Source organism: Phasianus colchicus, chromosome 4, assembly GCF_987193195.1.
Source record: "Phasianus colchicus chromosome 4, bPhaCol1.hap1.1, whole genome shotgun sequence".
Lineage (NCBI taxonomy): Eukaryota > Metazoa > Chordata > Aves > Galliformes > Phasianidae > Phasianus > Phasianus colchicus.
Window position 1 is genome coordinate 43,074,851 of NC_143439.1, and position 288,358 is coordinate 43,363,208.

Below are 288,358 nucleotides of genomic sequence, written 5' to 3' on the forward strand. Positions count from 1 at the left end.
ATATTTATTCTGTAAAACTGCAGTTCTTTAAATTTCATGTTACATAAGTCACCACGGGTGCTTCTGCAATGCAAAAAATACCGTATGCCACTAATCTGTCTCCAAAAAAAAAAATTGAAGCACATTTAGATTACAATGTAGAATTAAATTACCTTGGATACAGCATTGAGCTGGAAGATGAATCTGAAATGGAACTTTCAGAAAATGACATCCCACCTATGGACTATGACAAGAGCCACACATGTTCAGCATCTAGAATCCAGTAAGAGTCACATCAAACATTTCTTGGTACTGTAAGTTCCTGACTGACCCGAATGTGCACTCTGATGGCCAGAGAATGGAATACGGTAGTGTTGAAAAGAGAAATAACTGTTAAAATACAGCTATTCTATGACAATACTGAGATGACAGCTGCAGTTACAATTGCTGCCAGGACAGTTCTCCTGAGGTTCAGTAATTTGCTAGAACCATTGCAACTCTGCTAGCATCATCAGTTCAATCATCTTTTACAATCCCAAAACAAAAGCACATCAACATATGTTGTAGATTTGTATTGTGTGCAGTTCTCAGCTTTAAAAAAAAAATTAAGTGGACTGGCTTCAGGCATGACTGAGAAATAACAACCTTTACGGATGGGCTGGTTTACCTAATTTAGGTCTGAAACACTCTTCAGAATTACAATGATTAAAAGACATTTAAAATATCACTTTCTCCTCTCTGGAAGAGAACATTATCATTCTCATTTGCTAGTACAGACAGCTGAGCAGACTAAAATATAAAGCAATAGAAAATGAAATAGAAATATTTCAGGATATATTATATTACATGTTATTTGCAACAATAATATATAATGTATGAATATAATAATTGATATAATAATAAATATGATAATTAAGATTATATAATATTTGTAGAAATGAGTAGAAAATGAAATAGAGCAACAAGTTCAGATCAAAGAGATGAGGTAGCAATGTTCTATACACAGGAAACAAACCAGCCTCATCTGAATGTAGGCTATATATACTCCAAATTGTTTGACAATTTCCTATCTACAAATACAGAAATCCCACTGCTCTCACAAATCCCATCTCTTTGACTCATATGCAGAACAGATTTAGCAAGGGAAACAATCTGGGGTCATAGTAAAGATGTTGCAACCTCCATGTCCTTACTGTGTAAATAACTCAGAGTGAAAGAGCAAGTTACATTATTTATATGAGATTTCTTTCCACTATATGTACTTTAATCAGCATTATTGCCTCCTCCATTATGTTTCTGTATGTTCTCCTTTCCAAAATGTACTGTATGCTCCCACCTGACACAATGTGATTTGGGGTGAGAATGGATATATCAGATGGGTGACAACTGAAAGTATCAAGACCTATGGAATTCACAGATACAGCAATGAAAAAATAAGTGCCATCCAGATCCCTGACAAGAAAGACCTCAACCTATTTCTTTCAACTAATTATACAAGTGCATATAAACGCAGGAGAGAGACTTGAGTAAAAAGAAAATGTTATTTCCACTTTTTTACTTGCAGATGAAAAATAAAAATAAATTTTAGTAATTTTCTCCATGACAATCAATACATCCCACTCCCAATGGGCATTTTAACTTGCATCTCATATATCCTTGCTCAGATATTTTTCTGTTACAGCTGCAGAAGCCCAAGAGGACAATGTACATCACAGCTATTCTAAAGCTCAAGACAGCTATTCTAAGCATTTCTAAAATTATTCAGAAAGTTCAATGTACTCTTCTTTGCAAAGGTGCTTCGTTGATTTGCTAGAGAAGTGCACACTTGGGCATCTGCCAATCAGTGCCACGTCTGTGGCTGATTACCAGAGTAGCAAATGGGTTGTGCTTCACAGCCAGACTTGAGAAACAAAGACAAACACTAGCCATAGGTCTTCACTATATCCTTAGTAACATCACCCTGACTCCAAGATGCAGCAGCACATTCAGCTTTTGTTTTGCCTGTTCTTCAAAGCTGTGTTATGCTGGGGATGGCAGAGCAAATCCTGACTGTTTTACATTGACATAAAGTGGATGATCTGCTCAGCCTGGTGGCAAGACCACATTATGAAATACATAGGTATTGGGTCCAGAAAAGAGAAGGAGCAGAGGAACCATGCTGAGATGGGATCAACTGTAGAGGAAATCAAAAGATCCAAAGCATCCTGTATCTTCTCACTACAAGGCTGAAGGCAACAACTCAGCAGAAAAGAGTTGATGGTGCTAAGTCCATACTCAAGGTTTCAAGCAAAATCCCTTCTTGCCTACTCCACACATTAGGTGCCCCTGTAAAATAAGTACAAGGCTGTGGATATGGAACACCCATCTGAGGATAATAGCAGCAAACTTACAACAGAGTGAAGCAGAGCTAACAGATCTTTAAGGAAGCTTTCCTAAGAACACAAGAGTACACCTGAGGATGGAGAGCTAAGTCAGGAAATGAAGAGTTATGGCTGAACTGGGACATTTTGGTTAAATTGGAGAAGAAAATGCACAGGTAATGGAAGCAGAGAGAGGTATCCTGGGAGGAGTATAGGGACTGCAGAACTGTGTTGGGCTGGGGTCAGGAAGGCCAAGGCTCAACTGGAATTGGACTTAGCAATGGGTACAAAGAAGAACAAGAATAGCTTCTATGGGTACTTGAGCCAGAAAAAGAAGTTCCAAGAAAATGTACTCCCTGAAGTGAGCAATACATGCAGGCTGATAACAGTGGACAAGATGGCTGAGGTACACAACAACTTTTTGCCTGTCTTCACTGACAAAAATTCTTTGCACAGTCCTCAAACAGGTGGGTCAGAAGGTGGGGACTAGGAGAGCAGTGTCTCTCCTACTGTAAGTGAAGATCAGGTTCACAACCACCTGAGGAACCTGAGCATCCATAAACCTATGGGTCCTGATGAGATGCATTCCCTGAGAGAATTAGCTGATGTAGTCACCAAGTCACTTTCAATGACATTTGAGAAGTCATGGCTGTCAGGTAAAGTTCCAGGAAACTGGAAAAAAGGCAGTGTTGAACTCATTTTTGAGAAGGGTAGAAAGGATGACCCAGGGAACTACTCACCCATCAGTCTCTGTGCTGGGAATGATAGAGAAGATTCTCCTGGAAGCTATGCTCAGGCACACAGAAGACAGAGAAGTGATGTGATACAACCAGCATGGCTTCACCAAGGGCAAGTCCTGCCTGACCAGCCTAGTGGCTCTGTATGGTGGCCTGTCTCTGTCCAAGATCCTCTGAGATCCTAAAGCACAAAAAGAATCTTTTAACTATTCGTGACAGATAGATTATCTGAGTTATGACTCAAATCCTTCATCTGCCCCTCTGTATGGTTAAATGCTTCATCCCTAGGCCGTAGAATACTGACTGTAAGGTATCCTTTTGTTTCCTCACAATAGCCAACAATACTAGGAATCTTAAATGTAAACTTAAATATCTCAGAAGTTAGTAAATGCTTATTTAAAAACATCATGGTTTGATATGCATTGATATGCATGAGCTGTACACTATTCACTACTTTTTAAACTTTTTACTACTTTTTACTCTGAACATCCAATCTAGAAAACAAGTTTTAAGGGGAAGCATTAGTTACAGTATTAGTATCTGGAAACTGCTAGATATTTCAAGCAAATACAAGCATGCAAACTCTAAATACTATTCACATAATACAACTATAATTCTTGTTTTATGCAATTTTAGTCTAAATACATGTGCACATTTTTCAAGTGTTTTCTGCTTAGAAATACATAAAAGTTAATAAATTGATATGAAGGAATATGCAGAAAGGCTCATCAGGATGCCGTCTCCATGCATAACAAGTCAAATATCTATAACAAATATACATAACCTTTAATTTCTACTAGTCCTTAAAAATCCAGTCATTGAGTTGGGATTTTTGACATTTGGGATGCACATTTTTTTTTTGTATTAAAACAAGCAGTATGAAGGAAATCTTCCCAAACCGCCCTCAGTCTGGGCAGCATGGGCTGGTAACCTGGTACTCCTAGTGCTGCTCCCTTCCTTAGGCTTTTAAAATTAGATGCTAAAAGCAAGTGGAACAGCATATGGGGTGCTGCCAAAGTTCTGTTATTCTTATAGCGCATTATCTACCACAGAACATCATTTGGGAATCACTAGAAGATAAGCTACATTAATCTGTTAAGATTTAATACTTGCTCCGGCAAAGCCACAGATTTGAGTAGGGGGAATGGAAGCTTCAAATTTTGAATATAAAACAACATACAGCATAATAAATCTGGTATATACATTTGCCATCTTCTCACAAAGAGAAAGGACACAATTTACTGTTTGAAGATCTATGAAAAAAAGAGAAGCAAAGGCATATCTAAATCGCATTGCAATATTTATTTTTCTGAACATAATCAGACATCAATTTTCTAAGTGTGACATCAGATAAAGACATGACACTTGCATTTAAAGTTAATATTTTATACTATCCATAATGAAAACATCCTGCAGAAAACATTTTTGGAAAATTACTGTGTAGCCTTCAAGAAGTCAATGATTTTTACAGTTATCAATTTTTTTTTTCCACTAAATAGAAAGTATTTTGTTTAAAAAGACTTGACAGTCCCTTCTTGAAGGGATTGACAGTTATATGCTATTTACTATTTTTTGATAGCAGTTCCAAAAGAACATATGTTTATAAGGTGATTAATAAGAAAACTTATTCTCTTCATACTCTGAAAAGCACAGACTAAGTGATCTCTGATGAATGACTAGACAAAAGCAAAACTAAGAGAGCTTACTCTTTTCAAGACTGGGAAGAAAAGTGGCATATCTATTGGCACAAACTTTGAACTAGGCCAACCTGGCCTAGCATAATAGCATTAGTAGGAATCAGATTTGAAAGTGCTCTCCTAGAACTAAAAGTTGTTTAAATATCTGTGTGTGAAAGCTGCTTGAAACTACTGTGAAATAACTAGGTCAACAAAGCTAGTCAAGCTGTCATTTATTTCTTTGTTAGCCTTCTGATTTTTTTGCGAGTACTGTAATTTATCTCCCAGTCTTGAATGAAACCTTAATTTTCCCAGGTACTACTAAGACAACTGAAAGTGACATGAAGAGTCATTAGAGTTGAAGTTCCTACCTGAAAGCTTCTGGGCCAGAATTAAAAAACAAGCATTTTGTTTTAGCTGAAAAAAAAATGTTATAGATCATACCTGAACTGATTCAAGGGTACACATCAAGGTTTGTCTGATTTCTTTTACAGAAGTCTGCCAGACTCACTAGCCTTGTTTACAGAAGATAGATTCACTGGCATGATTCCATGATTCAGTGTACTCTGTTAATTAAAATTATAAGTCCAGTTAGCTTGACTGAAACTGACAGTCAAATATTGTCTAGATAGTGTTTCAGAAACACTTCTCCAGTGTGGGAAACTGATATTTTACAAATCACTTGTGCCCATAGCTGTTAATTCAGTTGCGTAGGCTCGTATGAAAAATGTCACAGCTATATATTTTTACAAAATGAACATGTACTGAGTACTTAAGAGACTGACTGAATATAGGTTTGAAACACTTATTCTGTCAGAAAAGACCAAAGATAGTGCTAAAGGGGCAAAAAATTCTGGAGACACAGTGTCAAAAAGGAGGGTATGCCATTCCATGACTTTTTGTAGTGCAACAGAGATGGTGCTTTTCCCCTGTCACAATTTTCTCCATCTGTTATGCTCCAAATCGTTGGTAACTATCATACTGGTAAGCGGACATAAATAATTCTAGACTTTGATGACCCTAATTAAACAAAGACTTTGAATTTCAGTGAAGACTTATTTCTAGGCATCACTGGTAACAATCATAATGACTCAGCAAACAACATTTTCTCATAACATAAATAACAAGATTATCTCCAGATCTACCTAAAGAAGCAATAGTTTGTCTTTCTCCTAGTGCAACAGACATTTGACTTCCAGAAACTGAACCCCACCGTGAAGTAATTGGGCCAACAAAGCTAGTCAAGCTATCATTTGTTTATTAGTCTTGCTGATTTCTTTTGCAGAGGCAAAATGCAGAATCTGCAAAAGCACAGGTGGCCATCATTTTTGTAATATTTAGGAAAGGTCAGTCTGTGTTTTGAGAAGTGGATCAGTAAGTCAGAGGCTAAATGACTTAATTCATATTACAGGATAGGCTTGGAGAAGGTTAGAGTACAATGGTAGTGATGAGGAAAGGAGCAGCAAGATGAAAATGACTCTTTAGAGTCTGAGAGAGAAGCTGGACTTGTAACTCTTTTAAGATGAGGAGAACGCATAAATAAGTTCTGCTATAGGGGCATTACAGAAAGTTTACGAACATTTAACACTGTATAACTTCTATGTATTTTGTTCCTGCTTTCTGATTTGTAAGACACTTGTATTATGATTGCTCTCTGATTTGTGGAGAATACAAAGCACTTTTCAGAACTCTGGAAAGTATACCACATGTAAGTAATACTCCCTGCTGGAAGCTGTCCGAAGAACCTATGACAGTGCTCTGTAACAAAGACAAGACTGAATCACTAAACACAAGAAAGAGCAGGAGAAAAAAGAACAAGAGGAAGCAGCATTCCTGTAAACAAGTGTTTTTTTTTTTCCCCCCAGTAATTCTGCTTTCCATTCACTTTCAGTATATTGACAGGCAATTACTGTTCCTTTAAGACAAGAAGGTACACTAAGTAGCTTTATATTTCTCAACTACAGCAAGCAACCAACTGAATATTGATGTTATTGGAAGGCAGAACTAAAACCTACTTTCAGATGGAGGTAAGGAATGTGAGCTTGGAGTCACATGCACAGCTGTTTGACAGAATGACGCAATGGATACGTCCTTCAGTTGCTATGGTGATGGCTCATCTGCTTATATGTCCAAGAAATAGAGCTTTTCATTATATTCTCTAAGAAGAGGAACTGCTAGCTCATAACAACAAAGTGATTTGTTTTTGCACAACATAGCTAATGCAAATAGCATTGCTTGGCTTTAATTTGGGCATGAAATTAATATCCTAAAGCAAATACATGAACAAATCACTTCTCTATCCTTTATCTAGCTACTCATGCAGCATTTTTCACAAAAGAAACTGTTTACCTCTTCAATGAATCACTAATACATCTGCAATAAATTGGATTTCTGGAATGATTGATTTAAAATTCCAGTGTACTGTAGTAACATTAATAAAAATTCATTTCAGGGTAGGATCTAATTTTATTCTAACTTAAATGATCCAGATATTAGAATGATCCAGACTTTAGAAAGACTTTCTATTAATAGTTTCCTGAACACTTAAGCAAATTCTGATCAGTTGTTGCCATAGCCTATATTTATTTATTTTCTTCAAGCGCTCTCTGACAGTGATCTGTTAGTAGGAGTTTTTAGAAGAAGCTCATAGGAAAAATGCACACCTAAACTTCCTGAAAATATACATATACATTCTTTATATGTACACAAGGAGCATTTTCATTAGAAATGCCTGTTCCCACAATCCAGGATCAGCATCACCAATTATATGATTAATCAGATTATAAAATCAACAGATACACAGATGTATAATTGACAACTATACAGAGAAGTTATGCTGGTCTTTAGAGAGCATATAGCTGGAAAGATTATCACATTGGAGAGGGATAATCATAAACAAATAGAAAAGCTTACCACATCCCAAACTTGAAAAAAGACTCCAAGAAGAGCAACCACCAAATAGAGTGCCTCCCTCAGTGCCAGTCAGCCCTTAAATGGGGTCTAGAAGAGGTGGAGCCAGGCTCCACTCCTTCCGGTCACATAGGTGAAATGCCTTCACCTGTGCTCCTACAGCTGAGTCATTGCTTGCCTCAGGTGATCAATCAGAAGATCAGGCCATGATTCAACAGTTCCCATACACAGATCAATTTAAATTGTCAATATAAAAAAAAATATTGGGTACCACTTGGTATTTTAAATATTTTATTTGAAATGGGAAACTTCCTTAAGCAGTAGAAAAAAAAAAACAGTGGAAAATTTGAACAATAAAGCCAGAGGAAATTGTATACAATCATACAATCATAGAATCACCAAGTTTGAAAAAGACCTCCAAGATCATCCAGTCCAACCATCCACTTATCACCAGTATTTCCCACTAAACTGTGTATTCTCTCTGCGACTGTCCAGAAAGTTTAGGAAACATTAAAAAAATCCCCAGTTAAAATTCTTTGCAGATACGTAATGAATACTGTAATTAAATTTAGTTCACTTTAATACTTCTCTTACTTTTTGAGAAATCATAGTAAAATAAGTATAATGAACAGCACGATATGAAAAGAAATTACAGACATATCTTTAGGGCATTGTAGCCATCCTTGCATTCAACTCACTCAAAATCAGAATGCATGACTATGTAATTAAATAAAATGACGTAAGGGACTCTATGGTCTCAAAAAGGTAATTCTGTAGATTAGAAAATGAATACTTCGTGACACTTATTTCGCAGAATCACAGAATGACCCAGGTTGGAAGGGATCTCGATGATCATGAATCTCCAACTCTCCTGCCACAGGCAGGGCCACCAACCTCCTAGGTGTACCTTTGATAGGTGTATCAGATAGAAAAACTAAGAAACTTAAAAATACATGTAAGTTGGCAAGCAACTCCATACCTATTCTACCTGTTGTAGGATAAGCTTGTTTGCTTTGTATGAATTTTGGTATTTGTTTTGAATGATTTGTTCTGCAGCTATATTGAATTACACAGCATGCCATAAATAACCTTTGTTACAGTAATGCATAGCTTATACTTAAATATCATAGGAATTATTTATTTTTATAATGAAAAAGGAATGCATTAATTCTTGCAAATTCCTGTGAACATGGAACTCCTTGTCATCATCTTAAATATTGAGACACTCCCTCATGTGATTACTACAGATGGTCCATTTTATTATAATTATGGTTCTGAGGTAGTAGAAAATTCAATGACAGTAATGGTGATGACACACACAATAAAGCAAGGACTAGGATTAGAAGAAGGAACTAGGGATACATTCCTCGAGCCTTTCCCACAGTAAGGCATCTGTGCAAGTTCTGTGATGTGTTATAATCTCCTAGGTGCTCAATAGCATCTCAGTCTTACTACCTGATTTGTCAATTATGTTCAAGATGAGTTAGTATGTTTATAAATTTGGGGTTTGCATTCATTTTCATGTAAGATTTCTAAGTGCTGGCATAAGGCTAATGATATAGAACTGCTGAGGGCACTTTTTTCCCAGCAGAAATAATCCAAATTACCCACAGGTAAATTGGCCATCTACTTTATACTCGAGCAACCATAACCCATGCTGCAGTTCATCTGAACAGCTTGCCCAACTTCCCCTCACACACACTAACTTATCATCTAAATTTAGGTGAGCAAATTTAGCTACTTAAAGGTCCCTTGTCATTCAAATTCTCTCACACAGACTGATGACTGTCAGTATAACTGTCTTGCCCATGTCCAGCTACCTTTTGTGTGTCATCTCTGGCTAAATTTCACCTGCTAGTCTGGAAGCAAGGCTTCCAATCTGATAGGGAGGCTCTCTCCTAAATGCACAAGATATCAACACCGTCACCTTGTTGCTGACGTTAGCAAATGTACACTGGAGGCCTGAGGGCCATCTTCGCTTTGCTTGCCAGTGCTCAGAGGCTCCATGGCCAATTCCTGGTGATGATGTTTGGTTTTTAATTTCACCTCAATTCCTGCTGTAGCTGAGGTGATATCAGTCACAGCTGGCTCACTGCACTGCCTCCAGGCTGCAGCAGAAGCCAGTATGCTACTTGGCCTGTTGTGTTTTGCCTGAAAGAAAATGTTTGACTTTAATTGAAAATTGTCTTCCTGTTTGTCTTCTTGTAACAGACCGATCTTTGATCTTATCCAATTTTCAGTGATCCACATGTTTCTCAGGCAGCAGCCTTACCACCAGGTCCCACAGAAAATTGCTGTAGATATCTCACTGCCAGGCCTCTGGCTTGATCAGGCTTAGATCACTTCTCTTCAGCAAATGCTTGTGAATGTACACCACACTTCTGCTCCTGGGTTGTATGGCTAGCTCCAGTACTCTGATAAAAAACCTCAGCCTTCATTTTAACATATTCTGATATTCTGTTTTGTGTAAACAGTGGCTGTACTGGGCACTGCCTGGAAATATTTTGTAGCCATCTTGGCAAAGATTCTGAAAAATGAGAGAGCAGTCTGACATGCAGATGTACGGGTTGTCCGCATCTGGACAGAGGACACTGAATTCCTATTAAAGGGCAGGAAGCATTAAATAACAGCTCTCTGGAAGCTGGTTGACAAGGTAGGCCTGTACCCAAAGCCCTAATGGCAGCTATTTTGTCTGCTTCTGGCTGCCATAGCGATGGACACTCCTGGCAGCAGACTTCCATCATGGCAGCAGCAGTTGGCTATGGAGCCTAGAAATTCCATTTCAGGTAAAGCTGGCCCTCATGAAGACCCTCTAACTTTCAGAGACTCCTCAACTAATACTCAAGAGTATAAGCAGAGCTGAGTGCAGGAACGCAATTATTTGTTAGCAGTTTGAGACTCTCATGTTCAACATGGCTCCAAGGAGACCTGATAGCAACCTTTCAGTGTTTAAAGGAGAGCTATAAGATAGAAGAGAGTAGACTATTTATCAGGATCGATTGTGATAGGACAAGAAGAAATGATTTCAAAGTAAAAGACAAAAGATTTAGACTGGATATAAGAAAAAAATTTTTTTATGATAAGTGTAGTAAGGCATTGTAATATATTGCCCAGAGACTGGTGGATGCCCCATCCTTGGAGATATTCAAAGTCAGACTTTCCCCATTAGTCTTTTCTTGAAGCACCCTTGCCACCTCTCACAAGCAGCTGCACTTTGTTTTGTGCAAAAGGCTGTACAAAGGGAAAGCATCATCAGTGCTTTGCCCATGTCTGCACATGCCTACTCATGTGTGCCTGTGTGCTGGAACTCATACAGAGTTAGCTGAACAAGTCTTTCCTCCAGGTCTTCCCATTAGCACATGCTCATGATGCCCTTATGTCTTATAGGATCCATAGGATCCATGGTCAAGCCAGTAAATTCTGTTATACAGTCCTCTGTATTTTAATATTACAGATATCCCAGGTGGAAAAAACAAAAAACAAAAACAAAAAAATCAGGACTTAAAATAATTGAAGGGAAAAGATCCCAGCTAAATAGTTGGAGGAATAACATCCTAGGTTTTTTGTTTGTTTTTGAGAAAATAAATGTATTTATATATCTAATAAAACTACTTCTAGGTGAAAATTTAAGTAATAATGATTTTGTTTTGTTGCTTTTCTTATGATATTTTATTATTCAAATTGCACTTAGTATTGGATAGCAATAAAATTCTCAGTAGATCTGATGGGCACAGATTGCAGTTCTTTGTGATTCGGTTATCATGGCTTCCTCATACTTCTTCATTCTTCTTAGGATTATTTTCAAATGCTAGGTGTAAGGAATGACAGAGTCGATATGTTAAAAGATGGAGAGGATTCATCCACCTGACTGCTCACAAGCTATTTTGCATTTGAGTAATAAAACAACAATGAAGTTTAGGAGAGCTTGTCATTGTGCTGTTTAACATGGGATAAATCCATGGAGACTGCTTCGTCCTAGTTTTCAAATCTTGCTATCATAGAACTACAGAATTTTTTGAGTTGGAAAGGCCCTTTAAAAGCAATCTAGCACAACTCCCCTGCAATGAACAGGAATATCTACAGCTAGATCAGTTATTCATATTTTCTTTAAAGCTTCAATGTAATTGTCACTCAGTTGTTTCTCTGACAACTAGTTGGATTTTTTCTTTATTTTGAACTCTGCTTGTTGATGATAAATAATTTATTTGGTAGTATTAGCTGTATTATGAAAACACTTTTTAGACATCAATGAAATATTCTGAGAAGATAAATTAACTGAGAAAAATACTTGCTACTTTTCTGTATTACTAAGGAAATTTCCTAATTAGCTAATTCCTCCAGCATGCTGCACTAATTACTCTGAAAACACCTCATTTTTAACAGCAGTGAAATAATTGCGTAAGATAGATTGTCTTTTGATTACTGTTTTCCCAGACAATAGTTTTCTAACAATATGTGAATCAAATGCAAGATCTGTTCTGAAGATGAAGAACAGAAAAAAAGAAAAGAAAAAATATATGAGAGTACCAGACTGATTGCCTGACTCTTAGATTTCCTGCTGAGAGTAGGTCTCTGTGTAGTAGATCTCTAAGTCCACTCAGGTCTTCAAAAGGCCTGTCATGTATCTTTGTTGTTCCTCGGGCCTCTCACGACAAAAGAAGTCTCAATAAACATAGAACATTTCATTACTGGCTATAATTCTTTTTTTCAGATGCTATCTCCTGTAGGATGAGGGAGAAACTGTTCCACTAATCGCATCAGACATGTCAAGTATCTAAACAAAAGTGTGTTAAAAATGAATTTACAAAACAAGAAACAGCACCCATGCTAGTCTTTTCCTTTCCAAATTGGGAGGTTTTGGTGGCTATAATCATTGCAAAAAAAAATTATAGTCTCTTCTTCATACCAACAGATAAGAGCATAAAAGTAATGCAGAGGTACTTATGAAGGATGGACACAATAACAGGGATAGATACTGGGAAGTTTTATGTATAAGTATTTGAATTATATCATTAGTAGGGCTTTTGTACAATAACTAGTTAACTAGTTGATTTGAACTTGGACAGTTAGTGTGATTGTAATTGGACTAAAAATAGCTCTGGCTTTTTTTTTTTTTTTTTTTTTTTTTTAATTACAGCATGAAAACATTAATTATGTTAGCAATAAAATCTTGGTTTCCTTCAGAAAATTAATTCCCCTTTTCCCATAAGAAGCTCTTGATGGTAAGAGACAATTCTTTACTATTATTTATTTCTGAGTTTTTCCTGAAACAAGATCTTCCCATAAAAAAATTAGATAACATTTTTTGACAAATGATTTGATATTTAGTTGTACTTACCCTACATTTGATTTCTCTTCCTGTCGCAGCTTACAAGAGACTGTGAGTGCAACCCTTCTTCTAGTGACAATTTATTTAGTACAGAAGCAAGCTTCCTGATGAGGAGGAAACAGTGAGGACAATAATAGGATCCATGAGCATTTCAAAGAAATAAAATATATTTTGAAGATTTTAAGTTTTATTTAATTTATAAATCAATATGCTTGTATTGAATTATAGATTCCTGAGGGTGATTATTACTGAAGCTATTGTATTTACTTTATCAAACTCCTCATAAAAACTCAAGTGGACAAAATGAATTCTAATAAAACAAGGACATTTAAGGACATTCTGGAGTCAAGAATTATGGTATACATGTAGATGGTAAAGGGACAGCTATAGGGACAGTTAAGCTGTTAGTACATTCAGAACTGAGAAGTGAATGCCTGTGATCTGAGATAGAAAAGGAGAACAGATTAATTTTTATGGCAGGTAAATTTCCAGGAGCTGTCCTGGAATATTGCGTTAACACTGAAATTGAGAACTGTGATCTGTGTGAACATCAGTATTATGAAACAGTTCATATCTCTTAATAATTAGTTGCTATATTTCCTTATGTTGGATGTAAACATCTACTTCAATACACTATTTGTGGGATGTGTCTTTTTGCTTGAATTGAAGGTTGTAAGGTATGCATGTATTATCCATAGATCCAAATGATATTTTTATTTCACTTTTTAAAAATAATAACAAAGGTTTAATAGAGTTTTTTTCTGCTGTGAATTTTTACACCTCTGGTACTGACTCATTAAAATGTGAACAAAAGTACCCTTAATACAAGCTAATTATGATATTTTGATTTCATCGAGGCCCACATTTTTCTATTGTTATTAAGCCTACCCAGGCTTAGTAATTGGCACTTTGAGTAGCTGTCCTGTCCTTCTCCACCCTATCATACATTCCTAGGATCTGTCTGTACCATAATTTTAAACCATAATTTTTATTTTATTAGCAGTTGTTTGTTAGTAGCAAACAAATTATGATCAGGCCTTTTATCTTTCAAAGTAGTCTATATTGGATTAGTTCTATTTATTTCTAAATATCCTAACTATTGTATCAGAAAAAAGGTCCATCTACCTCAGTGTTTTTTGGCCAGTATCTATACTGAGGAAAGTATCTACACTAAGTTCCTTAGAAATGAAACAAATATTTCTCATGTAATAATGTAAAATAGTTAATTCTACATTAATGAAATCCAATGTGCCAAAATACTCAGCTGACATAAATCAGTGAAGCTGTGCTGGTTTATGTGAGCTGTAAACAAGACCCGGTCATTGGCCCATGCTACTGTTGGTTATCAGAAGTCAAAATAAGTTGTTAATGACGTGTACTTCAGTCAGCGTTTGGTAATAGGGATGGTTTGGGTTATTAGTATTTTACTGAATTCAGAAAATATAGTTGGTGACCGCCATTAATATAAGGGCTGCTCAGAAGGTAATGCCTCTTATTTTATTACGTTGGCCCACAACATCAGAGATAGATGTTGGCAGTATGGCAGTAGAAGTTGAATACTGGTTATTCTGTTACATTTTGTTGTCATGGGACAGATGGAAGCAGAGGAACAGCCTGACACTGAAGTGCACATGAAGCAATGGTGGGGAATTCAGTTCTACCATGTGGAAAAAATGGCACCCATTGACATTCATCAATGATTGCTGGATGTTTATGGAGGCTGAACAGTGGATGTCTAAAGACTAATGTCAACACAATGACATGTTCTGAGTCTTTTTCTACTTTATTCTTCAAAATATGTCAGACAAATATTTGAGGCAAGAATAATATCTTCAATTAGTAAATTCATAAAAGTACATCATGGCATTCTTAGTTAATGGGAAAAAAAAAAAGAAAAAAGAGATACAGTACATGGGTCTAAGCTAGTCCACTCTTTGCATTTCTTCTTTTTTTCCAAGAAATTTGTCTTTAGCATGTATGATTTCCCAAGCTTCAGTGACAAGATGACAGACATATGTATTTCTTAATTATTTGTAAACTGTAGTAATGATACGTAGAAAGTATTTAATAGAAAATAATTAAAGAATAACACTCCATCTGTATTACTACAGTTTATGAACAAAATGTTCATCTGAGTTTCTATTTTAAATTTAGCAAACACATGTACTTATGTGCTTTTTTATTATATTTTAAGTATGTTTTTATTATTGCTTTTTTTCAAGTGCAATGTAAGGGAAGTAACAGTTCCCTTCAATCTGTAAGCAATAATCAGATTTAATATTGTATTATTTCTCAAATGATCCAAAAGAAGAAAAGGGTCAATATGAACTGATTATGGAATGATGTGTTATACAGTGCAATAAGGTTTCATCACAAAAGTATTGCTATATATTATTCCTATTAAAATAACATGCTTGCTTCATATCTATGTGCTTCCACTAACCTTGTGGAAGAACAGGACACTCTTACATGACCTATTCCAAATAAAATTACTTTGTTGCATGTAGTTACAGTTTAACTACAATAAATGCTCTGTTAAATAATATTCATGTATTCATTAATAATTCTTTCTGCTGCTAAAATTAAAATAATGCCAGATATCCTTGTTAACAGGAAGTTTGCAATTATGTTGACAACAGTTAAAAAAAAAGTCTGTAAGGATTCAAGATGTGATAATATCACATTCAAAATGTCAATATATTCAAGACTGTGATATAAGAAAAAATATTTTTAGGATAAGTCCAGGGTCAATTAGGATGTGAATTTTCAGTGTCATGCATACAGGCAATTCATTGCTTCTTCCCAGAGGTCACTTGGCTTCATTAGAGCTCAAAACAGAAGTGGATAGGAGGTACTGAAAGGAAGTCTTTGCATGCATGGCAGACTGCTAAGCCTTGAGTTTTAGATTTAAATCCATCCAAGCCTTATGGCTGGTAAGAAAATGCTATCCACCAGACAGAGATCTAAATAATGCAAACTTAAAATATGCCTTTCATAGGAAAGGAAAAACGTCATGACTTGGAACTGCAAAAACACATCATGTCTCATTCACTTTCATAGAAGCAGTGAAATCTGGATATATTTCTAGCTCCATCTCATTATAATGAAAGGAAATTACAATTATTTTTGTTGAACATTTTTATATTGACCATAAATATTTTGAGATGCTGACTTACATTGCCATGTAAGACAATGGTCTGCTCACTGTCTTACATGCATCACTTTAACCTCTTCCTAGAGAGAACAAAGTCTGAATAGAAAAAAAATCACCACTACAGAGTTAAATCACAGTATTCTTTCATTTTTGCACTGAGTTTTTGGCACACCCTAACGTATCTCAGAATGGCAGTAAGAGTAGAAGCAATCTGAAGAGGGCAGCAGATGTTTTTCATCCATATTAAGTTAAACTACATTGTAAAGTCTAATACAATTCCCTTCCCCAAAGAAGAACAAGAGATTAGTTTCTTAAAGTTATTGCTATATTTATCAGCTCATAACAACACCACCATGCACAATTCTGTGATTTAGATATCATACAAATATTTCAAAATATCAGATCTGAAAAAAAATGCTCTCCATTTTAATTACAGGCCTATTCAATAAAATATATACCTTTGGTACAATATGTTTTATTGCATATAGCAAGCCATTTTCATTATCATCAAAAATATACTTTAGCACTTGTGAATTACAGGGGACTAATTCCTCAGAAAACCCACAATTTTGAATAATCTCATAAATACGTAGACATGATAGGCATATACATTATCTGTTGTCAATGGCAAGTGAAAAATATTTGAGAATTCTAAATTTACTGATGATTAAGCTAACTGTCTTTATGCTAATTTATTAGAAGCATTGTAAGACATCATTTTCATTGAAAATACACTTTAAATAAGGCAAGTTTGTAAGAGTTTGAATAGTGTTTTTTCTTACATGAAGAATTTATTTTCTTATACGCTGGTCATGCCTCCCTCCTTATTCTGAAATCAATACACACAAAGCAACAAAACAGAGCAAAGCATCCTCTGAGGATGAAATCACAGTGAAAAAACTGTGATATAATTTATGCTGTTAATCATGTTGTATCATACTGCATCATATGATGATACCACAATAGAAGAGAGCTGGTTATTTACACAGTGGTTCTGACTGGCAAATGTAAACAAAGATGAGTCAAGCACCTCAACAGTGCTTTGACTGGCTAGTTAATCTGCAGGATTTTAAGATGTTCATTAGTTCCAGCTTGACATAAACAAGTGAGAACATGAGGCACCTATGTTTAAGGTAAGAAGCTGGTCATTGACGAAATGTCAGTGGGGTTTTCAAGTAAATATGAATGTGTTCTCTTTAGTTCATTGCTAATATTAAGTCAAATGTACACTAATCTATGATCCATGAAAAGGAGATGCTGTTAGATTTCTAGACAGCTTAAGGAATTATATTGAGTGGCTGTTAGTTTCTAAGACATATATACATTGAAGAAAATCTCCAGTACAGCAAGTAATTATCCAAATGAATTGCTTAGATAAGTCTACTTTTCAGTACAGGAAACTTTTACAGGCTATTCAGAAAATCTTAGTACAGTTGAAGTGACTGGAATTGGCTTGAAAAAGCTCAAGTTTAATTGAACACTGGTACAGGTATGAACACTTGAGTACTAAAAGGTCTGACAGTTGCAGTATCTTTCCAGAGTTAAATATTCCTTCTCTGTAAGGTCAGCTTGAAGGTGAATCCTATTGTCTTCTTCCATCAGAGGACTATTTTTTATTAACAGAGATGCATTGTTGCAGTAGACATGCTGTCTAGGTATACTTTCTCATTTCATAGTGTGCTTCCTCTCAATGAAAAGGCACCTGCTGTCTGTGGAAAGTCCACATAACAGGCCTGAGAGTCATGTATTTCTCCTTCTAGCAGCATCATTAGTAGCATCTTCTCTTTATTATTTAGATATGTTTAATTGTTCTATGTGAATATTATTTTTACAACCATGTTAAACAATGATTATTTTGAAAAGCTTATCTATGAGAGATTACAAAATAACCTATAAATCTTATACTATGCCCAGGAGATTAAGTTGAGAAAGATGTCACATGCTCATTCTGTAAATATTTGTAATTTCCCAGGGTGTAATGAGATTATGACTCAACTAACCAGACAAAATGCCATCCTTACCCACTGTCACTTTTAATAGCATAAGTCTTGCAAAGGCTCAGAAATTCCATACCGCACGAAAGTGAGAAATACTGGTTCTTCCTTGCTAATGTTTCTAGGAGGTGTCTCTCCAGAACATGTTTTGGGAAACTTTCCAATTTTGTGAATTACTATGTCTTCAGAAAAAAAAAGTGGCGTTTTGTATTTTCCTTCACCTGTCCCAAATGGCTTGAGAAGAAGAATCACTTTTCTTTCTGTCCAGTTTATCCTTTCCCCTTTGTAGTTTTGATAATAATATTTCAGTTACATTTCTTCCCCTAAAAACTATTTTGAATTTAAGAAGTCACTTGGGAATGCCATTATTAGGAAGTCTGGTAAGGTTTAATGTAAATAATTCTCAGAGCTTATTTCCTAAAATACAATCAGATTTCATTTTTTAAAATAAGTTGTCAGAGATTTTTGAATTGGGATCATAACTTGGCCAAAAGATGGAGGTAGAGAGCAGTGGGAATAGTTTTGTGTCTTCTTTCATTAAGCCAGGTAATATGGATATTTCTGTTTCATTCTATCTCTAATTCGTTAGCTCCATTTGAGAGGAGGAAAAAAAAAAAAAAGTATCCATGCATAATTTGTATTGTAATTCCCTCAAGAATATCACTGTGTTGTTATATGAAAGATATACCACTGTATAGCAATATCTGTATGTAAAGGCTCTGTAACTTGGATTCCCAAACATCATGCAAAGATTTTGATCGAAGTGCCTTCAACGTAGAATAGAGAATTCAGTATAATATTCAACAGTAGGTCTAATGAAACAGATTCTTTATTTGGATGCTGTGGAGTGAAAGTAATAAGGTTTTCATACAGAGTCCACCTTCACTTGATTGTTGTTTGTAATCAGAGGAGAAGGTTTACTTCTTATCCTGTCTGCTGCATCATTAGAACTGTCCTGGAAAAAAGCTTTTGCTGTACAAAAACTGATAACAATTTTCTTGTATTCTCTTCTGAAGTTCTGATTCAGGAGTCCATATATGATGGCATTAAGGCAGCTATTGAAATATGCCATGTAATAGCTAGACACAAACAGCCACTCTGGAATCCTAGGGATTATAGTTTCTGGGTCAACAGCCACAGCAAGACCAATGAAGTTCAAAGGAGCCCAGCATACTGCAAACAGCACAAATACCACAAACATGGTTACAAAGTTTCTGAAGTCATGTGGTTTCAGTCTGGGGTTGTTGTCTGGTTTAACCCTTCGTCTTACCTGAATAACAAGGATCCATATTCTCAAGTAACAATAAGTAACTATGGCTATGGGAAGCATGAAGTGGAAAAACACCACTGCTATTGTATATGCTGAACTCACAGACTGTGCAAATGTGCACGAGTAAATCCTGGGGTCATACTGTAGAGATCCCACAAACAGGTTGGGCACAATAGCAACAACTGTTAGGACCCAGATAAGAACAACATAGCACAAAGAATTCTTGTCACTGTACAGCTTGTCATATTTGAGACTGTGGCAGATATAGCAGTATCGATTGATAGCAATGCCTGTAATATTGAAAATTGATCCAATGACACTTAGGCCCATCAAGAAGCCACTAATCTGGCAGTGAAGGTATCCCAGATTCCATCCATTGTGAAATACAGATGTGAGGACCAGTGGATATGGATAGATCGCTACGACCAAGTCTGCAACTGCCAGGCTTACCACAAATATATTTCCTGTAAAATAAATATAAAAATACAAGTATTAGTTTCTCATTCTCTCTTCCATTACTTCTGCTCTTAATATATTATTGATCACCCTTAGTGGAACACTTTATATTTAATTAAGTTGTTTCTAGGTTGAAATTAATTTCACATGTAAGAAATGACACTCATTTTAAATCTAAGGATGCTTAGTTTAAGCCTGCACCATCTAAAAGAAAACTGTCTATTAATTACAATGACCTACTATTTTGATCATTTAATTTATTTGGATTGGATTCTCCTAATCACAGAGACCCAGTATTCATATCATATTAAAATATTCATTATTTTAAGCCTTGTTTTGGCTTTAAATAAATAGTCTTTTCTGAAAAATCACTATAAAAAGTATGATCACTAATATATTTCAAAACTTACAATCACCTTCTGTATTTAATTTAATTCCCTTTCCTTACATTACCCCCATGGTTTTTTTGTTTGTTTGTTTTCTGTTCTGAAATGAATGTTTGTTTTTCCATTTGTATTTCAGGCTTCCATTAAAGTGACATCTCTTTTTCAAATATTTTGGATAGCACTTAACTGTATCACTGAATTCATACTTTGGGAAGTAGTATCTCTGGAAATTAAAATAAGAATTTCTAAGAGTCCAGCTGATCACAAAGTAAGTTGTCTTTCCTAAATTGTGACATGTAGTCTTCAGTAAAACAAGTTATCCCAGGTGATGACCATGACTGCTCCCACAGACCACTAATACCACTTTCTTATCTGGCTCCAAACTGAAGAACTAAGCATTCTCTCAGGTCAGTTTTTTTATTAAAACAAAGAGACATTATTTTAGGGTGTGTTAGCTCTTGGTAGAACTCTCAAAGACAAAGGAATCTGTCATAATTACATTAATTTTGAATTAATCCTTTTAGTGCAGATGATATATTCTCTCTCTCTCTTTTTTTTTTTTTAAGAGATGATTACTTTAGTAATAACTCATCTGAATGCCTCCTAGCAATTCTAGGTTCTAAGGAGAACAGAAGATACAGCTTCTCTTCTTTTTTAAAAAATAACTACTACATATCACATATATGTGTCATGTTATTCCCATCCATATCAACAGAAATGTATAAATGTATACATGTTCATGCATATGTATAGGTATACAAATGCGTTTGTGCATAAGTGCGTGTTAAGATTGTTCACAGAAGATTAAATATAAGCTAATGTAACCTCTAAGAAAATATATTGCTAGCTCATTAATAATCAAAATCAGCTTTGGTAAATTGTTTTATGCATTTACCTTGAGCAGAAAAAATACAAATAAATAAAAATATTTTAAGAAAAAAGGTAAAAGTACTTATGGACTAATAGGACATTTAATTCTCAAAAAGTATTTTACTTGAAAAAAATTTAAATACATATTCTCTCAATATTCTTATGCTTTACAAGGTTGTGTAGAAATATTAACTGTGCAAACAAATATAGAAAAAAAATACAGCAATTATTTAGCTCAGGATTCTACTTATTCCCCTTTTTTCAAACTTTTGATTCTAACATGAAATACTACATTTGGCATTTATACTCAATGGGATAAATGGCCTCAGAAGTTTGCTACAATACTTTTTATAGATTTTGTATCTGGAGTTAGAGATGTCTCTCTTTCTATGGTCTCTGTAGTTTCTTATTTCTGCCTCTGAATTCATTGCCAGGCTGAAATATGCTTATCCCATAGGCTTTTGCACAATTCCAGACCATTTCAGAAGAAACATCAGAGCTCCTTGAAGCAGAAGCTCTGTATTTAACTTAGGGATTGAGAAATTGAAATGGGATTAAAAATTGGTAGTAGTGGGTTACCAAACATCCTCCCCTGCCTCAAATGCTGTATATTTGATGAAATGGCTACAGATAAATTCTAGATGGGAAAAAGAGCTGGGACCTTGTTTAAAGCATACTTGAAGAATCCTGTTTTCATTTGCTTATAGATTTTTTTCACAGTTTCAAGACTGCTCATATCAGACCTTTCTCTATGCTATCCACTACAACGTCTGCTGGTGATCTACATGAATACTGTCATTATTACCAGTATTGACACGCTTGATATAAAAGGTTCAGGTATTAATAAGAGAAATTTGAAAGAAGCGTGGATTTTCTTTTTGCCCTTTGTTGAATAAAAGAAAGGTGTAATGCTTCTTTCTTTCTTTCTTTCTTTCTTTCTTTCTTTCTTTCTTTCTTTCTTTCTTTCTTTCTTTCTTTCTTTCTTCCTTTCTTCCTTTCTTCCTTTCTTCCTTTCTTCCTTTCTTCCTTTCTTCCTTTCTTCCTTTCTTCCTTTCTTCCTTTCTTCCTTTCTTTCCTTCCTTCTTTCTTTTTCCTGATTTGTTTTAGAAATGCTTTGGAAAAAGACAGTCTAGGAAGAGTAGGCACTCTGTCTAAATTTCAGGACAGCCACAACATCAAAATCTTCAGTAGTTCTTCACTGAATAAAAACTAGTCTTCCTCCTAAGAGATTAAGATTAGACTGTTGTGGAAAAATGTGATTTATGTAAGTGAAGAACTCATTACAGAGCATTAACATAAGTTGGCTGAACAAAGAACGTAGAGTTTAATTTCTTGTCTTTGCAGTTAAATGAGTTTAAGCAGCTGTTGTGGTATCGATGCATGTGAGAAGACAATCCAATGGTCACTGACTTTATCAGCCTGTTCTTTTAGATGCAATCTAAAGCAATGTTCTGTTAAATACTTTCACCATTGCTACTAGAAAAAGGAAACTATTCTGCTCAGCAAACACTTAGCAACATCAGACCTACCTGCTAAATAAAAAAAAACCCTGCAGTAAAGCAATCGAAAACAAACAAGTACTTTTCCAGGCAACTCAACTTTTCCAAGAGCACAACAGAAGCTGAATATAAAAACTGTGACCTTGCAAATTATAAAAATATATGGGATATTAATTGTCCTAATGTCAAAATGAATAACTTGGTATCAAATAAGAACTATCTGATGTTATACAATGGTAAGTAGCATCTGCATAACATAGAAATTGCTGTGTGGGTTGATATTCCTTAATTATATTATTATATTAATTAGGTATTAAATGAATCCAGAAATTAACGGGAATTAGTATGTCTGCAGAAATTTCCAGAAACTTAAGTGCAGGATATTCATGGAAAAATATTACAATTGCTTAATCTAAATGGTATTCTGTGTCTCTTGTAGACTTAAACTGAAGGAGGTGGGGGGTCCACAGATCCCGTTCCTCAAGTGTTGTGAAATATTTTGATGATTTCAAAACTTCTAGCTTGGACCAGGAAAAAAAAAAAAAAAAAGTGAAAAAAGGAAACAACTTACCTACCTGAAGAATGAATAGCAGAGTGCTAAAGCCATTAGAAATTCCAACCAGAACTTTTTTGGAACCAAGTCAGTCTGAATGAATTTTATTGAAGATGTCCTTTTGCTGGCAACAATGGCTAAGCTACTGTTTCTCCTTTTTTGTAAAGATATTTCTGTACTTTTTAATATTGGATGCTAAGTCACTATTTCTGCTTATTTATTTCAAATTCTTTATCATATAAATAATGTATTGGCTTCTTATTACAAATCCTTTCCAGACATCATGTTTTAATCATGGTTCTACATTTTGCAGTATAAGTGTTACATTTCCCATTTTTAATTAATTTTAATTAATGCTTCAGGTTGTACCAAATTTAGCTAAGAGGAACATAAAGTCATTATGCTAACTAGAGATGCTTTTGCTTTTAGGCAAAACTAAACAGTCTATGCAGCTTTATTCAAGTCAAGTACAATGCTCTTGTTTCAGTGGCCACTGGCTCAGCTCTCTCTTTAATGTTTACTTGTTAAGTGTGTCTCTATGGAAAGAGGTTAGTAAAAACATTTGCAATGTTGAAACAGTTATGAGACCAAACCTACTTTCTAACTACAAGTTCCATGCCATTCCTATTGATTGTCTATTTTTATTAGCTCTCAGGTTCTGCCAGATGTGCTGTCATTTCTGATTGTTTCATAACCATGCTTAATTAACAGAATGCTTTGCTTTCTAGAAGTTGTGCTTTATCCAAATATTGTGTTGCAAGAATTCCATTTTCATCATTTTTATATATTTAGTGTTCCCTAAGTTTTAATTTATATTTTAAAGAACCTAGTTCTGATCACTCTAATACTTTTACTGATTTTCTTCAAGGATAGCTACAGATTTCACTGCATTTTGAAATGTTTCTCACTAATTCAATGCTGGCTCAGAATATGAAGCTGACTTTATGTGCTGAACTTAAAACAGAACTAATATTAGGTGCATGCTGGTATTAAACATACAGTGAGAAGTAGGAAAATCAAAAGCGATACCTCGCAGTCATAACTGAACAGTGCACCATAGTGACATGATTATATCGAGCAGAAGTGATGGCAGTGATTGAGAGCTAGCAAAACATGCAGTTCAGAAAACTTGTAACTCCACAACAGGATGGTAGGAGTGAGTAAGCCTCTGATTCAAGTATATAAAACATCGCAGGAAATGAGACAACAGGCTAGTTTGTGAAGAAAACAAAATTAGAAGTCTAAGAATAATATTTAGTTTGCCATATTTTGTTCCTATGAGCTGGACTTCCTTCCCTGGAAATACATTTTGGTAAAAATACTTTCTGGTCTTTCCTCTGTTTCTCTTCCACAGATAGCCATTGAATGAACAAAATGGTGTCTCAACAACGGATGACAGATCTAGTATTTGTTTCATATATTGTATACAGTTTTGCCCTAAATGTTGTTACATTAGTGCCAGTGTTTCACTTTTTAAAACATCACAACCAATTACAAAATTAAGAAGTGAAAGCTGTTTTTGTGATTATCAAATGCAAATTTAATAAAATACTCTTTTTCTTGTATCTGGAGATGGAGCTGGACTATACATCCTCAGCAATCCTTCTCTCTGGGATCTTAACCAGTCATGACTTTAAACAGTCATATGGGTTCAAGAAAAGACATATCTGTCCAGAATCTTTCTAGAATCACTTTACTATCAGAAATTTACTGTACCTGGCAGCACAGTTTGGGATTTCACAAAGGTAATGAGTAATAAAAATTATTAAACAAAAATTTCTTTAATAGGGGGCAAGTGGTCAGTGTCTCTTAAGCAAAATTCCAAAGCCAAATGAGGTTATCTAGACAAGAAATTGCAGATAGTTCTACCTTCACTGAAGCAAGTTTTTAAATGTTTAAGAAACTAACAATCCTTGCAGTTCAGCATCAAACTGGCACAAAACAGCTGAGCAGAAATGTAGGAATAAATATTACATAAGCTCCAGTTACTCCTGGGAGCTTCATTCACTTTACAGATCATAATATCAACTCCCTTAGATCTGAAAAGCCTATTTTTAAACTGAAGATACTATTTATAAACTTGGCCTGAATCAAGAAGTCCACATGCACATTAAATTTAAATAGCGTGATGGGCCTGTGGGTTTTTGCTTCTGATTAGCAAATTAACCCTCATCTTGCAGGTGGTAATGCAAACAAATATAAATAGCTTAGAGGCCACAATGTATATTATGGCTTTTAATGCTTGTGAGAAAACCTCTTTCTCCTTCCTTTTAAACTAAAAAAAAACTTTATATGATTTAGAAATTTTCTTAGAGCCTCATTTGAAAGTGCACCTCTCATAATACTCTCATAATAGAAGGGATTTTCAGGTCCACTTTCATCTAGTAGGGATACTAATGAAGCCAGCTATGTAATTACAGACATGGCAATTGCCTACAGATCTTAATGATGCTGAGCAGCGAACATGTGAGCACTGAGGAGAAACTATTAAATATTAACAGTTCAGAATCATTTATATTCTTGCTAAAATAGAAATTCTGAGCATCACAGAGAAATTGGGATACTGCAAGGATCTAAGTAGCCTGAACTTTTAACTTTATTTGATGGAAATTCAGGATGCTGAATGTTACAGATCTGAAAAGCTGGAGAACTGCATAACAGTGTATTTGAAAGATAAGGAAAAACAGATTATTATTATTTTTTTAATTTATGTCATCAGAGTAACCTGTACTGTAATACTTCATTCCACTGTGCTGCAAACTGAAGAAAATTTGACATAATCAGCACAGCATGAATGAAAGATCTGAAAAGAAAATGTTATACTGTATTTAGATTATACTAATTATAATACAGAGACTTCCACAGAAGCTACAGCAGCAATTTAATTTGAAATGCTTATGCCATCTTCTGGTCAAGAAAATTAGATACACGAAGTAATTGGCAGAAAATGGCAGTGAGAGATTATATAATAATCAGCGCAAAGAAATTAGGATTTTGGTGTCAGATCCAAGCTGACTGTAGCCAAAATATGTACATATGATTTTAGTAGTTTGGCAGGTATTCAGAGTACATAAAGTCTTCCGTTGTCCAGTGGCACACAGATGAATGAGACTGCTACTGCTTTCCTTCTTCCAGTCTAGAAGTATTTGTCAGTGCTATTCTTGGTTCTTTACTCATGATAGGAATGTTTGACTGTCAGGCAGAGAAAAGTATTGAGCCCATATGATGGATGAGTGCTACAGACTTGGGGATGTAAATTGCCTCTGGCAGTTCTGTGTAACATGTCAGGGCTGCTTTGAAAATGTCTCTTGTATTAGACCTCTCACATGGCAGAAGTACTTAATTTGTACTAAGGAGCAGATATAGTAAGTGCATGGAACACCGAACAACTCAGCACTGGCAAGACAGGTATTTCTGGATGTGCTGATAAGGGTTGTGTTAGCCAGTGGCCAAATTTATGTGCCATGAAATATAAAGCAGCTGGGAAAAGCAGCAATAAATAAAGGCCTGGACTGCCAGTGCGCATCTAGGCACCTAATGCAGGAATAGACAGGATTTGACTGTAGTCCTTTTGGGGGTCTGAGTTTAAAGATCTCGAGGTGGTCAGGGTCTGGGTCTTTTTAAGGGTTTATAAGAAACGAAGGTTGAAAAAGGATTTTAAATACTAGCAGTCTGAGCCAATACTGAATCTAAAGATACACTTATCGTTCTGTTAAATTATACAGTGTCATGAAATATTTTGCCTCAAGGATCTACACAGTACATTCATTTCCAAGATACTTTGCTTTAGAAGCAGCATCAAATTATTTGTGATTCTCTATTCTTATACTGAAACCTCTACAGTTTCATTAGAATAACATCTAGCTAATTTATGTTTACTTTAGTATGAAGATTTAATTACATTGGAATTATCATACTTCTTTTTAGGTTTCTAATTTAGAAATAACAGATGAAAGTTACTTGCTAAATTGAAGTGAACAACTCAGTTTTTTTTTAAAAATTCACTGACAAATCGCCAGTATATGATAATAATAGAAACAATTTAATTACTGTTTGATGTAAGTTTGAAGCGCTGTACGGATATTTCCTGATACTCAAAATAAGTATCGCTATAGTTATACACCACTCAGTGAATAAATGTATAGTTTGTCAATTCTGTGGATGTGCTTCACCAAAATACAGAAGTCATGGCAAGTAATCCAATTGAATCTAATTCTCTATAAATAATTCTTAACTTTGATTTTGTTCTGTCTACACAACCTAAGGAAGAGGATTAACATAGCATAAAATATCAAGAAGGCTTGTATGGACACTGAAGAGAATCAAGAAACACTGCTGTCTTGCAGGTGGAAATTAGAAGCCAGCGCAGGCAAACATGGTCTGCAACCCTGGTTTTTGGTGTGAATATCTGGCCTGGCTTCCTGCAGATCATTGAGGTTGTGTTGATTTCAAGGTCATGGCATCTATTCCCATGGACATCAACTTCTTCTCCCATGTATTTCAGAAACCAACTAGATTTTCCTGAGTAACTTATCCACTTTTGCAGATGGGAATTATATTACTGCTGTCAATTTGATCTTTTCTCTCTCTCATTTTTACCATTCATTTAGGAGGAAAAGAATCCTACAGAACTGCCTGTTTTTCAACAGTGTATTGCCCAGATCGTACAGAACACTAAGATTGTCATCTCAGTTCAGCAGGCTATTAGAATAACAATGCTGCTGATGTAAAAGGATCACGCAGCTGAACAGTATCGTAGTACCATAAAGATAAGGTCACATCTTCCCCTTTCAGTTGCATTTGCTCTGGAGACTGAAAATAAAGGACAGAAAATGGTGCTATCGCAGTGTAGATAAATAAAACTCATAATGCATTTCAGAGACTTACATAAAGGACAGGGAAAAAGCTGGAAATGCAGAGATGGATATACGTGAAATATAATGAAGTTTTGTATTTGTACAGAATCTCATAGATCAGTCAGGATTGGTGCTGGAAAATGGAAAGAGACAACCTCTTTCCCTCCAAGGTGTAGTATGTATTATGAGAAAGTAAATAGGAAAAACCACGAAGGTAAAGATATAATGGACTTCCACATGAAGTCTTTCTTAAATCTCTTTTGAAAGTCAAATTTTTATGCAACAGGGTTTAATGGTTGATTTTGTCCATAATATTATTCATGGGAAGAAAAAGAAGTTAAAAAACCCCACAAAACTATCAAGAAAACAAAATAATGGATTTTCTTTCTGTTATGACTAATAACAATATAGGTGGTCATTCAACCAATCCCAGATTTAACTGAGAGCCCACAGTAGACAGCAATTCTAATCAAATGAGTTCTTAAAACAGTCCTGCCACTTCTTTCCCAAATATCAGTAACAGTGAGACCTTTGTCAGGAAACTGGAAAATACAAGTATAGAAAATGTGACTTAGACTTAGATATATGTGTATTTGCTCTCACTTCCTTTATTATTTCCCTTTCTTTCCATTCTTTTTTTTCTTCTTTGATTTATTCCAATTATATGTCTTTTATCCTTCAAGTTGGAAATGTAGGTTTCCAAGAAATCTTTTGACTCTCTTCTTTCTCCTTCTTTCCTTTTCTCTCTCTTTTTTTTTTTTCCTCGGGTTCTTAAAAAGGTGAAAAGACACAGAAATATTCTGTATTACTTCCTCACTTCATCAGTGGGATAGTTTCTAGGGGATATTATTTCCATTGTGTCACTACAAAGACACAGCTGCCTCCAACTCCTCTTGCCTCCCTGTCATATTTCCATTGTCTACTGTGTCACAGTAAAAAACAGAAGTGGAAAGATCCCAGGCCACACAGAGCAAGGGAAATGGTATCAAGTATCAGGGGAAATTCACTAGAATAAACACTATTTTAGTTGCAGCATTAGTTGGTTTTGTTCGTTTAAGTAACTCATGGTAGCAAGAAGGTAACGCTTGTAAAGCATGGGAAATACATTCACCATCTGAAACTAAAAGAAGACAAAGAATTGGAATCTGTATATGCATGGTGGCAGGCCAAGGATGTTAATAACTGTATTCTCTTATGCTTAAAATGAAAAATTTGCAACTATGGACTAAGAAAGAGTGAAGATCCCATGATGAGATGTTCCCTTCCTCTGTAAAGAGTTTCATAAACTCTGAGAAATGTACTGTAGTTAACAGACCAGAATTGACTTTTCTAATCCAACACTGACATACCTACACTGTCCTCCTCTTTGTGTGTTTGTAGCCTGCCAAAAGAATCCCTTTCTTATAGCAAGTGCCTTTGTAATTTGTTTGCCATATACACCAGCTACAGGACTCTGTACCTGACACACTGAAGTGAAAATATGCTGATAAATACAAATTCAAGCTAAACTATTTACACTGAGTGTCAATCAAATTCAAAATATGACAAGGCAACAACTGAGGTTTCAGATAGCTTTCTTAGAAAGAACACATTGGTGGGAGAAATCTGTGCGGAATTGCTGCAGCAAGCCATAAAATTTATAGTCTTGACAGTTTACGTTTGTAAAAAGCTTAGAAGTAACAGCATAGGTAGCCCTTTGTATAATTTAAAACATGGCTTTAAGTATATGATACAGGATAGATTTATGAGAAATTGAAGGCAGCAAGTAGTTCATTAACTACTGTTGCCCTGATTCATACAAATAATTTATCAGATTTTAGCATCTGTTTAGTATAATTGAGTCTTTTGGTTTTTTGTAATTGTTTTATTATATTATATACATATTATATATATATATATATATATATATGCACTTTGTTGATACAACCTCAAGTTACAGCTGATATTTTACATTAGAGGAAATGAAGGCATTGCACTATCTGAGGTAAAATCTGTGTTTTTGTATTTATAAAAAAATTAGAGGAAATAGACAATTTCACAGTACTTTTTTTTTTTTTTTCTTTTTTTTTCTAAAGATCTGAACCTTTTCTTTAATGCATTTTAGGAATGAAAAAGAGTTACAATTTATGCCATTTATCCTAAGAACATCAAATTAAGTTCTTTAATAAGTGTCACTTAAATGGACACAAGTAGTTCAGTATGATGATGAACTTGCCAAACATTGTGTATTTAGGAAAACACTTGTGACTAGGTGCTATTGGCTAAAATAGGTACCCTTACTGAACTGCATACAAGTCAAATGAGTAAATGGGTCATAGAGTCATAGAATGGCCTGGGTTGAAAAGGACCATAATGATCATCTAGTTTCAATCCACCTGCTTTGTGCAGGGTTGCCAACAGCTAGACCAGACTGCCCAGGTCATTTAATTAGTTTTATCCTGTCTGAGTGGTGGTGGCTTTTTTTCTCATGCATAGTAATGTGGATTTTTTCAGAAAGCATTTTATTTTTCTGTTGTTTATCAATGATTGTAGTCATAAGACAGCTGTGAAACTAGCTAATAGGAGAGAAATACTTATATATGGTTGGGTGTCCAGACCTATGTATATCTTTCAAACTTATCACTCAGGATTCTGTTTAACCTGCAGCACCTGTCAAGAGGAATGAAATAAATAGCTGACACCAATACTTGATTAAAAGTATTGGATTTTTTATAATGGTAATTTCAGTGCAGTAGCATATAAAACCTGTGCTATGATACATCTGAAATAGCGGTACCCAGTAATTTTTATTATGACTCAGACATATCTTCATTGCTTACCTTGAGAGTCCAAACACAGTTTGTAAAATCAAGTTCAATATCTGCACAGTAAAAAATGTGTGAAATTTCACTTTGTAAAAACTAAGTAGATTTGGAAAAGCAAACCACCAATATAATCTCAGTCTTCTAATAGTATGCATGTAAAACCTTGGCTGTTGGAGCTCCTTTCCTTTATAAATGCCTGTTTGTTTTCTTCTGAACCTTTCTATCTTTGACTATGTTAGAGAGAATCTTACAAAAAATCTTTTAAGCAAGATGAATAGCTAAATATAGACAGCTAAAGATAGTATCCTTTTAAATATTCAGTAAAAACTTAGCTTGTTCTATCTCTGAACCTTACTCCTGAGTTCTCCATCTTTTTTTGCTATAGGGTTTTAGTGTGTCAACATACTTCATTATTTATCAACATTTAACAAAGCAGAGAACAGCATTTCTAGTTTCAAAGCTAAAAAAAAAAATGCACAGAACAAGAAAGGTAGGATAATTATCTGAATCTATAGTGCTGAAAGGATGCCAAAAGGAAGAGGGTCTGTACAATCTGTATCTCAAAGATAGAATGTATTTCTATCATGTCACAAAACTTGACATGAAGGTTGTGAGAAGAATAATAAGAATAGTGATCAAGTGGTAAGGCAACACTAAATATCCCTTTCCCTTTCCTTCTTTTCTTTCCTAGTAAGGAATAAATACTCCATCTTTCAAGCATTATCCCTGTAAAATATTCTGCAAGCGACTGTTAATACATCAGCAGTTACTTAACAAATAAGAGACTGAGCATTAAAAAGAAACAAAAAGTGTTTATCTTCCACATCTCATTTAAAGCCTCCTAGATTTTCTTCCTTTAATTTCAGAAACATTTGCATTTAGCTTTGTAGGTGAAAAGATTAAGGATTCCTCCAGCAGTTTTGGAAGTGAAAGTCAGCTTGAACTCCTCAGTGAGTTGCTTTAGTCGTTTCCATCTATGAGCACAAAAATGTATGCATTAGCAGATTAATTTATTTATAAATATAACAGCAGAATGGCTTCTCCAAAAGATTCTTCACTTTTTCAAAACATATATACACCCAGATTAACAGCCTTCAGTTGTGTGAAGTAAAACTGGTCAGTTCACAATGCAGAAGGAACTATTTTGGTAACGTAAAAAAAAATCTCCTACAAACCCTTTTACTGAACTTGTGCGTCTCAACTTCAACCACTGATGTAGAAGCATTTGCTGTCATTATATTCATTTCATAATAGACTTGAATTCATATTTTAGAAAAGTCCATGGGGATTTTTAATAGAATTTCCAATATCTGAAATACAACATGAGCTCTTCAAGATATTTTTAATCATATTTTAGTAATTAGATCAATCTTTCTGTAAACCTGGTGTGGGAGCATGTTGAGCTGGTCAGAGATTAAAAATGTATTTATTTTCTCCTTACAATAAACTCAATAAAGAAAACCACCTAAGAGAGGGAAGAAGAAAAAAGAAGCCAGCTCCTCTCTGCTTTTTTTTTTCACTTTCAAGGTGGATCTCTTCTTCCAGGATTAATTTACTTCAGCTCAAGCACTCTTATGGTTTCTTGTGGACCTTTTTTCCCCATTTCTTAGGCCTGATATGCTTTCAGTTCTTCTTAGCAGTGTCCTGTGCCTGGTGCTTCTTGGATGGTGCTTGCTCTTCTTGACCCTGCTTAGCTGTTTCTGAGAGATAAAGTGATCTTTCCTTCCTTCTAGGTTTTTAATCTCACCCAGATATGCCCTTATTCTGTGTTTTAACCCAGCAGACAAGTCACCACACAGTCATTCTCAATCCCTTCTCCCATTGTGATGAGGAGAGAATCCAGAAAAAAAAAACAGCAACAAAGCAGAACTAGTAAGTTGAGATAAAAACTATTTAATAATATAGAAAATGAAAATGAAAAAATAATAATGATAATATTATAATATAAATTACAATGAGCTACACTATTATATGACATATATTTATGATATATATATTATCACATGATACATATGATATATTGATATATTAATTATGATAGGTATGATGTGAAAAATATGTATTTACAAAAAAAACCCATAATTGTTCATCACCCTCCCACTGATTCCCAGCCAGTCTGTGTGTGTGTGTGTGTGTGTGTGAGAGAGAGAGAGAGGGAGAGAGAGAGAGAGATGTCATATAGTATGTAACATCCCTTTGACCAATTTAGGTCAGCTGTTCTACCTTTGTCCCATTCCAAATCCTTATAATCCCACATCTCCCTGCACTAGCAGGAGAGTACAAGTTTAAAGATACTTGACTCTGTACAACACTGATCAGCAGTAACCAAATCATTGATGTGTTATCAACACTGTTTTTCTACAAAAGCCAAAATATGGCAACATACCAGACACTATGAAGCAAAAAAGAAAAAAACATCAGTCCCAGCTGAAACTGAAACACCTTATTAACAAAATATAGCATGCAAAAAAGAGAAAAAGAAAAGAGAAAGTACCTTTAGTCAGAGAAGAAAAGACAATTAGCTAAGCTTTTCATCTTCAAGACAGTCCCTAAAAACTATATGGTATTGTTTCTCAGTTACTATTCACTTATTGTAAATACTATTCCATGAGACATGATACGCTTTTGCTCCAAAATCCATTTGGAAAAGAAATAAGAAAGCTTTTGGGAGGACACAAGTTGTTCAGTGGCATAAGACAGTTATTACCAAGTTCAATTCTTGTTAAACAAGCAGCTATTGTGAGGAGAGGAACTGGATGTTAGCTTGTACATTAAAAAGATGTACCCTGTACATTAAAGAGAATTTGAATGTGTTCCACAGGATACATCAGAGTCCATTTCTTTGTGCCAATTTGCACAAAGTGGTTTGCTTGCTTTCTTCAATCTGTTCTAGGGCTGACGGTATGTAAGAGCCATAAATTGTCATGCAGTTGACATCATAGCTCTGTGTTCCATACCTACCTCTTTGATTTTCTCTGAATTAGACAAAAAGGAGAACAAAAAGATGGAAAAAATGCAAGCAACTTCACATAAATATAACAGTTATCTTTGTGTATTTTTTCCAAATCCAAATCAGAGAACCTGCCATCTCCCACAGCTGCCCCCTACCACTTCTCTGGAAGGTAAAGTAGCTAACTGTTACAAACTCAAGTAGGTTGAGCACTAAAGGACAAACACAGGATTGGATTTTGCCTTTGCCTAACTGTGCAACTTCATAATATCTTTTTGTACTATGAAACTTCCTTCCTAGCATTTCTATTTCCCCTTTTCTCATCTTTTTTTTTTTTCCATATTAATCTTTTCCATTATCTATTTATTATGTATCACTCCATGGACAAAATTTGTATTATCAGTCTTACACATGCTACTGTAATCAATTACTGTTAGGTATATAGTCAAATAAAAAAAATGAAAAACACTTTTTAAAAAATTTATTACTGTATTTCCTTTGCTGTCTTCACATAACATTTAAAAGAACTAACATTCCTCCTGACAGTCAAGCTCTCTTCTCCATTCTACCCATATCTGTGTGAACAAAAATAGGCTAAAATGCACAGGATATTAATAACATAAGAATGAAAAAATTCTATTATCCTTAAAGGATGTAGAAATAACAGTTCTGCCACTTACGATAATAGTCAAGAGTGTAATACTAATTTAATTGCTTGAACATCTCTTCAATATCCAGTTCACTGTCAAGAAATGCTAGAAATTAGAATATGTCTTTTCACAATGGAACTGATTACTTTTGCTCTGCTTTTGTGGAGAGTCTTTCTAAAACACTGGTGCAGGAAGGAAGTGGAACAGGTTTTTCTCCATCTTAGCAAAAGTTCAGCCTGGAGCTGGAATTCAGCATGGTAGTTTGATGTGTTAAACATGCCTTCAGTAAGGTGCCGGCTTTCTCCATTCCTCTTTCTGGTTCTTTAATTTCTGCTCATTCCCTCAGTTTAAGGGACAAGAAGAAGAGAACACATTAGCTCTAGAAGGCGAGGTCTGCTCCAAAAACAGAAAGATGAGGCATTTTTATGGTGAATTTTGTTGCTTCCTTTCTTTCTCTTAGTGATGAACTGTTGGTACGGGGTATATGAAGAAAGGCAGTCTCTGAAGGAAAATGTTTCTTATTTGCAAGTCTAGTAGAGATGTGAAAGAATATCACTTAGTCATGGGCAGTTTCTTGTGCTTATATTTTTATGTTTAGGTGCATCTGTTAATGACTTGTGCAAAGCTAAAATGAATTTGGTTGTATTTGTTATATAGTTGCTACTAGTGTTTGAAATCTGTAATATAAATACAGCAAATTGATAATCTTGGAATTGTGAACACATTTAAATATTTCATTGAGGTTGTTCTAGAATTACTGTAAAAGATATTATATGTTGCATATTTGAAATCCTTAAGTACTGTAGCAGAAATTTATTGCTAAACCTACTTACAATCATTCGAATTCAAGTAATTTCTTGTTCTAAATGCCAAATGCTTTGTTCATCATTTAATACTAGTGCAGCCGTTGAAGTTAACCAGTTTTCCAAGCCTGACATCTTTTGTGAAATTAACTAATGTGTAAACAGTATGACTTATTTGCTCTCAGTTGTGTTTGAGAATGAATACAATTAATACAGTAGATTTAATAGCCAGAGTGAATCTTCCATAGTTATAGCCCTGTATTCATATGGCATGGGCCAACCATGAAGAGGCGAGGAAAAAGCCAATATTTGTGCTAATATGCAGTGATGTTACAATCTCCAAAAAGAGCTTCACACTAGACAAGTATCCTAACTGTGATGACCATTGCAGAAATACTGCTGATGGATGTATTGTTCAACTTCTGGTACAGTCAAGCCAAACAGAAGCAATTCTGCTACATGATATTTCTGTATCTTTTCTTACAACTGTATTGAAGAAAAACTTCCAGGATACTGGAAGTTTTTAACTTGCTTGAATTAACATAATCACAGTAACTATGAGGAAACCATAGAGTTTTACAGGTCCGAAGAATAAAGCTATTATGCAATTTCTCAAATCTTAAGTCATGTATTTTTGAAAATGTCTCCTTAACCAGATATAAAATAAATAACTACTGATCCCAGATAGTACTTCCAAAACCCAGATACATGTACTATAATCTTGTTTATTCAAATCTATCTTATTAGTTCAGTATTATGCCTGGGTGCGAACAGAAACCCTTAATAAAAATGATGTTCACATCTTTGATAAGTTTATTTTTTAACTTTTATTTAACAGCAACAGCAGCAAATATCAAACAGTTGGTAGGAACATTCTTAGATCTGTATATGTCGCATTTTCAGAAAGACTAGAGAATATCCACTTTTCCAGAGAAATCAGGTTGTACTATGGAGTATTTTTCAGTAGTATCATTCTTTGTATGTGCTCACACTGAATGAGAATGTTCTTTAAATCATCTCATTCATAACTATATGAGATACTCATATTTCTTGGTTCTTGGCTATTTATTAACAATAAGCACAAACAAAAAAGAACTCAAAAACAAAGCAAGTAGAATTCTCACATACTTCACAGGACAAATGAGTCCTCAATGACAGATGCTACCTATCACAACCAGTATAACCTCAGAGGTTACAGTGTTTCACCATAGGAACATCCTTCTATTCTCTAACCTGAACAGATGTTCCTTTTATGAAACAGTGAACTTTCAGGGGTCTATTTACTTTACATACTCACAAATCCCATACTATTGGGAGCTGCAGCAGTTCAATATCCACGAGATTTCTGGCCAATTTTCTTGCAAGTCCATGACATATTACTTTTTATGTATTTCATATGCACATGCAAACAGCATAGCATTAGGGAGATTATTTTAATCATGCCAAGAGTTGGAATCCTGTTTGTTAGCAGCAATGTATGTTGATCTACTTCTTATTCTGTATACTTTATATATGTATATATACATTTATATATATATATATATTTAAAGAAAGACCCCCTATAATAAATTAGGAAAAAGTCTATTTTCTTAGCTATGAGTTATGCACTAAATTAACAGCTTGTAATCAGCTAAATCAGAATGACTCAGTTTAAAAAGTTCTACAGGAAAGAAGGGATGTACAGTAGAGGTAATTTGTTTGGAGTCCTCAAACATTTCCATTAGACACAATATGCGTAAATATTTTATATAAGAATTGAAGTTGGGGGAATTAGGCTTCTAAACACTTTCTTCTTCATTAAGTTACAAAGTATATAGATAAAAACTTTGCAAAACGTGTCTCTAGAATTAACCACATCCAAGGAAGTCTGACAGAATCTTCAAAATTCACAGTTGGTTTTAAGTTTTTCTGAGACAAGATGTTTTAAGTTTTTCTGAGACAATCAGACTGAATTTGCATATTTGACAGCAGAATTATGCCCACTTGTTGTGGGCTACTTTTTCACAACTAGTGAAAATTCTGCAAAGAGCCAGTCAGAACCATCATTAAAAACATTTAATTTAAAGATACCATTAACTATTTAAATAATCTTGCCATAAGGAAGATTTCTGTTGCTTCATAAAGTTGAGCATTAGAAAATATTTTATTACTGTAAAGATGATCAATCACTAGCACAGGTTGCCCATAAAGGATGTGGAGTATCCATGCTTGGAGATAGATATCCAAAATTCAACTATGCGTGGTCCTGGTCAACCTAGTCTTGCTGACCTTGCTCAAGTAGAGGGAGCAGACTAGAGGATACCAAGATGTTCCTTCAACCTTACGTGATCCTGCAATTCTTTGAAATTTCTTGTACTTAAAAATCCTTGATAATGAACTCAGGCAGCAAGTGGACTTAGTTACTTAAACACAAGCATCTAGTGTCATTTGTGAGACTGTAGGGTACTGTACCTTGCCTCTGGCTGCAGCTTCAGGAGATACCATGCATGTGCTGTTTATGTTTCCCAGCTCCATACAGACATCTGTCTCAAATACCTCATAGCACTTCAGATGGCATTAGACACCTGTGTTTAAGTACCACATTTGTATCTTAATAATGTAAGATGAATGTACAAAGAAAAGCTGTGAAACACATGGGGAAAAGGATCACAGAAAGATTCAGTCCCTTTCTACAAATTATTCTGTTCTTAATTGTTAGAAAATTAATTTCATACGTTGTCTCAGATGACTTAAACAGTTATGGCCCAAAAATAAGGAAAAAGATAAGCATAAACTTCTAGGATCTTGGAATCCATATCTATTCATTCTTGCAAAATGAGATTGACAAGACCAAAAATAAACTTTCTAAAAATACCAAAAAATGGTCTTCTGTGTAGAAATATTTCTTTGTTGAAGGCATTTAAAATAGACAAAGATAAATAAATTATTTCAATATAAATAGAAAGCAGATGTGCCACTTTTCTGCATCAGAAGAGAAATACAGTAGTAGCAGTATGAAGAAGCAGTGTGCCAAATCTTTCATTTTTCCTTCTGTACTGATCTTCAGCTACAGCAGTACTAATTCTCTCAGCAGTGTTTTGTGCCACTAAGGATTATCAGCAGTACTATGAAAGAGAAAGCCTAACTCTGAATACAGCAGAAATCAGTTTTGTAGAATGCAGGTTAATCCAGCTTGAATTGCACTTAATCTTTGTTAGTAGATTAATAAAATGTATTTTTATGTTTCTTCTAGATTACATAGAAATGTTTGTAGAGATTAAGAATTGGCATAGCTTTGAGCTCAATAACAAAAGCTTTATTGGTTTTGATTTCAGCACAGGAAAAACACTTTTATTGCAATTGACAAACTAATCACAGAATCATAGAATGGCCAGGGCTGGAAGGGACCTCAAGGATCTCCAACCTCCCTGCCACAGGCAGGGCCACCAACCTCCTCATTTTATGCTAGACCAGGTTGCCCAGGGCCCCATCCAATCTGGCCTTGAACACTTCCAGGGACGGGGCATCCACAACCTCTCTGGGAAGCCTGTTCCAGTACCTCACCACACTCTCTGTAAAGAATTTCCCCCTGACGTCCAACCTAAATCTCCCTTCCCTCAGCTTAAAACCATTTCCCCTTGTCCTGCAGTTATCTACCCTTTCAAGAAGTTGACTCCCCTCCTGTTTGTAGGCTCCCTTTAGGTATTGAAATGCTGCAATGAGGTCACCCCGCAGCCTTCTTTTCTCCAGGCTGAACAATCCCAGAATTGCAAAACATTTGCAAAACTTAACTAAAACTAATTGCAAAACTTAAAATTGTCTGGGGAATAGGAGGACACTGAAAACCAGAAGCAAGAGGAAAAAAAAAAAAGGTTTTCCTGGATATGTGCAGCTTTTTCCACAGGATCGTCCCTTTATTCCCTTCTAGGTTAATGATCTTACAACTTATATTTGCAATTATGCAGCTGCTAGAGGAAAATCAAAGTTTTTACACATATATGTAGTCATGCTTACATACAAATATAAATTAATATATACAGGTGCATAATACATAATGACAAGTTGTCCCTGTTACAAATACACCAGCAATAAATAAACATAGATAACTGTGATAAAGATATGTGTGAATATCAGAATAGAGAGTAGAGAGAGTAGATAATATGCTACTGTTGTTACTACTATCCTATAATACTATATGTCTTTTAGTATTGCAAACATTCCAATGTCTAGGTTAGTGTGTTTTTTGTTATAGTTTGAGGAGTCACTTTCATATATTTGTTGCATCCCCTGTAGTCTGTGACTACAGGCATTTGGATTAGCTAGCTGTTTGTGAGAAACCACCACTGAACTTGGTTTGTTTACCAATCCTTCATTTTGGATTCTTCAAGGGTCTAATTATGCCTTTTTTAAAAACTCTTTACATTTTGTTGTTGAAAAGCAGAACACAGAAAGAGTGGAGTTCAAGAAAAAACTAGGAAACTAGTTGGAAACAGGATGATCACACACTTAAAATAGTACTCATGAAAATTAAAATGTTTCCTAGCAATGATGAACTGCAGTTTCTGTGAATAAATATGTACTTATAGCAAGGTTCATAAGAATTCCATGCATAGAAGGGAATGAAAAGGACCCACTGTTATAACCTGGACAAAATATTACTATATTTTAATAGATTGTCAGCTTCTGTAAGAATTACCAAATAATGCTTTGTAATACCTTAATACCAGCCAACTACTCATTATATAGTGCTAGGAATCCCATTTTCTTGAGTTTTAATTCAATGACTCAGTAACCGTACAATTAATCACTTTGAACTAGAACTATAAAATCTCTAACAAATATTATTACAAGCAATTGCATTCTGGTTCTGAGAAGTCATGTATAAAATGGAACAAATTAGAGTTTGGTTGGCATCTTAATTGTCTAAAGATGTGGGACATTTTTTCCCTCTAGTGGTGATAGTAGAAATTGCAAGTGTGTGTGAATGGAGTTTTGAACAACTATAATAATCAATTTATAGAGGCTTTTTTTAAATGCACATTGAAGCCTCAGTTATACGTAAAGAGCTATTTTGAAATTATTTCCTAATGAAGAATTAATATCAGACCCAATTCTTATACTAAAATTAAGATAGTTTTCTTCTCGAGGCCAATTTATTGAAATAAGAATTAAAATTTATTAAAATAAATATTGGAAAAGACATTTTCAAAAATTTCAGATGAGCTAAAGTAACATCACAATACCGAGTTAGACTGATTACAACAAATATAGATCGGAACTCACTGAAAATGTGAATATTTAGTAAGAGAAATTCTATCAATTTAGATGGATCAATAACATCACTATAAAAAAATGGTTTCGGGGGATGGCCAACATCTGTTAACTTGAACTCAGTGCTTGAATTACTCCATCTAAGCTTGTCTCTGTGGGCTCTATAAATTTAATACAGTGGAGCAGTAGGTTGGCATTTATTCCACAGCTAAATTCAAGGGACTGAAGAAAAATTGGGAGCACCTCCTGTATGTATCTCTTATGTTTGAGTCCTGTATAGTGAGCAGAGAAAAACAGGCACGTAAGCTACGAGCTTACATGGTTTGCATATGGTGTTTTCCCATCTCTGTGGGGCGGTTTGCCAAATAGATTACCAGAATCATGAATTGCTGCTTCAAATGTTACTACTGTGACCTGTTTTTAGCATTCAGAGAATACTTTCTGGATAGTCAGTAAGTAGTGCATACTATTAAAAAGAAATCAGATTAAACAATATGTTTCTAGTCTTCTACATGAAGCATACATTCTCACAGAATTTACAGTCTACTATGTAATTATATTAAACTAAAACCTAGTGTGTGTAATGAGAACTGTACTTCGATTTTGCTGCTTGAGATTTGGTGAGAGGAGTCTAGGTTTGAAAGTCTTTTCCAAGAACTACTATTAACTCTTTCTACAAATCTTAGCTTAGAATACTCAATTTCTGTGAATTTTTCAACCTTGCATTAATGGTGACATTCATCATTCTTCCTATTCCTAATTACTGCTTGTCTATTTGTTCACAGAACTGGAGTATACATACTTGCCTCTTTCCTTTCTCAGAGTGATAAAGTCAATCTTTTCTGGCTATGCAGTACTGAGAAAATCCAAATTCCAGGATTTCGCAATTCCTCATGGTAGCACCTCTCAGATTATAGTGCAAAGTTCATGATGTTTGATGTTTTACTTAAACCCTTCATAAAATCTGTCTAAAATTTACATCTTTCACTTTTAAAATGACATGGAATAGTAGCAGAAAGAGAAGTTTTATCTTTTTAAGTTTTAGAGCATCTTCCCATTTCATATACAGTCTGTATACAAGTTACATAGATGTTCTTTATAATAAAAAGGTATGCTTTTTAAAGATATGCACAGGAGCTCAGAATTCTCAAATAACTAAACAAGAAGATATTTCATAGTCCTAATCATACCTACTACTTGTTTCAATTGCAATTCTGAATTTTTCCCAATGTAAATCAAATATTAATTATGGATGTTTTTCTTTAAGCCATCAATATTTATTGTAATTAGTTGTTCTTATCTTCTTAAAAGAATTGAATGTTTCTACTTGGATTATCATTTCAAGAAGTATAGATAATATATCCTAAACTAAAAATAAGATTTCTACATTAAGCAAAAATCACATTTCACTTGCTTTTTTATTTTAATAACAACATAATACATGAAGTTAGTAATAATGAATGATCAAAGTGATGTCTTTCATTTCATTGAATCAAAGTAGGCTTTAATAAACCTTTGTTCTTTGGAACACAATTGATAACAAAATAAACTTTTAAATGCAAGTAAACGTGTGCACACAAATACACTCACATTTACATAGGTCTGTATTCATCAAAGAAAAATAAAATCTGAAAGAAAAAGCAAGCAAAGCTCATCACTTTTTTAGGTGGGTTTTTTAAATTTTGTTTTTTGCTTTTTTGTTTTCCTTTTCAGAAAATAAGGAAAAAAAAACCTGCATAAAGCTACGTCTGTTTTCTGTTAAATAACAATAGAACAGGTTCATATTTGGAGAAGAGATCTCTCTGAGGAGGCCTTCCAGGAATTAAAAGGAGCTTATAATCAGTAGGGAGACTAACTTTTTACATGGTCTGAGAGTGATTAGGGGATATGAACTTACTCAGAAGGCGGGGAAGTACTGAACAGGTTACCCAAAGAAGTTGTCGATACTCCACGCCTGGAGGTATTGAAGGGCAGGTTGGATGGGGCTCTGGGCAGCCTGATGTAGTGGCTCACAACCCTGTCCATGGCAAGGGGATTGAAACTAGATGGTTTCTAAGGTTCCTTCCAATCCAAGCCATTCTACAATTCTATGATAGAAAGTAACAGTGATTAAATTCTACTATATTCTCAGTTGGTGTCAAATCAGAAGAGTGTTGAAAGAGAAACACGCTATAAAATAAATAGAAGTCTTGGGAAAGAATGCTTAAATTTATAGAGAACTGATATGTGGTAAATTTTCTATTCCTAGTTAAAAAATGGCTTCATGCTCTTGAAACAGTGTTCAAAGGTTGTGTGAGTAATTTAAAATAAAGTGATCAGCCATTTAAAATTCTTGTCTGCACTACAGAATAAGATTTTGCATAGTTATGAGGTTGCTTTATGAAAATGAATTGCTTAAAGTTTTTTGAAGTAATGGAAAATAGAACTAATAAAAGACTGACATTCCAGGATCTTCTGTCTGTTTGGAGATGCCACAAACAGAGTAAGAGTAAGAATGGAAGGAACTTGCTCCAGTTACCTAAGAGCTGGGGTATCTGGATGGAGATCCCAAAATAATTCTAATGAAATTAAGACAAAAATTAAAAAAAAACACAGGTGGAGAAAGTGAAAGCAAATTACAGATTCTATTCAGCTGCTACCAGAAATGCTCTCTCTGTTCACAAATTAATGGAAAACAATAGGACCTCAACACTGAGGGAATTCTGGCATCTGTGTAACCCCTTGCGCTTTCATCTTTGAGGAGTTCATTTGGAAGTATACCTTTGTAGTAGAATTTGAAGGTCACAGCCTGAATCAATGGGTGATCTATGTGAGTACATGAGTGCCTGGAGAGGGCGGGGGGGGGGGGGGTTCTAGAGCCACCCCTTCTGTCTCTGCGATACTTCCCATGCCATCTGAGTCTGCACAGGTCCCCCTTTTTCCCCTGCCCTTCTCTGCTGCGGCATGACTGTATGAACAGGGGAGGGTCACATTCCTCAACTTATCCCTTTCTCCAAACTGTTACTGGGAGGGGTGAGTTAATTCCTCTTTGATATCTTTTCCTATAGCGTTTATTTCTCAAATAAAGGCTCTGTCATTGCCTTTCTTTGCTCTACAACCTTCTTTTACAAGTAGACTGCAGTTTTGTCACAACATAAACACTTCTAAATATTTTACAATCTACTCTTGTTTTGGGTCTTCAAAAGCTCTGCTGAACTAATACTGGGTCACAATAATTCAGTAAATTTAGCACTTAGTACCTGATGAGAAGAGCAGGTGCATAATACTAATGTAATACCTTCCTATGGAAGTTAAAAAGGCTTTCCACATATACTTCTGTAAGCTAAATTCACTTTAAACTAAATGTTTGCTGAAAATATGAATTTATACAGAACACAAATCAGAGGAGGATGATTTACTACACTTGTAAAACTCTTGGATACATTTTAGGAGAAAATATGGTTAATTTAACTTAAGCTAGTGTTTCAAACATCATCTACTCACAATACTGTATAATAAGATGAATAAAGAACTTTGTTACAGCTGTTAAATATTTGGCCACAGAACACTCAAACTTAATGGTGTGTATATACCTCTAAAATAATCTATATTCCCCTTCCCATTCAAAATATTATGTGCTTTAGATTGTGAAAGGGATGTCTGTGAAACTCAGGCATATCAGTAGTAAACTGGGGACCGTCTATGGCTAAAACATTGGTTGTTTGAAGCCCTTTTATATCTATCTATCTATCTAAACAAACCCAAAGCAAACGTAATAGATATCTTTAGAAGACTGTTTGTAATTGGGAATAATGACACCTTTATCATACATCTGCTAAGTATATTCAAAACATTGTTAAAACTAGTTCAAAATTGCAAGATTATTTCAGACATCCTACAATCTCAGATTAAATGTATCATATAGTGAAAATGCAACAGAAAAAAAAAATATCAAGGAAAAGATTCCTGAAATAAATAAACCTATTTGTTCCTTAATGGTTTGCATTAGCTCTATGGAGTTTAAAGAAACAGTGTGAGATACAACTTTCCTCATGAATAAACAAAGCAGTATTAAAAAACAGCTAGATTACCAAGAAACACATGTTCTTCTCTTGTTTCTCATTTCCTTTTACTTTTCTGCTTTTAAACAGAGAGAAAAAAATGAATATAAAATATGATCAATATCAGTAATGAGCAAACAAATATCCTAATACTATTTATGAAGTAGTAATCTTTTATTTCATAATATTTGAAAGGAACGAGTCAAAAACAATTATGTATTTAAAATACAAGAGATTTGTTCTAAAAGTACGCCTATGCTCACGTTCTCCACCAAAAACGTCATTGGTTCATTGGCCAATTCTGCCTGGTTCCATGACTAATGGGGCAGGGGGAGCCACAGACTCATGCCCCGGGAAAGGGGAAAGGGAAAAGGTTAGAGAGATGGGCCTAAAAACAGAACAGTGGCAACAATCTGAGGAGGAAAGATAATTTACTTAAAAAAAAAAAAATAAAAAAAAATCAGAATGAAAGATAACACAATATAATACCATATAATTGGAATTGAATCAACTAAATAAAAACAACAAACAAATAAACAAAAACCAAAGGCCTTAGTCTAATGCTGAAGTGAGCACACATGCTGCTGCTGGGATGAGCAGAAAGGGTAGAAGAGAGGGGGATGTCTTGTGATCTGCAAATAGTTTTATCTTTCCCTCCGAACGGAAAACGGAAACAGAACAACGTAAAGTCCTCTGGGGTATGTAGAATGTAAGTCTTCTCTTCTGGGAACCAGGTATCCAGAACTATCCACGATCCATGGAACTGGAGCGTTTACTCTTAACTCCCAGTGCATACATGATGTTATGATGTGGAATATCAATAATCAAAAATCATAAAACCATGACATTATTCTACAGTTAGAAACACTTGAAGCTCTGACAAGTCTTTACCTTGATCTATAAAGTTTGCACATAGAATTCTAGAGGTGAAAAATAAATGAATGCTAGCTTCAGGTTGTTTGTTGGTAGGGTTTTTTTTGGCAGTGGTGGATCGTTTTCTGTTTGTTTGTTCAATTAATCATTAAAAAAACACAGTAATTAGAGTAAAAAGAAGCAAATTTTATGGCTTTCCAAAGTTTCTGACACATCTTCATTCTACTTTCTGAAGCAAGTAATTACTCTTCTGCATTTTTTTGTTCTTAATAATTTGTTTTTCTCGAAGATTGTCTTTCATTTTGCACTTTCTCCTCCTAGTAACTTTTTTTACAGGTCTTATTATTTCTTGGAGAAAAAATCACAGGACATCCCAGAAGTTCCTTATTTTCTTTTTCCAAATCTAGCTTTGCTCTTCTAAACTTAATATTCATCATTGAGGTTTACTTTCCAGCTTCCTAATCTTTCCACTGTTTCCCAACCACTGAAAACAAAGCACCAATAATATCTTCTTTCAAAAAAACAAAGTAATCTCTACACTTAAGCATTTATCTGATCATTCTGGCATATTTTAATTCTAGACACGTTTTTAGTTGAGAACTTGATTTATTTAGATATACGTGACAGTTTTATTCTTCTCCTGTTTCAGAGATGTTCCCTTAGTAGGGCACCCTCTTCATATCATTCTACTGTTTGGGAATTTTCCAGTTGCTTATCTTTCTTGCCTTCACTAGAAGAGCTCACAGATGCTTCAATCCTTTACCATATATCATCAGTAGTTCTACAGTGAAGACCATTTTGTCTTTCTCTCCTTTGTCCCTCTGTACCTCTGTTCCAACTCACATCTCTAACATTCATTACTCTGCCTTCTGGTATCTTTGTAAGGAAGTCTCATTCAGTAGTAAGAAAATCAAGACTTCCTACCTTTTTAATGAAACCTCCTTCTCTATTATAATAGGCCTTCATTTTTCTTTCAGCGATACAGACATGCCCTGTTCTTTAAAAGCATGATTATTTAAGTAATAAAATGAAAAATCAAAGTAGCTTCTAGTAGAATGGTGCCACTTTCAGCCAGCTTAATGAAAAATGATGACTCTAAGAAAAGTCATAACAGTACCCATTATTGTTAACCATTTTTTTGAACCTCTTGTGACCCTCTGAGACACTGTAAAAATAACAGAATTCAGTCTCAGCTGACAAGCTTTCTTGAAGTGCATCCATTGATATTACAGAGGTCTCTGATAGTGTACTCCTAACTGAAGTAGTTTAGCTGATATCCTACAGCAGAAGAAATGAATGACATTCCAAAAAAGAGAGCAACTATGATATAAATCATAGATAAAAGAAAATTAGTGCCAAATATCCATTCTTAGTTAAAAAAGCAGAGATAGATTGGAGAGTTTGAAATTAAAAATAAACAGAGCAAGCCAGTAAACAGAGTGCAAGATAAGATTTCTTCAGTTCTTCAATCTCCAAAACATACTACTTACATTTAAAATATCTGTAGCTGCCATAGTTTTTGTGCCTATTCCTTTGACAAAACTCCCTATTCAAGCAACTGTATCTTCTAGCCTGAAAATGTTTGTGGAGGAGGATATATTCAGGAGAAGGAATTCCCACATATGACATATTATTTTATTGTGACTCTCCTATTAAGGCCACAAGAAAAGATTCACAATTTTTAGAGCTGATTTGGAGCTTAAAAACAATTTTGAAAATTTTTATTGTTAAAAATGCATAGCATTGCAGTACAAAAATAAAATTGAATAGCAGATTTTCAGTTAAGGAGGATATTGCTAATCCCATTGGAGACATCTAGCAAAAGTATCTCAGGCTTAAAAAACATAGAAATTATATTCCAATAGAAGAAGGTTTAAATGCCCATAGCAATCTCAGAAAAATATGTTCTGTGTACATCAAGCAATAGCTGTTACAGAATTTGTAAACTGAAAGATGCTGCAGCATTTTATTTTTAGTATATTTTAATGAAGATAATCACCCTGAGGGGAAAAAGGTTCTAAACAACGTTCAATGCAATAATCACAAAGTATTATTTTTATCGTGGTATTTACCCACTGCCAAAATCACTGCTAATGGATTACTTTCAAAATCTTGAGAAGCATAAAATTTGACCAAGCTTGGGTAATCTGTAAAAATCTGATGTTTGTTGAGCCTTTGCCTAAATGCTGCCAAAGGAAATATAAATCACATACTTTGCTTAAAATGGCTCTTTAACAAAATTCCTCAGAGTTTGCTGAAGAAGAATTAACAAGCAATTGGTTGTACAGGGAGTTCTCTGTCAATGGCAAGCTAATAAATTCTGACAGGTTGAATGGTGCAAAGATAATGGGCTGAGCTGTCCACTGACTGTAAAGCAGAAGTTGATTAAGGTTAAGAGTTTAGGAAAACACCCCAACAAAACTGGATCAAAATGAAGAATTTATTTGATTTAGGGGTTGAATTGCAGAAGTTCAGTTTCTTTAGTGAACATTGATGTGTTAACCCAGTTCAAACATCTGAACTTTAACACTGATAACATTATCTGCTACATAATCAACTGATATATTACTATTCATTCCTTTCAATATATAAAATAACTTTGGATTCACTTAGATATTAAGCATTATTATTGTTTAATTTGATGGAAAACTTTCAAAACAGAGTGCTTGTAATCAGACTTCAGTATTAAGGAAGACTAACAGAAAGAGTTATCTACCAAAGAACAATTTTTCTTGCAGAGGTATCATCTTGTGTCTTTAAAATAATAACTGATAAGACTTTTTGTAAGAAAAATGATCAGACATATGTGAAAAAGCTGGATGACTTTTGTCAGTTCTAGAATCATTAAAAAATTATGTAGGGCTTTTTAGGTAGAAGAGAACGCTTTCCTTCTAGGATTATTCACGTTTAGCTCATGCTTGGAATTTATTAATTAAATGTCTGAGAAATCAGCAATGGAAGAAACAAAATGTACCCTACCGATCATTAGCAGAATAAAAAGCAACTAAAAACATGCTTACTGCCTTTTTCATTTTTTGGTTATCTTTTAGATGTCAACTGCATAAGCAAACTGAACTGTTCTAGGCAACAATTTGTCTAATCAGACAAGGCTAAATCCTGTTAATGCTATTCAAGTATCAACAGACCAAGGAGCATTTCTTAGTGATCATTACAAACACTATTAAAGTTCATGCACATAAACCAAAAAAGAAAGGAAGAAAGATTCTGAACCCAAAGGTGAATAAATCTTACTGACACTTCATAATGAAGTTCTGAATATTCTGGTATACTTATGGATCACTCACACCAGTACAGTACTGACAACTTCGAGGAAGAAAAAAAACTAAAAAACCTACAAGAAACTTCAAAAAGAAGATGAAGACTGTTTTCAAGGCACAGCTAGAAGGTATGGAACCTTCAGTTTTAACACTGAAGATTAAGCCACATTTTACTGTATTCAAACTATATATTCAGAAAATGTATTCATCTTAAAATAGATGCAACATCATTAAATGTTTGGTTTTTTTTTTTTTTTTTTTTTTTTAAGAAATGCTATCAATCAGGAAGCACAAAAATATAACATAGCTCTAAGTTACAGATTTTGCCTCCCAAAACTTTAAACATTCCAACACATGCCAATATTTTTGTCATAAATCTCAGTAATATGGTTCATAAGATCCAAGCTAAATTTCAATTTCAAATTGGCAAGTCTTTTGAGAGTTCTCTTCATAAAGTCTTAGGTGAAGAATAGAGGGGAAGTGAATATTTCTCAAATTACTGTATTCTTTTTATTAGAAAATGAATATGTTTTTAATCTTTGTATGTGACACAGATATAGAAAAAGAAGCTTGTCAGAGATTGATGATATTTTGAAAGGTTGGAAAGAGCCTTCCAGCCTTAAAGACCACCTAGTTCTAACCCCATTGCTATGGGGAAAGTTACACCCCATAGATCAGGCTGCCCAGGGCCCCATCCAACCTGGCCTGGAACACCTCGAGGAATGGTAGGAATGGGACCTCCATAACTTCTCTGGGCAATCTGTTCCAGTGCCTCACCACCTTCTGAGTAAAAAATTTCCACCTACTAAATTTCCCCTCTTTTATTTTAAAATCATTCAACCTTGTTCTGTCACTATCAGACCATGTAAGAAGTTGGTCTCCATCTTGTTTATAAACTACCTTTAAATACTGAAATGCCATGATGAGGTCTCCTTTTCTTCTCCAGGCTGAACAAGCCTAGCTCCCCTCAGCCTGTCTTCACAAGAGAGGTTCTCCAGTTCTCTAACCTCTTCCAGACCTATGTCTGCTGTGCCGAGGGCCCCATGACTGGATGGAGTATTTCAGGTGGGGCCAAATGAGGTCAGAGCACCTCCCTCAGCTAAAAAAGCACTCTTGAGTTGTCAGTGATCAAACCCAGGTCCTTCTGCCTTCAAAGCTAGCTTTCTTTCACAGAGCTACATGCCTTAACATTAGAAGAGAAACAATGCTTCCTGTAGAGAACAAGAAAGTAGTTAATGCATGTATAGACACAGTCAGTCTGTACTCCATGACTTCTATGCACAGAAGTAAACAAGAAGATTCTGAAATACAGTAATTAATTGACTGAGGGGCTAACTTTCAGGCTCACTTTGATGGAGCCAATTCTGTTACATAGGATAGGAGGCAGAATAGATATCTTCTTGAAATTCCTAGTATAGGTATTTGCTCTTACTCCAGTAGAATCTGACACATCTAGTATGATGAGAGCTATTAATATTTTATTCTGAGGGGCATAAAAGCCTAAGAAGTTGAAGGAGAAGGGTGGAACAGATCAAAATTTCTAACTAGAAGCAAAGTCTATATAAAGTTTCTAATCACCTTAAATTATTTGTTTTAAGGTCATGCCCATGTGTTTCATTCAGAATTCAAGTGCCATCATAACCCAGGAGATAATTTTCAAGCTACTGCAATCTGCCAGGTAAAAATCACTGCAGTTACGTAATTTCCAAACTGCTGAAGAAAAATAAAACAACCGATGTGAAATGTTTTTGCATTCTGTCTAACAGCAGTGTAGCTGGAGTGTGAAAAGGCTTTCTGCTTCATGCAAGTATTAATGATAATCACTGGTAAAGCATACATGTCAGGTAGATTTGACATGACCATCCAACAGGTAGCATTCCCATCTCTTTTCACAAGAGACAATCTTCTCTTCTGAAAGTCAAACTCCTGGAAATTATAGGAGGAAAATGCCATTTAGCTTAAATAACACGATAAGGGAAAGGAATCAGTGGAACAAAAGAGCGAAGTCATTTGTTTGCTGGAAATAGTCGAATTTATCTTCTGCCAACCTTTCATTTGCCTTTGGAAAACCCATTTAATAACATCAGTAAGAACTCTCATATAAAAATTATTCAAAAAATAGGGCAAAAGAAGAACTAAAATTGTGTAGATGATCACCTGGAAATTAATACAACAAAATACATCCCAGAAAATATAACAATTAAGGGTCTGTCTGAACTTTGCATTGCAGTTGATGTGCACAGCCTGTCAGTACTCAGAGAACATCACCACAAACTTTATTTTGAGGCAGCTGCCTCTATTAATTTGACTTTTGTGACAACTCAAGCAGCTAAGGATAAGCCAAAGGGGAATGCAGTGTGTTGGAACTGATTTTTATTTTAGATAAATCTATGTATTTGAGTGACTGGCACACAGGCATGCTAGGCACGAAGATACAGCAACATGAAAAGTCTTCCAGTTACCACTGTTAAAAACATGTGTCTTAGGAACTTCATTTTGAATACTTTGCTTATCAGAAGAGTCAAGTCACTTGAGCAAAAAGTGCCTTGAGCATTTGGATAGAAAATATATTTGTCTCTTCTTCTCAAGTGTAACTGGCATTGAAGCTAATTATTTTCCTCCATCAATCATGCTCTGCTTTTTTGGAGGTGCAGCAATAAGATGAAGAACTGAAGTATTCTTGAGACTTATAAACTCGTGACAGCATTTTGAATTTTCTGGATATATTCCACTTTCTAAAAACATTTGACTTCTAAGTTCAGTTGAAACACAGAAAAACAAGGGAGACAAAAAAAATTCAATAAAATGGATTTTAGTTACAAGCACAATGGTGATGTACACAGCTGAGCACCAGACCTGCAAAGCATTTGAACATATGCCAGCATTGTCTGACTGGCACATTCCCATTCTTAAAATGTTCATGTTGAAATGGAACAGCATAACAAGAAACATTAAAAAAATTAAAAGCACTACTTGAAAAACAAACAAGCAAAAAAAAGAAAAAAAAGAACATCTGGGGAAATGTCATTCATATCCCCAGCAAGGTGACTATATCTGAAAGACAGCAAGAACCATGCTTCAAGAAAGTTTTCAGTAAAATGTAAAGTCTTACTAACCTATCCAGGATTTCCTGGACCAGGCAGAATGAGCTGTTCCCCAATCAGGAGTGCCCAGAACACACAAAAATCCCTCCATATCAGGGAGAGAAAAAGAAAACAATCATCAATTCTCTAATTGATCTTCAGAACCCTATATACACACATAACAGTGCAAGAAGTACATGCTCTTCACACCCTTCAGCTGGAAAGTTTAATACAAAAATATTCCCGTAGAGCTCAAGTGTCTTGCTGTTCTCTCTACTCTGCAGTTAGGGTAGAGAGGCTGGTACTTGCTTTCCATCTCAGTTTTTCTGAACTGCAGTATTCTAACTTGTCAAGGACTTGGACATCAGGGTGAGGAAAGTAAAAGGAGATGCAGAGTGTGCGTGTGGATAACACACTGCAAATCTCCAGCTCCTGGTACATAAATATCTTTTTTTTTAAGAGCTTGCAGCTCTAAACAAAGATGTCTAGAGAGCTTCTAGCCAAATCCACTGTTTTCTCTGAAGCTTCTGCAATGATGCAAAGCATACTGAGAGCATGTGAAGAGATTTAAATGACATTATATACAAATGCTTGCAATAAAGATTTTTAAAGGGAGGCAACTTCATCTATCTGATAGTATCAAATCAATTTCATTTTGGCTTAAGTAGGCAGATATCTTGACTGTTTAAGAAAATACCATACCTTCTTTTGCCTTGACTTTAAAACAGGCAAAGATTACATGGAAGGATGTAACATCAGCTTCAGCTGACTGTCATGCTGTAGAAACTGAGAACATTTACATTAGCTAAAGGTCTGTTTATTTAATTTAAAACAAATTAAAGAGGAAACTACCAAATTCTGCAGTAGCCTAGACACGCCACTCTCAACAACAGAAGCAGACAATGCCACTATTACTAAAAAAATCAATTCAGTGTAAAAGTTCAGCATAGCTGAATTCAGTGGGGCAGATAGTTCTGGATTTTCATCCAATAAATAAACTGACACTGAAATGGAAAAACAGACTGAGAAACTTAGTCTACTAGAGATATTTGTCTTCAAATCTGTTATCTAGAGATGTATCTCACATACTGAGATGCAAGAAAATCTAAACATCTGCAGCTAAAGGTTTGCAGGCATTAATAAAAAATGAAATTATTACTCTAAGGAGTGCTGCTCTGGGTAACATAGGAGCTGTTACATAAACAGGGATATATACTTTCTATAATACATGATACACATTTATACACACACATATACACAGAATATTGACAGAAAACCTGCCAGTCTTCTGAACATGGTCATCAGACATGCTGGTCACACAACAAAACAGACAAAGCAGTCTATAAATAAGAGGCACTATAGCTGTACCTGATGGTGGGAAAGCCTATGTGTTCATTCACCAAGCTGAGGGGCTTAATCATTGATTTTTAAATACTTCAAAATAATGTTAAGTTCCTTAATGTCTTGTAGCATGGAGAAAAATGCAACTCAAGCCCAACTTCTGCTTTCATCAGAATCCAGCATCTTCAGAGAAGTTTTTTCTTTCAGCAGTATAGAAAGCAATTGAAACATTGTGGAAGAGATGACAACGTTTGTTTCACTAGTAAAATGGAGAATTTAGGGCTAATTCTGTAAATAACCTCATCAACTTCAGACACTGGAGCAAGAAATGAGAGAAGATGTGTGATGGAGCTTATCAGACATTATTTCAACTAACATTTGACATAAATAGCGGAAATATGCAATAAGTCTATTTTCAGTGATGCTAGGAAATAACAGGCAAAAAAGTCAAGTAAATGGCTTGTTTAAAAGGACTGATAGAGCTAAAAGAATTCACATGAGATTTTGAATTTTACTTCTTTAGTGATAATTTGTTCTGTTTAATTTGATGATCTCCATGGTGTACCTAGATTAAAAGATTAGCAAGTGGAGATAAGACTTATAAAGAACTGGAAGGTCCCCAGAGTTATTTTGCCATTACTTTTCTCAGATTTTGTCAGTAACTTTCTGCAAAATGTGAAAATTAGAAATGACAGTATTTTTCAAGGCAGATGACATAAGTAAATTTAAGTAAGCTCAGAGACTTGTAATCCAGTAACAAATTGTTAGTTACATTTTCACTACTCTGTGGAAGCCAGCAAATAAGGTAAGTCACAGTCTTACGAACTCTACTGGCTTTGCCATCTAGTTGATTCTTCTCAAATCCATGTTTTGGAACAATTCCAACCCAACATTTTCTAATGTTTATCTTCAATATATCTCCTCATTCAAAAACAGCTGTGCAAACTTAAGTAGGAAATTACCTCTGTACATGATCATGAGACAGCATCTAATTACACAGTTCATTTTATTTCAAGCTCTTCCAAGGAATATTGGACATATGTTATCTGAATAACTTTTCTGAAAAAAAATGTCACTCTATAAGAAAAGCTACTTGGAGAAAACTCAGGTGTTTTAATTATTATTCTTGCAACATGTAAGGTCTTAAGACTTTTCCTTGCCCAGTTCTATGAAGTCAGTGAAGCCGAAAAGTTTCCTTTATACTATGCCCAAATATACTGAACTAAGCATGCTCTACACAAATTCATTTATCACTGAAAAAAACTAACTGTGCAGTGTCTGAAATTCTTTAAAGGGCTAGGGGCATTCCAAAGCATAATTTTGGAATCATACTAATGAATGACTTTTGTAATTACTTTTGTCATGATTCATATCCTCCTTTAAAATATACAAATTTCAGAACTATTATTACTCAAAAGAATTTATAGTGTATCAGGCAAGAAGACAGTTTAGATCCAGATGGTAGGTGGTTATATAAGTCACTGGTGTCAGAGGAATTAATCTAATTTTTCTAGTCATACTGTCTACCTTACTTGGTGCATCATCTGGATTTTCCTACCTTGGTAGCACCTCAGAGTTTCTGATTACAGGAAGTATAATATTCTCTTAATTTACAGGTAATTATTAGAAAGTTATCATTAGATAGTTCTTTACTTCCAGCAACATTCCAGCATGTTGTTAATTTTTTAGTGTTTCCACAATAGTTGGTCACATACAATATTTGTACTTGTTATATGAATATGCAGAACTGCTACCACAAAATAAATGCTTAATGTAACTTCAATAAATACATCTTCAGAGTGGGCTTAAGCTTAAATTAAACATATGGTGGAGCTGCCACTCAGTGTTACTATTGAAAATTCCATTTATTTCATTAGAAAACCTGTTTAAGAAAATAGACAAAAAAAAAATGACATGAGAAAATTCATTATTTGGAGATCTGTTTGCAAGGCAAGCAAGTTTAATGTTTTTGAGTAAAGCAAACATTCTGTCCAGTTGTCACAAGGATTGGTCACAAGCAATACAAAATACAGAAATAGGCAAGAACAATCTCTGTGAAATCTGAATCTGGTTAAGAAAGCTTTCCAAATAAACACGAGATTGAGAAAGGTAAAGGGAAAACCAACTAGAAAAGCTTTTTTTTTAAAAAAAAAAAAAACAGAGCACTCCTGTACAAAACAATAGATTTCTAATTCTGTCTCTACTGAGATAATTAGACTTGTTTATTTGCTTTTTTTTTTTTTTTCCACTCACATCCCTGCACTTATGCATGTCAGATTTAGCCATATCTTCAGGGCATAGGGTAGATATTGATCATTGCAAACAGTATTAATAGGATGAAAATGCAACTCAACTGTATAATCTTTTCTAAATTACAAGGAGTAATTTCAAAAGCAGCACTTACTTTTGAAATGCCAGTATTCTTAAGTGTAAATATAGGATGATCAGAAAGAGCACAAATTCCTTGGAGCATCCAAAATAGTTGGACAAAAGTGCATATGCTAGGAAGACACAAAATGTTGCTGGAAGAGAGTACTGATGTACAAGACAAGTACTATGCCATAAAAACTATGAGAATTCACGCAAGTTTCCAGCAATCAACAAAATGTTTATAAGTGACAAACTTATCAGGCACCACAGAAATTTCAAGTAGTGGGGTATGCTGAATGGGAAAGAGAAAAAAGAATCAGGAAAAGATCTGAAAAAAACAGGGATAGGATAATGACAGATTTCTAAGAGAAACTACAAAATAAATGCCCAATTATTTGCTAAAAACAATGTTTGAAAACCATTCCTGAAAGAAAGAGGAAGAAATCTACTTATTTAACAAAATTGAATCTACTTGTTTAACAAAAATTAAGACAAATTTGTATATAAGAAAGTTGATTCTGCTGTCTTCTCAGTACTTACCTATATACAGAGGAGATGAAAAGCTAGTGTACTCAGCCAGACTGAAACCACTACCAGATAGTCTTTAATGCCTTAATGAAGAATAGAGAGAATGAGCTTGTCAGTGAAAGCTGTGTTCAGATGACACTCACCAATACAAAAATGCTGCGGGAGTCATTTCAGTGAGCATCAATTACAAAAACATTGAAGCTGTTCGACTTTATACCTCTATCTAGGTGAAAGACAGACATGAAAACACTGTTGTTCAGGCACTTACGATACAATGACCCTGATCAGTAATAAACGTTATTTCAAGGAATTTGGTGATCCAGCAGTCCTGTTCTGACTCCATAGTTTTTGAAACATTTAATGAATTTCTCTATATAAAGGACTTTACTAGAGACCTTGGCTAAAGGCAACATCCAGAGTCACAGCAGAATTTTAAAACGTATTCAGCTTCAGAAAAGACAGAAGTAAACACAGTCTACATCTTTGGATTTTGGTCTGAAGTTAGCTAAAGAAAGGAAAGCTAATGATCTCTCTTATGTTAAAGTGCTTACAGCTCTTCAGGTTTAAGAATGTTAACAGTATAGCAGCCTAATTACCCTTGGGCAAATGTTGCAGTTAAACAAGTGAAAGGAGACTAGCACTGACCTTGGTAAGAGGTTTGCTAATTGATAACAGTACAACCAGGATTTCACTCTTAGGGAAGGTATATTCTAGAGATGAGGCACACTCCTCAGGCAGTGCAGTCACAGAAGAGAGAAGGTTATTTTGCCAAAGGACTAAGAATCTGATATTTGACTTGGATTAGAAAGGCCAAACAAGAGCCAAGATAGGACATTTTTAATTCTCCCTCTTTGTTACAAGAATAGAGAGATGCTAAGCAATGTTATGTATAATACATTTAGTAAGTGTAAGACAGTTATACAAAACACACACACAAAAATACATTTAGGTATTCAGAATGCCATACAATGTAATAAAGAAATAGCTGTAAGTTAAGGTGAAGACAGATTCTGAAAGGATTTGTGTGAATGTTTAGTACCCCTGGAAATTGGACTCCCTCCAGAAGGTCCCTTTCAATCCTTTACTGCAAGTGGGAACTGAATCAGTTCCCCATACTCAGGAAAGATTGGAAGATTTAATATGCCATAATGGAAATTTAAGAACCCCAGCTTTGTAAAGTAAATTAAAATGATGTGAACCTGAAAGTTAAATAAGTTCTCTATAGAAGGCAAACACTAGAATTACATAGCCAGAGATGATCTGGAGAAATACTTACTAGTCATTATTTACATTAAAATTAAGATAGCACATATGAATGCAAAATACACATAAGCTGTTAATAAAAACAGGATTTTTTTTTTATTTATAGGTAATTAGTTCTTCATTCAAAATGAAAGAAAAATACAAGTTACCAGTTCATTCACATTTATGCAGACATCAATATTTCATAATACATACATAGCTCCCAAATTTTCAGTAAAATCCAGTCTTTGGAAATAAGTATGTGGATTTGTTATTCAAGAAAAAAATATTGTAAGAGTGCTTGAAGGAGGACAAAATGGCGTTGCAATTCTTCATTTCACAAATGGCTTTCTCATACTTGACAGAAGTGGCAAACAGAGAGGGAAACTCACACCAAATGTTACCTTTCCTTCAGTATTTCTAAAATGAAGCTGTCCATACTATACCTGTATTAGGCTACGAATACTCTCTCACACCTGAGAATGAAATCCCTTCTTTGCTTCCCAACACAGACAAGGAGAGGAACATGTCCTTAAGCATCAGGTAAGACTAAGGAGTTAAAAAATTTTTCATCACTTAAGCTAAAGAAGAGGTATACATCAAATGAAATCCATAGCTACTACCATCAGAGGGCAGGGGGAGACGCTGCTGGAAGAACATCCATGACTTCTCCCTCCCAAAAGCGTACAAGACACAGCTAATGGAACTTCATCATGTAACTGGCTACCAGTTTTCAAAACTGGTTCTTGTATTCATACTCATTCATTACTTTGGCCAATGGCTACAGAATCTGCTGTCTCATCTAGATTGTATGATAGTACTTACTGCTGCACTGTAACATGAAACTGATACTCAAATTCAGCAGGAGCAGGCTACTAGCAAAAGCAATGTTACTGATATCACACATTACCAAGCAACAAGAGAGGAAATAACCTTTGCCAGCACGGGGCTAACTGAGAAGCAGTTGGTTTTGTTAACTTTGCATCTGCACCTCAGAAAACAAAGTCATTGTGATAACTCGAGCTTATATTTTGCTCCTACGTTTTTGCTGAAATGTAAGTAGGCTCATGTAGAATGGTATTTCCATTAAACTAAATGGAACAGTTACATATCCTGCCCAACTAGAACAAAGTCAATAACATAATAACTATTCTTTTATAATTAGAATACTGCATGACATTGTGCCTTGTTAGGTCATTTAATAAAAAAAAGAGAATGAGTTTGGAATATTTTACTTCTGGTGCAAGGTGTTTCTTCAAGGAAAGTCTGCCTCCCCTTTAAGGGTAATGAATGTTTAGAAAAATCTATAGGTAATTGAAGCTTTGTACATTTATTGGTCATTTATTATTAGAAACAACAGAAGTCACTATTTAACAAAGCTATAAACAGACTTGCTGTTTACATCTCAGTTTCGAATCTACTTGTAGAATAGGTAGGTTAAAGTGTGCAGCTCGTTTATTGTATGAATTCAAGGCTTTAAGGCACATGTTGGTTTGGTATGTCATATCCATCCTTAAAACTAATGGAGGAAAGAGGATAATAAGAACCTACAGTAAGGGAAGAACCTTCTTATCCTGTTCAGCTGTAATGCTGCCTCTGTGACTTCAGAAGATTTTGAAAGAGAACTTCAAGTAGCAGTATTGTATTATTATGTCAAGCATTTTTAGCTATACGTTAAATACACGTTTTTTTAATTAAGTAAGCAAACATTAAAGTTGTGTTCTGTTATCCTGAAGAATTCTTAGTAACACTCATCTTCCTGAAACAGAAATTGGGAATCACTACTCAGGAGTGCAAAGTTAATGTGGAATTTGAGGCAGCTCACTGTTATGAGAAGAAAAACTATCAACAGCAAGGGTGACAACATTTTTACTCAGGTTGCAGAATTAGACTGTAATGCATAACACTACTGCAGCAATTGTTAACATTCTACCAACCTTATTATACAAACAGGCTGGATACTGTCCTGTTAGCATTGGAAGCCTATCATCAGTAGCACTACTGTCAACAAACTAGACTTGCTGCTCATGGCTTTGGCTAGAAACACTTGAAATATCAGTAACAGGATAGAAAAGCAACAAATAAAAAAAACAAAAAAAAGGAATAAGAGTAGAAGCAAATACAAAATGGATAATGAAGAGATTAAAGATGTAAAACCATCTTAATTAAGAGGAAGGAGAACCCCTTCAAAAACAACTAAAAATGGCCAGAAAACAGTACAGTATGTAAGTAAACACTGGCAGCAGCAAACCAGAAGTAGTATTACCATGAAAAACTTACAAATGCAGGAACTTACAGAAGGCACACATGGCTGACTTTGACAGATATATCAGTAAGAATGGAATATTAATTATTTGAAATATTCATCTCTATCTTTGGTCACTGACAGGATGGTGCCATTTAAGCAGTTTTCTGGAAAACCCTTGATTCAGTAAATTATTCATCAAAACCACTCTTGGAAACAGCTTTATTTAAACTGCACTTTTATACTTCATTCTGTTCAACAGTTGTCAGGATTTGGTGTCTCCTCTAGACATTTTCTCCCCTCCCAGTCGGCTTACCATTTTTAATACCTGAAGTTATTCATGTCTGAAATAATGCCATCAGCATCTCAGTTTTCATCAGAACCCTGAATTTGTGCTACAACTTGATCTTCTGTAAGTTATCTCTTGAGTCAAATACTTGTCAGGCTACCCATTTTCTCTCAGGACACAAAAACAAGTCCAAGGATCACCTGTAACAAAACCAATAATTCCATTAGTTTGAATTTGCAACAGGAGTTTCATTTATTAGATTAAATGATATAATTAGATATGCTATTATAAATTGTCTTAAAGACTAAGAAAACATCATCAAGAACAATCATATTCTGATAAGGCTGGTGAGATCTCCAATCTGATTATCAAGAGCTGGTTCCCAGCTTAAATAGAAAATTCATACTCTGGAAAACACACTGAGAGGAACATTCTTCAAGCGTGTTCTTACACTGCTCAGACTATATAATTTTATAAAAAAAAAAAAAAACAAGGACAATTTGGAAAACTTCCAAGTTTCTTTCTAATAGTTTATACCCCTAATTTTGCAGTGGTCATGCTATTTAACAAATACCAGATTTAAGATAGTATAGTATTAAGTAGCTATGTTCCTTAGTTCTTGCATCAAAGACTTCACTGATCTTAACAGATTTTGATTGGGGATTACTCTCCAACTCGCTCTTTTGTGCACTTTCTTTACAGAACTGTTTGGACATAATGCAGATGTGGCAGACTTCGCATCCAAGTTTCTCCCTTTTCATTTCCATCTCATTTGGAAAAGTAGTTAACATACACTTAACTTTAAGCATGAGCAGAATTAACTATATCTTGCTTCTCTAGGACTGTGTGGCCTGAGGAATTTCAGGCTTCCTCTCCACCTTCTTCAGTAGCACTGAAAGCTACAGATCTATTATTAAAACATTTGGGCCAAGGACATGGGAAACCAGGAGAAGGTAGATACATCTAGTACAGAACAGAGATGGGAGAGAAGGGTGTGAATGCATCTTTCTGCCCTGATGCAGTAAGAGTTGTTTACAAGCTTGGCACTAGTCCCCTATTGCTACCGAGACAAGATACAAAAGAGCCAGAATGAGGCTAGTGTAGCTATTATCTTGCCAGCTGGAGGCTCCCTTCTGTAACAGAAGTTTTCTGGAGGGATAGTAAGGGCACATTTGGACATCAGTACAAAAAATATCCAGGAGAGACAACACACTGGACCAATAAAACAGCGTCAAAAGGAAAAGAACAAGAGGGACAATAGCTCTTAAGAGAGCTTTATTCATTGGCCTTAATGGTCCAATCCTACAATCATTGAATATCCAGCCCCTCCATGACCAAAATGGTAGGTGTGCATTAACTGACATCTTAATGTACTGAGCTTTAAACTAAACTTCATAATTAAAGACCTACAGCTGCTCCCTCACTTTGTTCTTGATGCATTGTTTTTCTTGATGCGGGTAACAGCAAAGGCATAAGGATACTAGCAGTCACTGATAGGAAAAACTACTAGTATTTCTCTGATCTACCTTCCCCTAAAGCCACTTATTTCATATTTCAGGGTAGAACTTCTGCTGAATGACCCTATTTTAGATTTATGAATGTTAGCAATGGGAAATGAAACATATTAAGATAATTTACAGCAAACTTCCTTTTAAGATGAGCTATTCTCATTCTTCTTGAAATGAATTTTAAAAAGCACATCAATTTGAAGTTTAAGCTGCATGGACATACTGTCAAAACATGGGTATTAGAATCCTTATGCCTTGAATGTTCCCCTTGAAATTTCTTTCAAAGCTGAAAGATCAGACATCATAAACCAAATTCAGTCTTTGTAGACCAGCATTAAATTGCAGCTGTTCTCTTAAGGACTGAATTGGTGTCAGGTGCCTGTTAAGATTAGAAAGCCACCATTAAAAAAACAGACCAGAACTATGAAACTTATTACAAGTCAAATACATTAAATAAAAGAGAATCCTACCAGTTGCATCATCAGCTTCTTTGTCTAGAAGAGCATCTACTGAAGCCATGCTTGTGACTATGAAGGAGTTTGTCGTATCAGAAACTCCTCGCTTGCTGAGACAAACTTCTTTGAGATACTGACTCCTCTGCTTTGATCAATGTCTTTTACTAACCTTCTGACTGACAAGAAGGTTATACCACTTGTTGAGAAGGTTTTTTCTAGTCTACTACTTCCCAGTGCATTTTTTTTAAACATACATCCACAGGTTCAATATGCAGAAATCTTCCAAATATATTTTTATAATAGAGATGCAAAGATGAATCCCCCACCAAATCCATCTTTTTGACAAAGTATTAAATAATCCTCATTTCTGTTAGTCCTTTCTTGCAAAAAAAAAGAAGAGTGTCTTCAATAAGATATTTTCTTCAGGAGGCATCTTCTGTTCCTCCCTGACCTTTCTCCAGTGGAATTTTCATCCTGAGTCCTTTATCCTCAATAAATGTGCCAGCAAGACTTATTAACACAGGATGTTGTAAAGTTTGTAAAGTCAAAAGTTTTTTTTATTGGTATCTTTATTGGCTCTGTAAAAAGTTGTATCTGTCTTTATAATTTGCAAGTTAAAAATTAATTGTATATGTAAATTAGATTATATTTTTTTCAATGTAATCTCTTCTTGAATAACCTGAGTTAGTGTTATTAAAATTAGAATACTCCTTCCTACTCACAGGGTTCAGGGTTTTCTAAAGTGTTGTGCTTAGTCATAGATTTACTCACCTGAGTAAACACTTATGAATTCAATGCCACAATTAACAGCAGCATTCACATAAATGAAGTTACAGATAACAGGTTTTTGCCACATTAGACAAAAATAGATTGCACATATTATTGAGGCTTATGATCATCTTTGCAAAGTGTCATTTAATCCATGTATTAAGAATCTTTCCCTCGAGGAAAAGGACTTGTAACCTACTTGGTCAAGTACTTCAAAGTTACTTTTACTGTTTTTTTCACCCTAAAACAGACGAATTTCCCATCATATACTAAGCATTTACTTGTTTTCAATAATTGTTTATTTCAGAGCATAGAAAAGTATCTAGTTCATATTCCAGTCTAAAATAATTTGTATTCAGAAGAATGCTCTTCTCCTAGCTGTAGGAGAAAACTGTTTCCAGTTTGCTGCAGTTCATGACAGCCACTGTGACAGAAAAGGCAAGAATGAGAGATGCGGTAAGAATGAGCAAGTGAGCATGTGTCAAGATTCAAGAGGGATTACACAAAAACTACAGTAGTGAATATGCACACACAGAAAACCCCATGATTCAGTTATGTTTCCAGAGAACAAGCACCACATTTATTTCAGACTTGTTACCAGAAATGTCTGTTATAAACTCCCCACAGAAGTGGAGAAGTTCAGACTTATTAAGGGGGAGAAGAATAACACCCTTTTTTCCCAAGGAATAATCCCAGTGATGTGGATAACTCTACCCTCTCTCCCTTCATCAGAAAATCTCAAGAAACAAAGGTTGTCAAATGCTGACTTGACCTGCTTGAGTCTGATTCTCATCTCATGATGAGTATCACAGTGTAGCCCTATCAGCTCTAGTGAAAGCAGTTTCTGTCAATGAAAGCAAGATACAGCTTTTGGAATATAGATCAATGGCAACCACGGGGGGGGAGGGGAAATCAGTTTGCCTTCATTCTGATCTTGTGTTTTGTTGCTCCTGTATTTCAGCTGAATGAAAGAGAAGTGTACAGTCTACTTGAATTACCTGGCTTAGCCTTAGAAAGTTATGTGCCAGCTTATTGTGATAGCTTGTAGCAAAGCCAGCTATCAAGTTCCCCCTCAGATGAATTTTAAACCATCAGCTACCAAATAACCTGGCAGCCAGTCATGACCAGAAAAAAAGTAAAACCAGTATCTCAGTTGTCATGGAGTGAAATCCTGCTTTCATTAACAGCACAGCTCCCTTCACGCACCCCCATATTCTTCCAGTGAAAAATATGTGGGGTTTTGAGTGCACAGATCTGGTACACGTGCACAGCAGCTGGCCTGACGTGATAAAGCAGAATGAATCTGAGGAAGTTCCTGCCTGTCAGACCAATAATCCACAAACTAAGAGGGATTTACTCAGTACACCACCACAGAATATATCCTGTCAAAACTACAGTTTTTTTTCAGAACATGCCTAAATCTGTTTTCTGTCAGACGTCTCCGATTCCATAAAGACGTGATAGCAAGTAGGAGGTGACCAAAGAACCTGAAACACGTGTCTGTTTTTCTTCTGAATCCTGCAGCGTCTGTAATTCAACATTCGGCTTGCTTTGAAGCAACAACCTTACTACTGCAAGCGGACACTTTCTCTAACTCGAAGCAACCCGATCAGAACAGCATGAAGAGTAACACCGTGTGTCAGAGCAGCACCCCCAGCATCGCGCTCAATTTCGTTCTTAGAGGCTTCCATGCCTTCCCTTCTGCTTGCTAGGTGGGAGCCGCCGACAGCCAAAAATAGCACCGCGATTCGGTGGCTGGCGCTAAAAATAACTGCAGCCGCCAGGGAGCGAGGCGCGCCGTCCCGGCACCCGGCACCGCTGGGGCTCGGGAGGAGCCCGAGGAACGCCAGGCTCAGTCCTGCGAGTCGGGGCAAAGTTCTCCGCACAGAACAAAGCGGCCCCAGCTCCCCCCGCCCCTAACCCCCGGCGACCCTTACCCGCGTTCCGCAGTTTCTTGTTGCGGTACACCGAGAGGATGACCAGGAAGTTGCCCAGCAGGTCCACCACGATGGTGAAGATGAGGATGGTGGCTAGAGTGGAGGTGACCCAAGGCGGACGGCGCGGGGAGCCCTCGGCCGGCGGGTCCCGCGGAAGAACGGTGCCGTTCAACTCGCTGTCGTTCGCTCGCATCCCGCCGGCGCTTGCCCGAGCGGGAGAGCCGGCCGGGCTCCCTCCCGTCTGTCGGTGCCGGGACGGCTGCCGCCACCCTCCGCCGCGGGGCTGCCCGCCCTAGAACAGCACGGAGCCAACCATTCCGCTCCGCTTAAGAAGTTTCCCCGAAGCGTACACGCAGAGCGGCGGGACACTCTTATAGTCTCCCCCGCCCCGCCCGCCGCCACCGCTGCCGCCAGGTGACACCGAGCCGCCCCCGCGCCGACACGTGCGCGGCCGGGGGATTCCAGCTGCCGGGCGGCGGCGGCGGCGCCACAGCGACCTCCCGCGGTCCCGTCCGTCCCCGCCGCTCCCCGTTCATTCATCCCGCCGGGCTCCCCCATTCATGCGCACCCCGCTCCCCATTCATTCATCCGGCCCCGCCGCCCATTCAGCGCCGGTGTTTCATTCAGCGGCAGGGAGAGGGATCGATGAGTTCGCTATTCGTGCTGTGTAGCGCTTGGGCTTTTTTTAGTTCTCGTGGTTAACGCATCTCCTAATTAGGTGCGGGCTGAATTCTCCTCCCCTTCTCCCCCATATGCAGCTAAGGCTGCACTAGCAGAGTAGCGCGAGTGAGGCGAGGTCTCGGAGCTGCTCCCGTTGCTATAAAAAGCTCCTCGCTGCGGGCGGGCTGGGGACAGCACGTGTTCCGCTGCACGGGGACGACGACGCTGCCCGCAGCCCCCGCGTTCCCCCCTCCCTCTTCACCCCCCCCCCAACCCGCAGCGCAGGGAGAGCTCGCGTGGGCTGTGACTGCCACTCCCTAAAAGCAACGCAGAGGAAATGGGGAGCCACTTTGTGCTCCTCGTTGAGTGCGCGTTGCAGAAGAAAACGGGCAGACTGTAAACGAGGATTCTGAGGCTTACAGTATTCTGAACACACCAGGCGGAGGAACTCTCCCACTGAAGGCAGCAGGGGCTGCGGAAGGAATTGGCTCCGCGCCGCTCTCCACAAAGCACAGGTGTGCGGGAGGGCACCGGGCACCCCTCCCTTCCCCCGCGCTTTATTCGGGAGGGACACCCGAAACCTCGGGGCTCCGTACAGAAATGGGCTCTGCCTTCGCCGCTAGATCGGACCTGCCCTAAACCGTTCGGTGGTGGAAATGGTATAGCTACAATGGCAGTCCGTGATGATGAATATTTGAAGCCATCGTCGGGAGCATTTAAAAACATTTATTGCGGGTTTTTCACTTATCGGCCCTGCCCAGGAGACCTCGGTAAAAATAGCACTGTCGGCAGCTCGTACCTCCGGGGCTGCAGCGGCAGTGCTTCCCCAAGGGCTGCCCCCTTCCTGCAGAGCCCAGAGCTCTGTAGCTTCTGCAGAAGGCAGTTCTGTTCCCGCGGGGAGCGCTGGTTTGCTCGACTTCGGCATCCCTCACCCTTCGTGAACAAAAGACGCAGAGAGATGCACGGGCACCATAAAGTAGTTCCTCCGGTTGCTCTCTGCAGAGCAAAGCTCGAAGTAGAAGGGAGGGAGATTGTCGTAAGTGCCGCGGCACTGCAGCCTCTGGGCTGGGGGTTGAGCATACACCGTGCCCCTGCCCCCTTACAGATGTTGGTACATTGAAAGAAAACAAGTCTATGTCCTTGTAGGTGCATGAAAATAGGTTATCAAGCTGTGGGAGAAGATTAAAATTAGGGAGAGCTGGCAGCAGGGGGCCACCAGATCCAGGTCGGACACGTGGAAACAGACAGAGCTGCCTGGTCTTCAGCAGACCTCCACGGGTGTTTCACTGGACAGGAAGGGGCAGCCCAGAAAGAGATGAGAAGTTTTACAAGGTCAGATATTTTTAATCAGAAGGCAGAGTAGAGATGATGATCAGCTCAGAGTTTAGCTGCAGAGAAAGGGCATCTGCACCATGAGGGGGCTGCTGACATTTTTCTCACTGCTGGGATGTTCAGTCACGTTTGCAATTTAGACCCACAGGGGTTCTGAGCCATACCTCACCTCCTCTTTGGCTTGTGACAAGAGTACACACCGGCCACAAAGTCCACTTTTGCTGGTGAAAGTAGTGCTTAGGGAAGGCTGCATGAAAGGCAATTGTAGTGAGGTGGGAATCAGCCTCTTCTCTCAGGTAAAAATAGAATGAGAGGCAATATCCTCAAGTTGTGCTAGGGGAGTTTCAGGTTGGATGTTAGGAAGAATTTCTTCTCAGGAAAAGTGGTGAGGTATTGGAACAGGCTGCCCAGAGAGGTGGTGCTGTCACCATCCCTAGAGGTTTTCCAGAAACATGTAAATGTGGCAATGAGGATATGGTTTGGTGGGGATGGACTGATAATTGAATTAGATGATCTTCCTGGTCTTTTCCAACCTTAATGATTTTCTGAAAAGGAAACTAAGGAGATCCCACGAGAAAATCCTGCGGAAGCTAGGGATGACACAAGCACCAACAGGGGAAAATACATATTTGGAAACTTTGTGTTTCTTTCATGGAAAGAGGTTCCATGACAATTTCTGGCATAACTAGAAATATTATTCTGGGAATATATTCATAATCCTGGGAAATAAGAAATTTCCTCCCAATATGTTGCATCAGACTACATCCTTGTCAGTATTAGCAACCCCTTAGCTAGTTAGGAGAAAAGTGTCAGTATAAAACCTAGCCACAGAGCAAACCACAAGATCAGCAAAAGTGACACAGTCTTCTAGGTGATATCAAAGTCAACAAATGTGATGGTTTCATGAGATAATTAAACAGATTAATCAGAGGTTCTTGAGGAAAGATTCAACACCTTTAGTATTGCTCAGTAGTCAACCACTTTTTCAAGCAAGCACAGTGCTCTTCAAAGAGACAAATAATTGTTCTGAGAAATTTTTCTTGTATTTGGGAAAAATGCAATACATGCAGGGAAGAGAAATACCACTCTGCCTCTATATACCTGAGTGTGTACTTCAGGGAGAAAAATGTGTGAGAGAGCAATTCTGCCTTCACAAATGGAGCCTGACATCTTTTCTGAAACTACCAATGAGGATATCCAGTGTGATGACATCTATATTGTAGTTAATATTATTCTAGACAGGTAAAAAGGGACTTGTTTCATTTACTTTGTGTGTTGAGAAAAGTGCTGGAGAAGTGATGGAAGATCATGAGACATTACTGAAGTCAGTGGTCAGTAGTACTGCTATGCTTGGTCTCACCTGTTCCAAAAATTCAGCTAACATTATCTGCATCTGGTGCCTGCTCATACATTCTATTCAGGGTTGATTGTGTTCATTTGATCTGCCAGTTTATGCATCCTCATGGCAAGATGTATGCACGGGTGACTGCTTATCTAACAGGTAACATCTTGCGGCTTTATTTAGGAATGATGTTTTCTTTCTCCATACATCCCTCTCTTCCTGCAGAGAAATCCAGTTTGTTTGTCCAGCTTTGTTTCGTTCTTCATGCTTACCCACAGAAATCCTCTCCACTTTTGAATCAGTCTCATCGTAATTTCTGCATTCCCAGTAGTTCATTTCACTTCCATTCCTGAAGCCTCAGCCTGGGATGATAAGACAGAGGTATTTATTGACATGTGATCTCTGCTTCTTGAGAGGATGCTGATTCATGGTAGTTACTCCTATCTTCTGTAAAAAAAGAAACCTCTAACATCTGTACAGAAAAGATGAAGATAAATGGTAAAACAAATAAATGGAAAACAAAACAAAAAGTCCTGGTGATTAATCCAACACTAAACATCACTCAATACACACAGTTGCTAAGGGGATACCATTTTAATGTATTGGCTTAGAAGTATATCAGTAATTCACGTTTTAAAAATATTTCTGGTTCCTTTGAAACCTTTTTGCATTCTAAAACAAACAAATGATAATTTGCAAAGCAAAAGTGCCCTACAAAGACAGCGTGTATGGTAATGAAAGACAGTAATCTGAAAATCTGGAAGGTATGCATTAAGTCTCTACTCAGAAAAATGTTAAAGATAGTTCACACGAGTGTAATTATTTATAAGCACAATGTTTCCAGGCTAAGTTCCTGTAAAAGGTTCTATTTAAAATAAGAGTTTGTAGTATTTATAGCTCAAACTGTGATACAAAACTTAATTATCTGATGAAATAGCATAATTTGTTTTACAGCTATGGAATTACCTCAGAGCTACTGAAACTAAGTTATACAGAAACTTAAGGAATTACTTGTTTAGGGGATAAGTGTTACCAAGTTGTTAATTGATATTTAATTAGTTATCTTTAGCCTTCACAGAACATACTGAACCTTTTGAACCTCAAAACAAGATGTGAAATTTTCTCAAATTTAGGAGGTTCACTCTGCTCATGTTGTTACTTTGCTGCATGCTATTATGATAGAAAATCATAAGCTCACAAAATCTTTGGGAAGTTTACAGCACACTTTTTTTTTTTTTTTTTAAATCCCTCTTGGGTGTTCAGGGTATGTAAATAATAAGTATGGTGTCAGAAACTGGGATTCTGATGTTTACACTACAGTAATTGTTACCAGACTGATTACACTTTTCTTTCTATAACTGTTATTGCCATAACTTTCTTGCCATTACTTCTAACTGTAGGGGAAAAAAAAAAAATTGCTTAACTTCATTTTCTTTGTAACATCACCATTTTTCAAAGCTTTTCACTTTATATTTTCTTGCATTTGTAAAAATACCTTTTCCAGCTTTTCCACTTTTGTTCCATTCTTCACGCTTACCCACAGAAATCCACTCCACTTTTGAATCAGTCTCAATGTAATTTCTGCGTTCCCAGTAGTTCATTTCACTTCCATTCCTGAAGCCTCAGCCTGGGATGATAAGACATTTTTTTCTTTCTAGAAAGAGATATATGCTTATTTTTTGAGGTTATTATAATCATAAAGAAAAGATGACACACCCAGAAAGCCACTCTCACTGAAACACTCCAATAAACAGCTGGAAGCATCCCCAAGACAACTTACTGAAGTGAGTGAAGCAGAAATCATCCTGTTTTCTCAAGGTTTTTAGTGCCCAAAGGATCAAGTTTTGCACTGATTTGCATTCAGCATCCTACTGGATTTTTTTAGATTTTGTTGGAGTGAATAATGAACAAAGCAGCAAGCTTCTTAACTCTGAAGTTCCAGTTCCAGGCTGATTGTGTTCCTTCTGAAGTCATCGAGGGAAGTTCAGAGGGACAATGGGCACATTGTGCCACAAATAGTAGATAGAAAACAAGAGCTTATCTGCACTTTGTAATGTGAAAATTCCAGGTCTTTGTCACTTTCGCAAACCGAGGAGGTGGAAACAGTGCCAGTGGGAAGTTAACATCATTAAGAATGGCAATGTGGGAATTCTAGAAATAATTAAACCCAAACCCAAATCTGACAATTAATGCCTGCATTTTGTTTAATGCTTGGCATTTTTCTTCAAATCTAGTATTCTTCCAGGATTGAGCATTTGATTAATTAATTGTGGCTTGACTGATTTAGCTAAGTAGTACTAAGCCCATTTTCTGTGGCAGCACTTTTTAAAATTAATCTTTGCTAATTTTTGCTTATTTGGCATTTTATTATATGTAGTTATCAGTTTTTACCAATAACAGTTACTACAAATGAATAGTAATTAGCTTTCAGTTATTGTTTTTAATTACAGATATTTTCAAATACTTTAAGTTTCTTGAAGAAGAGGGGAATCTTGGTTTGATGCCATTTTAAGAAAGAATGACAGCAGATCAAATGAAGTGTGAATAATACACAACCAGCACGTAAATTATGCAGGATTACAGTGGATTCTGGCTACTCATTATGTCACTGAGGAGAATAAGCAGGCTTATGGGAAGGACTGAGAGAAAATTAGTTCAAGGAAAACACAAACTTAGAGGTATCTAAATATAAAAAGAAAAACAATGCTACAATTAGATTTTTTTTTTTTTTTTTTTTTTTTGTAATATCTTAAGAAAGAGAACAGGATAAAAGGAGAACATTTTGCCCTGTTGCAAGAGATGTATTGAATGGAAATTTTTTAGAAGTCCTCTTGACAAGTAGTCCCTTGTCATTGATTGTGGAGTCACAGAAGTAATCTTGAATAAAAACAACTCAGTGAAAACAATTCCATCAAAGCTGTGATTGTTTTCATGGAACTAATTGTGCATAAAGCTCATAATTTTATAATGGAAAGTTCTTTTTTTCATTGAAGAGAACTGACTTAGAAGAATCACTATGAAATTATTTAATATATTTCATTATTCTGTGATAGAACCAACCTAACTGATTTCTGACTTACTCTTCCATTTATTTGTCCACCTATGGATGGATGCCTTATATATAGTATCCAGAGGGCACTGATTACAATACTCAGCTATCCCTATAGCTGTGAAGATTATTGGAAACAAAATCTTTGCTTTTGTTTGAATTTAAATGCAGATGCTATTCAGAAATAATATTGAATGAAATTCAAGCTGTTGCATGAGCAGCAAAACTGATGAAGCTTGGTTTTGCCCAGATTTCTGAGATTTTCTAGTAAGCCATTCTCATCTTCTGTACTCCATGACGTTTCAGATGGATTGCTGTGGCTAACTGAAAGTTACATATAAAACCAGATCTGTTACAGTCAAGTTGTTTACTTTTACTTCCGTTGTCTTGCTGGTTTTGTCACTTGATCTCTGTATTGATTAGTTCTCTTTCTGTAAAATAGAAATAATTATACTCTCATTTATAAAACTTCATATTTGATACAAAGAAGACCAAACCAGAAAACGCTTGGGTTTTCAGTTATTCCATCATTATACTGAAGAAATGCAACCTACCTTCAATCAAATGAAATTTTAGCTTCAGTTACGACTAATAAAAGTTTCAATTTTGCCTATACTTAGTGAAAAGTAATATATAATCATAACTTCACTATTGCATCTTGAACGGAACTGTTGGGGCACAGCTTGAACTGGTGATTGAACACCTGGTTGAAGGGGTGTGGCTGACCCAGGGAGCACAGCCAAATTGTTTGCACCTGTGTTCCTCATGCCACCAGAATAGGTGGACCCAGTGTGGACCCACCCTGGCTTAATATAAGGGCCAGCCACAGAAGGCAAAATGTCTCTTGAACCTAGGTTGTTTTCTGGGGAGGAGTGTTGTACAGCTTGAAAGCCCTTCAAATGTTGGGTGGTTTCAGCTTTTCTTTTTGTATGTGACTGTTGGTATACCTGCAAATACTGAGCCTGGTATTGCTAGCTGGAAGCAGTTTTGTTTCTTTGTGATTGAGCAGAACACATCTATGCTCTGTGAAGCATAGTTTCTTTGACTAATTTCTCATTTGATCTTACTCCTTGTGGAGCAAGACTGTACTTTCTCTGCAATCATGAAGTAAGAATGAAAAGAATAATAATCAGGTTGAAAGTATAACAACCCAATCTAAAGATATACTACTTATTTTGATCAGAGAATTGGTTTTAGCTTGCAGTGAGAGCAATCATACGTGATCACAGTTGGCATTACTGGAATCTCAACTATTTGGTGTATTTTACTCTCACATTTCTAAGGGGAGTCTGTTTCATCTCAAGAGTACCTGTATAGTTTCTTAACAATTTTTTAATATTATACTTAGATGCTGTGCACCTGCCTAGCAGTAAAAATTTAAGAAGTATTTTAATTTTAGATTACTGATGTATTCTAAGTAAGGCAAAAAAAGAGAAGAGAGGCATCTGGAAAATAGAACAGTGTGCTGAGAATAGCTAATCAACAAATGAAGGTTTAGTATTAACAAGTGCAGGCACAGCTCAATTAGCATTATTTACAGCAGCGTAAAGATGTACTAAAAGAGGCTAAAGTGTGTACTGGCTGCCAAAACACCAGCTCTTCAAGGGCCTAGATTGTGCAGGTTAGCAGGTGCTGTAAACCCTGTTGAGTGCAAGTTCATGGTATGAGCAATAGCTGGCCACATTCGTGGTTTCATTTTAGTCTCCAAAAATCAATCCTACATATCCCATTAAGTTCATGTTATTGCTCTAGAGCGCTGCTTTTCAAATGTGCTGAGTGACTTCTAACATCTTTTTCTCACAAACTACTGAACTGAGCATATCCCAGACTGGAGCTTGCTATAGGCTTGAATATGCACCTTGCACATGCATCTGGGGTGAAATAATGAAGTCACATTGTGCATGCTTAGCTGATATGGATCACAAACTGTGAAAAGCTGTTTTTTTTTTCTTCTGCTTGTAATCTCATAACGGACAGAAGGTGCAGACTACTTCATATGTCAACATTGAAAAAATACAGCTCTTAGAACATTCTGGGTGTGTTTGTTCTATTGAGTGCTGATCTGGTTAGTAAGAAGCTTGAAAAAATGACATCTGTTGCAAGCTAATTTGAATCTAGAATTTTTTGGCTGTTTGAAGCTAACAATAGATGAACTTTTTACATGTTTGAACTTCTTTTTCATGGGAATGAGTGATTTTTAAGATGACAGAGCTGGACACAATAATTCTTGTAAATAATTAACTTGCATGTTCATTATGTAATTAGAATGCCAAGTACCTTTGAAAGTTACAGTCCTTAAGGAGAATATAATCAGTCTGTGGATATCAATTCATACTAGAATCAGATTTTAGCTCTTGTTCCTGATGTACGAAATGAGTTTGTTTGTTTGTTTGTTTTTGAATATTATCAAAATAGCAGCATTGGGACAGGCTGCTAAGCTATGCAGTCAGAGAAGATTATCATGATTTCTGAGTTGTTTTATTTGTAAAAAGAATTTGTATTGCTGCCATTTTATCTTTTATTAGAATTTAACCTGATGCAGAAGGATTAATCCTGTTCATTGTTCTTAAGAGGGGAAAGCAAAACTAATACATTCAAATTATTTAAGAAGATAATGGCAAGAATGAAACCCGTAGTACAATTATATGACCTCTAAAGGAAAAGGCCTGCACTTTAATCTTGTACAAGGAGACATTTGTCAGCAAATTCATCTGGATTTCTTATACCCAGAAAATGAGTCAGTCCCATAGAAGCTAAATTTTTAGGGCAAGCTTCTTGGCAAGCCTGTTTTGGCAGATGAATCCGTAACTGCCTTAGCAGGATTTGTTACAGATGCAGATTCTCAGTTAACCCTTTGCAACTCCAATGGAAGTAGCAGTAAGGATCTGCCAATAAAGCTCTCTTGCTAACTCTCACCCTATTGATTTCTTTTCCTTTTCAGTAATTCCCCTTTTGCAACAGTTGACTTATTTAGCATATGTACTTCAGCATACATGGACAAGATGGAGCTACTGAATTCAGCTTCTATGACATTTCAAAGGGCAGAAATTAACATATACTGGTGGCAAATCCCCTTGTTCACTGTGTGGCAATTCCTACTTAAACTGACAGTATTTTCTAGTCTTTTTTCTGCTTCTATTATCACATGTTGAGAGTGAGTTAATCAGACATTTTCCATACTAGCATAATTACCAACACTATCTTCTCATTTACATGGAAAGCCGTTTGAAGTGATTACTGACAGGTCATTTAAGTTTTCCATCTTCAAAAACCTGTCGTTCTTTCAGTACCAAAAGGGAGCCTACAAAGAGGAGGGGAATCAATGCTTTGAAAGGGTGAGTGACAGCAGGACAAGGGGAAATGGTTTTAAGTTGAAGGAAGGGAGATTTAGGTTGGATGTCAGGGGGAAGTTCTTTACGGAGAGAGTGGTGAGGTACTGGAACAGGCTGCCCAGAGAGGTTGTGGATGCCCCATCCTTGGAGGTGTTCAAGGCCAGATTGGATGGGGCCCTTGGCAGCCTGGTCTAGCATTAGGTGGGATGATTGGTGGCCCTGCCTGTGGCAGGGGGGTTGGAGATTCATGATCCTTGAGGTCCCTTCCAACCCTGGCAATTCTGTGATTCTGTGATTCTAGCACATTTTGTTAAGACTTAGAACCAGTTGGTTAGCTGACGTTAAGAATATATGCCTGCTTTGTTCATCAGGCTAAATTATTCAAAGCTGAGCTCTGCCTTGGTAGGCAGGTTCCCCAAGTCTATAAAACCACCAAAAAAAGATAGCTAATATGTCCCACTTCCTCTCTCAGCAATCATGGTGTGCATTAAAAACTTCATTAAAGTAATCTAATTGTAATATCTATCTTTTTATATGACCAGCCTAATAAAGACTTATTTATAAGACTAACTTATTGTTAGTAATCATCATCTATTTCAGGGAAGCTGCTACAGCTTAAAAACTTAAGACTACTGTAAGAGTTTTTATTAGCAGTATTTGAATTAAGTATTTCGCCAGCATTGTAATATCCGTTTCATCATAACTAAGTTTTGATTTTCTGATTTTCAGTTATGACAAAATATGCAGCAATAACCTAAATGTGAAAATTAAGGGCTTTTATTCATAAGACATCTGTGCTGGGTCATAATAGGTAGCAATTTTTATCACTATCAATTTCAATTATGTTGATTATATCTATAGCTGACGTGATTGATTAATTTTAGTGGTGATTTGCTACAAGGTCCACTGAAGATACACTGTTCTCTGAAGTTGAAATTCTACCCATGGATATGATTTGTGCAATTTCCCATATAACCTTGGCTGTATTTATGAACAGATGTATTGCTTTTAGTTTTATTTGCATACATAAGGACAATAAACCATCATATAAAATTCTTATACTTTTCGTGTAGTCTAAGACATTGACTAAATGTTGTGGATAGCTCACATGACATACGCTGAATTTATGGAACTTACCTGAATGAGTACTGATGACACTGTTGTGTTCAATTTCATAGCAGCATTTAGCAATATTTATATCACTGTTATTTCTTAGCTGCACAGGTTTTTTGCATTTATTTTTTGAACAAACTTGCAATTTTATTAGTGCAAGTGGAGAACCAACATCTGATTCTGATTCCTATGGCATCCTCCTATTTATACCTGAGCAGCTGAACTATAGTATAACATTGTAAGAAGTCAATACTAATCATTTGAAGTTGTATTTATTATTTCTGCAAGAGATGAGGAAACTATATAGAGCCATTAGCAAGGAATGGCATTTCCAAAGTTACATTATGTATATTTGAATAATGCAACATCAAAGAAGAGGGGAAAATACATAATGACACCTCAGTGGTATTAAATGCAGGAGCTTATTATAAACTGCAGTAGCTATGGCACTGTATCCACATATCATCCCTTAAAAAGTCTTACTTTGCTTATATTTATTCAATCTGAGCCATTGATAACTATTCAATGTTCAGCATTTCATATTAAATAAATTAGTGCTTTTCATCTAGTTAATAGAACAAAGCAGTGTTTGAAGAAAAAAAAGCCCTTTTTATTAGGATTTTGTAACAAATTCAGCTGACATGATAAGAAAGTAATGGTGGCATAAAGTAGCTTGTCCTTTCATCTTTAAGGGTGTAATTCGGGGTTACAGCTAGCATATTTGAATGGTAGAGTTATTACTACTTCTTAATTCTTCTATAGAGAGATTTTGTTCTATATCTCCACTGACCAAGAATTTATTTGTGGACTGAATCCACCTTAGATAGTCTCTGGTGAACAGCTATCTGTCTAATAAAGAAAATAGGCATAATATCACTTGAAAGGACCATAAACTTAACTGTCTCACTTCATTATTACTAAAGATTGTGATTTTATGGGAAAATAAATAATCTGAAAGCAATCCTGTTGTTTTTCACTCTTCAAGTGATGTAGAATAAATTGAGCGTATAATTTTTTTTACAAGTTTTGCTTTCTGCTTTTTGTCAAAAATATTACATTTTTATGATTTATCTTGAGAATGTCAGTACAGAGAAAAGTGATAGGAAGATCGATAGCTTTTTTTTTCTCCTTTTACTGATTGATTTTTTCTTTGAAATAAATTAGTACCCATCTTTTCCATGTCTGTTTTTGTTAACAAAAATGTTCACTGAATCAGGAGCTAAGGTTTTGCTATTGTTTACTAATATCTTAATCCTTAATTTGATATATCTCTGCAGCATAGTCCACACAAAACAAGTGTCAGGCTTAGTTCATTCCACGTTTGTCTTCTGTACTGTTAGTAATCTGTCAACACTGCTTCTGTGTCACGAATTACTAAGAAAGCTCACTATGTAGCACTGAATTCCTTTTTCTAGGACATGACAGTTAGCAATATTTAGGAACTTTAAAGGGGGGAAACACGGAAACAACCTAAGTGGAGCAGTATTTTGAATAACTGATTCATAAGATACTTTATCACCACTACAGACACTCATATTTGGTTGATGCATATACTTTCAATGGTTGCAAGTATATTGAGAGTTGCAGAAAATTAAGTACAGTCAATGTCATAGTATTTATTACAGTTTTATTGGCTTTTTAAATCTGTAATGTGATTTGCTAATATGAAAATTCCTTTCCAAATTTCATTGCTACCCTTATATACCCTGATATATGTTTACTCATTTATTCTGGAATTTAGAAGCCCTCATTAAGTTTAATTCTTGCTTCCAGTCTAGTTAATTCTGTACACAATGCCAATGTTTGGTGGAACCGGGACTGAAACGAGCGGCACTTACTGAAGCTAGTTTAAACCTTTTCTTCCATCACCTTCTTCCTCATATGGTTTTTGCTGATGTGGCAATTGCTGTACATAAGGAGCACTCTTGCCATGCAGCACAGAAAGACAGGATGAAAAAAGCCTGGAGAATAGTCAGGGCAAAACTGGTACATCTTCCTTGTACACTGACCCATCAGGGATAAGCCCAGAGATTAACTGTGCCTTATTTTTCAGTCTGTGCAGGAGACAACCTAGGTTAAGATGACTGCTTTGGGATGCTGACATATTTTTTCAGCAGTGTTGGGCAAGTTCTCATGCTTCTTGGTGAAACTATGCACTTGAAAAAAAGTCAGTTTTACTCACTGAGTCACTACCTATTTAATACCTCTGTGCTCTATAACTTAGTTCAGATTAACCTGCATTTGCATGACCATGTTGAGTGTATGTGTGCTACTGCCTTTAATGAGCATGCAGTGTGTGCTTTACTTGCACAATTGATTTATTTCAGAGACAAGTTGGAGGAAGCAGCCCAGAAAATATGTTGTCATTGAAGCACAAGGTGAGCTTCAGTGTAGCGGAAGCAAAACTTATAATGAAGAGGATAATATGTATTTCCAGTCTGATGGAGAGAAAAAAAAAGAATATGTAACATACTGTCTGCAATAGGTAATAGAACAGATGGGGAAAGGAAGGGACTTCAATATTTTTGTGTGTGTTAGTTCCCCTCAAATTCCACTCAAAAATGAAAGAATTTACGCCAAAAAACAAACAAACAAAAAACCCACCAAGACCAACACAAATCCACAGTGCAACTGAGTTTTGGATGTATACTTAGACTAGTAAACAGAGGAGAGCCACAGGGTTTTGCAGAGCAGGGGGTATTTGTTGAAGACTTTGGTGGAATAAGAGTTGTGGTAAAGAAGGTGAGAAGAGAACTGAGCTCCCTGCTTCATACACTGGAAATTGATTGACTAAACAGTGTGGGGGGCAAGTTTGATAAAGCAAATGGGGCCATCTATTTCTTCTGTGCCTTCTTTTCACCATAACATGCTTCTGTTATCTTTTGTTATTGAACACTGACCTCTGAACCTGTCATGCTCTTCTTCTTGTTGTTCTGGTTTCAGTTGTTTTGCTTACATTTTTTAATTCCTGTCCCCCTCTGCCTCTTGTTCTTGATGTTCTCTTGGTCATCTAATTTGGTTAGAAACTGATATTTCCTTTTTTTTCTTCCACTTATTTAATAATTTGTCAATTTCTCCTCTATAATAGGTGAATTTTAGAAATTTTATTAACTATTCTACTGATCTTTATTTCCAAAATGGGAAATTGCTCACCTTTGTTTTCCTTCCCTTGCTGGCTTCTTGAAAATATGTTTCTGGAGACATATTTCAGGGGTGGCTTGTATTTTTTTTCCTGTGTAATCCTTAAAGGGCAACCATAGCTTCTGAATGGTCATTTTGGAGATGCAGCAACAAAAATACACAAGATCTCTGACGGTGGCATGACTACAATATGCTGATTATAGCGTATAGAGAATAGTAAATGATATTTGAAAACACATTCTGGATGTTAGACAGCCTAAACATTAACAAGAGCTACTTATACCAGATAGCTATTGTATTTAGACATTTCTGAGATCCTAAAAAGAAGAGACAATGGGTGGATGAATTGAGGAAAAAGACTTAGCTGTCTCAAGTGACATGAACAGCAAAATCAGGGAGATGAATCTGGAATAAATATATATTTAACCAATATGTTTGGTTTTTTTTTCATTTCTTATTACCCTATATGTTAATAGACTTGTATTTCCCACCAGGCCTCTGGGGAAAATTTTAAAGTAAATAGGATAAACCTAAAATTTAGCTTAGATCAATATGTCCTACAGTGCTTAAGAAGAATCTCTAAGCCTTAATTTTAGTGTAAATTATATTACAAGAAGCACTGTTTTCACTGGTAGGAGTGTTAGTATATTTCTCTTAAATTGCTTTTTGTGTAATAAAGCGTATGTTGCTATAAGTACCTCCTAACATTAATACTTTGAGATCATAGGTATATTATTAAATGGACCGCACTAGTGCACTTTTATTTTCAGTCTACTTGCAGAACAGATGCAGTCTTGAATGACAGCTTTTAGTTATAAGTCCACAAAGACAAATAACTTGTATTGCCTTTTTATTTTTTCAATCCTGTTATCAAGGGAATAAAGTTTTGTTCTCTGGTGAGTACAGTTGTCACATAATAATTAGCTGTTAGGAAAAAATCATTATATTTATTAAACATGGTACTATTTCATCCATCTTGTGAAATGCTGAGTTCCTTCTGATGCCTTCCAGAATTTGTAACTGTCTGCAAAGCAGACATAAGCCAATGCATTTCAATATTGTCCGGGTAGCAGAGACTTTGAGAGAAGGGTATCCAGGTCAAGTGCTAGTCTGTGAGAAGGGTCAGCAAATACTCCAGTCTTCTCAGGTCAGTGCTGTTATTCAAACTGTTGCCCAGCTGGGGTATTTATATGTATAAAAAGATGGGGTAAGCAGGCAGAGGTAGTAGTGGAAGGAGACTGGGAGGTAAGAAAAGTGATACGGATGGATATGTATGTGTGCTTGAAATATGAAAGGTGGGAAATTTTTTCCAAAATCTTTGCAGGTTGGTTGCAAGATAGGATAGCAATGCTTTCCTGTTTTAGAGAGTGCCATAATGTATGCCTCATAAGGGAAGATGGGAATTTGCCAACAGAAACTGAATACTTTCTGTTGGTAAGTTCAACTACTGTCTCACATGAGCTCCTTGGTCTTGTGAAGGTCTTGTGTGCGAGGTTCTAAGAACACAAGGCAGCGTAGAGGTCAGAAGGTGAAATTAACAGCAGTAGGAAAGGGGAAAGACAGCAAAGCCTGTTTATACAGTCTGAGGCTGACTCTGGTGCTCGAGCATGGTGCACTGAGTACATTTGGTGGCAGGAGGTCTCACGTGTTTTTGACAGCACATTTGAGCTATGTTCAGAGCTGTACTTGTGCTTTGTAGGGCTTTTTGTCACTTACCTGGCAGGGGTTTGGAACTAGGTGATCTTAAGCTTATTTTCTTCCTCTGCATATGTATTTTCTGTGCAACCTTAAGAATGCTAGTACAGTACAGAAAATGGATGTACTTCATGATGATACAACACATTAACAACTAAAGCAAAGGAGCCAGTGACATCCTGAGATGTCTCTCAATGGGCAGCAGAGAATGTTTTAAAAATGAAATGAACAATGAAGCTAGAAATAAATATTTTTGAGAGGTAAAAAACAACAGAAATATTTTATGTAATATTTTATATTTTATAAACGAAGCAATAACTCCAGAGAACCTAATACAAACTGCCTTGTTTACAACTACAAGATTGCTATTTCAGGAAGACTGCTCTGCACTTGGTGTCATGTGTAACGGTGCAATGTGTTTGGTGTGAGAGAAAAAATGCATTGTTAAAACCAATGAACTGTGTGTTTTAAAAGTTGACTCAGTCATGGGAGAGTTGATGTTAGGATTTCTGAGATTTGTTAGCTGACAGAGAACTGGAAAATATTGAACTTTCAGCCTGATGCTAAAAGTCAGTATATATGGTGGTGGTGAGTCAACAAAGAGAAAGGCGTGTTTCATTTAGGAAATGAAATTCTAAACAAGCAAAAAATGTGTAGACTGGAAAACATTGTTATTGTTAACCTAAATTTTTATGACGTAAATATAGGAAGATAATTTCTTTAACAAGCTAGATGTGCTTAACAAGAAGATTTGCTGGGGGAAAAATAGTAACTCTTCAAGGATAATGTAATATTGCTTATAATTCTGTGAAGACTATGAATGCACAAGGGCAAGAGGAATGTGTAGGATACAGAGATTAGCCAGGATGGGAATTCAAACTGCGATCATGTTTAAAGGAAACATAGAGGTCTTTAGGCAGACTGCAGCATATATGTTTGGAAGAAACAGAGTAATCTGTTCCATTCTGATTAAACTTTTATTTGGTCAGATGACTAGTAAAACAGAGGACTGTTCTCCTGGCTTACAGTTGTTTCTGAGCTGTTTCAGCATGCTCTTAATGGTAATTTCCTTTAAAAACTTTTTTTAACTGAACACACAAATCTCTTAAGTCTAGGGTAGGGGAGGGGTTTGGTGTTTTTTTTCTTCCACTTTTCCACGTTGTCATATGTACTTCCTTCAGATCCCTGGTGGAGATTTACTTCTCCCAGAAATCTGTGCAGAATGCTGCCATTTGGTATTGTAGGAGTTAATTAGAGTTAGTGTCCTCAGTGCTCTGGGCTGTACCTGAAGCATAGCATTACTGCTATAGGACACAGGTGTGGAGAGGGGGTGACTTTTCACTTGTGAGCAGGCAGAGCAAAGGAAAAGGTCTTCTGGATAAGTCCTGCTACAGAGGTGGGCTACTAAAAGGGTTTCTCATCTTGCTGGGGTTGTGTGTGAGGTGAGAATCCTCTGAAGAGCCATGCTGTGCTGGCATTTGATGAAGTGAGCCAGCAGCTATTTGGTGGGACGTGAGGATGGACTCATCAAAAGGTAAATCTACTTTCTAATTTTGCTTGCTGTTGAGGAGGTGGAAAAGCTGGTATGTCCAAGCATGGTTAAGGACTGGATATCAGTACTGGTCTTGTTGCGGCTTGTTTCTGTTGGTCTTATTGCAAAGATGAGCCATAACATATTTTGATACCGTTTAATGAAGCAGAATCTGGACTGCGTGTTGTTCCTTCTAACATCTAACTTCAGTTGGTTTGCACTGCAGTCAAGGAATGCCTGTGGCAATTTTACAATAAGCCTTTAATAATTTGCTTTCTTGTTTAAGCTTTTGTTGCCATAGAGAAGCAAGGTGGCTGCTCTTCTGTATGTACTGTGGTATCTGATTCTCTTGGCTCTCTAAAATGGGTGTATGGCCTCCTCTCTGCAGCTGGGCAAGTGTTTTGTTGGTATATGAGCAACAGCTTGCACTGGAGTCCAAACTGAGTAGTATTCTGGAATTCTAGATCTTACAAGTGGTATGTTTTTTACATGATACCTATTTCTCCTACCCAAACAACAATGAGCGCAGTTAGACATCAGATGAAAAGGCCAGGTGCAGTTTCTTTGGTTTCTTCCTGAGAAGCTGAGAGCTCAGCTGGGCCAGCTCCTAAATCAATAAAAAAAAAACAAATAATGAAAACATCTTTGAACTGATGCCTTAAGTGCAAGGAACCAGTCTGCTGTTGATGATTGCAAATTGAAGGAGAAATTCCAGTCTGTTTAAAATGTGTTTACATCTTAATTATGCCTAGGAATAAATGTTCTTCAGATACTTCAGGGAATATTTAAGTATGAGCTTTACAGTGTGATTCCTTTAGTGTCATGCTGCTTTGGTTGTATAAATAATCTTAAAAGCAGTATTGCTCTCGCTGTGTCACACCAGATATATGCAGGGCTGGGTGATGAGCTCAGCCCCAGAGACTGAGGTCATCCTGGGAGCTGGAGCACAGCGGTCCCTTGGGTGTCTTTCATCTGTCCAGTTCTGTTCAATGTCAGAGCCAGTGTTTTGGCTGTGGCTGCAGTTCTCACGCACATTACTTTTGTTCTGAGTCTTCACGTGTTTGTTTTCCTCAGGGAAGAGTTTCCCTTGCTAATTTACATGCCGAGCAACCATGACAGTATTGCTGTGTAACATCCAGTTTCACTAATTCAGGCTGGCATGCCATCTGTAGTATCTAAAGGTCAGTTCAAGTGCTGCTTGTAATTCTATGGTTTCTTAATAAGCAGTGTATTACTGCTATGCTGATTCTTGTTCCCTGATAGCTGTAGCAGCAAGCCAGGTCCTGCAAATAAAACCACATAAATATATCTTTTACATGAAATAAATCCTTATGTGCTTCAGCTCAGGAGCTGTTTCTGCACTTCTTGTCACTCCATTTTATTGCTCTGATTTGATTAATTTTGCTTGATAATGTATGCAGTGCTTTGCAGATCCTCTTGTCTCACCATAGCAGTTAACAGCGGCCCCTTGTGATATGAGGAAAGGCTTCTGACATTCAGAATTTCTGTGTATGCAGCGCTGATTAAATTCAGCTACTGCTGAATGGAAGTATGAATGCTGAAAGGTAGCTCTGCTTGCTACGTGTGAGGTTGCCAGCAGTGTTAAGATAACAGCATTAGTCAGAGTGAACAGCAGAAGGAAAGAAAAAAGGGAAAATCTGAGAAATCTGTTTTGCTGTGGTGCCTGGTGCCTGGCAGCTCCCCTGCTGGGCTGTGCTCTACAGAACAACCTAGAAGTAAAGCAAAATGCTTTAATAGAGGACAGAACTTTTAGAACTTTAGGCTTTTAGAGGGAAGGAATGTGAGTAGAGATGTTACCTAGTCCCCAAAACAACTTCGTTAACCCATTATTGTTCTGAAGTGGTTGGGAAGGCAGCAACTGGCCAGCAGTGGGTGCTTCTGTAAGTTGGTGGCTAACCAAGAACATGCATAGCAGGCATCATGTCTAGAACTGAGCACCAGACAATGTTGGAAAGGTTCTGCTCCTCTTGTTTTACTGATCCAGTAGTGTACTTTGAAGGTGGTACGCTTAGTGGTGGTGAGGCCTAACTAAAGCAAAGGTAGTTTGTTGCAGAAGTTGCAGAAGTGTTTGATCTATCAAGAGTAACAGATATTTGTCCACATGCTATGAGTGTATCTGTGTCTTGGGCTGATTGAAAGGCTTGTGAAATGCTCTGGAGGAAGTCCAGCTACAGACTATTAGAATAGGACTATTGGTATTACGGTTGCCAGTGTTTCCCAAAGCTGTGGTGTTAACACTTGCGTTGCCCTGTGTTGCTCTTGGATACTTATCTGGATATGTCAGCCCTTTCCTTTTCACAAATGTAGAGCTGAAATAGAAAAGCATTGATGGGTAAAATCTTGTTGAGTCCCATATGTATCTACTGTAATAGGCAGTTGTTATTAGTTGAATTGAAAAAATGTCTAGCTTTGTAAATTCTAATGAAAAGATAGTCCACTGTTTCTTGTCTCATTTTTACTGTATAGTAATCCAAGTGAATAGAAAATTATATTAGAAGGCTACAGCATTAACTTTTAACATTCCCTGAAAGTGAATAGAATGTAATTCAGCTGCATTTTATGCATACTTGTAGTCTATATGCACTAAGAATTCTGTGCTACTAACTTCAGGCTGTAGATCTTGGTATTATCTTTACTTGTTTTTTACTCTTTGCGATGAAGCATATTTTATCTGAATGAGAGGCAGGACAAGTAAGATAATGGTTAATACCTGAAGTAGTAATGGATTTTAAATTACAACTAATATTTTGCTGCCCTTTTAGGATTTGAAACAGCAAATTAAAACCATTCAAGGGTTCTCTTGCGGTACTTCTGTTCCTAGCACAGAAAACAGTTTCTTCAATATTGTGTTACCTTAGAAGAATGTAGAAGGATTGTCACTGTAAGACACAGTTAACAGTATCACCATATAGTAATGAAGTGGAAAAGCAATTTCAGGAACAGGACAGCGAAGCTAAGTTCTCCTTGGTCAAAATACTAAACAGAAAATTCCATTTGATACAGCTGTAGAGAAGTGATTTTATCTTGCAAAAAAGATGTTCAGAGGAGAGGAGGAAAAAAACAGCTTTGGTCAAGTAAATCTTTAGTTCATCTTAAGAGAAAAGCAACTGTTTATTTTATTTAACAAAACAGAGGAAACAGAATTGATATAATTCAAAGAAGTGGGGAAAAGGCACTAGCACAGCTCTCTTGCAACTTTAATCAGTATTCCAAGCTGTTTAAACTATTGTCCTTCACATGGGAAACATTGAAAACACTGCTTTACACAAAGGACTCTTATTTCCATTTTTCTCTTTCAAAGTCTTGTAGCATAAATCTTTTTTTTTTCTTTTTTTTTTTTTCCCCAGAATCAACTCATCTGAATCATCATTCCAGAATCAAATCTGGTTATCTTTGAGTACTAATACTAGCAGCATTTTTTTTTACTGATCATGAATTGCTGTTGCTGTTCTACAGCTATCTGAATAAAAGCAGAAACGTGCAGCTTTTGTCTCCTGATGCTGACTAAGTTTTTCCATTGCAGTGTCTGTGTGAGATTTGCTTTCATAATAGGTTAAACTGAACAGTTTGAATGAGCATTTTGATAATGGCCATGTTGGCAAGTGTTCCTTTGTCCCTTACCTGTAGGAGCAAGAGAAGCATGAAAGGGTTGTGCAGAGAATCTCTGAATGCCCAGACTGGCACTGCTTGATTCAATTCAGCTGTTCCTGTTACAAGCAGAATACCAGACTATGTGGTTTGACCAGCTCAATATTCTTGTTTCCTAGTGCTTCTGATATTAGTATTTGCTTTATTTTCCCCTTAAGTCTACATTCATGTGAACCTGGTGTTTGGTACATCTGGCCTGGTCTTTTGTCTTTAACTGTAAATGTTTTTTCTCATTTTTGTGGTACTGTGGCAGTTTTAGTTGGCTGTGTGCAGGATAACATGGGCTTAAGTGTTTCAGAAGTTCTGGTTCAGTGCCATGTTATCTTTGATGCTGTTTATTCTCATTCATTAATTTCCTAAGATTGTGTGATACTTCAGGTTGAGGTGTTAGAAAGCAGAGAAAATATTCAACCTCTTCCATACTGGACACAGATGTAATGCTGAAAACATCTGCTAGTCTTGATTTCACTGAGACTTGTTGTACCTTAATTATCCACTAGTTTTATGTTTATAGTGTCTCTGGTAGAATTTCTTGCATTTAATGCAATTGAAAGCAAACTTTAATTTTTGACATCTGCAAACTTCTCCTCAAACCTTCCAGACTCATCTTAGTCTGCACTGTACTTCCCAGGATTTGTTCCTTCTTATTTTCCTCAATTTTTACAGCTTCAACCTCCTGTACAGACTCCTTCTAGATATTCATAGCGTTTCTTACTCTTCTCTTTTGTAATGCCAGTCTACTTTTTGTCTTTCAAATCTGGTTGGAACGAATGAGACAAGCTTGATAATACAACATCTCTGTAAAATGCGTGTTGCATTTTAGCTCCTGGTTCTAGCTCGGTTTAAAAAGAGTCTTCTCTTTTGTGACCATGGTGATAGGCAGTTTTAGCTTGTAATCCAACAGATTTATAAATTAAGCTTTGTTTCTTGCTATATTTTCAACAGTATTATTGCGTGCTCTGTACTACAACTACTTATATACTTAGGGGCTCATACAGTATTTTATGCAGTGAAGGAGTCACTGGCAAGGCCAACTTTGAAAACTGCATATTGTGAGAGTGTGTGTGAGATACCAACACAAATGGGAATCAGAGAAATGATATGTATATTTACAGAGCTGATGAACTATAGAATCAATCCTGTGATAAAGAATGATATATTGAAAGGATGAAACAATGAATAAACTAATTGTGAAGTACTCTGAAATGCTTAGTTCACCACCTCTTCTTCAAATAATTAGGATCAGATTTTATCTAGAAGGTCTGTTTTTCTTCATGGTTTCTCAGTACCAGAAATCTCTTCATTAACATAAATCTCATTTTTGCCTTTATAAACAAATGGTCTTGATTTGGTTCAGTAAAGCAGAAGGATTTACTGCTCCTAAAACAGTGGAGCAGGTTCATCTTTGTGATCCAGGCTGACAGAAGCAAAAATCATACTATAGAATCATTTGAGTTGGAAAGGAACATTAAAGGTCATCTAGTCAAACTCCCTTGCAATGAACAGGGACATCCACAGCTAGATCAGTTTGCTCAGAGCCTGGCCTCGAATGTCTTCAGGGCAGGGCATCTACCATATCTCTGGGAAACCTGTTCCAGTGCTTCACTACCCTATTGTGTATTTAACAACAACAAAAAAACCACATCTTTTTTTTTCTCACATCCAGTCTAAATCTCCCCTCTTTCAATTTGAAACCATTTTCCCTTGTCTTGTCACAACAGATACTGCTCAAGAGTCTTTCCTCTTCTATCTTATAGACTCTCTTTATTTAAAGATCAGATTGCTATCAGATCTCCCTAGAGCCTTCTCTTCTCGAGGCTGAACAGCCCCAGCTCTCTCAGCCTGTCCATGTAGGGGAGATGTTCCATCCTTTGGATCATTTTTGTGGCCCTCCTCTGAATGTCCTCCAGCAGATCCGTGTCTCACCAGTTCTAAGGACTAAATATCTGGACATAGTTTCCAGGTGAGGACTCACAAGTACAGAGAAGAGGAACAGAATCACCTTGTTTGACCTGCTGGTCACTCTTCTTTTGATGCAGCACAGGATCAATTGGTTTTCTGTTAGGGCTGTGAGAGCACATTGCTGTTTCATGTCCAGCTTGCAATCCACCGGTACCCCCAAGTCCTTTTTAGCAGGTCTATGCTCAATCCTCAACTCCCAGTTTATAATAATTAGTGGGGGCTGCTGCAACCCAGTTGTAAGACCTTGTACTTGGCTTTGTTGAAACTAATGTGGTTCTCCTGAGCCCACTGTCCAAGACTAGATCTCTCTGTGTGGCATCCCACCCCTCAGGTGTGTTGACCATACAGCTTGGTGTCATCTGCAAACTTGCTGAGGATACACTAGATTCCATGTCATTGATGAAGATATTGAAGAACATTGTCCCTAAGGGATGCCACTCATCACTAATCTCCATCCAAATACTGGGCCATTGACTGCTTCTCTCTAGGTACCATCTTGCAACCAGCTCCTTGTCCACTGGATGGTATGCCCATCAAATCCATGTCTTTCCATTTTAGAGAAAAGGATGTTGTGAAGGTCTGTGTTAAAGGCCTTCCTAAAGTCCAGATAGATGACATCAGTGTCTCTTCGTTTGTCCACTGACACAGGCCACCAAAAAAGGCACTAGGTTGGTCAGGCAAGATTTTCCCTTGGTGAAGCCATGCTGGTTGTCTCACATCACTTCCCTGTCTGTATGCTTTAGCATAGCTTTCAGGAGGATCTTCTCCATCATCTTTCATGGCAAGGTGAAGCTGACATGTCAGCAGTTCCCTGGGTCATCCTTTCTATCTTTCCCAAAAATGGGTGAGGCGCTGCCTTTCTTCCAGTCACCTGGAACTTCTGACTGCTGTGACTTTTCAAATTATGACAAGAGTGATCTGATGACTACATCAACCAATTCTATCAGGAATCTGGGACGCATCTCATTGGGACCCATAAATTTGAGAATGTTTAGTTCCTCAGGTGGTCATGAACCTGATTTTTTGCTTACAGAGGTAGGAAAGTTTTTCACCCTACCTCCACCTTTCCAGAGTTCTCTCTTTTTTAATGACAAGGGATTCAATTTGCTTAATCTCTGAGACAATTAGGTGTTTGCCTGTTAATGGTTGTTGATGTGCCTAGCTATTCTACATGGCAAAGCCTAATTAAGGTTGTTATAGGAGTTATGTGACTTCATTCTTGTACAGTTGTTTCCAGACATGAGCAAAACTGTTCAAAATAGACTCTTTATATTGCGTCATTTTTCTTTTTTCTCCAACTTACATGTTGCATGCTTTCCTTAAAACTCTCTGTAAGGTAGTTGTGAGAGATTATCCAAGTTGGATAGTTGTGTTTTTTGGTGTGTGGGTGTTTTTTTTTTTTTTTAATTTTATATTAAACTGATGACTCTTTTCTGTATAGGGTCTTTAAATAGGCTTATTTTTATTAAAGAAGTTTCTGGTACAGCAATTAAAAATGAATACAAGGGAAGATATTTCTGCATTTTTCGCCAAGAAAGCTGACTAGTTTTAGCCAAAGGAAGATAAACCCTTAAAGCTGCTTAAGATAATGTGCTTTACTACAGAAATAGGGAAATACTCCCTGGCATCCAAGGTATAGCATAGCTAGTATTTTTTCCCTGCTGGAGGAGTGCGTTGGTAGTCTCTGAACTGAATGGCAGCCTCTTATGCAAGATCTTTTCTGCTCTTGATTAACAGTATGTGTGAACACTATTGTTTTCTGAGAACAGAAATTCAGTCCTTCCTACTGTGTGCCTGTGCTATGTGACTCAGGAGGGAGGAACTGGGACTTTTCCTAATCTGCAAATTGGCTGTGGGCAGTTCAGCAGAGTTATGGGAGCAGGATTTACAAACCTTGGCTAGAACAGAGGTAGTGGAGAGGAAGGAATTGCAGTCCTCATGAGACTGAGGAGACTTAAATTTGAGTCTGTTTGCCTCTTCATAATATTAAATCCTGGTAGTGGGATTTTTGGGGTGGCCAATAGGAAAATTGTAGCAGTAGTATAGTGATAGGTATTTATCCTAATAGCTCTGTTAAAAGGAAGTTATTTTCCTTACAGGGAAGGATGTAATGGGCAGCCCAGAAAGATTAACTACTGCTCAAGTTGGGACTTCAATTTGAGGAGTGCTGCTCCACAATGTAGCTGTCAGAAAAACTTGCTTGCTGAGCAAGAATTACCCAACTGATTCAAAAGAAACCTCAGGGATACAAATTTAAATGTAAACATAAAAGCTGAAGGTGAGGCCTACTAAGAGATTTTGAAATTACTGTTAAAATATACTTCCTTGAACTTAAGTGGAAACTCAGCTGTTCTTTTCTTTCTGTAACTGTCTTCCTCTGACTTTCAAAATTTCTCACATTTTCCTTTTGTGCATGACTGACTCTGATTTTTTTTTATTTTTAATTTGTTTGTTTGTTTGTTTTGAGTTTTTCTCCTGCTATTATTTTCTTGCTTCTGCTGTTATCTTGGGATATAAAATGCATCTTTCAACTTTCACTTTCCTTGTTGCTCCAGGCTTTCTGCCTTCTTCTGCATGATCTCCCAGGGTGGGTGACCAGTGAAAGATGCGACTTAAACGCTTGAAGACTCAGGCAAAATAAACATTCCTCCCACCTTTGTGTTTCTGAACAGTTACACTGAGTTTTTGCAGGCGAGACCTATGAAATTTCAAATGGATAGAGTAGGGTTGGTTTTAAAACAAAGAAATCTTAATACATAAAGCCAAGCTGCAGTCATATCACTAATTATGATTTTAGCCATTTTCTTAGAGATCTGACGCCTTTTTCCCCTAGTGAAACTCAAAGGAGAAGATCCTGTTATCTTTATGGCCGTCAGATAATCATGGTTTGAATTAGGCAAATTTGAAGTCTTATGTTGGAAGTGACTCTGTGCTTAAAGTTATCCAGAAAAATATGAAATTAGAAAGCCAAAACTTTCTGATGCAATGTGGTCTTTCCTTCTATGTTCCTTTCAAGTTAAATGCAAACTCTGAGAGGGATTTCAGATTGATACTCTGGGGATTATGTGAATGAATCATACCATCATTAATTGGGCCTGTCACTGCTCTTTCTTACTGTGAAAGCTTTTTCTCCAAACATACAAGAAAATATGAAGAAACTGAGAAGTGATTTGCAGAAAAAAGCTTATAAAGGCCTTTCATGAAATATGGTTCAGCTTTGGTGGTAACTCATTAAGCAAAGCCTCTTGCTATAATGTTTGTAATCCCATGTTCTTACTGACAGTCTTAACGTCTATATGATTGCTACTAAGGCCAAATTGTTTTTTTCTGTGCAGAGGTTTATTAAATTTGTGATGATTATAATACTTTCAGATCAGACTGGATCAGATATAACAAACAGGCATTGGTAACCACTAAGTTTCCAGTTATCAGTAAGATCAGACACTTATTTATATTGTGTGAGAGATGAGAACAGTCTAATAAGCCTTCTTGTAGACTTTTGTCTCTAAGATCCAGGTGAAGAGCTTGCTTTCCTGCTTTGCTGTGTAATCCTACATACTATATATTTATGTGTGTGTATATATATATTACATATTACATATATTACATATATACATATACATTTTATATATATATATATATATATATTTTTTTTTTTTTTTTGGTCGCATCCAAACCCTGGTTAGGGGTTGGACTCAAAGATCTCTAGAATGCCCTTCCAACTGCTACAATTCTGTGAATCTGTGATCCTGGCTATGAAAGGACCAATGCTGCCAAAAATGATGGCTATTTCAGCGTATTTGGATTAATGGATCTTCATGGTTTTTTATGAGGACTTGTAGTAGCTAGAAATCCTAAAAGTTGGCAACAGATGGAAAGTAACACCTAATTCTCGACTGCCCCTGTGTGGAGTGCAGAGCTTTGCTGTGAAGCACAAAGACTCTGTGGAGACCTAGACTATTTCGGCTAGGTAATGATTTAGTATTGTTTTTGGCTTAAGTTGATTAGATTTGTATCTCTTCTTACAGTGCAGGAATTTTCCTTGGGGCAACGTGGGACAGCACTTGCTGCATGGAGGCAATGGGCAGAGCAGAGGCTGGAAGACAATCTGAGTTTATTTTCTCAATTCCATTTTAGTATGAAATATCCTTGGAGGAGGGATTTGAATCCCATCCTCCCTGATAGAAGTCTTACAGGATTGTCTGTTTCGTTTGTTTCTGGTTTTGTTTTTTATCTCATACTGTTAATCAGGTAGAATTTATGTTCGTTCTCTGCTCCAAGGCAAAATTATAATGCTTCCTACAGTCCAAATAAAATACAAATTGGGCAGAACAGTACTAACTTTTACCCAAATCTTATCAATGAAACCTTAAATTCTACAAGCTCATATTTGTTTTTAATAAAACAAGTAGGAGAATGTGGTAGTGGTGTTTTATTCCCCTGTATAAGAAAGACTTAACAGGAGAGTCCAGCATAGAGTCAGTAAGATCATCAAGGGTCTGGAAACTTTTGTGTGAGGAGAGGCTGAGCGAGCTGGTTTTTTTCAGCATGGAAGAGAATGCAGGATATTCTTCTAAGACTTTTTACTACGGACATGCCAACTCCTTAAAAGTTGTAAGATGATTTTATTTTACCTGAAAAAAAAAAAAAAAATCTGCAGTGAGCTTGTCTTACGCTGTTACAAGTTAGAAGTCTTGACTTGCCGCAGAATCACAAAACATTTGGGGTTGGAAACAACCTGTAGAGATCATCTAGTCCAACCTTTGCATTTATCTAGTCTGTATTTCATTGGTTTGTCTGTGAACTTGTAAACTAACAGAAACTTTGTCTAATAGTTTCTCAAGGGAAAGTGTGAACTTTGTATGGCGTAATGGTGAACAGTCTGGAAGAGGCAATTTCTGTTTCTAGAGAATAGATTTCCTTTCGTGAGTACTCAAATACTGCAAGTATGTTCAAGACTATGCTTTTATATCCTGGACTCATCTTTTATGAGTATTACAGATGTTCCTTTGTACCATTTGACATATAGGGAATACAAGGATTCTGTAGTAAAAATCATTCTGGAATTCTAATCTACTAAATGACAGCTGATCTGTATTTGGCACTTGCCCAACTATTAATATATTGTGGATGAGTTTATTTTGCAGCCATGTAGATTTCCCACACACAATCATAAACCTTTGAAGTTGCATCTTACTCCATTGTTTCAAATGTGTGCTATGTCACTTTTTTTTTTTTTTTTTTTTTTTCCCTGTAATCACCTCATGGCAAGAAAACAGTCTGCATCTGGCAACAGATTCCCTTCTTGTGAGAACAGAGGTAGAGTGAACTTAAAGCATTAAATAGCAGCTATTTAAAGAAACAGACCAGTGGCAGTAAACGCACACTGGGGACAGGGAAGAAGAGGAACTGATGAATCCATGATACACACAGCTGTATTCTGTCATCCCATGGATGCTAACTGGTGGAAATTGTTTTATTGTAGCTTGGACTCCTAGGACTTAAAAATTTTTTGTGTGGTGGTGTAGTATTATTTGGGAAATCAGGTTTAGTTGCACTTACTGGACTTGAGTTGGCTGATAATAGCTCCTGGCACTTCTATAAAAGGAACATTTGTTTAAGGTGGTCTCACTTTAAACACCAGCTGCTAAGCTGTTATGGAGTTGGAACTACCTGTTGCTTCTGTGACTGCTATGATGCTATCTTTTTTATTTTCTGTGAAGTACAAAATTATGTGCTACTTAACAGCACTGGCCTTGCAGAGAGAAAGAAGAGTATTATGACTTTTCTATGTAAGGTTTTTTTGTTTTGGTTTATTTTTGGCATGAAAATTTGGAGCTGTTTGCAGTGTAATAAGACAGTTCCCTCAATGCTGATAAACTATGGTTAAGAAAGTGTTGATTCCTGTCCTTTCTCTCTCTTGATTTCAAAAATCTCTCTTCCAATATTTCTGCTCTAAACCACTACCTTAAGAAAAGTTATGTAAGGTTTTCATCTTTATTAGAGTCATAGTAAGAAAGAATGCTAGTCTGTGTACTGTTTTCATCCTACTGACTCCAGAGGTTCCATTTCAACCAAGAGCCAGATAATAAGAAATCTTGAACAGAACTGCCACATCCATTTCTTCTTGAGCTACCAAGTTTAAGCAGTGATCAAAATTAATATGGAGAGTGTTATGCCCTTTACTCAGTTCTGTAAGATTCTTTTAAGGCAGTTGAGATATAAAAGCAGATTTACCAATGAGTCTGATGTACAGAAAACTCTGCCGTTGGGGATGAATGCTGCAGCGTAAAGCCAGAACATAGTTTTAAGCCCACTCATTTTAGCATTTTTGCATATGTCAAGAGATTCTTACCTGCATATTAGCAAATTAACACTGAGGATGTGGTGCATCGTGCTGAGCTCTTGACTGTCATGAAATCCCTATTTTCCATGATACAGTCTGCCAGGGTGCAACCTGTTCTGTTTTGTGCACAAATAATCAAACATCTAAAGACAAATCCTATATTCTGGTCTCCCAAGTGGTAAAAGGCCTAGGCTTAGCTGCTGTGTATCTGACAGGATCTGCAGTTGTACCTTTCCAAGCTGAAGAATTTTCTGAGACAGCAGGAAAAAATGGACGTGAAAAGATTTCTAGCTGTGATAAAGAACACACTGATGCGCTAGGGTATCTTGCTATGAGTTCTAGTGTTCCTCGTGCAGGAAGTAAAAGAAAGTTATCTTACTCTTTTCACTCATGGTCAGAGCAAATTTAAGCTGGAGAATGGCGTTAGGGGCTTTGTTCTTTTCTGGTCAGAAAAATAGCTGGGCAATCTACAGATAAACGGTATGCTGTCTTCACTTGCATCCAATGTAAATTTAATACAAGAGACTGCAATTAAAATACTGCTTAAAAACTCAGAAATTAGCACAGAAATTTCAGCATGGAAATGCATAGTCAAGGAATAAATAGAAATGAAAATTCCTACCTAAGTACCTAATCCCTACCTAAGTAAATTCAGAGAGGAATTATATATATTATACATATATTTAAGAGAGAAAAACCCTAAGGTCTTTAAAGTAGTATATATATATACATATATGTGTGTGTGTGTATATGTATGTGTGTGTGTGTATATATATATATACACATATATATGGAACTTCAGAAAAACTACTCAGTAAGCTACATAATGGCTGATGATATATGTTTAAAGAAAAATGCAAACTGTGAGAAGGCTACTGAAGTTTGATACCCATTAATCTTTATTCATACTGGCCCGATTACTTTTTAAAACACCATTAAGTGGACACATACTGCCATCTAGTGAGCATCTCTAACAACTGCATTTTGATTTCTGAGGAGAGTAAAACGTGTTGCTTGGCGCAAGTAACTTAATACAGTACAAAACATAGACTTAAAAATGCTGCACTGAATGCTTTGTCAATTGTATGTTATATAACAGAGATACACAGAGCAAGGCTAAAGTATTTTATTAATAATTTATTGTCAGTAAGAAAGACTGGCTAATGGTAATTTTCAGTAAAAACCTTTACAAGACCATTGGATCACAAATATACAGACACTATAAAAACTGTGTCATGGTGGTTTTGGTTTTAAACTGGTATGTAGAGGGTCTTCAACACACTTTCCAAGAAGGGAAAAAATGTTTACAGTTCTAAAATACAGCAACCCATTTAAGACATTTCCATGTAGCTGACCCAGAAAAATATCAGACCTAACCTATGTACAATTGGAATTGTGTGAATATGTTGAAATTCTCATAATGAAATGTCAAACCTTGGTTTTGGGGGGAATACATACAGTGATGCCCTGATTATAATAACTCAGGGTGCTAGTTTTAATGGCACACAAATACCACTATTTTCAGTGGAAAACAAATTCACAAAATATCTACAAAATCTAATTAAAACTATTAAAATCAAAACTGTACATAAAATTTACAAAAAGTAGAAGGAAATTAATTTTTCATTAGAACTATATAAATATATGCATCATGCTAATATGGAGAAGTGGTATGTGATTTTTTTAACATAGACAATGCAAATACAAAAAACATGTTCAAAAATGGCACAGTCAGTGGAATTCTTGGAACTGTCCAATTATAGTAGGTCAGGAAATGGAAATAAGCTGGTTTAGTGAAATGAACTGCATGATCCAATGCCACCATGCCAGTTTAGCTCACTGAAACAGAAGCATTCACTGAGGCTGGGGAGAGAGGGGGAGGGGAAAGAAAAAGCTCTTGAAAATTGTTCTAGAATTGATTAAGTCTGTTAAGAGTCCAGGCACTTTGTTGAGTGTGAGTGTCAGACTTCTGTATGTTGCTGGGAATCAAGTGGAGGAATTTTCACATTTTCAAAATGACTGTCATCTCCACTCTCATAGTCACTCATCATGACTTCAGACTCCATTTCACAGCATGCTGACACATCAGAGCACGAAGCCGTGGAAGCATACACAGACATGGACATGTTGTCTACAGTGGGAGCTTCAAAGTCTCTATTGTACCCTAATGTGTAAGGAGCATAAGGTTCTCTGTAATTGCCATTGGCACCACTGGTTGTGGTCTGAGGTTCAGACATGTCTGCAGGATAGTGATGGGGAAGATACTGATTAAGGTTAAACCTCTGCCTGCTTCTTGTAGAAGAACCCAAGCTACCTACGGCTGGCATGTCTCTGGGAGGCTGTATCGACTCAAACTGGTCACTGTATTCTGGTGGTAATGGTGGAAGCTCATCAGGTGCAGGGAAGTCATCAGGTGGAGGTGGAAAATCACTTTCTATGTCATAACCACCGGGGTAATAGTCTGTATCGATGGCATTTGGATCTGTATAGAGGGGAGCTGACTCCTCAACCACTTCATAATTTGGATACTCCTGGATACCTGGCAGCTGAACACTTGGCATCCAGTCTGATGTATCCCAGTGATAACCTAAAAAGTGAACATTAAAAAGAAGTGTTAGCATCTCATCTTCAAGTCAGTCTGAACTGATAATTCAACGCATGTATTAAGACAATGCAGTCACTGTGATTAGGACGTTACTTGTTAATTGGAGAACAGTGTGCTTGGTTCCACAGAAGACATTCAACAAAACTTAACATTATGCCATGCATTAGATATTGCATCATTCACATTTAAACTTTTAAACTTTCTCAGACATCTCACCTAAAATGGGAAGAGGTGTACGTCACCTATGGAATGTGCTGTTACAATACATAATGGTATAGAATTGTTCACTGGATAGCAAATAATCAACGGTTTCCCTGGTGCAGCTAAATTCTTAATCAGTTGTTTGAGTAATTAGAATTGACTTGCTAACCAATGCCCAGTTTTTTTTATGAATATGTTTAGCATAAATAAACCTTGCTTTTCCTATGTAAAAGAAGTAATTGGTAAAGTATCCAGGCTACTTAAAGTGACTTTACCACTTGGTTGAATTTTAGTGTTAGGCTTTATAGTAACTCGAACAATAGCACCTCTCCATGCTTCCACACCTCTTTTTCCTTTCTCTTTCTCTACATGTAAAGATGTTCCACACTTGAATAGAAGAACAAAATCAGGCTTGATCATGCATGGCAGCCTTCTCTTGAATAAGGTTTTATTGCTCTGCTGAAAACCAGGTGTAAGCCTACCTACATCATTTAAAAAATGCCTGTGTGTGTATATATTTTTAACCTGAATACCAAAAAGGAAAATTAATACAGAACTGGAATAAGGCAAAAATCTAGCAAAAAGAGTAATCACTGCAGACAAATGCACAGCAAGCAATTGATAGTAAGTCTGTGTTAAAGCCAAGTGTTAACAAAAATATTTTGGTGCATATCAATGAACTGCATGCAGAAGTCACCTCTTGAATTGCTGAGGTCAGGAACAGCAAAAGATTCTTTAGTTGGCAGAATGAGAAGAAAAAGGAGAAAATACCTGTTGTTAGGAATCAAACACTAGAACCAATATGAAGACAAATATAATGACTGTTGCTAAGATGCTACCTTTATCTGTTTTTAGTGTACTCTAGGTAAATATGGCTATCTATTGAGCAGTACTAAAGTTCACTTTTTTTTTCCTCAGATCCTCCTTTATTAGAATTGAGCTGTAGAATTGCTGCTGAGTGCTGAGTGCCCACCTGGGACACTGTCTTGTTATGGCATAATCTGGAGCCCACAGTCTGTTGAAATCTCATTTCATCATATTTAGAACTTTCCTTAAGGGGTAACAAGACTGATTCTTTTCTTGCTCCGCACTCTCTTGGCTTTTGATACAGGGATACATCTAACAGGACTTGTACTTTCTAGTGTCTCACATGAAGATGGAACTTTCACTTTAGAATCTAGCTTCCGCTGGCTGTGTGCGGGAGACCTACCTGTTGCTATACAGCAATCCCAAAAAATTCTGCTTAGCACAGAACTGCACCTGTGCTGACAAACTTTAAACCTTTCTTTCTCAGGAATTCCTTATACAGGTCTGAAAGGAGGGATGCCTGCCTATTCTGATCCCAGAATCATCTCCTAAGAATTGAAATTTATATCTCAGAAAGGTCTAAGGTCTAAGACCCTTTAAATACCTCTGGTCTCCTCACCGGGAGAATGTTCTGACTACCAGACTACGACTTGAAAAACAGCTTCTTTGGTTTTGTAGGGAAACTTGGTGCAAAACTGAATTCATTAGGCAGACGACTGGCTATTCTGAGTTGAAGACCACTTAACACAAAATACAACAGCAAACTAGAACTTGATGTACCTGCCTTCCTCGGTGACACTTTGCTACACTGGAGCTCTATTTCCTTTTGCACTCAACACTGTTGTTTGCAGTGCTACAGCCTTCTCTGAGGAGCAGTGCAAGGAGTACAGGCCTATAACTATCCTAGCAGAAGATTGTGCAGTTGATGCTTCTAGGATACTTTTCGAGAACTGAGGAAAAGACCATCTGTCCCCTTTGCTGAAGGTTGGAGCAAGGATCTCTGCTGCTCAAACTGGCACCATTCTGAGATACTCCAAAGCAGAACTCTTCACCCACTGTGCTTTCAAAGAATGAATGCTTATTTAGATTAGAAACTTCCAAGTATTAAGAAGCAGGTGAGCAGGACACCTTTATACTTTGTCCTTTCTGGATGGTTTGCAATGCATAAAATAACTGTTTTTCTCACAGTGATACTAAAACAATGAATATTTCCAACTGTCTTGAGAACTTGCTTTTGCTTCCTCCAGTCTTGGAATCTTAGTCTTAGTCTTCCTAAGTTAGCCTCTTAGTTTTTCCTAAGTTACTGTGCATTATAATTTTTTAGCACTGGGGACTATGATCTATTTGTAAACATTAATGATAATATTCTTCTGTGATTGGAAGTCTTTGCATTTGCCTACTTTTTCGTGTCTCTGCATACACTAGAGAACATGTACTTCAAATAAGAAGCCAAACAGAATCTTTAGGTACTGTAAATATTTTTATGATCTTAAAATGGCTTTGTTTTCAGTAGGACTTCTATGGTTTCCTAGTCTATTTTGTTTTTATTAAGAAATAAGAAACACATGCTGTGGGTATCACTTCAGAAGTAGCCTGCACAGACTTGCAGTGGAGATCTAAACTGGAATAAAAATTCCAGTTCTATTGAAGTCTATTGAGAGGTTAGTGTTTGTATAGGCTCAGCAGCACTTCTATTACTACTACTATTTTGTACAGAGTTTGTTTCTTAAATGTTAGAAAAAAAATACATTAAAGAGCTACTGTGCTTCCTTCTAAGATACAAATGGATATGTGCAAACAAGTGTGTGTACATACATATACACACACAAACATGCCTTTCAGATACTCAGTAAGAACAGGAAGTAAGCAACTACTTAAGCTGTTACGGATGTGCATGCCTGTACACTTCAATTGCATACTATAAGTCAGCATTTTCTGCTACAGACAAACTCATCTAAGACAACCAGGACGGAGTGTATTGGGCTACTCATGTTCTGCTCTGCCAGTGCCAATAGGGGTAGATGGGGAAAGAAATGGAACTATGGGCTGCTGATTTTTCATCTATTTTGGTGTACATAATTATCTCTAATGCTGTCTCTGCCTGCCAGAAGCTTTATTGTGAATGTTGTCAGACAACAGTAAGCACCAATATCTTTTTTATGCCAGTAGTTTTTTTTTTTCTCCCCAAGAAACCACACTGAAACATGCCTGCTGGGTAGATACAGCATTCACATGAAAATACAAATACACATACCATATAAATATACTCTTTACTAATGCTTATGAGAAACTATAAGTAAATAATAGTTTATAACTCTCATCTGCTACATTACTAGAAGAAAAACGTGCATTATTCTGCCAAAGCAGTAAATAAATATGAAAACATGTATATACCTTCTTTTTCCACCGAGTCAACAACAGCATTGACAAGGTGTATTACAGTCACTACGGAAGCTTGTAAAAGGTATAAAAGGAGCAAATTAAAACAAACCTATAGTTAGTATCATTTTAAACAGCATACAGATATACAAAAATACTGTAAAATTGTAGTCCATTACTATTTTAAAAATGAAGATTATTGTGTAATATATATATATACACTAACTAGAAAGCAATTGCATGTAACACACAAAACACATCTCTGAACCTGACTTTTGTTCTTTATGAACATAACAAGGTACTTGTTATAACTATTCTTGAAATTCTGCACAAGCACAGAATTTTTTTTTTAATTGCTTTAATATTTAATCAATATAGTGTTTGTACCATATTTCACTTGGATTGCAATAAGCCCAGGTACCCCACAAATGCTGATGTGGGGTGAATTAAGGAGTAATTAAGGAATAGGCTTCCTACTGCTGTTTTCTTCCCCCTCAACAGAGAGGTAGAATCTTTCACTGCAATGAAAGGATAGTAGGAATGGCAAAATCAGGTTGATGTTGCTGATGTGATTTTTTTAAGTAACAATCAGAATTGATTAATTAATCTGCTATAGCTTCCTCTCCATACTTTTGGAAGGGAGAAAGATTTATAGAGTCGGATGAGGTAAGCACATGCAATTTGTTTGCAAGGCTCAGGGATAAGATTTCAAACTAATAAATTCAAAATCTACCAAAAAAGGAGGAAGGAACAATCTCTGTGATGCTACAGTTATTTCTCTTAGAATGATGTATTACTGAGTAATAAATACATGACAAGAAATACCTGTAGGCATGTATGAAATATATGGGATGAAGGGGAGGGGAGAACATGTACTGCACAACACTTAATACCACAGGAAAAAGTTGAAAGTTGATATAAAGTCTACTGATAAGTGATGAGTACTATAAGCATACCATTTTACTTTCACCAATCATTAACAGATTTCTATTAAAGAACAAACCATTCTAACTTGTTAAGAAGTGGAGTGTTCTTTACTCCTAAGCTAAAGAAATTTTAAATTCTTGTTACCATACAGAGACAAAAGCAGGAATTGGAATAGTCAGAACACCTGAACTTAGCAAATTATTAGACAACCATGTCTTTGTCCAATCAAGTCTAATATATTTCTGAATATATAGATGCATTCCGATCAAACAGTAAAAGCATCTGTTGTAACAGAAAAATAAGACTTCCAATCAATAAATAGTAATAAAATGCTCAAATAAGTACACTGATTATGCTTTGTGGGACTAGGATTGTGATTAAAAGATTTATATTTTCATTTTCATATTGGCTTTTTTCAGAGCATTAATTTTTTAATTAATTCCTTATAATCATGGTGAAAGCCAAGTATACTGCTCTACTGTAATAAAATTCCTTTTTTGTAGCTTCCTTCATTACTAAAGTAATCAAACTTACAAGCAATCCCTTAAACTCTGCTCTCACTCAGAACTGATCTGATCCATATGGGAGCTGAGGTCGCAGCAAGAAAAAGAGAAGGAAACACATGAAACTGTAACACCAGAAAGCTTTACTAAAAGCTGAACGTCAAAACTGAAGTTGTAGTTGCACAGGCAAAGGCTGTTTTTAAAATTCACTATACATAAGATAACTAATCATTAAATTTGAATGTGCTTTTTTAACACACAGTGCTAAATACCTTGTGCTGCATTTACACTGTTAATATTCTAACACTGGCATGAATATATAGGTAATTTTAAGGTAAAGTAATAAACATAGGCAAAAAGCACTAACAGATTTGAGTATTAAAATAAATACTAATATATATTAAATTGTGTACTTAATATATATTAGATGTATGTAACTCCTATTAATACTGAGAGAGAGATTTAGATGCAGAGACATTATGAATGAACGTAAGCAGCAATACAGAATGATTAGAGTTTACATACCATTGTCATCACATGATTCAGACTGGAAGGAGCTAAGAGACTGGACTTCAGACATGCTTTCTCTAGCACTATAAGGATGGGAGCTCTTTTCATCCAGAGGCTTTTTTGAAAGGCAGGGGTCAAGATCTACTACTTTAGCTGGAAGATAAAGTTTCAAGTGAGGCAATTAATAGACTTGATTAAAAGAGTCAGTAGAAATTAAAGCTTTCTAAGATCTACACTTCTAAGAAAACTTAGTAGTGTATGAAGCTGGATCAGACTTGAGAACTAGTAAAATCTTCTACCACAGCAGGCACAGACAGGCTTTGAGCTCATAGTAAAACTGTGCCACAAACACACCTTTAACTAAAAGATAACAAAACTAAGAATGTTTCTTACTGTCATAGTCAAAATCCCAGCTGGGCTTCTGTATTGAATCGCTGTCTGAAGGAGAGTTGGAGGGAGGTGGAGGTGGCAGGTTTGGTGCTACACTGCAAACAGCTACAGCTTTCCGGTGGCCATGTACAGAATCTGGGTTAAAAGTACTAAATTCTGGGTGCTCAGGGATTGCAGACCCCTCAAAAGAATTCCTGTCAAGATTGTTTCTGGAGTCACTTGGAATGCTTGGAGTGTACGAAATGGGACGAACAGGAACCTGTGGTGGGATGTCAGAATAGATGTTCTTATTTAATTTTGCATCAAAATAAGGCCGCTGCAAGAAAGCTGTTGTAGCTCCCATCTGCTTGTCTTCAGGTTCTGGTTGGTGTTTCTTCTTTCTATTCATCACTTTGCGGCAAATAACAAAAATCCCAACTAACAAGAATATTCCAGCGATGAAAACAATAATTCCAATTACTTCAGCTAAACTAATGTTCCAAGAAGTTGAAACATATTTGTTAAGAACAATGTCTGTGCAGTGCTTTCCTCCAAATCCATGGCTGCAATTGCAGTGATATGAACCATAAGTATTCTCACAAAGGGCACCATTAAGACATGGGTTGTCTGTGCATTCATCAATATCGGTCAGACACCTACCAGAATAAGAGAAGAGAAACGAGGGTTAGCTAACATCAGTAATCACTGCTGTAGTCTCATCGTTCAACAACTCTAAATACGTTTAATATGTAATACTATACACTACCAGGCAACTTGCTATTCTATCACCATTCCAGATTTCTATCAACTTGAACTGTTAAACATTGATAAAATTTCCATTTCTGTGGAATGATCTACTCACCTTTCTCCCCGAAAGCCTGCTTCACACTCACAAACAGGTCCATCCAAACTGTCAATGCACTTGCCACTGTTTTTACAAGGATTGTCTTTGCAATATGGACCCAGCTGGCACCTTCAAAAGAGGAAAAAAACCAATAACAACAAAAGAGCCACTGTCTTACTGTAAGTTGCGTAAATAGTATCAGATATAGTGGGATTCAAGGCTGCAATATAGGGGCTGACATTAACCAACTCCAGCGGGTTTCAAAGTGTAAACTTGAAGTAGGAAAGACATTAAAAAAAAACAGAGAAGGTGTTACATTTATATTCTGTGTTGTAAAGGGTTCATTTGCACAAAAAAACATGCAAACATACCTTTGGCCTGTGTACTGTCCTCGGCACTGGCAGATGAAATCATCGCTGACTGGGATGCAAGTACCACCATAAAGGCAGGGATTGGAAGCACATGGGTTGACGCTTACATCACAGTGAGTTCCCATGAATAAAGGAGCGCACTTGCAGTAGTAACCTGAAATCAAATACACTGTTTTTGAAAGGTGCACACAGCTTTACTGGATTCAAGATAAAATCTGCCCTGCCCACCTACCTGTTCAAAGAGAGAGAAGGGACAGAAATAGAAATATTCTACTGAAAAATGAAGGAAAGTCTAATGGAAATGTTCTCTGGCATGTGACTGAAACTTAACTGTCACTTGTATCTCAGAAATCATGCTTGTCATAATGTTTTCAGAAATGTTAAAGTTCTAAAGTAGGCATTCAGAGAACGGACCTCCATGTTGACTGACACTGACGATTAAATCCTTGCATTGTTTGATGGGTTTTGCCTACTTCTTATTCCAAGGAACTCAGTGTCTAGAACACAGGTAGACACAGCCTTACTCCCTGTGTAAGGGACAACCAGCCTTCTACAACTCTCTGGGAAAGCAAAAAATATTTGCAAAATTGTTTTGACCTTCCAAGGCAAGTAAGTGGAAAAGCAGTTTTGAAAACTAGCAGAACAGCTTACCTCCATTTGACAGGGCATTGCAGATGCCTCCATTCTGACATGGGTTACTTGAACAACCTTCTGTGGTACTAAGCAAGCACCCAGGAGTCACATCGACAGATTCTTCCATGTGTGCATAATTTCGTGGCTTGCTATTTAAGGGGAGCTCTTGTCCATTAAGAACAATAGAATCCATGCAGCCTCTGAAACCACTGCTAACCTGAGGACTCCTGCCATGTCTTGCACCTTGCTGCCGAATATGACCACCAAAAAACACATGATTATCTAGGTTTAGTGTCCTAAGTGTACCAGGAGCAGTACCAGATGCAGTATGCACCCTGTCTAGAACAAGTCGTGCATAATTTCCATCTACTTCAAGAGATACTGAATGCCACTGGCCATCATTAATCTGAATGCTCTGAACAGAGACAATGCCAGGTCCACTGCCACAGTCAAATTTATATTGCAGCCTTCCATGATGAATCTATAGAAGAAAGACACATCATCAACAAATGGAGCACAGACAGAAAATCCCTGCAAAAAGTAAAGTCAAACATATTGGTGCCTCTTAAAATTTACGTTTATTATAGAGACAAGATGATGGTGGTGTCCATAAAGACACCAGTTTACTAGCAATGTATTCTAAACATTCACAGTGATTGTGATTCACTTTATACGATCCTTTTAATTAAAATGCATATAGTACTTTTTTCTTTTTCTTCCTACAGTAAAGAACTCACAGATTGTCATCAAAAGATTGCAGATTCTTGTGTTTTAAGTGATTAATATCTCATGTTTTAAAATCTTTTTTCTATCTGGACTTGAAGAGTATCAGAAACAAATAAATTTAAAACTAGTATTTAAAGTAGATCCTTTTCTTTTTTCTCATTTTTTTTAACATTGAAGAAAATAAATTCTTTTTACGTATTAAAAGATTTTATAAATGTTGGCCACCAGGATGTATAAAAAAACTATCCTGAATGCAACTCTCAGTTATAACTACTCTGCAGAAATGTTGGTATGAATTAAAGAGGAGATATATACCTCTAAGATACTGTAGTCTGTTCCTCGAGCATACATTACAACTGCATGAGCAGAATAAGTTCTAAGTCTCATTGTCAACTTCATTTCTTCTTTGTTCTCATTTTCCATGAGACGATATTTCACATAACTGTTCCCACTGAATGTCACGGCAGAGCCCACTGATGATGAAGGATACAGAAAAATATGACACGTTAACACAGGACTGGAAAATAGTATGGTTTTATGAAGAAATTTTTTAAAGCAAAGTTCTTACCAGGACACTGTTCAGTTTTGCTGTCATGGCAAACACAGGTGTATTTTCCATCCTTTGGATCTCCTAAACATTCAGTACCTTCAGGGCATGGGTTTCCTTCACACACACTACTCACCACAGGGCATTTCCCTTCTGTAAAATGAAATATATTATTTTTCTTCTGTTGGCAGTAATAGTATTTTGTGAAAAAAGGACATTTATGAACAGGTGCTGATAGCAACCCAAATTATACTCCTCAGTATCAGGCAACAAGGAAGTGAATAATAGTTATGAGATGTGATTGACAAATACAGACTAGGCAAATAGTGTGTACAATGGATGATGTTCACAGTTACCTCAATTCAACTGATACAATTTGGAAAATCATGCTGTGGTTTAAGGTTTACTCCTACTGTCATACATCATAAAAAAACCCACAAATACATAGACATAAAACATAAGCAGAGGAGAAGAGTGTGTATTTGAGACAGAAAAGGAATGGGCTTGAAGTATTTACTTCAGACGTAAGTTCAGCCAGCAGTACTAATCAATGATTTTAAAAAGCCATCTCATTTTCCTAAGAGCCAAACACAAATTCATCATTTGTTATAAATCTGTATGCTTTTATCTATTTTAATGGATATTAATTTCCTGATTCAAGCTGTCATTCAAAGCTAAGTTTTGAAGCTGTATGAGATCTTTCTCTTAGCAGAAACCCAGACATACTCAAGTACTTTGCAATAACTTATTTCTGTGCATACAAGACTGAATAGTCATTATTTATGCAATCTAGAAGAAACAACAAAGGAAAAAGTACTCTATAAAATGGATAATGAAGATATAAGTATAAAAAAAATGACCTCCCATAAGCATATATTGTATAAAGTCTTGTTATCTCATTTTAAGAGAAAAATTACTCCTTATTTTAAATAAAATTCAGTGAATATTGCGGGTTACAGGACGGTTTTCCTTTCTGCTTTCCTTACCTTTACAAAGACAAACTGCTGCTCTGTGATGACGGGGAGTGACAAAACTCAGCCTGGCTGTGCTGTGAGTTGACATGATATTCTCATCCAGTGTTACTTTTTCTTCACAAAATTTCAAAGGACAGTCTAGGCCTGCACAAAGCTTATGGAAAACATCAATTATTCGGACGCCTAGAATCTCCTCTAGGTCAGGCACAGAAGAATTTATCTTGTGGAGCAAAATTCTCATTGGATGCTGAAAGCTTCCAGATTTTTCAATATTCAAGAGGACATCAAGGTTTGAAGGAGGATCAGAAGGCTGCAAACTAACAATCTGGATGTCGTTTCTCCTCACACCTAAGATGTTTCTCAAAGCTCTCTGGAAATTGCGCCAGTAATCGCCAATGAATTCTTCAGGAGCAAGGTTTGCAAAGCGTATTGTAATGCTGTGGTTTAGTAAATCTTGTGTGATTTGTTTGATGTGCACAGTAATATCAGCTGCAGTTGTAAATTTTCCATCTGTAACAGTGACATTTAGGAGGTATTGTCCCACATCTAACCTTTTATGTGCTATTAGTTTGCCTCCAGTACTGGAAACAGAGAACATGGATTCCATTTTGGGGTCCAGGCTATAAGTCAAAGTATCATAAACATCTTGGTCAGTTGCATGAATTTTTCCAATGACACCACCTGAATATTCTTCGCCAAAGGCTGTAATAAAGATTTCTAGAGGCAGAATTGCTGGAGGATAAATGCTTTCCTCAATAACTCTAATATCAACGTATGTCAGAGATGACAACGGTGGCTTTCCATTATCTGTGACCTAGTGGAAGACAAGGGTATAATTAGATTTTTTGCTTTATCTCACCAAATTCTGTTGTAGGGATGTGTACATTATGCAGTAGTGTGGTATTTTTCTACAAACACACACACAAACATACAGAAGTTTTTATGGGTAAATGATTTTTAAAAATTGCAAATTCAGGTTTATGACAAGTTAATTTTGAAAATTTAGAAACCTTATTTCAAATGCACACACACAGACATGTTTCACTTCTTCCAAGATTAAAAGCATACAGTGTTCTTAATACCTCTACGTGCAAGAAAGCCTATTAGCACTTATAGCAAATGCAGAGGAAATGCACAGTAGCTGATTTCAGACAGCAGATGGTGCTTGAAGCTTTTTTAGTGCAAGCATGGAAAGAAATTACAAACTCAAAATGACTCATGGACTCTAAATTTCTAACAAGTTTCACCACTTATTAGGAGATGGGTCTTGAAGACAATCTACATGCAGTATGCCAAATAGTACTGCAAAAGAAAAACAATGAATGTAGAAAGTCACAGTTAATTATGCTGTCTTTCATGATTGGTAATCATGAAGAGGAAAAAAAAACAATCTGTGACGGTATTTGTTTCAGACAACTATAGTAATTAACAGAATCAGCCTAACTCAATTTTAAAGTCTTTAAAACATCATGTCCCCTATCTTTCATCCTTTTTTGACAACAGCATACACGGGTATTAGATGATAAGAGAACAGAAAAAAATGATAATAAGAATAATAAAGAGTATTCCTTTAGGTTTACTTCTTTCACCTTACATTTCTCAGTTCTTGTTTCCCTTCTAGCTTTTTCCCAGTTTTCTTTCACAGTTACTGAAAACGAGACTAAAGAAACAGGCAAAGATGACGTAGATATGATGTGAAGGAACAGAGAGGATATGCAGGGCTCAGAGAATATAAGATATCCTCCACTGTTCAAAAGATGTTGAAATAATTTTTCCATGACTACAGGTTGATGGTACACTCTGCAGAATCTATGCAGAGGAATCGCTTTTGATTTTTCAGGCAAATTTAAGCAAAAGAAAATAACTCCAGAAAACAATATGTGTACAAAATTTTTAGAAGGCTAGGTATGTCTCATAGAACTACATACTTCTATCAGTAATTCCAAAAGGCAAAGCTAGAAGCTTGACCTCTGGTTACCCAAGCACAAATAAGGAGAGAGACAGAGAGACGGAGCAAGCTTATGTTGGCAAAGTTTTGTTTTGCCTAGATTTCTGCCTGGAAACAAGACAAGGCAGGCAGTCTATCTGCAGCACAAAAGCCCAAGGGAAAACACAAAAGTACTTAAAACTAACAAGTGAGCAAAATTATAACAAATGGACAGCAAGTAGGAAAGAAGACCCCCAGAAGAAACTATCTTTCAATAGTGTAGATACTTAAAAATCTGCTGTAGTTTTAGACTAAAGACTTCAGAAGTGCAGTACAAAAGAGACCGTATGACTCATAGCTGAACATTTCACACACTAATGCTATGAGACATTTGTTAATGGATAGTCTATTTCCTTTGGAAAAAAGGAAAGCAAATCTGAGTGGCATGTACATGTTGGGAAAAAAAAAGCACATGTGAAAGTTTATTACTAGTGCTTTCTGTGTGTGTATGGCAGGGGGAGGGTTTCCTGAGTTCAACTAAACCCGTAACATAAGAAGAGCCCTGCCTCAGCAATCCATTCAGAAAGAAATAAAAGCTGTGAGTACAGTAAAGGGGCGGCAGTGAAGATCAGTTAAAAAGCAAAACCAAGCAACAATGGATCATGCACAGCCATTAACCTAGGAGCCGCAAGAAAAAAGTACAGAAATTAGAGACTTGAGAAGATACTTTTTTTTTTTTCCCAATTCTTTTAAGTGAAAAGGAAAATAATATTTTCCCCAGAAAGTCATGTATCTATTTTTATGTGTGTCACTGAAACTGAAGGCTTGTGATATGGAAATGGTAGTTTTAGTCTTAGATTCCTTCATGCTTGAGTGTGGTGACTCACTAAAGAAAAGATAATTGCAAATTATATAGCACTATGTCAATTTAAAAAAAATGGTCATAATAAGTGATGATAAATGGCAACTGAAAGGCAGCAATATATTTCCAGATTCCATGCAAAGAACTTCTAAATCAAAGTATGAGACAGTTACAAAATATTGATTGGGCAATACAGAACAACAACAACAACAAAAATGTATGATGTTAGTTTAATCTAACACTGATGTACAAACTCTGAAAAGTGTTTGTTCTAAATGAGTACTTTAAGATGCTTGTTTAGCTATTGAGTGTGATTAAAATTCTCCCTTTATTCATTCTCTAGAAAGAATGACACTGATCATTTTGCACTGATGCTGTGCTAAAGATAAGACAGCTGAAGTACTGAGAGACTGCTTACAAGCATTCTACAGTCTAGGTGGCTTGCAAATGAAAAGAATTGCATGAATCCATCATGAGAAAAGTGTTAGATTGATCTCCTGTACTTAACAATAGGCAGACACATTAGGAAGGGCCAAACGTGCAGCTAAATCATGAAGTGGGATTAAGACAGTCTAACAATCCACAATCCACACAGCAGTCAAAATTGCAGCCATGTACGTTAACAGGAATATGCTTTAGCAACAAATTACATATAAATCATAGAATCACCAAAGTTGGAAATGACCTCCAAGATCATCCAGTCCAATTGGCCACCTATCGTCAATATTTCCCACTAAACCATGTCCCTCAGTACAACACCTAAATGTTTCTTGAACACCTCCAGGGACTCCAATGTCTCCCTGGGCAGCCCGTTCCAGCACCTGACCACTATTGTTTTTGAAGAAGTTTTTCTTCATCTCCTAAATCAGTTACTGTTTATAGAAAAATATAAAATACAAATCTTGTATTATACGAATAGCACACACAGGAAAAATACTGCTTGATATTCTCCTCCCTAAGCAAAAACACGACTTTGGGAAAACAGTACAGAATTTGGAAAGCATATTATGTAAGTGTGACAAAGCCCACCTTTGAATCCTGCTTTGGACCCATGCAACCCAGGAAGGCCAATAGACCCTTCATTTGAAGGCTAATCTGTCTCACCAGATCATTAGTAGATCATTACTAAAAAGCAAATAACTGACAGTGGGATGATTTATGTCCCTGACCCCTTTTTAATCTATATTCTTAAATCCTAAACTAAACTTAAAACGAGCCTTTACCTATGCTGCTTCTTATACTCATGTCTCCTGATACATGTTTCTCCTGATCCTGAATGTTTCAGTGACTCAAGAAAGAAATCACAGTACCTGTGGGAATTTTTTTTTCATTCCCCAAAGAGAAGAGGTCAACTTTGTATAAATACACTACCATTATTACCCCATTGCAGACAAAATTCACTACACTATTGAGCAAACAGTACTGCTGTAAAATTCTACACATTTATTCAGAAATTATGTACAATATTACGTATAAGAATAACAGAGATTTAAAGGCCATATAAAATCATATAAAAATAAAGTTGAGAACTTTTCTTAAAATGTACCTTTGGAAATGAGGTATTTAGAAATTAAGGCCAACTATATTAGCCTATCAATTTTAAATCCCCTGGTCACAGTTTCTTAATTTATTACCGAATAAAAAGGGACTAGATAAGATTAAATAAAATGTTTTTTTTTTTTTTTTTTTTCTAATGTTAAGGTGCAAAAACTATTTTAGAGAACTAATTTAATTTATCTATCCTTTACTGTAATTCTGATTTTCGGACATAGCCTTCTGCACAACTGTTGCAAGTGTACGCAGACATTCATTTTTGAATTCTTTGCCACAGCAAAATTCTGAGACCTGCAAGTACAGTGCTACTGCTTATGGGAATCAGACAGAGAGGTTGAATGCTATGTGAAAGGTCCACTGACTTGGTCTTCCAAACTTAAAAAAAAAAATTACATGTTTTCAATTGCTTTCAAAAAAAGAATGTAGTGCTATAGAAGAATGTCAGTACTGCCACGCCATGAAAATTTTAAAATCCCTTGCCATTGTATCAGTGTATTCTAGCTCACAGCTTCAAGCATCAAAGCAATAGCGGGGGCAGGAGTTTGCAGTGAATAGGAGGTGGTTCAAGAGACCTCTCTCCTGCCGGCTTTTCCAGACAGATGCCAGAGTGCAGCAAAATGTGTAAGTTAAAATATGTACCTCATGTGAAAGGCCTTATCAAAAGCACTCACCCTGTCAACATTTCACTGGCACCAAACACTAACAGTTAGTTCACTTCACTATTACATTTGCAGTACAATTCCACTTAAATTAACAAACTGTCTCTGAAGATGCTACTGCAAAGGACATGCCTCAAATAACTACTTAGCATGTCAAAATCTTGTAACAGAAAGGCAAATTATCTTCCAAGTAACAGGAAAAGGTGGTGGTTTGTGTACAAGTGGAGAAAGTTTAATTCTTAAACTACAAAGCAGCTAGATGTAGTGTATCCTACCTTAACATGTAGTAAATAGTGATCCCTCACTTTGCGATTCAGAGCAGCAGTTGTTGTCAGTACTCCTTGATGGTTAACCTGGAAAGCGTTCTCTTCATTTCCACTCAGGATGGTGAAAAGAAAAGGAGGACCATTGTGAGAAGAATCCTTGTCTGTCACCACCAGCTGAAGCACACTAAACCCAACAGGCTTATTTTCCTAAAAATGCATTACACAATCACATTAGTTTTGTTGCACTTGGACATATATACTGACATTCATTTTTCACAAAAAGAAAGAAAACCAATTTACTGTCAAATCAGTTAATAACTATCAGTAAAATCAGAATGACAAAACTGTTTAAGAACAAATACTACCCTCTGTGAAGAATGATAAAACCAGTAAAAAAATTCTTAGGTTTTGATTCTTTTCTAAAGCTTTGTCTGAGAATGTTGTAGGTAGCTTACCCTTGAAACTTCACTTTTTCCACTTTCAGTCAGAATTAAAATTACAGGAGATTAACTACCTAGTCATCAAAGATTTCAAATGTAGCTAAAATACTCACTAAATGTAATTCAGTGCCTTTGTGGGAGGATTACAAAAACATATTACTCCATCTCACCCCTTGTGTCTCAAATTATTGTCACATGAATAAAGCCACAGTCTGCTTAAAATACGAAATCCAAGTTGGCATAATATGGATGTCTGATGTTTCAGACTCTTTACACACTTAGGCTTATTGCGCCTCTGATGTTCACAACCTTACCTCAAGCTGAGAACAACTCTCCCATAACGTGTTATACTGTATCTACCAGATTTTATACATATGCAAATTTTAAATGCCAAAAAAGTAGAAGTGTCACTGCAAAGTACAGTAATAAAAAATGCTATTCTTATAGTTGCAAAACTCTCAGTAACAAGAATACTCTCTTCTTGAGAGAGTAAGCAGATGAAATTCTGTCAAGTTAATTTTATCAGATATGGCAGCCTACTTTTCTTAAGAAAACCAGACAAGGACCACAATTTTAAGCAATATTTACAATTCAACATCTAAATTTATTTGGTTTTAATACTAGCTAAGAACATTGCCAGTTGCCTCCTGTCCATTTTTGTCCATTCCCAGTGTATCAGGAAATGCAGACCAACATTCTTGGGCAACTCCTCTGCGTCCCTCAGACTGGGATGGATTAATATGAATGAACAATAAGACAAAGACTGAGTGAGAGAAACATTACCAACATTAATTACATTGACTTCAAAAAAGATTGTAACTGGAGAAAGCAAAATACTTTTGATAGCACACTAATTCAAGATATCTTACTTGTATACTTTAAACGTTGGGTAGAAATAAATTACCTTACCCTCTTTTGGAAAGGTACCTTTACAAATCATGTAACAGTCCTGAACAGAAGTGGTATGTTAGGTAGGCTCAAATTACCAGATATTATTGTCCGATCTTCACTTACCTACTGCACAAGGCCAGGGCCAGCAACAGTGAAAGAACCCAAGGGACTGAGCTGATTTATGTTACCAGTACAAAGATCTTAATAATTATTGCTTCCTTCCCTTCCATTCATTCTCGACTGAATTTGGGAAGGCAAGAAGTAAGAAAGCTATCTCTGCTATCCTTTGCTTTAGTGGAGAGTTCTCTGAATCAGGCAAATATTTGATAGCCATTGAGAATCTGCTCCACTACTACTATACTAAGGTGCAAAATCAGTCAAAGAATTGGTATGTAGCACTGTGAAATACTACTCCTGTTTTAATTGTCTCTGATCCCAGAGGAGGCCAATAGGAATGAACTCAAACTCTGTCACAGTGCAAAACTCCTGCTTCACAGTAACAGGTACCTAAAGTGACTCAAAGATCAATACGAAATAGCACAATTATTATGTATTCTAACCTACTTGTATGATATTAAGAGCACTGTAAATACGAATTCAAATTCAATGTATTATATATACACATACACAGGGTAAAAACACAGTCTACATGCAAAGTGAGTTTCTAAGTAGACTGCACAATATGGACTTCGTAACTCTTAACACTCTTGGGCAACTCCTCTGCGTCCCTCAGACTCGGATGGACCAACTTAACACTCTTAACACACTTATTCAAGTACGCAGTCTCATTAACAACCTTAATTACAAAATGACAATATAGAAAATAAAATTGAAACATTAGGTTTATCATCCTGCAAAATTTTTTCAAGTCACAAATTAACATTCAAATACTATTATTGATTTGATTACAAGAGCATTACTGTATGCATCTAGTATACCTGGATGATAATGCTATAGTTTCCTTTTGAGAATACTGGAGGATTGTCATTTACATCAGAAACATCAATGTTAACTGTAGTAGTGTTACGTCTAGGTGGGCTTCCATTATCCGAAGCTTGAACTGTCAAGGTATATCCTGAAATCTATTTAAAAATTAAAACAAACAAACAAAACAAAAACATACATTTACTAAAGAACAAAGAAAGAATAATAAACTCATATTTTCTTTTAAGAAATCTTCTAGCGCAAACCTCCATTAAACTTGCCATTTTATCTTTAATCATTTTTCTCTCCCCACAGATGCCCCCCCACCCTGTCCCCAAAAGGTACTGACACAAATGGATATGATCACATTGTCACAGCTGTACAAGGGCTGCTCCAAAAGTAATAACTCCTATTTTATTACCTTGTCCCACGACTTCAGAGGTGGATGCTAGTGGTATGGCAGTAGATGTTGAACCTTCCCAACAATATTCCCTTACATTTTGTTGCCATGCAACAGAAATCAAAATGCGTATGAAGCAAAGGTGTGTAACTGAGTTCCTCCTACCCACTGACATTCATTAGTGTTTGCTGAACATTGATGGAGATCAAATGGTGGATGTGAGCACAGTGAGTTAGTGGGTTTCATCAGTGGTAACAGGGACAGTGGGTCACCTCTGCTGGTGCAAATTTTTATGAGCACAGAACAGAGGCTTTTGTTCACCACTGGCTAACATATGTAGCTAGTGGTGATCATGTTGAAAAATATTGTTTTGTTACTGAGACTTTACCAAATAGTGTTATTGTGCTCTTTGTATCTGCTATAGTTTGCATGAAAGTAAATAGGAGGCATTACTTTTGGAGTGACACACATATTAATTTTAGAACATTTAAAATGGTAGTTTAGAAATATACTCTCAAAACTTTAGGCATAAAAAATAAATTTCTATAATAAACTCAACTGCTGCAAAAAGTATAGAAAAACTTACCTTTTCTCGGTCCAGAAGTTTAGTCACTTTTATTTCACCCCTCGAAGGGTCAATTGTAAAAGGATTTCCCTGATTGCCATCTGTAATTGTGTAGTGAATGTGGTTGTTTGAAGGTCCATCGGCATCATCTGCCATAACCTAAGGGAAATTACAGTCTCATTTAAAACAGGTCTATACAGACTCTACCATCATTCACACAAACTCATTCTGTAAATAAATATGGCTGTTTTCATCTAGTATATTACAATATTACACAGTTCTTAGGAGAAACATCCTAACATTAAGAACATATCAACATCATTTAATTTTTGGAAAAAATTCAGAAAATTAGTCCTGTTTTCACGAGGAGAACAAAATATATCATAAAACATGATCTACCTTCCCATAGCATTTCAAGTGTCTGGCTCCAAACTGTTTAAAAATTAATTTCATTTCACTCAGTGGCAAACATCTTTATTAATTTATGCCCATCTTCCAATCATTAATTATTTCTTTTAGACTGAAAGCATGATTGTTATAACAGAGTATTTCAAGGGAAAAAAGTGAAAATACATACTGTAATGACTGGTTGTTCAAGCACAGCATCCTCACTGATTACTGCAGTGTATGTATCTTGGCTAAACACTGGAGTGTTGTCATTGATATCTGTTACATTAATATTCACTGTTACAACATCACTTAATGAAGGTGTGCCTCCATCTGTGGCTTCTACCGTCAAGTAATACTCATGAGAACTTTCATAGTCCAAGCTGTCAATGATAAAAATGGCTCCTATCGGAGGAAATAAATACACAGAAACTCACTGTTACTGTAGTACTATATGTTGCAACTTCTAATTTTCTTCTGATAAATACTCAACTTCTTCAGCGTTCAATTTGTCACTGTAAAGCTGGAGCTACACAGTGAAATGATCAGACTATGCACAGAAGGTTGGTTCCTGTCACTACTATTAAAGATTTCTACTTTAAAATCACCTGGCTGGGATTTTATAATTATAAAAAGTAGCATAATGGAAAAATCTAGAAAAATTATTTTTTAACTTTTTAAATTAAGATTAACTGAAAATACAAAAATACTTTAGCCTGACTTTCCTTGCAGTAACATTTATTTCACACATGGAGAGGACAACATAGAGAAAGTAGGAGTAGTGTCTAGCCATGACTTATTATCAGCAGAAATATCTCGAAGTGCAAATTCTTAACCGTATAGTTAAAATAGTTCAGTCACTAATATACACATTAATTTGCTGCTGTAAGAGTGTTTCTCTGGAATTTTCTTACTCATTTCAATCTGTGAAGAAGTTAAACTGGCAAATTACTTCTACAGTATAGTACCGTGCAGGTGCTGGAAAAAGTAGTAGGAAGAACTGTAATTTCAGTTACACTGATATATTAACTATTATTGACTTTCAGGTAGGGATCTTACTTAAAAACAAAACAAACAAACAAAAAAAAACTCAGCAGAAATGAATTCTAGAAAAATAGCTATATAAGAAAACAAAGCTATAATTGAGGTTTACGAGAATTTTTAACAAATTATTGCCATTAATAGGGTAAATTTTTTCAAATAAGCTAAGTGCTTCCACTTTGAGAGACTAAATCTGATTAACAAGCGAGCCTGAAATCTCCACTGTCATGCTAGATATACACTTGAATAGAATACTCCAATCTTTCTTTAATGACACATCAAGCTTCTCTGGAATGATTGTCTTCATGGGGGAGAAACATTCCAGCTAGGAAACCTTACCTTTTGCCAGCTATATGAATATAACTGAAATAAATAATAAATAGGAGTGATAAATAAATTCAATTCTCATTTAGTAAGCACTTTGTCAAAATGGGTGAGCAAGCACTGCCTTTACAGCAAGGATGATGCACATAGATTATGCAAGGTATTTGGTTGCATTACTGCAGAACATAGTATGGCATTATTCTTGTTTAGATTAACATATCATTTCAAGATAAGATAAGACCAAATAAGCACTAATGCAAGATCAGTTACATTCTTACCTGTTGTTGAATCAATACTGAATTTTCCATGTTCATTCCCACTGACTATTGAGTACGTGATTTCAGCATTGGCTTCAATGTCCCTGCTTGCAGCATGGATCTGGAGAACTTCAGTCCCAACCACTGTGTCTTCTGATACACTTGCACTATACTCCCTATACTCAAATACAGGTGGATTATCATTTATATCCAAAACAGAAACTATAAGACTACTTGTGGAAGACAGCCTTCGAGGTAAACCTTCATCCGTAGCCTTCAAAGTCAGTGTGTACACAGCTTGCAACTCCCGATCCAAAGGCTTCTCCAACCGGATGATTCCAGAGAATTCATCAATAGAGAACTGGCCCTCTGCAGAGTTCACTAGTGAATAATGGATTTTACGGTTCATCCCTGTATTTTGAAAACAGTTGCAGAGCACAAAGCAGCAGTCAAAATACACCAGCAAAATAACAGATCTGACAGCCATAAGAATAAAATGTGCATGTTAAATACTATCATTCATGCTACAGTAAATTTCAGCAAAAGTTAATGGCTCCTGTCAAGGGCAGAATGATTTCCAAAAACAAGTAATTAATTAAAAAAGTTAAGCTAGCCCTTCATTGCACCAATTTTCTGCCAGATAAGAAAACATGAAGCATGGTTCTGCTTCAGTCACAGTACTAGCTAACATGAAACGATTTGTAATACAAATCTAATTATAACCTTAGAACAACAACATCTGCTTAGCAGGCTTAAAAAATAACAAGGGAGAACATGGAAGAGTTTGGCTGTATCAAATAAGTAGATGCAGTTCCAGTGAGTTCATTTAAGAACCATAACCCAAAATTGACAGGAATATAACTTCTGGCAACGTTTTTGTAAAGGAGAGCAATCAAAAAACTTGGCTTCTGAGCCAGGTATTTTGCTCACGTGTCTCAAAGATGAGGGAAATGTGAAAACACCTGTCTACTACCTTCCAGTTGAGCAACCTAACTTTATCATAGCATAAAGAAAGTTTGTTGTTTCAAAAGAGTACGGCATCTATTATTTGATTAATAATATTGTGATATATGAAAATCATAAAGACATTATGCCATTTTATTCTTCCTTACAATAGCAAAGCCTAAGAATGTACTCTTTCTAATGTCATTTTCAGTTTGTGTTCACTTAAATACTTCTAACTAAATAGTAACTGCAGAGACAGCAAAATCTTAATAGGGTAACATATGCTTTGGAATCAAATTGAATAGTTCATTTGGAACGGGCCTTCTAAGTTCATCTAGTCCGTACATAAATCTATAATTGACCAGTGTTCTCTTTACAGTATGATCGTTTATGCCTGAGGAATGTGCATTCAAAATCTTTTGAATACATATTTACACAAACATACAGGGCTTACACACTTAGACCAGGAGTAAAAGAGTATAACCAATCGTAACAACTTATCACACTAAAAATATCCTATGTTTTGTCTCTCTTCCTTCTTTTTTTTGCGGGGAGAGACAAAAGAGATTTTTTCCAAGCTACTCAACACAAAAAAGTCAGGAGATACATAATTTAGCAAACCTAAATATATTTTTCAGGAGTCCATTCCTGACACGTGTCAGTTCCCCTGAAAGACTTAACACCTTTATTAAATAAGCATTAAATAAGCTTATTATAAATAAGCTTATATTAAATAAGATTAAATAAGCATTACTGTAACTTAGAGACCAAAAAGGCAAAAGTTTTGGTCAAAGAATGCATACCTGCATCTGCATCTGTTGCTTGCACTCTTGTCAAAAGTGTTTTAGGCTCTGTGTTTTCAAATACCGTAATGGAGTAAGGATCAACTGTGAACTCTGGGGCATTATCATTCACGTCTTCCAGAGTCAGAATAATATTAGCCTGGCAGAATCTTCCTCCTCCATCTGTGGCTTTCACTAGAAGGTAATAAACTGCTTGCTGCTCACGGTCCAATGGCATTAATGTTTTCAGTTCACCTATAAACAGAATAACAAATATAAGTTCATGCAAGTTGCAAAAATTACATATCCCTAACACGTTCTTTTCTAATATCTCTGTACTCAGCAAAACAAAACAATTTTCTTTTTGAGAATAGCTTAAACAGTGATTAGGCCAAGTCAGTGATCTGCCTTTTCAGGTCAGATTAAATACACATCTCTTTTTTCCATTGCTTTTGAAGGAGAAATCAGCTAAAGTAAGAGTATTCAACAGTGTAGAGAGAATGTGCATGCATTCACATATCAATGTGTTATCATGTAGAGAAAATTAAAATATGGTAAAGTCCGCATACTGTTTTCCTGGCTATGTTCCATCCACAGGAAAGGACTTGACTCTCATCTTCCAACATTCAGTAAATAAACAGAGATATTTACACCATCAAATATAACCAAATTAGCTATTACAGACAAATCTCCAGAAGTCTAACACATACTTTCTTTCCAAAGTGACAGTAACCATACCTGGAGAAATGTGTAGCCACTGTCTTCTTTTGGCTGATTCAAAAAACATTCTGAAATATTGTTTGCAAGTATGCTAGCCCCAACATTCTGAATTTATGTAACAACTTGTTAACACAGCACACGGGTGACATTCAAAGTCAATCTTCTTGAAGTAAGATCCTTTCCATTTATTTTGCCACTAAAATGTTCTTATTTCCTTCTCTGTATTTCTGCTATAACTTTGTATCTATCTTGTTTTTTTTTTTTTAATATTGTTAACTACTCCCTTACTACTTATCTACTACAGCTTGCAGTGCACTGAGTTTTTGCACTGGCCTATATAATAATTCAAAGTAGTGAATACCATGAAAAGCAAACAATGTCAGGAAAGTTAAAAGCTTATCTTTATTATACACAATGATTCAAAAAAAATTGGAGCCAATTTTGGCATTTACTATGGAAAGGAAACATGTTACTTATTCTAGCCTCTGCCCATTTAACATGCCAAACCAAATGATGGCAGGGAGAATCTGAATGAAGATTATCTTATCTTTAGTTTATCAACTGTGATTCTACAAATACAATATAAATAGTACAAAAATTCACAGCATATTCTTACTCCAATCACTTCTGCATGAAGTCTCTGGCTTCAGGGCAGTTGCCCTATTTACTTTAGTTTCTCATGTATTAAATACTTGCCTTTTCCCCAGCTTCTAATCAGTATATTATATATGTACTACAAACTCATATAACACATTAACTCTTAATGAAAAGCTTCAAATACTGACATTTATGTGTATTGTAATGTAGTCATAAAACATTTTATAAAATGAAGTCATGATTCCTTTTGTTTATAAAGCTTTGTTACCTGTATCTGGTATGAGTCTGAACTTCTCTGCTCCAGGGCCATGTAATGTATATGTAATTTCTGCATTGGAACGAATATCTGCATCTGTAGCAGATACCTGCATTATCAGTTTGCCAGGAAGGGCATCCTCAGGAACAGTATCAGTATATAAAGCCTGAAAAAGTTATAAATTTCATTCAAAAGACTTAACACATGGAGTAAATAGACTTGGAAAGTGGATGCAAAGAGAGAATGGCAGTTGAGGAAATATTGCTTTTATATTTGGGAACATGTGAAGTGAATCAGAGGATGAAATACTGAAAATGACAAGGACTTATAATTTTCCAATTAATTACTTCACATTTATTACATTATTCAAAGGTAATTATTACTAAAACTATAGGGACTCCTTGAGTGTTAATACAGCTGAGGACTCTGAACACATGTAACAGATTAACTGATAATTAGGTGCATTCCCAAGCTAGGAGGTCTGAATTTTTAGCATCTTCCTTTTTTTCTCTTCTGTTAAATCATCTTGAGGCTCAATCCAGAAGACACCAATACCCATCTCTTATGTTGCAGTTCATGAAATACAAGCTTCCAGTTTAAAAGGCACTAAGCACTCATATAGTTCATTTATAGCTCTATATAGCTAATATACAAGACTGAGCCTTATAGATAACATCAATATTATCAAAGGAGTAAAGTTAAAAACACTGACTTACTACTTTGCAGTTAACTACAATCTTTTGTACACATGTACATGTTGATCAACATAAATACAGACTAATAAAAAGAATCAGTCACTACATATTTGATCCTTCCCAAAACAAGAAAACATTTTGCCCTTCTGCCCATTACTAAAATAAAAAGAAGCTGGCTATGAAAATCCAGTTTGCTTATAATACACTTCTGCTTCTCCCACCTTTTTTTTCTTTTTCTTTTTTTTTTTTTCCTTTTTCCCATTTGTTATATTTCACATCTGTTTTAGCAAACTATCACGTGATACAGTAGATGACTTAGTAAAAAAAGAAAAAAATCACGGATCACAGATCTTTGATTTTTGGACAACATTCCAGACTTTTCAACTCTCCTCCCCTCCCCCAAGTACAACTAAGCAATGCCATTCAGCATTTTTTGAGAATTTGCATAATACAGCATACAAACTGTAATAAAAGCAGCATAAAACAGTTCCTCAGGGGAAAGTATGAATTAAAACAAGAGAAGTGACCTAAAATTATTTTAGTACTACTCTTAAAACACCCAGCTAGTGTTAAAAGTACATCAATGAATTGTCTTTGATTATTTATTTAAATAAACTTGTCCAATTGCTTTGACAGAATTCTTAGTAGTCCAAAGCTCTGTTACCAGCATTAAAGGAACACCCATTTGTCTGTCTCCTAAGAAGCAATTTCAGTGCAATTTTGCCTATGGAAGCAGCTGGACACTGAAGACTATGCCTACCTTTTCACATACAGGGCTGTTGTCATTAGCATCAAGGACTTTAACCTCCACCATAGCTCTAGTAGCAAACGTTCCATCAGTAGCTGTAATATTTAGAAGGTAATGGTCCTTTTCTTCCCTGTCCAAGGGCTTTTTGACATAAACTTTCCACTCATTCTGTATATTTTCAACAGCAAACTGTCCCAAGAGATCACCTCCTATAATATAAAAGTAAACTTCTAATTAAAAACAAGAGGGAGAATATTACTATTATTCTATCAATGCTAAATTACATCTAAAAATAAAATAAAAATCTAAATGCAAATTTAGAGCAGCCACTTTCTGTGGCTGTATTCGAAAAAGTTTCAATTTTCACATAGAAATAGTAGTTTCTGATACAATATTTAACTGCTGCCAATAGAATCTATAAAAAGCAATGTAGGAATTCATGCAGCAGCATTATAGATAACATTGTAAGACACTGAGAGAAGAAAGAAAAACATTAGAATACTCTACTGGAAGGCAATGCTATTATTTTGTGTTTCTTTGGTTCCGTTTTTAACTGTAACGGTGATTTCAGTGCAAATACATATTTCTTTATAAAATTGATATATGTGAACTAAACAGAATACTTAGGGAAGCATGTTAAGCAGAACATGTGTCAAACAGGAAGCCAAAGACCTGTTTTCCAAAACTCTTTTTCCCTTTAATCATCCCCATTGATATTTAATTTTAAAACATATACTTTCTTTCCTTCTTTCTTTGCAGCTAAATGATTTCAAGTATGTTTCAAAAATTTGAAGGATTAAGTTATAGTGCATATAATTCCTGGACATCTCTAATGATTTTTTCTGACATTACTCAGAAAGAGTTACCTGTAATGTAGTAAGAAACTTGTCTATTGACTTCTTTTGTATCAGCATCAGTTGTACTTAAGATGGCAATTATTCCACCAGGAGGGTCATCCTCACTAACTGTTCCTTTATATATCTCTGCAGTAAAGCGTGGAGGATTGTCATTCACATCTGTAACAGTAACTTCAACCACAGCCAGAGAAGACAGCTGAATTTTTTCACCTCGATCAGATGCAATCACTGTAATTTTGTATTTGTCTCGCTTCTCATGGTCAAGTTCTTTGAGAGTGGTAATCCAACCAGTTTCCATGTTTATGGCAAAAGACTCTATAACATCTAGTTCTTGAGAAGGATCTAAGCTGTAAGTGACCTGCCCGTTAAGTCCTGAATCTAAGTCAGTTCCTTTTACTTGGATCACTCTTGTTCCAGCTGGCATGTTTTCAACGATGAATGCTTCATATGGATTGGATTCCAAAACTGGTTTGTTATCATTTGCATCTCTTACTTGAATGCTTACTTCTACTGAGGAAATAACATTATAATCTTCATTTGTATACTGTGCTAGCACTGAGAACTGATACCATTTAGTTGTTTCATGATCAAGATTCTTCTCAAGTTTCAACTTTCCAGTCTGTCGATCAATCACAAAAATATTATCTCTATTGCTTTCAGGAGTGTTCCCTTTAATCAGACTATACACCAAAGTCTGATTATGCTCTGCTTTGATAACATCTATCTCAGTTCCAACTGGAATGTCCTCTGAAACCATGTAAGAATAAAATGGTTCTGAAAATTTTGGAAGAGACACTTCTGGTGGGAGTATTCTAGCATAAACGGGAACAACTGACTCTTTCTGGGGGGATCCGCCATCAACGGCTCTAACAAAAAAGGTTAGAAACTCATTTTCTAAACCAATTAAACTTTCTTTTGTTGTAATTACACCAGACAAAGAATCAATTTCTAAATTCTCTTTCACATTTTCAGACTCTGCTTCAATAGTATATGTGATGTCTGCATTTGTACCCTCATCAGCATCAGATGCCCAGACTTTAATGACAGAAGTTCCGCGTGGAACATCAGATCCAATATTTACTTCATACTCCATTGCTCGAAATTGTGGAGCATTATCATTGTCATCTGTAAGTATTACATTAACTGTACAGAAAGCAACTTTTCCTCCCGAATCTTTGGCCATTAAACTAATGGCAATTACTTTTTCTGCTTGTGTTTCACGGTCAAGCTTCTCGGAGGTAAAAATCTGCCCTCTCTCACTTATATAAAATCTATCTTTGGCAAAGTCATTTATAATGTGGTAAGTGATATGGCCATAAGTACCAGAATCTTCATCTCTTGCTCTAACTACGGTCACTAAAGTATGCAATGGAGCATTTTCAGCTAGTTCAACCTCGTATTCATTCTGACTAAAAACAGGGCTGTGCATATTGGCACCGGTTACAGTTACACGAACTTGGGCCGAGCTCCTGAAAACTCCATCAGAAACAGACACATTAAGAATATAATGTGACTTCAGCGCCTGCCTGCGTAAGTTTGAGATGGTGATAATGCCAGTTTTACTATTAATTACAAAATTCTTCTGGTCATTGCCTGTCATAATGGAGTACTCCAGTTTGTCAGCATCTGACCTATCTGCATCCGAAGCTTGCACACACGTCACAAAATGTCCTCGAGGAGCCAGTTCACTAATTTTAGCTTCATAAACCAATTGGTTAAAAAGAGGAGGGTTGTCATTTAGATCAGTCACATCAACAGTTATAACAGTGTCACTGCTCAGGGGCAGCATGCCACCATCTATGGCCCTTATTAGTAACTTGTGTTGCTGAATTTTTTCATAGTCCAAAGTTCTTGTTGTGACAATGAGTCCAGTGCTGCTGTCTATGTGGAAGTACTCATGACTTCCAGCGTCATCCTCAATCAAATGATAGGAAATTCCCCTGTTTGTTCCAGAATCAGCATCTGTAGCACTCACTTGTACAACAGATGTTCCAATGACTGATGCCTCAGAAAGAGTTACAGTGTAAGACTGCTCTGTGAACATGGGAGGATTATCATTGATGTCTTCCACTATTATGTCTACAAACACATCAGCATGCGCTCCAGTTAGGGAGTCTGTTGCTCGGATATTCAGCTTGTAGGCTGGATGAGACTCAAAGTCAAGAGGGGCAACAACATTTATCACTCCAGTGTTGAAGTTGATCATGAACTGATTGAAAGGATCTCCATCTGTGATGCTGTAAAACACTTTAAGTCCTTCTGGGCTGTTTGCTTGTACATGTACTACAGGACTATGGAGCTGAATATTTTCTGGTATCTCTGCACTATAGAAAGGCTTTTCAAAAACTGGCATAGCTTTATTCATAACTGTAATTGGGACCATAACTTCAGCAGAAAAAGCAGGTTCTCCTCCATCTTTTGCCACTACTGTGACCAGGTACTCCTTATTTACTGTGTCTAGTTCAAACTTCTTCTTCAGAGAGATTTCACCAGAGGGATCAATTTGGAAATGTTCATGATGCTCTTTAAGATAGTAATGCACTTCTCCATTTCTGCCTGCATCTTTATCTACGGCGGTGACACGTCGAATAACACAGCCTACTTCAGAGTCTACTTTAACTGCTGCATAATATGGAAGATTGACAAAAAATGGAGCATTATCATTTACATCTTCCACTGTGACTTTAACTACAATATGTGCAACAACTGATGGTTTATGTTCCTCTGTCACTTCTATGACCACATCAAAAGATTCTTGCTGTTCACGATCAAATGGTATTCCTGTTGTAGAAAGGACTCCTGAAGTTGGGCTTACTTTAAATCTGCTATCTGGGTTTAGAATATGATAAAACAAAGGCTCATTTATTTGATTCCCTATGGCAGTAATCACAGCTATTGTTTTTGCTTCAGTGGAATTCTCCTGCACTACTGCAGAGTAAGAACTCTGTGTAAATTTCAGTTGGCTTACTTTGCTTTCTTTCACATTAATTTTTACAGATGCAGTGCTTGCAAATCTGCCATCAGATGCTCTCACTGTTAATTCATATCTACTTCGTAACTGAGTTGTATTTTGTACTGTTATATCTCCAGTCTTGGGATTTATTGAAAATTTTTCTCCAATGTTGCCTTCGATAATGGAATAAATTAGTTGTGAAAAAATGCCTGAATCAGCATCAGTGGCATTTACGCTGATGACTTTCACGCCTTTATAGGTTGGAACCAAAATGGATGTGTCATACAGCTCTCTTGAAAACACAGGAGGACAATCATTGATGTCAACTACATAGATAGTAACATTAGCTGCATATTCTGCATATAGACGTGGAATGCCCATATCGTGTACTTGTACAGAAAAGTGGAAAATATTTGTCTCCTCGTAATCCAGACTCATTAATGTCCGAATGGCACCAGTGCTAGAATCAATGGCAAAATACTTGCGGACAGATGGTTCAACAATTTGATAAACAAGCAAAGCATTTGATTCTTTATCAGCATCCATAGCTCGAATTACTAATGGGACATTCTTGTCAGTCAGAACCACACTGTTAACTGAAGCTGATTCACTGATGAGTCCTGTATATTCCGACTGCATAAAAATTGGTATGTTGTCATTCTCATCCCGAAGATGTACCAAAACTGTCGCATTAGTGGTCAAGCCAGCCATGTTTGTTGCCTGCACAGTTAGTGTGTAAACAGGCAAAGTTTCAAAGTCAAGTGCCTTCTGTGAAACAATGACACCCGAGTTTGGGTTGATAGCAAAGACATCTCCTATATTACCATCTTTTATTTCATAAACTACAGAAGACAGACTGTATGCTGTAACCATTCCAACAAAACTGCCAATGCTAGCACTTTCACTGATTTCTGTAGAATATTCTTTGGCTGTAAATTTTGGCGAGGCATTATCAGAAACTGTAACAAATATATGCACAGAAGTCACTTCATTCATTGGAGGATCTCCTTTGTCTGTAGCTTTTACCATCAAGTTGTACTCTTCCTGGTTACTATGATCTAATTCCTTTGCAATTTTAATCATACCCAAGATAGGATCTATCACGAAGGAATTTCCAATATTCCCTGTAAAGAAAAATAAAGTACTTAAGAAAATTAAAGAATGATTGTTTATTGTACAAAAAAGGCAAAGAGAAAATAAAGAATGTTAAAGTTTCTTAGTTTTGTTTAACAAACATCTGTAGCCTCTCTGGAAAGTTTTCTGTAACAAAGAGTTTGCGGAAATTCTAAATTTAATTGTAGAAATACTGCATAAACACTAAACTATTCAAGACATAAAAATAAATGCAAAATATTCTATTTCTTCAAAAAAAAATGGCAAGTATCCTGCGATTTTCAACATTATAAACTATATGTTTTCTTCAAATTATTTTTGTTATTGAATTTGTGCTTAAGCCTACATAAGTACCTACTGAAGCTGAAAAGAAATTATATTCAGAAATTAACATTAGTGGAACTCAGGTCACATTTAAGGATCTAGAATAACTAGATAGTTCTGAAAAAAACGAGTGTTTTAATGACACTTCTGAATCTCAGTTGTTTATGCAAGTATTGTTTAAATGTCTGCTTCAGAATGAACCTTTCTGAACTGGGCCAAAAAACGCATTTTCTCTAACTTCATATTAATACAAGTAATTTATAGGTAAGTTATTCCCTGTGATCAAGTGTTAGCAGAAAAATACTATCTTCTGACTATTATAAGCTGACACCTGATAATCATTTGTCTTCATGTTTTCAAATATATAGCTGAATTGCACTGCACAAAGTATTCAGCTCATGTACTAAATAGAGTACGATTAATACTGTAGTTCCTTAAAATTTGTATTACTAGAGCCATGATCTCAGCATGGAAAAAAATCTTAAGAACTTCTGAGTTATGCATACAAGTAGGCAAGCGATTTTTTTTTTTTTTTTTTTTTAAAGTGGAGGCTCTAAACACAGTGGCATTCTTAGAATATCCCATTACAAATCGAGGCAGCCATTACAAACATTTAAGGAATGTTCTATCCATATGCTTAGAACATCAGTTACAATGCTTTAGCCTCCCAGTTGGTCACTCTCCTATAAAACAAACCTAATGAAGTTTTACATTTACTCCTACAAAAAGCTAGAAGAAAGGAAGAGAGAACAGCATGTAACTCCATTTTAGACAGCATGCATACAGAATCTTTTTCTTGCAGCATTTTGTTGTTCATAAAACATGCACTGCTGAACTAGGAAAGGCAAGAGAAAAGTTTCATGTCTTGCCTAGAAAAATCATATATCCTCAAATTACAGAAAAAATACACATATATTAAGGAATTTATCAAATATATTCCTTCTCTTTGAGCAACCATAATCATAGCTTCATTTCCACAGTGCTTCAGAGTGTTTTCATGTCAACACTTTGATAGAAGAAAAGGAAAATATTTATAATAAGCAATTCCTACACCTTTGCAAAGTAACTGATGTCAAACAAAAATAAAACATTTGTGCACATTACCTTGGGTAGAACCATAACTAAACAAATTTTAGCAACTGTTCTCTTTAATATACAATTGCTTATGCTTGCAGCTGAGATTTTTATTTTAAATTACTTTCTAAATTGAAAGTAGGACGGCATCTAGTCAATGAAGTTTAAATGACATTTTTATTTTTCATTAAGCCTAAATAGCTCAGGACCTGAGCAACTATAGACCTGTGTCTAGATTTCACAAACTGAACCAGAACTCACTTCCAAATGGTAAGTGAACTCAGTCAGTGCCATCCCATAATCACACTACTGAAAACCACCATCATTTAAATTTTGTTGTTAAAGGCAAGTTCAGAAAGATACAATGAAGCATAAAATAAGCAGTGGCATCCAATGTTCTTCTCTGGCCTGCAATTTCAGGTCTCTCATTGACAAACTGACTGGCTATTAAAGGAATTCATATATGTTTTATTGAACCAGAATAGCAATCCCAGTTTAAAATCACCCAGAGGGAACCAGGCAAAGCAAGACCTTCCATGCTACTTGTATCAGAAATTTTAACTTAAACTGTGCCAATTTTGTAGTTATTTCTTCAGAAGTATATGAATACTACTTTTGAGCTTCCTTCTTTCACAATGTACTAAACACCAAAGTTCTTGTCTCATTATTTTACTCTTTTCATCGCATCTTTGCTTCACTTATACCATAAATTCTCAAAAAGAATGCTCTTTCAGATCTGAACTTTAGATATGAAATTCTGTATTTTCTGAAGACCACATCCTCTTTCAGAGTTTAAAGGTATCTTTCCCTTCACGAGGGCAATACAAATAATTAAGGGAAGATGCCAGATGTTTACCATTGTAGTTTTCGTTTCAACACTCTCAGGCTGTACCTTTAAATACATGACACAAAATACAATGTATACTCTCAAAGCTATTTTTTTAAATGTCTACAGTTGAAACAAAGCACGACCAAGTATCATTTTAAAAACAAACTGAAGATATAAGAACATCAACATACCTGATTCAATAGAATATACAATTTCTGCATTTTTTCCTTTGTCCTTATCTAATGCTGTAACCTGGAGGACCACTGATCCAACAGCTGCTGACTCATACACACGGCCTTCATAGGAAGAGCTGGTGAACCATGGTGCATGGTCATTTGTGTCGCTGACGTTAATGATGATCCTAGCGTAGTTGCGCTTTACAGGAACATCTTGATCTCGAACCTAAAACAATTAGCATAATACTAGTAATTATTACTGATAATTCAGAGGTTCACCAAATGTTACTAATTATTTAAGGTTCGGTCTTTACCAGTCAGAGACAAAGACTGAATACAAATTAAATGTACAAATAAATGTTTGCATTAGGGGGGAAAGTAAAAGATTTTTTAAGAAGTACTTGTTAAAAGAATACAGAACAAATATTGTGCTTAATTACCATTACTGTGAGAATATGCTGGTTCATTGTCTCATGATCTAGTTTTTCCGTGGTATAAAGAGATCCAGTTCCAGGGTCCAGACGAAATCTTTTAAGGCTGATGGGATCAGTGCTGCCTTGGATCGTATATATCAGTTTATTCTTCTCATCTCTGTCTGTGGCACTAACTTGCAAAATTTCTGTCTCTGGTGCGGTGTCTTCAGGTATAACAACTTCATATTTTGAAGCAGAAAATTGAGGCCTGTGATTATTTGTGTCTATAACTTTGATATACACCTGAAATTATATATTGGGAGGGGAAAGCTTTAATAATTTCTAGTAAACAGGAATGAAAAAGAATATCATTAAAAATCAAACCATAAATGTACATAATTCCAATGTAAGAATTTTTTTTTTCCTCCAAGGAAGAGGAGAGAGGTATAGGTAAGAGTTACAGAAAAGATACAACTCACTAAATCTGAATCTGCTTCATCTTCCTCAAAGTCAAAAATAACTTCCAAGAACATAAGAAGTATTTTATTCTAAGTAACAGCAGAAAGACTGCTTCATAGAAGTAACGAAGTGCTGCACCAAACCCTGGAGGTACCATAGTGTAGCCCGACAAACTGAAGTGAGAGTGTGGGAACACACAGAATTGGGGTGCAGAACTTGTGGGTAAATCACTATTGTAAGATAAAAGTATATTCCCCCAAACTGGGACATTACCGACTCTGCTAGCTGAAATAACTGTCATGAGAAAGTATTTTCATGGGCAACTTCACTCAGAGAAAAGAGAAAACAGACTGGCATATAAAATGTAATATAGGAACACAGGTGAAGAGGGCAAGTGTGGAACGTTAAGAATTAGAAGCCAGATATGGAATGAAATTCTACACAAGGAATAAAAAGTTTTAAGTTTATTTGAAACCACAAAACCATCTGCGGGTAAACAAGATCATCAGGAATTATAAGCAGCAACTAAGAACCTTGTGTTAAAGTACAATTTTGCCTCAGTTTCATTCACAGAAGAAAATAGGAAGAGTGACCCGGCACAAAACAAAATTAAAATGAGATACTGGAAAAAATGGACTGAGCTGCTAAATGAAAACTATTCAGCAGGACAAGATGGAGCCACTCATGCTGGATTACAGGAAAAATAATAATAAAAAGATGGCAATACTCCTGTTTAACATGCACTATTAATAACATTGAACTCCACTGTCAGATAGTAGAGATAGATAGAGATGTAGCATCTGCAGATGTAAGCACAGCCCCGTGACTTTTTTAGTACACGTATTCTTTGGTATTTCAGATAAACGAGTCATAATTCATTATACAATTTGGGAAATATTCATATGCATAGTTTTTGGAACCAGTCCAATATGACAAATACAAACTATCACTGCTATTAATAAGGAAAATCTACCAGAATTCTCAGGAAACAGAATAAATAGAAAAGAAATGTAATTCTTTGGTAGACTGATAAAATCCCTTGCAAGAGGTTGCTATGGAAACTAAGGACTTTGTTGTGTTTTTTTCTTTTCATTGATTAGAAATAGCTTAGAGATGAAAAATAAAAAGTTAGAATAAATACCGATTTTCAGTAGTGAGAAAATTAATAGTAGGTGACCCAAGAGTGTTTTAGGTCAGGGCTTTAAATATATTCAGTAATAAATTCAATTGGAAAATGAACAGCAAGAATGAAAAGCATATGATCTTAAATATGCCTTTTTTTGATTTTCTGACTAGAGATGAATAAATACAATATATTTTAATGTATCCTGGCAGAAAAGTTCATATAAAATATGGAATGGTCCAATACAGTCACTTACACAGCAGTTTATGAACAGTTAATGAGCATTTACACGCTCAGGAAAATTAAAAATGAAACAAAATAAGGATAGCTAAGAAATTAAAAAGCAGAAAACCCAACTATTAATATAAATTAAACTACACTGATATATATTATATAAAGGAAAATTTACAAGACTGTATTCAACGCAATTCATCCACGGATGATATGCTCTCAATATGAATATACCTCAGTTTTTTTTACACGCTACCTACTTCATAAAAGATTATTAAGTTAAGACTTGGAAAAACATAAGCAAAAAAAAGTGTAAAATTTGATTAATTTGATTATTGAAAATCATTATTGAAGTTCGTGTGCATTTCCCCTCAAATGAGAAAATACAGAAACGTAGACTGAACTTGGAGGTGAGAGGTAATGCAACTCTAGAGCAACTGTTAGGTGAATCTTCCATGTGGAAGACACGGCCATCCGTGCTTCTGAAATATACAAAATGAATACAGAAAAGCAGCAATATGAGAATGCAGCACCACAAAAAAAACCTGTGTGAAGGTACTAAGTTAAAAATCAGGAATGTTGTGACTGTGAAGCCAACTATATTATTAACAAATGTATCGCTAAGGAATTAACAGAGTGACTCAATCATAAGTCACTCACTCAGGTATTACATTACTTGCTCATTACTCAAATCACTTGCTCAGGCATGCAATTTTTCTACATAGTGGTTAACACAATAATGCAATTGTTTTAAATTTACCTATAGTCAAAAGTTTCCATCTGCCTCAGCTGAAAAAGCCTTTTATCTATCCATTTCTCAGTCAGTGATGTTGTTACTTTATGCCCATCCCTGAATTTCAATAGACAAGCATAACATGAATCAAAGCATACCCTCATAGTAATGAAGGCTAACTGCACACTGGGCTGCTTTACTAAGGTGATCACTCTCCTTCAATTTGCCTGGATTTTATAGATCCGTTACAGTCTGGAGCTCAGCAGAGAAGAGAGATCTTGACAGACTAAAATGGAACCAGTGGAAGGCCACTAAAATCCAAAGGTGTGCAGTGAAAGAACAAGATGAAATACTCACAAGCTCCAACAAGGGAAACTACGATTAGACTTAAGAACCCTTCTTTTCAAGGAAGGTTTCCAAATACTGCCATAAAAGCACATCCAAAGAAGAGATGGAAGCCCTGTCATCTCAGGTGCACAGAACTGGACGCATTCCCTGAAGAACTTGAAGCAGTTTTGCAGTTTGCTCTGCTCTGAGCTACTGGAGTCTGAACTAGATGAGCTTCAGGATATCTTCTAACCTAAACTATTATACAAACAGACGAGGAAACCTTGCTTTCAAGTCAGAGAATTTTTGCTGATGCTAAGTGACAGGTGCTACATGTGCATTTTCTTTTAAATGTAACAGGGCCAAATAGTCACCTAAACTGTTAAGGTGGCAACAGAAGACAGAAGTAAAATTGTACACACAGTTAAAGGCTCAGAGAGCAAGAGATGGGTTTGTGTGAAGAGCTTGTGCTACTCTAAAGTAAAATGTATAATAAAAGAGAGCAATGTAAAATTTCAATGAAATTATATGATTAAATTAAAAAAAATATATGAATATTATCTCTTAAGAAAGAAGTTTAATATCAAGAGGCATGCAATAAAAGTTTGACATTAATAGACCATAATGCTATCACTGAAATGAAACTGTGGAACTGAAGAAGCTTGACTGAACGTGCAAGATTATGAGCAGATCTCATGGAGACTAATACAGACTGGTCATACAGAAACAGAACAAAGTAGACCAGGATTACCTTGGGGCAGAACATGAAGAATATTAATCATATGATTCATAAAACTTGCATTGCAATGCATTGATTATTAGTGTTACAGAGAAGAGATGTGCCACTGATTAAACACACTCAGTGTGTAATATTTAATAGTGATGTTCCTTCGTTCTAATATAATTTCGCATTTTTTGACTCCTTGTTGAGTTTTAAATATTTTCCTCTCTTCATTCATAATAACATTTTAGTTATTTTGGCATGTTTATATTCAAGTTCAGAAGCAAAAAGTTACATTATTCAGAGACAATATAAATGCTGTATATACGCTATATAAATAATATAAATTCTGTTTCCAAAATGTCTCTGGAAGCAGTATGGGGATCACATGCCAAAAAGCATGTTTAGTCAATGAAGACTTATCAACCCCAGAGCATAATAACCACATAAGTTTTGGATAAGGCAAGATTAAATATTCTACAATCGCATAGCAATAAGCAAAATGCTGCAATTAGCTTTACACCACTTTAAATGTTATTTCTAATGAAAAGAACTGATAGACATAGAAAAGTCTGGAAGCAGCATAGCTCTAAACAAGATTTGTTATTTACTTTCAAAAAAGCAACTCAATAGTTCATATATTGCTTCTCATATCCTGTGAATAGTCTTTTCTACTTAAGACCAAAACATTATAATTTGAAAACATAAGTACATTGATTTGTTTTTCAAATGCTATTCCTTCCTAATCATCCCTAACATCATTTGTCAAACAAATACCACTACTGTAGGCATGGAATTTGCTTGTCCTTGTTTTGCATCATGCATTTGGCATTTAGATGCATACAAAATTCTAATAGCCTCCACGCCTACTGCTGCTGTATTTTTCAAAAAACCTATTTAACTGCAGCCTTGAAAGAGTCAAATACTCTCCAGATGTTAAGAGCCTAAGGCCAGCAAAAACCTTCTAGTTTGAAGTCCGTTCAGTACACAACTTACAATGAGACTGATGTTTTTTTTGTTTCTTGTCCCCCTCCTCAATGTTTTGAAAATGTCATCAGTGTTTTCAAGCGAAAACACAAAATTACTTAATCTGCTGTTAATCAAGGCCTCTTAAATTGTGTACTGTATTTCAAATGTTTACAACCACTTCGCAAGCTAAAAACTGCATATAGCGTATTGTAGATCCAAAAATGTGTGCTCAGTATTCGGAGTTTTTGTACCCGTCATTGCTTACTGTTTATTAGCTCATTAAAGTATTCTACAGAATGTCAACATAACAACTTTAATCACAGTTATTTCAGCAGCAAGTACAGTGAGTAATGGAACATACACGCTGGTAGCCATAAACAACATCTTCAACTTTGATTTCACATCAACATTTTTAATTCCCCTGAAGGTAAGCTTCATTCCTGAAATTTATCTTCTTAACTCTAGTTCTGAGGGCTATCTTAGCAGATCAATCAATTTGGGTGGGCAAAGAGTTACAAGGGAGATCAGAGAAACAGTTAAAATCAGGAGCTGTACATGCACCAACAGTTTCAGAGTTTGAACTAATCCACACTTCCCAGTCTGCATACCACAGTAACATGAGACTCAAACAGTAATAGCTAACTTGAGCTTATCCCACAGGCAGGGGAAAAACGAGGATAATGAGAAAGAAGTCTCTGTGTTCTTGTAACAGAAACCACAAGCTTTATTCTTGCCAACTCTAACTGAGAGCGGAAAAGTAAAGACATGAAAGAAAATCATACAAAAAGCAATCACAGAAATAAAAGACTATAAATTTAAGACTGCCATTCCAATTCTTCTGCAGATGACTGTCGTGGTAAATGTTCATAATATTCACTCAGTTTACAAAATGCTAAAACAACAAATTCATTTAAAGAATTTGGACAAAAGCTACATTGTGCACTTCTGAGAAAAACTAAATGAATCACATGACCCAGGGGAAGAGAAGGGGCTGAGGGTTAAAGTATTTTCATGACCTTCCAATTCCAAGTTCTTTCAGCATACGAAACAGATCATGGCTCAAACGTGACAGCTCGGGATGCAAATGTCAATTCAACTATATATAAGCAGCAGCACTAGGTAAAATGTCTGCAATCACTTGAGACCACAAGTTCATCAGTTACTAAGTCCCAAGTTACCCTAACACACTTTGCATGGTGGCATGTTGATTGAATTCTTGAAAAAACAAACTAACAAACCCAACAAAACCCTCTGGTTGTCTTCTGACTTGCCTGGCAAATCAAGTTCGCTGAATTTAGAATTCTTCTAATTTTTTTCACACAAAGTCATGTGTGACCTTGATTTTATCATGCATATCTTTCCAGCATTTGGAAACTGGATTTGGTAAAAACGAATCCAGTCAATATTTTTACTACAACTAGGCAATAAATTTACAGCAGGATTCTCTAAAACTTTTATGATGGCTATCAGCATCAGCAGCAATGACACCATGGTTAAGATAGCAGTGAGTTCTAGCTCACATTCTGCTGGGGGAGGACTTACTGTAGCATCTAGAGATATGTGGTCTGGAATATCACTGACAATCTTCACCACTAAAGGAAAATTAAGTTCTCAAAGGAAACTGCTATTCTTGCAAATTTTGATTACAGCATTTAGTGTTTTTGACCTATCAAACAAGGTGATCTCAATAAAAGACTGTTTTAAATCCTAAACGTTCTTGAATATTTTAGCTCTAGCTGAAAGGAGGAAGATGACATACAACAACATAGGGTGAAACAACAGAAGAACATACACTGCAGAAAAGTTGAACAAAAAAAAATTACATACATTACAAAGATATCTGTGAACATAAAAGCAGCAATGCATAGATTGCTCTTAGGTCCATAACAGAGAGGCAAATTAATTACAGGTAACATGGATACATCATCATCAAAATCCAACAGTCTTAATTCAGTAAATAAATCCTTTCCTTTTCCTTTGGAATAAAAGGGAGAGCTCCTCTATGCTCACAGCTCCATTCACTCCTATCTCTAAAAAACAAACAGGCTTTATATTCAGGTTCCGGGCTGGGGGAAGAAACTAGATGGAGAAAATGGAATATTCATCACAGTTCACTTTACTATGAGTTATTTCCATTAGGTTACAAGAAGCTTCTGCTTTACAGAATTTCCTATCAGCCCAACTGCAAATACTTGCCACTACCATGGGATCTTAGTAGGGAACTGATTTAAAGCCATTTGTCTTGTCAGAGATTGCCAAACACTCTCCAGAAAGCAGCAACCTCTGCCTCCACTGAAAGCGTTATTCTGGACGATACACACAGATGCCGTCTTCTAAACATCGTTCTTATGAGCACATATGCAGAAGGAGCAGCTCTGTTTCCTAATACAGGAGTTGGATATTGTACAATTTGTCACCCACAGATCTTAGACAAAAAAATCAGCAAACCTTACAATGATCTTTCAAAATCAAAGCTAAGTAATCATCTAATATATCGATTAGGAAGGAGTAGGATAAAGAGGGGTAGTTCAGATTAGAAATATTAATCCTTTTCTTTTGAGTAAATCATTCATGAAAGGGCATTGTTTCTATTTTCATTTATTTAGCTAATGTAGGAAAACGACACAAATTAAAAGCTGCTGACTCAGATTACAGCAAACTAACAGATCTTCCACCTAGACTGTCAAATACCACGACTCTATGAATATCAGAATCCAGCTCTGTTTTACAAAAACTCCCCAAGTTACATATACCATATTCACTGTGCAGGAATATGGTATGTGCAGGTAAAACATAAACATAAAGATTAAAGGTAACTCCTCCCCCCCATGCAGCTACAGATTCGTCCTTCTACTAACGCTTCTTTAGAAAGTCCATTACCTGAGTGCTGATAGATCTGGTTCCATCTGTTGCCTCCACGGTCAAGTTGTAATTTGATTTCTGTTCTGCATCAAGAGGTCTAGCAACAATGATAGTTCCAGTACCCTTGTCCACGTCAAATCGACTGTCATAGTTGCCACCTTGTTCAGGAAATTAGGAGAGGGAGAGGTTCATAAAACATAGTATCATTCTACTGTTTCATATATGGTCATGTTGTCTTCAGATGTTTAATGAAGGTGGAATTGTATACACACATACTTATATACACACTTATTTTAAACCCATTTTTTTTTTCTGGTTATACAATATGCTGCTACTTACAGATATTTAAAACTGATTAGTTTCGGATGAAGCTGATTTGTCTGGCTTGTGGACAGTTAATAAATAGATGCTAACACAAGATTCTCTGTTTTTTTAAAACAGAATTTTAAGATAACAAATTGTGGGAAACTGACAATTAGTAGGTGAAATGTGATTTATTTTATGAGCAGACATTCAGGATAGATAGTGAAAAACATGCTCTGTATCAAAATAAACAAAAGATCCAAATAAGAAATGCTGTCAAATTTATGTCTCTTGAATCAGAGTATAAATTTCTATATTTGTATATGAATATAGTCAAAGTAAAAAAAAATCTCCAATATCTCCAAAGGATACTCATCTCAAAGCAGAGTATCTGAAGAATTCATTATCCAGCCTCTACTGGAATAAGATCTCAGACAAGTACTAAGTGTTCAACTCATCAATGATTAAATTTGCCTACCTCCTTCTGAAGCAAACTATCTTTATCTGCAAAACTTTCAAATTACCCTTTGAAATATAGTTAAATAACTGTGTAGATCAATAGCTACATTTAAACATCTAATTGATTATCAAGCCACTCTGAACATACTCTTGTGAGAATACAATGTCCATTAAGTCCAAATATTGTTAATAATGATAAATACTGCCATTTAACTGGAATTGCTTTAGACCTCTCAATAAATTGTCTAAATTGGAGGATTCAATTTTTATTTTGGTCAAACCAATGCTAGATATGGCAAACCAACTCCTCCTGATTGTGTACGTGTCTTTTTCTAGTTAAACTGCATAAGGATAGCATTCAGATACAACCTGCATCCTCTTTTTGTTTATTATTTTACGAGTTTTTACATGCCGTGTTTTGTAAATCACTGAATGCCTTTTAGGAAAAGCCAAGGCTAGAAGTGAGAGAGTAAAATTCCAAAGTTGCAAATTTGTCTGAGAAAGAACAGTAAATACTGAAATGGGCCCCCATTCACTTTCAGAAAGTTCAACTTCATGACAGACATATCAGTTTAGTAAAGGTGGGCTGAATTCTGCTTCACTGAATTTAAGATAGTTGGTAACAAGTAAGGACAAAAATACTGACATTCTTCTAGTTTCATCAAATGCCATTTCCTCTTCCTTGTCTAGCAGCAGTTTCCAAATCATGTGAATGGATATGAACTGAACAGCATGAAAGACAGCAGCTTTGTTTGGAGCAGATTTATGTGAAATTTTTTATTTGGCTTTGTGTGAGATGTCAGCTTCAGAAAGCGAGTCTTTAACTTTCATAGCTGGCATGCAATACCATTTTCTAAGGCAGTGAGGAGAATTTAATGTCTCAGTGGAGTCATTGCCATTTTAAGGGAAGAGCAAGGTGAATGAATCTTTTCATCTAATTTTCTTGATGCAATGACAAGCTCTATAATCATCTACATCTCCTTTCAAGGAAATCATAAAGACCTTTTCTAATATTTTTATAGCAGTGATGGTATCTGTTCATCCAGTGAAGCAGAACTCAACCCGAACTTCTGTGTCTGGTACACTGAAAGTGTAACAGCAACAGTTTTGGACAAAGCCAAAACTTGAAGTTCTGAATTGATGCCATATAAATGTAATGATGACAAAACAAAACAAAAACGAACCTGTCACAAATGCAACTGTGAGCACTTTGATTTCCGAAGGGTTAATAAAATAAATAGTTTATAAATGTACGCTTTCATTTCAGATCTCATAATCTGGTAATAAATTATGTGATCTCAGCAGATACCTTCTGCTGTACAGTTCAGGTCACAAGCCATCTGAAAGATGTAAAATACTTCACTAGCAAGCTTGTCTCCTGGCTCAGCCAAAAAGAAAGAAAGCATGGAAAGCAAGCACAGAACACAAAGGAAAGCTGTCAATCAAATTAATTCATGCTATTAGAAACATTAAAAGAGGGCAGTAAAGTGTCTACCTATAAAATTAGCTGATAGGCTGGCAACATGATCACATATCAAACTTTTCAAAACACTTTCATCAAGAAAGCAGTCAAAATAAAATGGTTTCTTTTACAGTCTGTGGACAAGTCCTGTTTTTTCCCCTTGGAGTTTTCTGTAGTTGTCTTTTTAAAAATAGCATCTGTTTTCTGCATTAAGCATAAAATAAAAATACTTTCAATGTCCCAACTGTGCTGCATGCTTTACAGCAGCAAATCAAAATGAAACTATCATCAGAACTCTTTTCAGATGTATACAACACTCAGAATGCACAGCAGTTAAAATGAACTAAAAAGAACTATAGAAAAATACATCCCCAATCGAGTTAACAAGTTCTACTACCAAGACACCAAACTCTGGACTGAGACCACAAAGAAAAGACCTCTTCTATGAGTAAACATCCTTGTTCATATTGGTCAACCTTTTTCTGACACTCACCTTTTTCTGACAACTTCCCTTCCTTTACCTTTCCTTTAATGGTCTCATTCTGGTCTACAGATATTTTTGTTTGCTCACTGGATGACCATATTTGAAATGAAGAACCTCCTCATACTTAATCTTTACTCACTTAAGCTATTTTTGTATTTTCTCCTTTTCTGCTGTCATGTCTAAGTGCATGTATATTTGGGAGAACAGTAAAAGAGTAGTCTCAGTCCCAAAATATCTCTAATAAAAATAGCTTTGCCCCTATGAGAACGCAAGGAGGTATCTTTAACCCTTTGCACTCTCTATAAAATTTTACTGATCTCTGTCCACACATTTAGTCTAAATGGAAACTCTTTCTATTGGGCCATGATCAATTTGGACAGAAACTATTTTTTTTTCTCATGAATATATTAAAAAGAACCATATGAAAACTCTATGCAAGTATTTATACATTGGCAGTGATATCAATCATGCCACATGCTGTTCATTCATGAAGCATGCATTCAGGGAAGAGTTGTGTCTGTTCTCAGAAGAGCTTGAAAGTTTTCTGAGAACATCCTCAAGCAGTTAGTATTTGCATATTCCTGTTTCATGTATCAGTGTTACAAACTTTGTTTTTAACTGTTGCTGTTCTCAGCAACCCTTAGAATATATGTACCAATAAAGCAGACATAAAAATTATTAGATTTGTAAGAAATTGTTTTTAAAAGAAGTTCTCCTCAATATCTCACAACTTCACAACTTAATCATGGATAAAATTTTCAGCAGTAACTAACATGAAAAGATCCCTTAAGCCTTTTGTGAATGTGCTAGAAAATCTGTTTGATATGTCTATCTTAACACCAGAAACAGTTTACCACAGGTCTCACTCTTGATACTAAGCACTGCTGTTTGACTTCATTTTGAAATGTAACATAGATCAGAACTTGTTTATGGTATCAGCTATACAGTGGATTCCTGAAGCCAGCAGTCTAGTGAAAAGTCTAAATTTAAAAAATTACTATTCATTTTGTAATCACAGCACCTATGTATGGTCATGTTACTGATAAGACTGCCACTTCCAGTGGTAGAGGTTAAGGGGTATTACAACTGCAAAAATATGTACAGGATGAAGTTTGTTGGGATTAGGAACAGAAAAGCTTTCCTTTTAGTATTGAATCAATGCAAGCAGTCTGAGGAGCAGACTAAAAGAAAAGAAATCAGTATGAACAGTATAGCATGTCTCAGGTTGCAGAAAACTGGCATTTTCTTTCTTTCCCTGTCCCATAACTTATGAAATTCATTTGATCTGTTTTAATTTCACTGACACAATATTTATAAATCATTTCCAAAACTGCAACAAATATTCTGAAGTGCAAAAAAAGATATCTACAGCTGAAGAATGCCCAAATTCTGGTTAGAATAGTTAAGAAACCAAGCCACAATGAGCCCTCCAGTATCTCAGAATACATGCATTCATTACTAATAATAAAAGCCCTTAAGCATCCTTACCCGTTATGTCAAACCAAAGTGGTATTCCAAGAGGTTCAACAGCTATTACACCAATCATGTGAGCAACTGGGTCACTTTCCATCACCGTAAAAGAAAAAAATTCTTCCTCAAAATAAATGGGCTCTGTGGGTGGGATGGGCTTTGGAATCCATTCTATGTGAAGCCGTGTAGTTGATGATTTTTGTGGTCGACCATTATCTACAGCTTTAATCTGAGAAACAAAAACACCTTTTAGTCTACAGGATCACATAAATCATTATGACACAAACGGAAAAGTAATAGTAAGCTCTGGACATGTTTGTTTTTGTGAGATATATCCCAAAAGGCTGTGTCTCTCAAGGTGGTACTTGTCCCTCATTATCTGGGGAGCAAAAAGACAAAAAGCATGTAGCACCCGATAGTAGCATAAAACACTACCATAGATTCACTTTTACTTTGCTTTCTTCCTGAAAGAGAGTCAATATAATTGTTTACGCTCCCTCAGTATATTCATTATCTGTCAAGTTCTGGAAAACAGCAGCAGCTTCTTGATTCTCTTTCTTGATACAAACATCTGAAATCATCCTTTAAAAAAAGAAAACAACCCATACAAAACAATACTCCTGGATCTGTTGATTTTTTCTCCCTTCAGATACTGCCGTCTTTCCAGTCTCTCATCTGCCAGCTATTGAACAAAAAGAGATGGGAGTACAGATAAAAAGAACACTTCACATATTCATGATATACAAGATTTTGACTCACTGAAAGAATATCATATTCCCTTGCTGCAGAGAATTTCTTTGATGAAACCACTCCAGTTTTTGGTTCAATAAAGAATTTGCCATGTTCATCGCCATCTTCAATGCTATAAGAGATCTCTGCATTGGGGCCTTCATCCTTATCTGCAGCAATAACTCGGTAGATGGGCTCTCTCCTAGCAGTCCTCTCACGTTCTGGCTTTCCGCGCTCTGGAAGTCTGATTTTGTAGAACTTTTGCAAGAACTGAGGTTTATTGTCATTCTCATCTAAAACCTTCACAATCACCCGTGCAACTGTTGATTTGGCAGGAATACCATTGTCTGTAACTGTTACCTAGTTTTATTAAAAAAAAATAAAAATGCAGGGTTAGTGCTCAATTCAACTGCAGTCTTTATCAATGCTCTTTCTAAAGTAAAGTAAGACTAACCAGTTACTTAAAGACTGTTGAATAAAGTTATTTGATAAACAGTTAGGAAAGAATTACAAAGGTTTATTCAGCTATTACGTTAATGTTATGATGCTTGATGCATGGCATGTAAGAGTTGATTCTATTATTTTGTAGCATAGGTATACATTAAATCTATTCTACTGTTTTGTAGCACTGTAACAGAAATATTGATTTTTGAATACAGGAAAATCATACAGTTATAGTATTTCTGATAACAGTTTCATTGTAATATCTTAACATACTTTCAGCTTAAGTGTTTCCTTGCAACTTTTGAATTTTATCATTTGATTTCACACCTCAAAAAGTGCAATTTATAAGGCTGTAATTTCCAAAATCTAACAGGCCTACACATTAAAACTACATTTTAAAGACATAATCACTAACTTGTTTGAAATAAGCATAAATAATAGCCTTTTCAAGGAATACAGATAATTTATTTCCACAGCTTAAATGAAATGGGAAATTAAATCAAGTCTGCTCTTCCAGCAGTAGTCTAAGTTTCTACTACAAAGCCACAAAATGAGTGAGAAATCTGCAATGTTAACGCTAGCACCAATACAACAATAGTTATACGGATAGTGAAGAAAAATTCAAAAAAATTATTTCTTGATTTGAAGCTAAAAAACATAGAAAAGACATTACGTACTAGAAATAGACCAAACTGATGCAGAAACTTACTTCATATGTAGCAATCTTACCTTTTTACTTTACTTCTTACTAATTCCTCATTAATATATATTTATTTTATATTTATTTTTATTTTTAATTATTATTATTCAATAATATTATAATTGCCAATAATTTATCAATAATTATAAGCTAATAAGGCATCTATCTGATATGCTAAGTTAATTTAGAACCTATTTCAAAGAAGGAAAAAGATACGGAGGTGGTGTTCCTGCTTCCTGACCCTACAAGTATGTGGTTAATAGGGAGTTACAGAAGCAGGCATCATTTTCTGACTTCACTCTGTCTTCAACATAAAAACACAACATGGACACAAAGTAGGTCTACTGATTGAAGAGTAGAATTGAATCCCTGATGAAATCCCTGACTAGAAAAGGAATTTACTATTGATAATGATTGACAATAGTTTTACTTTTGCACATAATCTGATATGCTCTTTTTTGATCCTTTTCCATCTTTTTTTAGGAAAAAATATAGAAATAGAAATGAAGTGAAGGTATCATTCCTAAGCACGTAAGAAATGAAAAAGTGTAAATGATACCAGTGATTAATCATGACAAAACACATTAAGCGACATGAAATGGAAATATTCGCGCTCAACTCTAATAGATGGTAGGATTTCAAAATATGATTATCTGTTCTCTTTAGTACATAGAATTGAACATCACTTATCTTCAGTTCACAAAACCCACACACATCAGAAAAGGAATTTGCACAGGGTACAGAATAACTTGTTAACAAAATACTGCCCTGAGCCAAGAAAAAAAAAGGCAAATTGTTGTTTGATTTGATGTAACAGCAGATATTACTGAAATGACAAATTGAACACTATGATATGAGGGAATAACGTGAAGTTAATTCTGAAATAATTGCATTAGAAGTAAGTTATCCAACTGGCACTCACAAAATAGTTACAAGCTGGGACTAAAAGGAATGGGACATACTAATTACTACCACATAAGCAGGAGTGCAATCAAATATCACTTTTAATAGCAAACAAAGAATAAACCCGTCAACCCATCTGGTCAACATTTCAATACTCAATTAATTAGCCAGATGCATAGCACTTGGCTCAAGTGGCTTATAATATTGTCCATCATTCTGTGCATTTCTGGTTTTCTTTCAACCCATTTTCAAAGATGTCAACATGAAACAAACAAATGGGAAAACTGCTACTTTGGGTCACACTGTCACTATCATGCTGCAGTTAAGGATTCTGGCATTGAATGCTAAGCAAACTTTTATTTAAAACTTTAAAAACTAGCTGGAATTCAAAATGAAGAAAGAATGATGAGTTATAAAGAATACCACTCAGAAGTAATCAATGTTCCAAACTAAGTGCAATCAGCTTATCTCTTTATGGAGAACACTGACAGTAGATTATGTACCATTGTGTGACACTGTGTGATACTGCAACCTTAAAAAAGCCTGAGTTCTGTACATATTATGATATCTTGTAATAATATATGATAAATTTGCTCAGTTTTTATTTATTTTATTGTAATATCAAAAGGCAAGGCTTTATTCTTACAGATTATGTTGGTAGGATGACACCAAACAGGATCTGGAACACAGGCATGTGCATTACTATACAGCTTTACACCACTAGTATGAAGTCTGAGAAGTTATGACCAAAACAATCAGCACTCTCTCAGATCTGAGAATTCACATAATTCAGGCACCACTCTCAAGAGGCAACTTGGACATGGCCAGTCTGTTCTGGGGATCTGTTATACGCTTTCAAAGCCATACTATGCCTGGTGGTTTCAGAGCCAGAGAATGATCCACAGCTCAATTTATTTAACGGTATAAATCCAACACAAAAGTCAGTACAATATGCTATGCATAGAAGCAAAAGTCATTTGATACCAATTTTACAACCTATCCACATAGAAGAGGGTCACAGAAATGAGATACAACTGACATTAAGTGCTTTAGGACAACGACACAAGCAGATTTCAAGAGGCAATTTAGAAGTGAATAATATGGTGACTTTATAATTTACAGGAATAATATTGCTGGTACTAAACCAGATTTGCCAGTTAATTCACTTTGTTTCTACTAGAAACACACTGCAGAAGAAATTCTACCCTACTGCTACTTACATGCAAAGAGTTCTTTCCAAAGCTGCTACCAAAATGAAATCTACAATTAAAATTCACTCTGATAGCTCCTTAAATTTAGTTTTCAGTACATCAAAGTGATAGAAAAGAGCCAGAACACTGTATCTACAATGGAGTTCTGCAAAATACTATTTCATGCTGTCAAGGCTTTCATTCCCCAAGTCTATGCAGTCTTTTGCTTGCATTTCTATCAGAAAACATTTCCACAGATTTCACAAACGCTGAGGAAGTCCAGACTTGCTTAGATAAGTTAGAAAAAGAACTAGAGAAGCTTTAAAGTTAGCTTTGATTACTCAACCTAGCAGTTCCCTAACTATCATCCTCAAGAAAAAGCACAAGAGAGGGTCCAAATCTTAACTGTAACCATCACCATAAATATTATATCTTGAAGTCCTCACTGCAGGTGAAGGATAATGCCTTCACACTGCATGTCAGAGAAGAATATCTATTACATAAATTCCAGATATCAATTAAATGAGCTAAATAAAACGATTTGGGTGCAAATTTCATGTTCCTAGACTCTATCATGCACATTTTGACAACTGACCTACCTAGAATCATAGAATCACTCAAGTTGGAAAAGATCTTAAAAATCATCAAGTCCAACCTCAACCTAACTATGCTAACCTAAGTAACAATCCTCTGCTAAATCATGTCCCTGAGCACCACATCCAAATGGTTTTTAAACACATCCAGGGATGGTGACTCAACCACCTCCCTGGGGAGCCTATTCCAGTGCTTAACAACCCTTTATGTAAAGAAGTGTTTCCTAATATCCAACCTAAACTTACCCTCGCACAACTTGAGGCCATTTCCCCTTGTCCTGTCACCAGTGAGAAGAGACTAACCCTGCTCTTGCTGTAAGCACTTACATGATTGATAAACATGTTATGCAGAAATAAATGTCTACTCAATCTGTTTGCATTCTCAGTGTTTCTGTACTGCTTGTTAACTGGTCTACATTCAAAAGGGTGATACTGACTATTCCAATAATTAAAGAAGAGAAAAAAGAATCATCATTGTAACAATCATATCTTTGTACTGTTTGAAAGAAAATCTTGGTTTGCAGAAATAGAAACAAAAAAAATTGCCTTCATCTGTATCTTAATTCTTAATAAAAAGTCCCAACACATTGTTTTAACAGATAGTATTGTGCACTGCAATATATTTTATGAACACAAAAGCAAATTACTTCCAAATCCAGTTCTCTAAACTCTTCAAGTATGGGAAAACTTTCTTAAAAAGAACAATGAACTTACAGTCACTGTTAATCAGAGAAGCAAATAAATTGTTTACCTCCAATATGTGTTCCGCCTGCTGTTCCCGATCTAGTTTCCTAGAAGTGGTTGTAATTAGACCTGTAACATGAAAGAATAATTATTTAGATCCTTCAAGAAAATAATCTGGATGGGGGTTAGGTAATGCTCGTAATCACTGGTATATGCAATCTTAATTTCTTCTTAGGTGGTCTCCTCCATTTTTGTAGCACATGAACTTTCATTAAAGGAATGGCTGAGGGGCTTCCAATCCTTAAGAGCCATGAAAATGTTCTTTGTTACCTGAAAGCTGAACTGTAGTAGCCCTTAGACAACAGACACAGTTCTGTTTTTCAACACATCTTGGCACATCATGTTTCTGATAGCAGAAATGGATGTTTCTTTCACTACGTCTAACTTTCAAAGAGATGCACCTTATTAGAAGAGTGATTCTATACACTATGCAAATAATTCGAATAATCACTTCAAGAGAAACATCCACTTGCTTTTTTTAGCAATATGGATGACCTGAAGAGATGCACTTATGCTGGGGAACAGTAGTCTGTGCGTGCATGCACATGTGCAGCCTTGATTTGGCAAAATTGAGGACTCAAACAGTATTGCTCATAGAAATGACAGAGAAAGAGAAGGACTTTTTGGTGCAAGATTTTATATTTGCTGCATGAATATGATACAAGTTTGACAAAATATTAGGGAGATATTACAAGTTTTTCTTCAAAATTAAGAAAATGAAACAGAAAAGTTGGAAAAAAATACAGTAAAAATCTAAATACAAAAATATCCTAGCAAAATTAATTCTCCCTAACAGCAATTTTAAAATTTCAGCTACTGAGTTTCATAAGAAGTTAACTTAGTCAACTTTCAATTTCAACTGAATGGCTTGCCCATGATGGGGGTTAATTGCACCAGGCATGCAATGATACAAGAGAGAGAACTCTGAAAAGCCAGGTTGGGTCTAACAAGATTTCCTAGTTTAGGCTCAGTGCCAAGTGAACACATTGACGGCATTTGTAGGGCCAACTTGTACCTGCAAACAGTTTAATGGCTTTTGTGTGGCAAAGAAACCAAACTAACAGCGCCATTTGTATTCAGTTTCCAAAAACAAATAATCATTAGCTCAGATACAGCACTAGTTCTGCCTTTCTCAAGCCACTACTGTCCAAACCATCCAATTTTCACTCCACTAGAAATCCAGCACATGCTATTACAACACAGTTATTAGTCTGCTATAACAAAAAACGTTTCATTTTTGTCTCTCAATTGATAAAAAGAGTATCTAAGTAAGAAAAACATCAAGAAAAACATATTACAATTTTGCTTAATAGAAAAAGGCCAACAGAAACCATCTGTGCATAGCTACACAAAGCTCCTGTCAAAAGAGAATTGTAGTCTACATATTCCAACAAAATAGACAGCATGTACTAAATAACATGAACAAAACATGTATAAGGCAATTCTATGGCTGTCAAATAGTCAAACTATTATTATTAATAAAAAAAAGTACAAACAACAATCATTTCCATTATGACCAAATCGGCCCTTGCTTATCAAGAAATTTGGTTTTTCATTTTATCAAATCCATCATACATTTAAATATTCCAAACAAAATTCTATTAACTTTTTCTACTTCATGTTTTTATATTTTTATAACATGTAGAAGACTTGTATGTTATCGTTAGGATATCTATTTGTAGTATTATATAGTAATTGTCCTTAATTCCAAAGGAAGTGGGAATGAAAAAAAGGAAAACAAACTAAAGAAACAAAAAAGGAAAAACTATTGTGGTGGTACTGTGAATTTAGGAGAGGGAGGAAAGTACATGAAGTTTTAACTTTTACGGCATAACATTTTCCCTCAGAGATCACAGAGCTGTGAACAGTGACAACTGGAAATATTTGCTGTCACATTCTAAATAAAGTTTTCTCCTTACTTCCTGACTGAGGTGGGCCAAGCCTCCTTGTTTCTTTTTTACAGGCTCTATGGGGAACTGCACAGGACTGTTAATTGGAAACTAACAAATGGCAGAGCAGATGCCTCAACTGATTTCACAGAGCAAAGGGACTTGTAGGTGACTTCAAGAACCACAAGCAATTTCAACCACTCCTTTTGAGTGAGTACCTCCAGAGAGATTCAGCCTGAGCCACCCCATGAAGCATGAATCCCCTAAAGCTCACCAAAGTTGCAAGGTAAATTTCAGCACAGCCACTCAGGGAGTTAGCTGCTGAACATCTGGGTTGAGGATGGAGAGGATCTAAAAAAGCAGAAGAATAAAGTAATTCTAGCAGAGATATCTCAATATGTGCATTTTTATGAATGTACTTCCAGTATTCAGTGCGCATCCACTGCACAATATTAGATTCCATCTCTCATGGCAGTAACAAGTAGGAAACTGCTGAAAGTGTTGTCTTTCTGCTTGCTTGTATTAGCAGTTTCCTATCTCCTTGTTCCCCAGGAGAGTCATAAAGACTGGATCCACTGTTTATATAAGTGCCAGTTTTGGGGAAAAAAAAAAAGATATCTTTCATTGCATGTGCTCCAAACAGAATCACATCCATGTGCCACTACTCTAAGTACTGTACTCTGTTAATGAAAATCTAATTCTATATATAATTTCTGTTAATGAGGATGATCAAGACAACTCAAAAAACTAAGCAGACAAATATCCAGTATGACTAAAACATACAATGCTTTCATTGGTTAAATCTTCCAACCTTTTCAACCAAGCATGCCAAACTGTTGTTAAAACACTTCAGACCATAAACAGAAGGGCTTAGTCTTCACCATATATATCCTGAAAATTCAGCAGAAACTAGTGCCAACAAAGGAAATGTAACACTTCTGGATTTAGAATCACATACACATGCATGACATTCTTTTTATTTAACCCTTTAGTGCTAGCCACTTTCCTAAGTGAAACTTCAGCTTGAGTGAAATATGACTACCTACAGCTTAACATTGTATAAGGCTTGATTAGAGCAATCACTAGGATTTTCATTTTTTTTTCCAAATGTCTGCATGTTCTAAATGCTCAGTGTAGCACTGAGAGGTTTAATTAGCTGTTAGAGCTTTTCAGAATTATAGTTATGACAGTGAAGTCCAGCATTCCTATGGACTCCAGCACTGTGGCTTCTGTGACTGCCCATTAAGGCAGCTGGGGAAAATTCTTGGACTTCATGTAAGTCAGCTCTCTGTTACGGAAGCCAATGTTCTGCTCTTTCAACTGCAAATTAAAGCTCTCAAACTTTTAGGTGGAGATGCCTCTCACTCTCATCTAACAGTTATCTTTTTGTCCTGCCCCCTTATACAAACAAATGAAAATCCACACCTCTGCAAACACCAAATTCTCATCTGATCAATAAATGCCCCCCATCCCCAAGCTACCTGTTCCTATTCTGTCCAAGAAACAACCAGCAAAGCCATCCATACTAGTACTATGAAATGCCCACCGCAACTGCAGTAAAGATTTCCTGTATTCTTCACTGTCTGATGTGCTACCCGCACCACCCAAACTACCATGAACCTCCTGCTAACTCAACTCCTACATCTTTTATCTACAGTGAAGTTTCTCAATTCTAATCAAATATTCTAAAATACACGTCTTAAATACACGAAAAAGGCAACATAACAGGAAAGCCAAATTTCTGTTCTTAAATGCACAGTAATATACTGTGTTACAGCTTCTGACACACTCTGCTGCTGCTTGTCTGGAATTGTGATGAACCCTGGCTACCTAGATACCAGTGCTGCCAAGCACAGAAGTGACAAAGAAAGATGATTTTTAATTAATCTCTGAAGAAGTGTGTAACAGAATCAGTTTTGAAATCCTTATTACATGGTGTAGAGAATCTCTGCACTGTTGAATGAGAGAAATGAAAGATCACTGTGACAAAGCATTCATTTATAAGCAGAACTGACTCACAGAGCCTTGTTTTGCAGTCATACTTTCTCATTTTCTTTCTGCCTCCCCTTATCACACAACACTGCTTCTCCGCTCCCAAAACACAACAGGAACATTGAGCTCCAGTAATTTACATCTCTATTATTCCACCTGGGAATCAGTCCACACTATGTCAAGATGGGCCAGGCAGCCTGGGGAAAACACAAGTTTACAACAAACATTTCTAAGCTAATGATAAGTAAATGGTATCTCTAGTAAATTGGTGCAATCTTTTCATTCAGTAATACTTCAAAACTCACCTCAACAGTAAATTTTTATAGCAGCAGCTGAATAATTTAGTCTCTAAATAAAACCACAGCTGTTCTGCCTCACTAGCTGGAGGGGTGCTGTTATGAACTGGAACTAACTGTAAACATCCATTAAAAAAATGCAAAAAACAACACCAACATGCCAGGTAACACAACTGCACTGTTCTCCCTCCTTACTCTTTAGTGATTACATTCTGAGGATATCTACAGTGTTTCAGGTTTACTGCGAAATCAAAATAGCTAGAACTGTATCCAAATACAATTTATTTCAGATTTCCATTTTTAATGGTATTAAAATAGACAAAGTGCAATTAAATTATATAAATATAAATAAAACTCCTACATTTGGAACAACAACAAAAATAGCACAAGGGAGCTGATATTAGCAGAGATTTATTCTGTCCCACATAAGCTTTCATCTCAGTGCCTAGTTATATCCCATTACCTCTGCATCTCACTCCCATATCTGAAAAATAACACCTCCACAACAACCTCCAATCAATACTGAAATGGCAAACTCTTTTAAAAAATTGTAAAACAGTAGATAGGCACCAGACTAAGAATATTAACACCATGCAATTACACACCTTCATAGAAAGGATTGTCGCAGCAGTAACAGAAATAATGATCTTTGCAGGAAGAGGTGGAAGTCTCAAAATTTAGCCCCACTTAATGCCTATCAAATATTCTCTGCTACATGCATGCATTTATAGGTATGAAAATACATATAGATTTTCCAACTGCACATTTATCTTGGGACAGTGAGGGCTCTGGATATCTTCTAACAACAACAAAGCCTCCCTTCAATTGGTAACGATGCACATATTGGGTGGTTTTGCCTGTAGGGGAGCTACAAAAGGAACAGAAAGTGAGCCCTGGGAAGGAAGGGCGCTGTTTTAATATTTATGTTTCTAACTCCTCAAATCTTTTTTAATTGAGAAAGAATGAAGTTAATTTCTCTCAAGTTGAAATTACTGCTTGACAATGATGGTAGTTGGTCAGCAATCCCCCTGCCTCTATTATGATCAGCGAGCTTTCCCTTCTGGTTTTCCCAGTTTCTCCCCCTTCCTACTGGAGTGAGTAGCTGAGAGGCTAACCTTCCACAACCCAGAGACTGAAGCAAGTGACAGGTCAGTAGACTTGGCAACTGCTTCCAGTGAGTTTGAACTGATAGGCTTAATTTCAATGCAGTATAACAGTATTTGAATTGTACTGCTTGAAAGTAAATACAGCTTCTCTGGTGTCAGAATGCATTGGCACTGAAGACTTAAGGAAATAGAAAGCAGATATAACATTTTTATCAACAATTTCAACAGATACACTAGAATTAGATCTGATAAGGAAGGTCACAGTTCTACAGTCCCATTTTCTTGATGAGTTTTTTGTCTTCCCTACTGAAAGCAAATCATAACCAGTTAGCAGAAATGATTTTCCTAGACTGCATTAGTGTAACTCAATTTAAAGCTTTCCATCAATTTACTTTAATTATTTACACTTTCATCCTCCAGTTTGAGCTTCAAATGGCAAATAACCTATGAATGTTAAAGCAATTATCTTGGGATTTTCTTCATAGCATCTTAATATGTACATCAGTGTGAGAGTTTAAGTATGGATTTTAAATTCACATGTGGCTATACTGATAATCTAGTTTTGAATATTGCATAACAGAATCCTAACATACTGGGTAAACGACAGCAAACATTCTGTATGTTGATGGTCAATTATGTTTCAATGGAGATAGACGCTGTTATGCCCCTACGTAGGATTTCCTACTGATCATTTAAAAAATAGTGTATTTTACACAATTCAAGCTTGCAATGTATCCTTCTTTTGTCTGATAGACTAAGTCCACTAGAATCAGCAGTTTCCTTCTCAGGGAAGCATTAATCTGATCATGTCTTCTGTGTTAATTAAATACAGTGAACTTCTCAGGAAGATCTCTTATGACATTGTTCGGAACTCCTTTCAGTATCCGAATACTTTCTGAAAGGATGGACACAATGATTGATGAACACAAGATTGATGAACACAATGATTGTTTTATCATTGCCATTGAAAGACAAGTACTTTTTTTCCCCATCTTCTTTCTTTCAATTGATTTCAAGTTTACAGTCAACTTCACAGTAACCACCAGAAAAGGTTTGTTTCATTTCTAACAGAATTCTTAATTGTTACTGTGCTCAAATACATGCACTTTTGGCAAGACTACACTCAAACCTTGTCTCTGTGTAAGCCAAGACATGGCTTCACAACCAAAGTAAACAAACAAGTTAATAACAATAAGTCAATGGAAAGTATTAGCAGAGGGATTTTAGTTTTGCTTGAAAACTAGATTTCAGCATTACAGCTAATAAAATATAAATTCTATGTCCTACGTATAGACGATTTCAAGCTTGACAGTAAAATGTTGTAATTTAATCACCACTATGAATGCAGGCTGATGAATTCAAAAAAAACAAAAATCCTAACCATCATACTAGAGAGTATACCATAAAGAAATGCCTACATGGTCCTAAAGATTGCTTTTTAGCAACTTGACTTCTTTTTCAAACTCTTCCTTGCTCTAGTATCTTACTAGCTCTCAGTAAAACCCGCAACAGAATTGTCACCATGATTTTCAGTCAAGATCACCAAAATGAACAAGCCATATCATTTAAATGCAATTCTAAGTGTCTCTTCTGCTCTTCCTCTTCTAACAAAAGACTGACAAGTGTACAAATAATGAAGTCACTATGAGGCCTTCTCTTTCCAGTCCCTGGTGTTCATCAGGTTTTCGGAGGTAGCTGAAATCCACTCTTGGGGCATAAGGAATGCAGCTTTATGCATGACCAGGTTATTTTACAAAAACAAGTTAAACCACCTTATAAACAGCTAGCTTTAGAAAAATTTAAACAGAGACCCACTCTCGTATGTTCTGCTGAAATCAGTTTTCCCTTCCTGTTAAATACAGGATGATAGCATTCAGCCAGCACCATCATTCAGAGCTTTCCCCCTTCACTTCCCACCTGCAGCTGTTGAGGCAGAAGCCAGTAAGACATTTCTACAGTGTCCATGCTGCTAGTAAACTTGAGTCGGAAAGGTCTAAAACGCTTCATAGAATTCCAGTCTCCACTGATTTTTCAGACCGTCTTCTTTTATTTAGGCACATGCATATTCCTGTTTCAGATGCTGATAAATACGCTCTGGATTTCATCCACAAAAAATCATTTTTGGCACACCCGATGAATAAATGGCCTGCTTATTACTGCATAGTACTCCATGAAAAGAAACAAATGAATGATTGCGATCTTGATCCAAGCCATGTCAGGATAACGAGCGTAGTCCATAGGGGTTTGTCTGTGTCAGAACATTAGGCATTTACTGAAGTACAGTAATATCAGTGCTTATGAATTTGTTACAAGTTACTAGGACAGACTGCAATCTTTGTATATAGGGGCAAGAAGTAAATTACTTCATCTTATGGCTGACATTTCGTACTAACAGTCACAAAGTTCATCAGTAGCTGGGCAATTTAATTACTCAATCCAACGACTACAAAATGTAACTTCCTGCAAGAACTGTGTGCACACTGCACTTACTAAGAATCACTTCCCTGAACTATTTTAACAGCAGCTAGATGCAAAGATCTGGAATTTGCTGATCAGAGGGCTCGTTAATCATTCTGGTAAATACAAGCAGAGAGCAAAGGCAAGCAAGGCACCGAAGGTTATTAACTTATGGTATAAGGAAAAAACAATTTCCATAAATGAATCAATAAACATTGTGGAACTTCAACTAGACTGTGGATGAAGTATAAAATCTGTGTTCAGTGATAATTATAGAAAAATAGGAAATAGCTCAAATGTACAAAATTAACTAGATAGCATTGTGTATCTAATTTGTCATGGAGTATTTCATGTTCAGTCTATCTTTATTAAGACAATGGTATAATTACTTCTGCAGTAATTCTTTTACTATCAAAACTGCTTGAGAAATTATGAAAATAACTGAACAAATAATTACTTCACAGCCCATAAAAACACCAGCAAAACAAACCTAAGCCTAAGATCTGGCATTCTGAGTAATTGAGAGCTCTTAGTAAATAGCCAGTTTCACTGTCAATCACATTCTTTTGGTAGTTTGTTTTTCTTGCACTTTGGAAAAAAAAAAAAAAAAGTAGAACTGGGAGTCACGAGCAGTATAAGGTGAAATCATAGAAAGAAACAGTACCTAAAAATGTTTAAAATAGTTCTGAGTGAAAAGAAACAAAAACCCCAAAATCTTAATACAATTATTCAAAGGATGCTAGTAGCAATGATAATAAACTTGATGTTGAATCAACTTTGCTGTTATTATCAATAGAAAACTATAAATTTTTGTTATGTCTTCGTTGGCCTTGCAAAAAATGCCCTTGCTTTCAGCACTATTTGGCATACTAAACCCAAATTCTACCAGGAATTGATTCTCTAAGTAACTTATCTTCATTGCTCTTCTTTATTCTCTCATTTTGAGACCTGTATCTTCAATGTGTAAGTATGTGTAGAATTATTTCCATAAAATCACCCAACAATGTCTTCAGTAATCTTTGCAAACACCATTTTTAGCTGACTGTGGCTAGCACTGACTTGAAAAAAAAAAACACCCCACAGTTAATTGAGAGAAATATTTAAAATCAATTGTTAGAGGATTTGGTTAGTCCTGAGGCCACTTCCTCTGTCACAGTTTACAATTCCATTATTAATCTCTCATAAAATTGTTGAAACACATATGTGGATTAATGAAGACAGGCAAATTCTCAAAGGAAAGAAAAAGAACTCTTTGGATTTTACTCTTCTGGTAAAGCTGTTAATAGTTGGTTGATATATAAATATATATCGATATAAAAATATATATATATATATACATAAATGTCTGAAATGCAAGATATCTGAACAAAGTCTAATTTTGATCTTTCTGCATTGAGTTAACTGAAAGCATTCATCAAGACTTGTAGTTAGCAGGTGCAAACATAAAAATCCAAATTTTCATACACAGCAATGATCCTTGCTACATAAACATCCTAAAATTCAATGGAAGATTTTAAAAGTTATTAGAGATAATTAAGAATATATGATTTCAAAGAAAATATCAGAGCAGGCTTCCATGTTGCCTACTGTTTTGATGTCAAAACTGCTTTCATGCAATTCAACTGTTTTTATTAAGTTAGGTAAAATGCCCACTAAACAGCCTCTGTTTTGGTGCTGTCACAGTAAATAATAAACCATGATAGCATTAGTTGAGAACAACTTAGTAATAACACCAACTGTTGAACTCTTTTTGGCGCTTAATAAAATTCTACACAAACAACGAAACATATTGGAGGGAAGAGTAGAAAATACATAGTAGTATGAGATTTTATTTTTTTTCAAATCATGAAAACTGTTTGACATTTCCTGAATAATTCTATTAGTGTGTTCAAAATTAAGTAGGAAATAAGAATGTTTAATGAAAAGTTTTAGCATTTATCATTCCATAATCAGGAAGTGCCTCTTGGTAAAAAGTTCTGAAATAACCCTACAGGATGCAAGAAAACTGAGAAAAGTACTAGTTTTATATGTGGTCTCGCTTACTACAGCAACTAAGGACTCAACACATTAAAGGCTGGGTGTTGATCTCAGTTATCCTGCCACATCGACTATATTTATACAAATGAGACCACCCACTGAACCAGAACATGTAGAGACCATAAAATATCACCAGCATAAAACAGAACATCTCAATACTTAGATGTAGCTCATACTACTTTGCTATTGATCTTCATCACTCAAAAATCAAATCAATCTAGCTGTTGATATGGGCACTACTTCTGACTGAATAAACATTTCTTAATAGGAAATCAGTCAATACTAATGTCATAGTGTTATTACATATACAAACTTCATTACAGTCATGCTACTCATAGAACTTATCATGGAAAGATGGATACCTCCACAAACCATTAGACTGTGTAAAGGTGGTACTTGGCAAGTGGCTCATAACAATCCCTCATCAACATATAAACTGTAATTTCACACATTATATATTCCAGTTCAAAAGGCATACGTGATAGATAGGAATATGCCGCCAATATCTTATCTGCATCAGCACATGAGGAAGTTAAATAATTATTCTGTAGAGAAAGTTCCAATTTCTTTTAAATTTCCACTTCATTACACACTATGTATAATGAAGAATATGACCTGAAGACTGTGATGATCCAAGACCGAAAGAGCAGAGGGAAAGGATTACTGCATTGGTACTTTGTTTCCCTTTTGTTTTTCCCAGCTCCTCCTTCTAAAGAGATATAACTGATTTTTTTTTTTTTTTTTTTTTTTAAAGCAATACAGAAGCATCTACAAATTAAAAGAAATAATCCCTACATAAGTACTTGCAAATTTTTTTTTCTTTCTTTTCTTTTTCTTTTCTTTTTCTTTTCTTTCTTTCTTTCTTTTTTTTTTTTTTTAAGAAAGCTACCTATAACAGCAAATTTTCTATCTTTTCCAGTATCAAATCCCAGGATATTGCAGAAAGAACATAAAGATGTTATGAAAAATTTCACACATATAAGCTTGTCCACCGGTCTCAAAATAAGACAACTAGTTCAACCACAGATCTTCAAATGCTTTAAACAATACTCTAAAACCATGCTAAAATTAGATTTTCGCAGAATGAACTCTTTCAAAATGTGTGTCTATACAGTATTTTGTCTACTCCTGTAACCCCGTCTGGTTGCAGAATTTTAAAAAGTATCCAGGTTATTTCCATTCACATTTCCAATAAAGGTAAAGAAAAAAAATCTCTTCTAGAGATAGTGTACTAAAGTAATTTATTTTCTCCACACATGACAAGCAAGGAGTTGGGCGCATATGAGCTGCTACACTCCCTGAGTTCTGGGACTCACATGAACAATAACTGAGGATGGCACGGTTTGTGAGCTAGAGGAGTAAGAAAAACAATTACAATGTTTGGGGTTTTTATTTAACTTTGAATCACATTTGTGTGCAATGAAGTAGTCCTTGTTTTATTCAAGTTCTAAAATATTAGCTCAATTGGGGTTAAAAACTGCACGTAGTTAAACAACAAAGATTTCCTTTGTTAAAAGTAAACCCATGCTATTGTACACTCACTGCCCCTTCACTTCCTCACTGAGTCATTCTCCAGTGCTATCGGAAACCCATGGAAGTTGTATGCAGCTGTATTCATTTCCTATTTCACTTGTCTCCAAATCAGCCACACACACACAAGAAAGATACTGCTCTGAAGGCTACAAACAGTGTAAAATGGGTATAATTGAGTGAAGCAGATGATTTCTCCAAGAGCTACTAACATTTTATAAACTCACAAAGCTCTAATGACTGCAAGATGCTGAGAAACAGAGAACAAGATCAATAGACTCAATGTTACACAATTTTTAATTGTTGTTGTTTTAATGTTGACAGAACAAAGCTTTTATATTAAAATAGCATTATATGGTAGGATAGTGCCTAAAAAAGGGTTTTTAATTCAGTACAGCTTGAAGGTTGATATTAACTCTGTAATCCATGTTTTGAGGTGTGGTATAATTTCAGGAAGCAAACTGCCACAATTCTAAGTTGCCACAGGATCACTTTTAAGTATTTTCAGAAACACCAGATGTTAAAAGAGAACACAGAAAAAAATTAAGAGCAAAAGTTGAATCAAATAATATTAAATCCTATACAAAATACATTAATATGACCAAGTCATTAATTTCACTTTCTTGTGCATATACATTAAGGGACAGAGCACAGGATACAGTAGATTCCAGAATGGGTAATCACTCAGCGTTTGTGTAGGAATCCCCCATGTACGAAGGCCTTATCTAACTGGCCTAACTCCTGTACCATCGGATTACTAATTTTGTTAGAGGAATGACTGTGGGAATTCTCGAGATAATACAAAGCAAGTTCTTCATAAATATGAATTGGGATATATCACAATGCTCCCGTACAACTGGGGAGTGCAATTATTCCTGTTTTATACCTGCAAAATTGAAGTACTGTGGAATGAGCACTCAAAATTGATTTGGTTAATTTCCTGTCCAGGTTATGAATTCAAGTCTAATTTTTGAAGCTGTGTATCAATTCTTATGTCAAGGCATAGGAAGTTATGCTTTTATTCTCAGCATTTCTGCAAATCTGATCCCAAATTCTTACATGACACAACATTCAATAGCTTCCTGCCTCATTTGCCATTATTGTTTTCGATTTCTGAAGCAAGGGATGGTTACTAGAGAAAATGTTATTTACTGTTCTTTCCCCAAGTCAAATCTATTCAGTACAATAAATGTAGCATACGTCCTAGGGGAGTGTAAGGAAGCATATCAATTTGGCAAAAGAAAATTTATTCCACAAGACCAGAAGGTAATAAAAGAAATGGCCACGGGACAAGGTAATAAAAAAAATATGCAAGGGTCTTCCATCCTATCTCTATATCTATAATTCTCTATCTCCTGATTAGCTCTTGCTCAGTGATACTGAGGAGAATTTGGAACTCCTTTTGCTTTGCCATTCCATTGCAGATATTACCACCTACAAGAAAGCAATACAGGCTTCTTTCATACTCCTTATCTCAGCAATGCTTGATGCATTAATATGACAAAGCCTGTATCACTGAGAAGTAGCCATCTTTTAAATAACGACATGGCAAAACAATAAAATCCAAATGAAAACAGATGCAGTGTTAGGCCAGAGGAATTCCACTGACTCAAGTACTTGTGACCTTGCCAGAAGGCAATTACAGAATATAAAAGTGAAAAACAAAAAAAAACAAAAGAGCCACATATGCAATCAACAGTAAAAAATTACTGAACTACTTTCTTATATTATACATACCATAAAAAAAAAGCATATACTGAGCGTTGAAGAATAACAGAAAATATTTACTGTCACATAATCTTTTGCTTTAGATAACTAAATGAGGATTCTAAAGAGCAAATCTTTCCAGAGACTCCCTGCTCTTTTAAACTCCAGTTTAAAAAGGTAACACTAAGCATTTTAGTCCCAGCATGTGAGTTCTGAATAGATTTCAGTTTCTGTCAATTCTAACTATTTATATCCAAACACATTAAAATGACTCGGATCTCTATAATTTTTGTCAATTCCTTCCATGTTTAATTATAAGCTATTCCACAAGAAGTTAAATAAAGTTCTACTACAACTTACATATACAAACTGAATAGTTTGGGTTGGAATCAACTTTAAGGTCTCACCCAATCCTGCTACTATGGGCAGGGACAAGTTGCTCAAAACCCCCATTCAACCCAACTTTGAACACTTCCAATGATGGGGAATCCACAGACTCAACCGCAGTTGCGTTCAAGTTGATAATGAGAGTCATGAAATTCATTTATGCTCTAGTTCTTTCCTAGAAACAATATTATGGTGACTATTTTTATTACACTTGGGCAGCTTACATGGTACAGCATCTTTTTTTTTTTTCCTCTCCAATATATAGCAACTCCCAAATTAAAGAAAATATTTTATTTGCTTTAATTGAAGGCTAAGAATATCTGAAAAGATTACAAAATGCTATACAATGTCTTGTTATATATTCTGTTTCAAAAAGTGAAATATCACTTCTGCATGCAAAGAAAAATGTAGCAATGCTTATTTTCAATGAAGTTATTTATAAATACTTAAAATAATAAAGATATTTTCAAGTGCCAATGAAGTCTTACTGAAGACTTTGAAACAGACCACTCTAAGAAGAATGCAGATAGATGATAACACTTAGGCAAGCAGCATTTTTTTTTTTTTTGTAACAGATCAGTTAATCAACAGTTCTTTTCATGAAAACTTCCTGTGAAAGATGAACTATTCTCTACACAAATCCATGTCAATTTTTCCATCTAAAATTTAGGCATGTTGTACAAAGGCAGTCACATACATCTTAGTTTAGATGCTATAAGTGGTAGAAATGAACTAGCTACATATTTTACTTGACATAAATTACATGTAGGTTATTACTATTTATAATCTCTATTACTCTAGTGGGTGAGAGCTCTAGCCATGCACCATAGTGTTAAATTCTATAAAAGACAGAAGAAGGTGGATCCTTGACACAGAGAAGAGACAACAACGTAGTATCAGCTGAAGTGTATTTTTAGTCACTGACTGTGTATTTTAAGAATCCAAACACTCATCTTTCCTTTACTTGGACCGAATGCCATTGCAGTCCTTAAATTTTCCTCTAGGGCCGCACAGGCAACCAAAGCAATAAACATAACACACATTTTTACTCTGCTGCTTTCAATGTTATAATGGCACACAGTTAACGAGTTGATCCATATTCCAGCTTTACCTCCTGTTTGACTGGAAGGGAAACCTGGGACCCTGTGAAGGTTTCTCATCTTCTGACAAACACCTTAGAGCATGACAGCTTCCAAGGTCCAAAAGGGTGACATATTTGCAAAAGCAAATGAGACAGGATTTGTTCTCACTAATTCTAGTCAAACATATTCTATTCTAGTTAATTGAAGGAGATAAAATACATTGTGTTATAACTACAACAGTAACACATGTCTTTTAAAGTCATTTTTAAGCTCCTTAAGAGTCCTAGTGAAAGAGCTTTTACCACTAATAAGATCCATTTGGGTGAAACACATCTGATTTCCAGTAGACAAATGAGAGACTTGGGAAGTAACAAACCTGATAACCCTAGTGATCAAAAAGAGCTTTGACTACCTCAGTATCTACGACAGATTCATAGCTTCAAACCAAACACATGCAAGGAAAAAGAATACTGACAATTAGATGACATGAAATGCAATGTCCTATATAGTATGAAGACAATATACTTGAGCTAGCTACTTAGTTTTCATTGAACTTACTTCAGCATACTCTGGAACACAACAGAAAACAGCAAGAGGATTCTCCTCCGTCCATCCACCTGTTCTCTTTCCCCCCTCTCTATGTTTATTATCTTTGTCTGTCTAGCATTATAATTTTAACAATAGCAGATAACAGGGAATTTACCCACCAGTGTGATTTTAATTGTCTTTAAAGACAACATTTTCCCCTCTGCTGAATATAAACTAGAGAAAATTATTTTTCAGTACTTGTACCCTGGCTTAATTAATTAATGGCTTATTTGTTTTCATTTGTTTTTTTCCCTTTAACACGGACCTGAGAGAAGTCCTCTGGAACACTTAGCTTAATTCTACAGTACAGTGCCATAATAAAGGCAGGTGAGAAACTCACTTGACAGAAAATCTTTATTAGCACTCTATTAAGTATTCCTCATCACTTCAACATCTAGTGTGCAAGGTCCCTTAAGCTTGCTTTTTAACATAAGTGGGATCAGCAGTACTATACTGATGTGAAAAACTACGAACACAATCTGAAGATAAGTCAATCTTCTCCTGAAAAGATTTTTTTTCCTACACAAAAATAAAGATGCTTTTTCACCTCAAAACTACAGTGAGGCAGACATGCAAGTGTCCATACAAAAAGCACGGGAAACATTATGCAATTATATGGAAAGCAGGAGATGAGATAGAAAGGATCAGAGCAAAGAGTAAAAAAAAAACAAAAAACATGGTATAGAAAAAATAAGTACATGACACCCCACAGTAGTTGGCCAATTATATACTAAAATGTAAATGTACACAGAGCTTATGTTCACTTGCAGTTTGAGCACCAAAGCCAGTTTTTTCCAGGTAACTCTCAGGCTATTTCTGCTATTTTAAAATCAATATTTTGAGACCAGAATTATCAAAGGAGTAGGCAATAATACTTTGCAGAAACAGAAAGAAAGGAATGCTAGTATAGAATGACCAGAAAAAATTTCATTTCAGATCATGTGTGAATACAGAAGGAAAGAGAAATAAAAATAGTTACTGCACTCACTGGTTTTGAATTTTTCTTGTTTTACATTGAAGGTTGCCTTTGTAGTAAAACAAACATTTCTATAAATACAGTAGCTATAGGCCTTAACTATGCTAAAGACCTTTTTTTCCTTATGTTATTTCTTGCATGCCCGTTGGCAATGTCTCACGAGCAGATGCAGAACACATTGACAAAGAAATTATTGTTAAAAAAAATTCCTAATAATATATCTGTGTTTGTGCTCAAGAGCTTTGCTGATGCAGCAACTGCAGCTTATATACCATGCAATTCTTTTACACTCTGAGCTAAAACCATGAAACATAATGAAGTCTAGTGTAAGCTCAATCTTCAAAACATGCCTCTCACTCATAGGATTTTGTTGCTCATTTAAATCTCCTGAAATTCTAACCATGAATGAGCAACAGCTAAATGAATGTGGCTTTTTTCTGCCTTTCCACCTATAGCCTTTAGTCTAAAAATCTCTGGATTCTGAGAAATTTCTGACAGAAAATCAGAAGTCTCCTGTAATTTGTACTCAGCATAGAGAGTAAGCGCAACATATAAAAACATAAGCTGTGCCCTACCTACCCAGGTACCTCTTTTTTAATATTAGGGAAGATGTGTGTAAATAACACCCAGTTAATAAATGGCTTGCACTGTCTTGTCCAACATTAACTGGAAGGGACAGAGGCAGGAACCGGCTTAAAAACTGTGCATGCAAACTGGAAGACAGAGATTGCTAAAAACAATTTGGATAAACCTAAGCTAAAAAACACTAAGAGCATATTTACTGCACTACAAATCCAAATGGACATTGACCAGTCTAAACCTGAGCTACTCTGACGTAAACCACCTCAAAAAGGGGCAGGGTGCAGAAGTCAAATTCTCTGAACAAACTGTTTCACTCTCAGATACACTTACTGATTTGTATCATTTCCTGATACAAAGTTAGCAGGTTATCTCTGCAACTACCTGAGGCCTGCTAACAATGTTAAACCAGAGACATAATCTTGCCCATTTCATGAATTTATGCAAAAACATTGATTCACTCATATTTAAAATACTGCACTGTACTTACCAGTTTTGGGGTTTATTGAAAAGAATCCCTGAGGATTTCCACTTGTAATCTTGTATGTTAACTTTTCATTTGAGCTAGAATCTGGATCAAATGCATCAATTTGAACGACGGATACATCCTTAGGTGAGTTTTCCATGACTTCTGGGTAATAAACTGGTTCTGTTGTCTGAGGAGCATTATCGTTAACATCCCCAACTTCTATGTAGATTTCAATGAAAGATGATAAAGGCACAACACCTTGGTCTGTTGCATAAACAGTCAACCAGTAATGTGAAGTAGTCTCACGATCCAGGTGATCAGCAGTCTCAATAATGCCTGTTTAACCAGAGGAGAAAGAATGATAAAATGATCAATACACAGAAGTGTGTAGAAACAGAGAAAACAACAAGCTTAAAAAAAAAAAAAAAAAAAAGACAAACCAGAAAGTTCAAAAGAATTGACATTGATCCTACAAACTCAGTTAATATACAGACACAAATATGAAAACTATCCTGAAATCACAAAAATAAAATCACTATAGCAGTTTTCAGGAATTATGTATTACAGAAATTTAAATAGAACACTATACTACCATTCTTTGAGATTTATCAGATCAATTAACACTATTCAAAAAAGCTATTCTGCCTAAAAGATAAAATATAATGAATAATTTGCAGTCCTTTTGGATTGAATGCCCCTCTTTATTTGTCATTGATTATAATGAATTTTATACCATATTAAACTATCTGATTTGGATGCCAAACTCTTGAACTGTTTACTATTATGCATATTAAAGAACAGCTACTTAAATGTAAAATATTCTTATCTACACACCTAAATGAATTACTTAACTGAATTTTCATAATACATGTAACTATTCATGTTCACACTGAAATCTCACAGAAAAGTTAGATCTGAAATTAACCTTCATATCATTAAGACCAACCACTGTCTGCCATTACTTTGCCAATAAAAAGAAATACTTAGCTCAATTTTACACCCATAAAATGAACTTTAAGGAACAGCTAGAGAATTCACAAACCTCACACTGGAATTAGTCTGAACCAAAACTAAATAAATCATGAGGGACTTAAGTTTTTATCCACTGTTAAGGAAACTCAGATCTACTTTTAAAAACATGTTTCTCTATAAAGTATGTTCATAACATGTGTTATATATAAAAAAAATAATGACGTGAAATGAATTTGACAGGAGGTTAATATGTATTCACAGAGCCATGACACCATAGAAGCTTGCATTTTCCTTTTCTCGATCGAGTTGTTCTTACATGTTGTCCTGTCTTAGATGTTTTCTAAATGGAAGCTACTGAACCTGATACATAACAGGATATGGGCAGAGTAATACCTTGCAGCCATTTGCTGTGCTCATCTTGAAAGGCTCTGTCATGGCTCTTGTTAATTTATTTATCATACTCACACATAGCAGGTCTAATTAGTATAGGAGCCCAGATGAGTCAAAATATCATGGCTCTAGGACTCTAGATATATTCATACAATGTGACTATGTGTGATGTGGCCCCTGTCCTGAGCTAATCTACCCTCCCCAATGTACATACAGTCAGTAGAACAGGACCTCAATAAACTATGCCACTACACTTTTACAACAATTCCTCTATAATTACTATAATTAGTTAGTTTCATGCACCGCAGACTCTTTTTTATTATGCAATATTTAAGCTCAGCAAAATGAGATAAATATTGAGGAATCACTCCTTTGCTCATTACTTTCCTTGCTCTGTGGAAAGCAGCATAAAGGTTTGATGGCAATCATCCTCCATTTTAAGCTGTCAATAAGACATCAGAAGGGCTGTAGGGCACAGCACCTAATACCTAAACCTGCAGTACAGCCGTGTATAGCATTTGCAGCAACACAGCATTACAGAACTACCACCAGGTGTCAGTGTGGAAATTGCTTTTGTATAGTCTCAAACCAGAACTGGGATAAAAAGGAGGGGCAGGTAATACTGCAATTTGAAAATATGCAGGCATTACACAGTCTATAACAGCTTTCTTGAAAGCAAACTGATGACTATGTAATTTCCTTCTTGGCAGATGAACACCAGAAAACAGATCTAGTCGTTCATTTTAAGGACGCTTACATCTTACAGTTCTAATCTCTCCCCCTCAGAATTTGTAATTTTTGATGGCAGTCTTGTTATAAAAAAATAAATCCACTAAAGCCACTAGGTTTGTGCTGTGGCTACTTGCACAGTTTCTTGTGCTAATGTAAAGAATAAATTTAAATAGGATACCATAAATCTGTTCTTTCAAGAAAGGAGATGCAGTCTTGAGCACCCTGTTATATGGATTCTGTTTTTGTAACTCTTTTGTAACACTGCACCTTTTTCATGTCTCTGCTTCAGCCAGAAGACTTGCCTGGTACTAAAAGCACATGTGAATTATTCTGGCCTCACCTGTAAACCTAATGCTGGATATGGCACAAAAGCATTTCAGCTTCAAATATGGGTAGATTCCCTGCATGCCCCAAAACATTTTGTAAAACCTTGATGTCCTAACAAACATCAGACTGGCTCTTGTAATTCCCTCTTAGCAGGGCTTCCATTAATGCTGCTCTGTTGCTTGTGATCTGTGCAGAACACAGTGGGCATGATTATGTGCTGCACTGAGCAACCATTATCATTTTACACCTGTACTGCATTCCTAACACTATCTACATCAGAAGTGGCAGATTCATTTTAAGATAGCTCTGTCTGATTTTAAAGAAACAGAAAGGGAGACTCTCGTGGTAATGGAGCACTCCTACAATCTTCCCAACTGGCATCTGCAGTTTCTACTACCTTAGTTATCTAAGCCTACCTCCAGTCAAATAAATATATAAATAAATAAACCCAACCAATTTTGCCTTTGCATATTGTCACATCTCAAGTGTCCATACCCAAAAAGGGCAAAGGGGAAGAAAAATAAAGAGTACAACACCAAAACAAGTATTTCAAGAAGAAATATGTAAAAACATTATGGGGATGAAAAAGGCAGTGCTGTACAACAGAGCAAACATGGCCAGCTTTATTTATCACTTCACTTCTCATTTCAAATTAGACTTGCATGTCTGGTGTTATTGCTGTATATTTTATACTGACTTTTGCAGAAATGTTCAATGAAAGACCTTTTATCTGTCTGATCACCAGACCACTGAATAAATCATATTACACAGATAATCACCCAATACCCAATCACCCAATAGGGGAGCTCTAATTCTCAAACATTTCCCATTTTCTACAGGGCCACCCATACTCCCTGCATGAATAGAAACAACATGAAATGTTTTTCTACTGAAATTACTCTCCCATTTTTATCATGTTTCTCACTCAACAAATACACCTATTAGATGAACATTTTTTTCTGAATGCTCTGCTTATTATCTCAAAGTATAAGAAAAAAACTAGACAAAACATTTTATGAACATTCATACATGCAAAAGATGTCTATGTAACTGTTTACATTTAATGCTTATTAACAGATTAATTCCTGAACAAACTTTTCCTAGAGATGAAGCCTACTTTAAAAAAAAAAAAAGTAATAATAATCACCATTCATCCCACTTAAACTTTAAAACAGATGTACTGGACAGCTGCGTATGCAAGCTGGAAAATTTATTTGACATTACACATAGTAAGGGGATTATTATGGCAATATTATGAAGACTCAAGATAACATTCCTCCAGTACAAAAGCCATGTCAAAGAGTTTCCCCTCTGTGCTCACCTGCTGAGGAGTGGTGGAGTTCCCCACATATATTTCTCCCACATTACTCACAGCTCACAGAGCAGACAGGGATGGGATGAGTGCACTATCAGTGACTCAGCTCTCTTCATTTTGCTGCTGCCCAGCAACAAAATGGAGCAGGGTACTGAGCCAGCGCACAAACCCAGGCAGAGGTTGTACAGGGTGGGGGCAGTCACTGAGTACCAAAACCTGAATTTCTTCAGGTCTTGCATCAGCACTTTTGCCAGAAAGCATGAATGTGGATTTTTTCCCCCCCTCTAACTAACATACAAGCTGACCTTACATCAGCCATTACAAAACACCATCCTTTTCTCATTACTTCAATTGAAGTTATTCCTGCTTCAGCAAGTTTAACACTAAATCGTTCCTGATTTTGCCTATGGGAACACTTGCAGCTTCATCTTCGACTTCTACACAACAACAATGAATACAAATGTATGTAAACTTCAGTAATGTACCTTTTAAAAAATATAAGAACAAAGAAAACTATTTTTTTTCTTTTCACTAGGATGATGATGATACTTGTGCCCACTCACAGGTCGAGAACTAGTTCTTAAAGCATTACTGGTCTACCAACTTAGTCCTTTTGCAAGCTTTGACTCACAGCAGCCTATTTTTATATTTTTTCATGCTTTTACAGCATGTACCTATGAAAGCCAACACTCATGGAATTCACAAAGTCACTGGCTTCTAGCTCTAGCGGTTCTCAAGACAAAGAACAGGAAACCAATAGGAACTCAGACACCAAAAAACTAATAAATCAATCCAAGAAAGAGTTCATTTGTTTTAATCTTGCACTCAGCCAGAGCCTTTAGGTATCAGCAAGATGCTAATCAGCATCATCAATTTCAGCAGCACGATTTGGTTTCTAAGAAGTATTTTCACTTTTTTCTTCCAATGGCGCAAAGCACATTTAGGGAATACAGCTTAAGTATTTCTATTATGTATTCACCAGCATGTTGGAGGCTCTAACTCTTCTCCCATTCAAAGAAAAATCTTTAGTCAGCGAATTTCTCATTCTCTATGCTGAGGCAAATTGGTAATTTTAACTTTTACAAACCATTTGCTTTTTATGTAGCAAGACAAGTAGATAAATCTCCCACAGAGCACCACTAGAGAACCTTCAACATACATGGCAATCCCAAAGATCTGTAAATATTATTGGTCATAAAATATGGTGAAATGAGTATTCCAAAAATGTTTTCACTTGGCTAGATATGCAATCTTTAAGCTTTTCAGGTGCTTAAATAAAAATATTTTTATTCATCAGTCATTAACCACCAGAGGGGAGAACAAAAGAGCTCTGACGAAATGTTGCTCAGTCATCTACAAGAGAGCAGAGCTGACTTTACAATCTCCATATGTCTAAAATTTTAGACTAGCTATTGTTACCATTTGATGCAATAGGTTTTTTTCTATTGATTTCATTAAAAGAAGGTGAAAGTCCTGAACAAATACAACAGAATACAAGCAAGACAGAAGTCAGTAAGGAGCAAGAGGCTGATTTAAGAACATGACAACTGGGCTAAGACTGGAACATTAAACCCAACTTAGCCAGAAACCAACACTAGTTCCAATTTTAATCCCATAGCCCAAATCACTATAACCAAAGTCACTCTTAAAACAAAAATAAACATATAAATCCATCTCAAATCTGATAGTCTTGCATAAGCCAATTCTATCTAATTAACAAATGCTCAAACTGTAATACCCTCAATTCCAAGGGATGATCCTCCTTAAGTGTGCTTATCCATGAGAACTCTCATTAATAATATTAATGATTCTGTAATGGAAATCAAAACCTGCAATCATTTCTCAGCAAAGCATGAAAATGCAGTTTAGTCAAATTTGCCCTGGCAATGACAGCTAAAACAAACTAAGAGAAATCCCTGGCCTGGAACACGGTTCTTGAAATCTGATTACAAATTTAACTAATCTGAATTCTAATAAGCTGGGCAAATCAAAAAGCTTCTTCAGCTGCTTTAAAAGACATCTCCAGGGTAAAAAGGAAAATATTTTAACAACAGGTTAAAACACAGGTTTTGATCAAATATGACCATCAATGAACGACCAATACAGGCTAAAGACTCACAAGTAAGCAGATGCATATTGTTGCAACCAGAGGCATACTGTCCCTCAGTGGCAGCAGCCAGTATACACATCAACACAGTTTGTAACTTTGTCTTGAGGTCTGACCAAACTATAAATCACTGGAATAGAAGTTAGCACTAAGGTCTATACGATCTTTCCAATTAAAAACAGAATGAGGGGTGATAAACAGCTTAGCACATATTGCTGCTTACCACTTGAATCTCTCCTGCATCTGTATAGGCTGCATATATTTTCCAGAAAGTTACTGGTATTTATGAAATCAATTTTTATGCAGACAAGGGCCCAAAGAATCCCATCTTCCAGAAGTCCACAGGTTTTTTAGTCAAATTTCTGCTTTAACTTCTGCAAAACTTCGCAGAGTTGCTTTAAAACAATGAAATACATCACATCAGACTGTATAAATTCAGAGGTTGTAGCAGATCTGATAGAAATAATAATAATAAGAAGAACAGCATCTGGTATAGATGACAGTGCTTACTGGCTTCCCAGCAGTCCCTAGAGGATTCAAAGAGAAATATCCATACTCTTTTGTCCTCCATTTCCCCTTGTGTAACTTCTAGAGGCATAGTCAAAGCAGGACAACTGGCAAGTGCAATACTGTATAATACATACGTTCCCTGCCCCTTCACGCAGTTACTTGGGGGGGGTACAAAAAAAACAAACTCCACAAACATTAACAGCTACAGCACACACTCACAGAAGACTGGAACATACTAATTATACCAGTCTGTAGTACCTGGTATATATTGTGATTCTAGTACTAGTTATGACCAGTGACATACCTCAGATTCTTTCCACTTTTAAAGCAATTTTTAAGAAGTCCTCCAGTCAGTTTATCTATATTTCTGATGGACCAGATAACCTCTGGCCATTTCTATAGTCAGACACTGGGAAACAGCATGAAGAAGTAGCCAAGTACAGCCATACACAGTGCGAAGCAGTGTCATGCACCACAGGGCATTCTGCCACTCTGCAAAGAAAAAAGTTTTGAAATAGGGAACACACTGAATTCCCAAGTAAAAAACCCTGTACTTTCTCTGTAGCTGCTGTAACTCAGGCCTCTACCAAGCCCCAGTTTGTGAGGAACAACTGAGCCCTAAGACTACAGTTCTTCTGAAGCAGCATCCAATGCCAATCAAATTTAATATTATTTGATCAGACAAATTATAATGATTTAACAAAGCCAAAACAAACAAAGACATCACAGTAAAACATCGGTGTTTATACTAAATAAATCAACTGCCCTGAAGCACTGAAGATTTCACATATGCCCTGTCAGAGAGACAAGGAACTAGTCAGCACTTAAAATGTCAGTTGAAAAGACCAAAATCTCCATCCTGTGAACTTGAAACAATCTCCTTCATTAGAAGGAATGGAATGAGATTCCTTTTGCAGAAGTGAAATGTCAGCTCATCCACTGTATAAACACGGCAGCATGCCAGGAGAGGCTCTGCACTCTGAGTCGTGAAATACTAAAGACCTGCGGCTGGCAGAGTGAACTTTTAAAAATGATACACAATCTCTGTCTTTTAGGAGAACCATTTTGATAAATAAACAGAGCTGGAAAAGTGCTAGCCCTTCTTACCTGCTTCACACACGCACTTAGAACAGGAAGCATTACTTGTTTATGCTTCTACAGAAGTGCAACAGCCACTGAGAGAAAAATGATTTACTCTTGAACTTCAGAGCAATTTAAAACTTATCACTGACAATGCAAACGCTTCACATATCAGACTTCTTGCATCTGAATCACACTACAGGCTACACTGTATTGTTTCAGAATACAAATAATCCTTGGTTGCAGCTCTAAGGAAAAGGAGAAAGGGTAAGCAGCTACTGCTTGGCTTTGACTCATACATGAACGAGAGAGAAGTGTTCGCTGCTCTTCTCTCTTCTCCAAGAGCATCTAATTAAGCACACAGCAAGACTGTAACCTAGCAACAAGCCTTCAATATTGCATTTTGCATAACTCACGAAGAATTCAAATTACTTGTTTGCAAATATACCTGAGGAATATGAATATACATTGTTAAGAACTCTATTTAGTTTGAAATAGCTTCATTATTTCTTTTCAACAACTCAGAGATTCTTCTATTTTACCTGAGTAAAGCTGAACCTCAAGTTACATTCTGATTTCTCTTTTAAGTAACATTATGATGTTACCTTTCATAAGTACCTCGGTTAGCCCTACTTCAATGTTCTCTGAATGGCAATAACAACAGTAATTTTAAAAAACAAACAAACAAAACAACAACAAAAAAGCCAATGTTCCCAACCAACAAACCTTGAAAAATTTAGCAAAAAATTATGTTTGCAGGCTTTAAGGAGTTAAGGTTTTCATGTGCACCCTGAATCTCCTTAAGTAATATCTGCTAGCAACTATCACCACTATTATTACTTTTTTTTAGTATTTACAGCTTGTTACATCTCCATATTTTACATGTTTATTTCTAGTAGGTTTCCATGCAGTGGTCTTACTCCATTTTTTAAAACCATGCTTTTTCTTTTTTATAACTACTAGCTCTTCATAGTTACTGAAGACAAATAATGACAAAATAAGGCTTACAATTTTTGCTTCAGAGAACTGTCTGAAAAAAATCTCCCCCAGGAATTACTAGGGAATAAAACCACTGAAAATAAGCTAAAATTAATATACTGGAATCACAAGTCTTTTGTCACTTTTTATAAAGGCAGACCCAGAAAACTGAATGGAATGTCCGTATTTATAGTTCTTTGAAATAGAAAGCTCTTTTCATTTCATGTTGTGTCTTGTATACTAGAAGCTGAAAAAATCATGCTTAGACAGCAGTGTTAAATGGAAAGCAACTCTGTTACTGTTCCAAGGACAAATGGCTCATTTTCTATCATAAATCACTGCTTAGGAAGTTTCAAGTAAGTTCTCACTAGCAGTATTAGCAAGCTGATGTAACTGCAATGAATTTGCACAAGTTCTTTAACTAGTAGATGACATTTCCCTATGGAGCTGCAAGAATGTCAAGCAAGTCATGTCCACCAATGCTTGCTCTCTTTCCAGGGACTGGTTACTGCAAGTTCAGGGAGGTTAAAGGGAAAGAATATCTCAGTAAATCTTACAGGTCTCCAAAGTACACAGAACTTATGATACAGAAAGCATTATAAACAGCGCTAGAACAGATCTGAGATTTTATCAGAACAAAGCCAAATTGAACATAAGCCTGAATCATAGTAAATATTATGATTTTTTATCACAAAATCATGAAAGTTATGATTTCAGAATTCTGAACTGGTTTGCATCTCAAATTTAAGTCCACTGAACTTAATGTAACAAAAGGTATAACCGAATCCAATTAACTTAAGGAATTCCGATATGAGTACAAGTTTCCAGAACTCCCAAATTCCATGATGTAACCTATTGTATTAAAAATAAAATCATTTCTGCATATGACACTAGTGCAACAACAGAGACTACCTGTTGGGATAGTCAAACATTATTAGTGTCATGTCAAAGTTGGCAGACTCACCTTCATAAATGCATAGAAATTACCAGTGCATTCATAGTAAAAAAATATTCTGGGACAAAAACTTGGCATCCAGACAAGTCCAGCATATGGTCAAACCCAGGCCTTGACATAAAACTTAAAGGACAGAACAGTTTATGCATCACTTCTGCACTCTGAACAGATGGCAGTAATTTGAATTGTGTTAAGGGGAGAAAAAGGGTCACAACTGATTTTCACCACATGCAGCTTACAAACAAGATAGATACAGATATTTGAAAATAGAAATACAGAATGACCAATAGCTAAGAGCAGCTATCAGTTAACCAAGCACCTAAAGATAGTACAAAGAGCTAGGAGAAAAGATATGCACAGTTAAAGCTCCGCAGCAAACACAGAATGTATTTTACACCATTAAGAAAACAGGTTTTGCACATCCCAGTGAAGCTGGCAAACTAGAACAAATTAGGGTCCAAAAGAAAGAGTTATAAATAATTAGACCTTGCAACATTTTGGCTTGCAATTCCTGCCACATAGCTCTCAGTACATTTGTGCAAAAACAAGTCAAATGAACTGAAAAGAGTACTTAGTTTGGTTATAAAGGAGAGAAAAAGTTCTAAAAATATGTTCTTAAAATTACCTATTTAAAAGATTATGAAGAAATTATGACTTGGTACTATGTACTCTGGGCTAGGAGTAATAATACACTAAGGTCCACAAAGATTGAACTTTCAGGAAGTCATGGGGTGGTGAGGGGGTATTTCTGCAATTAGAAGATCCCTGATGGGGTTGCCTTAGAACTCAACTGATTACTTCCAGTTCAGAAACTCTTTTGGGACAATGGCAGACAGCGCCTATTGTCAGCCTCATTTACGGTTATTTTAATAGCTCCAGCTTATTTCTTTCAGCTAGACCATTTGTACGTTTCGGACAGGCACTGTAATCATTATAAGAGGAAAGTTCCATGTTGCTGAGACTCAGCATAGAGGTACATACTACCCTCTGCCCCAGCATTAGGGGATTAAATGTTAACTTCTCTGACAACTGGAAAAATTACTGTAATACAAGCACATAAAAACTATAGTTCTTTGAAGAGGAAGAAAGCTTGAAAGCAAGCTTTCTTATTAATATTTGAAAGAAAACGTTGAAAAACATGACTCCATTATGGAAGCTACATCAGAGTTACAACAGGTTTATGGAGTATAAGTGAAAACAGAATCTGCTGGCAATTTGTGCCAAACACTGCTTTCAGTACCCACAAAACATCATCTCACTCTGTTGGATGAACAAAGTTTGCAGAAATCTGATGTAAAACAGGTCCAGTTATCTCTTACTCAGGATTCTCGCCTCCAGCTAGACAATTGGCTTCTGTGTCCCCAAAAATACAATTACTTCCATTTTATGATGACTGCGTAACTATGTTTAAGCAAAAAAATTTTAGAATAATAGTAGCTACACTATTCACCTTAAATCCTACTCTTTTAATTCTTGGTCATGCAATTGTAGAACTATGGTAGCAGCTGTCTGAAATTAAAAAATAACAGAAGGGTTGTACAACAGGCCTGGTATTTGTTTAGTCAGTGCAGTAAAGAAGTTAGACAAAATTTTTTGAGTGTGTGTGTACTTGCAAGCGTAGAAGAAATGCAAAAGATATTTAAGCTGTTTATAAGAATTTGTACACATACTCACACATAAATGACGAAGCAGGTACTTAAGAACTGCAGCTTCACTCAGTAAATCTTAACCGTCAGCTTTCCTAGTTCTAAGGAATTGTTGACAATGTGAGTAGTTATATTACCACTCCAATAAATTTAACCGGAAAGTGGGGAGCCTCCGAAGGGGAAATTCCTCTGCAAATGGCCTCGGGAATTTCAAGACTAACTGGAGTTGACAGATTAACCTGGGTCCCCCTTAGGCAGAAGAAGAGGCTACAAAAAAAAATAATGAGACGCACAGGGAAGGCAATTACTCACCAGAGCAACGTGTTTAATTGTACAGAAACTAATTTGTAGATCCAGAAGGATGGAGTTGTTTAGACCTCTGCAAACTATTAAAATACCTGGACAGTTCTGAAGTAAGTATATTTACCTTTTTGTCTGTAAATCTCAAAGTTTAATGACTGCCCTAAATAAAAAAGACTGTACCAGGTATCCCAAGAATCTCTTTCCTACATACTGAGCATTTTTCTCAGCTTCCTTTCTTGGTTGCAGCTTGAACAATTACAGCCTACCTCATATTACTTCCATAAAAGTCATTTTGAAAGCCCAACAAGGCTTGACAGAGCAGTCCCATTGTGTAGCAAGAAGCAATTACAGCTGTGCTTCATGGCAACACCGGTCATTTTGCTTCACAGCAAAACTGGTAGTTTAGCACATGCACGTTAGCTATATTAATTTATGCTGGACTACTGCAATTTTGCTTCAAGCTTTCAGTCTCCAGTCTATTTTCAGGTGTGGAAACTGCTGGTGAACACTGACAGTTCCCCAAGCAGGTCTGAGCAAGAAAGGACACTGATACATAGGAAAAGGCAAGCAACATGCTGTGAAAAACTGCAAGCCAGGTTGCTACTGCTGTTCACGTTATTGCACCAGGTAGCTACATACACAACAGCACTTAATAACTGCCAACAGAAACACTGTTCCCAAGCAGATTTGTCTGTACAACGAGGAGCTGGTGTACCTGTGGGTATGGGAGTGAAGAGAACAAAGGAAATCAATGAAGTCATGAGATCAAAGTATCCAGGATTCAGTGACATCAAAAGACATCTGTCCTTGTACTGAGACATACCATTTTGTTAATCTTCAAATTGTCCATTTATTTATTCACTTTATTTCTACTCACATATCCAGAGGAGAGTCCACACCAATAAGTACTTGTACGAATTTTACATTATTTGCCTTTGCACACGAATCAAAATAAATAAGAAGCCATTGTTTGTTTATGCACAAATACAAACTTCAGGATAAGCAAGTCAGGAAGATGAAGAAATTAGAAGAGATTTAAAAGAAAAATTCATTTTCTTTGGTGATGAGTATCATAACAAGTAGATTAGAAATCTTCCACATTTAAGTAAATCATCACAAGTATACTGAAGAATCAATATTTAACATCTAAAAAGGAAAAATGCACCTAAAAAATTAGAAATGACTCCTCAGATGTCAATCTTACTTATTTGCAAGTTCCCTGGTGGTTGTTTTTTGTTGTTTTTTTCCACTTCACATAAATAATGGATAACTACCTGCACAGTTGTATTTGAAATTATCTGGAAGGAAAGAAAAATTGCAGAAGATACCAGAAGCTAAGGCATGTTAACTACTAGAAAAATAATAATTGGTAGGTTTCATTTGCTCCATATTTATTGCTTACTAATAGAACCTACAAGGATTTAGATGAACAGACCAGAAAGCAACTCTGTTAGAATTTCTGCTGGAAACCTCCATTAGTTACTCCCCACAAAAACATTTTTCACTGAAGATAACTCTGGACCTTTAGTAAAAACATCAAGTGATGTGAATGCGAATGTGTAATTCTTGGTCAAACAACAAGATTAACTGCCACAAAGTAACAGTAAAAACTAGATCAACTTTTTCAACGCTAACATACAGTGTAAAGGAAAGAACATCAATATTGTATGTATCTGATATACCATGTAGACACAGAATACGTTATGTTCCTGCTTAAAGAAATTCACAGAATTTGCGGAAACTAGAAGTAGAGTTGTATCATGTGACCTTCCTAAATTTCATTTTTGCACAAGACAGTTCGCAAAAACGCTAGCAATTCTTGTGCTTAATTAGACCGAGCAAAAAAATTTCAAAGGTATTATCATCATCCTTGGAATTACAGACACACGTTTCTAACTCCATTTGCTTTTATCATCACATACTAGGTCAATATTTAGTGCAGATTATATGGATTAAATTTGGAGTGATCTTGTTCTCAATCCATCATCATTCCCTTATTATTAAACTGAGCACATCAAAATTGACTTGTCACTTGAGTCAATGACAACCTCATCTTTCATTAACACAGTAGCACCTGTATTTTTCTTTGTTTTCACATTATTTTACAGAAAACATTCTTCCATGCCAACTCACTAGATCTTTTTTCTGTTACCATCTTCGGGACAGATAAAGGTAAGTCCAAAATGTCAGAATTCATTGTAAGTATTTTTTACGCAAGCAAGAAGGGTAACTGAGAAATGCTCATTCTATGATATTTTTTAATATTTGCAAGCACAGTTCTTAACCTCCAGGCTTCTGTTCTCAACATAAGCTTCCCTTTGGAAAGCTAACTGAAAGTGTTATGACCTAGGGAGAACTATGGACTGATTAGATTCATGTTTTTTTTTCCCCTCAGAGTCATGTTTTCCCCATATGTAAAAGCAATGCCTTTTTTTACGCTTTTTCCTTTAAGGTGTTCTCCACAAACCCAAGCAACATAAAACATTACCTGTACTAGCTAGTGGCATAGGTGTGGAAGTACACATTGAAGAGAGATATATTGAAGAGAGAGACATTTCCGACTAATCTGCTGAAATTGGTACTATAATACTCCCTTAAACTATCTTTAAAGTGAACTCTGGTATCAGACTTCCTTATGCAAAGGCAGTCACCTCTTCTCCCCACCCAAAGTAATTAACATTCCTTGCACAGGCAGCTGGACATTTGTTAATCATTAACTGTTTGAGTAGAAAGGTTTAGGGGAGAAACTGTTAGCTGTTCTTCACAATGCTACACACACACACACACACACACAAAAAAACCATCTTGAAGACAGAGGATTTAGTGAACAGGGTGACATTATTTACAGTAACAATGAACCTGCTGTATTATCAGAGGATGTTCAATATTTTGTTAATAGTATCTGTCTCTGTGACACTTCCCAGGTTCAAAGCTGAGTAATTTGCTCAGGAATTGTATCAATTAAGAAACAGTTCTTTAATAAAACAGAACAAAAAAGGTATATTTAAAAGTAAGAACTACGCTGTTAATCTCTGAAGCAGTAAAATACATACAGCCAGAATTCTAACACCAAATATAATAGATGCATAACCAATGAACACATTCCAATCTTATCTAGAATCACTTTGATTCACTCTACCTTGCTTTCATTACAGGAAGGGCACAGCAAGGGCATTCCTCTCAGATCAAACAGAAAATTCCACAGACAGAAGTTTCCACATGTCTGATTCGTTGCAGATTAAGCTCTTATCATTAGACAGCAATCTCTAATTTTCATAGAGACAGGATATACCCTGTCATGGCAAATCTACACGCAAAAGATCGGGGGAAAAGTGAAATCTGTAGAATGGAGGTGTATTCCCACTGAGAAAGCTACTCACATCACCTCTGTAGCTTTGGAGAAATCGAGGAGATTATTATTAACATAAAAGAATTAGTGTAAAAATTCACATACGTAACTCCATTCATACATTCCATAATAAGCTTCTTAATACTGCAAGTCTTTCAAGTTGAGCTACCAAGAACCCCCTCTGTGCATAAATACCACTAGGACTACAGGCAACACGTGAAGCCTGTATTCATTTTTAGCACTTATGTCACAAATTCTTCATTTCTTCATCATAAAATTGCAGCAATTCTGTAATATTCAGGCACATCTACCATTACACTAAAATCAGAAGGTTTTGTTACCTATACTTCATTATATAAAAATTCTCAAAATGTAAAATCCTTTAATCCTTAAATTCTGTAAGAATTTGTGCACAAATATGGACAAATAAATAATCCCAGGACTTCTTTATTTGCTTTGTGTATAGAGGTGGTCTCAGGCTTTTAACATTAGCAAAATAAAAATAGCCTATTGTGTAAGTACCCAAAAGCTTGGTTTACTGTTCATGCAGGTTTTTGAACCAATCCTTGTCAGTGAAGATTATTCTAAAAAGTATATGCATTTCTGCTATCAGTGATACCCCAATGACAACTCTGCACAAATATACAACTCTAAGCAGAAAGAGCTCAAACAGTGTTACTACTGGTAGGTAGGTCAAGACCACTTTTATCCACAGTCAGCTCTTTACAAGGAATGTGAATGTATCAATTTATCCTGGTTCACAAATAAATTGCAGTTAAATAGAAGCAGCTATTAGAAATATGAATAAAATAGAGTTTGGGGAAGCCTGCTTGCTGAATAGGAAAATTACCTCTTACAGTCTGTTGCTAGATTCTTTTTCCAAAATTCACTCTTTGATGACACTGGAATGCTAGAGGTTTTTATTTCTTATTTTTGTTGAGTACCATAGAGACTCCTTCTTGGTTACATTCAGATGACTAAAGCAATCAAGTCACAGATGCAACAAGAATTATACATAGATTGTAAAATGGACCCACAAACTATAGTTGCAGCAAGGCCAAAAGTATTTTTAGACCCAAGATCTAAAGCTGCAACTATCGCATGTTATAAGTTGTGGAAGTTTGCCAAGTACTCATGTAGGTTTGTCCTTTGTTAAATATGTCCAAATGCTGTATGATGAAAGTTTAGAATCTTCAAAGAAAAGAATAAACATTATGTAATCATTTTCAAGCTCCTCACTTTTGACCTTAATATGTACTTCAAAAGCTAAGCAGATGCTTAGTAGGAAATAAATCCCCAACTCAACAGATGTACCAACAGCGATATGGCAAGATGCACCTTCCATAGCTTTTGGCAACCCTACACTTCTATTATTCCTCTCTCACAAGTACTTTTCAAGTCAAAGAGAAGCCTAAACAAGTTAATAGCCCCTTAATATGTACTCTGCTGTCTGAACTGATTGCTGCTTATAAGGTAATCTCTAAGACCACATGTGTTTCAGCCTGGGCTCATCTCCTACAGAGAGGCAGCCCTTAGGCAGCTCTGCTTTCATCAAACCAAATTGCAGCCCACTCAGCACCTTTCACAACAAAACAATCCTTCACTTTCAGCAGGAGAAGAAGAGGTTGGGGTTGTATGGAATCTCTGTTTGGTCACTCTGAGGTAAAGTTTTGCTCAGCAGGATACCTAAGAAAACTTCCAAACTGCTTTGGAAGATCCCCCAGCCACAGCAAAACACACCATGAATGTTTGTCTAAAACTAATTGAGATTCTTCCCAAGACACGTTGTAAAAGCAACATTAACAACCAAATAGCACTTAGTGATTTAACACTGTTACAAATGCAAATCATAATTTCCTTCAAAGACTAAAAAAAAAGAGAGGTTATCAGCTAGCTCCAGGACAGATAGAACCTTCGTGACCCTGCTCCAAACCCAGGCCTTCATAATCTCTGCTTAACTGAAACAACATTAGCTTCAAATGCCCTGCTTAGCTCTAGCACATCCAACTCATTTGATCAGAAGCCTAAATGTATGAGAATCATCCTACAAATTAACCCAGTGGCACCTTCACTGCCAGACCTTAGCCTGAATGAACACAATTAGACCTTAAGTACAGTAGTGCAAAGCTGCAAAATGTAGCCCTGATTACAGGTTAACCAGGCAATCCTTTCAGAACGTGGACATGACTAAATGCAGGCGCCAGGCAGCCAGGCTGTTGGTTCCAGCAATACAACACACACCCACAGTTATCTCTTAGGGAAAAGCTTTCCGGATTGCTTTTTGGACAGCAGAGAACTTTGGATTGGTCCTCACTCTAGTTGACAGCAGGTTTCCAAATCTAAATTTCAGTTATTCAAACAGACACAAATTGTATTTAACTGGTTCTACATTCCTTAAAAAGAAAAAAGTTTAAGTCTTCCAGTTTTCCTTAACACTAAAAGGTATTTAAAGACAACAGCTATTCTTAGTAAGCTGCTGTTACAGCTATTTGTGCCAAATGCCTCATTATTAAAACCGTAACAAATGGGTGGAAAATATATTTTAGTTGCATGAAATTTTAAACAAATGTTTTTGAACTCAAATTATTACTCAATCTAGGCACAGCTGAAGTATACAAACTTGGGGGAGGGAGTGGGTTTTTTTTTTGCCTTTTTTTTTGCTTTTTTTTTTAACATAACAATTTGTTTCTTGAAGAATAGCCCAAGTTTGGCTCAAGGCCACCAAAGTAAAGTGCCATAATAACAGAGTGAAGTCGCAAAGATCTTCCACTGTGTAATCTTCGCTGTTATTTTCAAGATGATACTGAGCACATTCAAACCATCAGGTATCATTACCTAGAAAGAAGAAAATAATATCCCTTTCTAAAACAGTGTAGGCTATTTTTAAGATATCTATAATCAGCCACCATAAATATGCCTCCTCAATTTAAATGTCCCACACAAAACAGATGCAATTGTCTCTTTCACTGTACAGACTGAGCTAGGGTTTCAGCTCTGTTCCATTTACTGCATGCCTGACTATCACCGAATAAAAGATAGGATGGGCATGGTAATATAATTGGCTTCATTATTTACTGCCACAACAAAACGTTTCTTCTGGAGGAGTTCAAGGGCCCTCCTGCAAAAGGCAAGACTGCCAGAGGAAAAGCTGAAATGAAGATATGTCATCCCAGTTGTACAAACTCAACCTGTTCTTACATTGCTATTCTTCTCCAATTCAATATCAAAGGGAATAAAGGCCCAATTAAAGTACGAAATAAACGTAATACTAGAAAAAACACTGAACAGATAACTGTGCAGAAATATCTTTGTAGATGAAACATCTATCAAATTAATCTCTGCTTGCCCCTCCCACTCTTTTTTATAATATTCTTTAAAATTATTTAGTAAACGCCTCTTGCATGGAAAGCCAAGATAATGTCTTTCTGCATCTCTGACCTAAACTGCTTACTGTTTCTACAACAAGGACAGTTCTGTGTGCTTGTTTTTAATAACAATAACAATTTTTTTCAAGGAAAAAAAAAATCCATACTCTTTAATCCCATTAATACATAAAAGACATTATCACAAATTCAAAAAAATTCACTTGAATTCCTTTAAGAGCTTTGATCAGAATTATTCAATAAATAAAGGATGTTTGCCCTCTTATAATTTTTCCAAGGATGAGTTTAATAATTTGCACTTGAATTCCAAATGTCAATGTGGCAACTGACTGATCAATCAATTCCAGAATCCAAGGAATATCTTGCATAAGGCCTTTGATTATGAAAAACTTCTCTTACTCTCATCTCGAATTTCACCCAAATCTCTGGTGTACATCTACTACAGTCACCTTTTAGATCTAAATAGCTAACTGAAGTGCTGACACAGCCTCTTATTAAAGAAATAACCTTCCAGATCAACACCATAGGCCTAAGAACTTAATTCTAAGTTAGAATCTATAGAATCTAGTAATAATTCTAGAAGGTTTTGTTTCATTTTGAACAAACTGCATTGGAATAACCTTAAAAATTCTGACTCTAGCACATTTATAGCTCAGTCACTGAAAGAATTTAGCTGTAAGGGCAAATCACTTAACAGAAGCTTGGCAAACAACATAACCCGGAAGTGCAGAATTTGGTGTGAGGTGTAAAACTTTTGAGAAACTAAATAGATACTTGGAAAATTAGTCTGCACATGGAGTTTCACTAACATCAGCACCTCAACCAGCTAGAGCAAGAATTTCTTGTGCAAAAAAACTGTAACCTCTTAGTATTTAGAAATAGCTGGATTACAAGGTGTCTATCTCTTCAGAGAGTGGAAAGAACCACTGAACTTTGCAAAGAGAAAACACTACGTGAAACCCCTCAAGAGAAAGTCTTTTTCCCATTTACTTCACATTTTGATTTAGTCTAAATATTCACATAAGGAATTATAATGTCCAAAGCTGTGTGCCGATGAGACTGTATCTGTGGACAGAAGCTAAGCAGGAAATGTCATTGTCAAATATAAGCAGACTAAATTTTAAAGCACTTTCTCACAGTCCACCATATCAAACCCACTAGAAATATTCTCTCCTGACTGTGAACATCACCTCCTCAATCACAGTTTTTAATTTCCTGTTTCACAGTTTTCTTAGAAAAAGATTTGCTCAATACTTTTGCTGTTAATAGTGTTCACGGACCTATAAACTATCTAATAGATCTGCAACAATTCAGAACAAACAGAGCAGACAGTCACTGTATGGCTCTGACAGCAGCATGGGTGGAATAAATACAGTAGAAAATTGGAAATTAAGGAAAATTTAAGTTCTGTTTATTTACTTCATATTAACTTGAGTGAAATTAAATTTTTGTACATACTGATATTTACGATGTACACAAATGAAGCAACAAACTGGAGTACACGTTAGGTGAAACTTTAACATGAAGTATTCACTTAAAGAATGTGAAGAAAGTCCCATATTTGTAAGACTGCTCAACTACAACTGACTTAAAACCAAAATCATACTGGTCTCAGTTTTTATTAAAAATGCCTCTTCTACATTCAAAAGGTTTACAGCTGTATCAGTACAAAAAAACCAGAAAACATTCCCAGACACTAGAATATTGCTGAACTGAGTTTTGCCTGTGCCAACTGCCACTCTCCATAAGAACACCAGAGCAGACCATTACCAACAGATGAGCTGAGTGCAGCCACCCTGGTTTATAGGTGCAATAGTAGTTAGGCCAGATGCAGGCCATCTGGCTTCTGTTTCAGATCACACTGCTGATTTATTGCATATGCAACAGGTGCCCAGGTTTTCAGCCCCACTGATGATCACAGTGCTCAGTATTTGGTAATGCCTGTCTTTATTATTAAAACTCAAGACTGGTGAGTGGTGGGATGATTAAAAACGCTCAAAAGCCAATGAACACCAAAGATGCAGAACACAAAACTGCCCCTTATGTACAAACGTAAATCATACACTGCGCTCTCATTAAAGCAATTTTGAGAACACTACAAAGAAATATTAACATGCTTATTATTTGTTCGCAATGCTCTACTTTTTAAGAGTATAATTCAGTACTTTGTTCTATGTAGTGAAAATCCAATTCATTCTCTGTAAGAATTACTGTCTTTCCTGCTGGAAATGGTTCTGGTAATATTAAAAATATTGTCTTCCACTCATTACACTTTGTTGATGGTGTTTTACGCAAATGGAGATAGTGCAATAAAATGAATTTTCCTCTGTATGTCCCCCTTCATATTTTCTACTTGTTCCTTTAACAATCTTTATGAAAACAAATCATATTTTCTCAGTAAGGCTACTCTTGAGATTACATGGTATCAAGCAAAGACAAAGAAAGAAAACACGAAAGAAAACACTACTGAATACTTACAAACCCTATCTAAATCAAGTACTCCACAAACAGAAAATGATCAGTTTGGGAAACTATTAGAAAGACATATTATTTGTCTGTTGTGCTCTTGTCTCAGAGCTTTGGAGATGGTATACCAAGTTGAACAGGTCCTTGCTCTAATCGAGCATGATTCTGTGCCTTTCTCAGTCTGCAAATTACTTTCATCGTTTGAAACTTTGTTATTGTTAGAATTGCTGTTATTCTGTAACACAGTACCTCACTATTCACTGAACATTAAGATTCCTGATTACAAGTAACTTAATTACTTGACGAAATACCAGTAATAAGTTTAACATGCACGAACTTCAGACTGCCATACACTATTCTGGATCTAGGTTATGCTCTGGAAAACATCCACATCTGCAGAAGTTCAGAAGACATTTGCTGATAGGTAGCCTTGCGATCTGACCTAGTGGGAAATTTCTAATAAAAATGTTTGTAAAACTAGCCATGGTTTATTAACTCAGTTAAATCATCTTCAGAAAAATCTAAATAGAATCTATGTGTAACACCTCATACATGGAGTACAAGAGTTCAAGACTGACTGCTCCAGTATACAGCTGGTTAGACACAATGGGATACAGGGGAATTCAGTTTGAAACTTCCTTTGTTTCTCAGCAACAGGTTTCAGGATGAGCTCACATTGCCTACAAACACTGCACTGTCCTAGGGCACCTATACTCCCATTCTGCTTGCTTCCTCAGCTACATAAATTTATGTAGTTTCTGCTGCAGATTCTCCCCCAGCAGTTGCTTCTATTTCTTAAATTCACTCATTTGTTGTGAAACTGAGTTGTCTGATTTAATCTATCAGCTGTTCCACTTAGTTTCAGTTCTAGCATCAAGACTGAATGTGAGCAACAGTTCTCAACACGCTCTCCCTGTATGATCTCCCATTTTGTTTCTGAAGATGAAGACAGTGTTCATTAACCCTTCACTGACTACGGTGATAACCAGCAGTTTCTTTTTCATAATCACAGCAGGAATTCGATACAGGTGACTCATCAACCTACCTAAGATGATGTATGCAGCAAATAGAAAGTATTGTCCGTCCTTCTCAGCTCTAAAGTGGCAGTGAAAACAAGAAAGACTCTACAATTCAGAATCATAATCATAGACAGTCTAATGCTTATGTCCAGCTGAGAACTTCTGTAAGGTTACCCTGGACCTTCTAGAAGTAACAATCTGCTGATACTTGCAAGAGGGATGAAAGAAAAGGCCAAATAATGAGTTATGATCTCCCTCTTTACTCACTTGGCTTCCAGTTAACAATATATAAGCTAGAGATAGCATAACGCCGAACCTCAAATTAAACTCATTAAAACAATTTGTTTACTTTAGTCATACTTTTAGTAGCTATAACGTCCTGAGGGAATGGGGTTTGTGACTTTATTACACTACATATGAAAAATACTTCCTTTTAGATGGCCTACACACATGCACCCTATTTCTTACATTGTAATAAAGTAAGGTAGGGAAGGTGGTACAGAAACTGTTGCAATCATCTTGGCATCTGCTTTCCCCTACCATAAGTCCAAAAATATTACAGTTGAAATACAATCTACTACAGAATTCATTCTTAATGCACTTTTTTCTGTGTCTTCTTGATAAGCATTAGAGATTGAAAGAATTACACAAACTAATCAAAGCAGTTCCTCAGTTTAAGATTACGACATTAGGGTCCCTTGTAAGAGATTTACTTCTGAGACCTTGGAGAGAACTGCAGTCATCCAATCTATGAAAATCACCTGATCTAAGACAAAGGTAAGACTCAAAAAAAAAAAAAAAAAAGTATTCAAAAACTAGTGGCAAAATTACATTAGGCTCTCTCTTGAAAATTTTAGAATAAATGATAAAAATATCAACCACTAATACAATTTTGGACCTGTTGAAATTTAGAATAGTTAAGAAAAAAACAAATCAAACACCACATAATAACATGGAAATAGTAACCTGAAAGCCAGCTAAAATGCTATGCCTAGAGCTATGTGATGTTTCTAACATCAATCATCTTAGTTTTTTCTGCAAATGTGACTCTTGTCCTTGATTTCTAAGAAGCAAGAAATAAAAGAATTCTACTTAGCCAATAGAGTTAACACCAAACAGCTTCTGAAATCCAGTTTATCAAACTTTGAAAGGAAGCGTAGTGTGATGCTCTCAAAGACAGAAGGAAACTCAAAGGTAAAGTCAGAAAAGCCCCTTAGCAAGCTGAAAAAGTCACCAAGTCGCTTGCAGATTTCCTCTTTCACACATTCTTTAATGTGCTCTCTTGGCTAATTATCAACCTGCTCCCTGTATCAAGGCCAGACCATTTTGAAGAGCATGACAAAGATTCCATTAAGTATAAAGACTGCCTTCTGTAACAATGCTGATGATTTCTTAGGAAAAAGATTAAAAAAACCCACTAACTTGAGACAGATTTTAAGCTACATAGTCAGGCTTTTAGATGCTCTACATTCCATCATCAGTTCCTTGGTTTAGTTCAAAATATGAAGAAAAACACGCCCAGCAAACACAAAAACACTCAAGCATCTTAGGAAGAATTTGTTCCTTAAGATAAAAAAAAAAAAAAAACTCTTCTTCACACGCATACCCCATGAGATAGTAGCACAACATCAGTGCTTTATCAGACATAAAAGAACAAGTAGCTACAGAGATGTGCAAGCAAAATATTAAAAGCACTAGACTTCAATTACAGCCATAATTATATTTTTCTCTGAACACATGACAATGGAGTAATTCTGACAGTTGCTTCTCAATTTATCCATCATTAATGAGATCAGTCAACAGTTCAATCTGCTTGACTTATATAAGCTTTTTAAAAGCAGCTTTCTTTGACAGGAGCATTTCCATGAAGTAGTGATTACTAATACAAATGGGCACTCATAAAAACTATAAAATATAATTATAAAAACCTGCAGGCATGGAAGTATCACACATGCATACCACTACTAAATGAAGTAACAGAGACGTAGTTTAGGATTGCAAAGCATAAGAATGTCAGAATTCCTTACGTAGAGAGCACTTTACGCCCTCAACTTCATACGTCCCATACTGTCCAGCTCTCTGCATGAAGGAAACCTCCATTCTCTATCAATAGTATTCTTGTCAGGTGGTAGAGATTTTAAGACCTAAGAATAGCTGTAAACAAGCTGGATCAAAACAAGGATACTAAAGGAAAAGTACTTATCAAATGTATACGTACAATTTCACCAAAGCAATAGATAGAACAGTATGTGTTATTAGTGTCTTTTTCTTTTTTCTCCCAACATCTCTCTCAACAGTGACAATGCAAGTTGTCTGCTTTATCAGCTTGTTATCGCTTTGCTGGCATGCTATTTTACTTAGAATATAAGAACAACAGGAAGCCACCTTACCTTTTTCTTCATCTATTCGAAAAACTCCCATACCAGACCCGTCTCTGATGGAATATCTTATCTCCCCATCTCGTCCTTCATCTTCATCATAAGCAGATACAGTCATTACTGAGGAGCCAATAGGGGCATCTTCTTTTACAAAGCCTTTATCAGCAAATACAGAGAACCGTGGAGGGTGCAAGTTCTCATTCACATCAACTACCTCAACTTCAACATAACACGTAGAAGATAATGAAATGGGTTTTCCTTTGTCCTTGGCCCGCACAGTCAAATTATAAAGTTGTTTCTTTTCATAATCCAGTCTTTGTACAATACGTATTGCTCCACTTAGTTTATCAACATCAAAAGTGCCATCCCCACTGTCCAAAAGACTGTATCGTACTTGACTTGACTGGCCTAAATCAGGATCATAGGCTTCTAACCACGTAATAATTGTTCCTTCAGGAAGATCTTCTCGAATTTTCACATGATAATTTGAAGGAATAAACTTAGGAGGATTATCATTAACATCTTCTATAGAGACTTTCAAAATAACTGTTGAAAATAACTGAGGTTCTTCAGTAGGTTGGTCCCTAGCCTCTATTTTTAAGAAATAGACATGTTGTTCTTCATGATCCAGAAGCCCAACAACTTTCACAACTCCTGTCACAGCATTAATAGCAAATTTGTCAGTATCTGTAAGAAGAGAATATTTCACTTCTCCATTAGCCCCTAAATCTTTATCAGTAGCTTCAATTTGAATAATTTCACTGTTTAGCTCTTTGTTTTCACTCACTTCCACAAAATAGCTGTCTTGTAGAAACTCTGGGGGGTTATCATTAGCATCCAAAATTCTTATATCTAAAAGGTGCCAGGCAGACTTCTGTGGTATTCCAAGATCATAGACAGTAACATTCAGACTGTATTTATCTTTTACTTCTCGGTCAAGTGGAGACAAAATTTTCAGCATTCCACTTTCCATATCAACGATGAAACTGCTGTCTTCATTACCTCCAGAGATAACATATAGTAACTTTCCATTGAAGCCAGTATCAAGATCAGTAGCATTCATAAGTATTATGTTGGAGCCCACAGGCTGATCCTCTCTTACCTCAATGCTACTGGGGAGAGTACTTCTAAACTGAGGTGTATGCATATTCAGGGAGTGAGTGTCAAAGAAAACATCCTCAACTTCTCCACGACTGTGCAATTTATTTGCTTGTAAGAGTTTCTCTGCAAGCATTTTGGCAACACCAGTTTCTTCACATTGCAAGTTGACCAGTTTGCGACCAGTAGCTACAGTGATGTTGATATACAATGGTTTTGCAAAGTTTTCTCCATCTGTAGCTGTAATTTTCAAACTGTGAAAAGACATTTTAGCACCTGGGCCATCTGCTAGTGACTGCTTGAGCGAAAGCACACCAGAATTTGGATTTAGGCTAAACAAATCCAGCTCATTTCCAGATTCAATTTGGTATCTTACCAACTGGAGCTCATCAGCATCAATGGCAGATACAGTTGTTATTTGTTCTCCAACACCAAGATCCCTGGGAATTGTTCCCTCACAATTAATTTTCTCAAACAGAGGTATATTGTCATTCAGATTATTTAAGATAATAGTCACAGGAACTTCAACTTCTCGACGATATGGTATACCCCAATCAGAAGCTCGAATCCTTAAATTGTAAACCCTTGGCATCAATTCATAATCCAAGTCTTCTGAGGTACTAATAATCCCACTGAAATGGTTAATCACAAATGGCAAAGGGTTTAGGTTAGCAATACTGTAGGTCACATAACCATTTTCCCCTTCATCAGGATCTTTTGCACTCACTCTCATGACACTTGTACCTATTGGCACATTCTCATCAAAGGATGCTTTATAGGCTGTCTGAGTAAATTCAGGAGGATTGCTGTTCATGCCTAATACCTTAATTAATACTTTTGCAGCAGCTCTTCTGTCACTTGTCATAACCTCAAGTTCAAAATGGGAGGAGTATTGTGCTTTTATGGGTTCTGAAGTGGTAATAAGACCAGTATGAGTGTTTAAATTGAATTTTACTTTGCCAGGTGTATTTTTAAATATATATTTTAGATGTGGATAACTAGGCAGAGCTTTCACCATTATCACAGGCGTGTTTGGAGGGGCAAATTCACTTATTTCAGCTCTATATATCTCTTTTTCAAATCTGGCAGGACCAGACTTAAATTGTGGCGATGTCACATGAATAACCTTTACAGATGAAAACTGTGGAGGATTTCCTTTATCTTTTGCTTGAAGGGTAAGGTTGTATCCAAAAGGGTGGCTCTCCCAGTCAATGTGACCAACAGCTTTGACCCTATATTCTTTACCTCCTGGCACAGATCTCACTGTTCTGAACTGCTGAAGTGGATCACCTGCAACAATATTCAATGATGCTATTTCTCCATTTGAACCTTGATCATTGTCCTCTACAGTTACAATTGCGTAAGTTGGATCTTTGTCTGATTCTGATGGAGTCAACGTAACAGCTGTAATAACAGGGGCATATTCATTTGCTTGCTCCACATAAACAGTTAGTTTTGCCATACTGCTGATGCCACTGCTACCATACAGCTTCAGTCCACGGTCCACAGCAAGAATTTCCATCTCATAAAGCTTAGTGTCCAAGTAGTCAAGCCTGCCAGTTAGAACTACCACACCACTAGTAGGATGTATAGCAAACACATCCGTTCTTTCTTTAAAGCTATAGTAGAATTCCCCATTTGTTCCTATATCTGCATCTGTTGCACTGACTCTTGCGATGCTGGTCCTTACTGGTGTGTTTTCAGGCAAAGAAACGCTGTAAGATGTTGGAGAAAACAAAGGCCGCAAGTCATTTGTATCCAGTACCTGTACCCTGACCTTCGTGCGCGTTTCAGCATTTGTATTTTTTTCAACTGCTTTAACAGTCAGCATATAATGGTCTTTTACCTCTCTGTTAAGGATAGCTGTGTTTCCTCCCTTGGTCCGTATTCTCAAAAAACAAAAGTTTCCAAGAACAAATTCTTCAGCTTTGAACAAGTTCTCATTGTCACCAGAAATAATTTTGTACCTTAGGTCCCATAATGGATTTACAATATAAATGCCCATTTTCACTGGATGCCCAACGTAAGTTTTGGCTGCAGAATTCTCATACACAGTTGCATTATACTGCGCTTGTGTAAACTGCATTGGTGAAACATGATGTGGTATTTGACTTCCTTCACAGTTTTCAATATGCTGCACCAGCAGCATAAGCAGCAAGAGCATAGTCAAGTATCTTCCCATGGCAGCAATTACAAAAAACCTGAAACAAGAGAAAGAAGCATTAAGACTTACGGATGTTCAATTATTATTCAGATAACTTTTATACTTAGTTTCGAACTCACACTTTGAAGAAAATATACATATCTAGGCTATACCCTTTTTTGCAGAATGTTTCAACATGACTTAGTTACAGAAAATCAGGTAAATTAAAATGCCCCCAAAATCTCAAGAATCCCCAAGAACAAGTTTAGGAATTATTATCATGATACAAGGAGAACACACTGTTAACTCCATCTGAAACACTTTGTGAAGCAAGACTATTAGAAGAAATATACCAGTGCTGGCTACTGTAAGTCAGCAAACTTGATCTGAATGAATCTGAAGTACTGAACTTTCACTCCAATCCTCTAGTTCACATGAAACCTTGTCCTTTGATATAACGTTTTTCTCCCTCATTTCACTTAGACTGTAAAATGAATTATGTCCAATGACGCAGAAGTAAACTACAATATATGGTTTGAAACTACGATGGATTTTCTCTTGATTCTTCAATATATACTATAAGCACCTCTTGTAATAAGTACAGACAGAAGTTATAACTAGAGAATTATTCTGTACATGTTGCATTCTTGCCAGCTCTAAGTCTCCTTTTAAGAGTAGAGGATAGCAGTGCATACAACTTAAAAAAAAAAAAAAAAAAAAAAAAAAGAGCCAGGCACCACTAAGCTGTAAAACCATCAGTAAGGGATGAAGTGTAATCCTTTATTCCTTTCCCTAAATAGATTTGAGAATTTATCATCAAGAGCTATTGGAATATGAATCTAATAAAATAACTGGAAAGACTACAAAGACGTATTTCTTTTAAACACACTCCAGAAATGACAGAGTCCAGAACAGCAAGACAGACATGGAGACATGTCCTCACTAGCGCTATTTTTTGAAGGAAAAGGCATAATTTTCATTGTCTAAATCCATGCATAAAGAAAGGTTAGACCTTTCTAGACTATGGTCTTTATCAGCATCCATACTTGTTGTTACTTCTGAAAATCTCACAGGATAAGTTAAAGCTTCAGAATGCCTCCTCAACGAAGCTCAAGCTTTCAAAATAAAAATATATATATATTTATATGTCTTAGGAGAAAAAATTATTTCCAGCAAGTAAAAAGCAAGTTAACCTGATTAATTTTATTAAGTAGCACACATTCTTTCCTTTCACCTTCTTTTAAATCCTAAACATTTTTCCTATACCTCTTTTTTTAGCATCATCTTCCCTGACTGACTTTTGTCATACAACTATCAATGCTGATTCCTAACTGTGCTCTTCTCTCGTTCTTCCTGACCTCTTCTCCCACATTTTATCCCCAGTTTTCCTCCTCCCTACCTTCGACTATCATTGTCCTCAGTGCCCATCATCACTGTTCCTGTTCATCTCAGCTCAAAAAGTGTCCCATATGTTGCCTTCTTCACCCACTCACATTTTCTCTCACTGTTATTTTTTTCTTCTCTCATTCCTACCTGCTCAATTAGATAACTGAAAGAGGACACTGGCTGAAATTCCATGGACCATTTCTACCCACTAGGAAGAATTACAGCAAATTAACCTGGTTGTGTTAACAGTTCACTCTAAAACCTCAGAAGCACCTAATTTGGTCACAGCTATTACTAAATCAGTGAGTTTGAGAAGGACTTAAAACTCAGACCCACAGAGCTATAGGAAATTTGAGAGAAGAAATAAAAAACAGTCAGTTTCCTTTAGAAAGAAAAAAGAAGTGTAGTCTGTCTTCCAAATATAGCAGCTAAGTTACTTGATCAAGGCTATGGCTATAGCAAAGAACAAAATTTAAGTTACTAGCTGGAAACCCTACTGAAAAGGTCTGGAAGAATGAAAAGCTGGTAGGGCAAATGAGTGTAACGTTGAAATAACAACATGTCAATGGATTAACAGCTTTATTCCTCCCCTCACTACTGTTTTTTCTAGACTGCGGTTTGTCCTTAAACACACGTTTGGGTCTCCATGACTTCTTTCTATTAACATGCTGCTAAATAAACATTTACTGCAGCAACTTTTTTCATGAAAATAACTGATAACAGTACCTATTAAATTCCAAGCAATTTAAGAAGTCATTAGTCTTAGCTAAAAGATGTGTCAGAAATGATTACATCACTTTAAGCAATCAACAGAAACAACTCTCACTGTGGAAGTTTTAGGACCCGCAACCATGACAGGTGAAAGAAGCTCCACTCTATCCAAATAAATACAGGTGTTAAAACCACCCAACTTCCTTGGTGAAAGCCTTCCAAAAGTTGTGGGAAGCAGCCACTTAGGTGAGGAGTACGGCTAGGCAAACAGAAGTTACTCTCCTGTTCTTCTCACCTATCAGAACAATTCTCTGTAAATCACTTCTATGCAATTCCTTTAACTCTCAGCACTCATTTTGCACTCTTGTCCAAACTAGACATACTTTGGGCCTAATGTCTATTAAAATTCAGTAGCAGAGAGTATGTGGACCTCAGGTGCTAAATCATTCTGTAACTCACAGCCCATACTTATTAGCAGCTGGCAATAAGCTGTCAGGAATGGTGTATTTACTAAGTAAAACACTATAGGTCTTTTTTTTTTTTTCCTTCATCTTTTGCTCCTCTTATCTCAGGCATATTTGATTATGATGCACTGGACTGCACTAAGATTCCCAAGTTCTTCATTAAAATTCTAAGTTGAATATATGCATAGGTTTTACTATTACATAAATATTTTCCTGTTCTATAATACCTTAAGTACTCTTTGCTTATTTTCTGTAATAACTTCAAGTAGAGTCTGCTGAGAGCTGGCAACAGGCAGGCTATTAATACAATCACCAGTAAGGGTCCATTTTGTAGCAGCAAATTCCAAGGTCTGCTGAGTCACAACCTACAGCTTAATAGCATCCCTCAACTCAGTTGCTCAGTGGAGTACATTACATAAAAGTTAGATATTTGCTACATTTCACTTCCCTTATCTTGTGTCATCATTTGCAGAGTTACCAGAAACCAAAAAATCTTGAACCAGAATTATCAACATATAGTATAATCTTGATAAATATTCACAGTATTAAAAAATGCAAAGACATTTAATTACTAAGGGAAAGTATGAGGACATTCAAATAGAGTGCTTATGTGTTAGATATAAACTCAGATGGTTCATAACAGTAAGCCAGCATAACTGAATTTCACAAACATTTTATCTAGACTATACTTCAAATTCCTCAATTTTTTTTTTTTTTAACCTTTGGAGTATCAAGATTTTCTGCATCCATTTTCAAGACTTAATGGAACATTTGGCTTAAATAACACCATAGCCCTAGGTTTATAAGAAGCACACTGTATTTATTCTGGAATGCTACATTCCAACAAACATTGATATCCTACTTGGAAGGACCATTACTCGTATGTATATTAATTGTAGGGAAACCTATGATAGTTTTACTAGCTACTACATTAACAATGTGATTTAACTCATTAACATAATCTGAAATGGGAAAAAATATTCACAACTTAGCAACGTGCACCACCTTCACGATAAAGACAACAGAAAAATAGAAACTGGCAGGGCTGGCAGACCTCAGATTGAAAACTTAAAAATGCAGAAAATTTGGATAAGATCCCAGTCTTATATATATGCCTGTTCCTCTTAGCAGAATGCTTGGAGTATATAGACTTGTAACTTTAAGCAGCAAACAGAGTAAAACAGAAAAATGCCAAAAAGGCAAAACAAGCTCTAACTTCTACATAAGGTACCAACAGGATACACTGCAGGAATTATCCTCACCAATCACGCAAAAGCCACATGCAGAAAAACACTGGGCCAAAAAGCTGTCAGGATAAGACTTGGTGCCACTGCTCTCCCTCTCCTACTCCCAAGGCCAGCCGGTCCAGTCCATAACACAGAGCGACATCACCTACACTGGCAGATGACAACCCTGTGCATGGCTTTAACACTGAGCTTGGGAAACACCAGACAGCACTAGAAGAGGTGCTGCTGCTACAGTGATTGCCTTCTGAAAGATACCACTAACTTTTAACAAATACAGTAGCACTCTGGTGTTGTTTTCTGTGTTTTTTGACACACGTATATCAGCTTCTCTAATTTCCAATGTTTCTAACACTAAGATGTGTCTACTAATCAAAACATCACCAATTTACTTTAAAGTCAGTTTTGATCAGCATGTGTGAGTAACAACATCTAATACAAATACAGTGTGAAAAGTTATTACTGCAGTAATTAAACCGTTATGACAGGCGTCTATTGTAGCAGTGGAGGGGAGATCATGAGACTTTGTGAGCTGCACAACTCTACAGTTACACCTTCTTGCTCCATTGTTTAAAAGCAATTATTCATGTAGCCCCAGCAAAAAAAAAAAGCCAGGTTTAACTATTTCAACATCTTTAAGCTTCCAATTAAAACTCAGAAGTAAAACTTTTCTTTTTAAATCAACACTGAAAAAGTTTCTTAGGGTTTTTTATTTCTGGGAGGAGGAAGAGAGACACCAGTGAGGGGTTCCTGCGTGTTGGCAGACAGAAAAGCAACACATGATGAAAGCATATAGGAGTGTTGTATTCGTAAAGCTGGTAAGTTATTCAAAAAATGTACAATGCCGTAGAGATTAATGTAACAGTTTCAACTTGTGACTGAACTCCAGAGAGCTTCATGCTTACATTCACCACCTTAGAAGTTAATCTCATGAGGTACTTTGATTTATGCAGTCCAGATCTCTGCTGTTAAAAGGAAAACACAACCGCTGTACTCAGGCAGCACGCAAAGACATTGACTAAGGTGGTTTCACACTGAGAACTTTAACTATTTGCACACGACAGCGAGTAGCGTATCTTGTACTGAGCTCTCCCACTGTACAAGGAAAAGCAGATCTTTGGGAATTAAGAAGTGTGGTCAAAATTTAACATGACACTAAAATTCAAGAGGACAAAAAACAGTTCTACTGAGCCAAAACCCAGCTTTAACTAAAAAACAAACAAAGAAAACCCCAAAACAATAAAAGACACCAATCTGTGGGGTTTTATAGACTTTTTTTTTTTCTTCTTTGCTTTTACAGAAACCAATGATAACTTAGTCATATAAGCTCCTTTCTCATACTAAGTTATCAACCCAGGAGCCTGCTGTACTACTGGAGCTCACCTTCCCTAAGCGCGAGATCTCAGGATTTCAGAAAACAAACAAAATCCTCTGAAATAAAGTCGTTTCAGCATTGAAATGCGGTATTTCACTGACTAAACATCTGAGTATTTCCACGTGTTTCAACAGGTACATAAGAAACACGCAGATGGACCAGGTAATAGATGCAAGTCTTCTATTTCCCATGCAACACAAGGAGAAATTCATATCTAAGTTTTTAAGCTGCAGGGAAGCTACTTGATGGAAGCCTGGATTGCTTCGCAGTATCTTAACGCATTCTCCTCCTGCCAAGAAAGTAAAGTTTACAACCAGGGGTATTTTTACTGCCAACAGGGCGATCCGCAGTCTCTGACTGCCACCCTCAAACAGCGCTCCATTCCCTATGAGTAGCACAGAGCCAAGGGAGAGCGCCGCGTCCTTGCTCCTTATCGCTCAGGGGAATGCGGGAGGAAAGCAACGAGGGACGCCGGGCGAAGTGCAAACAAAGGGCCAGCACCACCCCGGGACATTTCTCCGCCGCGAACCGCTCCCGTTGCATCGCGGGGGAATTAAGTTCACAATGGCCCACTGAACGCAGACGAAGAGAGGCACCTTGCCTTGGGGGGAAATATTATCACCACCCTTTTCTTTTTTTCCTCGACAGAACTTACGAACAACCTGCTGCCTACGTCCCGTCCGGTTCCCCCAGCCCCAGCCGCCCGCTACCCCGGCGCCAAGTTCCCTCCCGGCTTCGCCTCGGCACCGCCGCTCTAGTCCCAGCCGTCCCATCCGCCCCGCACCAAACTTCTCATAACTTCCCAACCCCCCCCTCTCACCACGCTCAATGCCTCCGAGTCGGGGGCGCCGGCCGGGCCCAGCCCCGCATGCTGCCTCCGCCGCGCAGCTTTCCTTTCTTCGCCACCCGCGCGCCTCGCCGCTGCCCTCCGCCCCTCCACGCCGCGGGGCCCCCCGGCGCCGTATTCCTCCGCCGCACCGGACCGCGGCCGCTCCGGAACTCGTTTCTGCGGCGCTCCGCGGCCGCGGACACGGCGGCAGCCCCGCACCCCGGATCCGCCCCGCCCGGGGCTGGGCTGAACGCCGACGGGCGGGAGCGGCGCCTCCGGCCGTAGCCCCGCCGGGAGGGGCGACGGAGACAACGGCGCTTTTAAGTATAGGAAAGTGCTGAGGAAGGCGACTGAGAAACTTTAGCAAGCCGGGGCTCGGGCGCAGGGACTAGAAGGGACCTCGAGGGACACCTCCAAAATACACCGAAAACGGGCGGCAGCGCTACGGGGCTGCCCTTGGCAGAGCCCGCGGTCCTACCCCCTCCCCGCCAGCAGCCGCGTAACGACCGCAGCCCCAGCGGTCGGCCGCCTACAGGGCAGGAGCGGCGCCGGGGGCAGCGAGTGCGGCGCCGCCCGCTTCGCCCCCCCGGCGGCGGTGGCGGTGGCTCCGTCCCAACCCTCGGCACAGAGTATGGGTGCCCCACTCCGCTGAGGGTAGCGCTGCCGGCCGACCCAACGTTAAACACTGCCAATCGTTCCTCGGAGAGTTCTGCGCTCATTAATAAGTGATGGCACTTCACAACCAGCAAACGTTTGCCCGGGGAATCCCGGCGCAGCGGGCTCGCGGCTGCGGGCGGGGGAAGCCGGCGGGGGCACATTAGCCCCGACACGGCTTTTATGAGCCGCATAAATAAATAAAGCCAGCTGCCGGGAGGGGAGAGGGCGCTGTTAGCAGAGCCCGGCGCGCCCCACAGCTGGAGATCAGAAGGAAGCGGCCCCTCAGAACGCGCCGGCCGCGGCCAGGAGGCTCCACTTCCCGCAGCCCCCGCGCACAACTCCCGGGGCCGCTCCGGCAGCCCCCGGCCCCCAGGCGGAGCTCGGCAGCGGCCGGCAGGGGGCGCCACGTGCACAGGCGCAGCGAGCGGAGCCGGCACGGCGCCGGCGGGCAGCCCGGTACGGAGCGGCCGAGTCCGGCCCACGCGGCGCTGCGGCGCGCTGGCAGCGGTGTGCGCAGGGCTGTAGGTCGGTGCTGCGCTGCCTCTGGCTCCAGGTGCGAAACAGTTCGGGTCAGCTCCGCGTGCAGAGATACAGACATGCATGTGTGTGTACGCATATATGCAGGAACATAGGTATGCTACAGTTTCAAACTACAGTATCTACGGGTTGAAGCGCAGTCTTTTCATTAAAATCCGCTCACTGTAGCACCACGACTCAAGATAACCACCTTCCCGAGCATCCTGCTGCTGACAAACTCATTAAACAAAGAACTCACCAGACCAGCTGGACTCGGCGCTCTCCTCTCAAAGTCCGCTGCAGCTCAATTCATCTCCACATACACACTTCCCTCTCGCTACCCTCCCTGTTTTTTGCCGTCTTTCGGAGAAGCAGCGATCACAGCCTCGCTGCCCGAGCAGTTCTAGCGCCTGCCCGCGGCCCCGGAGTTCAGCGCGGCCCCAGCGCGCAGCGAGCGCGGCGCCCGGCCCTGCCGGCACAGCGCGGTGCTCCAGTTGCCGGCCATCCGCGGCTCCGGCTCCAGCGGTAGGAAAAAGAGAGATGAGCAGGGAAGAAGGTGGGGGAAAAAAAAAAAAAAAAAAGGAAATAAAAAAGGGAAAAAATGAAGGCGAAATGAGAGATCCAACTTTCTCAAGACATGTCCAGGCAAAGAACGGGAGAGTTGAGGAGAGAGTGAGTGGGAAAGCTGCGATGGCTCGTTGCTCCCTCCCTCCTCGCTTCCTCCGCCTCCCTCCCTCCCTCCCTCTCTCTCCCCCTTCTCTCGCTCTCCGGCCGGCCCTCCCAGACCCCAATTCCAGAGCACCTCCTCTCCTTCCCTCCTCGCCTCCCCTCCCTTCGCCGCGTCGCCACGGCTCCGCGCGGGGCCGCTGCCGCGCACCTGGGCCGGGCTGCCTGCAGGTGAGACGCGGCGAAGCGAGGCGAGCCGTCCCCTCCGCTCCCGGCCTCCTCCCCGGGCCTCCCTTGTGCCGCCGGTTCGAGGCCCGCTGACTCCGCCGCCGCCGTGCCCGGCCGTTCCTTTGCCGGACGGAGCACGGCTGCTGGAATGAATGGGCAACTCCGAGACGGTTGAGCAAGAGAACAGCCCGCTTTCGCCCAATCGCGCTAAAACTGGAGTAGCTCTCTACCCCTACCCCTCCGTTTTCACTGTTTTTCCTCCTTTCTTTTCTCTATTTTGGGGTGTTTTTTTTTTCATCTTTTTCTTTTATCCCCTTTTTTCCCCTCTTTTCCTTTTCCTTCCTTTCCTTCTTCCTCCGTTCCCCTTTTTCCTCAGTTTGTTTCTTCCTTTTTGCCCTATCCCTCCACCCCCTCTTTTTTTTTACCCCATCCTTTTCCCCATTCCCCACCTTCCTTTCCTCCCTTTTCCTTTTCCTTTTTTTTTTTTTTTTTTTTTTCGGTTTTTCATTTACTTTCCTTCTCCCCTTCCTCCCTTTCCTTTTTGTTCTCTTTTCTTGTCCTAAGGGGAGCTTTTGTTTTTTAGACACAGTAAATGATTTCATGTGTACCCCAAACCCCCTCCCCCCCCCCCAAAAAAAAAAAAAAAAAAAAAGCATAATGGCACTGGCTTCTCAAAAGTAATAAAGCACTATCAAGCATATTCATACAGTGGTGCTCCCTCATTCAGGGTAATCCCTAACCCATCACTACCAGTATGGTCTAGGAGAGGTGGCACTGCAGAGAGGTACGGTCAACTGAAAGCAGTGCTGTGCCAGTTCTAACAGCAGGGTTTATCAGATGCTAGGAGAACTACAGAAATAGCTTCAGAAGTTACTTATCTGAGAAAGACATACACTAAGTTGGCAAAGCACGCTGTGATTCTCAGAAGGTAAAATCTTATTTTATGACACTATTCATCAATAAGGACCTTAAAGTCATGGCCTTCCTCCAGAAGTCAAACTGAGTTCTGAAGATATTGGATCAGCCAAACGAGCACATAGTACATTCTGTTTAGAAGAGCAGATACACACCACAGTATAAAAATATTAATTACATTTCCAAATAATACATGCAAGACGTTTCACCCTGAGAATGATCACTTTGAGTGAACCTGTCTGGAAAGTTTAATGTCAAAATTCTCTGGCATTGTAGATTTCCACAACAGACACAGCTGATTGATTTACTGAGTATCTCCAAGGCACTTGAAGACCCTAAATGGAATTATACTAAGTCCTTATCCAAGTGCTACTGGGCCAAATGATCTTTCCTTCTGTGAAGACTGCTTCAAAGTGATTTTTATAAAGTGAACTGCACTGGAAGTAGCTTTCCTGAAAAAAAACTAGGAAAGGGAATGTTTTAAAGGTTTTATAGGTAAGGAATCGAAACAATCACATGTCTAATAGTACAGAGTGTAGCATTAGCTATCATTCAGATTCATGGTCATATTGCAGCTGATTTGTGAGGTAAGCAATGGAAGGCCAGAGTAGCATGTTGTTTACTGTTGGCTAAACTTGAGATCTCAGTGCCTGAAGAGGAGCAGCAGGACAACTTCCCACATGTGGGACAGGAGAAACTCTCAAAAATGGCTGGTAAAGATAAATAGAGGGGCAATTGATTTAGATTTTTCTACTATATTCATGGTATGCTGATAATAAGTAATTCTGCCAAAGAATAAAGGGATGTGCTATCACTCTTTATCAAATGTGCAGTCTTAGCACTTCAGATAAGGCATTGGAGCCAAGATGTCCAAGCAGGTGTGTTCATAAGTCTTCTTGATAGATATAATTTTACTTTCTGAAACAAGAATTTAATATCATGAATAATATTGACAAAGTCACTCATAATAGTTTCCTGATATTCCATTTTCATACTTTCTCTGCTCTGTTTCTTTTTTCTTCAAAATATGTAAATTAAGCAATTATGGTCATTGTTACAAATGTAAGGATAAATCTTCTCAGAGTAGTTTTTGATAGGTTGTACTAAAGAAAATTACTATATTTTGTGCATAGCTATGCACTGTGCTAACCTAGGGGATAGCTATGAAAGAAAATACTTGAAATCAGACTTCAGTGCTTGAGGCACTTTGTGCTCCCATGGTAAACTGCCAGTCTCACATTGTGGAAAAATGTTCTAGACTTGGTGCTCCCCAGGATCTATTAACATATCCTTGCTCTTATGATACTACCTGAACTAAAACAAACTCAACTGTTAATAAATAATAATAATATATTTAATATAAATATTATAATATAATGTATAAATATATATATAATAAAATATAATAATAATAATAATAATAATAATAATTATTATTATTACTTGGGTTATATAGTTTTCTTTGAAGAAAAACAGACCCTGCATGTTTGGATTTAGTCCTAAAAAACTGGAATAGAAAACTGGTATGAAACTCCCACTAAACAGCTGTATTTGAGATTTCTTGCAGTAAAAACATAAGACAATCAGAAGTTACACTCCCTCTCAATCATTCATCATCATCTACCTGTAAGGCATTTTGGCACTAAAACTCTTCTCACTATTCTACCTCAAAACTTAGCATTGTAGATCTCAACTTGTTTAACAAACAGGAGTTGATATATGAGCTGGGTCAGTCAATAATTAGGAAGCAAATACTGAACAGAAGTGTCCTTCAGCTCCAGATACACAGGGAATGCTATCTCAAGTACTTTGGACTGATCTCTCAGCTCCTGTTTTGGAAAAGAGAAATTAATCTCAACTTGTTGGGATTTCAGGTACATAAAGCTTTAAAGACTGAAATCATCGCTTTGAATTGCTTCTTCTCAGAGGATAGCAATGGCAAGAATAATTATGGCTTGGTCTCTATGAGAAAGAGACAGTTACAATTGTTACACCAAATGCAGCTTAAAAAAAAAAAAAAAAAAAAAAAAAAAAAAGAAACAGCAAACCAAACCACTTCTGAACACAATTGCAGTCTGTGACTCAGGGGCAATCAAGGGCCCATAAACATTGAGTCTCCGTGGCAGAGGGCAAACACATCTTCTCAGTAATGGGGTCAGGAGCAGTTTCAAGCAAGTTCTCAGACAGTTAAATATGAACTGATCTGACATTTGTTTTACAGTAAGAATAAAATTCTTTTCTATACAAAAAGTTAGCACAGTAGCACAGAACCTATGCCCTATATAAATCTCATTTACAAAGAGAGAACGAGGCTAATAAGCAAAAACTCTGATCCAGTCATCCTCGTTTTCCTTATCTAGCCTCAATTTCTTAAAACAGCACTTTGGAAAGACCTCCCAGGCATCTCAATTGGGAAAAATAAAAAAGAAAAAAACAACTTGTAGTCACCTCTCCCTATCCTACAGTAGAGGTGGAATGCTCTATCATCCTGCATTTTTTTTCCCTGTAAATGCAGACCTGACAAATAAAAAACAATTCAGCCTGTTCATTTTGGCTCTTATTCTGTTCTCTGCACCTTTGTGTTGAACCAGACCTGTCCACTTCCCCTCCCCTTTGCCCACTTGTATTTAGGGGGGAAAAAATGAGTAGCTTGTGTAAGCTGCACATTTGAGAAAGTGTTAGACTTTTTCTTCCTAAACCAAATTTTTTCAAACCTTCTGAAATTCTTTAGAATTGCTTTTGAATGCATCTCTTTACCTGGTAAAATATGAGCAAAAATATTCATCTTTTCATCGTTTAATTATTTTTATTGACTTACTTTCTTGTCTTACCCTAGAGAGTTCTTACAGTGTAAAATAACATTGACTATTTGATTAAGCACTTTCATAGTACTTTTCAAGACTTTCAAAGCTGCAATGTCAAAATAATAGTCATATATCAGCATTGGTATAATCAAATGCTAGATAATCTCGGCTCCTTGACAATCCCTTGTGTGTCCTGTGAACCTAAAAAGTTTATTGAGGCGATTCAATCCTTAGACATATGAGCTACAGCTATATGTGGGCATCCATTAAATGCACACATAATGCAGCAGTAGAGAAAGCCTGCGGCAGTTCTAGAAAGGAAAAAAAAAAAAAAGAAAGAAAATTTAAAATATTATCTAATGTACAGCCAGTTTTTCAGTGAGGGCTGCAGGCAGGACAACCAAATATTTGAATGGCTATTTTTTGAGCTTTAAACTGTCAGAGACAGCTGAACTGAAAAAGAATCATATTATTATCATTGTTATTATTTTAAAGTAGCAAGAATAATAAGTATATTCTCAAAATAAAAGTGGGTGAGGCGCCCTCATATTTACAGCATTTTGATCCTACAGTTTGCCTCTGTGTATGTCAAGTTTTGAGAAGCATTTTTGTTTCCCTTCAGAAATGAGACCCATTTCCACATGACACTTTTCTTCACCAACCTGTCTCAAGCTAAAAGCTAGTCAAATAGTCTCTCCACATAATAAATTATCAAAAACACACCTTAAGTGGAGTTTGCTTTTATGGTGTTAACCTTTCTTTGTGCTTTACTGGTGAACTGAAATGAAACCAGTGACAAGGTTATGGACAATTCTGGTATTTTGATTTGGGATTTGGAGAGAAACTGGGGGAATGGTTTGCACTGGTGTGTGGAAATTCAAACTGAAGAACTCCACTTATCTTCAGTGTTCCCAAAGATAGAATGTATTTGGGTGTCCTCATATACATTTAATATATTTAGGCACTGATACTTCAAATCTATTCAAGACTAAGTGTGAGCCTTGTATAAAAAAAGGGTCAAGTGTCTATGTGAATGCAATATTTTCTAGGAGGCAAAAGCAAGGGAAGAGGGCTGGTCTAGGAAAAAATGAAAAATAAGGAGATTAGGGTCCAGTTGATTTAAATTTTCATAGTGCCGAAAGAAGAAGGATGCTGGAGAGTCCCTCTTGTTTGAACAAAAAGAGGTGAATGAAATCTGCTCTCCTTTGAGCAGATTTCTCCATTTTCTTGAGCTGTATCTTTAGCTTTGAATTAAGAAAGTTGAAACTGAAAGATTTCAGAACAAAAAACGTTGCAGTTCAGAAGATGTTAATATATCATTGTGCTAGAAGATGGTTATAAATAGGCAGCAAAATTTCCTTGGTTTTGAGTAGTTGGAATTAGTCCTTTGGGTTCCACAATTCAGTGAAATTCACTGAAGCTTTAAGAAATGTGTTGTTGTTGGTATTGCATAGGTCTGAATGAAGTGAAAGAAGAGCTGTTTGTTGTGGTTTAACTCAGCAGGCAGCTAAGCACCACACAGATGTTTACTCACTCCCCACCCACAGCAGGGGGGTGGGGGAGAAATCTGAAAAGTGAAAGAACTCGTGGGTTGAAAAAAGGACGGTTTAATATGAATAAAAAAGAAGAAATAATAATAAACAAATGGGAAAACAGTAACAACAAAAAGAATAAACACAGCAAGTGTTGCACAACACAACTGCTTACCACCTTCTGACAAATGCTCAACCACTCCCTAAGCAGAAGCTGCTCTCCTGGGCCAAATCCCCCAGTTTATAGTTCAGCATGACATCATATGGAATGGGCTATCCCTTTGCCAGTCTGGATCAACTGTCATGGTTCTGTCCCCTCTCAGCTCCTTGTGTGCTCCCAAATCTTTGCTGGCAGGCAGCATGAGAAGCTGAAAAGTCCTTGGCTCTGTGCAAGCACTGTTCTGAGGCAACTATAATATCAGTGTGTTATTAATATTATTCTCATCCTGAATCCAAAACACACCACCATACCACCTACTAGGAAAAAAGTTTATTCTGGCTGAAGCCAAGATCTGAAGAAATGCAGAGAAAAATATCCTCAGTGTCCTTGTGACTAATACACCTCAAGAATAAGGTTGATCATTTCATAAGCCACAGACTTCCTTAGTGTTCACAGAACACAACACAAAATGGTAACCCACTTTTAATTTAGTCTAGATTTATTAATGCTGGACTATAATACTCTGAATTACTTTAATTCAGGTCATAAAGAAGAAGGAAAAGTGTAGGACTCTGCTGGGACCAAATCATTCTGCTCCTTTTGTTGTGGTCACTTGTCCTTTCATAAACACTAGTTTTAGAGATTTTGATTGAGCTGGTGTCTACAGTGTTGTGCGCCTTATGTATGACTTACTTCTCCATCTTTAATTAATCTCTGGTTTTGTCTTGGCTCAGGAATTTGCAAATCCAAGTAGTTAAAAAGCTAGATGACTTCAGGATTTTGTAAAGCTAATAGCTGTTTTCCAGGAAGCTGTTTTCCACTATCACTAAGGCCTGTTGTTTTATTCAGTAGTATGAAATATTATATCCAGTCCTGCTACTATTAATCTAAACTAATAACTAAGCTTAGGACTTTCAAAAATATTGAATTGAGAACCTGGTGCTCACCTGTAGAACTCATCAAGGTTTAGTCCTCTATGTGTTTAAGTATGTATATCTCTTTTACTCTGGGCTCTGAGCCCTTGGATTTCATCTCTGTGAAGATTCCTGGTTTTTACTGATGATTTGGTCTTATTTTACTAGTATTAGGATTGATTTCCAAACAAGTGCTGTACACTTGAAAGAAATTTACTATCCTTTTTGGAAGCTCATTGTTCCACATTGTTCCATTTGGAAATCAACCTGATCTGGTTTCTGTCACCATCCTCCTTACAGAACTTTGGCATTTCTTTCCTGGAATATGAAAGAAGTTGTGTTACTAAATCCAAACTTTAAAGTAAAAAGCTTAATATATACGTTCAACACAAAACTTACCTACTTATTCTCTTTTTCCTTTGTGTTCTGTATTAGTAAATAGGATTTAATGACCTGTTTCTTCTCTTAATTTTTCCACACTTGCAAAACTTCTGCTTGTTTTTCATTGTAAACATAGGTAGCATGGTTTGATGCCTTCTTTAGTCCCGTTTTGTTGTTGTTGTTGTTGCTGTTTGCAAAGCTGCATCTTACAGCATCATTTCACATTTTTGAATTAAATCATTAAAAACCTTACAAACATCTAAGATGAATCTAACACACCATATTCCATAACAATTGTATCTTACATTTAAGTTTCAGTCTTCATATCATCTTTATTATTTGATACCATCTTTAGTAGAGTTATGGTACACCAGATAGGGTCATTACAATGTACATTACCCAGATAATGAACACGGTGAAAGTGTTCATTCAGACCAATATTGTAACACTCTGAATATACTGAAGAATTCAGCATATTCACATAACTGAGATCACATCAAGGTCAATGACTGTGAAGTAAAATATCAAAACTGTATCTAAGTAAGAATCAATATAAATATATCCCATTTTCACAACATAAACATGTATAAAAGTGTCAGTCACAAAACATATATTAAGTGCTTTTCTGTTTGTAATTGCAATATCATCTTATGTTCACCTACAGTAAATTACAAAGCATGCCTTCAGGCACGAGTTGTCCTTAAAATAAGATTCTACTATTCTATTATTTTATATGGACATTTTTTATAAAGCTAGTGTGTCAGAAACAAGCTATGCAGTAAAACTTGTATGCTACCTATGCTCAACTACAAACCAGTTTCTTTAACTTCAGAAAAATTTACTCTAGTTCAAACTGAATGGAAGGACACGTCAGTCAAGCTCCTACACAGAGAGAGAAAGAGGAAAGAAAAAGCAGGCTGGGGAGGTGGATAGGGTTGAGTTCAGTAGATGGTGAATAAAAAGGAAAGAAGGAAATGTGTTTACTTTCAGAAATGTACTATCATAGTTACAGGGATAACATTCAGTTAAGATGTTCAAACTTACTATTTTACCAGGTAATTTTTGCAGATTTCTTTGATTGGCCAATGTATTTAGATAAACCTATGAGTAAAACTACAGATACGTGTTTATGGCTGTTGAGTCAAAAACCATACCAAGCCATTTCCAGTATTCTGAATAAATCCACGTGTTGTCTGAAGACTGAAATAAAGAATATATCAGCATGTATTTTATCCAACACAAAATTATTAATTAATATCCATGGGAAAATGTATTTCAGTTAATTTGAGAGCAGTCCAGTAAGAGAGAAGAACTGAGGGAAAATGTTGACTTAAATTTTATGCTTTGTGTTTCCAAGGCAATGTATCACATAACTTTGAAGAAAAATCATATGTAATCCTGCCTTTTCTTAGCAGACATTTTATTTGTATTGTCTATCTCCTTTTCCCTCTTTAACAGGTTTTAAGAATATATCTGTTAATGCTGTCTGTCTCATTACTTTTCTGTGTACTTACCATCTCATGACAGTAATAGAAGTCATAGCTGGCTTTGATGATAACTTCTTTGCTCTCAAATTACTGACTTTTCTCTCTGTTCAGTTTTCTCTACTGTCTTATGTGTCTGGGAATGGGGCAATTCACTGAACTTTCATTTGAACTTTTACTGAAAATCTACACAACATCAGCAGAATATCTTATCTAATGTTTCCTCAATATAAGGTCTTTCTTTTTCAAGAAGCTTTTGTTGTGAAACTTTCTTCCTATAAAGCCAGCACATCCAGGTTTTTAACCATTTCTCTACTGTACAGCCTATCACTTCCTATTTATATTTGATATCATTAAGACACTATTCAAATGAAACAATGTACTCAGATAGAAGCATTTTTACGCTAGCATTTTTAATTTACAATGCAAAAAAAATCAGATAAAATAAATGCAAGAATTTATCACCCCTGTCAGAACTGAGATATGTCAGGGAATTAAAATCAACTGTTTGTATCTCATGAAGTGACTGCTATAACTCTCACATAATCATATAGAAAATGAAAGGAAAATGCATGCTGGAAAAGACACATTGCTTTCACAGGAATGGACTTACTTTGTATATTCAATAAGTGACTATGTTTGAGCTGACAGGAGCTAGGTTTTTAGCTGTAGTAGTTGAAATATTCCTGTTATCTCTTTATTTCATTACTGGGCCGCAGAGGTGAGGGAGACAGAAACTACATTATATAAACTTTATGTATTACTGTATACAACCCTTCTCATTTCATTTCATTTAGACAGTCAAAGATAGTGTTAAACTAAGTGCTTAGGCTGCATGATGCCAAGGACTGTGAAATTATGTTACTGAATAAATGACAGTACTTATAAAAATGATTTTGATATAGTTCACCTGTACTTTCTGATGAAAATGGATGTTTTCAATCACGTGGGGTTATTGGAAAATGATCCTTCATAAATAAGTTACAGTGGCTATAAGAGCACTACTTGATTGCATTAAGGTAACTGAAAAATATTTTTAAAATGTGCTGTGAAGATCTTGTCCTTATTTAAATATGTGTCAATATTGACTGCTACCTTCAGTTCAGATTAAAGTGTTTTTCTTGCATATCTTCACACAAAAAGGACTGTATTTCCTCTCTCATGTTTTCTACAATTGTGTTCTAATTGCAAAGTTCACTGCACAGAAGAATAAAAGCCCTGATCATGAAAGAGTTTTCTGTATTTTGATGAAATATCAAATATAAAAGTTAAATTGCCTGTATCTTACCAAGCATCTCTGGGGACGTTTGAGTTTAGTGGAAATAAATAATTGCAGAGTAAAAAGGCTATCTGAGATGATGGATGCTCAAGGGAGTGAGAATGGATTTTTCACTGCCAGGTCACTGGCTCGAAGTTGACCCATTTCAGTGGAGGCTAAATGAGGCTACCTTCTACTCCTCGCTGGCTGTGTGAAATTTGTTTGTGGATTAATCTAGTTCTGCATAGATTTGTGTTTAGGATGCAGAAACGACATGATACTCATTTAAAATTTCAGAAGAGAAAAATAGGTACTTCTAGAGACTGTGCCATTAGACTAACATTTTAGCTGAAAATGCAGATAGTGAGTGAGTAATAGCAATAGAGCGAAGCCTGTACTGCCTTGCCTCCATGTGTGCTCTGTAGATCAAGGGCTTCATTTTGTCAGTCTATTCACAGATTCACTGCAAGTAATGTTTGTTTACTTAAAATATACCTATTTAAATCCAAGGAGAAATTCTGTAATTACCACTGAAGAAAATTGCTTCCCCTAGCAGAATTTATGCTCAAAAAAACGTTTATAATTCTGTAGAAAATACAGACTGTCTTTTTTTAATTAAAACAAATTTGGGGAAAAAAAAGTTACCTGTAATCCTAAGGAAAAAGTTCTCATAATTTATTCATTAGGAAGATACCTTTCAGATTTTCAGTTGTGAAGTAGGCAGTTGTTAAAACAGAACATAGCCAATGACTAATCTTTTTTTAACTGCTTTTTCCCTTTGGTTAAATTCTTGAAATATTCAAGTTAGTCTGTGTAATACGGTCTATGCTAAGCAAGATATCCATAGTTTATTTATATATGCACTTTATTCTGCTATTAAGTAAACATTTTGTTTGGCTTCTTAATATCATGGTGACCATTTCACTAGTTAGTATATGTTCTGAAATTGGAGCAATACTAGAAAGACACATACAGGTATACTCCCCCACACTCCTCATGCTATTATGACATATGTGTCAGGAATGAAAAAAAAACTTTTTTTTTTAAATTTTTACCCCCTATAGAAACTACAGAAAATCCTGCTCCAAAGTCTCCTTAGCATGTGTCTTAGTGTTGTGTAAGCAACAGAGTTGGAAACTTTTGGCAAGAAATACTCAGCAGTGAAACGGTGCTGTTCAGCTAGAGAGGACTAAGATAAGGACTAAGACTAGAGACTGTCAGTAGCCTAACTGTTGTCACAACAATGACACCAGAGACTTTTGATACTGGTTCAGAAGAATTGTAACCAATTACTTTTAAAACATTTAAGGGAGAGACTGACACTGCAGGACAGAGATTCTGGGATAAATGCTTACTAGATATTTTAAAAATTGAACAGTTTATGTCTTTAAACTGCTCATGTGAAGAATTTCAGGGTTGGCTGCTCCTTGAAATAACTTCCTGTGAGTTCTTCTGTACTGCCTGTTTCCAGATAGCAATATGAGAATGAATGGCTAAATAGAACTTGAAAACGATCTATGTCCTGAAGTGCTAAAAACGGTCTCCCCGTGATTTCAAGGGTCTCCACCACCAAGGTGTAGAAAAGACTTAAGAAGATGAATTAAGAGGAAGCAAATACGAGAGTTCTGATGAGGGATGTTTTGAAACCAAGTTCAAAACACAAATGTCATCGTTAAATTGCCATAACTGTGACAGACAGTGGTCCCAAAAGGAGTTATTGTTGTGGATTAACTGGTTAGCCTCGTCGTCTATCTTGGCTTATTGAATTGATATTTTCCTCTGCATAAGTAGATTTTATTTGGTCTTTTTAATCACATCGGAGTTCACATTTTCTATCCATTTCATCAAAATAATTTTTTTGGCTATGACAAGTAGGAACAAGATCCTTAAAGTAAATGAGATGTCCAGTTCCAGTTGGATTATTTCATTCTCTCTCATGGTGTTGTTCTTTCTACATCCATAGCCATGAAATTCACTTCTTCATTGCTGTCATTAGAATGTGCATGAATGCACTCTAAGCACGGTGTAAGACTCTCGGATACTTTTAGGGATCATGTAGAATAAAAGAAATTTAACCGTGTAAGCAAAGCTCACATTTGGAACATGTTCTTTATCTGATCATACAGAACAAAATTTAAATAATGAACATTTAGATTTGTTGGCTAATCAGATAAAGAAAATACTTTCCAGTGGTGTGCCATTGATACTATTGACTATTTGAGCTTTATTCATTTTAAAAGAGAAAAGTAAGAGATGTAGCAAAACTATACCTCTAATTAAGTCATTTTAGTGTAGAAGAGTCATACAAATCGTATCATTGATCTGTCTCAAAATATAGTGCTAGGAGTTTATGTTATCTTGCTTTACTATATAAACACTGCTTACTTCAGAACTTCATTGTTTCTGTGGTTAGAAGGTTTTAGTATGTTCATTTCATACCTAAGGAAGAGCAACACAGAGGAGACCTTTTATTAACATTCTCAAGTCCCATTTTTAAATTACTTTGATTTCTAGATGCCAAAATCACAGAGTACCTGAGGGCCATATTTTAAATTATTAGTTGTAAAATACTGACATATAAAAAGTAGGTTAACAAAGTCAGAACAAAAACAATTAAAATTTTATGTGAGACAACATCAGAATCAACTGCATACTCTCTTTAGCTATTACAGCTGGTGCTCTACCTGAACCTAAACAGTGGAAACTTTGGTGAATCTGTGTACTCTTACAGCTACTTTGCAAGAGTGGAATTGATACATGACTTCAAGTTTTTTGGGTTTTTTTTGTTTGTTTGTTTGTTTTTTGTTCTATTTTTAATCTCAAATATCATTTAAGAAGATGATGTGCTGTTGTATTGTAATAATAGCCTTAGAGAATTTTTTGTGCTTCATTGTGCCCCCATCGGCTCTTGTTCTGTCACAGGTCACCACCCAAAAATCAAAACAAAAAAACCCCAGATTACTTTAAAATCCAATTATTATTTGGTTAATGTTCATTCAAATGTTTTTCACATGGCTTTGGCAGTCTTAACCCAGTCTTTGACAATCCTAACCCATTAATGAAGTCCATAGAAAGAAATATACGTTCTTCTGAATTGCCTTGTTAGCATATTTTTCTCTAGGATTCATATGGAATAAATCAGTGCAAGTTTTCTTACTTAGCTTCAACATTTGCATGTGTTGCATTAACTCACTGTGAACATCTATGGTCACGTCACATGCCATTCTATTATTCTTTGTTGGCATAAAAAGACAGAACATTTAAAAATATATTATTAAAAAATCATCAAAAGGAACAACCAGCTTTGATCCTCATGTCTAATTAATTGCACATTTAATAGATTTAGCTCATACAAATGTGGGATAGTTACTGTACTGTAAACAATTAATAACAATGTATGAACAGTTGTTTGTTTTCTTCATCTTGCCTTACAAGTGGAAAAAGACAGACACCTACATTTCAAACATCAGGAGAGAGGCTAAAGCATACTATGTCTGATCTCTTAGTTATTTACATTACCTAGGGTTTGAAAAGCATTCCTCTTCCAAGGGCTTTTCAGTAATTTGGATTATAAGCAGGTAGCACATCTATGCGCTTCCCTGAGCATCATTTGTAAGTCAGCATAGACACTTTCACAAATCAGTAAAACATGAGCAGGTGTAATTTATAAAGCCTAATACACCAAGACCCATTCATTAAACTATACATCTATACAGCAATTGATGTATATTGATGCAATTCCTTTGCAATATGCGAAAACCTTGGGGACAGACAACCTTATTTAGAATCATAAGCTACATCACAAACTTCTTTGATCTAGGTATAAAATGAAGCATAACATAAACCTCTTTCTTTTTAATGAAAATGTTAATGGAACTACCCATTTCAAATCTTTCATTGTACATAAAATGCTGTGATATATGCAGTGTTATTCACGCATAATATACATTCGCTTTTTTCAATTACTCTTTGACAAAATCCCACCAAACACAAAAGAAATGAATCGTCCATGATGAGTGAAATTTTACCTTTGGTTACACAGCAGTAGCCCATTGATTTTGCAGAGTATGATTTCACAGTGAATGAATCACTATAAATGTCTGCTGATCTATACTCTCAATATGTTTGAGTATTTGTGCATATGTACATATAGCTCATACAACCCCTGAAGCTCTCTGTACTCTGCAATTTCTCTGGGATGGCAGACATTAAGAGAGTGAAAGGTGCATATTTTCCCAGCAGGGATCAAAGCAGAAAAATAGCACTACTTAGATAACCTTTCTGCCAGGCTCCCTCTACAGTGGAATTCCCATTTGAACATATTTCCCAGAGCTGCATCTCCTCCCTCTCCCTGCTTAACCGTTTCTATACTAGTGGTGGTAAGTAGGAGGTGCAATGAAAGGTGAAACCAAAATGTTTTGATGCTGGGGGCTTTGATCCTTCTGCTCTTTTAGGATCTCTCGTATCTGAAGCCCTCAATTGAGCCCTGAGAAACTTCTGGGAAGAAGGATGGTCTTAAAGTGTTTTCATTCTTTTTTTGCTTCTGCAGTTTTTTTTTCCCACAGAAGGGCGTATTCAGATTCCTAAAAAAGGCTTTGAAAGGCATCCAGAGAGGCAATCACATGCATGTGCAGCTATTTTTTTCACAGGCAAGAATATATGGAATGTGAATGGAGTTTCAGCATAGCTCTGTGAGTGTGAGTATGAATTGAGACTGTGGGCAAATTCCATTAATTTCTAGGTAAATTAATCTGCATATAGCCATTGAATTGCTAAATTTGTATGATTGAAAGCAGGAAAACCTGTCTGCATTTGGTTGTTAAGACAATGTTTAATTAGAATGAAGATCTTTAAAAGTGAAAAGTGGCACAGAATAACACAGGCTTTACAGTATCTCTAGAACATGATTCTGCCAAATACAGGATTTCTGAAGAGAAAAATGAATATTAGTCATGCTTTACTTGCACAAACAGTAATATCTGAAGTATTTCTAACCATAGATTAATCTTAAGTAGAAATAAATATTTCCCAAAGACTAGGCAATATATTCTTCCTCTCCAGGGGAAAATGATGTAATTGACATCTGTGCAACTTAAAGTTTTCAAAATGCAAATTAGTTCAAGCAGATCTGATTTTCACATTCAACATAGCCAGTAGAAATTAGAATTTTTGCTCTGCATTTTTGCCCGTCATTTTTTATTCGTTATCCTCCTGTGTAAAAAATTTCAGCTCATCCAGTAATATGAAAAATGCCATGTTAATTTAGTGACTACTGGCTGGGAGACTGACTCTGCAGCCTTGCAAAAAAAAAATGCTGCTTATGCCAACAGTACTCAGACTGCAGATCCATACACTATACCTACAAGCAAGGGATACAATTGCAGCCATTCAGATCGATTATTGGATAAGACAGAAGCAAATGTATTATATGTTCATTGAATACATTGTTTGCTGTGAAAAAACATAACTATTTGTAATTTATTGCTTGCACAGTTGTTTTAAGATAAAACATTTACCTTTTGCTATTTTTGTTACTGTAATTGTATTTCCAGCTTTACTTTCTAGGATTGCCCTCTATGCTTGTATTCGACAGCCTAACCAGAATGTCATAATTCTTACAGAAATTTTACTAGTTACTTCTTCTTAACTGAATTTTAGTTTTGAATCTGAGACTTCAAAATGTAAAGAATGTATTTTTTTTCCTATCCGAATATAAAGTTATTGGAAGTAAAAACATGCCCTTTGTTTTTATGCCTCTCTCTGAAGTACATACATGCTCAGTATTTAGAAAAGCACACTAATGCTGTTGTTGTTTGAAGGGTGTTTACTGGGTGTAACTTGTAGGGCTGCAAGTAAAGCAAAACCCATTCATGTTTGCTTGACTTTTTTTGTTTGGCATGACATAGAATTGCTGTGTTTGTGGTATCTTTATTTAAACTTTGATCCTCTGTGAAGAGCCACAGCTTCTGTATTTCTCAGCAACACTGTACAACACTGTACCCCAAGGGTGACATATCTCTCTGATTCTTAAAATGTTGTATTTCAGATGTTACATCCTACCTCTGAATACCAACTTGCTAAGGAAAATATAGCTGTATTTTCCAGAAGAAACTGAAGTTGCATCAGGTTGATTTTCACCCTCTAAGTTACTTAAGCAATGTATGACATTATACAAACTGAAAACAAAGGGCAAAATCCTACCTGCCACTAAAGAGATGTCATTGAGGGGAGAAAAAAAACAACACAAGAAAACGAAGCAAGTCCCATCCCTCTCAAATTGCTTTCATAGATATCTTAAAGGCAAGGCTTTCATTTTACTGCCACTGGGAATAAAATGTTTCCAAGAAGCATGACATACAGATAATTTGCCCTTTGCTTTGCAGCTCAGCTCAAGTATATAAAATGAACAGTTTACAATTTCTTGGTCTCATCTGGTTTACAGAATGTTGGTTAAATATTTTTAATGTTTGCTTTCATTTATATTTTTTCTAGTTTTAGCTATTTTAGTGTGCATTCTAGGCTCAGATTTCTAAACAGTATGGGACAATCTGTCTTCACATTAGGTGTTTTTCTTACAGAAATTTTTTAGTCTGCGTTTCTTTTGAGGCTGACTTTCTTTTTTAAATGCCTGCACTTTTCCATGTGCTCTAGGTCACCTGTATTTGCTATGGAGATGATCTAAGTTGAGTTGTAATAAGTGAGCAAGAGATCAATACTGGCAGCAGCACTTCAGAGACAGTGTACGTCTCCACAAAATGTTGCAAAGTATGCCTGTATGCATAAATGACTTGGGAGCTCTGAAGAGAGAAAACATGGAACTGTAAGAAAACTGGAGGACTGCAAGATGTCTGGAGATGATATTTAACTTCTGAGTTATTTTTAAAAAGTCTGTAGATATTCTAATGGGTCTTGTTTTCCAAAGCTGAGGGCTGTGAAAGCTGCATGGGTCGGGTTCTTCCACACTTGGTTCAATGCTCATTCACTTGCCCAAGAGATGTTAGTCTCTCTTCAAAATAACCAGCTCAGACTTTAACCTTTATTTTCAACTGTAGTTCTACAATTCCTCTGCTATAGTCAAATGCTGCTACTTCTCACTATAAACAGTGCAATGAGTGACCTGATTTGTCATATTTAATATCTTTTAGTAGATATGTGTCTGTGAGAAATACCTTATGCTTACCTTATATTGTACATCTATATATATATATATATATATATATATATAAATGTAGAGATAGAGATTAAAAAGTTGTGTATTTCTTTATAGTCAGAAAATGAACACTGGTGAAAATCCTTCAGCAAATAAAGTGTATAATGATATTAAGGTATAAGTTTTTATTTCCAAAGCTTCTCATTTCTAGAAAGAAATAAGAGTTCTCTAGCAATTAAAGTGCAGATAAATAAGAAAAGCAATTCTAGAATCAAAGTCTGTACTTCGTAGAAACATTGACTACACAAGTAGTTATCAAAAACAAGAAGTCCAGGACCTCTTCTAAGGTCGTTAACCTGTAAGTAAGGGTGTTTGGGACTAACAGCTGGTTAATTGTTAGTTGGGGTAAAACAGGTATCTTTTTCATCTGCTTCTTTCTCTAGGGCACAACATAGATAAATGGTTTTCTTCATCCTTTCCTTAGATATTTTTTTAAGTTTTTAAATTCACTGCTATAGCTCTACTCTCCTTTAAAGGAGATATTGTATGAATACTCACTCTCTTCTGCATCTCTTTTAAAAGCTTATCTTTTCCACTAAAAAGCACTGTGACATCTTGAAGAAAAATGCTTTGCAAGTTTTTATCTGTTGCTTCAGTAGCTATCTTCAGCCATCAAAATGTAATCTTCTGTTTGTCCCTATCAAGAACTATGCCCTCAACACATAATACTATGGAATGAAAATATGTCCCATCAAATGGTTTGAGACAGTATTCTGAAATATTGTTTCACACACGAGCATTTTAATACAGTTATAATGCTGTATCTTCCAGTTGCAGGAAAAGGCAGTTTCATGGTGATAATACTATTACAAACTTATTAGAAACTGCAGAAATTTTAAAATTTTCTGTTGAGCAGTAATACCACATTAAGTAGCATTGAGTTCGTAACCAACGAACATTTTGTGCTAAGCTTGCCTTTCCCTCATCCCAATACTTTCCCATTTAATGCAAGGATAAATTGACACTGTGGTTTTACATCTTTAGAATACAGATAGTAAGTGCCACATGCAAAATTTTCAGACAGCTCTGTCTCAAGAAAGTTGAACTTCTTTCCTTTTCCTTCTCTTTTCATGTTTGCGTTCATTTAACTTAACCATATATTTTATATTTGAATGGAGCAATGAGTTTTTTCTTGGTGCATATCTTCACTTCCCCAACAACATTTCATATAGTTGTATATCATTTACCATCTCCTCATTAAGTTTTTTTTCCAATCTAATACATTCTGCTTCTGATGATCTTAGATGAGACCTAAACAAAGTCCTGCATAATGAGATCATTATCTGTCAAGGTTTAAATTTTTAGTTAATTCACAACCTGCAACAACATATAATGCTTTAACATGGGAGGAAAGCTAAAGAGAGGGTTGGGCAGACAGACTAAAGATGTTAAAAACAAAGATAATATGAGAAAAAATAAGGACTGAAAAAAAAATAAAAGGAGAAAAAATCATTGCGTATATAAATCAAAGCAGCTCCAGATTACTGCTACACACTGATACCTACTTGTAAGAACTGAAGATTCAGACCTGTGACTATGAAATCCATATACACAGATCCCATACCACTGCCTGTGGTAAAACACATTAAATATTTAGTTTTGCTTACTACAATCCTTGACACTGAAGAGCTCTATTGTGCCTCATAATCCCAAGCAACAGAAATGATATTCTAGCAGTTCCTGTTCCCCTCTCTGCTGATTTACAGTAGGATATTTCTACACCACACCATGCAATGCTAGATCAAAGATGTCTCACTTAAGATGGTTGTGCAAACAATGCTCCACATAACCAGGTTAAGACATTCAGCAGGTAGGAAGATGTGCAACTCTGCTCCAAGTAACCACCAAAGGAATTTGACTAACAGAAGTGTAATACTGTAACAGCGGAGTGGCACAATCCTAGGCTTCAGCAGAGAACAAGCCCAAATGCAGCAGCCATAAACACAAAAGAAAAAGATTGCTTACCTTCAGAATGCCTCCAGCAGGCAGAGATTTCCAGCTACCTTTGCCTCCACTGCCAATCCTTCAATGAGGTCTGGGAAGGTTGGATCCCTAAACCTTCCAGTCACTCAGGTCTATTGCATGCATCTGTGTTCCCCTGGGTTGTCTTGCCACCAGGTGCTCAATCACTGTTCAGGCCATGATTTAGCATTTCTGATACAGAAAGCATCATGTTTTCTCTCCTTCATTTCACTTACATACAGGGCTAAATATGGAGGATGCAAATCACACTGGTGGAGCTACATCACTTTGAGTTTAAGAGCTTCTATAGCTGATGCTAATTAGGTAATTTTAAGCAATATGTGGTGTAGATAAACACAGATGTTCTACAGTTGTATGTCATTCCTTGGAGGACGAAGGTGGTTGAAAGTTCTCTGAACAACATGTTACAAAGGCTCTTCGGTTTCCAAGACCTTTGTATTTTCATTATTCTGTTGATAGTGCCTGTTGAAACTGTTGTATTATCATAAATGAGGGAACAGTGTTTTGTGGTGTGGGCTCATGAACTTCTAACTTCACCACTGAAAAACAAAGTGTACTATCTATAGGAGACTTGAATTCACTGGTTTCCTGAATGTCCCACGTAATCTTAACCAATTTTTACTGAAACAGCTGAACATCTGTATTGCTCGATATGATTGGAATGAAGTAAAATAGCAGCTGGGATAGAGGTTACTGCTCAGAGGACAAGACATAAGCACATACCTTCTAAGAATCAAACACAAATCCCTTCCCCAAACTGATGAAGGAGGAAAATTCAGATCTCCCAAATTAATTCTATTGTCATAGTTGCAATCCCACTATTCCCACTTGTCATAAAAATGAATTTAATCTAATTTTACATTTTTTTTTCTTTTTCCTACAGTAACAAGTTCTAATGAGGATTTTTCCCCCTTTCTCATTAAATAACTTGTCATTTGAACACCCACTGAGAACAACTGGGGTTTCATCTTGAGTAAAACAATCTTTGACTGAGAAACTCCAACCTGTTATATATATGCTTTTCTTCATCGTGTAATCAATGAATATACAGATGTCATAATTAAGAAATATCCAGGAAAGTTAAGCTAAACACATTCTCACACTAAAGCAGAATGGATGGAAAGCTTATCCTTGTCTCAGGCTCACTGAGAAGACTCCAAGAGGAGCAATTTCCAAAAAAGAGATCCTCCTACAGTCGTAGTCACCTCTTAAATGGGGTCTAGGAGAGCTGGAGCCAGGCTCCACCCCTTCTGGTAGCACAAGAGAATTGTCTTCACCTGTGCTCCTAGGGCTGACTCATTGCTCGCCTCGGGTGGTCAATCAGAGGTTCAGGCCGTGATTCAGCAGTTTCCACATACTCATGTATTTGCAAAAACAGTATGATTTTGGAAAAAAATAAAAAAATAAAAGAGGTTTTTATGAATCCTGATTACACAGAATCACAAAATGGCCAGGATTGGAAGGGACCTCAAGGATCATGAATCTCCAACCTGCCTGCCACATGCAGGGCCACCAACCTCCACATTCAGTGCTAGACCAGGCTGCCCAGGGCCCCATCCAATCTGGCCCTGAACACCTCCAGGGATGGTGCATCCTCAACCTCTCTGGGCAGCCTGTTCCAGTACCTCACCACTCTCTCTGTAAAGAATTTCTCCCTGACGTCCAACCTAAATCTTCCTTCCCTCAACTAAAAACCATTTCCCCTCGTCCTGCAGTTATCCACCCTTTCAAAGAGTTGATTCCCCTCCTGTTTGTAGGCTCCCTTTAGGTACTGAAAGGCTGCAATGAGGTCACCCCACAGCCTTCTCTTCTCCAAGCTGAACAAGCCCAGCTCCCTCAGCCTGTTCTCATAGGGGAGGTGCTCCAGTCCCCTGATCATCTTTGTGGCTCTCTTCTGGACCCTCTCCAACAGCTCTCTGTCTTTCTTGTACTGGGGGCTCCAGACCTGGACGCAGTACTCCAGATGGAGCCTCATAAGAGCAGAGTAGAAGGGCCAATCATCTCCCTGTCCTTGCTGGCCGCCCCTCTTTTGATGGAGCCCAGGATACCATTTGCTTTCCGAGCTTCAAGGGCACACTGCTGGCTCATATTAAGTTTTTCACCTATCAAGACCCCCAGGTCTTTCTCCACAGGGCTGCTCTCAAGGACCGTTCCGTCCAGTCTGTATGGATGCCTGGGATTCCTCCGGCCCAAGTGCAAAACTCTGCACTTTGCAGTGTTGAACCTCATCAGGTTCACCCAGGCTCACCTTTCTAGCCTCTCGAGGTCCCTCTGAATGGCATCCCGTCCTTCAACTGTGTCAACCACACCACTCAGCTTGGTCTCATCAGCAAACTTGCTGAGGGTGCACTCGATTCCGTCATTGATATCATTGATAAAGATGTTAAAGAGCACTGGTCCCAAGACAGACCCCTGGGGGATGCCACTCGTTACCAGCCTCCACCTGGATATAGAACTGTTTCATACACATTTAATAAGTACTGTGGGAGCACACAATGTGGACTAAGCATCTGAATAAATAAAGTGCCTAGATTATGGATCCTGGTCTTATTTAACATCTACTGAGTGAGGCATTATGAAGTGTCAGTAATGGAACTCTTCTGTATGCTGATAAACAGAAATTTGGGTGTTTGGCAAATATTAATGCCAGACTTTTGTGACTGTGGAACTTAAGTGCTTTTAACATAAGAAGACCTGAGAAGAAGGTTCCAGGCGGACCTTATAGCAGCCTTCCAGTTCTTGAATGGAGCCTGCAGGAAAGCTGGGAAGGACATGGAGTGACAGAATGAGAGGGAATGGCTTTAAGCCAGAAGAGGATAGGTTTAGACAAGATATTAGGAAGAAATTATTTACTGTGAGAGGGGTGAGACTCTGGAACAGGTTGTAGATGCCCTTTCCCTGGAAGAATCTAAGGCCAGCTATATTTCTGGAAACGTGTAGTCTTTTTGGGCAAGCTGCCACACATTTCTTGAGTAAGTTATCCACTTAGCTCAAACTCTGGACTCCAGTAGATAAATAAGGAAGTATCTACTAATGAAAAATGACCATGAAAAATGGCCTAAATATGACTGAGTCTTTTGTGTGGAGCCAGAACTGATTGCTATTGATTTCAGTGAAAATGGGACAATTGACTCAGGAACTTTTTGAAATGTAACCTACACTGTGAAAATCCTAAAACTTTAGATGATTCTTTAGAGAGTTTCTAGTAATTGTAAGGAGCATAATTACCCATTTTTCCTTAGACATGTGCTTCAATATCAAATGCATTTAAAAATAGCTTCTTTATTTCCACAAAATATTTGGATTTATGCATACACTGTTTATATATGAACATCACTGCAAATTTTTACACATGCTTTTATGTATATACCTATTGATTTTCTTTGCAAAATTATCTGGTTTTGCTGAATCACACTTTATGGCCCACACATGGCTCCTTATCTTGTCTTTTGGAAATTTAGCCCTGCTAGTCCTCCTTAAGACTTAAGAAGAGATTAAACTTCACATATCAGCTTCTATCTCTTTAAATCTTTTTAGCATCTAATCAAGATCAGATATGTGGTCAGACTTCTGGTGGAGGTCTGTCAGCAGGAAACAACATGTGGAATACAGTGCAAATTGTCTCATATCTGTTCATCATAATTAAAGCAGCAGAAAGGCTTCTGGAAAGTAAAATCTGAATGAAAACCCCAGAGGGGGCTCTTTTCATTACTCTTTCATTCCATCAATTTCTTTTTCTTTTTTTTTCCTCCTTCAAGAACTCAATCTGTCAAATAAACAATAACTGTTTTCTCTAAAATATTACTGTTATACATTAAAAAAAAAAAAAAAAAAAACAAAACACAGTATATTGCTGATTTGGTTTCTATCATAAAATAATTTATTAAGCTGCTGCCAAAAGTAAGTCCTGAAAGAATTCTAATAGATGATATTTGCCAAAATATCTTTCTTACCTACAGAAATTGCTGTAAAATATTCAAAATTTCTTTTTTTTTTTTAAAAAAGATTGTTCTTATCTTCTTCTTAAGGTTATAGAAACATGTGGTAAGTTGTACAGAAGCTTAAACACGATCCATAGATTTTAAATAAAATTTCCAGAACTAGATTTTTTCTCCATTAGATTAGAGGGGATTATTTCAAGAAGAAGAAAGTAAGAAGAAATCTTCACTTCACTATTACTCTCCCCAAACATCTTTTTTTTCAGAAGCATATAGTCCATACTTGAATCTATACATCCTATTTGACAACGGTTTACCACAAAGCCTCTCTTAAATAAATATCATCTGTAAAGAATGCACATATAAACTCTGCATTCTGCTCTGAGAGCTTTCTTTACAAACTATAATGTTCTTAAATAAAAAATATCACCACCACCACTACCAAAAAAACAGCATGTGCAGCCTTTCTTTCTCTTACAGTTGTATTGTTTGTTTGTTTTTTATGCTTCATTGCTTTAGGCATTATATGTACTGACAGAGGCAAAATGTTGACTTTAAAAGGAATGTGTCAAGTCCTGTAAGTGTACAATTCTTTCTAGCAGGGAGAAAAAGAAAGAATATGTGCTCTTTATTTCCTAACACACTAGGTATGTATTTAAAAAAAAATAAAATAAGTTTTCAAGACAACTACTTCTGTCATAAAGAGAAATTCCAAATAAAAAATCTTATGTTCTTATTCACACAGCCCTCCTCTGTGTAATATAATGCCTTTAGCATATTAAAGATAGGTAAAACTATTTGATCAGTCTTCTGTACATACTGCATCACCTACAAATAATAGGAAGTAAAAATACTTAGCAAAAGATCAAAATCTGTAAAATTCAGCTTCATATTTTGTGCCAAACCCAAACTGTCTTAGCTCTTCAGAGTGTTACCATTTTTAGATGTTCTCACAGCATTATGGAAGGTGAGTCATATAATTTATTTGAAAGATAGGATATGGTTGTTTATATCCAATCTATATTTAATCAGATTCCTATCTCAAATGAATAGATCATCTGGACAGATGAATGAATCACATGGAGAGTAACTACAAATTGCTTGTTGAGTAAATGCTACTACAACCTGGTATTATATACAATTATAACATAGAATAAATTGCATTTAATTATGCAAAAAATAAATAAAAACTAGACTAATATCAGCAATTATTTTCTTTAAGCCCTGCTGCCTATACATTTTCCTAACTGCCCATAAAAAAACATGTTATGAACTGAGTTTAGTAAGAATATTTATTCCAATTTGGTTTGTTTAATCTGTATTAAGAATGGAGTAATACAATTCTCCCACATCACCTGATATTTCTTGAAATAGCATTGTGGTGTTGGTGTAAGTTAGGAAATTAAAATATGAATTATACTTAAGTCTTTGAGTCTTATTAATTTATTTAGCATTGGCAGAAAACAAGGCTAGTGCAGGTAAAAACATTTCAAAACAGGAAATACAGACATAAACTTGTTTGAACTGTATCAGAATTTAGAAAGTCTATGCATTTGCTGCATTTTCTTATTTTCCTCACTTTGGGGTCTTCTAGATGAAAGCTCTAGTGCAAAGGTAGAACTAATTTGAACATGATTCCAATAAAACTTAGAAAAGCTGTGACTCTAAATACATGCATAGAAGGGTGGAATAAAGTGCTTGTTTTAAGTCATAGAATCATTTCATAGAATCATACAATGGTTTGGGTTGGAAGGGACCTTTAAGATCATCTAGTTCCAACACCCTGCTACAGACAAGCACAAGCCTCTAGACCAGGTTGCTCAAAGTTCCATACAGCCTGGCCATGCATGCTTGCAGAGAGAGAGCATCCACAACCTCACTGGACAACCTGTTCCAGTGTCTCACCTCCCTCACAGTGAAGAAGTAATTTAGTTTAATGGTTTATTCTGTCATTTCTCTTGAATAGCAGGAATATGTTAAGTAAAATCAGATTTTCTAAGTGCTTTAATTGAAAATAATGAACAGTATTATTATGACAAGTTGGAATGTATCTATTAAAATAAGGATTTGATTTCCACTAGAATCATCAAATGAAATGGTGAAGTAAAAGCAAAACCAGGCCCAATAGTAATATCTCTACACTGTATTTTAGTCAGGGCAGTTATTAGTCCAGGACTATTAACAGTGGAGTTAGACTTGTACTGAAAAAGGTTTCATTTTCAGCATTTTTTGCATATGTTCATCTTAATGTAGCTTCAAATTTGCATTTGTCAGTAAATACAATTTAGACTTAGCCTTAGAGTTGTATAATTTATCATCAGTTCCTTTTAATTATTTCTCCAGATTAGGGAAGGAAATATAGCAAAACTCAGCTGGTTTCTGGATCAGTAATTGTGACATACAAATGTATTTTTTTTTTTAAAGATGTTCTGTGTGATATTTCCCATAAGGTCACTTATAACCCAAGACCAGACACCATGGCAATTTAGCTTCCATTCAAAAAGAACAAAAGATAATTTTACCTGACATATCCAGAATATGGGTATAATATAGTGCCTATATATTCTTCAAATGTCATTCCTAAGAAGTCTCACATAATCATCTGACATCATCTTCCAAGCAAGGAAAGCTAAGTTACTGAGTCCTATTTCCCATGTGACAAAAAGGGAAACTGAACAGCAAATAAAATTGTTTTGGATTGAACATTTTTGATATTTTGTCTTCTTTTATTCATGTGGTTCCAACTTTTTTTCAAACTGAATAACAGACTCATGGACATTATTTAATGAACCTGAAAATAATAATTTCATTAATTTGAACAGTAAAAATTATATAAAGAGTGTTGTAAAAAAACCCCAACAAAATATATCAGAGAAGAAGTTGATACTGTTTCACTATGAAGATCCAGTATCAGAATACTCATTAAATTATGCTAATTCACAATTAAAGAATCACAATTTATTGTATGAGAGAAATGAGAATTTGATTCAAAAAAATTATAGACAATTGAAGTAACAACTGATAGCAACCACGTACTACAATGCCAAATTGAAATGTTAAGAGCTAATAATTCTCAAAGCACTTGCTTCTTTTGTCAATGAATAGGTCACTCCAAAAGTAATGTTTCCTATTTATTTCCATTGAAACTTCAATGGATACAAAGAACACAATAAGATTGCTTGGTAGAGCAAATTTTCAGCTACAGAACACTACTTTAAAACATGGACACCACCATTAACTATGCATTTCAGTGATGAACAAGAGCCTGAATGCTACATGCATAAAAATTTGCTGTTGCTGCCACATTGCTGAAACACACCACCCACTGCATCACTGTGCTCACATCCACTATTTGGATTCCATAAAAGTTCAGAAAGTGTTGATGAATGTCAGTGGGTGCCATTTTTTCCACATAAAGGAATTCAGTGACACACCTTTGCTTCATACCTCCTTCCATGTCAGATGTCATTCTGTCAGACTGTCCCTCTGCTGCCATCTGTCACATGTCAACAAAATGTAATGGAATATTGTCAGGAAGGCTCATCTTCTATTGCTATACAACCAACATCCACCACTGATATCATGGGCCAGAATAATAACATAGGAGGCATTACTTTTGGAGTAGCCCTTGGATTTCAGCCACTCTTGGAAGTTAATTTGGGTCTATTTTATATGACATTTAATACTATATGATTGTCTTATGTAGAACAAAAGCAGTAAGCCTCAAATCAAAGGTTTACAAATGCAGTATCAAAATCATATGCTATATTGCTCAATTTTCTTTTATTTAAACACAAGTGTACATCAAGTGAGTTCTCTGTTTTTCTAGGATACATTTATTTATGATTTAGATATATCTTGGCATTGGTGTGCTATAATTTATAAAATTGACTGGCTAAGTGTATACCAAAATATCACAGTATGGAATGTTTCCTATATTGTCATTTGTCTCTGATTCATCATCACTGCAAATCTGTGCTTTCCCTGTAATTTTCCCAATGAAACAGAGAAATACAATAATGATCAGTTTTTAAAATCATCTGTCCTAATCAATAATAGCTTTCAGAAATGAGCGATTAGTTTAATAAAATTGAGGAATTGGAATAGTTAGGGAATCATTTCACTTTCGAGAATTTTGATTAAAGTTTCTACAGAAATGCACATGGAAGCCTAACAACTCAATTGTACAATTACTTTTTTTTTGAGGAGGGATTATAATTATAGAATCCGACTATGCTGCCTTTCCTTTCCTGAGCTATATATTACTTTGAAAATAGGTCTAGACATATTCACTGCTCAAAATGTTCACTGTTATTATTCATGAATAAGAGAATCCCAGCAAATATGAAATACAAGCAATATAATACACAAATACACAGAAAATGTGATTCTGCAAGCTTTCTTCATGGGAAAAAATAGAGCCCACAAGACTCCTCACACATGCAGTCTGCAGCATGAAAAGGTGAAAATGAATCACCCACACACAACAGCCACTTTCATCCATTTGTTTAACTTACTGGCTGGACATTTTTTCACTAATTTTAGAAGTAAATCACTAGTTATTACTAGCTAAAGCACGGAATGATTTTTAAATACCAAAGTGACTTCCATCTTGAACTCCTGTAATATCTAGAAGTATTAGATATGATTGTATTCCTTTATCATAGATATATTTTAAACTTTTAGGTATACTGCATTTACATTTTATCTTTAAACTCTATAAAATGAAAAACTGTTTGAGCAGACTTGTTGAATGTTTATGCTTTTATATTTCTTAGCAGCTAATAGTAGATAAAGAGACTGTCACTTTGAAGATCTTAACAGTAAAAATGAATATATATATTTGCATGCATGCAAATAATTCTTAATGACCCTAATTCATATTCCTCTACTTCATCAGAATGATACCGCATGTATCAGTAAGTAATGTGACAAGAGAACTTCTTTATTCCTGATACAAATCAATGATTGCTGCCTTAATTTAAAAGTTGAGTGATGATAAGATGCTGTGATTCAATAAATTTGAGCTTCTAATATTACACAGAAGAACATAAAATCTGTTTGTGCATTATAATGTAGCCATAATATATCCATTCCTAATCACTGTCATACCTATCTTTTCTAGCTTGCCTATAGCATGAATGGTGAAGCATTTGCAAAATATAGAGAAATTCTAATTTTTCATATACTTGCTTTATGAATCCCTACAGCTATTACAAAAAGAAAAAAAAAAAATTAAGTCTTTATACCATGAGGATAAAATACAATTTACAGAGTATATTTTCTTATTATTGCCTTTGAAGATAACATCAGTTGTCTACACAGACCTATAAAATGTTTTAAGGGTTGAAAGATGCACCGATGCACTTATCTTTCCTTTCTTAATAAAAGATAAAACAACAACACTCTGAACGATAAACAAACAAAAGCAAGCAATAACTTACTTCTTGCCTAAGTTGACCTTGGTTTTAAGAATCAAGGATTACTTTTTGTTGGCTCTGGCATCAGCTAAACTAAATCCTAAAGTGTATTCTTAGATGGTGTGAGTTGGCTTAATTGAATACAAGTAAAGCAATGCTGACCTGCACTCTCTGCAGATCAGGGCCATTACCAGACCAACCACCTGCCTGTGTTTCAGAATTAACAGGGGATAAGACTGATTTTTTTGTAGCTGTTCACAGAGGATTGGCTACTGATTAGTTCTTTCGACCTTGTCTCTTAGCACAGATAGCATGAGGAGATGGGGAGGGTGGGCCAGGGTGACGGGGAAGCTGTGATGTTCTCTAGTGTAAGAAATTAATTATTTAATATCGTTTAAATGTGAACTTTTTGATTTATGGGCAACATACATGTTTCTTTTAGCTTTCCAGAAATACAGCCCCCTCAACCTATAGATCAGCTGAAAAAAAAAGGTTATTTTAATATATCTGTGAGCAAGGGAGAGCAGCATTTTACCCTAAACTGGAATCACTTCAAAAGGAATATTTTTGAGAGGTTTCTTCATTATATATCATGCCTTTCTAGTTCAAAGCTACAAATCCAAACAAACTTACAGAATATACAAACTAGTAAGTTCAGGATGCTAATTTAGATATGATTATTTACATTCTCATCCCATTTTGCGAAGTGTGAAATGTTAAAAGCAACTGTAGAGACCACAAGCATTTTAGTCCTGGCTTTAAGTAAAAGAAACACTGTAAAAAAAGATGTTGTTTTCTATCTTAAGAAAAGCTTTTGCAATACTGACATTTTCCTTTGAACAGAAGTGTCACACACTTAAAAATTGTTCACTAGTGTTGCATATATATTTTTTTCAGTGGAAGGGAATAAGGGACCTCATAAATGTGCCTACAATTAGCCTTTACAAAATCTAGTGATCTCACAAATGAAAGTTAGATTGTGGAATATATTTTGCCTCAGGTTTAAAAGAAGTCTTCGTCAGATGTAAATTTTCATTTTCGGATTTGCACTTCTATCAGAAAAGCACATATTTTGTCTGGGAATTAATCTTTCAGTGGGTGCATTTACATGTGCTGTTTCTTAAAAAACTCTGTGAGTCCTCCTTACAAAGAAACATTTTAATTAACAAAAAAATTTCATGGCTTCCTCCTTAAGCATGCAAAATCCTTAATAGAAATTATGATATTGGTTTTCCTTGGTGTGCAGTCCTAATCAATTCTTGTGTGTTTATACGATGATGTTCTCTTCCACCTTGAAATACTCTTTGTGACCTACAGCAATTCCACTTTCAGATTGATGGTGTAGATAAATTATACCTTTATTTTTAGCACAGTATCTGAGCTGAACAAAATGATTGGTGAAATGTTCAGATATGATATTTGTATGACTCCTTTAACATAAGATAGATACAGAAAATATTTTATTGCAGATTTACTTAGAGACTGCAAGACCCAATGCTGGCACTGTTCAAGACAATAAAAGGTTTCCAATTAATTCCACTAAAGAGAAGATTAGGTACTGAATCTGTAACCTCTATTAGTTTTTATTACTCACCTATTGGGCATTTTGAGATACACACTAACTTTCTATTTTCCCCTGCCCTCAGGGTAAGTGTTTGCAGTTTTCACTCTTGATGAATAGTACAGGCAATCAAAGACTGTGACCTGTGAACTTTCTCCCCTGTGGTTCTGCTGTGAAAGAATTGCACCTCTGCATGGTGGGTTAGAAGGCCACCATTTTGAGGACATCAGCAGTGCCAAAGAAGAAAAAGTCTGTTTTGAAGCAAAAAGAAAGATGCCTGTATTCTGACTCTGCACCCATCCCAATGCTATCCTTCTGTTTAAGGAGGACACCAACAAATTTTGATGCCCTTATTCTAATTTCATGTAATTTAAAACTAAATACTGGAGCTCACCTTAAGAAAAGACTTAAACATTTAATGTTGCAGAGACTTAGCATCATTAGAAAGAATTGAGACTAGATAGTGATTTCTAATGTTAGTGATATTAATTACAAAAACAAATGGAAAATATTAATTAAAACATCAAATCTATAACATTAAAGATAGGCTCTTGATTAGGAGAAACCACATTCTGAAAACTAATGTAAAGGAGAATTAGCAGATTTTCAAACTTCCCTTCAATATCTTAATACCAGAAAAATGGCTTCTCTTATACATGAGAATCCATGGAAATCCAGCACCTAGAGCCCCGGATTCACTTTGCACCTGTGACCAGCTAGTCATCTCTTGGAAGAGTTTTGTTTTTTGAAAATTGGACAAAATTAAATAACTCATCTAGATATTTCTTATTTATTTATTTATTTATTTATATATCTACTTTAAATTTGACATTTGAAATCACTTCCTTTCCCTATCCTTGATTTTCATTCATGACAGTAAATAAACAATAACCATGAGATTTCTGGTCAGGTATATATTCCTCATATACTTTTATAAATCATAAAGTAAATATACACTTTTAGAACTAGAATTTTAGAATAATGATAATAATAATAATTCAGAAACATATTTATTCTAGTTCTGTGTTTTTTATCACTCAAAATATTGTGAAAACCTTGGATAGTGAAGTCTTTTTTGAAAACGAAGTATAAATGTAAAAGCTATGAATATAGAATGTGGTTAATCCACAGAAGACAAATGTAATGGAATTAGAAAAGGATTGGCTGGGATGCAAAAAAACCACTTACATTGATAAGTAAGGAAAAGAAAGAAAATCTCTTAGCGGTAGATTTTTGAGACATTTTCTATTCATAATAGAATGTTAACTTTCTGATAAAATTAATGGGTACAGTGTTGTATATGAACAGCAGAGTCCAGGGAAGTACAATATAAATATATATATAAATATATATATTTGTATCAATCCTCCCCTATTGTCATTAGTTTTCTGTCTTCCTATTATTCTGCTAACATGGCAGCACTTGTCCTATGTTTATCTAAAATTTGAGCGAGCCTTGGACACAGTTTGCTTATGGCCATCAGTCTTGTTTTAAACTCATTATATAACTGTAGTTTTTTTTTTTTTTTGTATCAGTGTCCTGAAGCTTGTAGTTTTACATGCCTGATGTGATTCAGTAGTATCAGATTGTACCTCTACATAACATTAAGGAAGTGTGACAGAAAAGTAGGCATTTGGGTCTGATATTGCCAGGGAAGGAAACCAGCTTAGCTGTTTTATACTTAAAGTTGCAAGACAAAGTTGTTCACAGTCTTGCAGACTGGAGGCCATCTGGAAAAGGCTGGGAGGGAACAGATAATTAATCAAGTTGAGAAATATTTCCACTTTACAGAAGCCATTGCTCTTCACAATGAAATCATGTTCCATCACAAGTGGGATCAAATATAAATGTACACTAAAAAGTAAAGGTGGTAATATGGCACCAAGCACATTTGCTGGAGAATGGGGAGCTGAAATCCTGGCAAGTGAGCCATTGGTTTCAGCAGACATGGTCCGCACAGGCAGGCATCATTTGTCATGAATTATAAACAGCATTGAGTTTATAGAGCCACCAAGCCTGGTGCTTGGAAGTAAACAGCTACATTATTTTAAGGAATTATTGTTTTCTATCTGTCTATCTGCCCCCCTGTGACACATCTCCATCTCCTAAGCAGAGAAAGGAACATGGAGCCAGCTCTACAAACAAGGCATGCAGTTTTCTGCGAAGGGAGAGGGCTGGCAGCAAGAGAATGATGGTGATATATGGCACTGTCCTGGAAATCCAGCCTAGTTGGATCCTGAGATAAGCAATGGTGTGGCATGGCACCCTGTTTTGCATAGCTAGAAGATGATGGCAAAAATGATTTATCTCCTACTATTTTTTATCACTCTTCTGCTTCGGCTGCTGCTTCTCCCTTCTCATCTTCCCAGATAGAATTGACTCAGTGGTAGCCAGGACCTTGATAGTGGGGCATTAAAATTCATTGTTGTGCTTCCTGCTCAGAAATCCTTGCACCATTTCTGAGTTATTTGACTGACCAAAATTTAAGTGCTTTAGTGCAGCACTTCCTTCAATCACACTTTTAACTAAGATTTTGTTTTGCAGCCCCTGGTGGGGGTGTTAATAAACCAATGGAGAGGGAATGAGGAGACAGCTGGGAAATCAATATGACTTAATAGGTGACAGAACTTTTGCTGACTGTGTTAACTCACAACGTGAGCAGGGAAAAAAAAGAACCAAACATTTACACATTTGGAAAAATTAATGTTCTTAATATAGAGCACATTATATTACAAAGCAAATATATTACTTTTTTATATGATAAAATATTTGCAAAACAAAGTTTTGGCTTTTTAAAATGTATATATATATTATTTTTCTTTGAGTAGTCCTTTTTGTAATTAAATTATTAACCTAAAAGCATACTTAAATATGAAAATTTAAAAGAAATCTTTTTCCTGTACTTCTTCCCACAGCAATTATATTGAACTTTCATTTCAGCATGTTGGCATTCCACATTCATTTTGGGCCAGTGTGATTTCTCTAATTTTGAAACAGCTAGGAAACAAGAAAATCGTTTTTCTTTCCTACTACGGGGTACTGTTGGGAACACTGAAGAAACAGAATAAACTATTTAGAGTTAAAATGCTCTCATGACTGGCACTGAAAGCTTGGATGGCACTGGCTTTCATGCTTCTTTCAACTTCTAATGTGATTGCACTAAAGCAAATAAAATGGACAAACAGAAATGGAGAGCAATAATATGGACAAACTTCAACGGAAGTTTTGTATTTGAATCTGCTGTTTCAAGAGAAGTTTAAGAAAGTTGTCAGTAATGGAGAATAATGTGAAAAACTCATATCTAGGGCATCAAACTTTTAAGGAATCATCTATTTTTTAAAATGGGAACTTTTGGTTAAATCTAAGGAAAATGTGCCCTGGGATCTGCCCTATTTCACAGAGTGCTGTAATGGAACATGTGCTCTTCTTTTGTTTTATAAGCAGGAAAACCAGCAGATAGTTTCAGAAATAGAGAAATGCCTGTAACTTCTGGCATTTTCTGTACTGCACTTCAATGTTTATGATTTTTTTCCTCAGAGAATATTTATCTTAGAAACCACCAAAGAAAATCATAGGCCTCAAAAATCATAGGAAAGGACATAGCTATGAAAAACTGAAGGCACAGTGAGGTATTAAAAAAAAAAAAAAAGCAACAAAGATTAAGTGACATAAGTTCAATATTTAAGGGCCAAGAAGTAGAATCTCTACAGATGAAGCATGTATGTGTGAACAGATGTAAAGAAAGTAATTATGGCTTGTTACATTTAATGTAATTAGGAATTACTATGAGTTTAAGGTATGCATTTTGTAAGAGATACAGCTAAAAAAAAAGCCCTGAAGTATGCACTCAGACCAATGCATTATATTTAGGATGAATGGAAGGTTTTCTGAAGCTGTCGTGTAAATCAGTTTTCAAATGCAGAACAGATCCGAACACTGTCTTTCCTTTGTATAAGAACAATTTACAAAAATAAAGCTGCTGAATTGAATGTTAGCACAGAACAAACAAGGCACAGCATAATATTTTACTAAACAAGGAACTATATAATAAAATAGATAGTTTCCTGCTTACTTGCCAAAAAATGGAGATGTTATTTGTTGAGTTATGCAGAAAGATACTTGACTAAATAGGAGTACTGGCATCTTTATTCACTTTATTTTATAATGGTAGTATTTTTTACTTCAATAATCCAATCAATATCTGTGGTATAGCACTAACAGAGAAAGTAGGAGGAAAAGTGAAATGTTTTGGTGGTCAATGTCCATTTTACAGTCACTAGATATTCTCTGTAGGTAGGAAAGCACCTGGCCATCTGAGTCTAGATATACTGGCAGAACGACAATAAAATGTATGCAGCTTAGCAGATAATCAAGATAAATGACTACCAAGTGTATAAGTGTGGGTTTTTTTCATGTGTATGTATTTCATTCTTATTGCTTACTTGTCTGCTTGGTACATTTTCTCCTTCTTTCTCTTTTAATTGATATACATTTTCTTTTTTTTTTTTTTTTTTTTTTTTTAATATCTGGGATAGTCAAACATTTTCTTAGGAAAAAAATAAAGTTCAATTTGCTTGGAAAATCTTCCATCTTCTGCCATCTTGGTTTAGGGAGAAAGATGACCCTTAAGAGAACATTTCTCTTCCTCATTTATTCTTTCATTTATTTCTTTCTAATAATGTTATTTTATCACTGATAACAATGCCTCTGTATTCTGCAATATAAATACATAACATTCTTTTCAAAGAAAGGGGCTAGTGGATTTTGAAGTATAGTACAGAAAGGTCAGAGCACAATTTGTGTTCTGGTATTTTGCCATTACCTCCGTACAGAAGCAAAGTGGAAAACTGATTCTTCTCACTAAAATTGGGTGCAAGTGGCAAGTCCCATAGCACATAATTCCTTCATGCTTAACTATCTCTCTCTGGGATGGGAACACCTTGCTTCAAACCAATTCTTAGAATTTACCTTTAGTATCAGTAAGAATAGTGAGGTGACCCAGAATGTCTGTCAGAGGAGATATGTGTACTTTTACCTGTGCGTGAGTGTGTGTGCCTGGCTGTGCACATGTTACAAGGAATATTCACTGCCTTAGCAACAAGGCTGTGAAAGGCATCACATTCCTTTTTCATTTATAAGCCACTTTTGAATTTGCTTTGTGTGTTGTATACTATCATGCAACATTGGGTACATAATCCTTGTTTTCCTGAAAGGGTCAACTGTGTTTTTTTTTTTATTTTGAAAAGTATTTTTTGAAAAGTGATAAATATATAAGCAGGGAAGATTGTACTTGTGCAACCAATAAGAAACTAATTTATGTTGCTAAGAAATATAATATCTGGAGAGAGTGTAAAAATATTTAAGGCTTTCTTAATGAAAAAAATAATTGCCTGATTTTTTTTTTTTTTTTTGTAGTAGCAGGGAAAGAAATTGTGCTACAAAGTGCACAATTTCTGTATTTTTCAAATTGATTTCTCACCCACTTATAATAAAAGTTGAGCACAGTGACAAATATGAAAATAAGTAAAAAAAATATGAGTTCTTTTAAAGGTAAAAAAACAATAGATTTCTGGTAACTTTTATTTACATCCAAAATCGTTTCCTCTAAATACAGGCTTTTAATTCATAGTCATTTTATATGAGAACATAGGTATATGTCAATTATGAGCTGTACTATGTGATGTATCTATGGCATGCCATGAAGAAAAAACATAGTATTCATTCCAATAATTACAGACAAAAATATTATGTGTTATACTGGATGGATAGAATAGCTATACTGCACACATTAACAGGAAAAATAAAACCCCTGCTGCAAACAGTCCTTGTTGAGTTCTAGTGACCAGTGCACTGGCTGTTAACATTGGCAAGAACTATGTATCTGAATAAAAAACATAATTTGGCAAAATTTCAGCATGAAATAAATTTCCAGTTTGGGCAGTTATGAAGTTTTAAGAAATAAATATAAATGACTGCATCTGAACTTCACAACTTGTGAAGGCCCTCTGGACCTATTAACACAATAAATTTCTTTAAAATGTCTGAGGAAATACTGCTGTAGGGATTCCCTATATGCTTACAAAATCAAAGCACATAAAAGCTGTAGAGGCTGAGAATGAATGCTTCTTTTGGATTTTTTTTTTTTTTTTTTTTTTTTACTATTTTAACATCGAACTTGAAATTATACACATATGTGTTTTGTAAAGGCAGTTGCCTCTACAGGAACAGCTAATTACAGATAGAGGTGGTTAAGAAAACAACAAGGGCATATTTAGTCATGCCACAGAACTGCTCAGATGCTTATAAGTATTGCATCCATGTGTTACTGAGGCTCTCTAGTAGTCAGTAACTCTGAGGACATAGGCCCTCTGACTGCAACTTTCCACTACTCAAACAATTCTCAGGGTTACTGAAGATACCTGGGCTTGGCAATACTAATGGGCATGTTCCTCCAGAAGTTTTTAGGTGTGCTGGATTTGCAATTCATTCTCCAAAGCTTCTGTTAGCTGAAAGAAAACACTTAGACTTTCCTATACACTTTAACCACAATTATACTTTACTTTAAATAGCAAAGAAAATAGTTGCAGCCAAAATAATAAACATATAATTCTGCATGGTTTTGCCTGTCAGGAAATCGGTCAGCTTTTAGGAAGTGAGTCAAGGTCCTCTAGGAGTCTTTTGTGCTTGAAACACTATTTCTTCCCTAAGTCACAGAACCTAAGATGCTCAGCCCTGCATTATCCTATTTGCATTTCTTTTCAAACTTCCACAGTGTAAAGAACACTTTATTTTATAACTCCTACATATACCATTGTTTTATATTTCTCCAGTCAGCCTATTCAGGTAATTAAGTTTCTTTCTCACTTACTGGCTACCAGCCCACAAGGCAGAATAAGTCTGATTTATCTACAGAACTGCACAGTTAAAAATGTTCAAATGTCACTGTGCGCAGATAGTTCACCCTTCAAACCTAGACCTGGTTGTATGCCATATATTAGTCCATTGACTGCCTTTTCCTCAGTTCCAGGCAGTATCTCTGAAAAGAAGTTAATCCCTTGAAGTCAGTTAAGCAACCAAGATCACACAGTTACGCTAAGTGGCACTTAATTTTTCATAAAGATACTGAAAAAAAATCCCCCATGGTTTCCAAAAGCTGACATTTGTTGGAATAATTTATGCCTAGGCTTCTAAAGGTGTAGCCATGTTCAGTGGAGACAAGTTTCTGCCCACGAGATTTTAAACATATTTTGTCTAATTCAGGCATCTTTAAACATTTCTCAAAGGCTCTAGGTTTACTTGTGAGCCCATCATTTCTGCAGGATTTGGGAATCCACTGATAAGTAATAAATTATCATAGTATATTCAGAAGTGAGAATTACAGTATTAGGCTTATTCTTTTCATCATGCTTGCAATGACTTTGTTGTTAAAAACAAATTTAAATTTCCTGCTCTTTCTAGAGTTCTGTGTTATGTGAAGTTCTACCTGGCTTTTAAGCTCTGTTCTGTATCTTTCCTCTTCCTCCATATCTCTTCTGCTTTTTTCTATTTCCCCAGAACTGCCTTTCTCTCTTGCCAGTACAGATCGGACAGATAGCTTGTTGGGATATGAGAGTTAGTAAATGTGAAGGTCTTCTCTCAAAGTGTTCAAACGGTGTTCAGATGTGATTATGGTTTTGTTACATAATATTCTGACCACATTAAAAAGTTTCATTTTAAATTTTAAAAACACTCTGTCTGTAAGGACATGAAAAGTACACATGGATAAAGACGTGATCTATTTATCCTGACTTTTTTTTCTTCCCCATTGACTTTGGAAAGATTTCAGAAAGGGGAAAGGATAAATAAGAGCCCTTGACTTATGCTACATCGATTTTTATTTTGTTATATCTAAAGTAATATGCTATATCTAAAGTAATATGCTAAATCTTTGCAGAGTTAAAACCACTCTTGTTCCATGATAGGGCAAAATTAAAGAAGGTATTGTTGAATATTTCTGGTTATTTCTATTAGAAAAATTAAGAATGATGAATGATAATAAAAATGTTCTATTATTTTCAAGGTTTTTGGCCAAATGAGTGATTAGACAGAATCTTTTTTATTATTTAATGAAGGAATTACAGCAGAGAATAATGACTGAATTGCAAGCACCTACTACCTCTGGCTACTAAGCCAAAGAAGAAAGCTGGTGACAAAGTCAAGCTTTAATTTTCCAGATGCGTTTATTTCTGAAAATCCAATATTTTTCTTCTTATCCAGTTTCTTTTTCTAACATGGATTGGACTGTTATATCTCATCTTCACTAAACATTGGAGAGAATCCAAAGCCACCCACTGGAAGCCAAAAGAAATCCAAGTGGGAAGTTATTGATATGATAAAACAAAGACAAGAAGAATGAATGCGCTGCAAGTAATTAATTTTATTTCTAAATGGAAAAATAGAAACAGACAATATTCAGGAGAGTTGTCGAGGTCTCCCAGCTATAGAGGAAATGCTCTTCCCAGGTTTATAGCAGAAACAAGTATAAACAATTCTACGCAAAGTTGAAAGCAGTGGAGGAGTAAGCTTGTCTTTTAACCCTTTCAGGCAAGGTAACATCAAGAATAAGAACTCTTCAAACTTGTGAATGAAAAAAGAAGCATTATGAACAAAATTAAAATAGCTTGGAGAATATTCTCCATGAATTATCATAAGGCAGCTTTTGTCCTCTCCTATTAAAAAAAATAAAGGAAATGAAAGAATGATTCCAAATAGAATGTAGACAAGTGAGAGGGGAGGGTAGTTCTGAAGAGATAATAAGTAGAATTAAAGGTAAGAAACAAAAGAAAAATCTCTTTGTTTTCTGACATATTAAGCAACAATTGCTCATTGTAAAGTATCTTAGAATCATAGAAGCATAAAGATTGGGAAAGACCTCTAAGAATATCAAGTCCAGCTGTCAATTGAATATCAACCCACCACCACGATGTCCACTAAACCATGCCTCTAAATACCACATCTACATGTTTCTTGAGCACCTCCAGGGACAGTGACTCCACCACTTCTTTGGGCAGCATGTTCCAGTGCTTAACCACTCTTTCTGAGAATAAACTAACCGTTCTAATCCTGCTGACTACACTATTTTTGATACAAGCCAGGATGCCATTGGCCTTCTTGTCCACCTGGGCACACTGCTGACTCATGTTCAACTGGCTAACATCCTCTGATGCCCCTATGTGGGATTATAGAAACACAAGCTAAAAATAGACAGGTTTTGTTCTTGTTCATATTCTTACTGCTTTTAGTTCAATACTGGAACTTGAAAGTATAGAAGTTCCATACCTGCATGTAAGTAGCCATGTCCTGTAGAAGTATGTTTATCATGAGATACGCTTATGTTGGGCTGGCTCTGTGTCTTGATTTCCAAAGAAGTTTGATCGGTCCACAAATCAGCTAACATGAACCAAAAGGATGTGGTGGCTAATATAATTTGTAAAGAACATCTTTCTTTCAAGGAATGTAGCAGCAGAAGTGATATGCTGTGTACTCTACCTGGGTACTGTGCAAAACTTATCCTGAGCTAACAAAGGTTTGAATTCTTTAATTACATAATCACCTTCACATAATGTAATCACCTCCAACTCCCCTCTCAAAACTTGGCACTAAATTTGGAAGGATGAGGAGAATGTTTTTCAACAAAATACAACCTCACCCTGAAGCCCTAGCAGTACAAAACACTGTTGCCAAAACACAGATTGCTTGCTACTGCAGGCAGGTCTTTATAGGAGCTCTGTGATGCTGATTCTTAAAGCATTTACCTTCACCTCTCATTTTTGTTGCCTTTGAGATAATTTCTGGTTTAACAGATGCTCTGGGAGCAAAAACAGGGACTTCTCTGGGTGAGGGCGCCAGCAGATTAAACAGAATAGCTGGATCTGCTTACATTCAATCTGTGATTTAAGAGAAAAGCTGGCATGTATCATGTACACTGTCAAATCATGTACACTTGCCCTTGGCAGGGAAGGTTTATCACAAACATCTCAGAATGTGGTTCTATGTCTGGAAGCAAGATGAATGGGATCAATCAGAGAACAGCTTAAGTGTGAGTCACAATCAAGAAGTAATCCCAGGCTCCCCAGAAGTGATTGTGGAAATCGAAAACCACATGAGACAGACTAGGTACAGCATACAGGACACAAACTTTGAGAACAAGCATTTCAATCAGTAGACGACCAGTTCGTCAGATGATATAAATCAATATTGCTCAATTAACTTCCACGGAGCTCTGCTGATTTATGAGTATAGAGTTCATTTTTAAATCTTGTTATATCCTGAAAAATAAAATGGGATTGAACGAGGTCCAACAGGTAGGTTGTTGGACATTTAAGGGTAAATGGAACAAATTCGAAGTCATCTTGTAATAGCAGGACTAGAAAAAAGATAATTCTCTTGTTCAGACACAGTCAGAGGACAACTGTTTTAGAGAAAATGCTGAAAATGATTTGATTTCAAATCACCGTGTTTAATTTACGTCAGTCAATTCAGAGGTGAGCCAGTCTAACAGAAAGATATGAAGTACAAGCTGAAAGTTATGATAAATTCATTTAAATCCATCTGTTAGATGAATAATGTTTCAGATACTTTAAGTAAATTTGATTAATGAAACTGCCTAATGATATTCTACTGTTTCTTATACGTCAATTTTGTTTCAAAGGAGATGAGCAGAGAACTGAGACAGTCTCTCATCTTGGCTATGTTACAAATCAGTTACAAGAGCAACTTGCAACTCAAAATGACACAGCTGGTTTACAATTATGCAAGCAAGCACTTCAGCTAATTGTATAATGATACCTAAATTACTGAGGTACAGTGACGTTCACCTGCTATGTTCAAGGAAACAAGCAGTAAAAAGCTATGTCAAATTGTGTAATTTCAGTGTATAACTGGATAACTAGCTGAAAGAGGCATAATAAGTCCTTAATTAGTATCAAACTGGGCTGAGTTATCTACTCTGGCCATTACAAATTAAACTCACAAACACTTATCAGTCATTACTTTTCTCTTTCTGCACACTTCAAAGCTGGTAGCCTACAGAGATGCTTTGAATGTAATTATTATTACTTGGCAGAACTCAGACATTTTTTTAACCAAAAGCAGTGCTTCATCTTGTCTTCTGCTTATGTGCACATTTCTGTTTATGCATTCAAACCATAATTTCTCAACTAACAGCATTCCTTCCTCTGTACAATCTGTCTCCACCCATGACAACAGCAACAGTTCCTGCAAAATATAGATTTGAGGAAATTAAGGTAAAGTCCCCAAACACTGCATTCTTTTGACACATATCCCTTTTCTTAAGTACAATAATACTATGTTATGTTGTTGGGTTGTTTTTTTTTTACCTTTTTTTTTCTTGTAATTTAACTATAACAAAATACAACAGTTTCTCACTGAGAAAACTTTGTGGTTCAAGGCCCGTGAGTCTGTAGGCAAATTTGGTTGTTATTATACAATATGGTCATTGTAAAAAGAAGAAAGAAACATATTATTATTACTAGAGAAAACTATGTATTGTGGAAATTCTGGGAAGGGAATATGATAAAATACCAGGAAATAATATAAAAGTAAAATCTGTTGACAATTACGAAACTTTCTGTGGCAGAAAACCTGAATGTTATCTTTATTTATATTAAACTTTTCCCTCTGCTCTTTGAACAAAGCTATTTTTTCGACATTCTTTTCCCCATCGCTGTTCTAGGAATAGTCTTGTTTCCTGATTGGAAGGAAATAATTGTTAACTGCACAGAACAAAACAACTCTTCCATTGCAGCAGTTCTAATTAGAAGTGATCAGGTAATGAATTAGATGCAGAAGCAAACAACCTGTGGAGAATTCAAATGAGTTGTTTTCTCATCCGGATTCAAACTGATCAACAGCTGAATGAAAATGTGGTAGCCTAAGCCAATTGCATAAGCATGGAGCATTCAGTCTATAAAAATAACATATATGAGGGATATTTGCTTAGTGTTTCAAGGCATCTGTGTCCCCTCCTGAGCTAGAGGGCCTGTAGGTGGGCAGTGCTGGATCAGTAGCTATGGATCTCTGGACTGATTGGAGAGAATTAAAGGACAAACTTTTTAAGAATACATTCTCTTTATCTATTTGCTGCTGCTAAAGCTCCTGTAAACCTCTGACAGATGGTGAAGTTTTCCTTGCCAGTGTACAGCTTAGGACAGTCACAGCCAGTCTGCAGGCAGCATGTGGCCTGTCCATGGGCCACCCCCTGCCCTGTGCCATCATGACAGTGGCTCTTCCTATTGAACGACCTGGCCTGTCCCTGGGTGCTCATCCATTGCTCAGCAACAATCAAACATCTGTGCTGCTATTAACGCTGACTGGGCTGAAACCACGGCGTGTGGTGAGTGTGATGCGGTGCTAACTCAATTTATGGCAAATAATTGTATGTATTTTTATACACTGGCTAAAGACAGTCCTGTGAACACTGAAAAATATGCAGCTGTGCTTTCTGTTTTGATGAAGGAATTTGATAATAGGTTTCAAAAATCATCAATTTTTTTGGTATATCTGTGAGTCTATTTTCTGTTGACATAAATAGATTACCTGCAAATTTTCAAACAGAATGTTTGAGTTGCAATCAGACATGCACCTCAAAGAAAATATCTTATCATGTCTCTCTACTACACTTCTATAAGCTCTCTCTTACCAGAGAAAGATATCCCTCATTTCACAGTCATGTCATTGCCTTTTGGCAGTATGTAAATTTGTGAACAACTGTTTTCAAGGATGAAGCACAGGAAGAGTAGAATTTCACCAAAAATGTCTAACAAACACCTTGAGAACTCACTAGGAAGTACAATCACTTCAAACAAACCAGATACACTGGTTTCATGAAAACAAGGTCAAACATTCCACTGGTTTTATGGTTTTGTTGTTCTCTTTATGCTTTAATAAAAAGTATAAAAGAAAAAAAGAAGCTTTGTTGCTTATATACTCTATTATATACTTTATACTATATATTACCAAGACATTCCTCTTCACTCAGTGTGGCCCAGGTGAGCCAAGAGGCCAAACAAACATTGCTTGAGAGCATCAGGTAACATATGCAGTATTTGTTCTATCACAGAAATAAACTGCTTTATATTCCCTCAGGATTAAGTAGCATTTGGATGATGCCAATGGGCACTGTTTATATCTAACAAGGTGTTTGATTCCTGAGGGGAAAGAATAGATCAAGACAATGTAACAGATCTTATTCCTATCACTCTTGTGGGTAGGCTGGTGGTTGTTCAGTGAAAACAAGGTGCTTTTGTCAGTGGGATCACTCAAAGATTATGTTCCTTAAAGCAAGACATCAGCATCTGACTCCATTTAACTAACATAATCCCTGAAGGAATGACTGTCATGAAGTGAACAGAGAACAGAAGCTAGATACTGGTCAGACATATGTAACAATATTAGCTTCAGCAGAGCTGCTTGGGAATAAGTCAGTGAAAATTATCTTCGGGTCTCTTTGATGGAAACAGTTCAGGCACTTGAGCAGAATTTCAGTTAAGTTTAGCTCTGGCTTAAATAGTATACCATTCCTCTGTGTAAGGTGGAGAAGAATTTAGCCATTTGTAGAAAAATGCTGTGCATGAACACCAGCCTACTAATGAACATCAGTCTTTATGACTGAGCTTTAAACACAACTGTGTCCTACTGATGCTCTGCTTCAAATACATTTGTGGTAATGGGCAACAGCTATCTCATCCAAATTTGTACTATAATTAATGAGAAGACTGCTGTAGTTTTAAATGTGAATCTCGAAGCTCCTATTTCAGTGATAGTACCAACTGATTTGGAGACAATATTGCATGATGCTAGGCATGAAGAACATGCCCAGCTGGAGAAGCTTTGAAGCAATCTGGGTAGGAGAGTGAAATTATATAATTAGGCTGGAAAATAAAGACAGTCTAAGTCAAAGATGCTATAATGTTCAATGATTTCTGTTGTATTTTTAACATATATCACAAGCAAATAAAAGTATTGCCTGAGGGACCAATCCTGCTTCCATTCTTCAAACAATGCCTCTATAGACTTCTGTAGGCATCTCCATTGTAAAGGAATGATAGGATAGCGAACTTCATGCTGATAGGCAACAAAAGAGTTAATTCCAAAGACCTCTTACAGTGAAGATAATGATGATTCAGCCACATCACTTCTGGATTATCAATAAATAACTTAATGGTGTTGAAATCACACATGATGTTTTACTCTTTCCTCTACCACAAAGCAGTAGGGACCACCCAACTCTGCTTTTCAGTTGTGTTGAATGTATGAATCTTTGAAAGAAGTCATGAAACAATTTAACATGAAATTCAGTTCAGAACATATGCTTCCATTATAATGAGTCTTGGAAATTATGTAATAGGATGAGTGGTAGATAGTATGACTGAGTGGGAAGCTGCTCTCAACAATACACTTTATTAAGAAGAGATGAGTTTTAAATGTTGGCCTATCAAATCCAGAAAATAACAAAAATGTTTAGGGGGCATATACTGAGATAGGCTGAAGTGAATAGAAGCTGAGGGACTGAAGAGATCACAACAGAAAAAGGTGAAATAAAAAGCACAAGCTCTTAATAAAACAAAAACAAAACAAAACAAAAAAACAAAACAAAAAAAAGAACACCCAAATTTCACTTGATTAAATACAATGATAAATATTGCATGGGTAGTAAGTGAATAGTAAATACATAAACATAAACCAGCTTTCCCTCTCATGATAATTTTCATGCATTTATTTTAATTGTCTCATGATATGAAAAGCCAATATTTTTTAGTGTTAGGAACAGAAAGAAGAATTAAAAAAACAACAGAATATGAAGGTGTAGATGAAAGTTTCTACGAGAAACAGTAACTAAAATAAGTACAACTAGTCAATTCAAATGTGGCAAAAACATTAGGCATTTTAGGGATTTTTTGGACTGCAAGTACAAAAGCAATAATAGAACTACAAAAAAAAAAAAAAAAAAAAAAAAACAACAAAACAAACAAACAAAAAAACCCAAAACCATTCAGACTGTAAGATCATTAGAAAAGATCCTTGAAAATATTACTGCAAGGAAGGGGAGACATTTTCCTTAAGGTGACTCAGAAGTATGACAGGAAGGTTACCTTGTCACTTAGGCTACAGTCACTGCAGCAGAGAGGGACAAGCTGCAGTTGGAGTTTACATGGACTTATATTGAGCACCATACATCACTTTGTGCTAAAGGAGTGAATGAGATTCTTGGATGAAAAGGAAGGTCTTATTTATGTCAACAATATTGTGATAGTGCAGTTGTACCTGCAATGGTATGGGACTATAATTTAGCCTACCAGCTTGTCTCCCCATGCTCCAATTTATCAGTTTTGTCTAAGAAATGTACTACTTTTCCTGATAAATTTTGCATGCTCTAGATCAGTCATACAGTGATTTCCTTATATTTGCAAACACTGGCTGTGTTTAATCATACAAGAAAGACTAATTCCCTACAACTCTAGGATAGTTTTATGCATCTCAACTTTTGAGATGAATTATGTGCTTACTGAAACATTTTTTCAAATCTTCTTTCTGAATCAGTTTGTACTTTAATGGCCACACAGACTGCTCTTTATGTATATCTTCCTCCTCAAGGAGTCTGTGGGGAGGCTTTGTGGTTCGCATCTGTTTTTACATATTCTGCTCTTTCTGTTTCTTTCATACCAAAGGAACATATGCAAAATAAATAAGTAAAAATGAAATTCCTTTACATCTTTTTCTTCCCCTCTCTCTTCCAAATCACCTTCTCACCTACTCCTTAATAATAAGATTTAGCATTGTTACTAACCAGAGAATCCAACTGAGCTGATGCTGCTGTCAGTTATATATCCATATATCTTATGGATTCACCCCTTGTCTTGCTCAAATTTTGTAAATAGACCAAATGAACCAATGAGGCTGTGAAATGAAGATACATTTACCTACATCATGTCGCATGGTATTTGCCTGCCCTATGAACCCTTCCCCAGCTATGTCACAAAATTATAGAGCATAGAATCATAGAATTATTAAGGTTGGAAAAGGCCTCTAAAATCATCTAGTCCAGCAGACCTTTCAAGTAGTTGTAGAGAGCAAGAAGGTAGATCATTTACTAAGAGCCTCCTCACCTCCAGACTAAACAATCCTAGTTCCCTCAGCTGCTACCCATAAGGCTGGTGTTCTAGACCCTTCACTAGCTTTGTTACCCTTCTTCCAGCACACTCCAGGGCCTTGACCTCTTTCTTGTAACAAGTGGACCAAAACTGAACACAGTACTTGAGGTGAGGCCTCACCAGTGCCAAGTACAGAGGAAAAATGATTTCCCCCATCTTGATAGCTGCACTATTTCTGATACAAGCCAGAATGTCAGTGGCCTTCTTGGCCACCTGGGCAACTGCTGGCTCATGTTCAGCCTGCTGCTGATTAATACCCCTGGATCCTTTTCCTGCACACAGCTTTCCAGCCACAGTGCTCCAACTCTGTAGAGCTGAATGGGGTTGTTGCCACCAAAGTACTGGACCTGGCACATGGCCTTATTGAAGCTCAATCTGGGTTTCTTCTGTCTGAAATCATTATTAGCTGAAATAGTAACTTCATTTTGATTTGCATTACAAAGGTTACTGTTTGGTTTCATAGTTTCAAATATTTTTAGCTTTTTCTTTTCCAATAAGAAAATCCCAAACATATTTTTATTTGTGGATTTTAGTATGTTTTAAGAAACTGACTTAAAATCCATTGAAGTCATCGGTGATTGCAGAGTAAGCTCTTAGTCATTGGTATGGCATGTAAGTGATGCACCTTTTCAGATCTAACTGTATCAAAGAAAAGAGGCAAGCTTTTACCCAGAATTTTTGCTGTTACACAAGTGGGTGGCTCCCCAGATCAGAATGCTCATATCCGCAGATCTCATTCTTCAGTGCATTATACAGAAATGCTGAATATTCTGTTCATGGGCACACATACAGTTCTCTATTAAGAAGAGCATGTCTCAGTACCAAGCACTGCCAGTCCTAGTTGCCTTGCATGGATTTAGCTTGGAAGAAGTCAGTACTGTGAAAGATAATCAAAGCAAACTTGGTAAAGAGAAAGGAAAAGGCCTTTTTATTATAATTTCTTCTCTATTACAATGTTTTTCCCATAACCCCTTTCATTTTTATGTTAAACATATGTCAAAGAGTGTGTTCCATCCTCTTTCTTCTTCACAGAACATTTAGTCATGTATTTGTGTTTATACATGGAGTAGCTAGGAATGTTTCCCAGTGATGAAAAGTTCTTGAATTGGTAAAGCAAAATAATAAATCTTGACTGAAGAGCAGTTCTGGGAAACAAAGTAATATGAGTCATTTTATTCTTGGATAGTGGAGATAAAAGGGTTTAGAAGAGAATAAAACATCTATTTTTCCCATACTGACATGAAAAACTAAATGAATAAGTGAGTATAAACTGTATGTTACCCCTGCCTTTAACTGACATGACAAGTTAATCAAAGGAGAATTGTTGTCTATGTAATTTCAGTAGTTCAGTGTGAAAGAAGGGAAATGAAGAACTGAAGTTGAAAGAAACCGTGTGCATCTTTCTCCTTTTCTTAATACTTTTACATTAGTAAGTTTGTGCTAACTTAAAAAAGCTTTCCTGAGAAATTGTATTTCAAGTAGAAATGAGAAGAATCAGAACTAGAGCTTCTTAGAGATACTTTTACCTATTGTTAATAGGAATAGTATTAAGATAGTTTAGGCTTGTTGGCTGCTGCAGTTTTGAGCAGCTTTCACCTACATCTCCAAAACTTAAGATCTAATTTAACCTACAGAAATCTAAGATCTACAACGGTAGAAGAAGGAAAAGTTAAGTCAGCAATATACTTTTTATACAAATGTATGAATTATATTTTAAAACACTTCTTTTACAGAATCCCACACACTCTCCTCCGCCTGTTAAGTGTCTCAAGAAGGGCAGAGTTAGTCCAAGGGTCAAATGTGTTCTATTCGCTCATCTCAGATAGTTTTGATTCACATCCAAGTTCTGATCTGCCAATGGTCTCTATGAGTCTCTTAAGGCTAAAGGCCATGTAGATCTAAAGATGTAAATACAAGTAAATTTGAAAATAGAGCAAATGTGAGTATGATATTTTGTTCTGGGGAGAAAGTATACAAATAACTTTTAATTTGAAGTAGCAATTTTTACCTTTTGATTACATAACATAGGACATATAGAAGATTTGTAGAAAACAAACTCATATACACTCACACTCCAAGCATTTACAAATATTGGTATCTTTTCTATTGAAAAGCATTTGCAAACAAGCATTTATTGGGAAAAACACACACCAAAATAAATAGCTGAAGGTGCAGGGCAGGAACAAGAAATTTTTGACTTTTCCTGTGATTCATTTAAAAAGAATGAGGAAAACAAAATCTTAGAGACAATTAAGTCTTATTAAAGAGAAGATGATAAAAAGATTTTCTAGAGCCATTGGGAGTGAATGCTGCATGAGACAGAGAAGAGTAATAACACAGACAAACTGCAGCATGTTTTTAGTGACTTAAGAGCAGCAGGGCAGTGGGGTCAGCGGTTGTGCCCGATATAAAGTTGATCCTGAATAGATCCAAGATTTTTGAGGTATGAGATAGTATGGCTGAAGTTACACAGCAGTAAAACACTGTACGTGTTTCCACAGATTAGCATGCTATTGTGCATCCTTTAATTTACCCTTCATACAGTCATACATAGCTAATGGAGAATTTGAGTTAAAAAAAAAAATCTAGTATAAATCTTAACAGATACTAAGTACTCATTCTGTTGTAGAAGATTGTTTATGTAACCGAATTTTCTCTTTTTCTTGTTGAAGACAAAACTAAAATTTCTGTTCCTCGATGAAATAATTTTCATGCACATATTCATTAGATTCATTGCTAAGGGATTTAAAGAATAAATATGAAGCAGGTCAATCTCATGTACATACAGAATTAACTCTATTTCCTACACTCAGAAAAGGTGTTCCTCTTTGCTTCAGGGAAATACAGCAATCACAAGTTCTGATTTATACTGAAAATAATATTTATCCATTCCCAAAGCTGATATACTATTTCCTCAAAGCCTGAGAAACCTTTTCCATTGGGAAATTAAAGCTATTTTGACTGGGCTGCAAAACAGTCAAGAGAAAAGGAATTTTGCCAGGAGAGGGCTCAACACCTTGGCAACCTCCACTGGTTTGCTGACTGGCTTTTTGTTGGCAATGTAATCATCGGTTGTTTCAAATAGCAGTCAAAAGTCAACTCTACACAGAGCAATTCATAAAAAAGTAGCTTGTAATGAGGTGTGTACTTTGTCCTTTTATGTTAAGCTAATTGTTCCTTGAGAGATAATTCAGGCTACGGTCATCTGATATCAGTAAATCCTTAATGTCTGGTATCAGTATTCTCAGTGACAGACTAAAATCTCTTCTTTATGTTGGTGTGCAATGTATTCAAAAGAGACAATCTATAAAATTAGCTAGTAGTTATGATTCAAAAGTGCCAAATGAGATTCCATGCTGGATATAAGAGTGCCTTAATTATTATAAGACATACCCATTCAAAATAGATTCAAAATAAAAATCCACTTTTGAATCAGAAAAGAAGAGCTTCATAGAAGTTTAGTGAGCATCACATTTAATTCTCCTTTATTTTGGAAGGAAAAATAAACCTTTTAATAGTGAACAAAACTGGAACTCAGCTTCTTACTCTCAGTTTCCTCTACAGATATAACTCACTGAGGGGAGTTTTTAAATGAACCTGAAATTAGGACAGTTTTAATCTATCTCACTGGAGTATTCCTGAAGATAGTTTGGATCAATACCTTAAAAACCAAATTAAAATAAATAATGTTGATTTAATATAACAAATAATTAATAGGTATAACTGGAAGAAGTTAACAAACAAATCTATTAACTCCCAACAAATCCGTTGATCTGTGAATTTCAGACTTCCAAGCAGCCCTGGCAGATAGCAAATTGCCTCACCAGGCTGAAGACATAAAAAGGACAAAAGATTTATTGGAATTGAAGGACTCAAAGTGGAAGCTACTCTCAAGTTTTAATGAGCATACAAGGGAAAGGCAGTGGAGAATCAGGCTTTCCATCTTAACATATATAAATATTATCTTATCCTGTGCTCCCAGGTATTTGGGAGAGTCCTTTGAACTGGTAAAACAATTACACTATTCTTCACTCTTTAGCAAATAAGCTTCCAATGGCTTTCACTGAAGTGAAATGTGAAACCCAAGAAGAGGAACAGGCTTTAAATAGCCTGTAGTACTTGTTCCATAATGTCATGACATAATGGCTGTCATGAGCTTCCCTTTAAATTGCCATTGCAGTTTCAGAGCTTTGTGATATCCCAAACAACCTGCAGGACAATGCAAAAAAGAGCATGCATTCCTGCAAACCATTTACAGCAGTTCCTTCATTTCTTGAGAGTCAGGAATGAAACTATTACTGTAACCAGCTGTGCTGTGAAGAAATTTAAGCTAGATATTACTGCCTATGGTGTTTGTTCAAAAAACACTTTGAGTACTGAGATTACTGATTGTAGAGGTAAAACAAACAAAAAAGCAGGCCACACTTGTTTTAGCAGTGCATTATTTCTGGCTCAGAATTTTCTGAAGTACCTCTATTAGTTTTGTCCATGCATCCATTTATTTATTTTACCCTAATTTATTTGTAAGAAATTAAAAGCCTATATATATATTTTTTTCTAAATACAGTGTAGCCTGATCATGTTACACAGAATTTAAAGAGAATAATAGGAATTACAATATATGCTTCCAGCACAATATTAATGATTTATTTTCTCATTGTCTTTTTTTCTGTGAGGAAAAAAAATTACTTGTCCTACTTGAAATGGATTTTGAAAAATACAAGCTAAAAGCAGCAGAGTAAAAGCCATTTAAAAGACTTGAAACGGCTGATGATGTAGCTCTCAGGCCTCATTTAATTGTATCTGTATCTTCTATTTGTAATGTCAGCTGAAATACAGAAAAATTAACTCTGAGGTCAAACATCGTTCAGCTTCACAGGAACCAGAAGCCCTCTTATTCAGTTTCTTACACTGTATCTATTTTCAAGGCAGTGCTGCACAAACTATAAGAATACTACAAAATAAGAGAGGAATCCTTTACTCCCCTTTCCATAAATCAAGTTTTTACAATTCAGGAAGAAATCTATGTAAACAAAGTAGGAAAGAAATGCTGGCAACTTCTCTGCAGATGGCACAATATTACATGAGAATGATTGAAAATAAAATGACACTAATGCAAACAGAGAAGGATGTTTGGATTTCTTTTTTCCTGTTAGACTACTCAGTACCAGATGCCTGTGCAGTTACCTCTCTGAGAACAGAAAAAGTTCTTTCACAATCATTGTTCTTCACGCTTCATGAATGAGCAGAAGAATCATTGCCCAATGGATTTTCTGACCCTATTTTTTGATTATTTTTTGACAGAAACATCTGGTTAGAACTCTAGCATTTCCTTGAGTGCAGAAGCTCCTAGGCTGCACAAAATAGGGGTTCAATCTATTCCCATCTCTGAAAAAACAACTGCAAATGCCTCAAAATGAGAACTAGGAATCATCTACTTGAGATTTATTCTGGAATTCTGTTACTAAACACAGCTGAGAAATAAGTACGCTGGCAGAAACTGCTATTAGTACTTTATGCACTAAGCAGTGAATGTGTTTTTTTGCCAAGGCTCAGTCTTTCTACAAATTGCACTCCTCTTTACCTGAGTATAGGTTGGAGTGTCCAAGAAAATGAGACTACTGTAAATCATTAAGACAGGATGGAAAAACATTACTAAAGCAATTATGACTACAAGTTTAAAGTGGCTATACATGGATTAATGTTGCAACAGCTTGCAATATTCTTATTACTAGCAAAACTTCTTAGCTCCTATGGAAAAGGATTTTTTCTGAAAAAGAACAACATTATATTTGCTAAATTACATTTATATTTAGATTACTTAAAGGAAAACAAAACACTGACCAAATTCTATTAAGCTGCTGTCAGTAATGTTTTATATATACAATTTTTTTTTTGTTTGTTTCATGCTTTGTCAAAATAGTCTGAAGAGATGTCATTCATACTTAACTTTGACTTAATCTTTTTCTGGTTAAATGTCTTTGAGGTCTTATCTTCAGTGTTTCGTATGTATAATACCTAATGATTAAAGTCTGCGCAGTACTTTGATAATCACTGTCATACAGTCTGTTTATCAGTTTCAATTCCTTAAAAATCTGATTGGAGATGGTGTGATAATGATATATTCCTAAGATGGTAATGCTAATAAGAATCTTCTTAATTTTTTTAATTTGTATTCTTCCTGGAGCACTGAGAAATTCTCATTCTTGACAGGGGAGCTTTATAAGAGAATAGTTTACTTCTGGAAAGAAATTTGAATCCTGTTATACCTGTTGAGCAATAAGAAGATAATTTAGTTCTTTAAAACATGTTCTGACAAAGCACTTCTTGATAGAAGTAATATGCCTTCAGAAATGGCACATACCAGAGCTAGAAGAACTTGGCTTCCAATATGTCTTCTTTATCTGTAGTATAAGATATAGATTGAAACAAATACTGAAATATTATGTATCATGATAGTATGTGGACTGTTTCTTTAGAACTTAGGCAAGGAGCTGTGAGAGGATACTGAAAAGACATCCAAATAGAAGGCAGAAATAATTTCTTTATTAGTAAGTGAAATGATAGTGAGGAAAAACTAAAGAAAAATGGTGTATTTCCACTTTACATTTTGTTTCTATTGTATGAACTTGTACTTACTTCACATAAGAAGCGTAGAATGGGCAATAGGAAGTCATAGTCTATACAAGAGAAGAAAAATGTTTTTTCTTGTAGTGACCTCAGGACCATCATCATAATGCATTCAAAATGTTTCTACTCAGCAATTCAGGCAATAATAAAAGCAGAAGAAACAATATAGTTTCTTAGTGAGATCATTTGGTGATTTTGTCAGAAACTTCCACATTGTGATTTGTTCAATCACATTGCTCTTTCTTTGCATGTTAGGGTGTAAATTCAGCCAAATTTGCTAGCAGTTATTATTACATGTTTCATGCGTATCTTAGATCAGGGACAAATGGGATTCATTAACATGACTCATTCACATGGGAATGCATTGAAGAATGAATGTGGGCTGCAGTTTAAAAGGAAAGGATTGGAGTAATATATATTTTTAGCATAAAAAAACCAGTATAGCTTGCAACAGATTCTCCCTTTCTCAGTGGGAGAATTAAGATCTGAGACAGAGGACCACAGATCCCTGCAGAACATGGAATCACTCAGAGTGATCAAGACTGTGGGTAGAACCTTCCCACGCACTGAAAAATTTCAAATGGTTCTGGGTGGGGCTTTTCAAAACAGTGACATATGGAGGCATGGAGGCTGTGATTTCTACAAAACAATCACTTAAAGCTCACAGAAAAGTTTCTGGCAAGCAGAAACTGGATTGAGCAGCACAGATACACATCAGATATAGGACTATAATTGCATATTCTATATGCTTCTACTGAACTGATTTACAATGTGATTGTGTTGAAGACTGAGTACTGCTTCTGCTGCGGTTCCCTGGATCAAGTGATACTCAAAGTTTTTAACCTTTAGTGTGCAAAACTAGCTCAAATCCCTGTCTTTCAACATTTCCAGGCTTCTCTCATGTTATGCTATTTGAAGCCCACACCTTTCAAAGGACACCTAATTTTCACCTTTTCATTCAGAAATGGGAAACTGAAAGTTGCAGAAACACTACCATGAAAAATGCTGAGAAACTTGTAACACTTATTCTGTTACAGGAATGTGGAAAATGGAATGCAGTCTAGTTCTCACTAGTAGGAAGGGCTGAGAAGAGTAACAAAACAGCCTTTAGCCATAATTTGGACAAACGTTGCATGGCTTATTACAGAGGCACAATTCTTTTACTGCCTTGATTGTACTGCCACTAATATGTATAATTTATATTCAAATGAAGAATTAGTGCATACATTTCCAGCTGAAGTCTTTAGGGAAAATTGTCTTTCTTCCATGAAGACCACTGGGATCATGTAAAACTTTTTTAAAAAAATCCTTGATAAGATTATTACAAAACAGAAAATACTTGTGTATATTATGAATGACCCATGCAATCTTCTAATGCTGCAGGAAGTCGATGTAACTTTCAATTTCTCTGGACAACATAAGGAAAACGAATCAGTTATAAAAAAACCATTAGGTTAATACTAAGAAGTAAAGCTAATTGCAAACTATTTTGCAAACAAAGGAAGATCAAAGTCATGAATATTAAAAGACCAATTCAAATAAATGCTCCTTTTGGTGTTGTTACTTCTATGGCCTTCTTCCCAAGAGTGCTCTGTATTAGAAACCTGATTTCCCAGGCAATTCCTGGGATTGGCATTTAGAATGACACGATACATGTTAAACTGCTGAGTGTTGAACAATTCAGTGGGTGACTGAGTTATTAATCCCATCACTGAGTCAAGCTACCTGGCGCCTCTTTTGAAGAAAATAGCCCATGTCTTAAAAATGTTGTTTGAAGAATCTCAATTTAATGGTCGGAGTGTTTGGTCTAGAAACAGAAATCTTGGCTTCATATGTCCTTATTGTCTTGAAGAATTCAAGTCCACCCCTCTTATTTGAAAAAAATTAGGGACTTCATAAGTCTGAGACAGAACAATGCTACAACCTAGCAAACTGGGTACTATAGTAAGAATGTGATCTACAGAGAGCAAACACAGAATGTGTTTAAAAGACTGGATAAAATACTAAAACCCACTTAGTGAAGAACAGGTCTTTAGAAACTATCCTAAGTACTGAAGTACTTCAGTTTAGGTGCTTCCTCCATCATTTCCTATTTCTTTTCTAGTCATACTCAAGAAAGAAAAAGATAGAAATACTCTTTGCAACTTGCTTAGGAAGGGACTGAGCTAAAAATTTCACAGTGGTGAAGAGAGAAGACACATTTTAAAAGATTGTAGATATTCACAGCTGCATTTGAGTTGAAAATAAAAGTTGAATCTGTATTAAATATGCTCAGATGATGTCTCTCAACTTATTCAGGGAACATATAAGAAACATCATAATTTTGGATCCTAACTTAGACTTTCAAGCAAGGTTTGGGTAAGGCACTGTGGTGCTGCTCAGCTGTGTCATTTATAGGCATTCCTAGAATTTAATGTTAAAACATGAGTCAGCACGGTAGTTTGGACAGTAGCACAGTGAGGGTTATTCTGAGTGTTCTTTAACTTAGCTTCCAAACTACATCGAACACAAGGTGCCTCATTAGTTTGCTGCATTTGGCCCCTTGCTGGTTTACTTTCAGGGACATTAATGAAATGTTGGTTTGCAATGTATAATGAGTGTAAGCATAGAAATAGATTCAATTGTGTATAAGCCACTGAAAACAGTAAGTTTTCTCTTTGGCTTTTAAAGTATTAAGGTATCAGGAAGTTTTTTCTTCCAGTTCAGATTAAAAGTTTACTGTGCTTTTGTGTATGCAGCAAGAAGAGATTGTAGGTAGCACAAAAAGAACATTGTTTCTCAGCTATTTTTCTTTTGTCAGAGCATGCCTCAAGACAATTTTCTTCCTTCCAATTAGGAACCTGGCATGTTTCAGAGACACGGAATTTACAATAATTATAATGATCAAATAGTTGAGTGTTTGAATATGTGCCTAAAATGTATGGGCAATTGGTATTAAATGTGCAAATATTTGACTACATGCCCTTGGACACTGTTCTTTGTATCTTACAGCAATTTTATAGTATCAGGACTTCATGCAAATAACACTGTGTTATATGCTTTGTTCATATCTATTACATAGTTACATTAAAATAATTCAGTGACAGTTTCCTTGAAGTGACTACTTCCCATGCTGTAGGAATATAAACTACTATAGACATATGCAGAACATATTTCTACCTAATGATCAATATATCTATGAAAATTTTTCATGTTATGCTGGAAGCAACACACTCATGTTTGTTATGTGCTCTCCAGATGAACCACCTGGACCTAGCTGATCTTTATTTTCTCCATTAGTCATCATGCTATGTTTTTTTTAAAACACTGATTTTCACTTTCTTCACACTATCCATGTTTTGAGATTATTCAGATTGTCACATCTAACCACTATTCCATTTAAGATGTAACTGAAATGTTGTGCTGGTCCTGGAGGCTGTCCTAACTGGATACCACCTTATCTCAGAGGCCTTTTCCCCTCCCCTCTCCCCAATTCATTCAGGACCTTTACCAAAACAAATACAGGGAAACACGAGGGGGGGGAAGATAAGGTATAGTGCTTTGGAGAGAAGTAGTAACTACCACCTGAAAAACACATAGAACCAAGTACATGAGATTGAGTAAAGGCAGTTGAAAAGAACTCCATAAAAAGAGGGAAGGATACCTTCTTGATTAAGAGGTGAATACATATTATTTTTATTTTAAATATTTCCAAGGAGACATCTCTAGAGTTATTTATTTCAGTACTTTCCAAATCTTTAAGTTATCTCTATCTTTACCGATGTCATTTACCTGGACTTGAGCAAGGCCTTTGACATGGTCCCCCACCACATCCTTATCTCCATACTGGAAAGATGTGGATTTGATGGGTGGACTACTCGATGGATAAGGAAATCACAGAATCACAGAACTGCCAGGGTTGGAAGGGACCTCAAGGATCATGAATCTCCAACCCCCCTGCCACACGCAGGGCCACCAACCATTCCACCTAATGCTAGACCAGACGGCCCAGGGCCCCATCCAATCTGGCCTTGAACACCTCCAGGGACGGGGCATCCACAACCTCCCTGGGCAGCCTGTTGCAGTACCTCACCACTCTCTCCGTAAAGAATTTCCCCCTGACGTCCAACCTAAATCTCCCTTCCCTCAGCTTAAAACCATTTCCCCTTGTCCTGCTGTCACTCACCCTTTCAAAGAGTTGGTTCCTCTCCTGTTTGTAGGCTCCCTTTAGATACTGAAAGGCTGCAATGAGGTCACCCCGCAGCCTTCTTTTCTCCAGGCTGAACAAGCCCAGCTTCCTCAGCCTGTCCTCATAGGGGAGGTGCTCCAGTCCCCTGATCATCTTCGTGGCTCTCCTCTGGACCCTCTCCAACAGCTCTCTGTCTTTCTTGTACTGGGGGCTCCAGACCTGGACGCAGTATTCCAGATGGAGCCACACAAGAGCAGAGTAGAGGTGAACAATCACCTCTCTGTCCCTGCTGGCCACTCCTCTTTTGATGGAGCCCAGGATCCCATTTGCCTTCCGAGCCGCAAGGGCACACTGCTGGCTCATGTTAAGTTTTTCACCTATCAAGACCCCCATGTCTTTCTCCACAGGGCTGCTCTCAAGGACCTCTCCTTCCAGTCTGTATGGATGCCTGAGATTCCTCTGGCCAAGTGCAAAACTCTGCACTCTCCACTCGTTACAGGCCTCCACCTGGAAATGATTGAAAGGCTGCAGACAGAGGGTGGTCATCAATGGCTCTATGTCCAGGTGGAGGCCGGTAACGAGTGGCATCCCCCAGGGATCTGTCTTGGGACTGGTGCTCTTTAACATCTTTATCAATGACATCGATGATGGAATTGAGTGCACCCTCAGCAAGTTTGCTGATGAGACCAAGCTGAGTGGTGCGGTTGACACGGTTGAAGGATGGGATGCCATTCAGAGGGACCTCGAGAGGCTAGAAAGGTGGGCCCAGGTGAACCTGATGAGGTTCAACACTGCAAAGTGCAGAGTTTTGCAATTGGGCCAGAGGAATCTCAGGCATCCATCAGACTGGACGGAGAGCAGCCCTGTGGAGAAGGACCTGGGGGTCTTGATAGATGAAAAACTTAACATGAGCCAGCAGTGTGCCCTTGAAGCTCAGAAGGAAAATGGTATCCTGGGTTCTATCAAAAGAGGGGCGGCCAGCAAGGACAGGGAGGTGATTGTTCACCTCTACTCTGCTCTTGTGTGGCTCCATCTGGAATACTGTGTCCAGGTCTGGAGCCCCCAGTACAAGAAAGACAGAGAGCTGTTGGAGAGGGTCCAGAAGAGAGCCACGAAGATGATCAGGGGACTGGAGCACCTCCCCTATGAGGACAGGCTGAAAGAGCTGGGCTTGTTCAGCCTGGAGAAAAGAAGGCTGCGGGGTGACCTCATTGCAGCCTTTCAGTACCTAAAGGGAGCCTACAAACAGGAGGAGAATCAACTCTTTGAAAGGGTAGATAACTGCAGGACAAGGGGAAATGGTTTTAAGTTGAGGGAAGGGAGATTTAGGAGAGTGGTGAGGTACTGGAACAGACTGCCCAGAGAGGTTGTGGATGCCCCATCCCTGGAAGCGTTCAAGGCCAGATTGGATGGGGTCCTGGACAGCCTGATCTAGCATTAAATGTGGAAGTTGGTGGTCCTGCATGTGGCAGGCGAGTTAGAGGTTCGTAATCCTTGAGGTCCCTTCCAACCCTGGCCATTCTGTTATCTCAGGACAGTTGGATAATTCCTGCTAAATACCTGAGAAATTCTGTTTTCTGTATGTAAATACTATTTCAGTTCTGATGCCTCCAGAAATGAAGACTCCTTAGGGAGGATTTTGCTGAGGACAGTTGTAGTAAATGAAGACAGAATTCCATGTTTTCTTATAAAAGGTGAGGCACTTTTCATATTGCTCTTATTTCTTGCTCTAGAGCCATAAAAAACACTCTCTCATTTTCTCTCATTTTCCCTAAATATTAACAAACCAAGAGATATCAACTTTCTGTTTTTTGATGCTGAGTGGATTTTTCTTTTTTTTTTTTTTTATTTTTTATTTCTGAGGGGAGGTGAACATGGCCAACTTTTTTTTTTTTTTTTTTTTTTTTTTTAAATCATGCCATTCTGAGAAGATTATGAGGAAGAGAAAGGCTTAGTGATAGAGCATGCATAGCATGACTATTCATGATGCTGTAGGTAGGGCAGTCTCGTTTTTAACTTATCTACCAGCAAAATTCTATTAGGTTAAATAAAGTAACATGGGACCTATCAAAATGTACATGACATCAGACTCAGCATGTTCTGCAGGCTCCTTCCCTGAAGACGTTCTGTGACAGAACAGCGTGACAAGACAAGCTACTCTGCTGTTATGAAATCAGCTATCACTATGAGTGAAAAGAAAAAAACATGTAAACTTAAACCAAAGAATAAGTGTCAAGGTATTGGCTGTAAGATAAATTTCTCATCTAAAATAAACACTGGATATGGTACACATAGTTTCTGATTGTTGTCTGCCTTGAGGGCTCTTTCAATCCACAGAAAATAGGAACCATATAGTAAAAGAGAAGAGGAAAATGCAAGAGATTCAATATCCTTGTAAAAGGAGAGAATGGAGAAAAGGAACAAATATAGAGAAGTGATCAGATTACATTCAGTGGAGGATAAAAGGCATTTAGGATAGGATCAGCTAAGTGCTAGAAATAAGAAGGTTACAGTGGTTATTGTAAGGCAGTGGGAGATTCAGGGCTGGAGTGATAACTAGCTGAGACAGGAAGGTGATGACACTGAATGGATGAAATGGGATTAAGAGTAGTGTAAATAAATTTAATAATTGAAACCTTACTTTGTTTCTGCTATGTATTTTTAAGTACAATTATTTTAGTGATTATGAAGCTCAGAAAATCACAACCATCTTCTACTAACTGTATCCGCATGAACAAAAAAACAACACACCAAACAAAAAATACACATATGCACAGAAGGAAGGCATGTTTACAGCTTTCTTGACCTGTATTGAAGTATTTTGTTCTCCACTATAGGCTTCAATGAGAAGAAGAAGCCATTCAGTGGCTTCATATTGTATCATATTGTACTGCTCAAATTTTATAATAAGAAAATTCCCTGGGGGTAAGCTGACAGAGAAGTCCTTCTGCTAGGTTACACTAGGATTGGACATGGGCCATTTCTTTTTTGGAAGCGAGCTATAAAGAATCTACTCATATTATATTTTAAAATGTATATCTGATACTTAGTTGTTTTTAAGAGTAGTGAGATTCATCTCAGATAATTTTACTTGTTTGAGTAAGCATGTATTATAACTCAGTGTCATTTTTTAGTCAGTGGAGTATGAGACTCCAGAGTACAGTTAAACTGCTCAGATCCACACAGATGGATTCTAGACTGTCTAGGTTAGGAAGAATATCACCTAAAGTGCCACAGAAAGACTATTGTAGGTATGGATGGCCAGACACTAGCCCTCCACATGGTCTGAATCATGGACAGGTTTTTAAGTTGTCACACATTTTCCAAAGCCATCCTCAAGTTACATTCTTATCTCATGTACACTCATTTGCTGTATGCACTTAACAGGAAATAACATGAATAAAGAAGATGGACTATACTAAATTAAGTTAATTCTCAAAAGAAGAAGGAGGAAAAGATTAAACAAGTCAGAGATTATTCAGTAATTCTTCAAAGTATGATACTATAACAATATTCTGATCTGAAGATCAATTAAATTATTAAGATGCCAATAAGCCTTGAAGAAGCTCTTAACTTCCTGGTGACCCTGATAACATGTTTGTCTTTCCCTGAAAATTGGAGGAGATTATTGCAATTTTTTTTTTTTTTTTTTAAATGGGATCAGCTTGCTGTTTAATATATGGGATTTGATTTGCTTATTATAGTGGGAAAAAAAGATAGTCAAAACATCCAAAGAAAAGCCTGGATTTCTTTTCTAATCCATGTTACATCTTCCTAATATACTTCAGTGTTTTATTTATTTCACTGGTATGAGAAAACCCATCAAAACTAAAGATTTTGAGTTAAGAAGGCAGGTATTATTACATTGAAGGACTGCTATGCTATAAGGACTAGATGGTAGAAGAAATAGAAGATCACTTTCTAAAGCCATATTCTGTGAATTGAGAAAACAAAATACAACACATATTTATCACTGCACATAGGTAAACAGCAACTGCAAATACAAATTGCTATTACATAACATACGATATATGCCAGGGAGCTTAGTTTGCTATCAATAAAAAAAAAAAAAAAAAAAAAAAAAAACACACCAAAAAACCAGAACTGCTACTAAACTAGATAAGACTTAAATGTCTTTTAAGCAATATTCAAGTCAGAAAGAAGCTACTAGCGCCCAGCCAAAGACTGACACAGGATTTGAGAAAGGGAAAAGCATGTGTCTTTAAATGAGTCTTATCTGAGGTTGACAAGGGCCTGGTAATGGCTTGCTACCAGTAAATGTACTTTACTGGAATAAGGAATCAGACAGATAGAACAAATTTCTCAGATATTCTTCCATGCCCTTTGCAATAAAAAAAAGAAGGCAATAGTAGCACCTTCTAGTGGGATACAAACACTACAGAGCAATAGCAGGTAACAGTAAAAATAAAATAAAATTTAAAAAAATAAAAATAAAAAAAATAAAAAATTGACTCACCCCATCCAATAACCAGTAACAGCTCAAGAGAAACACTCTCTCTTTCCAGAGCGATACTTCTTCCTCAGCTGCTAACCCTTTAATGAGGGTGAGGAGGGGTGAATCCTGGATGCAGGTCACTCTGTTGCATTGTTTGCACCTGAGCTCCCTGTGTTAACCACGCCTTCTTACCTGGTGCTCAAGCATTGGTTCAGGCTGTGACCTGGCAATTCTGTTGTACTCCTCCATATTTCTACTAAGGGAAAATGTCTTTTTGTGTTGCCTAAACATGGACATGGGGAGAAAAACTAAGGGTCCAACCCTAAAAAAAAGATGGGGAGAAGCTGAATCATCAGACATCATGGTGGAGTGAAGCAGAGAGTCAATGAGAGGCAATACCAGGTCACCAAACCATACTAAAGCTTGATAAGATGCTTGTACTAGAAAAGCGTTTAACACCTTAGTTCCCAACCTGCTGCTGTTTAAGTACTCTGTCACCAGATTCTATGAGTTTACTGTAATCTATCAAGCCAAGAAGGAATGTGAATATTTATAGTAACATTTTTTTTTTTTATCTGAATGGAGGATTTCCAAAATCAAATGTAATAGCACTCTGACTATATGGAAATGTACCAAATCACTGAAAACCAGTATTGGCCAGTCTTTTTATTCTTTTTTGTTTATGTTGCTTTCTCATAAGTAAGCCTTATATGCAAAATAATGCATATGCGCTTACAACCAATATGAATCAATTTCAGCTGCTTTATTTTTATGTCATATTTATTTCTTTTTTGAATATTTATCTTATCAGCTAAATGAAAGCTATTTAGGACAAAGACTATCCATGATGATGTTTTCACACATCTGTGAACACTTTCAGTTGGTCCCCAGTAGTATGTATCACAGTTATATTCTAATTGTGTTTCCCATAATTAACATAGTAGATAATTCTGAGCTTAGAGAAGTACTAGCATTGGATCAAAAATGAAGTGTGAAAAGTACAAGATACAAGACTATAATATTTAAAAATAATGAGCTAATAAAGAACTATCAAGAATACAGTAAAATAAAGAAGTGTCATACAAGAACATCATTTCAGCCAGTCATAGATTATTATATTTTTGGCAAAGCAGATATTTTAGTAATATTTATGGTTATGAAAAACTGAAGGGAAATGAAGCTTTGAAAAAATATTTTTTGATAAAATAAAAAAGCTAACTAATAGCTAAATGACAATGACATCAAGAATATTTACTTATTATTAAGGTTGCTTCATGAAGACAAAAATACAACTGAATATCATTGTTACCCCCAAAATCTGCCTGACATAGAAGCTTTCCTAAATACAGTGAAGATCTGTGATGCTTACAAACCACCACAGTGTGTAAGACCATCACAAAACTTCACGTCTTCCTCCTTTGCCTTCTCACGTGAAGTCGAATTATCACTTTTTTGCATACATTTCAGATATGAAATGAAAGACTTTCCAACCTATCAAAGTCATGTTATTTGGCTGCTTTTAGGTAGTGATGTGAATCTCAGTTTCGTAATTTTCTGACTAATGTCTCATCAGCCTGCTTGCTCTACAAATCATGCATCATTTACACTGCAGGTCCAAACTATCTGCAGTTTTTCCTACTGAAAGCAAACTTTTACTGATTAAAAAAGCACATTTATATTCCATAACGTGGAAAATTTCTGTGAGTAATTCACTCACTGAGGGACCCGAAATTCTTGTGCCAACATCTGAGGTCATGCAGTTTGGCATATGGATGGGTGATATGCCTGTTAAACATCCAGCGAATAAGACTATTTGAAATTGCAACCTCCCACTTATTTTGTAAATGAAGTTTTTATTGTTATCTCTTTGGCCATTGCTTTACTGAGAAAAAAAACAACTGGGAATTAGATCTGTTGATATAGGTAGTATGATCTGGTAGGTGGCATGACAGCCCTGGAGCAGTAAGTTGTTAAGGGTCTTGCTGAATAGCCATTCCTCTGCAGAAGAATATTCTCTATTTGCTACCCATGGGGTCAGTTCTTTCAGTGTCCACTTTTTAGAAGAGCTATCTTGGAGAGGGGAGTGTAGAAAATGCTAAGTCAAACATCTGGCTAGGAAAAAAAAAGCAACAGTTTCTTCAATTTGACCAATGGTGACAAAGAAAACTGCGGGATTTTGATAACAATTTCAAGCAACCATGCCTGTGAATTTTTCCTATTTAACTGGGACAGTGTTGGCTTAAAATTCAGTGTAACAGGCCTGTTTAGTTAGTGAGATATCTAATGCTTATGCAGATGTTTTACATTTTTGAAGAGAGATATTTTACATTTCTCATGTCTATATCTCCTTTTAAAAAACAAAGAACTTCAGCAATGAGAGCCAATGTATGGAAATGTTTCCTTGCAATTGTTCCTACTTGAAAGATGAACTTGTGTGAATCTGCAAAGGGGAAAATGAATTTTAGAGTCCTGGACAACACAGCCCAGAAATATATACAATTTTTTCAGTGAAACTACAGTAGACTCAGAGATGCTTTGAAAAATACATCACGCTTGTGTAAATATATCACTCCTTAGTTTAAAATATTATTGAGTTGCTATATTCAAATTGTCCAGAACAGAAAACATTTGTTATTTGAAGTTGAAGGGGTGCTGAATGAAGATTTGTATATTTTTCAGAGCTGAAAAAGATTCATAGGCTCGTATTAGAGCTGATGAAAGTGAAAATTGGAAAAGCCATGCTTAGTGAAGCTTCAATTCAGCAAAGTTTTCAACACACTGATTGGCAGTTATTTCATCTGTTTACAAGTATTAAATAAGATGAAATAACTATTTTGGAGTATAAGAAATGGAACCTCCAGCGTCTGTATATAAATTGGTGATTTTAAAAATTAGATGCGGGTCTTAATTCAAATAACTACAAACACAACTGAAATCTGTTTTTGGCAAGTAGAATGGAGAAGACTTTTTGGGCTTCATTAAATATAAATGAGGTTGTTAACCTGCACAAAAGCCCTCTGTTAAAAAAAAATATAGCAATTATCAGACAAGACAAGTTTTCTCAAAAGCATTCCCACTTGTAGTATTTAGCAAGGGTAACAGAGCAAGAAAAAGCTCTTTTTAGAAATTCTGTCCTGTTTTTGTGCTTTTTTTTTTTGATGCTGTTGGCATTCTTTTTACTATTTCAAGTGGCAAAACTTAACCCAAGCTGATACCTCTTTTCAAGTTATAAAAATGCACTTGCTTGTTTTAGTTGCTTGCTATTCATTTTCTGTGGAAGTTGGCAATTTTAAAGTTATTGATTTAAATAGAAGCATTTAAAGACAGTGCAATTTGCAAACATTTCCAGTAGCTAAGTCAGAACTTGGAAAGAATGTTGCAAGCTTTAAAGAAAATTCCAATTTCTCTCACTTCTTATCACGTTGTCACAATCTGTACTCTCAGTGCAGACTGAAAATCATTATGCAGCCTTTATGATTCAGCCACTATTTTCTCAGGAAGTATAGTGCCATCATTTTAACAGCAGAGATGTATTCTGCACTATTTATTTATTTATTTATTTATTTATTTTTCCATCAAGGATCCAGAAACATTCTTACCTACATATTTGGACGAATTATAATCCTAACACACAGGTTCCAGGCAAAACCAAGATAAAAGACAGTTTGATCAACAGCTATAAGTGCTTGACTCATGTAGATAAAAAAGATCAGTGACCACTTACTTTCCAAGATATCCAATTTTCTTCTTTGCTTAATTCAGATGTAGTCAGTAACATTCAGAACTGGAACCTCCCCCAAAAGCCTCTTTTGTTCCCATGTTTAAATGTGTTTGATGCAACAGATGGACCTAAGGACATTCAGCTGGGCTTCTAGTGGAAAATCCATACTGACCATTAATTTCATTATTGGTGAACCTTTGTAAAAGCAGATAGTCCCATTCACATTCAAAAAAATGTTACTGAGTGACAGTGAACATAGAAGTATTTTACTGTGCACCGTGCTTCTAAAGAAGCCAGAAACAGTGAACACAGAGCGAGGGTATCAGCCAGGCAAGTAAATCCCCATTCTAAGACACTTTCTGTTGAAGGGCCTATCCACTGGACAGGAGAATAAATAAGCAGAGAAACTGCCAAAAAGAAAAAAAAAAAAAAAAAAGAAGAAGAAGAAAAAGAAAAAACCCAACAAAAACAAAATCCAAAACAAACAAAAAGAATCAGTAACTAAAACTTAAAAAGAAAAAAAGAAAAAAGACCTTTAAATCCCAAATGAGACGATGGATTTTTGTTTGAATCAGGAAGTTATAGCCTGCTTTATCTGTGATTATTGCTACAGGTTTCTTTTGACTTCAGGTGTCTCTTGTTCCTCTATAAGGGAATATGCATTCCTATAAATTCAGAACTGGCTCCTGTTGTATATATGACTTGTGAACAGAATCTGTAGAGTTGTGATATCCAAATGAGCTTCAAAATGCAAACTAATTTTAAGAAAGTGGAAATGTTTTCTGTTGGTAAACATATTCATTAGGTAATACGATTTGTTAAATTGAATTCAGTGCAAAAAAAAATCCCCTAATTTACTTAAATCACACTCAGAAAAAGATACCTACTGTCATTTGAGTATTTAAACAAATGCAGGCTCTGCATGTATATATATATATATACAACTCATAAGACTGGAGATAGGTGAATATGGGAAAACTTCTGCAAGCTGTTCACAAGTAGTGCTTTGTTTTGACAACATTTATGTTCCTTTCCAACATGTTTTGCAAGTTCTTTTCTGGAAACAATTACTTTTAAAATACACCTTTTCATTATTATTTTTTTAAATCAAATGCTGCAAAATACTTGAGAAAAATTAAAGGTGAATTTTGTATGAAAGTATTCGTGGTTGAAGATTTCTATTTAGCAGTGTGTTTACCTGTCACAGAAAAGAAACGATGCTTCTGCAGATGTGCAGAATAATATTTAGCAAATAGAAACTTATTTAATATGAATTTCAGTCAAAAAATGCACTTTTCCCACAAACAAATCATCCAGCTGAATGTGGCTGCTAAGCTCCAGAGAAACTCAGTCTTTCATATGGAATATTGTACATTTATGCATCTTAGTGAATCACAACAGAGTTTTGGGTTTGAGGTGATCCCTGCTGAAAAACTAGGGAAAAAACAAGTTTAAGATGAAAGACAATATTAATTCCTACCTAAGTTAGCTTCCTAACTAGCTATACAGTGTGTGTATTTCCTTCCTGAGTCCCTCTATACATGCAAAAATGTTTGTGAATAATGCAGCTGGTTCTTTTAATTTTTTTTTTTTTCTCTAGAGTTTGTCTTAAGAATTAATATGTTTGTTGGGAATTTTTATTACTTTTTTAAAATTTATTTTTATTGTGAGGACAGTGTCTGCTGGTATCTTTTTTTTTTTTTTTCATACTACTTGATGAGATAATGAAGGAGACATCAACACACTTTAATAATTCCAAGAGATCTTATTTTATTATTACTTCATCCTGCCTTATAGGGCAGAAGAAGCAGAAAAAAAATGAAGATAAGTATGTGAATTCATCAACAAGGAGAGCACAGGGAGTACTATAGCCCTGGCAATAATAGAGTAGATATGATGAGTAGTAATTGCCACACTGGTCATGCTGTACAATGAAGAGCACTGTGTATTTGTATGCCAATTTAAAAGTTATGTGTCTTGTGCCTGAAAGAAACAGGTTGTGCAACTTTCTTTGAAACACTATGTAAAAAACAGCTTATTACAACAAATAGGTCTTTCATCCAAAACTAAATAGCATCTTGGTACTTGGAAAATAGTACTAAAGTCTATCAGCAGCAGCGTGTTTGGGAGAGAAGTTGAATGTTTATGGCTTCATGCAGAGCAAAGCAACATTTTTGTTCAATACATCCCAACAGGGAAAAAAAAAACACTCCAAAAAGAGACAGTAAAGGAAATGATTACTTACACTGTCCATACCAGTCAGAGGAAAAATGAGTCATTAATGCTGTATGTGAAAACTGAAACAGGTAATGGTAGTGCTCTATCAGATAATTTCTTAGCACAAGAATACCACACACAAGAGGAAAATGAATTGCAGAAATTTATAGCATTACTTTCTTCTGTTTACGTAAGAGTAAAAAAATGATTTCAGGAAAGAGGATTGGAAAACTTAGTAGGTTCGACTGGAGAACTGTGAGGTCTGCAGAGATTTACATTAGTCTGAAACCAGTTGGTGGCTGACAGCATGCATGTGTGACCAGAGTTGTGTGACTAAAAGTTATTCAGTACAGACCTGTCACTGGTGCTACCTCATACATTTAATGTCTCTCATGAGGTCTTTCCTGTCCATTACATTCATTGTAATTTTTTTTTTTATAATGATTTTGTCATACACAATTTTCCTGTTTATTCAGTCAATAGATAAAAAAAAATGCCTGAGTGAAAATAATCATAGATCCTGGGGAAACCAGTAAGCCTGTTTCTATCCTTAAATTGCAGAAACAAACATTTAAATTTTGTTGATCAAACCAGGCCTTTTACTTTCTATATGTATTCTTAAAAGGGTCAAGAGTAGTAATAATAATAATAATAATAATAATAATAATAATAATAATAATAATAAACCCTTGGTATTTGTGTTCATTTAAAGCTTTCTTGCAACATGTTATCCAGTTTTCCTCTCCTTACTTGGAAGAATAATGCAATTCACATAGGTTAGTTCACTGCTGGATAACGTGCCCTCACTGACCCCCTCTGCTCAGTGGTCTCTATCTCTGGATCTGTAAACTAACCTATTTACACTGAGTGGCTCATTCAAGCCCTCAGAGTAGTACTGGAATGTGATTATGAAATCTTAAAAGCACATCACCAGTGCAATTGTACTGTAGGGACAAAATTGTTGAATATTTATGGAGCATTATTTGAGCTTGTTGTTTAGATGTTTCAGTATAGAAACATCTGAAAGATGGGAAATTTAAAATGGTCATTTCAGGCTGAGAAAGATCTCTCAGTAACAAAAATTTTAGACAATTGTTCTTCAGTTCATACAGGTGTGAACATCAGAAATAGTCAGACAGGCTACTGTAACAGAATGAAATAATAGGCCACAGAAATTTCTTATGTTTTATGTCCTGAGGGTAACAGTGTAAATACAATAATGCTTTGCAATTATGCAATGCCTTTGACCTAAGGAACCCAAAATGTTTTACAGAGGTGAGCAAGGACTAAGCAAGTGGAATCTTCCATATAGAACCTTGTGAAAAATGGATTATTTTTTCTATGGTTCTGTGGGTGAAATTAAAAAAGCAAAGCCAAAAATTCTTTCTTGAATCAGTAGAAATGTAATCCCTTCTTTTCTTAGTGAAGATGAAAATCACAAACATTCTGTTGCTCATCTAAAATAAAATACTGTTTTATTTTGCATACTAAATACTTTTTTCTAATATGTTTTTTATTCAAAATAAGTTTAAATCAACATATTAACATCTTAATTTTAGGTATATTAATATGTTTGCCTTCCAATTTTCAACATTTTTATCTTACTATAAGATATGATTTGAACTTTATAGCAATTAATTATTTCTGTTCTCCTTTCCAATTAATGCAATTCTGATCTACTGTCCCCCCATTATTGAGGGGAGAGTAACATCCATATTCCATAATATTAATATCCATACATCCTAAATCTGTGCCACTAACTGGTTTCACCACGTAACAATTCATCTAACAATTCAATCCAAACACAGTATAATGATGCCTGAAATGAACTTAACTGTACTGTAAAGCAGGCCAAGCTTTTAGGAAGTGGAAGGCAAGAAGTAATTCTTGTTATTAAGAAAATGAGTAATACTGATAAAAAAGGCTAAGAATCTAGGGAATCATTCTAAATGTAAAAATAAATGTCTGAAAAAAACTTGTTAATTTTCTTTAATTCGGATACAAATAAATTAAACAGGATATGAGAGAAAATAAATGCATGAAAAATTTGACTGAATTGTGTTTCATTAACATTCTGAAATTTTGAAGATATTCTCACCAGCTGCAGAGTAGAATGGAAACTGGAAAGAAAAAAAAAAGAGAGAGAAAGGAAAAGAGAAAATAAATTCTTGGTTTTCCAGCTTTCAGGAAAGAATTATAGTTAGCCTAGAAAAGCCTCAAGCACATAAACATGGCCATTATCCTGTGACCGTTAAACATGACTGGGAGTACATGATGTGCCCAGTTGGAGCTGGAGCCACTTATAGAAATGACAGGGGTTCTGGAAATGAACTTGGCATCTAACATTTGTGAGCAAAAGGTCTTAATTTAATTATCTTTCTCCTATTTCTAAATAAACTGACAGCCTCTAGGATGTTGCTTCTGAGGGCTTATGCTCAAGTATGGTATTTGATCACGTAATATTGTCCTCGAGTTATTCCCTCCAGACTTCAATTTTGCACAAGTAAAGACATTACTGTTAGGGAATCAATCACAATCACAATCACTTTTATATGAGGCTCAGCATTTACTCTGGACAGAAATGATAGTTAATGACTGGAGAGAAGTGAGTGTTAAATACAGGAATGAGCATGAATGACAGAGAAAGGAAGGACCCTTAATGAAAGAGTCATCTTAAACTGGGAAAGCTTTTTCTACTTTGACTTTCAGTAATATGTGGATTAGTGAACATGCAAATGTAAACACATACGCTTCTCAGAAGGCTTTTCTCTAGACCTTTTAGAGTACAGGGATAAAGAAGCAAAATATAAAGGCTTATGATATAAGTGATCAGATTCTCAAACATGCTCACAAAGCACTTTTCTACCATCCAAATGAAATCAAGGCAACTCTAGTAACTATGAACAGCCACTGCATACTATCAGCTCTTATTTCTTCAAAGTCTGATAAGTGTGAAGAAGACAGAAGGTTTTCCACAGGATTTCTGACTTCCCTTGTTGTTTACTCACATCTAAAAATGAAGAGGCAGGGAAAATTATTTTAATTCTTAAAATTTCTGTCAAAGGTATTACAAAATTATTTTTATTGTGCATTGTTTTTTTTTTTGTTTTTTTTTTTTTTCTCATCATAGAGTTTTTATATAGAATAAATCTGATTCTTTTCTCAGACTAGTTTCTTGGGAACACATCTCAGTAAACCATACTGGAGAATTTATTCTTTGTGACTACGTATGTGAATGTGAACGATTACAGTAAGTTTCTTTCATAATATTCAGTTTTCAAAGAGCAGATCCATTCAAGATGCACTGATTCACTGTTCCCTGTTGCCCTGTTGTAGGAAAGTATAATGTGTTTGTCATTAAATATGCTTAGAAGATTCCTCTTCTTCTTTTTTTTTGGTTTGGTTTGGTTTGGTTTTTTTTCATATAGCTTTGTTCCATATTCCCACAGCCATGAAGGACCACACAAAATATTTGCCTAACAATCAATTAGCATAATATTACAGAAATTATCTTAGTTAATTTGAATAGAGAACTATTGCCAAACACAATATTTGTTTTGAATGTGAACTGTTTATTGTATTGTTTTCGCTTGTTTTTATGAAGAAAAGGAGATGTTGCTTTATCTCAAAAATTAGAGTAAATGTCAGTAACAGAATGCATTGTTCTGCAGGGAATCAAAGTCCTTCTGTAATCCAAAAATAAAAATGGATTTACTAACCTTACAAATAGGGGGTCTTCCTCTCTCTAATACTATCTAATACTATCTAATACTAATACTCTCTAATACTAACTAATACTATCCAGTTAACTATAGAGCAGAATAAATACTGTGAAAAAAGAACAAGTACGCAAATACATTAAAGAAGCACCATTCTTTTTATGTTCAGTTTCCATAAATATTCCAGCAACAGTGTTTTCAGGCAGAAGCTTGTATGAAAATAGCCAAATGCTAGTGTGAGATTGACATTCCTCTAAAGTTTCATTAATTCATTAGCAAAGATGAATATTATATCTGTAGATATTTTTCATAACTGTAGATTAAACCAGAGCAGAGACAGTACTGTGTTTGATAGGATAAAACTTAGAAAATGTACGTTACTGGTACTTTTGGTTTTCCATTCAAAATTGATTTAATTCGCAAAGTCTCATAACAGACTTGTAAACACACCACAAAGAAGATTTTTTAGATAGATATTACTCAGTAGGTAAGTTTAGAAACGTAAATGTCAAAACATTCAGAGTTTGTGAGAAAAAAGAAAAAAAAAATCAGATCAGTTATTCATGATTTATTTCATTTAATAGTTTGGAAGTTATCCTCTATGAGGAACACAAAGTATTGCTATTGTTTTTCTGTATTGTGCTTTCTTTTTATTTTTATTTTTTAACATAACAAACTACTGTTTTTTAAAAAGCTATGTGAAATTTATTTCCAAGCTTTTCTTTCTTAGTAGTGATGAGACAAATTTCTATTTAAGGGCAATTGATGTTCTTTTAAAAAATCCTGATTTATCACATTTAGTTTTTTACATTTCTTGCACTTTTGTTATTTTGGGTTTCATTTATTTTTTGCTTTGAACAAAAAGTCTTAGTTGTTAAAAGACTCATTTTCGTGACAGGCATTGGTGACCAGTGCCAGCTCAGGCTGGGGCTGCAAGTAGATAACATAACTAATTTAGGGCCTTGTTCTTGTCAATAACTCAGTCAATACCTGTTAAAGTACACAGACAATCTTCAGCAAGGCTTTGGCTGTCCTAAGAAAAGACTATTTTCTTGAGAATCATGACTTCACTGAGGGCTGAAATAGTTGGTGGGATAAACATTTGTGAGTTCCTCATTCTCTGAAGTCACTACATTCTTTAATTTAGACTCACTTCCTTCATAAATTCATTACTCTTGTTGGAAGATCATTTCACTTTTATCACAAGAAAACAATACTTAAAAATCTGTTTCTAAAATTCACAGAAATTGCTAAAATATTAAAGTTCTGCTGTCTGGTCCATATTTGTGTCAGACTTCAGTTCTGGGTGGAAAAAATCCATTGAATTTTACACTGAGATTAAAATGGTTACCATCTTAGGGTTACTGAGTATGAATTTCAGTAATTTCCATGCTTTTACATTATATTTAAGTGCAGGTACTACACAGACTTTCTCTATTCCTCTTCTCTCCTGTCTTTCTCTTTTTTTCCTCATTCTTCTATTTCTGGCTTTGTCTTGTGCCTTTACTTTTTCTCTCCCCTCTTTACTTTCTTCCTTTTCATTTAAGAAGAAAGGCTGTAGACAATTGTTGCTTATACTTTCAATGCAATACTAACAATTGCTGCCTGATATATTTCTCATTTTTGCGGGGAACAGGCTGATATGATATTGCTCCATTAAAAGCAATTGTCTCTACAGATCTCAAAAACTAAGGCACTTTTAAAATAACCAGTGATAAATCTCTATGTTTATTTAACCATCAAAGTAAAGAAAACACAGGGTAGGCTTTTTAAAGCTAAGCTAGTACACAAGCCATGGCCTTTGGGATATTTTCCCATGATTTACTTGTACTGGAATTTTCTAGTTGAAATTCAAAAGCTGGGAATATCTTTTCTTATTTCCTGCTACTGTGAGTAGAATAAATGCTTCCCATGTAAGCATTTTCAGCTCATGTAAAAATATCTATAACTCTGTATAGTTGCTACCACATTCTGTATTTCCACAGCATTATGGTTTTTCAGACCTCTTTTTTTATGTTTTAGATTCTGAATAGTCCTAAACAGTTACAGCCATCATGTAATTTAATACTGAGTCATTCCACATTCCTACATGAGACCTTCTCTTATGCATGATTATATATTGTGAAATATGGATAGGCTAATTTTGCAACATGAATTTTCTATGGTAGCTGCTCTGCTACTATTTTAGTGCATTTTTAATGATATACTCACTGCAACAGACATCTTATATATAAAATTACAATTCTGAAAAGTGACTTACTTTGGCTACATCAACACAGACTCCCTCCTGTGAAAGAGTGTGCAGGGGCATTTTCGTATGTTTGTAGACCTAAACAACGATGTCTTAAAGAATATGCTACACCATGGGTGTTTCTGTTACTAAAAGTGAAAATGAGAGGGCTCCAACAGCTCCTCAGCAGTAAAATATTTTTTTTCACCTTTGCTCACCTGTTTTGGCTTCAAGAAACTGTGCAATAGAAGAGAGAGGAGTTATTTCGGATTTATATAAGGCAAGTTGTGGGCCCAGAAAGTCCATTCGTCTCAGTAGTCAAGAGTCTGCATTTATTTCTACCATGCAGCAGAAAGCACAGCAAAAGAAAAAATAGACTTTACTGTTGGTATCAAATTTAATAACAAAAAAATTATTTTGTATTTCTGAAACCTGAGTAGAAAAAGAACTTGACATTTAGTAGCTGTCATGTGCTTGCTCAGTAAAATGGAAGTATATTTTAAAACAGAGTGACAAATGCGATAGCAGAAGCTGAAAAAGAAAAGACATGATAATGGGGTTAGAAGATGCTATACAACACCTTCACAGAAGTAAGAAGGGTAAAAGTTCTTAAAGAACAGAGCCCTTTATCCTCAAATTTGCCAACACAAAATCTTCTTACAAATTGAGTGGTAGAAATAGAAAAGGATAGGGAAACAATGAGGCACAAAGAAACTCCTTTGCTTTCTACAGAGGAACAACTTTGAACAGTCCCCATACAGAGGAAGATACAGATAACAGCTTCTCTGATGGTAAGCATCTGGGATGGAAAGAAAGATCATAGGATGTTGTGGGATTCTCTTTGTTTCTTTCTTCAAATGTGTATGTCTCCACTGTTTTATTGAAGCTTTTCCAAACCCCAAGGCTTCTGAGGTTCTTGCATCACTCATTTTAACTTATTTTTTATAACAATGTCAGACTAAAATGTATATATGTTAACACAGATGAATATCAGTGTTGGGTCCCTAATTAGATTCATATTTATATTGAAATTTTAAGAAGTCCCCAGCACAAATGAGTTGCAATAACGATTCCTTCCCCCCTGATGGGAGACAATAGCAGTTGTTCAATTATATATTAATCCTGAGACAGGGATAACCATAGATTCAAGTTTGATTGAAGCTTAAATAGGTTGTGAAATAATGAACTTTGACTCATCAGTGTTGCCCTGAACAAATCAGGGCACCCCCACTATGTTTCAGATTGTGTCTTGGGGGATCCTTGGAAACTTACTGTATTTTTGTTGTTTGAAATCAAGTTACAGTCTTCAAATGAAAGTCTTTCATACCATAAGATATACTATATTACTGGAGAATGACCAAGTAAATATTGGAGTGCTGCCATGTAAGTGAAGAGAGAAAAAAATGCTAATGGAGACAATTTGCTGCAGGGAACTACAAAGGGGTAGGGAGGAAAGAAGGCACAAAGGAACAAACCCAAGTATATCTTATATTCATTCAGCATTCTGTAGGTCATTCCCAGTGGCTTTACCTTTAATGTTGAGCATTTAATTTTTTTTTTTTTTTTTTTTTTTTGGCAGGTAAGAGATAAGTACATTTTCCATATTTAATGTTTTTAGTGATTTCTATACAGGGCATAGAATTGGAAGTCAGAATTGAAAATCCTTTGTTGTTTTTTTTTTACACCTTCTTCTAGAAGAAACTGCCTTTCACAGTCGGTCCGGCTTTCTGTCTGGTAAAATGGCCATTACTGAAAAACATGTTTTTTTAACTAGTGGGACATCAAGAGGCTTATATTATCTCAAAAAGCTTAACTAAGTGTGAAGTTTTGAAATATGTTGAAGTATTTCACTAACTTAATTTCACATAGAGATGTGCATGTGTAATATAATATATCTTCATAAAGCTTAAACAAAGGTTGATAGATTAAATATAGAATTGGTTTGGAATATCTCATCAATCACCACAGCAGAAAAAAAAAAAAAAGAAAAAAAGAAAAGTAAAGCTAGTTTAGTCTGTTAAACCTAAGTTTTGTGCAAGACTTCACTGGTATAGAGAATTATGGTTGTAAAAGCTGTTTTTCCTCAGACTAGGATGAGCAAAATTTTCACAAGATACAAGCACATCAGTGATTATTACTGATGTAAAATGTTTGAATTTAGCACAGGAAGTCATCTGCATGGCCTTTGTTTTACACAGTATCAGATCAGCTGAATATTGTTATACTGCAGTCATTTTCTATCAACAGTTTCTGCTGGTTTAGCTGCATTTTCAATGACCTTACCATATACTGGAAAGTGCATTTTAATCTTCAGAATTTGGTTTTGTAAAGACCATAATTGCTTTGTTTATGTCTAGACTAGCGTAGGTAAGATCCAGTATTGCAACGTCTTCAGGATACAGCTTACAGATTTTCAGTATAAGTAGCTGCAAGTTATTCTAAGTTATAAATCAAACATTTTCTCACACTATCATTGCCTCTTACATCCTTCCTGAATATAGTTGTAATAAGTGGCCATTTGCCACATATAGAGACAGGATTGACTAAATATTAAAGTGATCTTTCAAGAATTAGGGCTATATGAAATGAAGCTATGAACAGTATAAACTCAGCTGAATTTCTCCTGTATGCCCAGTGAATGTAATTTACAAGTATGTGGGTCATAATGGGTGATAGGAAGTATCAAAAGATTAATAAAATATTTTAAATGAAATGCAATGTATAATATAGAAAATCTGTGTTTTCTATGCATGTTTGTCAGTGTTGTTTTTTTCTTTTTCCCTTGGAGTTTTTCTACATTTTTTAGTTCTCTTGGTCAATTACACTAATTTTTATAATATAATTTTACAACTCTATTGGTAATTGTGCTGCATTTGGCAACAGACACAGTACAATCCTATCTTGACTTTTTAGTTTAGGAATACTGAGTCTTGTCAAAAACTCTAGTTATTTGCTTATTTGCACAATCATCATTATAATAAATACATCTGAGTATAGCTCACTGTTCTAAACTTACAACAGAACTTTTTAAAATATATTTTGTAAGAAAAATTTGGTATATTGAACAGTAATGTTTCACCATTTCTACAATATTTTGTGAAACTTTATGATTGATGATTCTACTAACTTTCTTTTGCTAAAGTCAGAACATTTACCAACATACAAATGTAATGTCAAATGAGCAACAGCATTTTGACAACTGGACATAAATAACTTCTAGGTTTCCAAAGCTGTCTTTAATCTTGGCATCTGCTCTGATTAGTTTCACTTTAAAATACTTTTGATTCTGCGAGTGAGGAAGAAGAATGTGATTCTGGACTACGCAAGAGCTTTGGATTTTGTGTTGTTTTTCACTGTTAGCTTTTGAATTCCTAAGGAGATTACACCAATGGTTTTTGTAAAATAGTTCAATGTTTCTAGATTTTTAGAAGAAGGTGCATGCATAAATAGAAGAGGGTGGATTCAGCTACCTAAAGAAACTTTTCATTCTAGAAAATACTTTGATTTGCTTAATCTGTAACCTACAGGGGAATACCATTCAGTGGATTGTCAAAGTTCACATGATTCTCTATGTAATTACCTTGGTATTATAATTGCCATCTGTAACTGCCTATGCTGGAAATGATGTAAGTTTCTGACCAGGGGGGATGTTTTTACATTATTGCATTATTCATGTTTAAAGCAAGTTGGCGAAGAGTATAATTGAAAAGAGAGAAAACAAGGAATTTAGATTAAAGCCCTATATAGTGAAAGGAATTTGGGTTTGGAAGGTATTTTTTGGATGGCAAAATTTAATTGTCATGGGGTAGATTAGCATACTTCCTATCCTATATAATCGTTGTTTCTGATTAGAAAGAAAAAAAAAAAATACTAATTGTAATTATTTGGGAAAGATTATTGACCTTATGAACACTTCCTAAAGACAATGTGTTTTGGAACAAAATGTATGTGTCGTTGTTAGAGTTTCTAAACTTATGTATTACACTGCAAAATAACAATGATTTAGAGAATGAGATTATAACTCTAATCTGCATGACATATAGTTAAATGTGATTTCATTATGTTTGTGGAGTGGTCTCTACTACTTCTCTACTACTTTAAGAAGGAAAGGGAATTTCCTTTTTAAAATTTCAGAGGAAAGGCTGTAAAACTTATGATCTGTGTAAAATCTGTGATTGTGTGTAAAACTGCACACCTGCCCTAGCAGTCTTCCCTGTTTTAATAACTTTGAAGCAAGGCTACAATTTAAATTAACAATTATTCTTTTTCTTTTCTTTTCTATTGAAGTTCATACAGTAGATCAAAAAAGCCTTATAAATTATCAAAAATGTTTCAAAAAATATTAGCTATTGGACAATAAATAAATATGTAGATTATCATTTGAAATATTATAACCTTGCATTTTCTCTTACAATGGCCTATATTACTCATAAGACATACCATTTTTGTCAGTTGCGTAGTCCCATATATCATCACTGAAATTATGAAATTACTGTACATGTAGTACTATATGTACTATACATGAAGTTCAAAGTATTTAAACATTGAATCCCGAGAGTTGAGGCTTTCTTACTCTGATTTACAGTTTTCTGATGTTTTACCTTTCTGTATAAGCTGAAACAGTTATCCAGTCTCGACTATTTAGAACTAAAATGGATATGGTTTTGTAACCATAGTAAAAAACACATACATATTCAACATTAATTAAAGGTAGAAAATGTATTATTAGAAGTTTCTATGATGGATATACACCATTAGCTGCTCTAGCAGTTACATCAAAGAAATAAAAAATTGAGGGGAAGAGGTAGGATATGTTACTTTACAGGTCAACTGTCATATTTTAATCTCTATGTAACTCTGTAGTAAGGATGATATTGCTGTCCTTTATGCAACAAATATTTAAGCTTAAATATAACTAACAATCTGCTCATGTGATTTCCTCTCTTTGCTGTATCTCCACAGAGGTCTAAATTAACTTTACTAACACTTACTCTAAAAACCATTATTTTATGACTTGACTATGAACAGCTGCTAGGAGTATATGATACTACATTTTTGAAAGTAGTTAGGATTTTTCAGAATTGTGTTTCAGACATGTATAAAATAATCACAAGTTCTCTGAAACTCTCAGGAAGAGACAATAGTTTAGAGCTGAAAAAATATTGTGGAATTTTATAATAGTTTTAATGCTTGGCTACAGTGTCTTAGCCCACAGCATCATTCCTGAATATATTAAGGTACTGAAAGATTTAATGACTGAGTGAAGATTTTAGATTAAATTGTATTTTATCACATTCATGTGTGTAATTGTGTGAGCATGCATTGCCTTGGTTGCAAAGAAGAGCTCAAAACCACAGCTGAGTCACTGAATGCCTTTCTGTCAGGTCTGCTCAAGGAGGGTTGAAAAGAGCAGTGTCCTATTCTAAGTTACAAAATACATTGGTTAGTGGTGGTGGTGCTCTTTTTTTTTTCTTTCTAATTTAAATTGTTTCTTGCACTTTGTAAAGTCATTTGTAATGCTGTGTGAAATTGATTGTGAATCAGAGAACTATTCTAATCCAAAATGAGATCATTTTTTCTAAGTAGGAATAGGAAAATTCATCAACTTTTTTTTATTATTTTTTTTAAACAGGACTAGCATGAACTTGTGCAACACCAGCTTTTGTTAGCTGGTTTCATACCTGAATTTTTCAAACTGAGAATAATGTCCACCACCTGCACTAACTGTTGACATAAAACAGCAACATGCTTCTGCTTGGTTTGGGCTGAAAAATGCATGCCCAGAATCTGGCTTGGCTTATTTAGTTACTTCCACAGATATAATCTTCAGAGGAAAACTTGCCTCTGGTTTTACCTATGAGTATATACTACCACTAGTAGGAAAACATCAAACATGAACTTAAGCCCTAAATTTTTGGACCAAGAGGGTGGAGCTTTTGGGATCCAGAGGCAAGTCTTTGTTTCTTGTGAATGAGTATAGTCTATTTTTTACCTGAAGTAAATTTGAACAGCCTCTACAACAACCCAGTTTATTCCCTGTAGCCTCAGTTTCTAATAGATATTGTGCTACTGAAAATTTCAGGAGAACAGCACCTATTGGATGTCTTTTTTACCAGTCTGTGCTGCATTGTAGAGGGTCCAATTTAGAAGAGACATGAAGGAATTGTGCTTGGTGTAATTTTTTCCTCCTAATGAACGTCTAAATATTCAGTCGTGAATAGAGAAAAAATACAAAATAGGCTGAGCGTGACTGAAAGCAAAATGAAATACTCATAGAAATATTTTGGGTGTGATTCTCCTAATTCAACACTTATATTCATATTCTTATTGAAAAGTTGATGGAGATGAAATATTCTTAGCTAGTTTCTCAGCTGAGATTCCAGTGTTGCCTTCAGCAATATTCCTTAAAATAGAAAAAGAAGCAAAAGAGCTTGTGACTGTTTTTATTTATAATATGAAAAGAAAAAAATAATAAAGAGAATATTTATTTCAAGTTTAATTCATGAGCTAAATGTTATAAATTGTTTGTTCTAATAATATATAGCTTTTTGTTTCATTCTAACAATTTATGTATAATCATGAAAGGTAAAATATAAAAACGCAAAAAGTAAAAAATATGTGATTAGCATAATGGATGTACTGATCAATCTTGCTTCAGAAATTCCCTCTTTTCACTGTCAGTAGCTATAATTATCTTGTATTCAAAGTAAACCGTAATGGCAGAAACAACACTCATTTGGTGGCTTTTGCCTTTTCTTTCGAGTGGAATGTCTGGCAATAAACAATGTTACTCCTTTTTTATCTTCTTTATTAATTACAAGTCTGTTTTCAAAGTTGCAATATTTCATGGTCATTAGAGCAATAATTTTTAACAGGTATAGAGAAATAAAAAAAATTAACCAAAATTTTATTTTCATGTGTCAAACAAAACCCATTGTTTTTCCAATGATGTCTTACGTTTAAAGAAGCATTTATTTTTCAAAAATAGCACAAAAAAAATAATTAAAAAAAAAAGGAATCACAACTAACAAAAGAAGAAGATAGTTAAAAATGTGCTGGTTTTCCTATTTCAAATTCACTTATGAAACAAAACGAGCGTGTAGTTACAAGTTTGTTTTCCAAGTTGTATTCCCGTTGTTCACGTATAGTGTCTTTTCATATTGTCTTTTATTGCTTAAGCTAGCAGAATCTGAATCCATTCCTGTATGTTGTAATAAGGATGAAGAAAAGAAAAATTGGTCTCGTATTTGTCCCAAATGACCTTTGCTGATACACTGTCAGTATGATCCAAGAAAAAAAAAAAAAACTGACAAAAAATAACTATGGATTTGATTCCACAACACAGCCTGATTTGTTGCATTCAAAATAATGCTTATGGCATTCAAAAATGAGAATACCAGAGAGAAAGTGACTAATTATTTCCACTGTGACTTAATTAAGAAGAAAGTCTTTTGATTTCTCTAGTTTGCTTTTAGTATCCCCCTGTTGGTGCAGTACTCTTAGTACATCATTTTTCCCTGTATCATTTATAAAAAAATAAGTAAAAAATATGGTGAGGGGGAAGGAGGGAATCATAAGAATATACAAAAAGAAGTATGAAATCTTTTTTGAAGCAGACTTCTTAACTTCTAAAATTAATTCAAGCATGTAACAGATGCAAAATCAAATCTACAAGTCCTTAATGTGGACTCAATATTTAAAAACTTTAACTAAGCTATGCTTTATGTTATATGGACTTCTTTTAAGTAAATGAAATTGTCTTTACATGAAAATAAATTTTGCCAAAAGCAAGAGTGTCAATACCTCAATTTTAATTACTGTCAATGTTTAAAAATCTGGCAAAGATTATTCTTTTACTCTAAAGTCTTAAGGCTCAATCAAATTAGCATCTGGATCTTGCAAGTCAACATGTATAGCAGATTAGCAGATTATAAAATTTTGTATACAATTTTTTTTTTTTTTTGGTAGAAGAGATTTTCCTTTTCCTTTCTATTTTTAAAAATTAATGTGTCCACAATCAACATTCAGTGCCCGATTGTCAGTTTAGCTCTTTTGAATATGTTGTCATGTTACTTCAGAACATAGTCTCTCTTTTTTTTTTCCCTCCATTTTTATAGTTTAACCTGGTTTTTGTTCAACTGTCTTCTTGATTTAGCCACCTCTTCGCAGGTTAGAAAAGTGCTTTCTGTTTTTCTGTCAAACAATATGAACAATCAGAGAGTAAGAAAGTATGTTTTCATACTTACATGTGTATTCCAAAAGAACAGGAAGACTTCGCAAGATACTAATTCCTCGTAAGTGAATTGTGAACGAAATTCATAATGGGATAGGTCTTTCAGTTTTCAAAAAAATTTTATTATTTTCTTCTATTACAACTTTACTTTAAGAACAGAATTTAATAGTATTGTCTTAAGTTCCATGACTATTTTTTGCTAGAGATTCTTATTATCCAACAAAAATCCCAGTTCAAAAAGATAATTTTAAAATGCCTATTTGATGAAGTATTGCCTATTGTGTCAGTATAATCTAATAGGCAAGGCAGAGACTGAGAAGGCCCAGATATTTTTTTTAGTGTAGGCTTTGGCCTACATATTGTCTGTGGGCTATTTATTTTTCCGTTCTGAGTCAGTTTCCTCACCTATTGGAATATGAAAAGTGTCCTTCTTTTGTGAAATTGTTAATAATTTACAGGGGAAAGGCATTATATAAATAATAATTATCTAGTTACAACACTATATAACAGGATAAAGTTACAAAACCACATTTCAGACTTATTTGTAGTCCTTCATCTATTAAGGTATGATTCATTTTCCAATCACAAGATAGATGATGTGGAAGTATTTCTCATAAGCCACAGACACATCTGATGAATTATGCTGCAGTGTTTCCCACACTGTCAGTGTTTTGGAATGATATTTCCCAATTAAGATCAGACAAAATCATGTTAAGTGGAATAAAAGAAAGTGAAATAATACTCTGATAAATAATAATGGATTAGAATCAGTATGGACTTTTATCATGGTGGAAGATCTTCAGAATTTTTCCGTTTTATGGGCTACTAGTTGGAAAAACAAAAAACAGAAAACAAAAAACCTAGATTGCTTTAAAAATGGTTTGATTTTCTTAGTTAAAACAGTATCTGTAATTGTGATTGCACTTAGATACATACATACGTATATGTAGGTGACATGTTGATGTGATTTTTCTTAGGCATTTCCATAGTATCATGAATTATCTTCCTCATTTTAAACATTTTAAAAAAAAAAGGTTATTGAACTTTGTGCTTATGATAGAATATTCACTTTCTTTGTCACTATATTTTTACAGTCAACCACAGTTTCTGCTGGAAGAACAGGATCTGCACTTCGGATCTCAAAAGCGTTCATCATAAACTTGTTAAGGTGCCTGCCTTTCTCTTTATGCTGGCCTGAGAGATTTATTTTCTCCTCTAGTGACTGTGGAACAGCATTGAATTCATTTTTCCTTAGTTTTCCTTCTACTCCTTAGGGAGTAGAGTCAAAATTCTAAGTTGGAATTGAACCAACAGGTTGTGGTTCATTATGCTCTGGGTAGTACTCTCCCTCTCTCATTAATCAGTGAATCACATACATTTTTTTTTCTCACGTTTTATTTACTTTTTTTTTTTTTTTTTTTTTTCTTGGTGTAGGAGCTTGTGTGTGGGTTGTTTTTGCTTGTTTGTTGTTTCCGCTTGGTTCTGTTGGAATCTTTCAGTGATCAAGGTGCCCTCAGCTTTATAGCACTTTTAGAGAGGAAATGTGAAAGTTCTTCATGCTATCTACACGTTGAAGACACTATGCTGTCAAGTAAAAGACACAACCTTTTGAATTTTACAGTGGAGGCTTAGCACAGACATGCAACAGTCTGCTCATCATTACTGTCTGGAATGTTATATGAGTGGAGGTTGCATTTTCTTGCTTGCTTTTTAAAATTGTAATATGCTATTATTAGCTTTTCTTATGAGGGGTCATAATGGGAAAAAAAATAAATGGAATTAGATGTATTGGTACTGATTTCAATACAATGCAAATTGCAGGTGGTTAGATCACAATACTTCCTGGAGGAAATTCAGGAGATTATCCAGCCAATGTCTATCCAACTGCTAAAAAGCAGGATCAATTAGATTTAGATGGAGTCTGATAGATATTTCAAAAGCCTAGTCTCAAACACGTCTAGTGCTGGAAATGCCACAACTTCTCTCAAAAGCATGACCGAGGCTTTACCTTACTTCCCTATCATTAGTATACTTTTGTTAATATCTCCTTCCATTAATTTAAGAAAATTTCTGTTCTTCATATTCACATAAATGTATAGGTTAATTCCTTCCCCTTCTCCGAAATATTTATTTGAATATATTTTCTTTTCTCCCTGTATCTCAGTTTCTCCCATTAGATTAAACTTTTCCATTCTCTTTTTTCAATGTTCTGCAATACATCATATTCTAAAAACCTCTCATATTTGTGACTGTCATGTTGATTCCCTTACTCTCCCCATTCTTCAGATATATTGTTCCAAACTGGACACAAAAATTTCCAGTTTGTCCTCATCAGTGATGTCCATATCAAAGGATTATTACACTTTTATTTACATGTGACAATCCAAGGTTTAGTTGGCTGATTGCAAAAACATGATTCCTCTGACTTCATCTACTCCTTATTAAGTCTATATGATAATAATAATAATAATAGAATAGAATAATATAACTACTATATCTATCTGTCTCAGATCCTGTTGTCTACAGGAACTGTTCAACCTTTAGTAAGTTCTTGACTGTCCATCCATTAGTAAGTTCTACTCTGAATTATTTGTCAGGCTATATCTACAATTTGTCACATTTAATTCTGTCTTTCAGAATATTTGTAGTAATTTTTTGAGTTGACTGCCCAATCTATTAATTAAAATATTGAATAGGCATTAAGACATGAATGCATGAGGCTAGAGCTATAAAGAAATCCATGTGCCATCTAGTTTGGAGTGAAACATTCCTAGAGCACTGTTTTCCCTAGTTCTGAAGCTACACTATTCAAGTAGATCATGTTTTCATATGGTTATGTGGATGGTGCATGTTAAAAAAAAAAAACTCTTGATGCTCTGTAGTTTCATCAGCCAATTCATTAAGTTTCCATGTTCATCAGGCTATGATGTGTCTGGAATTATGAGAATTATTTAAGCACTTCTACATTTTTTCTCTCCTTCTTTACCAAGGACAAGATAGTACACTTTTCTCTCTGGTTGTATTTACCAAACATGAAAAAAAATTACTGAAAATAGGTTTTTTTTCCACTCAAAACAAATCTCTTCATGTCCTTCCTCATGTCATTAATGCTCTTAAAATCATTTATTATGATTCTTCACAACTCTAGTTAATTTTTATATTGTTTTGTGTTTCTGCTTATCTGATTTTGTCTATTCCTATTTTTTCCTTCCTTATTAATGGCTTGACTTTGCTTCCACTTTCTGTTAACTTTCTTCCTGTATCTGACATCCACAAAGAGGTTGTTGTTTAACCTGTTTCCTAAAATATTGATTTTTCTCCAAACTGGGATAATCTGTAGTTGTTCCCCAAATAATGCTTTTCTGAAGAGCTGCTGGCTCACCAATCTCACCAAACAGCATCTCATTTTTTTAGTTTGCCAAAATCCGCCTGCCTAGCTTAATGTTTGCCATTTTACTGCTCTATTTCCCTTCTGTCTCGAAGAGTTTTTAAATTACTCTGTTATTTATTTTTTATTGCTATTGTCTCCTACACCATCTTTCTGCTGGATATTTAACTTATTTCATTTTACTATCTGATAGCATGCATATAGTAATCTCAATAGGATGTTCATAATAATCGCAAATGACTTTTTAAAAAATTCATTCCATGTTCTTCTTGCATAATGACACATCAAAAATGGTTTTCCAACAACTTAGAGAAAGTAAGTGAGTTGTTCTCTGTTTTCTTCCTAACAGTTATGGGGTAGTTGCTATCCTCCATTTTCCAATTTCTGTCTTCTACAGAATTTAGACAGCTAATAAAAAAACTTTACCCACTTCTTCAAATTTCAAAGTTTCTTAGTATGAATGTTCTTTACAGTCACTACTCAGTTTTTTCATCTGTCTGTATCTGCACTCATAGTATGAGGACACATGAGGATAATTGTCACCATGTCCTTCTAAAAATGCTCAAACTTGTCTGTTAGAAAGAGAAAAAAATTTGGAGGAAAAAACCTACACATATATACTTTTTTTATGCCTTGTCTTGAATCTTGTTCCTTAATGTTCTTAGGAGGAATGCCTTTTAAAAAGTAAATGTGCTCTTTCTTCCTACTGAAATATACGCATGGAAAAATATTTATTAATTTGATTTTGAAACTTTAATGGGCTAAAGGTATCATTGAAGTGCTTCATGTAGCTGTTGCTCATTTGAAGAGGATTTTGAATTTTATTTCTTATTGCTGTACTCACAGTATTGTTTCATGTTCTTTCATTGAACTAACTGATTGTGTCTTCTTAAGCATCCAGGTCAGAACTTATAAATGTCATAATAAGGAAATTTCCTGAAGGTTAGTTTGTTCCAGTGTCTTTTATACTAATAGAATTAACTATCTGCTAATTTACATATGTGCAAAGACTATGTAAATGAAGGAAAAGAGGAGAAAAATCTCAACGTGAATTTCATTTGTGTAAGTTTACAGGCTTGATTCCATAATCGTATATATGGAAATGAAGTCCTTGATGTAAAAATAATGTTAAAGAAAATGAGCTCCACCGAAGATTTAAGAAACTATGAACAAAGTTATAGATTTTTTTTTTTTTTAATCAGAAACAAGCCATTTTTCTCTAAAATGTATCCACTTCTTTTTCAAAAATATGATGTAGAATATAGCTCATTTAGTGCTTGCATTCAGGACATATTTTGACAATGTTTTTAGACACATATTTTAACTCTCAGGTTAGTCCTAAGGTCATTTCCAACTCAGAATATCCTATGATTCTAGAAAATTTTTTAAAGACTGCAAAATTCCGAGAGTCATAAAACCCCTTATTTTATACTGATTTTTTTTTTTTTCCTTGAGAATTTCACACATTTTATCATCCTAAATTGCAGACCAGGGCTGGAATTGGATGACGTGAATTAAATTTTGCTGCCCTTGAATTAATGGAACAGTTCATTCCGTCTTCTACAAATTGAAGAAGGACAGAATGCTTGGGAATTCAGATTGTTTGGGTATCAGAACTGTGGCTGTCCTTTAAACAGATAATCAATGAATTATACATTTGACATTCTTTCACTGGCTATCATTTGCTATCATATGTCTGTCAAGGAGATGCCTAGTTTATTCATTTGTACATTTAATGACTATACCAGTTCCAGCTACAGAGTTCGGTTTGATTTACACCACTTTGAAATGCTATATACAAATGTTTCTTTTTACATCTCCGTCTTTCTACAATGGCTTTATAATGGTGATAGATCATTTGCTGCTTAGTGTTTGGCTGGGCTTGGACACTGATGTTAAAAATACATCCAAAAATAATACTAAAAATGCTTAATTTGTTGAAAAAAACACGACGGTTTTCCTAAGTTGTTTGAATTGGAGAAACCTAAGTCAAAGTTCATCAAATTTGAGAGTTAATTTTTCAAAACAGATGTCTTCATGAGATTTATTTAAGAATGAGAATGATAAGTAGTCTATCAGAGTAAGTGTATATAGTTCATGGAATACTGTTGCTGAGTTATTTTATGTTCTGAAGTACTAGATCAACATTGAAATTATTTTTTATTTAACGAGCTGTTGTTAGTCTGCATTTTCTCACCACTGTTTAAAAAAAATTGTTGAGATTTTAACAAAGGCCCTAATAGTACTAAAAACAAATATCTTCCATTTCTATAAATTAAATATGCAATATCCTTGAACATCTCTTCTTCCATAAACCCTATTCATCTATTCACTCCTCATTCCACCAGTCCAATTTGCCTCTCTCTGTGCCTAAATTCATGGAGCTTTAGTCTCCAACGCTTTGATTACTTTAATAAGTACTAGAATTTGGTGGTTTTGGATGGCTATAGCTGTGAATATGCACAGTAGTGTACAGTTTATTTTGATGTTTTGAAAGACTGGGTATTCTGTTTTCCTGTCTGTCTAGAAAAAAAAAAAAAAAGCTGGGTCACAGAGATTGCACTGATGCAGTAGCTTTCATCTAATTAAAGGCTGGGATTGGGGGAATAGCAGTTGTTTTGTGGTTAGGAAGATCACTGGTAGTTGCTGAAAATTCTCTCTAAGTTCAGCAGACACTTGACCTTGTTGCAAATTCTGCTGTTGGAGCAGCTGATGTGATATGTATGAGACCATGATGGAGGAAAAAGAGCTAAGAGATATTTTATCCTTAGAGACTGTTGTAATAGGGTCAGGTTTCTTTTGTCAGCACTTGGTAAAAGTCTGTTTGTTTACCACACTTATTTTGATATTAGAGAATAAAATAATAATTAGAATTGTCTTTCACATTTTTTTATGCTTACTTTACCCTTATGTGTGTAAACACAAGTAATTCCATTGCAAATGCGACAGTGTAAACAAGATGTAGAAAAGGAAGTTAACAACATGTTTTGGAGAAACATGAGAATCCTACATAAACTAATTGACATTCAAATATGCCTGTGTGGACGGGAAATTTAAATGTATCTACTTTTGCAGGACTGAATATTATTATTTTCAGATCTGGAGTTAGGATGGGAAAATTATCATTTTGAAACTTTTGTGTTTTTTTAAGCACTATTTATTTCAGTGAAGTGATGGGTTACCCTGGCTTTCCAGATAACTCTTATAACACTGTTGAGTACCAAATCTGAATTTGGTGCTAGAAGATGGTGGCACTTCTTATAGTTGGATTCTATTTTCATCCAACAACAAGGTTAAGATTTATATTTCCCAAGTGTCTGAAGAGAACTTTCTGACAATAAGCAGTGATATGATGTCTTTAATTGTATGAGCTAAATCTTTTTAAGTTCTTGCACCGTTTCATTGTTGATCTTACAAAGACAAAATAAGTTTTCAAATGTAATGATTGTTTTGCCTGGTAGCAATAATTTATGAACAGTTAATTATCAAAGTTAACACTTTTGTTTTCCCTTGTACTATTTGATGATTAAATTAGAAATCTTCTATTTTTTTAATTAGGGAATTAAAACTCTACACATGGGAGGTGTTACCTTATTTTTTCTTATCCTTCAGGTAAGATAATTAGGTTTTCTATTCAATTTTAATCACAGAGTTATGGTATTTCTTGACTTATTACGATGCATCAATTAAATCTCAAATAGCATGGATTAATTCTTGTGTTGCTAATGGCAATATATACATTTTTATAGTAAGTATGCTTTATTTTTATTAAGCAAGGGTGAAATTGAGCTAACTGCACAAGAAAAGAAACATTTTAAAAGGCCGATGATCATTTAAAGAATGGGAGGAGAGTTTAAAGCCATGTTTTGTACTGGAAAAATCTATATCTCCAGACATTGGCAAGATATATAGCATCTTTTTATACTTTCACATACATTATGGTCTAAAATTGTTAAGCATAATTCCTGAGATGTCTCAACATTCTAAGTAATACATAATTTTTTCTCCATTTCTTTATAGAATCTTTTAATCCAGTGATTCACAGAATCGCAGAATCACAAGGTTGGAAAGGACCTACAAGATCATCTAGTCCAACTGTCCTCCTATCACCATCACTACCACTAAGCTACTAAACCATATCTTGTAGATTCAATGCAGTGCTACCCTAAATATGGTAGCAAGTATTATATTATTTTTTTTTATGCTACAGGTTTCCTGAAATCATTTTTCTTTTTTGTAAAATTCAAATGTCCTCAGAGCCAGAACTGAAGGTAGTTTGCTCTGATATTACTAAGTTGAATTTCAGATGTTAGTTAAGACTGTGACTAGGAAGACCATCTTTAGGATTTTGTTTTTATTTTCTTCTCATCTTGGCATTTGTTACTATTACATAACTGTCTTTTACAAGCACATACTCTATAACTGCTATTTCTCGTGTTCTTCTGTGACCATCACCTGAGCTATAATGCTTTATGTTGCAACTAGTATGAGATGCTCCTGTCCAAGTTGGAATTCACCGTGTGCTTCTGATTTACTGATGATTGGTTTCAGTTTTTTTTGTTTTTTTTTTTTTCTGTGATTCTACCTTCTTACTTCACCAAGCTAGTACAGTATCACCTTTCAGATTCTGCTAGTTTTTCTGCTTTCTGCTGGAGTTGCCTGTGACCACATTTTCCATACTTAAGTTCCAAATGTGGTTTGAGAGTTCAATAAGTTTGAAAATACCATGAAGGTGTGGAGTTTTAACTGAACTGAAAGATTGTAGTCCAGGCTTGGCAGTGCCTGTCAAGAGTTATTGAAGATGACTAGAGAAGGAGACCCATTAGATAGCAAGGATTTTTATTTCTGACCATCTTCTTTCATACATATCCTTTTTCAGCATCAGTTTTATATAGCCATACTCCATTTTATAAGGCTACATAAGCATGGCTACACAGCTGTTGATTCCCTACTGTGAGTTACTTTAGATGCTCTTTTCTTCCTGAGCCTACAGCTGTCTTTTGTGTCTTTTGATACCTTTCAGAGATGGATACTTTTAGGGAGGTATTAATTCTGGAGGAAGAACTAATATCAGAGAAGAACAGACTATTGTGAGTGAACTGGGCCAGACTAAGTAGCCAAGAATGGAGGCAGAGGAAGAGGATAGAAAAGATCTTGTCAGATAGAAAGATGGAAATGTTTGGAGTCTTGGGAACGTCTAACTTGGTTTTACACCAGTGTTCTCCCATTCTCCTCTAATACTTCTATTATGTTTTTGTTTTTTTTTTTTAATTCTATTTTTTACTTTTATGCTTTTCAAATTCTTAATTTTCCTACATGAATGATAAATGTACCTGCATTCTTGGAGTAAGTGTCACAATGGAGTGGGTTTCCTTTTCTTTCTAGTTACAGAAGAGGAAAATTATTACAAGATCTTTCTTTTGCAGTACTTGCAAAATAATTTCACAGACTAAAGTGATTTAGACAGAACTTTAAAAAAGATTCTGAATGTATTCCTTAAAGCCCCTGGATACTCCAAAACTGGTTCAACAATTCTCTTCAGTTCTGTACATACACATGTAAACACGCAAACAAAGTTTATATTTATCTCACACTGCGATGTGTGAG

General features: G+C 36.0%; 2 protein-coding genes and 3 long non-coding RNA genes across 6 annotated transcripts in view; 1 reads left to right on the forward strand and 4 right to left on the reverse strand.

Moving 5' to 3' along the window:
- Positions 1–7,707, reverse strand: part of LOC116226055 (uncharacterized) — a 12,584-nt gene extending 4,877 nt beyond the window's left edge. Inside the window, exons 1-4 of the long non-coding RNA XR_004166220.2 lie at positions 7,666–7,707; positions 5,197–5,318; positions 3,080–3,257; positions 1–2,304 (exon numbers count right to left, since the gene is read on the reverse strand). The exon at positions 1–2,304 is cut by the window's left edge and continues 4,877 nt beyond it. This is a non-coding gene — a long non-coding RNA (uncharacterized LOC116226055). The remainder of the gene's footprint in view (positions 2,305–3,079; positions 3,258–5,196; positions 5,319–7,665) is intronic.
- Positions 7,708–19,004: 11,297 nt separating this feature from the next.
- On the reverse strand, positions 19,005–64,924 carry MTNR1A (melatonin receptor 1A). The gene is made up of 2 exons (XM_031588672.2): positions 64,444–64,924; positions 19,005–19,873 (listed from the first exon to the last, which is right to left on the reverse strand). The coding sequence occupies exons 1-2, from the start codon at positions 64,634–64,636 to the stop codon at positions 19,005–19,007; spliced, it is 1,062 nt and encodes a 353-aa protein (XP_031444532.1). The 5' UTR covers positions 64,637–64,924.
- A 2,268-nt stretch (positions 64,925–67,192) lies between these two features.
- On the reverse strand, positions 67,193–69,773 carry LOC149918221 (uncharacterized). Of its 2 annotated transcripts, none has more exons than XR_016466447.1 (3): positions 69,558–69,773; positions 69,273–69,431; positions 67,193–68,139 (listed from the first exon to the last, which is right to left on the reverse strand). It is a non-coding gene; the product is annotated as an uncharacterized LOC149918221 (long non-coding RNA). The 2 variants fall into 2 exon arrangements; XR_016466446.1 differs by having other exon boundaries at positions 67,193–68,224.
- An 11,639-nt stretch (positions 69,774–81,412) lies between these two features.
- LOC149918222 (uncharacterized) lies at positions 81,413–92,070 on the forward strand. The gene is made up of 3 exons (XR_016466448.1): positions 81,413–81,641; positions 89,369–89,547; positions 91,298–92,070. It is a non-coding gene; the product is annotated as an uncharacterized LOC149918222 (long non-coding RNA).
- Positions 92,071–94,726: 2,656 nt separating this feature from the next.
- Positions 94,727–198,050, reverse strand: FAT1 (FAT atypical cadherin 1). The gene is made up of 28 exons (XM_090139357.1): positions 197,584–198,050; positions 186,914–190,200; positions 163,013–163,327; positions 145,904–145,965; positions 141,353–141,682; positions 140,612–140,822; positions 136,434–136,573; positions 129,018–129,293; positions 128,593–128,803; positions 122,118–126,185; positions 121,264–121,460; positions 119,821–119,974; positions 118,257–118,490; positions 116,530–116,919; positions 115,077–115,291; positions 114,521–114,658; positions 113,549–113,692; positions 111,289–111,486; positions 106,024–106,825; positions 105,059–105,190; positions 104,806–104,969; positions 103,783–104,245; positions 103,132–103,285; positions 102,779–102,889; positions 101,941–102,572; positions 101,563–101,700; positions 97,119–97,154; positions 94,727–96,202 (listed from the first exon to the last, which is right to left on the reverse strand). The coding sequence occupies exons 2-28, from the start codon at positions 190,179–190,181 to the stop codon at positions 95,577–95,579; spliced, it is 13,809 nt and encodes a 4,602-aa protein (XP_089995483.1). The 5' UTR covers positions 190,182–190,200; positions 197,584–198,050; the 3' UTR covers positions 94,727–95,576.
- Positions 198,051–288,358: the final 90,308 nt, after the last annotated feature.

What these genes read in the sequence shown, in the direction of transcription:
- MTNR1A (XM_031588672.2), bottom strand. Translation starts at nt 64,636, where the DNA reads ATGCGAGCGAACGACAGCGAGTTGAACGGCACCGTTCTTCCGCGGGAC. An exon ending in CAAGAAACTGCGGAACGCGG is followed by an intron (nt 19,874 to 64,443) that starts GTAAGGGTCGCC and finishes TTTATTTTACAG; the next exon opens with GAAATATATTTGTGGTAAGC.
- FAT1 (XM_090139357.1), bottom strand. Translation starts at nt 190,181, where the DNA reads ATGGGAAGATACTTGACTATGCTCTTGCTGCTTATGCTGCTGGTGCAG. An exon ending in CCAGATCTATCAGCACTCAG is followed by an intron (nt 129,294 to 136,433) that starts GTAATGGACTTT and finishes ATATAATTTCAG; the next exon opens with GTGTATATCAAAGTTATAGA. An exon ending in AGCATATTCTCACAGTAATG is followed by an intron (nt 128,804 to 129,017) that starts GTAATTAAGCAC and finishes TAATTGTTTTAG; the next exon opens with GTTCGAGATCAAGATGTTCC.